We start from the raw sequence: 275,222 nt of genomic DNA, 5'->3' as shown, positions 1-275,222 counted from the left end.
TACTCTGTGAGCCAATACAGTGAATATTTGAGTCCTGCTGTTGTCCTGATGTTTGGTCATATTTCCTTTCGAAAGCTTGCCTTGTGTCTTTTCTCTTCCGCGGGCGATACTCATAATCTGGTACGACAGTCAGAGGCAACATAAGTTATAATCAAGAGTTACGTCATCAAATGTCTTTCACAGAATACTTGACTAGAAGATGAGGTGATTGTACATTCAATAATTAACATAAGCCATTCAAATCCACTGTCAGACAGACATGTAATGTTCATACCAGGGAAGTACAGTCTGTGCATCTTCTTCAGCTTGTCAGCTACTTCAAAGTAGGGCCTCTTCTGCTCCTTACTGAGCTTATACCACTCATTTCCAAGCTGAACACTGATGGCATTGCTGGTTCTTCCTGGAAAGGCTTTTTGCAATGCCTCTCTGTGGATGCGAGCCCACACTAGAAAGGCATTCATTGGCCGTTTGACCCGTCCGTTCTCTTGGATAAACTGGTTAGGTTTAAAATCTGAGGAAAAGATTTGAGGTATTTACATCCAATCATCGTAATGCAGTTAGAGCCACTTTTAAAAACTCTAACACACAATCCTAACAGTGGCTAATTATACAACCACAATTTTATAAGCACTATTACATCACACCTGTGTTAAAATGGCAGGTTTATGTGATGAAAAAAATTAGACCACCAAAAATCATTCTGAACTTTTCCCTCATTTATTGACATATATTACTTAACTAAAAAACAAACAAATCTCATTTACATCCTGAAACAAACTCTTTGCTGTACCACCTTCTGAATTAATTCTAACATTTAGTTTCCTAGGGCACACAACTACTGTCAATTATAGAGATTCAGATAAACTTAAACAAAGATTAGCTGTCCTAGCAGGATTTTCATGATTTTTCTTCTTTGCATCTTTTAGCTAAAACAATGGTTAGCAAAAAATGACCAACTATCACTTTATCGTTTTTTTTTACTTCACAAAACCTGACATTTTAATCAGAGTACGATACATTTCTTATATCCACTGTATCACATTAGCATGTAAATTAGCATTAATATTATTATTATTACTATTGTTACCTATCTCTGATGGTGGAATGACAAAACTGGTGCTTTGTTCACCTCCTGCTGGTCTGACAGATGGTTCAGAAAGGCATCTTGAAGGTGAGGTCAAGAGTTTTCCCATTTGCAACATACTGGAGTTTTTTACTGAACAGGAAAGAACTTCTTATGTTAACAGTTTTCATTTATGGTCATAATTTGTGGTAATGGATATGACAATCTTTCATCCTTCGTATCTCAGAGCAGCTTCTGTTCTTAACAGTGTGTAGAAGTGGAGACTGAATATTCAATCTGGACCCAGATATTTTAAATGCTACTCACCTAAAATATTAAACGTCTTGACTGTGGGTGGACAAAACCCCTGAAATGACAGGAACTGGGTAGCTGCTTTGTTTTCCCCTGAAGAAGCTACTGAGCATCACATTCTGGTACTTCCTGATCCAGGTCTCTGTTTAGTAGGCAGTATTTGTGGTCGTTTTCCTTTTCAGATTGTATGGAAAGTTTAGACCTCCCATTTATTTGCAGTAACTGTAACCTCCTTGAAGTGTTTGGATTAGTTTTTCTTTAAATTGTGAAAATGTAAACAAAATATTTTTAACTTAGTTGTCATGACGAGCGAGTTATTCAAACATTGCTAGAGTAACTTTAATCGCAAAATATGTGTTTTTAAAGATATTGGCTAAAGTTAAGGAAATGTATCTAAGACCCCCTACCCCCACAATGTTTATGAAATTAGCACCCTGCATAATTAACAAACCAAGTCTGATTAGACTTAACCCTTTACAGAAGTAATTTGCCTTTTCTTATAAATTGAAAATACATAATGGATCAAAGAGGGGCAACATCAGTTACATTTCTTAATCCAAAAGTTGCAGGATTAGCTCCTGATGACTAACTGTCTGCCTGCATTCAGTCTTCATGGTAACCAGCTGTTGCTTTTTTATTTATAGTTCTCATGTGACGTCACATTGCTGCGTTCTTTGTAGCTGACAGAAGCCATCTTGGTAGGTATTGGTAACTAACTGTTATGACAGTTGGTATGGGGTTGCTAAGACAACAATAAACAAGCTACAAGCTTAGAACCAGCTATAGCCACGTTCCTGTCTAATGTATAAACATTTTAAGTACATTACAACTGTTACTTGACCACAATTTCTGAGTCCTCTCTCCAACTCTGTGTAATATTAAAATAAATATCAGTGATATTTACTGCAGTACTAACTGGCGAGCTAGAAAAATTAGCTTTGTAGTTTTATTTACGAAGCTAAAACGTGTAGCAAACATGTATGTTACTATGTCCTCACTTTGATACTTTTTCATGGATCTTTCTCTTGCACATTGGTCAAGAGAAAGACCAATGTGGTCAAAGCCAAACAAACCATGACTTTGTTTATGAGACTCCTTTTAAAATATTGCATTCTGCTTTTGAGATGAACCTGTTTGGGAAGCCAGACCTGGGCATGTTGGTAGTTGTTTTGAATATTCTCCACTTGTAGGTTATTTTCCATACAGTGAAACGGCAGATATCAACTTGTTTAAAGATTTCTCTACCAAGCTCATAGCTACTACAATCTGTTTTTTTAAAGGCTCAGAATGCTCCTTGAACCTCACCATGGTGTTCACTAGATTTTCTTTCTCCCCTTAATTTAACCAGTAAAAACCCACTGAGATCCAGATTTCATTTGCCAGAGTGATCTGGGAAGAAATCTGCAACACATAACAACGCAATTACACAAAAGCAAAACAAATTAAACCATATACACAAGTTAAAACAAATTACAAAACACTGAATACATTACATAAGCATTAACACTTGATGTGAGGCAACCTATTTTAAATCTTTTACATATTATAGAACATTTTAAAATGTTTTTTAATTGTCTATGTTACTTCAATTTGTCAGTATTGTTAAAATTACTGTTAAGCATGTAGATAAGTCATAAAATACACCTTCCATCCATCCATCCATCCATCCATCCACTTTCTTACACCCTTGTCTCTAATGGGTGTAAGAAACAAGCACAATTGGAGATATTGTGCCGCATGTCTTCCCCCCTCTCCTTCCCCGTTTCCTGTCAGTCTACTGTCATATAAGGGACACTAGAGCCCACAAAAGACCCCCTGGAGGGGTAAAAAAAATATATAATACACATAAACAAAAATATGAAACCCAACTGTTTAATGTTATAATTTAATTTATTGTTGAATGAAGTACAGAAAATATACAGCAATCAAATCAAAAGATCTGTGTTGAAGGAAAATGAAAAAAACATGATTCAAGTAAACTAAATCACTTCAAATGCAGTTTTATTTGATCATAACCTTACAACTAATAAAATATTAAACTAAAACCTATGGAATTATAATTCTGAGAGTAACAAAATAAAGATTTGGTCATTTGGAGGGCAGCGCCTCAGAAAATGACAAGAGGCTCTGCTTAGCTGTGTTTGTACATTAAACAGAAGAAACTTAGACCCATACATAAACTCACAAACGCCCGTTATCCATTTCGCACACAAATGTCACCCCAAACCATTTGGATTGAACTCCAGCATATTTAATATGAATCAAATGTCGAGGAGCGTCTTCTCTAACCAATGGGTTATGAAGTGGAGGAGAAAAATGTTTCCAACTCAAGGTACAATGTTAGAGGTATTCCCAGAATCCACTGTAAACGTGTAAGTAAAATTGCAGCTTATATTTTTTTCCGAGTAATTCTTTCCACCAAAGTTGGTAGGAAAATACTTCTGTACTTCAATGCATAAAAACGGTTTGTATGCAAAACAGTTAGAGACCCTGTGAATGTAGGTGAGTCAGAAAGCAACACTGAATAGTTTACTGAAATCTGTGAAGTCACGTGAACAAGTTGCATAAATAGAAAATAATCAGAAAAACTCTGAATAAAATACTGACTGGCCCTTTATGTGCTAAATGCATTCAGAAAGTCAAACGGAAGTATCATTCAGATTTACCTCTCCAAATATTATAATGCAACAAACTGATTAAAAATAAAATATTAGACTAAGCCAAAAGAGAAAAAAGAAACGGGCTTGTCTGGGTTCAGATGTTAATTTGTATTTCCCCATCCATCCTCCATCAAGAACAATGCACGTTACTAGTTTTAAAGTAGATTCATTCTGCCCCCTGCTGGCGGTCAACGGTGTTCAAAAGCCCCTTTCAGACAGCAACAGTAGAAATTTACTTTAATCTGGCAAAACACAAGCAGGAAAAGTCCTGCTGGTTTTAGATCCCATCATCATTTTAATAATCGAAAGCATCGTTAAAATTTTAATTAGCGGATTTCTTTATAACAATAAGATGCAGCATCTAAATATTTTTCCCTTCAGCACACAGGTTTTAAAACAGCTTAGGGACTGGTGCTAAAGTTTCTGCTTTCAGACTATTTCTTTTAAAAATTTTTCATAATTTTATGTAGGACTTGATATATTTTATAGCTGAGTTAACAGCAAACTGTAAATTAACTTAATAATTCACCAATTCATACCTTTTGTAGTTTAGAACCAAAATACTTGGTAGTGGTATGAAGAAGACAGAAAGTCACATTAAAATTTACACATTTTAGTATTTTTACGAAATATTTAGCTCCATAATTCAAGGAAATTCTTATCTAAAATTACAAATAAACATATTCCATGCTTCAAGTACATGAGTGTGAAACCTTTTTCAGGTTTCAACTTGGTGAAGGAGTGAATGTAGTAATTATAGGTGCTGATCATTTCAGCCCTTCACCATTTCTGACCTTTGTAGTTGCTGTCGAGTCATCCACCTTTTAGATACAAAACATCCTGTTATCCACTTTGAAAACTGCCAATTGCATGTAATTTTCATGATCTACAGTGAAGAAATGTGTTCACATAACTCCAATAAAGCAATATGTACCAACAAGAGACCACTATTAGTTAATTTGGTTCAACCATAGGTCATAATTTGTCTTATTTTAGCAAAAAAAATAAATCCGAATAGAGTTAGACACCAAGTTTTCAGATAATATCCAAATTAATTAAATTATTTCTAATGATTGAGGATTTTAATGACCTATTATGCTTATAATTTATGAAAATACTTTACTACAATGAAAACTAAGTGAAGTACACAGGTAAACAATGATTTGTTTACGGGTACGAAATGGATGCAGGCACCAAAAAACTTTTTATCTTTTGACCTGCAGACACCAATAGCCAATTTTACATGACTAGCTCATATAAACAAATCAGCATGAATGGAGCTGTTTGGTGTGAAACAGAAGAGCAAATAGAAGCAGACTGTTTTGATTCATGTCTGAAAAGGGCTTTGCAAAGTGGGAGTAAAAATGGAATGGCTTAAATTTTAAAGTTAAATTTAGATTTTAAAATAATTACCTTCTCATGTACAATGCAAAATTAAGGCCTCAGTGCCATTTTAGCTAAACTGAATTCTTTGTGCAGAAAAAACTGAACGATGGAGGATAACGTATGGTTGTATAAAAACTCGTGAAGACAATGATTTTTCCAGTAAAGGGAAGTAATGATGGTTATGTACCGACACGGTCGCTCCACCTTTGCTTTCTTCTGCAGAGAATCGGTGAGAACCGATGGCGAACAATCACCGGCGCCAGCTCACCAAAGCCCAGAAGCAGACAGTGAAACATGCAAGGTTTGTCTTCAAGTACTGCAAAGTCCTTCTGCAGTTTGCTTACTCGCAGTTTCACACATTCATGCTCACCCCCTCATTCACAAACACACACACGCACTTGACTGCAAACCTTCATTTCCCAAAGCTGCCAAAGTTAGCAAAGGCATCTTGTTTGGGTGGGACCACGGCGGGGCTGATGGAGTGGCTCAGGCCCATTCCCACTCCTGGCACCCCCATCCCTGCCATGCCACCCATCATCACCGGGGCGGCCATGCCCATATTCATGCTCATGTTCATTCCCATCATCCCTTGGTTCACAGGAATTCCACTCTGCAGGCCGGTGGCCATCGAGGGTGGCATGCCCACGCCAAGGGAAGCAGGCATGCCCATCGCCATGGCGCCGCCGGCCATGATGGGATTGGCTGGCGGTCTGATGGGAGCCACATGAGGTGGTGAGTTGAGGGTTAGTCCTCCAAAACTCTGAGCCAACAGGCTGACCGGAGGCACTCCTGTCCAAACACACACACACACACACACAGGTACAAATCTGATTCCACCTTGCTTGTGGTTTACTGTGTGTATATATGTATTGTTCCTTTGAATATTTTGAAGAGTTTACAGAGGTAATCCAGTGCCTTGCAAAAGTATTCATACATCTTGACCCTTTTCATATTTGAATATGGCACAACTACAAAATATATGTATTTTGTGAGACAGACCAATGAAAATAAGCAAGAAAAGAGAATGCTCTCAAAGGACTTGGAAATTGTTTCAAAATAACAATATTATCATTTGTCGCAATAACTTCTGGGAAATTTATCGTCCAGAAGAATATATTTTGATGTGCCTAACTTTACCATTATGTTCTACATTACGTTAATTAATCACAAAGTTAAAATCCCAATAAAATACACTGAAGTTTGAGGTTTTCAACATGTGAAAAGGTTTAAGGTATATAAATACTTTTGCAAAGCACTATAATACGTTTCAGGAAGTCCAATTTGTTTGTGTTTAACAGATAAAAAGCTCACTAAAGGACATTACCTTGTTGCTGGATTATATTGTTCAGAGTTGGTGGTGTCTTTGTGTGGTTGAGTCCAGGCTGACAGGAAGTCCAGGCTGATATTGACGGACGGGTCGGACCAAGTTGACCCTAATGACCCCTGACTTCCAATTCCAGCCTTTTGCTGCGATCCCATTGGCTGCTGGGACACCATGCCCACCAAATTCTGAAGCAAATTTGTCTGATTTATTCATGGGTTATGGTTTTTATTAAAACTTGAGAGATGAAGTAAGAGGTGCAGCAACAAAATTATACTGTGTAGCAGCAAATTTTTTAAGCAAATACATTTTGCCAATACAAGACCTACCGTAATTCTAAAATTTAGGTCTAGAATAATCTGCCTTATATTCCGGACTATACGGTGCAGTTAAAAGCCTTTAATTTTATCAAAAAATGACACTGCGCCTTATATATTGTTGTGGAGTAAAACAGTCCCATCTAGTGAATTAAAGGGCTTAATTTTGGTTGTGCTTACTGACCGTGAAGCGATCTTATGTGGCACACGTCGCTCTGTCAAAATGTTTTACATTACATTATGACTACTGTCATCAAGAGTAATAGGTAATGTGCTTTGACTGACTGACTTATCTGACTGTTTTGTTTCGTTTAATGTGCCTTGTAGTCTGGTGCGCTTCATATTTGAAAAAGATCGAAAATAGATAATTATGTAACAGTGCGCCCTGTAATGCAGAAAATACGGTAGACTATTTTTTTCAACAATATTAGCCATCAATAATGTAAAATTTTTTCAAAAATACTTAACAAATTTATATTTCCTTTGATACCTGTTGAGAGCGGGAGTGTGGCATCGTAGGCATGGCAACGGATCCTCCCGGCGTCACCCCTCCAAGAGAGAAGGTCATGCTCTGGGAAGCACTGAGCGTCGTGTGGGGATTGGTTGGCTGATGGCTGACTCCGCTCATCAGGTCAAAGAGTTCAGCAGATGGGGGGACAGAGGACGGGTTTGAAGCCGGCGGCGGCGGCGGCGGTGATGGTCCGCTGCCAAACAGGTTGGTAACCGTCTGCGAAGGACCAGAGCTAGATGGAGCGGGAGGATTTCCTGAAAAGGAGCTCCAGTCCCCAAACTCTCCGTTTCCATTGGAAGAGGCAGCAGCTGGTCAAAAAAAACGTATGGTTAAGTAATACCAGAGCTGGGAAGTAACTAGTTACATTTAGAAATTATTGATAATTTGATCACTTACTCAGTACTTGAGTAGACTTTTTACTAAATACTTTTTACTTTTACTTGAGTAAAAATATGTTGAAGTACTGCTACTCTTACTTGAGCATAATTTTTGGGTACTCTGCCCACCTCTGAGTAATACGAAGTAATTTGACCTCTCACAGGTCATCAATAATTAACTGTAAAAAAGTTGAAAGGAAGGAAAATTAATAAAAAGAATAAGGAAGAAACGACAACCTTCAGACAACATAAAGTCTGTAAATACAAATATATTACTTTCTATTTTTGTTGTATTTTATTTTTTATCCAGACCTGGGAAATCCTTGGATTAAATTCAATACTCACTCAGACTGTGTTTGAACCATGTTTCTAAGCCTAATGGATTCACTTAGGCACATGTAGACAACCTGACAAACTGATATATTTCTTAAATTTGTATTTGATGTGTTAAAATGTCTGATTGTTAACTAATCCTCTTTATTTTAAGGGCATAATGAACGTTTTAAAGGAGCAGTGAGGGAAGCCGTTTACCGGTGGAGGTGGGGAGGCTGGCAGAGGCTGCAGGTGAGGAGAAGTCAGCAAAGCCCCCTATGAGGTCTGAAGTCCCTGCTGGGTGAGTGAAGGCAAACACAAACTTACCAGAGGACACAGAAGTGTGTTTGGATAGCGTAAGAGAGGAGTGTGTGTGTGGTTACCTGCCGCTGTGCTCTCGTTGTTTGAAGGGTCAATCACCAGCAGGTCAGCCAGTCCACCGCTGGAAGTCTGCTTCGCCGACGACTGAGGAGTGAGACGCAGCAATTAAACCTTCAGAGGTGAAGATGACTGTCACCGTAGAAACGGTGAGTGTGAGTACCTTTTCCTCTGGGCTCTTGTCTCCGGTGTAGTGTGCTGCAGCCCCCAGGTCCAGCGTCTTGCTGCTCGCCGCCCCGCTGCGTTTCCTCGTGGTGGTGGTCGTGGTTTCTGTCGCTTGTGTGATCTGGATGCTCTTCGTCGTGACCGTTTCCTCCTCGTCTTTAAATTCGATCGTCTCCTGCCTCCCGTTTCTTGATCCTCTCTCCTCCTCGTTGTCACTATGGCAACCAGATAAGGGACGCAACAGAGCTCAGGGGATTATGCAAAGGTTGATCTGCTGTGTCTTTATGGAAGTCTGAAGGGTTCGGATCTCTGTTTAACTGGTTTTCTCTGCAATTAATCTCCTTAAAACAGAGATTAAATACTGTATATTGGTACATCTGTTGTGAACATGGTATGGTGCTGGTTTGGTTTTGGTTTTATGCACTTTTAGCAAAACATAAAATATCATCCCACAAGGTTTTGAAGGATTTTAGCCACTTCTAGTGTCTGTCTTGTGATCCTATGTATCAGCCCAGATATATGTATAATAAGTACAACATATTGTAATATTGTTCCTTCAGTGTTACTATAAATCTATTGAAGGTCTCCTTTACTCTTTTTATACTCTTTGCATTATTGTTGAAGAAATCTAACATTTTTGTTGAAATTTATACTAAATACAATGCCGTGCATTGTTTTAGATCCTTCTCCTGACTGATACGCTGGAACAATGAGATCTTTTTGATCCTCAGATAAAAATCTGCAGGAACAGATGAGCTTTATTTTCGATTCTTCAGAAGACTAAATGCATTGTGCTTCTGTGTTTGACATGATGTAAAGCACTTTGAAATGCCTTGCTGCTATACAAATAAAATTTGATTGATTGATTGATTAAACTGAATCAAAATTTACTTCAGTTAACTGCTAGTTAGAATCCCCCCCCCCCCATATATTTTTGATTTTAAGTTGAACCACAATGGATCCACATGCAGGAAATAATTTGAATATGATTCATGATCGTTCCTGCTGTTGGAGTGGTGTGTCCGTTTACCTGATCCTGTCAGGCGAGTCGTCTCGCTCCTTCTTTCTGAACTTGTTGAGTGTGTCGTCGATGGTGCTGCCTATCTTGTCACTGATCTCTCCGAGCTTCTCGCTGAAAGGGAAAGCTCCTCTGCTCTTGTCCCAGTCCTCATCCCACTTATTCCGATCCAATTCATTCGCTGGAAGAAAAAAGATCAAAAACAGAGAGATTCAGCATAAACAAATCTGGCAGTTTAAACCCTTATTTTAACTACATACTTTTTTATACCATGAATAATTTAAAATATAACAGCAATAAAGAGGTCAGAGCTGCAGAAAGTGATTAAATATTTTCTCCAAGTTTGTAAATACTTTTGCAGAAAACAAAAGGTCAGAAACATTCTTTAATGACTTTCCATTTTTAGCAGTTACCGACCTAATTTTATATTTGAAAATAATAAACCAGTGCAGTAATTTACTCGCTTATAGAATTACGCCTTTAGGGATAAGTAAAAAGCATGCTACATTTGCTGTAGAAAATATATTTCTGAGGTTCCCCAGGAGGGATTGTATTTTCATTTTAATCCACTCAAGCTGTCAGATGAACGCTGTGAGCTACTTACAGTTCTTAAAGCTGCCACCTCCACCGCCCATACTGTCAGAGGAGACTCCAATATATTTATCCTTGTTCTTCTTTGCTTTCTTTCTCTCCTCTCTCAGTCTGTCATCATCCTGGATGAACTCCACCATCTCCTTCACCTTCTGACGCACGTTTATACCTTGATCCTTCCCATTCTCATCTGTAGATAAACCCAACCGATACAGTCACAGACACAAACCTACAAAACCATTTACTGCTCTTTATTCAAAGACAAAACACAAGGTTTGCTTCAGTGCATTATAAGCCTGGCGGGTCACCAGGCTTTACTTGTGCCCTCACCAGGCTAAGCATTGCTTATTTTTTAAGTCTTTTTAAAATGTTTTCAATTTTTAAGACTTTATAGTTGGTGTTCAGGTATTAATCTCCCAATTTTTCAATAACACATAATTATCCAATGATATTTTCAAATTTCAGGGCTGCACAGTGGCGCAGTTGGTAGCACTGTTGCACGGCAACAGTGCTACCAACTGCAGGAAGGTCCTGGGCTCGATTCCCGGCCTGGAGTTTGCATGTTCTCCCTGTGCATGCGTGGGTTCTCTCTGGGCACTCCGGCTTCCTCCCAAAGTCCAAAAACATGACTGTCAGGTTAATTGGTCTCTCTAAATTCTCCCTAGGTGTGAGTGTGTGTGTGCATGGTTGTTTGTCTCTGTGTTGCCCTGCGACAGACTGGCGACCTGTCCAGGGTGTACACCGCCTCTCGCCTGAAACATTTGCTGGAGATAGGCACCAGCACCCCTCCTGACCCCACTAGGGACAAAGGTGTACAGAAAATGGATGGATTTTCAAATTTCCTGTTAACTTTAAACATTTAACTCAAAAACACGACGGGCCGCTGGATGAATGACCGCCCTAGTGCCCAACCACCGGGCTTAACAAGTAATCAGGGGGAAACCTTGAAATACCTTTATCCAAATGCTTGGATAAATGCTAGTATTGAATTTTCAACACAAGATAAGCAAAAAGCTTAAAAATTGCAAAGAGAGAGACTCACCTATAAAATGATAGTTTTCTAGAGATCGCAGGTCATAGATGTGTTCTCTGGCGCTGGTGACGACTCTCTCAGAGCCGTTCCTGATCAGATAGGCAAGCAAGAGTAAGGCCTGGAGGAGAGACGTGGGTATTAGCCAAAGAGAGAAACAACCCAGATTCACGGCTTGGCTGATTTTGGCTGCCACTGCTCAGGTGTGTAAAAAAAATTAAACTTTTTTTTCACTTCATAAGTTGTAATGCTTTAAAGTCTTTGATCCTTTAAACTGCTTGCTAAAAGATTTCAGCACTTTCTCTTTGCTAAGATCCCCTTCACATAAAATTAATTTAGCAATAAAGTTGATGGTCTCTGCAGTGTGTTAGAAAGAAAAGACAAACTGAGGCTCCCAGCCGCGGAGAAGCGTGAAGAAATTCAAACTGCTCAAATGGGCAGGTAGGTGACCCAGAACCAAAAGTGGAGAAGCAGCATTCAGCTTCTATGCACCACAAATCTGGAACAAACTTCTAGAAAACTGCAAAACAGCTGAAACACTGAGTTCCTTTAAATCAAGGCTAAATATTACATTGGATGTATATTTGCCTGATGGTTTTGATGATGGCATTTGACAAAATGTAATATTTACTGCTTGTTTCATTAATGATTACTGTATTATGTTTTAATGGAGTGAAGCACTTTGAACTGCCTCGTTGCTGAAATGTGCCACACAAACAAACTTGACTTGAGACAGAGGTTTCATTTTTCTAACACTCAAAAGGTAATTTTACAACAGCTGCAGCATGACTTTAAAGAACAACATTATTCCTCTGAGCTTCTGTGATCATTTCATAGTGATATGATAAAAAAAAGAGGAGCTGGTTTGCTGGTTTAAAAAATGTACGCAAGAAGCCTGGCTTACAGAGGTGCAAAGTTTTGTGTTGATGATTAAATTATGATTCTTTCTCTTCACTGCAAGTGATGGACGTACAAAAACAGTTAGAGAAATTCTGCAGGTTTTACAAAATACATGATGTGACACCTGCTGTAGTAGTTTTGTTTTAAGGTGATTAAAAAAAGTTGCTGTATCCAGCCATGTTTGAACAGATTATAATAGAACCTGGGAGATGTAGTTTGGTTTTAGATCAGTGTTGCTCCTTATCCAACCCTCCTGCAACTCAAAATGCAGGAAATAATTTCATTTCTGGAGCAGGATAAAACTGCAGTGCAGTCCCGCAAAAAGATTGTAAAATAGTCTCTCACCCACAACCAGGGGGAACCAGCTCAACATTGACTGCAAACCGTAAAATACAATAAAAAAAAAGTTATTCATAACTTCAACGACACATGAGACCCAATCAAGAACGACTCATCAAGATCCTGAGATGCAACACACAAATGTAAAAAGAAAATTTAACCTAAAAAAATGAAATACAGGTAGAAGGAAACTGGGTCTGGTCACGGTCCCTCATGTGAAAAACATTGGAAGCCATATGTAGGCCTGACGTCAAGCAAAGAAACCTCTAACCCTGCTTAAATAAACCCAGAGCGGACGTCAGGGAACACAAATACGATGTGTGGCAGTCCTACCTTGTACACTCTTCTCCAGTTTTTCTTATTATCCTTCAGCATCCTGGTCCACAGCATGTTCATCACCTCTGGGAACTGCTCATACATAAACGTAGCTCTATAAACATACACACACATTTATGGTCATTCTGCTGGCATCCATGAGTAAAACAGATCACATCTCATGACCATGTGTGTGTGTGGGTGTGTGTGTGTGTTCTTACACCTACTTGGCTATCTCTCCCATTAGTTGTCCAGAGGGCCCCCAGGGGTCATCGTTGGTAGCTTCTCTAACCTTAGACTCTATCTCTGAGTAGTTCATCACCACATTAGTGCTGTTGACACAAACATTTATTCTTGTTAAAATCACCAGTATGACTATAAAACTTGTATGCATTACAGTTTATTTGCCTTAACATGGAAAGATAAGCAAAAATACTTCAACAGAAGAATGAGCAAAAAACTGAATTTGTACTTATTTCATGTTATTTTACTGTGAAACACCTTGTGAGTTTCATCTATACAAATAAAATTTATTTACTAGCTTATTACAACAACTCATTCAGAACAAAGCCACAAATTATAAATGGTGGAAAATAGCTTTTTGTCTGAGGACCGACAGAATCCTGCTTCGCTGAATAACAAATACACTTTGGAAAAGCCTTTGTGCTGCTGAACTGTTTATCAGATAACAGATGTGGGCAAAGAGGCAGAAGCTTTCTGAGGCACAAAGAGGGAAAAGAGGAAGTCTGTACATCAAAGGGAGGTGAACACAGGTATGCTGTTTCCTGTCTTCTTTGTTCCTGTACTTCACTTTCTACTCTCTGTTTTCCTGCACATACAAAGCCAATCCCTTCATACGCAAAGCTAATTCAGGTAACAATTTAATCCTAGAATGATCAGTTTAAAATAACTCCTATCATTTCTCTTTCAGTGCTTGTTCACAGTAAGCAGTCCCTTTCTTTTCCTCCTTTACTCCCCATCTCTTTGTTCTCTGAAACCTGCCAAACTCCCAGCAAGAGAAAACCAACAATGATCAATGATTTATCCCAGGCAGCAGCCACTTTTAACTGTTATAATCAGCCATCGCAGAAAGCAAAAAGCTTTATATTAGCGTGACTCTTAATATGCTGAGGAAAAAAAGCCTGTGCTGCCAGTTCTATGGAGGGAGATCAATAATGGAGTGTATTCATCATGCTCAGCCAGCCATAACCAACAGCTGATGGAAGCTGTTGTCTATTACTCCATTTCAAGCTCTGTGCTGCTTCATCTACTCCCTCATCTGTATTCTTCCATTTCTGGTCTTAATATTAACTCCATTTAGTACTTTTTGTCTTTACGTTCAGTAGCAAGTAGGCATGTCACGATAACTGATTCTGCTGGATGATAAATTGTCCCAAAAGTTATTGCAATAAACGATAATGTTGTTGTTTTGAGAACATTTTCAAGTAACAAAGTGGTGATGGCATAATAACGCAAGAACACATTCTCAAAGATTAATAAACAATGTTTTAAATACCCCAAATAAATAAACAAAACAGCAAATAAAATGAATTATGAAGTTTCTGTAAAGAAAATTCTCCTTCAAAAAAAAACAATGCACCATACTGAAAACCTTTGCCATCCAGGTTTTGGTAGAAAGAGAAAAACAATAAATCATGCAAATGGAAATTATAATGTGATTGATTTATTGCTTATTGCGACAGGCTTAGTTGCAAGTTTACCAAATACATGCACTACTTTGTTGCTTTATAAAAAAAAAATATTTGTTGTAGCATCACAATGACATGTATTCTTGATATTGTGCAGCAATGTATTTATACTTTCTTATGAATCCATTTTCAAAACATAATAATCCTCTGTAAAAGCTAACAGTTAGCATTGCAGCTTGCAGAAATATGTTATAAATCTACAAACATGGATGTAAATAAATTTGATAAAATTACGCAAAAGAAATTTGGATTTATTTGGACTCCAAACCTAGCTTAAAGACGTACTATTTATTGTTATTGGTCTTAACGCCACTCTTTTACACTAGCTTGAGCAGTAAGAGTCACAAACTAAATGTCAGTAGACATCCACATGTCCTGCATCAGAAACAGAGTTGAAGAAACCTCATTACCGGTTGCACCTACACTTTTGGGTTAGTTTTGGTTTTACTCAGCCAAAGTTAATGCATGCAGCTGCAGGAACAAAGAGTACAGGAAGATTTTCTTCCTCCTGCATGGTTACACTGTAATAACTACATTCATAAACCTATACCACAGAGGCATAAAAAACACAATGCATGTGTTTAGAGGCACACATGTCCTACTAAAGTGTGTGTTTGTTTGCCAGCATGCTACGTTGCTGTGGGCCTCAACGGGACAATGTGAATGTTGATAATACAACATGCTTAGCGGGTTATATGTCCGTCATTATCAATCAGCCTCCTTCCTGTTGGAGGTGTGCAATGTGCTGGACGGACATGGAGATGGTGAGCATCACCAGGGTGGGACAGCGAGGCTGTTAGTCTGCTGCAGCAGCACTCTGAGGGATAACAACACCTGACCTGCTTATAGCCGAATTAGCTAACTGAAAGCCACAAACACATTCTCACTTTACAATGATGCCATAACAGATAACGATGAAAACGCCACGACATATTAATTTATGGGACAAGGTTGGCAGTTTGCCAAGTGGTCAAAGCTAACAGCTGAAGGCCCGTATTCTTTCCTCCATCAGCGATAAAAGTTAATGATGCTGCCCGGTAAGAGCCGCTCAATCACCGGTTAGCTCACGGGCCACTTAGCGGGTTAGCTCTGCGCCTCCATCTCAGTTGGTACTCACGCTTTGTCCACCAGCTCCCTGACTTTCCACATGTTCAGCATCTCCGCACGGACCTGCGGGCTCCCCACCTCGATACTGCGCCGCCCCCGTGTCTCGACACCCCGCAACCCAGAGGTGGAATCCCGGTAACGGACGAGAAAAACGCTCCGCTCCGCTCACTGATCGGATCTGATCTGAACAGCGACCGCTGCGGGTAACGGACCGGCCACAGTTGCTACGGAAACGGCCTCTGTCTACGTCACTGCAGCGTCAAGATGTACGCTCAGTTCCCAGACTGAAGATGCAATTTATTGGGGATCAATAGCCCCTCTGGCTTTATATTAGGGTTATCCGCACCATTGTCCTTAATTTCAGAAAGATTTTATTCCTTATTGTTTTTCTTCAAATCTATTTTATATTTTGAAAATTTTCTACTCCAAGCAATTACAAATTACACAAATTTTGTGTTTATAATAAACACAGTAGCGGGTTTTGATATGGGCAGTTCCACAGGGCGACAATAATGGTAGCTGTTAGGACGTACTTTATTTTTTATCGTTTTTATCCATTTTTAGTCAATATGGCTGCGGGATGATTTCACAATCTTTTTTTCCAGGACTGCACTACAGTTTTATCCTCCCCCAGAATTTAGATAATTTCAATATTTTGAATAGTAAGATGGTGACCTGCATGCTATGTGTCTTCAGTCAGAGGCTTCTTCAAATTCACTGTAATACAGACTGCTGCAAGAGATCCTTCCTGCCAACAGCCATCACTGTCTACAATAACTCTTTGAAGAATTTGAATACGAGTCACAACATTTAATTTCCCTTTGGGATCAATAAAATATTATTGAATTTGAATATCCAAGAACTGTTCTGGCATAACTGGAGTGCAGGAGTTTAGAAAAACCTAATGTCAGTGTGAAGGAAACCCTAATCCTATACTTCACTTGTTTTACTATCAGCGGATGACCACCAGATAATAAAATAGTAAATTGTCAATTGTGCCCTAAATAAATTATCTATGCCATAAAAAAGAAAAACACAAACCCTGTTTTCTTAGATGTAGCCACCAACTTCAATTTATTCTGTAAGTTAATAACCTCCAAAAAAAATAAGAAAACATATGTTAAATCTTTTATGACCAATGAAATACACAAAATCCAGCATGTGTATGGAATATTGCCCCATGGTTAATATTAAATTTCCAAAAGGTGCAGAGCTCCAAAATGAGATGTTCATCACCTTCATTAATTACTTCAGATGCTATTATTACGCTGAAAGCCATTAGGGGATAATCCATTTTTAAAGAAAATGAGCTCGAGTGGAGTTAACCACACTGAAATGCTTCACATTTTTGAATTAGACAAATATTTTTTGATCAATCCTCAAGTAAAGAAAAAAATAATTGAGCCACATTTCTATAGTATTTTTTCATTTTAATATGACATATAAATTCTCTTTTTTTTCCATCACCATGGCTGCAGTGTGGTTGCATAAATATTTTGTTATTCTGGCTGATAAAGCAACATTACTGTAGTTTCCTCACTAGCTCTGTTCCTTTGGACTTGTACCTGTAAAAAGCATCTCTTATTTGCATGTCCAGTCCATTCTTCCTTTTTCCTGTGGATGGCTCTATGTGGGAAAACATAGAGCCATCCACCATGAAGGTGTCCCGTTTACTGCTTCCTGGACCATGGTTGGCTTTCACATAATGACTTAGATAATGTGTATTAGATTTTAGGTGCATTGAAATACATTTTCTACTGTCAGAAGAAAAGGAAAACATGCACACACAGCTAAATTCAGGGAACTTTAAGTATTTATTTAATCTACTCCAGTTAGTGAAGAGTTTCATGAGACAAAAGCGCAGTGTGATCATTTAATAGTTAAATGCCTCAGCATCTTGGCTCATGGGTGTGAGCATTCTTGGCCTGCCCTCCGAGTCAGCCAAAACTTGCATAATGGAGGAGTTGGCTCATTTATTGAGGTCTCCAATCTGCTGTGCAATATTGCATCAAGAACAATTAAAAACATGTTTTTGATAAGGAAAGAGCTACTATTTTTCCTCATTCCCTTTCTCGTTCATAGAGATGATTTTACCACACATTTATATAAATGTTAGATTGGATTAATTGAATAAGTGCCTATTAAAAGTGGGACAGTAAGGACTGGCAGCAGCTCTAAAGTTTTGTCCCTCCCTTCATCCACTCATCCAGGTCATTTTTCAGCTCAGCGTGTTTTATGCTATGGCTGAATATAACACCATTACATCTTAATTTTCTTTAGGGAATACAGTTTATTTTGCTGTTTAAGTCTTTTTTGGTTAAAGTGCAATGATGATCCACACTCAGCAGAACAGTAACCTCAGCGGCGGGCAGCAGAACCCGCCCGGGTCAGACTCCTCTCTCAGCCGGGCGGCTCACACCTCGGTTGCCGTTGCCCTCGGGTTCATCCTGGTCCTGGGCATCTTCGGCAACTTTCTGTTGCTCCTGGTTTTCTCTCGCTACCCTGGGCTGCGGACTCCAGCCAACCTGCTCCTGGTCAACATCAGCATCAGCGACATGCTGGTCTGCCTCTTCGGGACTCCGCTCAGCTTCGCGGCCAGCGTGCGCGGCAGGTGGCTGACCGGGTCCTGCGGGTGCCGGTGGTACGGCTTCTCCAACGCGCTCTTCGGTAACTGGAAGTTTTTATATCCTGTGTGATCATACAACCATGACATGCACAATTAACTATTTTTTGGAAACGTCCTAAACTGCAAAAACACAAAATCTTATCAATATTTTTGGTCTAGTTACTTTTGCAAATATCTTAGTACACTTTTAGCAGGACAAAACTAACTTTAAAGTGACACTTCAGCTAGAAATTTTAAGTCAATTGTTCATTAATATGGATTAAAAAGTGCTTCTGTTCCATAGGTAGATTACGTCACTTATAATTAGTTGCTCTTATCAATATTAAGGAATTATTGAGTCCTATATTTTGCTGAAAAATACTTGTAAATTAGTTTCAAGTGTACTGAGATATATGCACTAGAAAAATACTTAAGATTTTTTTTTTTTTGCAGTGAATGGTCAATTGACCGTTCACTGCAAAAACACAAAACCTTACCAAGTAATTTTGTTCTGCAGTTCCTAGTGCAAATATCTTACTACACTTGAAATAAGACAAAACAATAAGTTAAGTTTTGCATAACTGCCAAGTGGAAGTGAAAGAATATAAGGGTTTTTAATATTTCTTTTACAAATGTAAAAATGAAAAGTTTGGAATGTTTCCTTGTTTTTTGTTTACTCCTAAATCTAATGGGGAATATTTGACAAGATTTAAAAGTAATGTTTAAATGTTTCTCCATCCAATCTGAACTTCAGCTGTTTTGGAAAAATAGGTAAAAAAAAAAAAAAATCTATTTCTAAAATCTATTGTGGTTTCTAAATAAATATGAACTTGTTTTCTTTGCGTTATTTGAAAGCACTTAATCTTTTTCGTTACTCTGACCATTTCTCATTTTCAAGCAAAAATTAAATAAATAGTTAACTTTTGCTTGGAATTTCAGAGACATGTTGTCAATAGTTCATACAACAAAAGAACAATGTTCATTTTACTCAAACATATCAAAAGTAAAATCAGAGAAACTGGTCAATTTTAAGTGGTCTCTTAATTTTTCCAGATCTCTACATTAAGTTTATTAAGTTGCCATGTTAAACAAACATAAAAAAGTAAGTTGGACAAATTTAATTTGACTACATGTAACAAATTAAGTTATTTTCCAAGTTAGTGTATGAAAAAAGAGTACATTTTTTTATATCATACTGAAAATGGTTGGATAAACGTTAGCCTATTTATTGAGATATCCAAGAGCAACATGGTGAACCATTTGTTCACCATGTTTAAAGTGCAATATTTTTCATACAAATTACTATTTTTGATGAAAATGTAGAAGAGTAGTCAAATTTCCCAACTTCTTATTATTGTGTGGCTTTGTTCTCATATTGCTATGGATTTCTCCACTGTGTGTCTGCCTGCCAGGAGTCGTTTCTCTGGTGTCTCTCTCTCTGCTGTCGTTTGAGCGGTACGCCATGCTGCTCAGCGGCTCCCAGCTCAACTCCTCACATTATCGCAGAGCCAGACTCTCCGTAGCGTTTTCCTGGCTCTACTCACTGGCCTGGACTTTACCGCCACTGCTGGGCTGGAGCAGGTCTGTATTATCGCTGTATTTAACCCAGCAGTTCTCACGTTACACCACATGTGTCAAACTCAAGGCCCGTGGGCCAAATCTGGCCCACCATAGCTTTTTATGTGGCCCTAAGATTCTAGACTAAACACTAAGTGAGCTTAAATATTATGTTATCAATCAAATCGATGCAGTTTTTATCTGTTTACTGCCAAATTATACCAATCAGTCCCTCCAGTTTTTTGAGAATTATCATGGAAATTAATGCAAAATCAGCAAATCCCCACACTTTTTTGCACTAGTAATTGTCATTTTATTGCAGATTTTTCTCAAAACTTGTCAAAAACTTTCTTACTTGTACTAAACAGCTTTAACTGATGTCAGCTACAGTCCACAATATATACAGCTAGTAACGAAAAGCTGCATTTATCATCATAAATAAGCGCAAATATTTCCAAGTTAGTTCCACAAACATTTTTATTTTATTGCAAAAAAAATCCCAGAAAGAATCTGTTTTGTTTATTTATTTTGAATATTATTTTATTAAAAGTTTATTAGAATTTAAAGTTTATGTGTACTTGCACTATTATGCCATTATCATTTAAAATGGTATCAAAACAACAATATTATGGTTTATCGCAATATTTATCACCCAGCAAAATTTGTAATTGCGACAGGCAGATTATGTTTGATTAAACTAAATACAAATCAAAAAACTGTCTAATGGACTTTCAGATTGGTGATTATCTGGTTCCTAACATACCCGTCTCTTAGCAGTTACGGGCCGGAGGGTCCTGGCACCGTCTGCTCCGTCCAGTGGCGGCGCCGCTCCGTCACGGCCCGTTCCTACATCATCTGCTTGTTCGTCTTCTGCCTCCTCCTGCCTCTGCTGCTCATGTTCTTCTGCTACGGCCGGATCTTGCTGGCGGTCCGAGGCGTGACGAGACAGGTCTGCTTAGAACTTGACCTTTAACCTCTGTGTTAAAGGTCAAGTTCTGGTGAATTGAAGGAATCGACCTTTCCTTCAATTCACCAGCGGTGGTTTGTGTGTCACCAGGCGGCTGGTAACAGCAAGTCGCAGGCCGAGGGTCGGATCCTCCTGATGGTGGTCGCCATGGTGACAGGTTACCTGCTGTGCTGGACTCCATACGCCGTTATGGCGATGCTTGCCTCGTTCGGACGGCCAGGAGCGGTGCCGCCTGCAGCTGCTTTGATTCCCGCCCTGCTGGCGAAGACCAGCACCGTTCTCAATCCGGTCATATGTGGGCTGCTCAACAACCAGGTAAGAGAGCACAAGTGTGTTTGTTGTAATCATCTGTTGGGTGCTTTGTATGGAGCAAAATTGGGGCCATAAACTTTGTACAAAAGAAAAAAAAAAAAAAAAAAAGAAATTGTAGCTGAACAAAAAGATTTGAAAGTGAAAAAAAAAAGATTTGAAACAAAAAAAATTTTATAAAAAAAGATTTGAAACTGAAAATAAAGATGTGAAACTAAAAGATTATTTTGAAACTGAAAAAAGTTTGAAATGGAAAAAAAAAGATTTAAAAGAGAAAAAATAAGATTTCAAATTTAAAAAACATTGAAACTGAAAAAATATTTAAAACTGAAAAAATAAGATTTGAAACTGAAAAATTACTTTGAAATTCAGAGTCTGAAACTGAAAAAAATATTTGAAGCTGAAATGTCTTGAAACCGAAGAAAAAAGTCTGAACTGAAAAAATTGTTCGAAACTGCTTTTGAGATTCAAGATCTTTATTTTTTTAAGTTTCAGATTATTTTTCTTTTGAACTAACGTTATGGCCCCAATTTAGCTCCATACATTTGGCTATAAATCTTCATGCTGGAAGGAAACTGGAACTTTGGTTTTGGTATACCCACAGTATAATGCTGCCACTTCCATGTTTCACAGTGGAAATTGTGTTTAGGTGCTCTTCTCTGTTTTTAGCTACATTAATGTTTCCATCAACTCTGGCAGCATCAACTCAGCATGATGCTGCCATCACCATAGTTTACAGTAGAGAGGGGTGAGGTGTAGAGTTAATTTTAAACACAACATTTTACATGAGGGGCACATGGTTCAGTTTTGATCGTGAGTAAACCAACATACTAAACAGAGGTCTTAGAGGAAATAATATTTAAATACTTTTATTTTGGTTCAAGAGTTTCTTATTGCAGTTCAAAAGGAGAATCTCTATTGGAAATCTGTTCTTTATCAGACAAATGATTGAACAGTGCTCTGTTATACTCAAAGTTTTGGATTTTGTTTTATAACCCAACCCTGACACCATATTTTCTCCTGAATTATATTTCAAACATTTTGTAATCCAAAAAGCTCAGATGTGTGCCGTGAAATAAGTGTCATTTAAATCTTACTAAACCCAATCATTGTTCACGTTTTGAAATGTTTTTTTCATACGATGTAAATTGTCTTGTACCATCTTTACTGTCTGTACAGTTTCTCCCCTCATTGTGCTTCTCTCAGTTCTCCAGATGTTTCCTCGACATGATCAGCTGCAGTTCAGAGGATTCTTCAGCCGACGTATCGAGCAGCAGAAGCATCTGGACTCAGAATATGCCAACAGAAGAGCCAAACACGGACCCTGCTTTGCTCCCATCCACAGACCATAATGTTCAGCTACCTGTGCAGGTCTAAATGGCTCACAGTGAAACTTAACAGCACCAAGAAGCTATTTCTGTTGAGCTTTCTGCCACTCATTTTTCTTAATCTAGAAGTCAGAGGTGCTGTGTTGTTAAAGCACCACAAGAGGGCGCTATGGACAGAAGAAATAAGTATAATGCTGTGTAGAAAGATGATTGTCTTGTAATAAACCATCAAAAAATGCCTGATGACCATTCAACCAAAATAATTTATTAAGAAAATAAAAGTACATTTTGAAAAATATATACAGTCATTATGCTTGACAACCACTGACTGAGCGCTTAGTGAGATATTGGTCTGAATACGCATTCACATTGCGATGAACTTGGGAGAAAAGTTGAAACACTGTCAGGTAGAATGTGATGGGATGTGTCAAGAATCTGTGGAAAACAGTTCACTGTGAAGAGCTGACATTTAAAACGCAAATTAATCCGGTAGACCACCAATCTTCACACTTGGAAACTGTAAACAAGTCTCGAGAAGAATTCAATGTAATCGCAGCGCCGCAGTTCTCCATGTGAGGCGAGATAACAGCTGGAATAAAAGTCTGTGTTCCAGGTGCGTCTGTAAGGCGGCAGAGAGCTGCCATCTTTAACTGGGATGAGGAGAGTCTGCTGCCGTTTTCTCTCTCTGAGGGAAGAACAGAAACATTTCTCACTCACGTGAAAAGAAATTTAAAGAAAAAAACGAGAGAACATGCGGTTGTCAGAGTCTTGTTGCTTCTTCAACAGCAGAAATTTAATTCATTTTAGAGAAGATTATCCTCAAAGCTGGTTTTGACCAAAGAAGATTGAGGAAGTAATGTTTTAATTATGTGATTACATGTAGATTTATTTCTGAGTCTAGACACATAGTAGACAAAGTTGTCTCATTATAGTAACCAAATCTGAAAAGAACTGTTTATTTTCCAAATAATATGACAGTAAATGTAAAAGATCTAAACTCAACATTAGCTCTATAAATTGTCCCAGAATTTATTGCAATAAACAATAATATTGAGACCACTTTCAAATAATATACTGGCAAGTTTTATAATATAAATCATTTAAGTTCACCCTCTCAAAGATTCAAAGATCAATAAACGTTAAACTCTAATGAATATTTAACGCTGGAACTGGAAGACATTTTACATGTTGAAAATAAATGAGTAAAACAACAGAAACAACAAATAAAATCACGTTTCATAAATCATGCAAATGGAAATTATTGAGCTCACTTTAATTTATCTTGCGATAAATTGATTTATTGCTTACTGTAACAGGTCTATTTACAACGTTTCAAAAGAATGACCAGCAACCACATATGAGTACAAATAAAAAACACAAATAGAAAAAAGGTCTACTTTTAAAAAGAAACAAACCAACAATCCTTTGAAGTCAGGGCTACTAAAAGTGTTGAAATTTATAAAGAAATTTTAAAGTCACAATTATTTATGGAAAGAAAATAACATATTTAAGGATAAAAACAAAATCCTCCTGTCTCTTACCTGCAAGTGGTTAAAAGGAGACGTGATGGGATCTGCTTTTGTGTAATCAGGAGGGTTGGCGTGCGGATTGTAGCCCAGGCGAGCGAGCATCGGGGCGATTTCAGCCATGTCATCAATCACATTGCTGGGAATGTTTCCCACCCACTTAGAGAGGGCCTCCGTGTTCACTGGCTTCACCACCTGGTCTGTGGAGCGTTCAACCCTGTTCACACACACGCACGCACACACACACAGGTCAGGTTGGATTTGGCCATCAGCTTATGGATCTGACAGGGCAAAGGTGAAACTAACCAGGTAAGTAGAGAAAACTGAATACACTTTTTAACAGGGTCTGCAAACATAAAAAAGTTCAAACCAAACAAGAAGTAAAAGAAAAAATGGTAAACCCTTTCAAGAGTAAAAATCCATAGTTGGCCCAAAAAAAAAAAAAAAAAAAAAAAACACGTTAGATAAACAACAAAAAAAAAAAAGAGAACAGCTTTCTTCACACACTCAGGTCAGGTGGTATTTGGCCATCAGGTGCATTTACTTGAAAGGCAAAATAAACCAGATAAAGAGAAAAAAAACTGGACACGCTTTTTAACGTCTGCAAATCTTATTTTTTAAAGATTTGTAAAGTCAAAGTAGCAACTCAAATCAAACAGGAAGTAAAAAAACAAACAATAGTTAGCTCAAAAAAATTACCCGTGTTAAAAGAACAAAAAAGAAAGTTGACAAGGAATAAATAAAATTAAAGTAATAAAACCCATAAATGAAATGGAATTTCACTTTCTATGTCACTTCAATTTAATGGGTGCATAAATTGATGCACACATCAAAAATAAGAGCAGAAAACAGGTTTATTTTGCAACATCTTTGTGAAAGGTTATGAAACATCTGTGTGAGTAAATGTTGCATAAGTAATGAAAAATAAGAGAGCTAATTCCCCCTGAATGTGGCCTAATTCCTTTAAATAACAGATTTGGTTTTAGCATGGTACGGCGACCAGATTCCCACCAAATCCCCTGAACGGCTGCCCGGCAGAAAGATGCTCCGCTTGAATGACAACAAGTGAACAAAGCAGCACAAATGAAGTCTGCTAGGAGAGGTCGCCAAGCTGAGCTTGACCCTGAGAGGTTAGGCTGCTTTAGAAGAAAACTCTGGCAACACGGCGGCTCAAGTTGGATACAAATCTCCCTCCCAACCTCAGCTGCATTTTAATTCAAAACAATTCTCTAAAACCAAACCCACATAAATATATAATAGACATGCTTGAACATTTTTTACAACCTAAATATTGTAACATAATGCCTAAGCATGAAACCTCAGTGGTTATTGGTTACTGATGGGTCATCATTCTGCACCAAAATCAATCACTCTACAAATAGATAGCAGCTGACACAATATGCACCAGTGATGCTTGTAATGTGTTATTACAGTAATTTATCAAACCCAAGGTGCAAAAGAAAGGGTCATTTTTTGTGGCAAAACTAAGCTTGGTCCAAACTGGGTCATGACACATGGAACCGTAATTCCAAACAAAGCCACAAAAGATAAGCTGAACAGAAAAGAATTGAGGTATTACAGAATAAAAGCTCAATCTGATTAAAATATGGTGGTGCGCGATCCTAATAGCTTTGCATAAACAAATGACTGCAAACCTCAAAGAGACAGAAGCTTTGTTCCAGACATGTGATGGTGAAGATACTTCCACAAAGATGTGAGAGACCGATGAGGTTACATGGAAAACAGTTTATAACAGAAACTACAACTAAAGGAAGTTACTGAGTTGTGTTCCGAGTTATTCACACACATCTGATAATAAAACCTAAGCTCCAGAAGTGCTTTTTAAAAACTTTTTAATATATAAACCTTTGCTTTTTTTAAAGTAAGTAGCACGTAACGCACTGTTACACAACAAAAGATGGTTGCTATCATGTAAAATTTTATAATATTGGTCACATAAATGTATGTTTTAGCTCTTACAAAATTAATAATTTATCGTATTTAAGTTTATAATTTGTTAAATGAAATCTGCACTTGCTTAAATCTTGTGTTTCTTGTGAAAGTGAAATGTATTTGCAACTTCTTGCAAGAATAATAAAAAACAGCAAAATCCAGTTATTCTGAGGAGACTCCAATGAACTGCTTAGACTGACATGTGTGGGAATTTAAATTATAAAGAAAAGATGAGTTTCTGTGCTTTATCAAAAATAAAAACTAAAGTCAAGATAAATGTGTAATGTGGGTTACCTTAGTAAAAATCACATTCAGTTCAGGAGTTTTGAATCATTTATTTTGAAATGTAAAATGACAACAGATTTGCTGGAAAAAAGAAAAATATATTAAACCAGGTTGAAGTTGTTAATCCCAGAAAGCAGAAATGTCCCACAGCTGCATGAAGGAGAGGAAACAGCTGCCTTATTTTAATTTGGTACTTCAAAATTTGTACACTGTGGGAAAAGTACTCCATGAAAATGTGAGTATAAACAATCCTGTTTCTTCTCCTCAGCCCTACAGCCAGCTGTTTATCTTGACTTTCCTTGTTACAGAAAATGAAAGACCTGTTGTCTTCAAAATGCGGCTACACTTGTTCTTTTTAAACATGTCTGAGTCTTACTGAGTCACTAATTAGCAACTCTTATTTTTAGATTTTTCTCCACAAGTTTAAACTTTTATGGCCATTTCACACGTCTACACACAACTTCTCACAAGAAGACCATCAATGATGCACAAACAGCTTCTGGGCTGTTTTTTAAAACTTTTTTAAGTTGAGGTTTGGCAATATCTGCCTCTGAAATTTTCGCTTGAGTGCCCACACCAGAAGTGAAGCACTTTTTATGCAAAACTACATTTCAAGACTATTTAATTCACGAAAGAATATGGTTCTAAGTGAAATATTTGACAGAACATACTTGCATGATGAGACATGTCAGAGTTTGTTGCATTAACGTGTCAAATACTCACTTGGACAGCGAAACGCCACCAGCCTTCCCAATCAGCTCTTCGTGATGCAGCACCGAGGAGTCCCACTGCAGCTCCAGGAAATGAAGCAAGTCCCTCATTTGCTGCTCTGGGTGGAGAACCAGCTGCTCGTATCGGACAGGTAAACATCGTGTTTCCCCCACCGCCTGGCACTGGCTGAACATGGCCTCCACTGCACTGCTCCACTTGGTCAGACAGTCTCTGTAGCTGCTCAGGTCGAACCCCGAGATGGTCACCTGAGACAAGCAGTCAATAAAAAAAGAATAATAAAAAAAATGTTCACTAAAGATTCTGCTTTGCTGTGAGAAAACATGGCTAACGTTGTTTCACTCTCCCACTCTAACCACTAACAGAGAGTGCAGCATCAGCACAAATTTGTGATGTGCCAGCTTGGAAATATGAGCCTGCAAAATAGAAGCCATAGAAGAAGTTTCCCAGCCCCGGTGAAAATAAACAAGGAAGAAAACAAGCTTACCTTGCGAGATATCATGGAGTGGACAGTTGCCCGTCCGTCTCTCAACATGAGGACAAACTTGGCTTTGGGGAAGATGCGCGCCAAATAAGACAGGGACTTCAACGCGAATGGGTCCTTGTTGCAAAGACGAGCTGCAGGCTCCCCATGGCCGACTATCACCTGGAGCGCACACACACAACACAATTCAATACAGCCATGAGATTTAACTACAACCCTACAATAAAGTAGCTATATTCAAACTAACCTAACCCAAATATCAGCACTGTATAAATACCTCCACAATCTTTTGCAAAACTATTTTCTCCTACAGTTGGAGGAAATGAAATCTGTAAAACTCTTGTAAAACTTGAGATTATAGAGTAGTTTCATGTTCCAGCAGGGCAATGATCCTAACCACAGCCTGAGCTACAGCAGAACCAATTAACTTAGACCATTAAATGTGTTAGAAAGGTTCTAATAAAGTCCAGAATTAAAATAAATTTTGGAATCTGTGGAAATACTACAAACATATGTCCAAACATACTTTCCGCACAGCCTGACTGAGTTTCTGCAACTTTGCAAAGTTGTGCAAAGCTGACAGAGACGGAGAGATTTTGCAACGTCAGACTGAAGCTGGGCTGAACACTAAGGCATGGTACGGTTCTGAGATTTAAAGAGCCAGTACTACGTGTTTTACAGGCACATTATGTCATTTTATAGTATAATCAAGTAACTATGCTACATTTAGCTGTTCTAACAAAGCTGTATATATCATATATGACTTGAAAGAAAACGCCTTGATATTGGCCCTGTCTCTTTAAAAACTCCTGCTCTTTCTGAAACTCTGCTTTCAGGAAGGCAACACAACATGGCTCCTCTATTAACTCTTTGACAACATTTTTACCAGTGTTGCACTGACAAGTAGCTCCTATAATGAGCTCAGCAGAGGCGAAGTTCCACCAGATGTTTGCCAATTGCTGATGGTTAGTCTGAAGGAGCTGAGTGGGGGAGTCGGAAACTTGGAAGCTCGGAAACTGCAGTTCCCAGAAGGAGCTGCAACTTGAAGGTGGAGCTAAGACCAACCAGGCGTTTTGCACAGCTGAATGGTTGCCATGGAGATTAAAGGATTTCTTAAACATGCATGAAAGAATCAAGTCAATACTCCAGGTATGCTTTAGATAAGGGGATGACATTAGAACATACTGTAACATTGAAAAAAAGTTGATTTTACATGATACTGCCCCCTTTATAAAAGCCACATTTTCACATAATTAAAAAAAGTCTACAACTCTTTCAACACATTGATGTTGTGCTGAGGTAATCTTGTAATCCAATATGTTTACAGACACAAGGGTGTTTGAGGCTCTCTCGTTTGAGACGAAACGCTCACCTCCAACAGAAAGGCTCGCACCGCTGCGTCCAACACCTGGTCAGTGACGCCGGCCTCGTCCAAGCGTATCCTCTCCCTGACGGAGCGACTCCAGGTAGCCCTCATAGCTAGGAGGCGAGGGATCACCCTGGTCTCCTCTCCGCACCGAACGGCGCTGTGCGCGTCCAGCATCACGCGCATCAGCGTGGTGCCGCTCCGAGGAAAACCCCCGATGAAGATGAGGGGTGTGTCTTCCGGGAAGTGCGGCAGACTCTGATTGCCCGAGGCCATGTTGAGCTCCATCCAGTGGTAGCGGTGGCTTTTCCGAGGGCAGTCTATAGTGTTCATGCCCAGGTAGAGCAGGGAGGCGGAGCAGAGGAGCACGCAGCCCAGCAGCATGTTGGTTCTGCCTCGCATGGCTGTTGGGGGTTTCTTTTGGAAATCAGGAGCACATAAAATAAAACTTGGGTGGTGTAGATGGATTCTGATGTGAGAGAATCCACGTCTTAAAATTTAACCGGAGTCATTTAGACATAATTAGATCAACAGAGAAGAGTCCAACAGAGATGAGTGGAAGTGAAGCTGAAGAAGCTGAAGGCTGGGATTCTTCCTCAATCCTCCACAGCCGTCATGGCACGTTCTCCGACTGCAGGGCCCAAACCTGCCGCCGACCACAGTTAGCCACGTCGCCTAGCCATGACTCCAACCTAAAACACACACAGAGACAGATTTTACACTATGAGTTGGAATAGTTTTATCAAGACTTTACCTCACACCCTTCTGAGTAATCCAGCAGTTTTTAATTATGCAATTTACAATTCTAATAAAGAGCTCTAAAACATAGCCAAAGCATGAGTAAGTTATTACCCACTTGCAGGGAGTCGTGGAAACCGTTGTTTTGGCAGAAATACTGGAACACTGTTTCTGAGGGGCTGAAATGAAGCTAGGATTTTTGTTTTCTTAAAGCTGCTATTTTGCTGCTTCTGGCTGTCGAGCCATATCAAAGTTCACTGCGGCAGGCCACAACACATCCGAAGCTACCAATTACAAATCTGTCATGTTTTCCTTCTCACTGACAAATTCTGTCAAACTCAAACACTCAGTAATGCCAGTTTTAGATCAGGTTACTACTTACAGAGTAAGACATCCTGCAACTTCTCCATTTCATTTCTGCAATGTGCACGGAATATTTCTTGATGTAATCTACATCCCCCTACTAGCATGGAAAACAATTTACTAAAGCAAGTCAAGAGTTAGTTTTTCTGCCATCTTTTTCAGACGGAAAGTGGTGAGATTCTAACATCTGGATGCCACGTGGAGCTAAACGTCCCTGTGCTGCCTAAAAAAAAAATCTCTGGCCATCAGATCAAAAACAGAAAACATCTGGATGAGGCTAGAGGTGAGGCCTTATGAGCCCTTGGAGTTTTTAATGTTTTTTTTTACTTTTATTCAACATGCAACTAACATGGATTTGCTAGGCAAGTTTTAAATCATTTTTCCTTACTGAATTTCACTTCAATCAATCATTTTCTGTCCTATAAAATACTTTAAATAAAAATGTATTAAATTCTAAACAATTTAACTACAGATGCTATTATACACAAGTTGCTTGCAGATAATTGCTCTTCAGAAATTTAACTTAAAGCTAAATAAAGGCCACAAAGCTACACCCCATGGGAGTAACACAATAGGAAAAGAATTTCTGTAAAGTGCAATGACTGTGAGCAAGTACAATGTGTACAAACAGGCTTTTAAAAAGCCACAAAGTCATCTGATCACTAAATACCAACAAACAAGACCAGTTAACCAAACAGTGATGACTTGGGATCACAGGTTGCAAACAGGTAATGGTGTAAGTGGTGGGTGGTAAACAATTTTAAGAAAACAGGAACTAAGAACTAGTGGTAGAAGAGCCGACTTCCTGGAAATGTTCAGATGGGCAAACAACCCTTTAAATTTCCTTTTATTGGTATAACCTAAAGGCTAAGAACATAAATATATGTTTTAATCATAGGAGTCTGTACAACTGCAGAGTGCAGCAAGATTAGATCTGCAGCTTGACAGATGCATATTTAAAGAAATAAATTTGGGTTTTTTGTCAGAGCAAAGGTATGCTTTAAATGAAGACATGTACTGAGCATAGTAAGACTAAAAAATCCCCTGTGTTTAATTTTTTTTAATTTGCTTCCATAGATGCTTATATAGTTTATTAAAGCATTTGTATTTTATTTTATTGTGTGTGCAACAGTACTATTTATCAGAATTTGTTCAAGAAAATAAACCAATCCATATAAAGACCATGCTGTTATTATAAAAACAGTTTATTTCTTCCTCAATTGATCCTGTCATATACACATCTTAATAAACAAAGGAATCCCAAGGCGTTTTGAAAAGTGTGGAAAATTATATGATCAGATTAGTTTTTTCCATAATTGGGTAAATATGGAGAACTAAAATGAAGTATGGAAAAATATCCCAATGTCTCTCAATGTCAACGTGATAAATACAGGGATCTGTAATCAATCCCTACCATCCATCTAATATCATATGTTCCTACCTTGTTAATTCTTTCGTCATTATCGTTTCCTTCAATCCCATAGACTAAAATAGTCATTTTCCTTCCTTTCTACATTCTTTCCTTACAACACTTCTTCTTTCCCACACTCTGCTCTGCTTCCTTCTTTTCATCAAACACCCACTTACAACAATCTTTGTTTTCCCATCAGAATCCTATTTTCTCTATTCCTTTTTTTCAATCGGTTTCTTGCATCCTTCCAATCAATTTTCCTTCCTTCCCGTCAGTCTGGTGTTTGCAGGTTCCGTATTTAAATTCAGACGACTATAGAAACATCTGCTGCTGAGACATGAAGGACTTTTGTTTTAAAAACAGATGCTGACAGTAAGATATGTCAATAGCGACTTGAAGAAGCGTCCAAGTTTTAAATGAAACGATCCCCGGAACCCGAAGCCCCAGGCCCAGCAGCTACACACATCTGGCCTGGTTAAAAATCCCCCTTGACTGCGTCTCTAAAAAATTCAGCAAAGAGCCAGGTGAAAGACCTGCCTGCAAACCCACCTCTCTCTGCGCCATTTACCCTCTACTTGCTGTGAACAAACTCATTCTGTCTGAAGCCAACGGCGGTTTAAAATTAATAAACATGTCAACTCACCAACGTCCGTGAAACTGCCGAAAATTCGAAGAGAAAACCGACAAGGACCTTGATCTAAAAAAAAAAAAACAAAAAAAAACGCCCGATACACACGGCGGTCCTCACGAGAATTTCCCCGTTTTTCCGCTCCACGTCACAGCAGCGATATTGACAACATGTTGGCATTAAATGAGAGAACAACTCGACGTTTCGCTGCTTATCCCGGCGGAACTTTTATAGAGAAGTCGAGAAGCCTTTTGCCGTTGAAAAGGGGAAAAAAAGACACACCGTCGACACGAGCAATACGAAGCAGAGAGAACTCGCCTCTGATTGGGTAGCTGCAAAAGCTGGGTTGTAACACTGTCTGTGATTGGTGGAAGCGTTAAAGGATTATTACGCCTCTTTGACAGCTCAATTTTTTTTCTACCACTGGAGACTAAAATTACTTTACCACATCGATTGGTTTGCTTTCAGCGAAAGCCCACCGGGGAAATTTAATCACAGTGAGGGATTTACTGGAGGTTAAAGCCGCCACGTTTAATTTAACCATCTTTTCATTAGCAACAGATATTTGGTTTGCTCTTAAGTTACATCTTCTTGAAGAATTAAAGCCCTGTAAAGAAGGCCAAGTGTTACCAAAACATTTAAGCAACGTTGTGAAAACACAATAAATAAGACATCAAATAAGCACTTCTTAGATAAATAATGAGGCACAAATAACTGAAAAAGTGTTTCACATAAAATAATAAAATAATGGCCTTTTTTAGTAACACTGGATGACAATAACCATGCATCATAATATTTACAGACATACAACTTGTGGTAGACCTATGCTGTCAAAAAGACAAAATGGCTGGACCCAGCCAGGAGAACATTAAGTCAATAACACATTACTGCTGCTTTATGTTAATGCACTGAGACTGAGTATGAAATAGTTTTATACTACTGGGATTACATGAGCTGCAGCCAATCTATTAACCGTGTGCATCCCAGTCTGTAAACTCTGAACAGTGTTGCCACTGCTGTGGTGCTGTTTCCTGCCTTCATTTTGACCTAAATCCAAAGAAATGAAGGGTTTTGCAACTCAAGGTTGTATCAATACATGTCTGAGTTCTTCTGAGTCACCACAACAACCACAAAATGCTGTGAAGAAAACAGGAAATCGTATTAAATGTCACATTTCATAAAACAAAAACTAAACGAAAAACAAAAGATACTTAGATAAACTCTGAAATGTGTTGTGATTTCTGGACAATATAAGTTTCACCAACTTCATATTTCTCAAAAACATACAATAAACAATGCCTTGTAAAAGCATACATTTTATTCATAAATATTAATGTATATTACTGGGAAGTACACTGAACTGGTATAATATATGTCAAAAGCTAAAAAGAAATGCTTTACACCAAACCATGCTTATGTTATAATAGTCCAGTCAAAGTTTACCCAGTCTGACATAATTGCAGCAACTCATTTGTGCTTCTCTTAACATAAAATAATAAAATCTAGTGAAGCGACGAACTGAACAAGGAGCACAAATAACTGCAAGGCACTAGAAACAGCAGCCTTTGGTGAAATATTTTTCTCTCTTTTTCTCAAGTGGAGCTCTGGTTCTCTGCCACTGACCTTTCTGAAGCGTTGTCTCCATATTTCCGTATTTTTGTCTTCTTATTTGTGTCCCGTGGAATGTTGAAAGGTTTAAGCGGGCTTAATGAGGTCAAATCAGGCTAAACCCTTGGTTTCAAGTGGCAAACACGACTAACTTCTTTTCCTCTGCGCTTCCTTGTACTGCTCAGAGCAGTACATTTAAATGAAATGAATAGAAGAAACAGGATGCCTGAATGGTGAGAGACTCGGTTCTTATCAGTTTTGAACGAAACCTAAAACCTAAAAGAACTACGATAAGAATACTCTTGTGATATCAAATTTCAACATGTTGAAATTTGAAAACCTTAATTCCCATCTTAAGAACCACTTGTTTTTTTGCCTTCGCATAAACAAGTTTTATAAAAAGAAATGTAGCTGAAGCATATTTATTAGTTTTTATTTTAGTTTATGACTTTCTGTTTACCAAGGGTAGAAATGTGGCATAAAAGGTCATTGTTATTAAACAGAAAAGAGAACTGTTTCAGAAGCACAATAAGATAAATTATCAAACTGTTTAATATGACAAAGGTTGGAAGAGGACTCAACCACACCTTGCCACCATGAACAGTGAGCACAATGGTAAAGGAAGTAAAACAATAAATGTACAAAGTTCATCATTAGAGAGCTGCAGCCTTTTTTTCAATGTGGGTTAATTATACTGCAAAATAACATAAATTTATAGCAACACTTTCAGCACACCTTTATAGTTTAGTTTCTTTCACAAAAAGATCAAAATTCACATTTGTCATTTGAAAAATGTAATTTCTTTATTAGTATTTTAGGTTTAATGAGCCAAAAACAAAACAAATAATCTTTAAGTTTTCTAAAGAGCTGTTTTAGGAATTTCAAAATTGTTAGGTGCTTCAACTGTTTTCAAGGTTTGGTTCTACAGACAGGCTGATCAAATTATCACAACCAGACGAAACATCTTAGTCTAAGGCGAAGCTATAAAAATAAGGCAATCATGCAGTCATTAGCTGAAAAGTTTGAAGAGCAATTTTCTTGCTGAAATAAGGAAAACGCATTTGTTACTAAGAAGGAGAGGTTGAAGTTGAGTTAAGAGATTTTGTTGAGATGCAATGACAAATAAAAAATCTTCTGTCTTACATGTGAAGTTTACAGTTTCTCTAGCTTTACACAAAGACGTTTTCTATTTTAAGTTGTAGACTCATGTCCTCTGCTTTTCTTCTTCTTCTTTGGCATGAGTCTACTCTTTACTGTGCGTTTGTATGTCAACTCTTTAAGGAGCTGAGTAAGAACAGGAAACTGACGTGATATGCAAACAGGAAGGCAAGAAACAGAAACCTTCACACTTCCAACCCGAACATCTTTCCTCTGCTGCAAGGAAACAGCAGCAAAACACAAACTATCCTAAGACTGAAGCATGAAAGGAAAGTAAGAGATACAATAAGGTTCCATCTCCCATCAATATAAACAAAATAAAATTAATATTGTGCTTTTGGATTGGAACAAAATTATTTAATATATGTTTATGGCTGCAAGTTACATAAATGTTATTTGACACATAAAACTCAAGATCTCCTCCTCTTTTGAAAGCACTTCTCTGTGCAATATTGACATATTTTAAAGAGATTAATCTCTTCTGTGTGAAACTGTTTTCATTGTCAATATTAGCTGAATAAACAGGATTAACAACTCAGCTTTTAACTGCAGACTTGTAGTCTCTGTGCATCCTGTCTTTGTGTAACCAGTTCTTCACATGGAAGTCACCGTGTCACGACTGTTCTCCGCCTTCATCCATCTCCACATCGGCGGCCTGCAGCTACGTTTTTCTCCTCCGGGTCACCTGGGAGGACGTCTGCCACGTTCTGGATGAGCTCCTCGATCTGCTCCTCCGACAGCCGCTCTTCACTTTCCTCCACCATCTCAACACAAGACAGTGAAGGCCACATTTAGTCATGCCTTTTATGACACCTTACAGTTTTGAGGGATTTTAACTTTCAACGGAAAACCAATTTGTAGACCCAAAATTGTGTAAAAATGTTTTTAAAAAATAATGGCAAAAAATGAAGAAAATGAAGCATGGATAGAAGGAAACAGGAAGAATAAGGAGTAGATCACAAGAAAGCAATGAAGTCCAGAAACATGAGAAAAAGGAAGGACATCCAGAATAGGGGAAGGACAGAAAGAATGAGCTCAAGAACATGGGGATGAAAGGAGAAAAAGAAAGAAGAACACAAGGAAGGACATAACAAAACATATAGTCATGGAAGTAGGGAGCTAGAAGAAAAATTGGGGGGAAAAACAGGAAAAGTATGAGGAAGCAGAAGGACAAAAGGAAGCATACTAGGGAGAAAAGGCACAAAAAGAAAGAATATAAGTACACAATATTTAGACACCATAAGGAAACTCTGTAAATACAAATATTCCCCCCATATTCATATTTTCCTGTTCCATAATTTTCCACCTGTTCAGCAGCCTGAAACAAGACTTCAAATGTTTTTGATTTCAAACTGAAGACAAAAATCAAGCTGTTAGGAAGTATTTCCAGTTTCCATGATTTATGCAAGTCCATAAACTGGCTAATGAATCATCTTGCTATGTCCTGGCATTACCTGGCAACAGCCACTGTGATTTGAAAAGTACTTCTAATTATTTCTAGTTCTGAAATTATTATGTTTTGTGAAGAGCAGAGTCTCAAAGAGTTTTGGTGTCAAACACCAGCAGCAGATTTGGCAGCCACCATGTAAATGCGTCAGTAATATTAAATTAAGTAAAGCTATTACACAGATATTAATGATGATGGTGAAAAAGACTTACAAGCTGAATTTCCACTGCGGTCTGCGGTCGGTGGTTTAGCAGCTGTAGTTTTTCTGCCCTGGTGAAAGGAAACACATCAGATTCAAATTTAAAGAGCCAGCAAGCATCTAATCAACTCTACAGAATCTGGGTGCAGAAATTTCAGGGCTTCAGTCAAAGCTTACTGACTTTGTGAGCTTGTGATGCGTCATGGTGCCGAGGAACTCCTTGACGATCTCAGGACTTTGTCTGCTGCACGGCGTCTTCGACAGGTACTTCAGAGTCTGATGGAAAAGACCGAGGACGCTACTGCCATGCTATTTATGAATAAACATGACAGAAAAGAAAAAAGAGGTGTGTGCCTACCTCATACATGATAGTATTGAGGTTCTGCTGCCCAACACTGTGTTTGCTCTTCCCGGCATCTCTCCTTTGCTCCTTGAGGTCTGTGAGGAGTTTGAACACCTAGAAAACATGAAGGAAAACAGAAAATCCACTTATAAACCAATATGATGCTTTAGCAACAACAAAGTTGTGTTAGGAGAGACTTGCTGCCTCACCTCGTAGTTGCTGAGCATGGCAGCATTTGCATTTTTCCTGAAAAGACACAAAAACGCAACGGTTCATTTATTTTATGCTTCAAGTTTTTCTGACTAAATGCACAAGTTTTGTTAATTTATTTAAATTACTTTAGCTGCTTAGAATCGCTTTGTCTTGATTTTTAATGACATAAGTCGTTTGAAATTTCATAAAGAACAGAAACATAGAGAAGAGTCAGGTTCTGTTTTAGATGTTGCTTTCATGTAACTTTTCATGTAATTTCCAGAACTAGGATTATTTTTTTACTTCCTGGACAAAGCCACAGAAGAAGTTACTGTTATCACTAAACGCTCTTTGTTTTACATATATAAATGGTACTAATGGATCAGATATTGTTTTTAGCTGATTTTTTCTCTGACCAAAGCAGCTAACACAGCTGTTACAGCCATTTTCTCTGTGACCTGTTTTCCATAGAAAGCACTTCTGGCTTTTTCTCTATTATCGCCTTAAGCCTTTTAAATAAATTACTTAAGACATATTTAACTGAACTTCCTTAGATAAATAACATTTTACCATTCAACATTAAACCAACTAAATCTGAATCGAATATATTAAAATGTGAATCATGTGATCTGAATTTGTGTATGTGATTGGACCGTACTAGAATCAATTGGATTAATTGATCCAAATTGATATAAAACCCAACTGGACTCTGTATAACGGATATCAATTAGCTTGCATTGGGGTGACATTATTTTACATAATTTGGTGCTGACCTTTACTTAAAACACATGTAATTAGTAAAATATGCGATTTCATCAGTGAGAATACGTTTATTATAAGTGGCCATTTGTTTTATCTTAAAATTAGCTTTAATTAGAGTAAATTTAGTTTAGTGTTAAAATTCAACTCTAAATCCGCTAGCAAAAAGCCAAATATCTGACAACACGAACCCAAAATGACTCAAACAAACCAGTAATTTAAAACCAGCGCAATTAGCATTAAAATCGTGTTAAATGTTTTCTTGAGGTTGGATTTAACCGGAAACCAAAACGTACTTTCCTAAACTGTTAGTTTGTAAGATCAGTAACATATAATTGCAACTCAAATTGCTACGTAGACCAAATAAATTAAAATAATAGACAAACTTACACTTCCATTTCGCCTGCTGCTTTGGTCCGTTATTAAAGAGTCCGTAGGAAACCGAAGAATTGCTCAAACGTTCCACTGACTTAAAACTACGTGTTTGGTTTGTGCTGCCCCCTTCTGTCTGTAATTTTTACTCCTAAATGGACCCATAGAAACACCCTGCATCAAAATTAATACCTTTATACATGTATTAAATGTATAAACTTAATATATTAAATTTATTAGATTTAATGTAATAAATGACCTTTGGTTAAAAAAGAAAAAGCCTCCAACTCAAATTAATTTCAGCTGTCTACTGAAAATATTCAGTACGGTTCAGTACACTATATTCAATCCTGCCATAAAGATAGATTTAAAATGAAATACTTACAATTCCATCCTAGTTAAAACAATTAAAATATTGATAAAAACTAAAATTTTAGTCTTGAGATAAAATTGATATTTAAGTTCCAAAAAGCATTGACTAATGGGGTCCGAATACAAATCTAGGGCACACTTTTAAGGCTTTATATATATTTTTTTTATTTGAAAACATTTTTTCTCCAGCTTCTTAGTATTACTCAGTCACATAAAAATGCAAAAAAATACTATGAAGTTTGTGATTGTAAGATGACAAGATGTGAACATTTTCAAGGCATGTGAATAGATTTACAAAGCAAAGCACCTTAAGTGTCTTTACACAGAAAAATTATCTAAATATAAAGTTTGCAATTTCTGCTAAGCGTACAAAGACATAATTTCACAACACACATTTATCTACATGAAATGTCCCATAAAGCTTTATGTCAACATTTAAAAAAGAAAAAATAATATATAAAATAAATTGTTTTCATACTAAATAATGAGACATGTAGATATATAATCAGACTCTTTCCAAAAATAAAGTCTAAGAAAAAAAAGAAGACAAAGATCAAAACAGAGATACATTATTGCTCATTGTAAATTGTAGGGAATGATGAATGCAAGTATATCAAATGTCAACAGTCAAAGAAATACAATTTTATTAACCAATAAGTCCCCAAATGAGACGCAGTATTAAAAGCGGTATAAAATAGAAGAACATACAGTGAAACATACAGTTTTATTTTATTCTCACATTGTATTCTTGTTCATTTTAAATGAAATGAGTGAATATAATTTTTGGTCCATTTTCACATTTACCTTCAAAAAAACTAAATCCAGATGTGTTATCTACAAAAAGCATGTGTACATGATTTTAAGTTGATTAATAATAAAATAAAAAAAATTAGAAAAAAGGATCCCTAAATAAAACCGTAAGAAATTTTTGTCAGCACTTTACAATGGCATATTTAGGAAATCTCCATCAGGACATGCTCGTGTTTTTGACTGAAGAACTTCAAAAATTTGTTTATAGCCATGTCATTCAAATTACCAACAGTAAGCAAATTGTTGACTGTATTTTTAAACTCTATGAGATTTTCTTTTTCAACCAGATTCTTTACGCCTTGCATAACGATTTCGTGCTGAGCGTAACCGAAAGCCAAGTATTCCTTTAACACATCAAACTTCTCTCTCACTACCATCTGGATAATGAGGCGCTCCATAATGGCTAGCAAAGGATGAGCGAACTCTATCACACTTTTGGTTTCACCGTTGGCAGAACGGTAGATGTACCCCCCTGAATGCATCGCCACAACATTGCAGTGCTTATCAAAAACAGGAGAACCAGAGGAGGCATAATAAAAGCAGGATTCGTAAGTAAGAAAAGTTTTTCGGTCAACAGATGTTGCTACACCCTCAAAGAAAGAGCGAGTAACGAATTGAACTGGGCCCTGATTCTCCCTGTAGTGTCTTTCAACAACCTGAAGGCGATTTTGTGAGGGGACAATCAGACATGGATCGATTTTCTTCACTCCTCCCTCTGGATGCCCAATGATGCAAATTCCACCATCTTTGGGAGGAAAGCCAATATGCTCTAACAGACCAGGAGGGAGTCTCTGGTGAGCACCAAGCTTTAACAAAGCCCAGTCACCACCGGGCACATCAGGCTTCAACTCAAAGCAAACAAGCTCCAACACATCCAGTGCTCCTTCAGTCTGATCCACACTTTCATAAGAGAAGTGTACAGAGACTTTCTCGTTGAACTGGGACCTCTGTTCATCATAAATATCTTTAACAACATGGCCATTAGTGAAGGCGTAGTTACCAAACAGGAGGAACCCACTTCCGTTTGGATGGCCATTTATTCTCACCTGACCTGCTGAATCACTGAGACGCATCAGCCTTTTCATGGTCCTCACCTCACTGCACATCTGAGTACTCTGACCAAAGTCCACACGGAACAGATTCTGGAAATGAGACAGCGTAGGAACCAGAGTTTTTATGCCTTTCACAAATTCCTCAAACTGGAAACATAACTGGTTCTGCGTCCTTTTTGAATTGGGTATTTCCAGCACTAAATTTCTTGGTGTCATTTCCTGATTGGGCTCCAGTTTCTGTTTTACTGTGATGTTATTCTCTGCCTCAAACTGACCCTGGCCTTCATTTGACATCAGATATGCTTCATCAAGGCTACCAGGCAAACTCGGTGGTGGATCTGACTTGTCTAGCAAAATAATCTGGAATGTTTCATCATTGAGCTCATCAACAGGGTTAGAGAGCTCCGTTTTTACTGAAGTGCTTTTATTAGAAAGCACAAAGTTCTTCTTAAATATGGAGCTGTGAAGACGTCCATCTCGTTTCAGAGCCGCCTTCACTCGTTCTCCTTTGTAAGCATAAACAGAAATTTCTTGGAATGCTCGCAGAGCTGAGTTTTTCATGATTCTAACTATATTTTTACCTCCCTTTGTCAACACATGGAACATTACAAGGTTAGAAGGAGGTTTGTTCCTGCAGAGAGAAACATAGGCACCAATCGGTTTCTTTGGCCGCTCTACAGCTTTTACATATTTCACAGTCAGACGGTCTCCTTTTTTAATTAATGTGCAAGGCAAGTGTAGACTGATGGCTTTTCCATCCCTTATAATAACAAGTTCTTTCTCTTTGTTCTTCTCTGCCGTTTTCGCAAATTTGGGGCTGTTCTTCAGCGATTCCTCTACAGTCCCAGCTTTATTGCAGGTCATGTTGTTGAAATCTTTCTCATTCCATCTCCACAAAAACGAATGAGTCGGATGCAGCTCTTGGTCCTATCAGAAGAAAAATTTTATATAAACTTCATTACAGTCTAATACCAAACTGTTTTCCACATTCAAACCATCTGCACAAAACTGCACTATGTTATTGTTAACTTATCTTTTAAATATTATAATGGAAAATAAATTGCATCAAATCTTTAAAGCATTGCATACAGTACGCAGCAGAGGAGTTTCATCATTCTGGTTGGCCATGTTTTTTTCTCTCTGGAAAACAGAAAACAATAATAAAGTTAGTCCTTCAGGTTTAATTGTCATTGATTGCAGTGTTCAAAATTACATCACACGTACATTAAAGATTATAACTAAACAGATTTAGTTTCCATTGTCTTAAAGTTAAGGATAATCTGACCAAAAAGATGTCAGATTTTTTGTGTGCAACGTCCCCAGTTGTTCTCTGCCCTAGTAATTTTAAAATAAACAGGATAAATTAAGTTCAGCTTTGAGTAAAAACGTTTACTCAAAGCTGTTGCTATCTTAAAAATGAGCACAAGTACAAGTATCTGGTCACAATATGAAGAAATCATGGATTAAACATTTAACCTTGTCAAGAACGAGTATGCTGGTGGAACCTGGTGAGGCTGTAGTGTGTCTTTCCCCTGTTAAGCGACAAAAGAAAGTATATTTTTTTATTCTAATAAAAAATCAATATAGGGCACTGAAGACTATACATACTTTCATTATTAGAAAGTGTGGAAAACACACCTCGAAACTGAATAACAAAAGTTAGCTAATTTAAAAGCTGAGGAAAATAACATCCCGTTACCTCGTTTTAATAATCTAATATTTAGGTTTTAAAATAAACTTAGCAACAAACTCAAACTCCAGGCATCAAGGGCCAGGGTCCTGCAACCTTTCTGCTTCAGCAGACCTGGCTCCAATATTAGCTCATTAGCAGAGCCCTGTAGAGCTTGACAGCATGCTAGTGACGCAGTTTTATTTAATCGAAGTGTTGATAGTACAAGGGACACATCTAAAAGTTGCAGGACTCTGCCTGTCGATTAATGGATTTTGAAACCACTGCTTTATATAATATGTGATCGATGAAAAACGAGCCAAGCTTACCTTAAATTATTGATTCAAAACAAGAAACAATTCAAATGACGGCAGTTTTCGCGCGCTTGTTTCTTCTTCTTCTTCTTCTTCTTCTTCTTCCCTTCCAAACAGGAATGAGGGAACTACTGCCCCCAGCTGGTGCAGTGAGCATACTTCACACTTTTTTACAGTTTTGGTTAAGGAACTCGAACTACGTTTATCTTCTATTTCCAAGAGTACGATCAAAAAAGCTGTAAACATATATGAATGTTGTATACCTCTGAATATTTTTCATTTGTTATGTCTGTAATATCTGTTTTGTACTTTTTTTGCTTTCATAGCAATGTATTTACTGTTGAAGCCTACACTCCTGGCATACTTTTTCATATTTTGTGTTTTGTTTCTTTGTTTTTCTTAGTACATTGACCTGATCTGAAATCTGTCAGTTATTATCAGCAATAAAATTGTAAGCTGCAATTTTAATGTTAATTTGCTTAAATTGTATCATTTCCATGTTTTGAACATAGACATTTTAATATATGTTTCCATATATATGGAACCAGAAAGTCTTTAACTGAGTTTATTCCTATCATTATTGGCAACAAATTATGTAGATTTGGAAACATTTGCTCTTTATTTGCCAGAGTTATGGCGGATGAACAAAATATTTTAGCTGTCTGAAATAACTTGTTCCTTCTCTGTAACATGAGAAGTAATTATTTTTTTCAAAAACTCTTTAACTGTATTTATTTCTAACAACAAATCCTGTATATTTGGAAACATTTACTCTTTTTTTCTCCACAATGTTATATTGGGATAAAATTTTCATTCTATATTTTTCAAATAAAAAAAATCAAATAAATAAATAAATAAATAAACACGTGTTTGCGATTGTTAATCTTTTTTTAAATTAATTTTTTGTTTAAATGTTGACACGCTAATTTACAGATATTTTCCCAGAAATTAAATAGAAAAATATATTGTTTAACAATATATCAAAACTGTTAGAAATTTCGCCATTGCTAACGCCATTAAAACCTGCACCTTATTCAAAGAAACATTGCTCTCTTCCTGTTTTTCCGGGCTGTTACCTAGCAACAGAAGACGCATTGACGTCTCTGCTGACGCTCCTTAAAGCGACACCTATTTGTACGGACCCTTGGCTTCTACCCTTCCCACAGCGAGCAACTATTCCCAGTTACGACTCTCCGAGGAGGACTAAAATATGGCCAACACTGAGGTAGGATTCAGCTGAAGAGACAACCAACACTTGTTCCGATGTTGTTCTCACAGTCAGCTGGACTTTATCAAAACACGCTGTTGTTTTCACCGAAAGCGAACCTCTTAGCTAGCTGTTAACTGACCAAAGCTATATTTTTTCACCTCATTTGTTGCTCTTTTGCTTGTTCTGCAGGGAAGCAAGCTGTGGGGAGGCCGTTTCGTGGGAGATACCGACCCAATCATGGAGAAATTCAATGCGTCCATCACCTATGACCAGAGGATGTGGGATGCTGATATCCGAGGGAGCAAGGCGTATGTCAAGGCTTTGGAAAAGGCGAAGCTGGTCAGCACGGAGGAGATGGAGCAAATTCTGCAGGGGATGGACCAGGTATGGATAAACTGTCTGCTGGACGTGCGTTACTGGAATTTATAATAGACAGAGTTAGGTAATAACTAGTTATATTTACTTGAATAAGTATCGCTACTCTTACTTAAGTAATATTTCTGGATACTCTGTTCACTAAATGGAGAACAAGCTTGTTTTAACCAAAAAATATTAGACACCAGAGTTGGGTAGTAACTACTTACATTTACTCAATTACATTTACCTGAGTAACTTTTTAAAAAAAAAAAGTATTTCAGGAGCATTTTTTACAACGCTGTACTTTTTACCTTTACTTTAGTAACCTTTGGACAGTACTATTACTATGTTAAAACTTGCAGAAGATTGGTTCTGTGCATAGCTGTCTGGAGGCTCTGGTTAATAGATGACAGCTGAGAATGTGCGGTGGTGCAGGATTCCTGCTTCCTGCTGAGCCAGTTGCATACAATAGTGTCATCATGTGACAGGTGTTAGCTGGCTCTTTCATTCAGGGCGGTTTCTGCATACTAGTGTTTGCTTCATCAGTGCAAGTAGCACTGGAAAAACCAACTATCCGGCCTGCTTAGCAGAATTTGAAAAATGTAGCTAATTATGGATACATTTTATAATTATTTAATGTCATTATAGTTTAAAGGGCCATTATATATTTTTAGTTTTACTTCATTTTCTAATGTTATTCCCTCATCAAAAACATACCTGGAATGCTGCTTTGAATCTTTCATGGATGTCTGAGAAATCCTTTAGTCTCCATAGCAATCATTCAGCTGTGCAAAACGCCTGGGTGGACATGGCTCCACCTTCGAGGTTGAAGCTCCTCCTCAGAGCTGCAGTTTCCAAGCTTCAGAGCTTCTGCCTCACACAGCAGCCCTCCCAAACTCAGTTCCTTCAGCAATTAGAGAACACCTGGTGGAACTGCGCATCTGCTGAGTTTAATATACGAGCTACTTCTCAGTGAAATGCTGATAGTAACGTTAAATGGTCAATAGAGGATCGATGTTGTGATTACATCCAGTTTTGGAAAGAGCAAGAGCTTCTTAAAAAGACAGAAGCCCAATTTTAATTTACAAAGTCGAATTGGCTTTAGGTCACATATGACATATACACCTTTTTTGTAATGAAGGTGTATATTATAAAATATTGTAATAATATTATAAAATATAATATACACCTTCATTATAAAAATAAATGTGTATATTGTAGCTTTATAATATTGAAACTATTATGTTACAATCAAGTAACATAGTTGCTTGATTGTGCTCTAAAATGATTCTATGTGGCTGGAAAACACAAGTTACACTTTAACAAAATGTAACTTACAAGAGAAATGGGTCCAATAACCAGTTATACTAAATCCAGTTTAGCTAATATTTTGTTTGAATCAGTTTGGTTTATTCTAATTTCTATGAGAAAATAAACATTTAGTCATGTAATCCTCATTTTGCTCCACAGATTTCTGAAGAATGGTCTAAAGGTGCATTTTTGATTAAACCTGAAGATGAAGACATTCACACAGCCAACGAACGCAGGCTTAAGGTGATATAGAGCTTGTCTCTTTCAGGATGGTATTATAGATTAGCTGCCTAAAACTTGTCCAAACTACTGTTTACACTAAAAATATAATAATTAATTAAAAAATTATGTAAAAATATATATATATATCAGTGTTACTTTGATGCCGGTTTGTCCAGGAGCTGATTGGTGCTCCTGCAGGGAAGTTGCACACCGGTAGGAGCAGAAATGATCAGGTTTGTTTTTTCCATCATTGAATCTGTAGTAAAGGTCAGCTGGAGGTAAGTCATGAGACAGTGTGTTGTGTTTTATTTAAACAGGTGGTGACCGACATGAGGCTGTGGCTACGCGATGCCGTCGCTAAGCTAACAGATAACTCCCTGCAGCTCATCTCCACCATGGTGGAGCGGGCAGCAATGTAAGACCATTTTGAATGTAAATAAAGTTCATTCTTTTTATCCTACTTCATTAAACCGTTTGTGAATTACAGAGAAATTGACGTCCTTTTTCCTGGTTACACCCACATGCAGAGGGCTCAGCCAATCAGATGGAGCCACTGGATTCTGAGGTTTCCCTTTAACGATGAAATCCACTGAATTTATATTTCATTTTTTTAATGTTAATGAACATTCACCGTTTTTTGTTTTTTTTCTCATTTCTTTCCCTCAGCTATGCTGTAGCTTTAAGCAGAGACGTGGAGCGGCTTCTGGAGATCAAGAAAAGAGCAAATATTTTACCTCTTGGCAGGTGCAGTGCAAACACTTCCCTCTGTTCTGTGATTTTCATTCACAGATGTGATCAAGTAACAAGAATTATTCTTTCTGTTTTCAGCGGCGCCATCGCTGGCACACCTTTTGACATCGACAGAGAACTACTGCGAACAGGTCAGATTAGTTTGAGAATTGTTGTGTTACCAATATTAATAAAAAAATATGCTGAACATTTCTCCTTCTCTGGGTGTAGAGTTGGGATTTGATGGCGTCAGCCTAAACAGTATGGATGCCACAGGACAGAGAGACTTTGTTGGTATGTCAACTGTATACTTCAGCCTTTGAACATAAGCAATTATTTTAAGTGAAGCCTTCTCATATTTGTGTTTTAAAGTACTTGTTTTTTTTAGCGGAGTTCTTGTTCTGGGCTTCACTGTGTTTGACCCACCTTAGTAAGATGGCCGAGGATCTCATGCTCTATAGCACTAAGGAGTACTCCTTCGTCACGCTCTCCGATGCCTACAGGTGAACTTTGTTTTGTTTTTTTGCTTCAGTTTGTCAAAAGTCTTCACAAATGTGAATTAAATCTAGGCAAAGTTTCATTTATACAAATAATGGCGATGAGGTTTGACCTGCAGATTCTGATTTGGACTTATTCTAAAAATTAGGACTAAACAACATTTTTGATTTAAAAAAAAAAAAAAAGGCCTGCCTCATGACCCAGCAGAAAATGAAAGTCTTGTGGATTTTTTCTTACCTCATTCATAGTTATATTGGTGAAAATAAAACCAAACAAAAGCTTTTTAAAATACTATGTAATTTAAGTATGTATGAGTTGTTTTTTCTTATTAATGTACAGATAAAGCAGAAGAAATAAACAATTGCATTTTTTTTTACATGTACCTAAGGAGCAACGTTTATTTTAATCTACGGATGCCTTAGCTGATTGACTTGAAAGGTTTTTACAACCTGTCTACTGCTTTTATAAAAATTGGCCTCAACATTTTGAATCCAGTGCTATATTCAGCATGCACTATGTAAAATATACAGCTCAATTATAATAGTTAGGTTAATAAAATTAAAAATACTTTTTGGGCGTGCCGTGGTGGCGGAGGGGTTAGCGCGACCCACATTCAGGCAAAACGTAGCCTCGACGCAGCTGTCGCGGGTTCAACTCCCGGACCCGACGACGTTTACCGCATGTCTTCCCCCCTCTCCTTCCCCCTTTCCTGTCAGCCTACTTTGAAAAAAGGGACACTAGAGCCCACAAAAAGACCCCTTGCGGGGCAATTTAAAAAAAAAAAAAAAATTAAAACTACTTTTTAAAATGATTTCCTGAAGTACAATAAATTTAAGTTTTAAGAATTTTTACCCAGAAACGGGATGGTTACTCGATGTGACACTCCCTGTGAAGAATTATTGACTTTTATGTAAGACAATGTAAAAAATGTTTTACTTCAGTTTAAAGTTGTTTAAAAAATTGCTCAAATAAACTGTTGTGACATGATTGAGGTCACAACAATCAGATAACTTTTTGATATGTTTACTTTGTACAAAGTATCAACATGAAGATGCTAAAATTTTCTTAAATATAATCTATCCTTGTCTACAAAGCATATTAAAAAGTTTGTTTTGCATATAGGATACATCTGTGAAATTAAATTATATTTTAAAAATATTTATCTTACATCTGCCTGTTACTCCTAGAGTCAGTGTTAAGAACTATAGTTGCTTATAAATTGTATTTCTTGTCCTCAGAAATGCTTATTTTCTGTAAAAGCTGCTTTAAAATGTTGCCCTTCTTCTGTAGCACTCTTCTTCTTCTTCGTCTTTGTGTGATTTGTAGCACAGGCAGCAGTTTGATGCCCCAGAAGAAGAATGCTGACAGTCTGGAGCTGATCAGGAGTAAAGCAGGTCGTGTCTTTGGCAGAGTAAGACAAAAGATTAGTTAAAAATCTACTTTATATTTGTTTTATTGTAGGACTGGTTTATACCGAGGGATGAAGATTCACGATCATGATCATTTGTAGAGAGAACAGCACGAACTCTAAATAAGAAGCATAATTTTAATGCTTACTTGGTTCATTCATTTCACCAAAGCTACTACACTCACTTTGAACTGTTGCAATAAATAATTAGAGGTATAAAAGTTTTTTCACTTTCAGAAATAATTTGCTTCGGCACATGCAAACTCCAGGCGTCCTGTCTGATTTCATAATGTTCTTCTGCAACCTGTTTTTGTTTTGTATTAGTGTGCAGGATTCATGATGACTCTGAAGGGTCTGCCCAGCACATATAACAAGGATCTGCAGGTTTAAAATTACATCTTTTCAAATATTATAACTTCACTTGAAGATTCAAATGTAACCTCCTGTTATGTTGTGGTTTCCGTATTTTTTCAGGAGGACAAAGAAGCCCTGTTTGACTGCTATGATACTGTCCATGCTGTGCTGCAGGTGACAACTGGAGTCATGTCGACTCTAAAGGTGAAAACATAAAAAGAAAAACCTAAATAATCCAGAGAGTAGAGTTGAGACCCCGAAAATTAACAGAATCTATCAGTAATTTTTTTTCCCCCTACTGTACAATATGTTATTTACATCTATTTTGGTTTAAAGTTCCTGCAAGATATTGTGGAGGATCTGTCAGCTCATATGGGGAATAGATGCTAATTCTGAAAAATAAGCATAATCTCCAGGTTCTTCTTTTTTAGCATTAGAGTTTTAAACAAAAAGTTATGATGCTTGAAATAAACACCGTTAAAAAATGAAAATCCAGTTAAATATCTTGCCAAAAGGTAATTTCAGGATAAATATGGATCTTGTCAAAGACCCTTACTTTGTTAACATTGTTAATCCTTTTGGATTTGATCTGAACATTACAAAGAATATTTTAAACGACAGTTGTGAAAGTTAGATTCATTATTTTTCTTTAAATAGTGAAATGTTATTAATTATCTTCTCTTGTGTTTCAGATCAACCAGGGTGTAATGGAAGCTGCGCTCAGTCTCGACATGTTGGCCACAGATCTGGCCTACTACCTCGTGAGAAAAGGGGTGAGATGTTCCAACAATATTGTGTAGTAACAGTAAAACACTGCAAAAAAAATTTTTTTAAACCAATTTTAGACTAATTTCTAGACTAAATTATGTGATTTAAGATATGTTCAATACAAACTAGTCCACAATTACTTGCTAAGATTTTGTGTTTTTGCAGTGAATTAGTTTTATAAATTGTTAATGTTTATGTTTTGGCACTCTTCTCATTCCAGGTGCCATTCAGAGAAGCCCATGGTCTCTCTGGAAAAGCTGTATTTACAGCTGAATCTAAAAATGTCTCCCTGAATCAACTGACTGAGGCAGACCTCGCTGCTATCAGGTAGTTGACACTTTTGTATGCATGAATAAATGTTTTTAATCAGAGGAAACATCAAATTAATAGCTAGAGGAATAAATCATTGTGGGTTTAATTATTTAATAGAAGTTCTACATATATATTTTATTATTTTTAATGATTTTGAATTCAGTCTTCATTTTCTCTGTCTGTGTATGCCATGTGGATGCATGTGTGTGAACTTTAGCCCGTTGTTTGGAAGTGATGTGTCTTCGGTGTGGGACTACAGGAGCAGCGTGGAGCAGTACAGCGCTCCTGGGGGAACATCGAAGAGTAGCGTCTCTGCCCAGGTGGAGCACCTGAGGAACTGGCTGAAGACTCAGTCACAGTGACCTTTTCTCTGTGACCTCCTTCTGTCAGACTTGGGTCAAAGTGAATTACTCACGCCTTAAATCACACTGCCTTTATAATCTTAAAATATATTTGCTTTAAGTGACTTTCATCTCAGGATACTTTTGTTGATCATGTATTCTTACCTGAGTAGTGATCAATAGGTTATGAAATAAAGGATAATGTTACAGACTTCACTCAAATAAACCACAAGTGTTGATTTATTTCATTTCCAGCTTTATTCAGATCATCCACTAATGACTCTGCATCAGTTCCCTCCAGCTTTTGTTATTTTGTGCCTGTTCCATTGCCACTTCTTCCATTCCTTCCCCCATTTTATACCAACGTAATTAAACTAATAGTTAAGATATTTTATGTAGTATGCAGTGGAGGGCTGTCAGGGCCAGCATTGCCTTCTCTGCTAGCCCTAGAAAATTGAAAAGAAAAAATATAAAATGCTTTAATCATATTTAATTTGATCTATAGTTTAATTTTTACTTTACAATCGAGTTGCTTATTGGTATTATTGGGGTTTCACTTTTCATTTTCTACTCTAAAAAGTTCCTTAAACGCATCTGGCAAGCAGCTCCTCCTCTGCTGTACAAATCCAGTTACCCTTTGGTCAAAAATGCCATGCAACAGGCCACAGTTGGCATGACTGACAGTGTAGCGGATAAAATCCTGTATTTTTGAACTCAAAACGAAATACGGTCCCTGGTGGCGATGAACACAGGAAAAGATAAATGGCTCCTACAGACAGAACAGACGGTGGGACTCAGAATGTTGAGTCATAATTTACAAAATGGCGGCCGCTTTCGCTTCAACTCCGGTTAACCTAGGTGCTAACTTATTAAAATCTCCTTTTTCGAGACGGTCTTAAACGGATAAAAAAAGAAATAACTAAAAATGGAAAACCCACACCAAACCTGGATTCACTAAAACAAACCAGTAAGAACTTTGTAAGGCATTTTAAGGACTGTAACTATGAGTGGCTAACAGCTAGCACTTAGCACAACAACCTGTGGATTTTATTTACAAATAATGGGTGAGTGTAACTTTTCTATCATATTCTCATTCAGACTTTACTGAATATATTTTCTTTTATTTGTTCGCATGTGCGATTTGAGCAGTTTGGATTGAGGTTGAGCTTGGCCTTAACTGGGGAACAAAGAAAGGTTTCGCTGAATTATTGGCTGTTCAATTATGTGCGCTGTCGCCTGTCTATTTTGTTAAAATATATGTTGATATATTGCTTGATATATACATTGATGCTTTACTTGTCGTATTTTTATTTATTTGCATATTATTGGATGCCTGTGGCTTAGTGTGGTGCATAGTTTTTGCATTGTCCTGCACAATGTGTGTATTGTTCAGGTTGGTAACGTCTATGAAGGCCCTGACTGAAACCCCGTGGTATTATGGAGATAAAAAGTAAAGAAACAAAACTTGATTAAATTTATTTTTGATCTACCTGCGTGTCCACCTTTTGCAAGGCTGTAGGATCTTGTCCCTATCTCCAGCATTTTTTAGACTTAGATTTTGTATCATTTTATGAAAACACGGTGAGAACCTTTTTCCTTTTACTTGGGTTTTGATTCCCATTTGGTTCAATCGTCTAATATAATTATTATGGGATATTGATTATAATTTAAGATCCATGATCCAACCAAAATAATTCTGAATTATTGTTATAAAGTTGACTCCTATTGCACATATGGCAGGCTTGAAATTATACACCTGAAAATTTCTGATACTGTGTTTTTTTCTGAAAGACATGCAGCATTGAACTCTATTTGTTTATGTGATTTTGCATAAATATGTTTTATTTTATTGAAGACAATATAAACATACTCTTTTTTTTGGTAAAAGTTTAATGTTCGTCTTTATTTTAAAATCTAAAAATAGAAATAAAATGGCGATTCTTTTATTTAAAAATAAAAACACCGAACATACACCATATCTTTGCTGGAAGATGGTGGCACAGTCATGCTGTATGAATTGTTTTCTTCAAGAGTAACAGGAAAACTTGTCATAGGAATCATGACATAAAATCTATTGGAGGCTGTGTAATTTGAAACAAATTGATTTTTCTATTATATGATTATATGTTCTAAATAATATGTATCAGGATCATTGGCATGAACAGAGCTGAGAGGACGACAAACCACATTTGGTTCGCCCTCTTCTGAGCTGCGCCTGACTTGGAGCTGTAAACGACTCTGCCATCCAGAGGCTGCGTGGGTCTGAAGATGTTTGTCATGGGCTGTCCTGTCCAAAATCTGCACTGTTTTACTATAGCATCCAGCTGGGGAGCAGAGGAAAGAAAAGATGAGACTCTGACAAAAAGAAACAACAACTGAAGAAAAACAAGTCTTACCTTTTTCACAGAAGTAAAATGTTCTGCGTAGTAAAATACTCATAAGTAAATTTTCTCAAAAAAGTCACTCAAGTGAGTGTAATTGAGTAAATGTAGCTAGTTACTACCCAACTCTGAATGCAAATAGGTGATCATTAACTGGCAGAAAGATTTAAAATGTATGGTTTTTTTTTAGATAAAAATCAGAATAAAATGTTGAACGACTCCTCACCTGTCGACTGCTGATTGACAGCATCCTGTGAAACACTGTCCATGCAACCGCCTGCTCACATCCTGGAGTTGTCATGGAGCCCACATAGCGGTAGTAACTGTGAAGCTCGGCGGCTGCCGGGATGATATTACTCAGTCTAAAGTTTGGAATCACTGTGTTGCTGCCTTAACACAGTCAGAAATAAGGAGGTAGCCAGAAAAAAAAAATAAGTTAGTACTTAGTGAAATCTTAGAACTGCATGTTTTTGTGCTTTCTGGGGGAAACAGAACAGTATAACCAATGATCGTGTTTACTTCTTGTTCAAACTTGTTTCTGTCAGATGTGAGTTAAAGTGTATTCCTTTGGTGCTGTTTCTCTCCAATTACACCTCATATTTTTCCGATGTCTTTAGTAATTTAGTTTATGTGTTTCCTATGGACGCCCTGCATGTTACAGTTTATAGCTGGAAATTTTGCGCATGCACACAACGCTGGAGGGCAAAAGGCTATTCTTTTATATGCCATCTATAGCCGCGGTAGAACAATACCGTTAACTAACTGATTAAACCCCGAGACGTAGGTATTATTAATTTAGTGCACTGCGCCACAGCAAAGAGGAAAATAACTCAGAAAATCGTTAAAGAACAACTCAACCCCCCTTTTTACCCTCACTTTCTGTGTCGGCTACTGTTCGCGCACACTCGTTGCCATAGCAACTGACAACACCACCATATATATCAGGGTTCAACATTTAAAAAATACTCAAACATTTCCCACACAAAGAACAGAACATTCAGTCTGTTAGCGTTTCTAGATTTGAGTCTAACCTAAGACCTTTATTTTGCAATGATAAATAAGCTCATTGCAAAATTGCTTATTAATCTAAACCTAATAGCAGCTATTATTATTAGTTTAATAGCTGCTAATAGCAGCAATAGCTTTATTCTATGCACTTGCTAACAGCAGTAGCTAATCTACGACAGCGGTGGTAGATGAGCTAATTTAAACACCTGATCTACTGATGATCCATCAGAGTTGGTGTTTAGGTCGCCGTTTTTATTTTGTAACTGAACCGAAACACACCATTACTCATCACATGTTAAGGTTGTCAAGCAAGCATAACTGAACTACTTCCCTCTCTGTGGTGTAGAATAGCCAAGCATTATGTCCCTTTTTCTTTTATATATCAGGCAGACATTTAAGATTGTGTTTATCTCTTCAGATGAACCAGATGCCTCAAATTCACTCTGTGCCTTAATTACCTGTTGCACTGTACATGGATTCAAGTTTCAAGTCCAAGAAGAATTTTAACATTCATGATATATTTTTGTGTTTTTAAAGTCAAAATTAATATATTTACCATTGTTTTGTACTTGACCCAGAGCAGCAATTATTGTATCTAGATGAGGATGATCATCTGCTGTTTCCTGTGAGGAAGTCAACAAAAATACAATAATCTATAATAATAATATAAGATAATTTGATCTTTGAAAGACAATTACAGTATTTTAAATTAGTATTTACTCTTCACATTTTGTCATATTACAATCCCAATCTAAATGTATTAGGTTGGGATTGTATGTGACAGACTAACAAAAAGCAGTGCATACTTGTGAAAGGCAGAAGTGTCCAAACTTTTTTGCACTGAGGGCCAAAATCCCAAGTTGAAAGTATTCAGGGGTCAAAATTTGTAACCCCCAATTAAAAATGCAAAAACATTAAGTAAAACATGTAATATTTTACATTTGCTTTAATGTTTACAGTTATTTAACTTTCTGGACTTATTTTTCTTTTTTTTTTGTTTCACGACTTATTATGAAATAAAAAAAAACAATAATAATAATAAAAAAAAGGCTCAAGAAAAATTCTTTGTGTCGTACTTAACATTCTCAGTTTAAGAAGATATAAACTTGCCACGGAAAATCTCATCCTAAAAAAACTACGAAAAGTGTTGGATAACCATTCTTGAATTGAAGTCAGAGGCCACACAAAATTACTCCAAAGACCACAAATGGCCCCCAGGCCCACACATTGGACACTCCGGCAGTAGAGTGATGCGTTACCTCAAAGAAGAGGGCGAGCAGAGCGATACCCGCCATATCGTGTTCTGCTTCCTCCAGAGAGCTGTAAGGCTCTTTAATATGGACTATGTGCAACTGTGCAGACAGAAAGGAAAGGTATTATAAGGAGTCGTACCTAGAACACAAACCTGCCAAAAATAATCCTAATAAACCAGTTTTCACTGTAATCATTTTAAATTTGAACTGAATATTTGCGTTACTGCTCAATACCGGTGTTGCACCATATTCTGTAACCACTGTACATTGTGATCCTGTTGCATTTTAACACCACAAGTCACTAAAAACGTAAACTTTTCTGGGGGAGTGTGGTGACTGCAACAAACACAAAAGGAAAAATACATAGAAAGATGAACAAAGAATAGAAAAATCTCACCACTAATATTATGACTATTATGGAAATATAGACGGCCACATAATATGATATTCCTGATCAGATATTGTGACCAAACTGTAACTTATAGAAAAACATTAAATACTTAAGTAGTAGAGTTTAGTATTTTACCATAAGTTACAGAGTGGTCACAATATCTGAGATATCACATTTTATTTCCATAATAGTCATAATGTCAGTGGTCAAATGTTATTTTTTATTTTTTGTTTGGCTTTTTCTTTCTTTTTATTTTTGACCTTTTTTTTAAATTTTTTCTTTTACGTTTGTTTCTCCCCTGCATTTTTGACGTAGCATAGTGTTAAGACGCGTGTCAAACTCAAGGTCTGTGGGCCAAATATGGCCCTCCATAGCTTTTTATGTGGCCCTCTAGATTCTGGAATCAACACTAAGTGAGCTTAAATATTACATTGTCAATCAAATCAATGCAGTTTTTATTTGCTTACTGCCAAATTATATCAATCTGTCCCTCCAGTTTCTTGAGTATTATCATGGAAATAATTGCTGATTTTTCTCAAAAACTTTCTTACTTGTACTAAACAGCAGCCTCAGCTTTAAATGAGTAATTAAAAGTCACATTTCCCATCATAAATAAGCACAAATATCGCAAATATTTCCAAATTAGTATCACAAACACTTTGATTTTTATTGCATAAAATCACAAAAGAATAACAAGATCCTGGAGAGACTGAGAAGATGTTCAATAATATTTAATTTTAAGAATTCATTGGTATTTTATCAATATATTCTGGCACAACCGGCCCTTTAAGACAGGCATGTCCAAAGTCCGGCCCGGGGGCCAATCACGGCCCGCGGCCAGATTTCATACGGCCCGCAGCTTCGGTCTTATAATGTATTATTTATGGCCCGCCTGCACTGTGAAACAGAATAAATAAATCATAAAACTTGAAACTGTAATTCCTCCTTTCACCAAATGGTGGCAGCACCACTTTAATACTATCAGTCTCTGCCTCCATGCAGCGAACCGCTCTCCACTCATTTCTGCCATGGCCACTGCAAAGAAAACGAGGAAAGTTTACAGTGAGGGCCGCCGCTTTCAAGAGAGATGGGAATTACAATACTTCTTTTCTGAAAATCAAGGCAATTATGCTTGTCTAATTTGTAATGAGATGGTTGCCTTGTTTAAGGATTTTGACGTAAAGAGACACTACCAGACTAAACATGCTAACACATACAACAAGCTAACAGGAAGTGACCGTGCTGAAAAACTGAAGCAGCTCCAAGCTGCACTGTAATCACAACAGCGATTTCTTTAGGCCTGAGTCAAAAGAAAATACCACCAAAGCAAGCTACGATGTTAATGTTAATAGCTAAACATGGCAAACCTTTTACTGAAGATACATTTATCAAAACTGTGTTATGAAAATGGTGGAGAACATTTGCCCTGAGAAGAAGCAAGAATTTGCGAATGTTTGCCTGGCACGTAACAGTGTGGCACTGAGAGTTGAGGACATAAAACTGAGTGTTTTGAACGGTAACATCTGTCACTATCAGCAGTGAAGAGCCAATCGAACATTTATGCACCTGGATTTATGGCACTTATTTTTATTAAACTCTTGAGTAAGATTTGGTTATGAACCTGTAGATGTGATACAAACTATTACTTTCTGAAAGATATTGTAAATGACAAGAGCAAAATTCACTTGTTTTAAAATTGAATAATAACAGACAATTTTGTATTACTTATAACTCCTGTTTAAAATGTTCTTGAGGCAAAGATATTTTTAAACTCATGTAAATTTAAGGTATTTTATAAGAGGATTCATGATCTTGATTTGGCCCAAAACAAAAATGAGTTTGACACTCCTGTGTTAAGATGTTACAGCGCCTCCTACGGTCACCATACACACCTGCAACAAACCACTAGTATTCTGTCTGAAACTGATTTACAGGTTGTTTGCGTCATAATTTATACCAAAATATGCTTTTAGGTGTTCAAAAATATACTGAATGCAATAGAAAAGGTGTTAGTAGCGCCACTTATTGAGTAACAGATGCAGTATTGTTAGAAATCTTATTATTTACCCGGCCTTTACTCCCTTACCTCCATTGGAAATCTTTCTCCATCAATGGTGTGCTCTGATCCTTTCGTCCCACTCCCTCCCCAGTGGAAGTGAAACTGGGCCGCTCTGTAGTGACCCGGCAGAGCTCCTCCGGTCAGCCGCACTGACTGTGGTAAAGCAAAGTGAGCTAATGGAGGAAAACGAAGTCAGAGAGTGAATCTAACCAGCATTGAGGCTCTGAAAGGGAGGAGAACAGAACAGGCTTTGGTGTTTTTCATTACCAGAGTGGCCCTTGTTCTCTACTGTGATGTTGATTAAGTCGGTGTGTCCGAAAAAGCTGAAGGGAGGAAGGGCGCTGCTGAAATGAACTTTATTGGTTACGATGTTAATTGGCGACTGGCTTAAACCTCCACATCTGGGAAACAGAGCTGCCCAGCGGCTTGGTTCTGAAAAAGAGCGTTATCACATCACACTGTAAAACATTTGAAGGTGGTTTAACTTGAAAATGAAAGTCCACCTGCTGCCAATAGAAGAAAATTGTTTTGGTTTTAACTCAAAAATTAAAGTTCATGAAGTTGATTTAACAATAAGAGACAGGTTGTCTAAAAATTGTTTTTTAAGTTTATCTTTCACAAGCTCAAACATTTAGGTTCAAATTCTAAAACTGGCTAAATTTACTCGACGTAAAGGTAATAGACACAACAGAATGCGGCTCAAATGTTTTACAGTGCACTGTCTCTGCTGCTCCTGCTAGCAGATTATTTATTAATAAATAATCTGATGCTCCTGCTAGCAGATTATTTATTATTAAATAATCTGCTCTTCTGGAAGAAAGGAAGCAGCATTCAGCTTCTACGCACTACAGATCTGGAACAAACATTCAAAAAACTGCAAAACAGCCGAAACACTGAGTTCCTTTGAATCTAGACTAAACCCCCACATGTTTAGAAACATTAAAAATGAAACATTAATCAACAATCTGACGTGACAAAATGTAATGCTTTAATTATTGATTATTGACTGTATCTTCTACGGCTTTGTATTTTTGTGTTTTTGTCATGTAAAGACCTTTGAACTGCTTTGTTGCTGAAATGTGCTATATTGATAAACTTTATTGATTGATTTCATTCCTGTGTGGAGGAATGTCTAATGCAGTGATGTCCAAAGTGTGACCAGAGGGCCATTTGTGGCCCCTGGACTGAATTTACGCGGCCCTAACCTCAGTTAAAGAATGACACAGATTTAGATGGTGGTAGACGCAGATAGACTTAAAATAATAATTTATCAAAAATAATTTTTTCTGATAAATTAAAAATAACCATGTTTTTTTTTTTTACTTTCTTTTTGATTTCATAGTAATTAAGATCCCAAGTATTCAGTGATTTTTACTTTTAGATTAGAATGTTTCCAAATCAGTGTTTCATAAATTAATTAATTAGCTTTTTTAAAGATATATTATTTTAAAGATAGACTGACACAATTTCTGGTCTAATTTTCCAGAATACACTAAATATATGGTATTTTTTCCAATCAATATCTTTTTTAAAATAAAAATGCAAAATCGCTACTAACTTTAGGACGTGGAATGACTTACACATCTCTAATCTATAATAAAATCAAACAACTCACTATTGCTAAAGAATTATAATAAAGCTACAAGATTTGAATTTTTAAAGATCTGAAATTTTTTAAACCCATAAGTGCTTCTGATATGATGATTTTGGTCCATGTGACAAAAAGTTTGGACATGCCTGATCTGTTATCGGAGATGTAAATAAAAAACACAAATTGAGAACCCAGAAAATAAACTAAATTATGGTTCCAGTGGAGCCACTTATTGCAACTAAAGTAGAAGAAATTTCTATTTAGAGTTGGAGAAGAGACACTGCAGGGGTGTACTTAGTTTACCCATCACTGCATATTGAAGTGTTTAAGAAAAATGGTTTTACACACAGATCTACTGGAGGTTCTGTGTAGGAAGAAATTTACTGATATAATAGATAAATGTCAGTCTATAAACATCTAAAATATTAAAATGCACAGATTATTTGTGAGATTTAAAAAGACTAAATTTAAACCTTTTACCAAATAACACTCTAACCCAAACTGGCATTGAGTCATGTCTAGGATAAAGAAAATTTATTTAATTGATTTTTTTTTATTCATCCATAGATTTGAATTGGACCCGTTTGAAGTTCCGTTATATAATATTTGTTGCACCTTTTTGCAATGTAAAGAAAACTGAATTCAACCGAGTTACATTGTTTGAATATTTTACTTACCTTTGCATGTGTCATCACAGGTCTGGCTCTGGTAACACCACTCAGCTGAAATCACATATAAAAAAATCTGAAACAGGGCTTTTGTTGCAACTTCTTGTTAAAAAGAGGCATCATGAAATTAATCAAATAATTAGGTTAGCTTTCATACTCTTTAACAGGTTCTATTAATCTGTAATATGATTAATCCCAGAAACTAAACTTTGAGAATTCAGGTACAAAACAACAAAAAATGTAACAAATCCAGCAGCTGGCTTGTCCACTTAGTTTGTTATATGTTCCTGTGTAGTCTGTATTTTTTTAAATGCTTTGTTTGTTTGGATGCTTCTGTTAAATCAATAGGGAAAAAAATACACTAAAAATTATAATTATTCTTTAACCCCTGGGATGAACTGTGGGTTGCTAAATGTTATGGATTTCAACGCCATGCTTTCAAAGAAAATACAGATCACAAAATGCATTCTATTAGTATTTTTTATTAATTTTTATTGCCATATTAATTTGCTCTCACTCAGTAATAAAAGTATTGATATTTTTTTAGACATCTACAACAGCTGTGCCAAACGTTTTTGTTTTGGAACAAATCAATATCATGAATGCTTTCAAAGGGCCGGTTGTGCCAGAAAGTATTAATAAAACCTGATCACAAACTGTAAAAATATCAATTAATTCTTAAAAGTAAATAATAATATTGACCATCTTTTCAGTTCTTCCAGGATTTCGTGATTCTTTTTGTGATATTTTGCAATAAAATAAAAAGTGTTTGTGGTACTATCTTGGAAATATTGTAAATATTTCCAAGTTGAGTTTGACACTTGTAGCTTAGAGTATTCTCTGGAATGTTACCTTTATTTTGATACCAGAACCATTCAAATACGTCTTGTAATTTCTGAGAAATATTGAATTCATTTTGTTATTTTTGAGAACTCCAGCCCCTAAATGTGACATGTATGCGAAATCAGGTTTTTCTTTTTTTTTTTGCACATCTTCCTGAAAGACTGAAACTTAAGTTTCTTAATGACCAATAAGTTTCTATTATATTCAAACATAAATCTGTTTTCTCAAAAAGCACCACTGCTGATTTAAAAGTGTTCTTTTGACAAGGAGTGTAAGACTTTATTTGTGTCACAAAGGAGCAGTCGTGAAACCGCTGATTGCAATCAGAGTAAAGTCACTTCGTCGCTCCGTCAGGTGCTGATAAAGTCATTTACTGTTGTCCTGCTGCTGTGTATTATGTTGCTGATGAGAAAAAAACCCTCCAGCGTCTGGCTCTGTGGTGGGAATGAAAGCTGGGATGGAGAACCATTTAGCTAATACAGGGACACAGATTAACCCATAATGGCGTCATTTGAAAGGGGACAACAGTTCTCACCAGGTGAGAACAATGCACAGGTGGAGGTGGGTTTTACCCCACCTGGCTCACACACCTGTGTCAGAGTCAGCAGCGAAGAAAAGCCAAAGACGGGAATCAAATGTCTGCTTAAATTTGGTTTCCTTTAATTAAATGAATGTTTTAAATTCTGCATTTTAATTTTCTTTGTCTGAAATGATTTTTTTTGTCTCACCCATGATGTGAGAGAAATTCACACCAGGAGGTTCCTAAAAATATATTAGCTGAACTTCAGGAAACAATCATTTTATTAAAATAATACAGTATTTTATTGTATTTTCTTCCTGCAGCAAAAGATAAAAGCTTTCAACAATGAGATTTTATGTGGACTATTAATCAACGCACATGTATTTTATTGGTTTTCACAAAAATAGTTTTAATTTGTAAATACACAGACTTGCTGTAATTTATTGGATTTTAACTTGCACTTTAAACACTGTATTTTATTGTTGTTAGTATTTGCAAATGTTTGAAAATAATATTTCAAACATTATTGAAATGTTTGAATATTTCAATAATCAAACACATATTGTGTTGGTTGACACAAACATGAAAAAAATGTTTTTAAATTCAGAATACTATCAGATTTTAAAAACATTTTTATTAATATTGAACACACTGAGTATTTTATTAATAAGTGCTCCATGTAACAGTACAATTAACATTTCTGTTGAAATTTTTATTCTTAATAAATTTCAGTTTCCTGATTAAATAAAGGTTAAATGAAAAATATTTTAATAAAAGTTTATTGTTTTTATTTATCTTTGCCTTGACATTTTATTCCACAATTCACCTTGATTAACCACACTTTCATTATTCCTATTGTTTGGTATTTTATCCAACAATAAATGCTGATGATTCCTTTCTTTTTTGTGATTTTTACTTGATTCAGATTTGTAAAAGAATATTTTCTGTCAAAGTTGATTTTTTTTTTTTCCAGCTTTTCTTCACAAGTTCACAAACTTAGCTTGTCTTAAAACACATTTCAAGCTTTACATATAACTTCTTGGAGTTGCAAAAAAAATGCCATCATTACTATCATTTACACACACACACACACACACACACCCGTGCGCGGCTATCTTTCCATTGACTTCCATTCATTTCTACAGCCTAAACCTTACCCTTACCCTTATCCTAACCCTAACCATTATATACCTAACCCTGAACCCTAATTCACACCTTAGTCCTAAATCTGACCCCTGACCCAAAAACAGCGTTTCCCCGTTGTGGGGACCAGGCTTCGGTCCCCACAAGGAGCAGTGGGTCCCCACAACGTAGTATGTGTCATGAAAATGGTCCCCACAAGGTATTAGAAACAAACGCGTACGCACACACACACACACACACACACACCCACACACACACACAGAGTGAATGATGGTAAAAATCATTGTTTGAGTTGAGCGTCTTACCTGATGCCCTGGAGCGCAGGTAGAGGAAAGCCAGGAGGTAGAGAGAAGAACGCATCGTTGGGAGCAGAGCGGGCGAGAAGTGAAACTTTATTCCACCGGCTGACTTGGAGCAGCATTTGTCAGTGGGAGGGGTACAAATGGTGTGTGTGTGTGTGTGTGTGTGTTGGTTGAAAAAAAAGAGAGAGAGACAGCAGGAAATAAATGGCTTTGAGTCCCAGAGGCAAAAATTGACAAGCTGTATTTATTGATTTATAATCATGTCATGAAAACTGCATTGATAATTTATTTGCTCCTGATTTGTGTTGCATATTTCTTCCATCCACAGCTTGAAGTTTGACTCTTGAGCTCAAAACTGAAAACTGTTCAAAAAGATTCAAGTAAAAATATAATTAAAAATAAAAAACAATACAATAAAAAATGATGGCGCAAAGTTATTAAAAATAGCATATTCAGATCGAAATAAATATGCAATATGAGCAAAATAATTAAAAAAATATATTGTATATATGTAATTAATGCACTACATTCAGGTGACTTAACTATTTGATAATCATTGTATTCTTTCTTTTAAATGTTTTAAAATTAATCTTCCAGGGATTGCAAATGGATTTTACATTATTTACCTGCTTGGTCACTTTGTATTCTCCCTTTTTAATAAATATAATTGAATTTCATTGTTTCATGGAATATGAAATAACAAATGTTATAGATTATATAAGATATAGTAGGATGTGATAGAAAATACACAAGCAAACGAACAAGTAGAAATATATTTTAATATTAATTAGAACAGACTTATTTATTTTTGTAATTATTAATTACAAGTTTGTGAAATGTTAATGGAACAATAAAAGAAATGTTTAACTTTTGTTCATACTTACTGTATCTAAGTACAGTTTTTAGCACAAACTGAGTAAAAAGATCCTTCAGATGATTCTGATGCAATCAGAACAAACAGAACCAGAACCTGATCACAGCTGCACAACAAACATAAAATCACTAGTAAAATGGACAAACTTTATATTTCCAGCTTTTTAAGCAACAACATTTCTTCTTTAAAGCTAACGTCCCTCTTAGCTTTAGTTAAGCTCAGTTTCTTCATTTTAAAAGCTTTAAAATCCTTCCAAGTTTTCAAACCTCCGTCAGGTTAAATAAAAACGTAGTGATGCTGAATACAAACGCAGATAATCAGTTTCCTTCAACACTGATACAGACAACACTTCTATTATTGTTAGTAAAATGCTAAATGGATTTAAGGCAACAGCCAAAAAACGGCCTACAACTTACTGAATATGATGATTTGACTTATTATGATTTCATCTATATTTACTCTGATCTCTTTTCCTTCTCAGGCAGAAAAAGGAAGACAGCAGTAAACTGGAGGTGAGTAGATGAGGGAAGGATGTCCTCAGCGGAGATATTTCTGAAACAAACGGAAAAAATATTAAAATATGTGTTATTCTATGTTTGTTTCCTTAATCTGATTTTAGCAGCTGTATTTCTGTTTTTGCTCTGCATTAAGCTCCATCCATCATCTCTGATCATTCCTGCAGCCTGATGTTGCCATTACCAAGCATGGTGTTTATAAAAAGGTAATTATTCATCTCATTGTTGTGGCTTGTAAACCGGATTGCATGTTTTTTTATTGCTACTTTTGTCAACAACTAAACAGTTATTAAATGGTTATTAGTTTTCTTCTATTAACCTTCACAAAAAAGCTGGATTGAATCACACACAAGTTGACTCTAATTTTATGAATTAGGAGACTTCTCAGTGTAATTTGTTGCACAGGACTTATGAACGACACTTTCCAGATTTGTGGTTTTACAACTATAGCTGCTACTTTACAATCATGCACTGTTTTATGTTGCTCTATCACATAAATCCCAATAAAATACATTGTGGGGAAAAAAGGTCCTGTCTACCTCAAAATATTTAATGAGAATTTTAACTGAAGACATGAAATGACACAAACATACATTTTAGGAAACAAACAAACGAACAAAAAAAGTAGCATTTTTTTACTCTTTGCCTGTGTTTCTCTTACCTGTAGCACAAAAGCTGCCACCACGGCCATCAAGGCCAGCAGCAGCATCCTGCCCACCCAGCCGAGGTCAAAGGTCTTCAGGATGAAGAAGCGTGCCCAGCCCAGTTTCTTGGGTGTGTGTGGCGGGTAGCGCATGTTGTTCACTCCCTCCATCTTCAGCTTTTTGATGAGACAGCCGCGCAGGTGGCTCAGCTGGTCGAAGCTGAACTTGCCGTGGTAGCAGCCCATGCCGCTGTTTCCTGACCGAAAAATAAAAGAAGTTAGGCTGAAGATAAACTTTAGCAATCAGAATAAAGTTCCTGAAAGTGTCAATGTGTTAATTTTTCTGTTACTTTGTTTTAAAGTATTTTGGTTTTATATCTAGAGCAGCTATTTTTTCAGAGTATTAAATATTTTAAAGTTGAGTAGGCTTTATAACTGTTGACTATCTGATATGTTTTTGTTGTTTTGTATGTTTTTTATTATATAAAATGTACAGTGTTGCTGAAATGTGCTATACAAATAAACTTGCATGATTGATTAATCTATTCGGTTAATATCAGGTATTTGTTTCAGTTCCACATTTTTATTTTATCCGAAGTCTGACGCTAGAGGGCGCTCTAACATTTGTACATTAGACATTTGCTCCACAGAGATGTGCAAAAATTGTACTCAAGTAATGGTAACACTACTTCAACATATTTCCACTCAAGTATAAGTAAAAAGTATCCATACAAGAAATTACTCAAGTAAGAGTAAAATGTATTTGGTAAAAAGTCTACTCAAATAAAGAGTAACTGATCAAATTATCATTTAATATTTAAAAATTACAAAAAGTTAAATGAAATTTTGGTTAGGGTAATTTATATAAGTAAAAAAAACTAAATCAGGAAAAAAAAATCTGTCCAAATCTGTTTCTTTCAATAAAAAAAAACAAAACGTAGGAACCTTTAACCAAAATCTGCAGGTGTGGGTCTGTATCTGGTGAATTTTTGGTGAGAAAATCCAGAAATTTCACTCAAGTACAAAGAGAAATACTTCATAATAACATCACTTAAGTAAAAGTAAAAAGTACATTGAAGTAAAATATTCCTTAAAGCAATTGTTTTTGAAAAGAGTTACTTTTTAATTTTTTTTATTTTTTAGTGAAACTGTGTGTCTGACTTACCCACTCCTCCAAAAGGCAGCGAACTGACAGAGAAATGAACCAGACAATCATTTGCCAGGAATCCTCCGCTGGACGTCTCGTCTCTCATTCTGTTGATCACCTGCAGAGAGAAAAACGAAACAAGAACCTGGTTACAAATTAAAACATATCCACAAGTTTGAAACAAATTACTAACAAATCATCAAATTACATGTCTGATGATTTATAATCTTACTTTTTATGCTGTTTAGCATTAAAATGACAAAGCAGGATGCAGTTGATTTAATGTGTGGAGATAAATGGGTCAACATCTGTTTTACAGAGTGTATTTGTTGTTTTTAATGTCGAACTCTGTTCTCGATTTCTAAACTGAATCAGCAAAACTGGAGTTATATTGTTGTTTTGTTTTATTTTTATGCTTTATGTGAATAGTTTGTGCGTGGGTTAATAAAAACGTAGCTCTGAGATACCTTCTCATCTGCAGAGAAGACGTACAGAACCAGAGGTTTTTCTCCCTTGTTGATGAACTTTATGGCCTCGTCCAGTCCGCTGACAGGAAGGATGGGAAGAACAGGTCCAAATATCTCCTCCTGCATCACCTTGGCATCAGGCTTTACGTCACGCAGAATTGTGGGAGCTGAACGCATTATAAAAAAACAATGTTTTAGTTTATGATTGAATGAAAAAACCTCTACGTGTGATCTTTGGTACCGATGAAGCAGTCTGACTCGTCTCCGTCTCCTCCTGCAGCCACTGCGCTGTCCCCCACCAACGCCATGATCCTCTTAAAGTGCCGCTGGTTGATGATGCGCCCGTAATCTGGGCACGTCTTTGGTTTTTCTGTGTAGAAATCCTGCAAATAAAAGGAAAAAATCATTTTAAATATGAAATTATGTTACAAGTTCCATCAACTCAGGGTCCAATTAGCGCTGGAAAATAAATCAGTAACAATATATATTGCGATAGACATGTGATCAATATAAACAGATAAAACATTTGGTAGAAAATTCACTGATCCAGAACCGCACAGCATTCTGGGGGATGTAGTCAAAGTGAAGGTTTAGTTGTTCAGCCTCTCACAGCTAGCTAAGCAGAGTGAGAGACTTCAACTACCTTCCTCACTCTTTGGTTACCTAGCAACAAGCTATAAAGTTACTCCTGGCTACCTAGCAACAAACTGTTAAGTAATTTATGGTTGCCTAGCAACAGCCTGTTGAGTAACTGGCGCAGAAGCAGTTTAACATTTTACCACTGAGCCTCATGACTGCTTAAAAATAATAATCTTAAAAAACAATGTGGTGGAGTAAAAACAGTTTAGTAAAGAGCAAATGTCACATCATCAGTTTCAGATATTTAAAACAGAAAACTCCTCATTAATTATTGATATCGACTGATATGAAGCGTTTGTTTTAAGTTTTCCAGCCGTATCGTCCAGCGCTGGTTCCATTGTGAGCTTCCGGTACCTGAATGGACTTCTTGACCTCCTCGATGACCCGGTCTTGAATGCTGGGGTCACAGAGGATGTAGTCTGGGGCGATGCAGGTCTGACCGCAGTTTGTGTACTTTCCCCATGTGATCCGTCTGAACAGAACATTTAACAGAAGGACGTAAGAGAGGAAAATATTCTTTAAGTAGGAGTTAAAAACTGTAAATATTAAAAGTATGTGGGACCTGCAGGCTATGCTAATGTCGCAGTTCTTGTCGATGTAGCAGGGGCTCTTGCCGCCCAGCTCCAGGGTCAAGGGGGTCAGGTTTTTGGCGGCGGCCTCCATGATCACTTTGCCCACCGTACTGTTACCGGTGTAGAAGATGTGATCGACTCGCTGGCGCAGAAGCTCCTGGGTCTCTGAGACTCCTCCCGTCACTACAGGGTAAAGCTCCTAAAACAAAACAAACAGCTTAAACTTCATAAAAATAAAGAGTCCAAACTTATTGGGAGAATTTGCTTTTATTTTATCTCAACTGTTCAAATACACACACACAAGAAATATAATACTATGCTATGTGTAATTTTCCTTGCATGTCTGTTTTTAATTTTGGATTTCTAAAGTAGCAGCTTAAATTAGCACATCAGTCCGAGCTATAAAGTCAGTTTATATTTAATGACATTTAAAGGTGCAGAAAAATGACTGTACACACACAGTCTGTAACTATGAACTAATGAACAGATGAATAGATGGATGGAAAGATGGATTAATGCACAAATGAATGAATAAATAGACAGAAATTCAAATCTGGGAATCTAAATAGTTGTTATACTCTACTCTTTTTTTCCAGTTTCAGACTGCTGCTTGAAGACAAACTATTTGTTACTAAGGCTTTTAACTCTATATTTATAATATTTATAAAGATAATTGGTAATTGTTGTTCAAACCGAGTTGAATTACCGACTCAAACTTTATTTGTAGAGCAGTTTTCATTCAGCCGTGTGTAAAAGGAAGTGTTTAAAAGGATTAAATTTAATATAAGATTATTGTAAATTCATGACTGACAGTAGAGTTTGAAATGAAATCCAGCTAATATCAGTCTTTCTTATTAATATTGTTGTGATAAAACATTTCCAAGGCTGAACTCCACAGTGTCTTTGTTTATCACTGAAGCTGAATGTTTTCTTATAATTAAAAATAGGAAATGTCTATGATAAAGCAGATTGTTACTTTTCTAACTCTCACAGTTTTGGTAAAGGCTGTAATTAAACAACATGAGGTCAAAGATAACTAAAATTTCTCGTGACTAAATTTTATTTTTGTGTGGATCTTAATGCAATGTTTAATTCTTTCAAATGATCTTTTTATTCAGAACATCATTAAACCAAAACTTAATTTTTCTGTTTTCCTTCTTTTCTGAGTGTTTAGGAATTAATTTTATCTTCGCTGTTGCTGTTACGTGTTGCTCTTTTTCCGCAAACACTCCATTAAAAATGCTGAGTTGTTTCTCCATATGAACAGATTTTCCATTCAGTTACCTTGTCGATATAAAGCGGCAACAGATCCTCCATGACCTTTGCAGTGTGAACGCAGACCTCTGACGGCTTCACCACAGCTGCGTTACCTGGACAGGTGATTTGAGTAAAGAAAGAATAAAATTATGTGTAGTCTCATAAATTTCTAAATTAATTGAGCAAACAATAAGTCCTGTTGATTTGTGTCGTCGGTTGGAAATACAAAGTTTCACCGTTCAGACAATGTAAATTGTTACAAACATTACAAACATTACAAGATTCAAACACTGAACTTTGAACTTTACACACCCACCAAATGCAACACTTCATTTACTTCATCAGCTTTTTCTTTTTAGAGGATTTATTTATTATTTATGGTTTTGACATTTATTAGATTTTTAAAAAAATTAAATCTTGTTCTCAAGTCAGCTAAATTTTATAGTTTTTTTTTAAATTATAGTAAATTGCATTACAGGTGGACTTTATGTACACATTTTCTCACTTGATTTTATTCAGGAGCATTAGAGAAAAGGTAGATTAATACAAGAGTACAAGACATTTAAGACTTTTAAGTGACTAATTTAGAAAACCATGCGTCATTGTCCTTACCATGGGTAACTAGTTACATTTATTATTTTTTAAAGGAGTAGTTTTACTGAGCTGTCAGCCTCAGTTCCACCTGATTGAGGTTTTGTTTCACAGTAAGTCTGGGATTTCTCACATTTATTTGGATTTCTCAGGAGAAAAGGAGAAGTCGTGAACGATGACGTTGATTTTCTGCGCTGTTTTACAATTTCAGTCTGCCTTTAGTTTTAAAAATGCCAGCAGAGGAAGTGAACGAAGCCGTTTAGTCCGTATTGGCCAAACTTCTGCATATTAAATTAACATTAATTAATGTACCACTGCTGATTTATCATGGGAAAAAATGCAGTTTTTAACGTCACACAATGTTATGAAGTTTAAAGGGTATGAATACTTTTACAAGGCACAATATAGACATTAAACATTAAACAAGTGTTGAATTATTCAGGACTTTCATCATTTGCACTACGACAGCTCAGATGATCCATTTGAATTTCCTCAAGGCATTAAAAGCTCAGACAGCATCTTACATAACAGAATACAACATCAGTAACCTTTTAACTTATTACTGGTGTGTGTAAAGATTAGATCTTGTGCAAGTAAACTAGGTTAAAACGAAAATAGGCTTTGTGTTTATTTGATTAAATATTTGCACTGTATGTGTTATGATTTAAACATATTCAACTTCATCAGTAAATTTTTAGCAACCAGATTAAAAAACAAAACATACTGTATGTCACCACCTTATCAAAATTCTGATTATGGGTATCATTGATTGCACAACAATATTCCACAATTTTAGTCATTTCAAGACAGCTGAAGATGGACTGATGACTGTTGACCTAAAAAGTTATTTTATTGTGTAACTTTATCAAAGACTTCTGACCCAGCAGGCATTTGTGTTAAGCTCTGATACTGCAGAACAAAGTCCAACATGTGCAAACACCCCGCTTGATGCTGCAGGCTCATTCTTCTTACTCTAAATATGTAACTCTAAGTAGCATTTATCCAGCAGAGCTGCAGACGAGCAGCTGCTCCAGAGTCCTGATAAAGTATTTATAAAGGTATGACTGAGAATATGCAACACAGGAGTGCTTAGATTTTTGCATTGTCACTTTAAACAGCCGAGCGACTCCTCCAAAATCCGACGTTTGAATCACAAATCAATCAGAGTTGAGCCGAAACATTTGTTTAGAGGTTCAGCATGAGAGTGGCCTTAAAGAGACAGCAAGTTAATCAGTTAAATAAAGTTTAGCCTTGCAAGCTCACACTTCCAAACACAAAAACCTGAATTACTGAGAGCAGATTTTACAGGGTTTTTAATCTCTAAAACTCTGCAGTCATGATTGTGGTCTGGAGTTCACAGCATGAGCTTTGACCCACTTATCTACATGAGAATATGAAGCATTTAGCAAAGTTCTGGACACAAAGGGGAAGTAGAGCGGATCACAAGACGGACTGAAAACCAACTGCAGAACCATAAAGAACCTGCGCAGCTTTACTCACATCCTTATGTTTTAAAAAATAAGAACATTTTCTCTAGAAAGATTACATCACTTTATGTAGGTTTGAACAAACTTTAGCTACTAAAAGGTGTAAAATCTTGCGTCAGAATGACTCTTTTTCACTAGTTCACCTGTAAACAAACTATTTCTTTCAGTAGTAACATATTTTAATTAATTGTGTAGATAAACAGCTAAAAGATGTTATTGGTATAACTGTTTAATAACTTCTAAAAACTTTATGATACACTCTATTTCTAATTATTTTAGGTCTCTAGATTTTCTACCCACAAACATATTTTAAAATAAAGATTACCACATTCACACACCTTCAGATTTTGTTAAAGTTTCAAACGTTTTACATAAACAAAAATTGACTTTGGAAAAAAATATTTTGCCTGATTTTGTTATTTTTTGCTACTTATGTGAATTATTGTCATTTTGGTCCTTAAAATACAAACATTTTTACTTAATTTCATATTTTGGTCCATTTGATTATGTAACTTTTAAATATTAAATATGGATAATTTGATCATTAAATACTTTTTTACTCTTACTTGAGTAATTTCTTGGATGGCTACTTTTTACTTGAGTAAAATATGTTGAAGAATCGCTACTTCAGTACAATTTTGGGTACTCTGCCCGCCTCTGTCTGTCTACTGGTAGATATTTTCTGGAGTCATGTAAGCAGATTATAGATTAGGGATCTCAAACTTTAGTTCTTAATAAGGTGTTTAGCAGAAGTTCAATTCTTCAGATGTGAATATAAACATCCCAATTAAATCTTGACCCGACAAATCAAGCTGCAGTACCTGCTGCAATCGCTCCAATGAGAGGCTGGACTGTGACCGCCCAGGGGTAGTTCCAGGCCCCGATAATCAGCACCACCCCCAGCGGCTCCGGTTGGATGTAAACCGTGTCAGAGAGGGTCAGCAGGTTCTTCTCTACAGGACGGGGGGCTGCCCATTCCCTCAGCTTCCTGATGGCCAGGCTGATCTCCCCCTCCAGACCCAGAGTCTCATACAGCTGCGTCCCCACTTCACTCTGACGATGGAGAAAATATTAAACCTAGAGTTAGCTGATGTAGAAACAGTCCCACTGGCTGCACAAAATGAGAAGGAACCTAAGTGGAGTGTCTTGAAATGCACTGTAAAAATAAAATATGTTACTATTATTATTTAAGTTCGGGTTGTTTTGAAAAACAACCTGATTGTGTATGTACGATTCTGTATGTAAGCAAATAGAAGAGAATATGATCTTTTATTTTTATGTATTACCTAAGGAATGTTAAATAATGTGGCATAAAAAATCTATTTCACCTCATTTTTCTCATCTTTTTGAGTTAAATTTAGACAATTTATTAAGCATAAGAGCTGGCTTCTATTTTTTATATTCTCCAATTTTGTGAAAATAAAAAGTTACGTGTTTTTAGCACATTATATCTTACACTTATCACTCACTTTATTGAGATCTTTCTTGACGGCATCCGAGATCTCCTTCTGCCTTTCTATGAATAAGCGCTGCAGGTTCTTCAGCTGGATGATCCGGTACTCCAGAGGTCGGGACCGACCCGTTTCAAAGGCTTTCCTGGCCCGAGCCACCGCCTGCTGCTCTCGAGACATCCTACAACCAAAACAGGCGTCACAGTTCAGAGTTAAGTTTAATTTCAACTTAATTCATAAAAAAATAACAATCTCTGGAGTGAAGTAAATATTATTATTAGAACTGTAATCACACTTCATGCGACTGGTGTCCTAAAGAAACATGTCACAAATGGGAACATTTTTCAACAGCGTTAATTGTGTTTGTGGGACTATAGTTGCTGTGACACACAGTTACCTAAAAAGATGTAATAAATTGTTCTTATCGTCACATTCATCGTTATCACAACAGTACTGCCAAGTATCATGATAAAACTTTAAGTCCATATCGCCCAGCCCTAGTCCGGGTGAATTTACCCCATGGTCAGACCTTGTGATGCTTTGTGAAATAAAAACAGAACGAAACCTACATGTCAGACTCAGCAGGCCTGAGTTAGAAAGTTAAATGTCAAAGGTCATGACAATGTAACTAGAAAACGACTCAAAAATCATGAAAAGACTGTGGGCCAAAGGTGGGCAGAGTACCCCCAAATAGTAATCAACCAAGAGTAGAACTACTTCAACATATTTTTACTCAAGTAAAAGCAAAAAAAGTATTTGTTAAAAACGACACTTAAGTGCCAAGAAACTCATCAAAACATTAAACATTTAATATTTAAAAATTACATAATAGGCCAGACCAAAATATGCAGTTAATATATATATAGGTATATACTTGTTGCTGCTAAAAAGTGTCATTATTTCTTACTAGTGAGTGCATAAGACTGTAATAAATATTAATATAACTTGTATACATTAAAAGACCGAATGCACTCATTTTAACGTTAAACATGCAGCTCTAAACATTTGCACTGTGCAACCCATCAGAATTGATCTCGGTTCTTTAACATGTTCTGAAAACATTTCAATTCCTGTAAACTAAATACCAGAATGACGAGTGCATGTAAAACGTGTTTTCTTCTAACGGCCTGCTGTTATGTAGGTTGCGTCGCTCTTTGTTTACAGACACAAAGAAAGTGCAGTAATATGAGAGCAGCGAACCGTCAATAACAGCAGCGGTTATACTGGGATGGTTCCAGTTAAAGATAGAGACAGACGTTCAACATCCGGTTCACGGCTTGCCGCATAGCGGATCTGCGTCGTTTAACGTAACTTGCAAGTGCAACTTTTCCTGATCTGTTAGTCCAGCAGCTCTAATCATCTTATCATTATTAGTATCTTTTCGACAAATAGGCTACTGACCTACTTCTTTTACATAAACAGGATCTTCCGCCCAGTTACAGCTCCATTGATCTGTCTGAGTGTTGGTATAGATATAGAGAAAAATCTCTAAAACTCCTACCTTTATAATTTCAGAGAGAAATTTAAAGTCCTTCACCGCCTGGATGGTGCGATTACCCGCGGGGCTGAACAATGACAGCAGGCCGACAGAAGCTGCCCTCCTCTCCCCGTTAGGTCCCACCCACCGTGGGCTGGACCGAGTCGCTGCAGCCGGACTCAGTTTGCATATTTCCCCACAGCTACACAGTGAACTTCAGCATCTACCGCTTTATGTCGCACTGAGAGATTTCCAAACTATGACGCATTTCATTTTAGAGAAGGCACAGTGGTCCAAAACATGATCTCTAGCGCCACCAGCAGGTCAGAACTTCACATTGATGTGCAGTTAGTACCGCTACCTGCCGCTGTCATCAGTTTTTCTTTACTTGCACACTTTTATAAAACTATAGCAACACAATTGGAAAGTTATTGCTATTGATTACAAACTTTTGCAGCTACAATTACACCATAATTACATAACAACTTACATTACAGTTTTTATTTGGTGTCATGTAATAAATCATTACATATATTATTAACTAACTGGTTGCATATTTTGTTTAAAGCAAATTTAGGGAATAAATTTACCACAGCCGCCGATATTTTATCTCAAATTAGAGATGTTTTTTACAGTGTGGTATTTTATCATGCAATTACAAAAGCAAATGTTTGGACCTTTGAACTATTATCGTGCAAATTAGCTCAATCAGATTGGATCTATACAGGGGGGGAAATCCCATCTCATTATTGGGGGACCCTAAACAGGGACATTTCTTTGGTGGGGGGTCCGAAAAGTTACAGTGAAATATAACGTAAAATGTGGTATAAAAAGTTTTTAAAGTGTATAAAAATGACTAAGTGGCTGTGCATATCTATAGCACTGGATCTATAGCTTCTGAGAACAGAAATTTCTAAACCTTGCCACAGTATCTCCATTAGATTTACATCAGGACTTTGACTGGGCCATTTTAGTGCATGAATATGCATACATTGATTTAAACACTTATTGTAACTTCATGTTTAAACTTATTGTCCTGCAGGAAGACAAACTTTCATTTACTCACACAAATATTATGAATGCACTCTTAAAATATGTACTATGCAATATGTACTGAGTCTAAATAATAAATGAATTAAAAAATCTGAACAGTGTTACTGAAATAATAAAATTTTTGATGATATTTTAATTTACACTAATGCACAGCATCAATAATCTCCCTCTTTCAGTTTCAAAGTGATGCTGAATTAACCCCAAATGACGGGACTGTGGTGCAGTTAACTTTGTGTTCAGCAGTTTCTCTTCCTTCTGATATTTGTAAAACAGATTTATGGAGAGAACCTTTGAAGAAAAATCGCCCAAGCTGACAGGAAGTATGGACAGAGTTTCAACATCAAACAAAAACCTGGAGAGATGTGTTTGTTTATTCTAAAGGAAGCAGTGAGCCGGGTGCAGAGCGTCTTTTACGCCTCGGTGTTGAAGCTGAGAATGTGGAGCAGAATGTGTCAGCATGCACACCTGAGTCTGTGAAGCATTGAGATCACATGCAGAGGGAAGGAAAATGTGTGTATTCTGGGATCTTAAAGTTTATGAGCATGTTGGGATTGAAAAAGTGACCCAGATAAAGGTAGAAATAAAATAGAGTGATGATGTCTTTGTCAAAATGTATTTATATCAAAATAAAGAAACTGGGAATCTGCATGTCTGCGCACCTCCATGACAGCTTTCTGTCAGGGCTGTAAAAATTTAAAAATTAATTATAGAGAATGACATATTGGTGAAATAAGACAATAACTTTGCATTTGATGACAACAGGATAGTTAAAAAAATTAAAACATGATTTAAATAAAAGTAAGATTAAAAAAAGTTGGCAAAAAGACAGAAAAAGCAATCCAGATAAGAAGCAGTCTTTGCCTCTATGTAATAAACAGTAATGACACACTTTTAGCATTTATCATGACAGCAAATAGAATAGAATAGAATAGAATAGAATAGAATTCAACTTTATTGTCATTGCACTGTCACAAGTACAAGCAACGAGATGTAGTAAATAATGTAGGGATTTACATATTTAACCATGAAATTATAATCTGTATGTAATAAAGAGATGCATTTTACTTCACAATACAATCTACAATTAGCTTGTGTATTTATTAAATTTATCTTCCTTAAGTTTTTTGTTGTTTTAAAGAGTAAATTCAGATTGTAGTGGTTTGGCGCTAACTTGGAAAGTGACTGCGCGTCGTCCTGGCGTCCTTAATCGATCAAAACGAACAGGAAGAAGAGGAAATATAGTTTTTTTATTATCACAAATTATAGTAAAACCTCGCTCTCCTTCAGCTTCTGCAATACACTTCCAACATCCGCACATACATTTGTTTTTCATGCGCAACGGGAGTCCCGTCAGGATGCGCCACAGACCGACCAGAAAAAAGAAGTGATTTCTGTTTCTTGTTTTAGTGCAACTCTTTAGTTAGTATTAACAAAAACTAATTACTTGTTTTAACCTTCTCCACCACTCGGTACCCCAACATCAAAGATTCAGGTATGTTTTAAGTAGTGGAAGTGTTCCTGGTTTTTCCTCTGGAAATGCAGCGTATTTATGCATATTTTTTAATGTAATATTTAACAGGTATGGTTTCAAAGCAGACATGCCCGCTACTTCAAGAGCAAGAAACAAACAAGAGAAGCCTCCAACCCACCTGCTGATAACATCCAAACAGGGTTTATCAGTACTACACCCTGCAGCCCTCCAATGCCTCACCTGCATCCATCAATCCCATTAACTCCCAGTCCAAGTCTCCCCCAGTCCACCAGCCTCTCAACAATCCTGGCACTTCCATCCCCTGATCTAATTGCATTCTGGGTCTCTCCTGACAGTGAGTCCACTGGTTATTACCAGAACTTGACCCCTCACACTGGACTTGATGAATGGGATTACAGAGAACTGAAAACATTACTCGGATGTGTTCAGGGAGTCCAGTCAGAGGGCGGCCATTGCGCCACCTGCGCGTTAAATCCACGGAGGACTCTCACAGTCAGCTCGACCACCAGAGAATCAGCTGCGACGACGATTCCCTGGATAATCTGGCTGATTTGTGCCTCAAATAATTGGTGGGCGACTTCAGCCTGTCTGATCTGGAAATTTCTGCTTCCATGTTGGACTATATATTGGCTTGTGAGATTTGATTTGGGATGCTTTTACACCTATACTGACACACAGAATAACGATTTCAAATATTTTATTTAAATCATAAAGCACCAAACAAATAAAAAAAACCCATACCAGACCTCGGCATTCCGTGTGGTTATGAAGCCATATTTGTACAAATTTGTCACCCGGCGCCGTGGCTTAGTTGGTTAAAGCGCCTGTCTAGTAAACAGGAGATCCTGGGTTCGAATCCCAGCGGTGCCTTTTATTTATTTATTTTCTTTATTTACCTATTTTACTTTTCTCTGTAGATTGTCATTCGTCTACTTTCCAAACCAGCTTACCATTCCACAGACTGAGAGGATAATGGAAAATAACAGTCAGTCGGCAGTGTTCGGAAAACGTCCCTCAAGCGTCATGACGTACGTACGTCTACTTCGCTGCCATATTGTGGGTGGAAATTTTGTTGAAATACGAGAACAGAATATTTGACACTTCTATTTGAAATGGTGTTAAATAAACCTATTTGAATTTGTAACATATGAAACTAAAAATTGACTCCCTTATAAAAGTAGAAATAATAATAAATAATAATTTGTTGTACATAATGCATTCTGATATGGTGAACTGTTAGTCATGAAAATACAAATATTCACAACTAGCGTATAACAAATTAAATCAAAGTCACTATAAACAGAAAATGTATCAGTGTATTTTTTATTTCATGTGAAGAATTCGCTAGAGGTCCACCAGAGGGCGTAACTGTTCCAAATATCTGAGATGCAAACCAAAGAGACGTAAGATGTTTTTTCCAAGCAGGATAAAGAATAAAGCAATTCTTTGCAGAGGCAATATATAGCTGCGTGTCAAAGATTACATATGCACGCAACACTAATTTTATAAATGTATTTGAGGATTAAAACGTCAAAAAGGCAAACAACATGCCTCAAGCATGCAACTTATATTGCTAAAGACAGGAATGGAAACTGCCAAGCATACTAAAATTTAAAGGGATAGATCACAATTTTTGTCTTCTAACAACTGCAGCTGGAAAAAAATGTTGCACATAACTGCACACCAAAGGCATACATAAAACCAATTTCAACAAATATGATCAAACAGAGTCTTACTGAGGTGGAAAGCCAAAGAATAAAAATGGATTTCTAGGCAAATTTTAATAGGAAGCATTAAAGAAATCCATCTAATGAGCAGGTTATTCCATAGTTGATTTTATTTGCTGTTATACTAACTTTTCATTTAAGTTGTACAATGGACATCCTGCTTTCCTTTTCCATGAAAATACTCACCATCTTCTGTCTAAATAATCACTAAATGCAAACAAGAACAGTTTAAAAGTTCTTAAAACTGATTTTGCATCAAACTCTGTTATTATTTTGAGACCAAAGGTTTTGTCTGTTTTGGTCTAGGTGTTATCTTCAGGATTTTAGGTCCATCTAATCTGCATGTGTACTAAATAGTAACAAAAAAGAGAGTTATGTAGTGTTAATCTTAACTGGTTTCCATTGTTTACTTAAATAAGCCTGAACTATCCCTTTAAAGTGAATTAAGTCATGCGCAGGTTTAGCACATGCATAAGAAAAAAAGCAGTAGCAACAAATAAGTATGCTATTATCACTGGGCGCAGGGTGTTTATTGCATAGATGTGTCTGTGTCTTAGATGATCTATCTCTTCTCTGCTCTGGATGAATCAGGCAGGTCTTCCTCTTCACAGCCCAACCAATATTTTGCAATGGATCTTGGGTAAGGGGGGCTAACGGCGTCCACCCGTTTAGTCCGCAGAGACACTCTGTAGTACTTGTCTGTCAACATCAAGAGAAACAAAATGGACAAGCAAAGAATAAAAAAGTTACAGCAGAAGCTGCAAAAATGAAGAAGCTCATTAAAGCAGTGAGTTTTTAAAACTTACTCCCTGTAATCATACCTTTCTTGAAAAAGTAGACATTTTGAACTGGGGTGCTTTTGTATTCCTGGACTGTAGCTACTTCAGCCGTGTCGCTGTAATCTAGGCCAAAGTCAAACAAATCGTCATCAAACCACAGATCATCAAACACGTAGCGACTTTGCCTTCTGCGCTGTGGGTCATGTCTGTTGCTGGGTCTCCTTCTCCGCCCTTTGCCCCTCCGTCTTGCTGGTGGAGACGATATTGTTGGCTTGGGACTAAGAGAAACCTTTCCTACCAAGGCAGCGTCAACAGGGGGGCTAACGCCTTTCCAGTCCCTAAACGTGAGTTGGGGGCTAGAGTTGTGAGTGTCTGAAGGAAGAGAAAGGGAGAAAATGAGTAATGTTTATAAAACAGTCACCTGCCACTTTATTTGAAACACTTTGGTTGTACCAAGTTGGGCATTCTGTTGTCCTCAAAAGTGCATTATGTCTTTGTGGCATGGATTCAAGAAAATCTTTAAAGAATGTCAGCCTCAGATATTTTGGTCCCATGTAGTTGCTGTAGACTTGTTTCCTGTCCCACCACTTCACAAAGGTACTCTACATATAGTTCCCACAAGTCTGAACTGGTAGTGATCTGCGCCATCTTGGTAGGCATCGCTGAATCATGGCTTTGAGACCAACAAAAAGAAAACATCTGGACACTCTTTACTAATGTGCAAGACAAGGATACGTTAACAAAATTGCTGCTGTTGATTTGTGGCAGGGACTCAAAACATCTAAAATGATGTGGCCAAGCTGCCTCTAATCTCCTTCTATGACATAGAAAACTCCTTAGTGAACACGAAGCGTGCGTACATCATACAGGAGCTTCACGGCCTGAAATCCATGGACACGTACAATCAATGTTTAAATGGGTTCGTAAAGGATGTACAAACAATAAAGTTCTGGTGAGTGGCAGAGTCAGTACTTTTAGTAACATATACATAGGCTACATGTCCTAGCTAATTCAGCAATAAGTATCACAGATATTTTTCCTAGTATTTCACAAAGATGGGTAGAGGACTCAGAAAATATGATCGAGTAATGGCTGTAATGTACTTATGTTGTTTATAAGTTAGATAGGAACAAGGCAAGAACCAGTTCTAAGCTTGCGGCTTGCTTATTGTTGTCATGGCGACTCCATAGCACCTGCCTACCAAGATGGCTGTGAGGTACAAAGTTCCCGGAAATGTGACGTTATACGAGAACTATGTGTTGGATTGAGGTCCGGTGACTGTGAAGGGCACTGCAGTACAGAAATATTACAGCTGAAACCAGTTGCACTAGAAAACGGTTTTTAAAACAAAACTATTATTGTCCAATTTCAGTAAGCTTGTGAGAATTGCATCCTCTGTTTCCTGACATGAGTGACACATTATCTGGTATTCTTTGGATGTTGCCCATCTATATCAGGGTTATGCATCCAGATATTGTACCTTGGTTTTAAGGGAGTGGTGATCTGTGTACCTTTTAACATCTCAAACCAGTTTGTCCACTCTCCACTGCTCCCTGATATCAACAATTAATTTCTGCCCACACAACAGCTTCTCACATTAAGGTTTTTTCTTTCTTAAACCATCATCTGTAAAACTCAAGAGATGGTTGTTGGTACAAAACCTGATAAATCAACAAAAAGACTCCAAATCACTTTCTTCCTTTTCTTCCTCATTCTGATGCTTAGTCTTCACCACATCTAGACGTCTAACTGCACTAAATTCAGCTGATTCATCAGTTGTGTTAGCAAGAAATTGAAGTGTACTTAATAAAGTGGCCAGTGAGGGTACACATAATGTAAGCAAACCATATCTGGGTCTTACAGAAGCTTTCAAAGAGATCTGTGAAGAGGTTCTCCAGTGGGTGTTCGCAGAACAGGTCTGTGTACTGGGTGAACAGAACAGACGGAGAGGTTCTGCTCATGGAGACGCACTCTTCATGGGACGGCTGGTGCTTGAACTCGTACTGGTGATACTTATCACCTGAGAGAAACCAAACAGACGCTCTTTTAGCAGAATTTTTTTTAAACTAACAACAAGTTAGTGGCTTATTTAATCAGTATGTATTTGAACAAAAAGAAGAACATTACAAAGAATTTTATAACTAAACGTAGAAATATTTTCTCTGCAAATCTTTTGCTAGTGTTAGAGGCGCCCTCTGGTGGCCATTTGAATTAATGTAAATGTAAGGCCCTTCAGCAGCACCAAGCTGCTGCTTGACAGGATAAAAACAAGACCTCTTGTCTTTTTAAATGCTGCAATTTGTCTTTCATCGCTCAGCAAATACCTTTAAAAAAGTAGGCTTTCTCTTTCCCTTGGTGACTTGGTGCAGGTACAGCAAAAGCTGCATCTATATCGTTTGGGATGTTTTCAAAGCCGACGGAAATGTCCCTGGGATAGTCCTCATCTAAGATATCGCCATCAAATCTCCAGTACTGGTTGCCCTTTGATACAAAAATATACAGAACCAAATGGTGGGAGGTTTTAATTATAACTGTGCTTTGCAAAAGTCAATTTACATTTCATCACATCAAGACCATAAACATCAATATTTTATTGGGATTTTGTCTGACAAACAAAAACAAAGTAGCAGGTTGTAGAAGTAGAACAATGAAAGATTTTTAAGTTTTATTTAAAAATCTGGAAACATACTATTTACCGAAATCTAGTTAATCAAAAAGTTATCAAAAAGTGACAATAAAATAGCAATTGTTGAAAAAATTAATCAGAGTTCCTGCTTAAATTGTCCCCTAGCTTAATGAGGGGAACAGCAAACACATGGAAGAAGGTGGGTCCTACATGAAAAACTCCATGCTTGGCAGAAAAATAACACTGCAAACCATCCGGAAGACAGGTGAAACATGGCAGTGGCAGCATAATGCTGTGGGGCATGTACATACAATATTGGGTTGATCTGTTGGATGAAAACATGATTTTCTGGTGGCAACATAAACTTTAGAGGAAGAACTCCACATTGGCAGGTTTTCTAAGATAAATGATATTTATGTTTCCTGATGATTCACAAAAGCCCAGACATAAAGAGTGTATAAAAACTAAATTTTTATGTTTGATAACTTATTTTTATTCTTGACAACCTTCAGACATTTCATAAGGAACCAAAGATTCCCAGGTTTGTAATGGGAATTCAGGTTACCTGCTGGGAAAATTCTGAGTAAATATTTTTTATTAAGCATAAACAAATACTTTGTTATGAGGGGAAAATCTTTTTAGCAAGTAATGTTTGAATTTATCATTTTTTAAAACCATAATTTAAGAAACTACATGCAGCTCATTCTGTTCCTCCACTCTTGCTGAAAAAACCCCTCCTCCTTGAACAATTAGAATGCTCAATATTACATTCAGACGGGATAGTTTGATTTAAGAATAACTTTTTAAAGCTTATAGCTGCTGTGGTTCCCACCTTGAAGATGTACGACTTTCCTTGGCAGTTGATGCGGGTGAATGCGGCGCTGACGGGTCCTGCGATTCCCCACACCTCCTCGATGAGTTTAGGGTAACCAGGAAGAATTGACCTGTCATCCAGCTCAAAGAAATATAAACCTAGGGTGGGGGATATCAATTATAAGAGTTTTAGATAAGATTCAAAACAATTTTACCAAAAACTCACAAATCTTCCCACACAAATGGATTCTTGCATCTGAAGTGCTATAAAATGACTTAAGTTTCTAATAGTGATCTATATTTCTTAAATCTGTTCATTTTTAATACTGTTTTTATTAAAAAATATTTTCAGTCACAATAGCATCTGATATTTTATGCAGAAAAAAACCTATTTTATACAAAAAATGTTAAAATAACTTATAAACAAACATCAAGGTTATGTCTAAAATTCAATAAACTAGAGTGATGAAACTTTGAACTATTTAAAACATAAAAATAAATCAAATAAACAATATAACAAAAGTACTTCCTTGTAAAATAATCTGACTGTACAATAAAGTCCCAAATCATTTAGACTCCAGGTAGATTTAAGTTAAGAGTTATCTTTAATAGTTATATAATAATTGACAACAAAAAAAATTTTCTAATGAAAGCTGATCAACTTTTTTCATGTTCCCATTGGTATTTTAATAATTTATCTTTGATAATGAACTCCTTATCATCACCCTAATCTTTAGCTCAAGTTTAAGCCAGGACTTGGACTAGGCCACTCCAAAACATTACTTCCTGTCAGAAAAAACATGTTGGCAAATTGTCAAATAATGTATAGTGTAAATAAAAATATCTAAATTAACTTTGATATTGTTTTATTGTGTTGGGAGAGACAACCATTTCCCACCAACATGAAAAAGCTTTAAATCTAAATCTACCAGATGTGTGAATAATTTAATCTTATTTTTAGTTTCCTCTCTGAACCTTCAAAGAAATTAAGTAATGAAGACAGAGCAATTATATTTTACCTCTAAATGCGTAGATCGATCCGTTCTTCAGCTGCAGGAACGCGTCAAAAGGTCGGCCGCTGCAGGGCGCTGCGTTGGGGTCGACGGTGGGCGAGGGCCCATGAGGGGCCCTGGGTGGCGGGGTCAGAGAGGAGGGCCCTGTTGGAGCCACCGTGTTTACATTTGGTGTTTGCTCTGTTGTGTTCATATTTGGATCCATTTCTGCTTCTCCAAACGTGTCCCCACGAGAAACTTAGAGCAGAAAATGTTATCATGAATGACACCAGTTGGTATAAGTTCTTACTTTTACAGTTTAAATTGTTAACTGTGGTCCGCGGGCGCCCTCTAGTGGTCCGCTAGGTACTGCATGTAAACAACCGTTTATTTGACGTTACGTTAGCTGTAAGCGCGACGCTACAGTTAGCTTACCAAAGGATTGTGTTTATAAATAATAATGGATACATGTCTTATGACCGAGTCATTCAAAAGAAAGCCCGAAGATACCGGTGGAAAGTTTCTCAGGGTGAGTTGCAGAACTTTTATTTTTGAACATTATTACGATACATAGCATGCAGCAGGGACGCAGATCTAGCTACGGCTGTACTGAATGCAATATGGCGGTGACTAACTGCATCTTAACACCTAAAATAAAATAATTTATGATGGGCTATCTACTGGCTGAAAGAAAATGTCTGCAAACCAACACAAGTCATTGTTTCCTTTACTATCATTCTAAATTACAGATAACTCTAAAACGTTATTAACAAAGAACTTTTTTGATTTCCATGTGTTTTCTATCAATGAGAAGCTTATAATTCTTGCTTTCAAAATCTGTAAATAACTCAAAATGACTTGCTCATGGTTTTATTGTGACCACATTTACAAAACAGCGCCACCCTTCACTTCAGGCGGGAAGACAAGCAGTTAAGAGACTAGTATTTTATTTCCAGTTGTATATTATTTTAAGATGTTGGGTTACTGCGGGGGCAAGTTTAAGTTAGGTGGTCTGTGTGTTTGTTAGATGGGGGTAAGTGGTCCTCCTCGGTCTGAAAAGGTTTGAGAAATACTGAAATAGACAGAAGATTTGAGCAGTGGACTCACCCTTTTTGGGGCAGATGGTGTAAAAGTCCTCACAGCAGCTCCCATAATACACACACATAGAGTCACACTGGCATTTGTTCCGTGAGCTGAAGGAGCCACAGCGACCCACGCAGGACTCTGTTGGTGCAATTTGTTTATTTCAGACACAAAGTGTTTATTTTTTTTATCAGAGTTCAGCATTAAACGTTAGAAGAACCGCTTAGAGTAAAAGTGTCTTTTCAAACAGTGACGGTTTTCAAATACTACAGCAGTAATGGCTGAGAAACATCTGTATTTAAACTGCTTTTACACACTGTGATCTAGTGCATGATTAATATCATTGTGGTTTATTAAAACAGGCTGTTAGTAGTTTTTGATTTGAATGACACCAGTTGGTTTTAACGATTAATTGACAAAATGTGATGTTTTTTACCGGTTTCTCAAATTCTCAAATTGCTCGACTTTTTATTTTCCTGTTTTTAAGATGTAAAGCACTTTGAACTGCCTTGTTGCTGAAATCTGCCATACAAATAAGCTTGATTGAAACTTGATTGATTAATTAGTAAATCATTTATTGCTGTGGTAATTTCTAAACTTTTGGACCCCCTCCACCCAAAAAAAAAGTTGAATGTTTGGAGCTATATAGACAGAAACATTTGAAGTTATCTGTTGTATTTTTTAACCAAAAAGAAGAAAATAGTCCTGAAAAATACAGATAATAAACACTTTTTTTCTATTTTCTTTTTCTTTTTCTCTTTTATTTTTATTCTTTTTCTATTCCTTTGTTTTTTTGTTTCTTTCTTTGCTTTTTCTTTTCTTCTTTTTTTCTTCCTTTCTTTTTTCACATTTAACCAATTCACAACAAATACAGTCTCAAGGCACTTTACACAAAAATAGAATTTAAATTCAATCCCACATACATTCCAGTTGATCCCAGATCTCAAACAGTATAGTATGCTCAATTAATTATTCAAAGTATTAGGTTTATTATATATTTTCTTCTATAAACAAACAGCAATAATAATGAGTTTAAAAGCAATCACTCCTAAAAGTACACCAAACCTAAGTGGAACAGAACTATACATTTTTAAATAATCTATATTGGTAAAACTGCAATAACTTGTTTATTTTTACCTAAAACCAAACATCTTCAGTCAGTCTTACCTTCTGCTCCAAAAGTTGTGTCCAGCAGGAGCGCCAGGCCCAGCAGAACCACTGCTGGCTTCATGGTCACTCACAGCAAACAAACTCTTAAGTTATAACCAAACAGCTGTAGAAATTCTTTAATTTCTTCAAATAATAGCGAATGGACTGAGTGATGAGTCTGAGCTGAGTGCCCCACTCTGTGATTCGGATCAATAGATATTTTTTCAGAAGCTCCCGACCCCGAGGCGTCTGCCGTCCTGATTGGTCGACGCTTGGCTGTGACGATCATTAAGCTGAAACCGGTGACCTCTGTCCTGTCCATGCATCGCACTGACATTAATGTCTATTTAGACCAATGAGAAACATATGTGACATACAGTATGTGGTGTATGCATGTTCAGAGCATTCGCAGTTTGAAAAGAGAGAAATAATATTTCTTTAAACATTGTGTAACTGCTGCAGACTTTCCATCCTATTGATCTCTAAATAAACAACCAAAAACAAACACAGAGGTTTCTTCTGCCAGATTTAGCTACACTATTGATGCTGTAGCATTTAAAAACAAATCTACATATAGTATCAGTTGTAAGATTTTAAATCAATACAGTTTTTAGAGTTAAATGTTAAATTAATATTAGCTTTTTTGGTAGGTATTTTGTATAAAGCACAATAAAAATTGTGCAAGTATAAAATTCAATTTTTTACTTACTTATACTTATTTACCAACCCTGAATAGGAGTATATAGTTTATTTACTTTGGATTAACATTATTAGCTTCTTCTTCTTTTGCTCTTTCCTGTGGTTTGTTATTTTTGTTTGTATTTCCTTTTAATTCCTGTAAAGCACTTTGTATTGCCTTGTTGCCGAAAATGTTCTATATAAATAAAATTACCTTTACCTTTAAAAAGATGCAGAAAATGTTTACAGAAAGATGACAGGTTTTTATTACTCATTATAAAATGACCAGCCTCAAAACGCTACTGGTAATCTTACAATTACCAACAAAGACAGAGTGGATTGGTATTTAAAATGTGTATTTTATAAAATATAAAAATATTTTATATTTTGAAAAATACAAATATTTTATATTTTAAAAAGGAAAGTTGCCTTAAGAAACAACTAAGAAATAACTATAAGAAATTTAAAAAATAGGTTTAAAAAATAAATATATTATAAAATAAAATAAAATATAAAATAAAAATATTTTTAATTATTAAAATGTAAAAACATTTATATTTTTGTATTTTACTTTTCAAAATAAAAAATATAAATGATAAACTATAAAAATAGTACATTATATTAAAATATTAATATTTTTTATTTTCACAATATAAAAATACTAATATTTTTATATTTTAGAAAATATAACAATATTTTTACGTTCTTTTTAAACCCCCAGATTTTAAAACATTTTTTAATTTAACATTTTTTTAGACCCCAAAAGACTTTCCTTTTTTTAACGACAGACTGACTTTGTTTGGAAATGGAAAGTCAGAACAATTTTATGCTTTTAAATGACATAAAGCAGAAAAAACCCTTAATTTTTAGGATAGATTAGGATTGCATCTGGACTTTGGTTGTCACATGATACAAAGGTTAAAATCCCGCCCCGTAGACTAAAACATTATTTATTCTATGTGTGGCTAAATGTTAAGTGAAAACACTTCCTTCAAAGCTTGAGAACTTATTTTATTGATAAAACATTTCACTGCATGGCTGATATGTTTGGAAAGAGGGATTCTGTTTTAAACTAAGAGAAAAACTAAAACAAATAAGTGAAAGTCAGAAAGAAGCTTCAAAACAACACAATGAAAGTAGATACTGAAATGATGTGACCAATAAACTAGGTCATTATAGAAAAGCTTTTATTAGAGATTTGTTGATGCCAGGGTGTATTTATTTATTTTCACCGGATTCTGCATTAAACAAAATGACTTTAACCCAAATCATTTTACTGACTGACATAAGTAGTGTATAAGATTTGATTGCCAATCACAGTTCTGGCATACTGTGGTAACTATTTTGTAAAATAACGTACAGGAACTTTCCTTTTATTCTATTGTGTCAATCAATTCAAAATCAAAACTGTAAAGAGTTGGTCACTATTACCTAAATGTTTATAAACTAAACATGCTAGTTTAAAAGCAACATGAGTGGCACCAAGGTGCAGCAGAACAAAGCAGTAATAACAATAAAACAAAGTAATAAAAATCATCCACTAAAACAATAAAAGCACAGATAATTCATGTTGTAAGGTTTTACTTTCCCTGAACGCCAGAGTGTAAAAGTGAGTCTTTAGAAGCACATTAAAGTTTTAAAAACTTTGAGCTGATCTGATATGAAGAATTAAGTAAAAGTATGATCAGCTCTACTTCTAAGAAAGAAGATTATAAAAATAATAAGAAGCCAGACCACTAAAAGCTTTAACAACTAAAAATAAAATCTTTTTTTAAAAACTGGGAGCCAGAAGATTGATCTATACCCCTGCATACCAAATTACAGGGACATATGCATGTTGTAGCTAAAGCATACATATTTATTTTTCAAATTTCTAAAATAGAAGTAGGAGATAAACTACCATGTTTATAAAAAGCCTCACTTATTTTTCTGGTTTTAAAAAAAATGGTTCAGATTCAGATAGTGGAAATTTGAGTCCATCCTTGCTCTGACATCATGCAAACAGTCTAACAAAGACTTTAAAAAGTCGTTGTCATTATCGTTTTTTTTTATCTTCATAGGCTTGTAAATCTGAACAATCGATAGGAATATTAAAATTTCTAAAAATAGGCTGGAGAGGCAGCATGTACAATAAAAACAGGACAGAACCCAGAACAGAGCCTTGGGGAACTCCATATGGAATGATCCACTTATATACATGTATATACACACATATATGAGGTTTTATCAGTGAAATTTGTAAAAATTCTCTAATTTAAACCAATTTGTTTTGGGTGTTAAGTAAATTTTTTGAAACACTAAGAACTTGGAGCCCGTGCAAAAAGATCAGCAAGATGTTTTAATTTAGCCGTCGAGTTGTGACATTCAAGTAAACTGTTCTGCTCTGATCCTAGAAGAAAGCTCGGCTCGTCTATATTCATCCAGAAATCTGAGTGTTCAGTCTTCTGCAGAGGTTGCAGCGTCCAAAATATTCATGCAACATCCACAAAATGAAAACTGATTATGAGATAATCAATATTCAGGATAAAATTGTCAATAAAGGCTGCAGAAAACTGAGAAGAAGGGACCATAGTGAAGAGCAAAACAGGCAGATAATCTGAAACTATATGAATAATTTTATTTAAAAGCGTTGAAAAAACACTTTCCTGAGTCACTGAATTACATCCTGCTGCTTTTTGACAGGAATCAAACTTAGCCTGTTTTCTTCTCCATTTATTGGCTTCAAGATATGAAACGTGAACTTGTGCAGGCGTTAAATTGCGGACTGTCAGTGGGCTCCATTGTAACTGACCTTTGGTTACCCGTGATGGAGCTGGACTCCTTCACCTGATAAACCTGACTCCATCATTGGCTCCACCTGTCCGCGCCGCCCCCTTCCTGCACAGCTGCCTCCCTCTCTTTACCAGCAGCTTCATCTTCCTCCCTGTCCAGGATTGTGGACAATTTGTTGTTGAGTTAATGTTTGATGCGCTAACTTAGACAGAGAGAGTAACTTGCAGTGTTTTTATTTTAATTTTTTTACCAAAGCAGCTTTCTCCACATGTAAACTGTTGGATCTTGGTTGAAGTTTTTCCACCTGTCCACCCTTCTCTTCCTCCTGATCCTCCTCCTCTTCTTCACACAACATCAGTGTGTATGGATCTAGTTTGTTAGAGTTTCTAAGATCATCATGGGTAGCATGTTGGATGTGTTTAGGTGGATGTGGTACCACAGAAACTACATCATCATCATCGTCACGCCACTCGCCTTTCTTCCTCTGCCTCTGTGCGTTCCCACCTCGGTGAGTGAGAACGAGCTTCACTGTTGAAATCAGAGTAATTTTTGTTTTATCCCACTCTGTTTTTCTGTTTATCTAACTGTGTTCTTACTCAAAGCGTTGATGTCAGACGTCCAGGTGATGACAACATGTCTAAACTGAGAGGAGAACAAATAGTGGTCAGCTGAAAGTTAGTCATGTTTGGTTAATCTGTGAACTTGTCATTCAATCAGATGTTTGTATTCCTCCAGAAATCACACCAAATGGCTTAAAAAATGTTGTGAATTGCACAGCTGAAATCTTTAAAGACATCATTATTTAGTATCTTGTACCAACTTTACATGCATAGATTGATTCTTCATGTGGATTTCCTTGGATTTATGTGACGTGAAAACCTTTGGAAATAAATTACTGAGAGATTATGGAAGAAACATAGAAAGTTTAAACAAATGTCTATAGTGCCTGAAAGAGTGATTGCTTAAAAATATCAAATATTTAAGTTTTGTGAATATCAAAAGAAGTTTGTTAAATGTTTTGTATCAACAGAAGACCAAAAAAGTATGATTGGTTGGAATTATTTAAAATAAAAGTTGAATTGGTTAACTGTTAAACAGTTTGCATCTTTCTTTTTACTTTATCACTATTTGGAAAGACTGAGAAAAACAAACAAAGTTAATTAGTATAAAACAAATTAAATATTTAAGTTTTTGTAATTTACAATTATATTTCATATTAATAAGTGTCCTTAGTGCCTTTATCTGCTGTCAGCGTTACTGAAATCACAAGAGTTTGTTTTTCCTAAGTAGAACATCGAACCATTAAAATATGAACATTAGATTATATGCTGTAATTTGTCCGGATGAGTTTGATTATTGATTATTTTATTTTAACAAACAAACAGAAGTAGACAGGAATATAAAGTAAATCCTGGATTGATTACAATCACAGAGGAACAATTGTGTTTTCCCCTTTTATGGAAAAATTACATCAGATCTTTATATTAACCTAAAATGTTTGTTTTTGTGAACATAAATGCTAAATTTCTATGCATAAAAGTCAACCAAAAGCCTTATTATGAACAAAATGTTGATTTGATGACCCCTGCCATGTTTGGAGCATCAGTTTTATCCAGTATTATACTAAACTAAATCTCCTCTACCGGCTTTGATTTAGCTTAAAGAAATGAAAATAAGATTGTAAACAATGTGTAAGCATATTTTAAGCTAAGCTGTGTTTATATTTGTTTGTGTTTGCAGGAAGCAAAGTGTGGCTATGTGATCATCCTGATGACTCTGTATTGGTGCACGGAGTGCATGCCTCTGGTTGTGACCGCTCTTCTTCCCGTCATCCTGTTCCCAGCGATGGGCATCATGAAGGCCTCAGATGTAAAGTTCAAACTTTTACACCTCACTTGTAAAAATCTCCTTCTTTTTTTATTTTAAAGTGGTTATGTTACTTGATCTGTGTGCAAAATTAACTAAAACAAACTGTGAAAATGTTCCTAAGGGAAAATCTACCCTCTTAAAAGAGCTTTATCATTTTTTTAAAACACGCATACATAAATAAGAACAAAATAATTAGCTTACCACTACTTTTCTGTTTGAAAAGACGTAGCAAGACGTGAACATTTATTGAATCCTAACTGGTTTAATTAAATATATTACTTACCGACTCAATAATTACCAAAAAAGTGTAATTAAAACCATGTTATAATAAATTATATTACATAAATAAAATGATAGCAAACTGATTCACCTAACAAGAAAAGGATGGGAGGAAAAAGTCTTTATATTCGTGTTTATTCCCTTCTTCACTGTACGTTGTGAGTAAAATAGTTTAATATTTATTTTTAAGCTGGTTGATGTTTGGACATTGTTGTAGTTCCATATTCAGTTTGACTCATTTTATAGGGATATAGAATCTTTTCATAGTTGTTTAAATACTTAATATTTTGAAATTCTGTTTCCTTTAAGTTTACTTTGCATGCATAGCTGTTCATGTAAGTTTGTTTTATAAATAATCAGCAATACGTTTCTACTGATTATTTATCCCATCCTAGTTTACAGTAGGGCGGTAAACTTGAGTGTCAAACTCAAGGCCCAGGGGCCAAATCTGGCCCGCTGTGGCTTATTATGTGGCCCTCTAGACTCCAAATTACGTCAACAAGTCCCTCCAGTTTTTCACAAATCCGCAAAATTCACACAGAATTAACAGATCCTCACATTGTTTTCTGATTTTACTGCAATTTTTCTTCAGTCACATTTGACCAAAAATGTGACTGAAAATCCAAGAGCAATACAGCGATTAATAAAAAGTCACATTTAACATCATACGTTAGCGCCAATATCGTAAAAATTCCTTACAAATATTTCTAAATTAACACAACAAAATCTGCGACTTTGATCGAACAATCACAAAATCCTGGATGGGCTGATCACTGTGAAAAGATGTTCAATATTATTTCATTCTAAGAAACACTTATTGAATGCTGAAGCAGTTATTTATTGATATTTAAACAGTTTAATGGGTTTTATCAGTACATTCTGGCATAAGCGGCCCTTTAAGAACATTCAGATTTATGATATGGCCCAAAATGAAAATAAGTTTAGATGATTACTTTGCAATACCTTAGTTTTGCTACATCGATTCAGCATGCAAAACATGGAGCATTAATATACTATAAATTTCCATAGGATTTTATATAAACAGATGTCTAAAGGTATCTTATGTTGTACACACATACGTACGGCTTTCTTGAGAAAGCGTCAGCGGCAGAAAATGATAAGAGATAAGAAGTATCTGTTATAAAGCACAGTGATGAAAGGTTGCTCAGTCTTTCGTCACTGAAAGACTGAACAGCACTAAACTGTTGGCGGTTTAGTGAAAACAGTAAAGATAAGATCCTGAATGGACTCTTGGAATAAAGGAACTGAGATACACTGTAAAAAATGCACAATAAGCTTAATTCAGTTGTGTCCAAACTTTTTGCAAAATTACCAAGTTGAAAGCATTCAGATGCCAGAATTTATTTTTTAGCTATTTCAGTTAAAAATTTAAAATTATTTTATTATTAATTATTTTCTTTTTACCTCCTAAGCAACAAATTAGCTTTTATTTTAATTAAAACATCAAAAAAAAGGTTCTCAAAGTTACACAGTTTCCTAACTGGTTTAAATTTTTGTTTATTCCCAGCAACAAAAATAAGAAGTGTGTTTGAAAACATTTGCCTACATATAATTATTGGGCCAGTTTTGGGGTGAAAGTCACTGGAGAAACATTGGTTTTGTCCCGACAATTTTCTATTTAAGATCTAATTTGTCATTGAACATTTTATATAAAAGTCTCTATCTACACCAGCACCATTTAAATTATTACTAAATTGCAAATGGCCGCTGGGTCTCACTTTGAACCACCCCTGTGTTAAATTTACGTGACCTGGAGCCAGTTTCCTTCAATGTTATGAATAAATATTCTTGGGATTTTTTTTCAGGTCAGTGTTGAGTATTTGAAGGACTCCAGCATGCTGGGTGTGGGCGGCTTCTTAGTGGCCATTGCGGTGGAAAACTGGAATCTCCATAAACGCATCGCTCTGCGGGTTCTTCTCCTGGTCGGTGTGCGTCCAGCCCTGTAAGAGGATAAAACTTGTGATGTCATTCAAATGATAATTTGTTTCAGTAATTCAGTGCAAAAAGTAAAAGTCAAGTACTTTCAGTCATATAAATGAGTAATTTACTACAACATATAATTGCTTTAATTTTGATGGTTATAGTCTAGTTTGCACTAAGACTAATAAAAACAAATTTTAAATACACAAATGTAATATTAATAGATAACTACACTACAAAAACACAAAATCTTACCAAGTATTTTTGCTCTAGTTTCTAAAGGAAACATTTAGTATACTTAAAATAAGACAAAACTGATTCATAAGTGACTTTTCATCAAGATATAGGGCTTGTTTAGAGTCAGTACTTTCTTAATACCGATGAAAAAATATGTGTTCTATTGGCAGATTATTTAACTTATAAAATGGGAAAAATGTTTTGTTATAATTTAAATAATCTGCCAGTTTAACTAGTATTAAGCCAAATACTGATAAAGATGGTGTCATGGTCTGTGTGAGTTTGTTGGTGGACCAAGAGGCAGCTTGTAAATTAATAATATTTTTTTTAAGGTGGAAAAACATAGAAAAAAAATCCCAGGGAGCCAGAGCAGAACAAAAACCACAAGTCCAAGAAAAATGCCATCAGCAAATAAACAGGGAACATAACAGAGCAGAATGGTTTAAATACTGTGAGGATGAATGGTGGAACAAAATACCTGGGCTGATGAGCTAATGGGTTTCAGGTGTGAGCAGAGAGAGAGAAAATGGCACACGGGGCGAGGGAGAGTAGCAAGGAACTAGGAAATGAATCTAATACTAAAGAATAACTAAGAAACATAATTAAAATACGGTAACAGGGAATAACTAGAGACAAGAAATAAACATGAACAGAAACACCAAGAAGGACTGAACTAAAGTAAAACAAGGAAAGAGACTCAAAACAACCCAGGACATGACAGAAGTTTACATATTTATTTATTCATTAGTTTCAACTGAATTACTGGAATAAATTAAAACCCAAAGAATTGTTATGTCTACATGCTCCTTAACTATTTCTCTGTTTTAATTAAGTAGAAAATAAAAAACCCAAAATATTCAATAATCTCAAAGTGAGTCCACTCTCACAGGTTGATGACAGGATTCATGATTGTGTCGGCCTTCCTGTCCATGTGGATCAGCAACACGGCCACCACAGCCATGATGCTGCCCATCTCTCAGGCTGTGCTGCAGCAGCTGCAGGCGACGGAGACACGGGCAGAAGAACGAGACCTCCAGAGCGCAGCAGAAGATAACCTCGGGTTTGAGATGGAGAGCAGAAAAATCAAGGAGGAAATCCCAGATGAGAAAAATACAGACACAAAAGAAAATGCCGTGGGTGAGTAAAATCTAAGTGGTTTGAAATGATTCTTTAAATATCCTTCTCACTTTGTGGAAATACAGTTCTGCCTCCAGTGACGCCAGAGTCCAGGAGGAAAGCCATTGAGGAAAAGTACAACCTCCTGACTAAAGGGATGAGCCTGAGTGTGTGTTACTCTGCGAGCATTGGTGGCACTGCTACCCTGACGGGCACCGCCCCCAACCTCATCCTCAAGGGTCAAATAGACAAGTGAGACATCAGGTCAGTCAAATGCGTTCAAATCGGCTTGTCCTGCTCTTCTAATGATTCATTTTCACCCAAAGGCTCTTCCCTGGAAATGGAAACGTGATCAACTTTGCCAGCTGGTTTGGCTTTGCTTTTCCCAACATGGTGCTCATGCTGGCAATCTCCTGGCTCTGGCTTCACTTCATGTTTCTTGGCTTCAAGTAAGACAGACAACCAGCAGTTGCTGCTAAAATCTTACTGAAAAACAAAAACTGAACTCAGGAAAAATGCAACAGCAATTGAAAAATATGAGAATAATAGCAAAAGATCGCCCAGATACGTCACAAACTGGAACTCTGAGTCTCTGGGAGTGATTGATCCTTTAGTGGTGGTTGAATTGGCCTCACTTAACGTCCAGGTGAGTCTTTCCTTTAATCAGTCAGACTGAGATGCCCTGCTGTCTACGAGGATTCCCAGATAACACCCATTTACAGTCATTCTTCGCAACTTTCTCTAGACTCTGAACCGGGTATTATTTAGTGACTGATATGGTAAGGCTTAGTTAGAAGAAATGGCATTCATACCCCAGTCAGTTCAAATATTCTGGGAAATTGTCTCCACAGAAAGTAGACTGCAGTCAGAGGTGGGCAAAGTACCCAAAATCAAAAGTAAGAGTAGCTCTACTTCAACATATTCTTGCTTAAGCAAAAGTAAAATGTAGCCGTCCAAGAAATTATTCAGGCAAGAGTAAAAAGTGAAAAGTCTACTGAAGTACTGAGTAACACTGATCAAATTATCAGTCATTTAATATTTTAAAATTACATCATCAGACAAAACAAAAACATAAAGTTAAATGGAAATTTGTAGTATTTTAATGACCAAAATGACAAAAATAAAATAAAATCAGGCAAAAGAAAATTTTCCAAATCAGTTTCTTTCAATAAAAAAAACTTATGAAAATTTAACAAAAACTGCAGGTGTGTGTCTGTGTCTGGTGAATTTTTGGTTTCGTTTTGTTTTGTTTTTCATTCAGTGGGTAGAGAATCCAGAAATTTTGCTCAAGTAATATTAGTGACACTTCGTAATAAAATTACTCAAGTAAAAGTAAAAAATGTAGTAAAAATACTCATGAAAGTAATTTAAAAAAAAATAGTTACATAAGTAAATGTAACTAGTTACTACACAATTGACTGCAGTCAAGTCATCTTTTCCTCCTAGTAGGGAGACGGTTTCTCATGAACGTCTTAAAACATCTTAAAATCTAAAAGCTTGTTTTTAAAATCAGAAATGCTATCAAAGTGCTATCTGTGTGGCTCTGATCTTTCTGCTTGTTTTTATTCACTCAGCCTGAAGAAGTCTTTTGGTTGTGGCATGAAAAGTGACAGAGATAAAGAGGCGTATGCAGTGATGAAAGAGGAGTACAAGAAGCTGGGCGGCATGAAGTTTGCAGAAGGAGCAGTACTCACCATCTTCATTTTGCTTGTGCTGCTGTGGTTCACCAGAGAGCCAGGCTTCATACCTGGCTGGGCCACAGTTCTCTTCAACAAAGAGGATTCGTGAGTCACATGGTTTCCCTTTGTGTTGCATTTTATGATTTTAATTGAATATTTCAGTGTTGATTTCAATTAATTCTCTGGAGTATATGCAGCAAATATTTTTGAATAGATGTTTTTCTTGCAGTAGTGAGTAGTTAGTTTGGAGAATCAGGCGATAATCTTAATGTGTGTTAATCAAATTATAAACTCAGCTCATGTTGGTTCTGTTTCAAAATATAACACCACATGTTCTGATATTGTTGCACATTTTCTCTAGACTTTAAATACCTTTGTACCGAACAGATCTCTTTCTACATATTTCACACATGTCAGATTTTCAAAACATAAAATACCAGCTGGTACAGAAAAGCTAGTTGAGTTGTGGTGGGTTCTGGTTATGAGTAAAATGGTAAGATCATCAAAAATCATCCTGACACGACAAATTATTAAAATAAATATTTTAGGTGATACTTCAAAGGTTCATTGTTTCCTTAGGTTTGTGTCGGATGGAACAGTGGCCATCTTTATGTCAATGCTCTTCTTCGTCATCCCATCTCAGCTGCCCTCATGTGGCAGCTATGGTTTCACCGAGGCAGGTGAGATTTTACCTGGACCTTCGTCATTATTTCTTGTAAGGAGGCAGTCTTTCTTAAACTTTTTATTAGCCGTGACGCGAGTTCAAAATGGTATACTACAAGGGATTATGTTTAAAATTAACAATAGATAAATGGCTTAAGATCGGGTCACTAAAAGTTTCTCAGGGTGGGTAGCAGAACTTTTGTTTTTGAACTCCATGCGACTTTGCTCATGGTTTTATGTTACAGGTAAAAGGATTAAGGCTCCTCCAACTCTGCTGAACTGGCAGGTGGTCCATGAGAGGATGCCCTGGAGCATCATCCTGCTGCTGGGAGGAGGATTCGCTCTGGCTACCGGCAGTGAGGTGAGAAGATTTTAATTACGGTAATGAAACGTTCTGTTGTTTTACCAAGTTAGTGCTGGAATTTGTAGATATTTTTGACTAGGTCTGAGCTTCCTCTGGCACAGGTGTATCAAACCCATTTTCATTTTGGGCCAAATCAAGATCATGAATTCTCTTAAAGGGCTGGTTGTGCCAGAATATATTGATCAAATTAAATTATATTATTAATTCCTGACATTAATCAGAGATTAATGTCAGGAATTAATCTCTGATGTTTAGTACCACAAACACTTTGATTTTTATTTCAGATAATCACAAAACAAACACAAAATAATGGAGGGTCTGATTACTGTCCCTCCATTAATCAGGGACATTAATCAGAGATTAATCTTAAATTAGAAATATTTGCAATATTTGCACTTATGTACGACATCAATTAAGGGTGAGGCAGCTGTTTAATACAAGTGAGAAAGTTAGTATCACTTAAACTCGATGCTTTTCATCCCAACAAATCTGCAATAATCTCCCAATTATGCATTAGTGCAAAAAAGATTTTTTGATTTTGAATTTTCACAATAATTTGCAAAAAACTAAAGGGATTAATTGATGTAATCTGGCAGTAAAAGGATAAACTGCTTTGATTTGATTAATAAAATAATTTAAGCACACTGTTATCTTGACGGTTCTATTTATTTGGCCACATAAAAACACTACGGCGGGCCAGATTTGGCCCCCGGGCCTTGCGTTTGACACATGTGCTCCAGCACTATTTCCTCATAAAGGGATCTTTAGCTATAATGGCAATTTCACAAACTGATGTAGATTAATTTGCTTAAAATCAGGTGGTCTTAGGTCAAATTAACATTTCCTGCACCTGCTTTATGTTTCGCTTTGCTTATATCTGTGCAGATTTCAGGTTTGTCTAAATGGCTTGGAGCTAGTCTGGCTCCCCTGCAGAAAATCCCCCCGTTTGCCATCTCCATTCTGCTCAGTCTGCTGGTGGCAACATTCACCGAATGCTCCAGCAACACAGCAACCACCACCCTGTTCCTGCCCATTCTTGCTTCAATGGTAAACTGAGGAAAACATACTGTACATTGTCACATATTCTTGGTTTTTGTTGGTGTTTACATTTGTTTTGTTTCTCTTAGGCCTCAGCTATCCAGTTGCACCCGCTTTACGTGATGCTGCCTTGCACCATCGCTGCCTCTCTTGCTTTCATGCTGCCTGTTGCCACACCACCCAACGCCATCGCCTTCTCGTTTGGAAACCTCAGAATCTTTGACATGGTGAGACTTAATCACACCAATACATAACCATGTGGTTAATTTAAAAAGAAAATGGTGAACCAAGAGTGTTAGATTCACTAGAATATGGTTCCTTTCTTCTTCAGGTGAAAGCTGGATTCATACTGAACATCATTGGGATCCTCTGCATAAATTTGGGCATCAACACCTGGGGATACGTCATGTTTGACATGGACACGTTTCCTCAGTGGGCCAATAATACCCACAGTAAACCCTGAGCCACGATAACAGGAGTCTATAGATCTGCTAAAGCAGAACATCATGAGGTGAGGTCTGGTTAAACCCAAAAATTATACGTAAGTCCAAGAAATTACCTGAGTAAGAGTGAAAAGGTATTTGGTAAAAAGTCTACTCAAGTACTGAGTAACATTTCATATTTAAAAATTACATAATTAGATGGACCAAAGTGTAAAGTTAAGTGTAAATTTTTGTACTTTAAAGACAAAAATGACAACAATTAATGTAAGAAACATAAAATAACAAAAGCAGGCAAAAGAAAATGTTTCTAAATCAATTTCTGTCAATATAAAACGTATAAACTTGAACAAAAACTGCAGGTGTGTGTCTGTGTCTGGTGAATTTATCTTATGTGGATAATTTTTTATGCTATAGAATACATCTTTCTGCTTTCTTTTCTCTTATTTATTACTGATGTCACTTTGTTTCAGCTGTGGTTGATGTTAAAGCGCTTTATGAATTAAACTGATGTTGATGAAATAAAATTAATGTCAATTTGTCAGGATCTTTAATTTCCCTAAGATGACTAAAAAAGAAAGAAAAACAACTTTCTTCATTTTTATATATTTAAAGGCTTAGAAAAGAGACTAATGTATAGTTATTGAGTTATTATATGGTGTACATATTATTTTGCAATACACATGTTATAAGCAAACTATTCACTACAGTATTCTCAACATATTTATATCTTGCTTAACTGTTAGGTTCATTATTAAATCTGTTTTTATTACTTCCTGATGTAACATACAGAAGAATCTGTATATAATATACTCTGTTATTTAATTATAGTAACAATTTTAAAGGACAGATTAAACAATACTTTAGGAAACTACTAACAATGTAAGTTTCATGTTGTGAACTGAATATGACACCAGAGTTAATTCAAATGACATGTTTTCTGTCATTTCTTTTGTTTGTTTTCATTTAATTTGTAAAAATGTTTTATTGTTGTAAAGCATGTATTGTTCAAGCTGTAAAAATAGCAGCTAAATGTGGATCCAAAATAAACCAACTTCAGTTGTTTATTTTATTTTTTATTTAATCAGTATTTATTTAATTTTAAAAAAAGAACATTGCAAAGAGTTTCACAAATAAATGTGAAAATTAATTTTGTTACAAACAGCAAAGTTTTGTATGTGTTAGAAGCGACCCCTGCTGGTCATTTGAGGAACTATAGAAAAGTATTTCATCACATAAAATCACAAACTTCAATATTTTTATTGGGATTTCATGTTTTCATATTTCATGGGATATCATAGATAAACACAAAACAAGTTTTACAGATTAACAAAATGTTGAAAAATGTATCAACCCTTTAATGAATTAATCAAACCATTTATTGTTTTGGTTATGGATAAGCTAGTGTCTTGTGGATCCAAACAAAATCCCAGCTTTCTCTTTTTTTGCTAAGATATGAAGAATTTGTTGAAAATGTGTTGTGTTGAATTTTAAACCAAAAAAAATAAAAATAAAAAAAGTCAGAAAAACAAGCTATTCCACAATTTTACATCTTCTGTATTTTTATTCCCCCCCGCCTTTATTGTTTTTATTAGGTTAATTGTATATTTTCTTATGTAAACCAACATCTTACAGTGCATTTGTAGTTTGAAAGAAATGGCCACTTTTCCTTTAAACATTGTGTAACTGCATCAGACTTTCCATTTTATTGATTTCTGGGATAAATAATCAACCTTAAAGCAAACACAGAGGTTTCTTCTGCCAGATTTAGTCACACTATCACTGATTTAAACTTTTAATCTATATATAGAATTAGCTGTAAATATTTTCAGATAGATTTTTCTTAAAATGTTAAATTAATAGCTCTGGTGCCATGGAAGGATGCAGAAAGTGTTGACAGAAAGATGATGCCTAGCGTTCATTCACAGACGTTTGTTACTCCCGTTTACCAGCATTAAAACTTTGCAGTCACAGTGAGTTTACAGTTACATTATATATTTGCAGATATTCTGACCCAGAATACCACCCTCCCTGCCCTTTAAAAAAGGAAAGTCAGAATGATTTAATGCTCTTAAATGGCGTACAGCAATTAAATTAGGATTGCAAGTGGACTTTGGTTGTCAGTAAAATCTGTCATTGAAGTACTGGAGTTAGTCCATTTGACATTTGACCTATTCAGTCTAGAGATAGGCCAAATGACCTGAAGGATTTTATCTAGCCGGTGCTTTTGTTCTGTAAATAAGGCCATTACCTTATAAGTACCCTGGTAATGGCCTCAACGCATCTCACAGTTGCACAATTGTTCCTTAGACTTAGACTTCGACTTCGACTTAGACTGACTTTGTTGTCATTTTGCATGCACAGGGTGTATACAGAACGAAATTTCGTTGCATACGGCTCAGGACAATGTTTGAGGTTCCAATGTTGTGAGTAAAATAAAATACAGTATAAAATATGAATATAAATCTAAATATAAAATATAAAGTGCAGGACTGACAGTAAAATAGAAGTTATTTAGCTCTGTACATGTGCAAGGTATAAAGTGGAGACCAGTTTTTGAGTGCAGTCCAGTTAAGAGTTCAGCAGTCTGATGGCAAGTGGGAAAAAGCTGTTTCGGAACCAGGTGGACCTGCACCGGATGCTGCGGAACCTCTTTCCAGAGGGCAGCAGGGAGGACAGTCCATGGTGGGGATGTGAGGGGTCACTGATGATGTTTCGGCCTCAGGACACGCATCCTGCATCGATGGTTGACCTGACACTTCGCCCTTTTGCCTGAGCTGGGTGTGGAAGGTTGTTGCCGAAGCAGTTTCTCCTTGTGTGCCTTCTTCTCACTCACATGAGAGTTACCGAACTCTTTTGCAAGCTCAACCAGGAAGTCCACCCGTCTCTCCTGCACCCCAATGCATGCCTGATAAAGCACATGTGCATTCAGTGCTGCCATGTCAATCATGTTTGCCAGGTTTGCTGACCAGCTGTCACATAGTGATGGAACCTTGGTCACCCCCCGCAAGATAATGACTGAAATAAATGCCATTAGTTCTTGTGAACTAAATAGGTGAAGCAGTCAGAGAAAAACATTACTAATTTCTTTTAGAAAAACCTTTGCATATTTCTTGAAACAGATTGTATGTTTTGCAAACTCTATGTACATTTGGCAAAATGACCTGTAATAATGCAGCACAACATCATGGATCAGCTGCAAAAGGTCACATCTCTCCAAAAACACTTCATGTATGCTTCAAAACTAGACTGAAGAGCATTACCTACAGGAGATCTGATCTCCTGTTGGTATCATAGATACCCACCCCCAACATGGACTATTCACACTCCTACCTTCTGGCCTGACGGTCAACGGCCACATTTACAATTGAAGAAGGGATGCTAATTTGAGCCATCAGAGTCGTCAGTTTGGACTCAGGTTCTTTTGGCACTGTTTCAGTAAGTCTGGGGAGAGGTCGAAAACCTAGTACTCCCAGTAATACTTGGACTGCTGCCATTTCTCCAATATCTCAAAGGAACGAAGCAGAGAAAATACAGAACTGCTGAATCTCACATGGCACAAAAACATTTAAGCTGTCAGAACTGCTGTTGGTCCAACCGACACACTATATGGCACTAAATCTAATTAGCAATTTGTTTATAAGTATTCCTGTTTTTATGATAGCTATTAATCACTAAGCAAGTCATCTGCCAGACTGTCGATGAAAAAGGAGCTGGCTTTAGTCAATGATCAAACCTTGAAAGTTCTCATGTATCCTGTAGAATATTCACTCATATAAAAAAACGATTTGGTTTTTAAAATGAATGTATTATAGTGATAGTGTCATAATAAAACCATATTCTTTGATTTCTTTACTCTTTTCTTGCTTTACTACCACTTGTAGTAAGAATGCAAAATAACTGCATTTTGCAAACCAAAAATAAGGTTTATGTTTTTATTCCAAGATGGCAAATCTGACAAATGTTTCAAAAATTTTTATAGCTACAAGTTGAGTAACAAAAAATAACTTTCTGTTTGTTCTATTTTGTTGATGTTTGTTACAAACATAAAACTACACCTGAATCTTTTAGCTGCTGAAATCTGTGTTTTGGTTCATAGTTGTGTATTGTATGATCTCTTATCTCACATATAAAGTGCAGGAATAAGTAATTTATAAAACACACAAAAACTTATAAGGGAATAGTTTTTAATTATTATTTCACAGCTGTTAAATTTTGCATTCATATTCAGAACCGGCCATTTCTTTACCGCTTTACTGGCCCTTTGTGTCTGTATTTGAGACAATACTGTATCCATAGATGTTTGCAAATAGGGGAAAGAACTTGTAAAAAAATTTTTATTTCTGAAACTCTAAGTTTTAGAATAAAATTCTTATGTAAAAACTTGGCAGGTTCAAGTGCTGGTATTGCATTATATTCTCTCTAAAACTAAGCATAAAGAAATGTATTTGCTTTGTGGAGAATAAAATCTTTAAAGTTGATGCCAAGTTAAAATTTACATTTTTGCTTATATCCCCTTTTAAACAATTAAGAGTTTAAAACTGCAGACCTATTGAAACAAAATATAAATTTGATTCTTAATTTTATGTTCAGTAACAGGTAAACTTAACAATTTTGTTGGAAATAGAGACAACAGAAACTAAAATATTTATACCTTTAAAAGAACAAGGTACTACTAACCTGTTACACATTATGAAAATATTTAAAAACAAAATATATAGACAGTATTTTTATGTATTTGTGGAAAATACATGATATCTCCTTAAATACTAGCCACATGAAATGCTTGAAATGTTGTGAATGCAGAACTATAAGTAATGAAACTATCGATTTAGATGGTGCTTATTATGTTAGTCAGTAAGTAAAAGAGTTTAGATTCAAGTCTATTTTCCCCTCAGTCATTTTGTTTAATGCTGGTTCAGTAGGTGAAAACATCCGTTAAAGGTCATGAACTTATTTTATCGATAAAAACATTTAATATGAAACGAGAGATTTGGTGTGAAAACTAAAAGCAAGGCAAAAAGAAACTTTAAAACAACACAACAAAAGTAATAATGACAATTCATATGATCAAGAAATTAGTAATCGAAACTATTAATTAGGATTTAATTTGTGTTTCCCAGTTGAAACATCTTGGATAACACATTCAGAGGTAAAACTTGGCCTGGTTTTTCACCTCAGGTTGTGAAAGCTGAACTCTTGCAGACCTTGTATTTCAGACTGTCAGCATGATCCATCTTAACTGTATGCACGCCCCCTGACCTTTGGTTACACATGATGGAGCTGGACTCCTCCACCTGATAAACTGACCATTGTTTGTCTATCATTGGCTCCATCTGTCTGCTCCGCCCCCTTCCTGTACAGCTGCCTCCCTCTTTACCAGCAGCTTCATCTTCCTCGCTGTCCAGGATTGTGGACAATTTGTTGTTGAGTTAATGTTTGATGCGCTAACTTAGACAGAGAGAGTAACTTGCATTCGCTTTTTCTTTTTACCAAAGCAGCTTTCTCCGCATCTCCACTGTTGGATCTTGGCTGAAGTTTTCCCACCTGTCCGGCCTCCTCCTCCTCCTCTTCCTCACACAACACCAGTGTGTCTGGATCAGCTTCACACCTACCAGGCTTTAGCAGAGTTTTCTAACACAGTTTTTTTTGTTAGAGTTTTAAGATCATCATGGGTAGCATGTCGGATGTGTTTAGGTGGATGTGGTACCACAGAAACTACATCATCATCTTCATCACGCCACTCGCCTTTCTTCCTCTGCCTCTGTGCGTTCCCACCTCGGTGAGTGAGAACGAGCTTTACTGTTGAAATCAGAGTAAATTTTTGTTTTATCCCACTCTGTTTTTCTGTTTATCTAACTGTGTTCTTACTCAAAGCGTTGATGTCAGACGTCCAGGTGATGACAACATGTCTAAACTGAGAGGAGAACAAATAGTGGTCAGCTGAAAGTTAGTCATGTTTGGTTAATCTGTGAACTTGCAATTCAATCTGATGTTTGTATTCCTCCAGAAATCACACCAAATGGCATGAAAAATGTTAAAAGAAGTGCACAGCTAAAGCTGTTTGGTACCAACTTCATATACTGAGATTGATTTTTCATGAAATTTCTTGGCAAAACCTTTGCAAATAAATTACAGAGATTATTGGAGAAACATAGAAAGAAAATTTTACATGTTCAACAACAACAAAACATCTCGAGACTACCTGTAAAGTTACTTAAATATCTCAAATAACTGCAGAAGGAAACATAATGTTTTCTTCTGCAATTACTTGTTGGATTGATACAAATAAAAAGACCAAAAAAGTATAATTTTAGATAAATGTAAGCCAGCATGACAGATTGAAATTCTTCAAAAATAAAAACTGTCTAACAGTTACATCAATGCAATCCTGCCTGTTCAGGCTTTACAACCCAAAAGTAACAACTTCAAAAGTAACAACTTTCTTTTTATTTTATCAGTTTATAACTGAAATCTCAAGAATGTGGATTGAGCCTATTCTACACATCTGATCCTGTTTTTTGTTCGGATGAGTTTGATTTTTATGTTCTTGTAATAAATCCTTTTCGGCCATTTTTAATTACAGGAATGTTATTTTGTAGCATTTTTTCTTTTCCCCCAGTAAAAATGCAAAAACACGAAAAGTAAACGAGATTTTTCTCCATGATCAGATTTCTTACACAATCCAAAACCTGGTCGACTCTGCTGTCTTGTCATCAAAGCTTCCCGAGAAGTTTTTTAATATTCTTTCTTTTTTGTTTTTGAACTAATAAAGCTCAAGTTTCAAAATGTCATGAAAAACTGACCAACGAATGGCTCAAATGGTTTATAAAACTGAGACACTCAAATAGACTCACGACTGTTTATCAAAATAAATAATGAAGGCAGATGTTGCATTACCTATATCAAATTTACAATTAATACCCACCGTAAAAATCACAAAAAAACATATCTTCAGTATTTTTGGTGTAAATAAATATTTGGAACCTGCATAAAGGATTTTGTCAATGGAAACTTTTGTGTTGGGTAGTTTAAAATGTGTTTTATATTTTTACTGAGGAACTATAAACGCTGTCTTATGAGACAAGAGCACAACAGTTTGTTTTATGATCAAGGGTTGCTACTATCTGCCTGTCTAAAGTCTTATTACCTTTTAAAGAAATGCAGAGATAAGACAAAGGACATGAATGCTGTATAACTTGACAGTAACTCAGCGTCTATGTGCCTTTGCTTGAGTAAAATGTGATAAAATGAGCATCAGTTTTTAATATACAGTCAAACGTTTTGTCCCCTCCACATGGATATTGATCCATACTTTTCTTATTGGTGTATGTAGCTGATCACAGCTTGTTCAGATATCTTACCCAATATGCTTTCTGAGAAATGACAGCAGATGGGTTAACATCTGAGTTGTATCAATGCCATGGTCCTTGAGTAACTTTATTGCTTTGCTCTGTGACACAGTGCTTCGTTATGGTGGGAACAGCCAGGATCAATGCCAAACTAAACCTAGAATATTCTTCTTGGTAGATCATTTGATCTTGTGTTCTTGGACACCAAATCTACTGGATGAGAATCAATCCTGCATGGATGCTTTACTGTCTACATCTGGGGTGTCCAAAGTGTGGCCCGAGTTCAAGAACGTTACAAATTTGGGCTTCCAGTAGAAGTATTTGATATAGATCAGCGTCTCTCATACTTTTTCATGCCGATGACCACTTACCCCATTTATCAATACTCAAAGACAATCTAAGTGGAAATTGCCCCCACAATAACCCATTTTATTGAAATATTAGTCTCTTAACTCATTGTTCCTCTGAATGTGAAGGGTGGGGGTGTGGGGGGCTTGTGCTTCATCCTGATATAGAGATGACTTCAGACCTCTATTTTAAATTTGTATGAACATAAACACAACATTTCTGTGCATAAGAATAATTTCTTTTTGAAGCATCAGTTTAATCCTGGAGCTAAAATATAAGAACTTAATCTCCACCAGCTTGGATTTAATGTATGGAAATGAATAATATTTGGTTGCTATGAAAGCATATTTGTGACTAACTTGTTTTTTTATTTGTGTGTGCAGTATTCACAGGAAGCAAAATGTGGCTATGTGATCATCCTGATGGCTTTGTATTGGTGCACGGAGTGCATGCCTCTGGCTGTGACCGCTCTTCTCCCTGTCGTCCTGTTCCCAATGATGGGCATCATGAAGGCTGGAGATGTAAAGTTCCTATTTCTACTTTTATATTTCATTATGTAAAATTGTAACCACCAAAAAGAATACTTTGGGTTGTTTTTTTTTAAGCGGGTATGTTTCTTGATCTGTTTGTAGAAATATACTTGTACCTGCAGGAGAGTTAACTGAGATTGGGCTCCAAAGGGAAATTCTGCCATCTTAAAAGGCCATTTTCAATAATTTAATAACTTTGCATTGAGGTTTGTCTTATTAACATTTATAACACATAAAGGCTATTCACTTCATTTTCTACCCAACCCTAGATTACATCAAATCCTTTCTCTGAAACATCTTAAGTTTTGAAACAACTGTTTATCATGCAAAATGCAGTACAATGCAATTTGGTGAAGTTGATAGGGAAAATGTCAGCAGTGTAGCGGAACAAACAATAAAACTTTAAAGAAAACATCGTCTTTTGGATTTTTTGGTGTCAGTGACTGGTCCTACGGCTGGGGAGGCCTCCGGTGGGCAACTGTAACGTGTGTGCCTGGCCATTGTGTGGCGATGACTGGGGGTGTGGCTTTGCATTGGTAAAAGGGCTATCCCGAGGCTTTCACGATGGCGTCCTTCCTCTGCTGCTTTTCCGTGCTCTGCTGGCCCCCGGCCTGGTGCCAGCCTGTGGTCTGGTTGGTGGGGCAGTGCAGTGCATCTTGGAGCACCACAGCCGTGGCTGGCAAATTGTGCTCGACTTGAGGCAGTGGGATGGATACCTAAGTGGCCTGGGTGCAAGTGTAGTTTCATAGATGGATGGACTGAGGTTTCTGGGGTTGCTGGCGTTTCCTGCTCCATTCCTTTGGGGTGGGTACGTCGGAGGTTGTAGCTTGTACTTTAGGGGGGCTCTACACCTTTTTGGGTGTGGAGTTGCTGACATTTTAGTTGGTCAGGAAGTGATTTTGAAGCTAGGCTTAGTGTTGATTATCCCTGAGCAGAAGCTGCAGTGATGATGACGCTTATTTGTAAGGTTGCAGGGTGAATTGATTGTGATCTGGTGTTTGGTTGGACAAGTCTGCTGTGGTTGCATGGCTTCTACTCAGCTCTATTTTTAGTCTGGTGTGGCGTCATGCAGGTCCTTCATATTAATCTCGAGTTGCACCTGTCTGTAATTTGGAGGACCATCTAAAGTATGAAAAATAGTGACTTATAGTCTGGAAAATACAATATTTCAAGTGGAGGATCATAGTGAAAGTTGTAATTCTCCATTTATGAAAGTAAATCTTTTGGTAATTAGACAACAATTCTAAGTGCCACATTAAAGGAAAAAACAAAGAAAGTGTTAACTTAAACAGCAAAGAATGTCTCCGCTAGCTTAAGATAAGATATAACCGTTTTAAACCTGCTTCAATGATGGGTTGTTCTGTCTCCTGTTTAGTGCATTTGAGATATGGACTCACGTGAAGACACTAACAGTAAAGATAAAAGCTCAATCTGAATTGGCACTTCAGTAACTTTAATATTTTTGGCCCTGACTGGTAAAAAAGGAACTGAGAAAATGTGTAAAAATTACACAAGAAGCTTTGAATGCGTGTGCTCAGATTAATTTTAATTTCTTTTGGACATAGTTTTATTGCCATGAATTAATATTCTTGTTATCTTTTTTCAGGTCAGTATTGAGTATTTGAAAGACTCCAACATGCTGTTTGTGGGCGGTCTCTTGGTGGCCATCGCAGTGGAGCACTGGAACCTTCATAAACGCATCGCTCTCCGTGTTCTTCTCCTGGTTGGTGTTCGTCCAGCCCTGTAAGAGCTTAAAGCCTGTGATGCCACAGATACAGAGTCAGCAGCTGAATCTTGATAAAACAAATCATCCTCCAAATGTTTCAGTGATTAAATGCCCAAAGTAGAGAGCTATACTAACAAGAGTTAATTTCTTTAATTTGGTGATTATGATTTAAAGATAATGAAAACCCCAAATTGTTTTTAGAACATTTAAAATTTACAATAAAAACGATTTTAAAGACAGAAATGTAATGTCAAGTCTGCTGACTTGACAGCTGTTAAGAAAATATTATGCTGACTATAAAGGTTGTTGCTAAAGAAACTGGGTGTGCAGACAGTGCTGGATCAAGAATATCAATGGAAAGTCATGTAGAACGAAACAGTGCAAAGAATATGCATTGGCAGCAGACATAGCTACATTCACAAAGTGTGCATTGCAATTGGAATCAGTCTTTCAAGACCCACAACCTTGCTAAAGATAAAGACTAAAGATAAAAAAAGACTGGACTGCTGGTCACAGGTCCAAGGTATTGTCTTTGGACAAAAGCACATTTTACATTCCAATGTAAAAGAGTGGAAAGAGACACAATCCAAGTTGCTGAGGTCCAGTAGAAAGTTTCCACAGTCAGTGATAATTTGGGGTGTTATGTCATCGTGTAGGTCTAGTCCACTGTGTTTCATCAAGTCCAAAGTCAGAACATTCATACACCAGAGCACTTCATTCTTCCCTCAAATGACAAGCTTTATGGAGATGCTGATTTCATTTCCAGCAGGATTTTGCACCTATCCACATTGCCAAAACTGCAAAAGGACAAACACAGTTTATTGACCGTAACAAAAGTTGCTCAGGCTAAGTATTCACAAAAGATACTGTGGAATACACTTTTTATCAGGCCAACATTTCTGCTCTAAAACTACCCTTAACTTTGGGTTTTGGCCAATGAGCAAAAATTGTCAAAACTGAGAAATCATTAGTAATTAATTAGTATGCCACTTATTGTGTTTAAAAGAAATTGTTGAATTACCTGCACACATTAATGTCCAAATAATATTTTCTTGAACTATACATACTCCTTATCAACTGTTTTTCAATATTTTAATTAAATTGAATATAAATAAACAAATATTAATCTCAAAATGGGTCATGTTATGCAGCTCCTGTCAATCATAATTGTCTTTCTTCCACTCTCACAGGTTGATGATGGGATTCATGATTGTGTCGGCCTTCCTGTCCATGTGGATCAGCAACACGGCCACCACAGCCATGATGCTGCCCATCTCTCAGGCTGTGCTGCAGCAGCTGCAGGCGACGGAGACACGGGCAGAAGAACGAGACCTCCAGAGCGCAGCAGAAGATAACCTCGGGTTTGAGATGGAGAGCAGAAAAATCAAGGAGGGAATCCCAGATGAGAAAAACACAGACACAAAGCTGCAGCAGGAGAATGGAATAGGTGAGTAGAATCTCAGTAGTTTGGAAGGACATATTATAGAAAATAATTCTTTAAATAGCCTTTTCACTTTGTGGAAATATAGTTTTGCCTCAAGTGACTCCAGAGTCCATGAACGAGAACAGGAGGAACGAAACAGAGGAAAAGTACAGCCGCCTGACTAAAGGAATGAGCCTGAGTGTGTGCTACTCTGCGAGCATCGGTGGCACTGCTACCCTGACGGGCACCACTCCCAACCTCATTCTCAAGGGTCAAATAGACAAGTGAGACATCAGTTCAATCATAAGTTCAGAGGGTTTAAATTATTCTCCTGCTTCTGCTCTTCTAATCACTATTTTTTCACCCAAAGGCTCTTCCCTGGGAATGGGGATGTGATCAACTTTGCCAGCTGGTTTGGCTTTGCGTTTCCCAACATGGTGCTCATGCTGGCAATCTCCTGGCTCTGGCTTCAGTTCCTGTTTCTTGGCTTCAAGTAAGACAACCAGAGATATGAAATATATTGAAGCAGTTTCAAGTATTTTGGTTGTACCTAAATTGTTATTGATGAAACAAACGCTGAACTCAAGAAAAACCCAAAAGTAATATCTCCATGGAACTCCAAGATAGTGATGCACTTAACAGAAGAGAAATATAACAACAGCCAAATTATTCACAGTTTAATGACAGATACGACTAATGATCACGTCAATCATAAGGGAATGGGGGTTATCTGGTACGAAATAAATACACAGCTAACTTTACAGACAACATGAATCTTCAATACTCACACTTTCCTCCCAGAGGTAATGTTTCCACTTAAAACAAAGTGCTAAGCTAACATTAGCGTGGAAGGCTAACATTAGCATGTCCGCGTTTTGTTTTGATTTGATGTGTTGATATTGAACATATTTTATTGCTGTTCTAGTTAATCCTGTGTTGAGAACTGTTATGGAAAATGACCACTTTGAACATCTTAAAATCTAATAGCTTGTTTTTAAAATCAGAAATGCTATCAAAGTGCTATCTGTGTGGCTCTGATCTTTCTGCTTGTTTTTATTCACTCAGCCTGAAGAAGTCTTTTGGTTGTGGCATGAAAAGTGACAGAGATAAAGAGGCGTATGCAGTGATGAAAGAGGAGTACAAGAAGCTGGGCGGCATGAAGTTTGCTGAAGGAGCAGTACTCACCATCTTCATTTTGCTTGTGCTGCTGTGGTTCACCAGAGAGCCAGGCTTCATACCTGGCTGGGCCACAGTTCTCTTCAACAAAGAGGATTCGTGAGTCTCTTTATTTTACATTTTATGACTTTAGGTTAATATTCCGTACTTTTGTTCTTAACAGAGTATCAGTTCAGATTGTTGTTTATGTTGGTTCAATCTCTACATCATGCGTTAGATTAGATTTAGTTCAAATCGATGATCTAAAGATGTCCGCTACAGCCTTTCTTTTAGTGATATAGTTTGGCCGCCATCCAGCAGGGGGCGCCGGTGGTCGTTCATAAGCAGAGCTAGTGATGCAAAGTTAAAGATTGCGACAGATCAAAATGGAGGCCTGTGTGGAATACAAGCTACACTTTATGCGGTTCTGCTTTGAAATATCTACATACTCATTAACTTTCAGTTTAATAGCGCTCATTCAGTCGAGCTGCGACGGAGTAGCGTCAGTTTATTAAAAAAATATTGAAGGCTAAGAAGGCGAGGATGGAATGACGGATAAAAATGGTAACATAATGAAAAAAAAAACATTGCGCCAATAAGCAAACTTGAGGGCTGTGTAATGCACTTAACTTAATTTTAATGTCCCGTCCTTATTTTTTGATTGTTGATTCAATGTTGCATGACTTTGTGTTTTTGTGTTTGTCATGACGTAAAGCACTTTGAAATGCCTTGGTGCTGAAATGTGCTATACAAATAAGATTTGATTTGATTTGATATGAATGTCTACATTTAAAATATATATATATCATAAATATGTCTAAGTTTATTTATGTGAGAAATCCACAGTTTTCTATTTATTCAGTCAGTGTTTAAATTCAGTATATTATAAAAAATAACCTACTATGTTATGGAAAGATGGTCAGCCTTCTTAATGCATGAGAAAGCTCAATATTTTTAAGAAAATGGCAGCTTGTAAATCAATTTTAGATTAATTTTCATCCATGCTCATGCTCTGATGTTGCTGCACATTTCATCTTGACTCTAAATATCGTTTTCTGTGCAGGTTTTATTGTACATAATGAAAAATATCTTACAAATAAATTACAAAAATATTTTTATATAGCAAAAATTTGAGTCTTGATGAAGAGCTTTTATTAAAATCTTGATTTCATTTTATAGTTCGGACGTTTTTATTGAGACCTTCTTAAGTAACTTGTGTTGTTTCCTTAGGTTTGTGTCAGATGGAACAGTGGCCATCTTTATGTCAATGCTCTTCTTTGTCATCCCGTCTCGGCTGCCCTCATGTGGCAGCTATGGTTTCACCGAGGCAGGTGAGAGTTTACCTGAACCTTCATATTTCTTGTAACCCAAATTATTTAAGTGTATATATTAAAATGTTTCTTCATGTTACAGGTAAAAGGATTAAGGCTCCTCCAACTCTGCTGACCTGGCAGGTGGTCCATGAGAGGATGCCCTGGAACATCATCCTGCTGCTGGGAGGAGGATTCGCTCTGGCTGCCGGCAGTGAGGTGAGCAACCAGAAACTTCACGTTTTTAAATTCACAGCTTTGCTGGTAGTAATAATCTGTAAGCTGTCACATTGTGCCTTTAACTGCCATAAATTATTTCATACTACTAAACATCATTTAGTTATCTGCTCATTTACACAGCTATTTAATTTTTTATGTTTTAAATTTAGTCTGTTTGTTATGTATTAATATTTAAACTGTTTTTTGTAAATTATTTATTTTACATATTTTTTATATTCACAATTCTAAAATATTTTCTGAATTTTTTCATTTTCTACTTATTACTTATTTTGTTACTTTTCAAAAGGGTTTTTATTTACAGTGTAATTAATATATACCTGTGTAATACTTATGCACTGTAATTTATTAATTTTATTACTTTTATAATTAGAATTTTTAAAATTATTTTTATAGATATATTTATATTTTTTATTTCTACTTATTCATTTTTTTGCTTATTAATTTTATGTTAAATCACAGAATCTAGATTATTTTTATTTTTGCTAATTTATTTTTGCTAATCTTAATTTTTCTAATTGAAAAAAATAATTTTGCTGAAATTATTTTTCAGCAAAAATAATTTCAGCAATAGTTTTACAATACCCGATTCATCTTGGATTATTATTATGATACATACATACATCTTAAGTTAAATTATGATCAATAATATAAACAAATAACTTGGGGGATAAATTTATGTTTTTATAACTATAGATAATGTGTTATATCATCAGCAGAAGAGTTTGACTGGTCCTCTAACCAAATGTGCTTCAGTTTTACCAACTTATTACTGAAATATGTAAAATGTTTTTCATGGTGTTCACTATTTCTTTGTGTTCCCATAATTGAAATCTCTCAAACTGATATAAATGTATTTTTACTAAATAGCTGTTAATTAAGTCAGATAATTTTAGGGTAAATGTTCCTGTTATCTTCCCATATGGATATTTGCAACTAATTCTTTCATAATCTGTGCAGATGTTTAACATTTTCTTCACCTGCTTTATGTTTCGCTTTGCTTATATCTGTGCAGATTTCAGGTTTGTCTAAATGGCTTGGAGATAGTCTGGCTCCCCTGCAGAAAATCCCCCCGTTTGCCATCTCCATTCTGCTCAGTCTGCTGGTGGCAACATTCACCGAATGCTCCAGCAACACAGCAACCACCACCCTGTTCCTGCCCATTCTTGCTTCAATGGTAAACTGAGGGAAACATACTGTACGTTGTCACATATTCTTGGTATTTATTGGTGTTTACATTTGTTTTGTTTCTCTTAGGCCTCAGCTATCCAGTTGCACCCGCTTTACGTGATGCTGCCTTGCACCATCGCTGCCTCTCTTGCTTTCATGCTGCCTGTTGCCACACCACCCAACGCCATCGCCTTCTCGTTTGGAAACCTCAAGGTTATTGACATGGTGAGAAGAATTTAAATATTTAGTTATTACTCACAACCATGTGGTTAATTTAAAAAGAAAATGGTGAACCAAGAGTGTTAGATTCACTAGAATATGGTTCCTTTCTTCTTCAGGTGAAAGCTGGATTCATACTGAACATCATTGGGATCCTCTGCATAAATTTGGGCATCAACACCTGGGGATACGTCATGTTTGACATGGACACGTTTCCTCAGTGGGCCAATAATACCCACAGTAAACCCTGAGTGGAAGCACTGCCTGTAATGCCTTGTAAAGTATTTCTATATCTGCTAGCACATCATGAAGTGGGGTCTGATCAGAGCTGAGTAAATTTGATAACTTATTTTATGTATAAGTTTTGATGCATAAAAGACATTACTCAGGTTTATCCTGAGTCCCATCCACTGACCAGTAAGAAAAGCTTTTAAAAAGAAACAGCTGGGGCGCTGTGGTGGCGCAGGGGCAAAGCATGACCCACGTTGAGGCCTTAGTCCTTGTAGCAGTGGTCGTAGGTTCGATTCCCGGCCTGGCGACATTTGCCGCATGTCTTCCCCCTCTCTGATTACCCTGTTTCCTGTCAAACTACTTTCAAATAAAGGCCACTAGAGCCAACAAAATCTTTAATAAAAAAAAAAGAAACAACTGTCATGCAAAATTAAAAACGTCAATTTGTCCAAATTTGTAAAACTTAAAGGTTTCTATTCCACCAGAGATGATAAAAAATAGACTTTATTTAAACAAATACATATCATAGATGTACAATACAGACTATTGTATGATTATTTAATTATGATATAGTGTAGACATTTTTATACAGCAGCTTGATGAAGTATAAAGAAAAAACTTTAATCCATGCAATTTTTATCTTTAATTTTTTTTACCTTGTTTAACGGTACATTGTTAAACCCGTTTTTATTACTTCCTGATGTCAAGCTCAGAGCAGAAAAAAACTGGAGGTTTTTTCCTTGTACAAATTTTTCTGAAAGTGTCTTCACCTCATTATTAATCTCATTTACAATTGTTGCACATATCTTTCAGTGATTTTATTTTTATCCTGTTACTCTAACAGTCTTACATAGAAAATTGAAATAAATGTAAATTATCTTTATGTGTTAATTTAATTTATTGCTGAAAGTTTAATTACAATAAGTTGTAACTTTTGGTTGCATTTTTGGTTGTGTTGTGTTTTTTTGTTGTACTGTTTTTATCACAAGCACAGAATAAGACTTTTTCATTGTTTACATACTGTACTTTATTTTTTAAATCTAATTTTTAAAAGATGCACCATTTAGCTGCTGAGCAAGTGAAAAAAACAAGCTTGTTCATTCAAACTCAAATTGTCAGGATGAAATAATTTTGTCTTAATAAAATGATATTAAAATATTTGTTTTGGTTTGTCGTACTTGTAGAAAATTGTTTCTGTGGGTCTTTTACCCATTCACAGATAAAATCAGCCAGCCAAGGATTAAAATCTGGTGAAAGTTGACTTGTGATGAGTTTATGTCTTTAAACAGGATTATGAAGGCATTTTTTAGAAGAAGATTCCAAATAAATGCCCAATTGCCCCGGCTTCATTAATATAAGCTGATTGGAGGAAAAACAGATATTTTGTAAACATTTATAAAATAAAGTTTTTATAAATCTGTGTAATTTTTGAGAGTAGATAAGTTGCTGCAGATGAGATATTTGAGGAAAATCTCTTTTTGTGCCTGAAAGCTGCACTTTATTACTTTACTGCTGTAAAAATGAATGGAAAATTTGTGGCTCACTTTTAGGTTTTCTAGGCTCTATAAACTAATTTTGAGGATGTAGTGAATACAACAATCTCTCAGGAACCAGTGAACTCTTTAGGTCATTCTTTACTCTTACTGTTGGGAAACCTATTTATTGCGATAAGCAGCTTTGGAGAAACGTACTGTACAGTCCTTCTGCAAAGTCATCAGTACAGGTCACTGATACTGAAATGTAACAAAGCTCCTTTGTTTCTGCCGTCTGCACATCTTTAGTGCGTTTCCGTCTTCCCTATCAGGTCACATGTTTTATTGGCGAACTGAACAGACTTTCTTATGTTAGTGGTATCAAAATAGCCAATTTGACCTCAAATGCTTGAGCTGAACGCAAACACTGAAAAATCCATCATAGCATTCACATCAAGGACACTTTGAGCATGACCTACATAAAGCACGAAATTGATTTTTAAAGCATGAAGAATGAATTTCTTCCACTCACATGATCATAAAAATAAGAAAATATTTTTTTACTGTTTATACAGTAAAAAAAATACTGTGTAAGCACCCTGGTTCTTCTAAGAGTCCAAATGAACCTTCGTCTCTTATTTCAGAAATAAAAGCTATTTACTGTTATTTTGAAACAATACTCCTTACTAACTAATACTGTACTGCTTGATTGTTTAGTTTTATTATCTGTTTGCCAACATTTTGTTTTTAATAAATTATGCCATCTTGCACTGCAAACCAAAGGATCTTGATTAAATATTTTATCTTAAGCCCTATTTAAGCAGAACTTTCTTATCTTCGATTTCATTCATCATCATGTTTCTCAATTTGTCCATTCAGAACTGAACTCCTGTTTTCAATACGTCACTACATTGTGTCTTTCCCCCCTCCGAAAAGGTGAAAGCAGCAAATCAATAGCAGACAGGTGTTAATAAATCTTTGTACTGCGTGTACAGATGGATAACTGTGAGATAAGAGGCTGCCAACAGGATGATGCAGATGTGAAAGGCCGCTCTCTATCATGTTCATTACGAGAAAGAGTGTAATAAACTAAAAATACAGAGGTCAAAGGGAGAGCGTGAAAGTAAAGTTTTATGCTTCTTCTAAATTACCTGTAATATGCAGGGGATCTAAATCAATTCAGATTTCATTAAAAAGCAATTTTGTTATTTAATTCAAATCAAATAGTAAAGGCTTTATTAAACCCAATGTTATGTGTTTTAAGTTTTTACTCTTGTTAGTGGTTTACAGCTAGTTATCTAAGCCCTTATCGTACACAAAAACCTTGGAATATATCACTGTTTGCTTTTTTTGAATTAAATTAATTCAAAAAGTGAATTAAAAAATAAAGTCAATTAAAAAATAAATGTTTTGTCTGTAAAGTTTTAATATCTTAATATGCATTTGTCTGTTTTCTGTTTGTTTCTCAGTGAGCACTAAGAGTCGGGACACTGTAATGCTTCAAAAAGTCCAATAAATCTTTATTGTTCATTTCTTGAGACTCACCAACATCTGGAAACTTTAAATAAGTTCAAAATAATTTGTACGACTCACAACAAGTCATTTAAAAATCTCTTCTATATATTTATGAAACATGTTCCAACAAAACATTCAAGTCAATTTGTTTAATTCCCAATCAAATCCCGTCACATTTTTAAACTTTTACCACATTTTTTTTTGCAACTATAAACCAGAAACGAATCCGGGCCAATGTGAATCACATAAAAATGTGTCATCTATACGGATCTGAAGACACATCTGGTTTCCTTTCAACTGATTGCTTGTTCTGCACTCCTCTGGTTCAACCAACATGTAGACATATTTTAAATTAGTCAATGACACAACTAATCAAAACATATAATGCATCAAACCAGAAAATATGTAAAAACGAACACCTCCCCTCCTAAAATTCAGACAATTATTTGGATATTTCTGATTGAAGTGTGCATATTACAGTTTAGAGGCATCTCATGACAGATCTCCTTCAAACAAAAGGAGTTTATGAAGCACACTCAAAATCACTGGAATATGTAGAAGTGAAAATAAGAGAAACAACTATGAGGCAGAAATCAAGAGAAATAAATTATTTGTTTGAAGAAAAAAATATCTAAAATATTTTATTGTGCTACGTCTTTCAAATGTATATTTTTCTAAACCAAAAGTTTGCCTGAAATCGTAATTTTTCATCCTTCCTGCAGAGAGGAGATGACAAACTTCACTTTAAACCAAACAATGAAACACAAGGCTGTTAAAAGTACAACCAAAGCACAGATGACAAAGTGCATTTCTGTCCACATCAGACCAGCCACCTTTATGAGTTTCTCTGTAAAAATTGTCGCACTTTGAGCACATACAGCACTTACATACGGCCTACAGTTATTACAGGTCAACGTAGTCGACAATCAAATCAGGAACAGAATGAGATGGAGCATAAGTCTCATGAACTTCGAACTAATCACTGCTTACTGTGGAGGAAATGAACTAATAGCTTCTAGAAATCTACTTGACCTTTGGGAGGCAGATTAGAACATTGCTGACATTTAAATAATATTCTTTATTTTACCAGAGAGGTGTTCATGCCTCAAACAAACTTTTACACAGGGAGAAAAACACACACAATCGTACAAAATGGCAGCAGACACACTCATATATAGATTTTAAAAAATCACCCGTTGAATCAAATGATCACAATCCTCCCAAAACTGTTACTGAAGACCTAAAAACACACGTTTAGAAGTGTGAGATTTGTTCCTACAGTGCCTTGAAAAAGTATTTATACTAGTTGAATTTGTTCACATTTGGTCCCATTACAACCACATACTTTATATTTGCACTTGGATTTTCTACGGATGGTTTTGAAGTGGAAATAATATTTTTAATATGTTTTTTTTTTTTACAGGTTTCACCCCGTGATGAAACGTGGCGGTGGCAAAGAAAACCTGTTGGAGCCTCCAACAGGTTTGTGCAACCATACAGCTGCAGTTACATCAAAACATAGCCATGTGTTGGCATGGCCTAGTCAAAGTCCAAAAGCAAATCTGACTTTGAATCTGATGCTGTACATGAAGTACAATAGAAAATTGTGATTAGGCCTGTCGCAATAAGCAATAAATCAATTAATTGCATGATAAATTAAAACAAGCACATTAATTTCAATTTGAATTATTTATTGTTTTTCCATTTTTTTCTCTTTCTAATAAAAATTGGATGATAAAAAGTTTTTTCAGTGGGTTACATTGGTGTCAGCTAGCTCTTTTTTTGAAGGACAATTTTATTTACAGAGACTTCGTAATTCATTTTAACTGTTGTTTCTGTTGTCTTTGTTTATTTATTTTCTATTTTTAAGATGTTTTCCATTTCCAGTGCTAAAAGTTTATTGATCTTTGAGAATGTGTTCTTGCATTTTTATTCCCTTACTTGAAAATATGATCATTTATTGCAATAACTTCTGGAAAAATTAATTTTGTGATGAAATCAGAAAAAAGTCAAGAGTTATGAATACTTTTACAAGGCTCTATGATTCCTACCATTATCTACCTGAATAAAAAAAATAGTTTCTATTATTATTTGAAAACTTTTTTTTAATGACGTGGCTAAAAACCATCTGAAATGTAAGCATCGCTTTTCTGCTGGTTTATTATGTTACAAACACACTTTGTGTCTGTGTCCATGTGTGTGTGTTTGTGTGTATGCAGCTTCTTACACACAAACACACTCTCAGATTATCACAAACCCATCTGCTGCTGAATGGAGTCGTCTCAACAGGAGAAAGACAAACAGAGCAAACGAAAGACAGGAAGTTGAAGCCAAGGCTGTCCTCTGGCTGTCCCACAGGTCGGTCCATTAAGCCACCTGTCTCCTGCGGCGAAGGCGCCGTCTCTATGTCCCGCCGTTGTATGAGTAGTCTGCCTTGTTGTGCATGACCAGCTTATTGTCCACAAAGTAGAAGCTGTCAGACTGCGTCTCGTAGGGGTGCAGGACCATCTCTCTGACTGTGGGTGGGTGCAGAATCAACACGTTAAAGCTCTAGTTTATAACCTAGATTTTAGTGATAAACTCTGACCTGAACCTTCAGAGCCACATAAAGACAGTTACAAAGTCAGCCTTCTTTCACCAGAAGAACATTTAGCAAAGTGGAAATTAAGACCATACAGTGTACCACCTTTAGAGTGCGCTGTTTTCCCTTAGGGAGCACGGAAGTCTACTTTGTCATTTTTTGTTTGTTTGTTTGTTTTAAACTTTATTCTATGCACTCCAAATTACATTTAATGCTGGTTCACATTTGTGGAGTAATCTGGGAATAAAGACTCCAAAACTTATTTTGTGTCTAGTTTGACCTTAATTTCACCAGATCACAAACATCTCCATTATTACAGGACTAATCCTGTTTCTGAAACACTGACGTTGGCTTGTGATTCAGTTCTATTTCAAAATAAATAACACTTAGACTTATACAATCTGGACTGCATTATTCCACCTTATTAAGTCACATGTTTGGGATCTGTAATACAATTTTTGTTTGTTAAAATAAATTAATGCTTTTAAATGTCGACCTAATTTAAAAACAATCCAGAACCAATTTAAAACCCACAGCAAAGGAAAAGACTGAACTAATTGTAAGAACGCAAATAGTTGTTTTTTTTACAGCATTACCTAATTAGTTATATTTCAGCAAATATCTCTTCTTATTCATGTCTTTTGTATTTTTTCTAATAGTAAGTGCTTTGTCTCCGTTAATGTGTCCATTATTTACTCTATTTTGTCTATTTTCTGTACATCACCTTAGCCAAATGTGACTTTTTAAAATGCTTCATAAATAAAAACATCTATATTTAAATGGATTTTGATTTTCCATAGTTCTTGACCATGTTCAGCTTTACGTTTTCAGCCCAGAGTTACTTTCATTGACAAAATCCTCTCTGTTTTTTCACGTTAAATTTGTCCATTTTCAATGCTTAAGAAGGCATTACTTGCATAAACGGCGCTAATATTATAGATTTATACTGCAAAATGTCTTCCACTGTTTCTTTTACGGGAAAAACTTTCAACCTTTCCTCTGTCGCCCCCATGAGGTTGATGACTAAAATATTTTTAACTGCATGAACATATAAATGAACATAAATGCAGCTCTCTCATAGGGCAGTAATTCAACCAGCGGCCCGCTGTTTTTTTGAGTTAAAAAAATGTTTAAAGTTGACAAAAAATGTGAAAATATCTCTTGATAATTATGTGTTACTGGAAGATTAGTACCTGAACACCAATCACAAAGTATGGTGGCTGACAAGTGCAAACATGCAGCAAACGGCGAAATGAATTGTAAACACATGTAAAAAAAAACAAAACAAATACAATGGAAAAGCAATGCAAACAAAAAATGCTGCAATAACAGAAAATACAGGCAAAAACCTTCAAAAAATGCTGCAATCACAAACAAAATGCTACTTGTTAATCTGGTTAAGCCGTTTGCATCTCTCAGCCACCATAATAAAGTCTTAAAAAATCCAGACATTAAAAAATAGTAAATAAACTATTTTTATCCTGGTGGGGGTACCACTAAAGCCTGGTGGCCCACCAGGCTTATCATACACTGGAGGAAACCCTGAAACTTCACTATCATTCTAAGCTTATTAACAAACTGATTTTGCAAAATGTTCAATCATCTTTGAAGCTTCCTTTACCCAGAGAGGTAGATAAATTTGTGCTGCTGTGTAACGACTTACTGGTGTCCTCTGACAGAGGTGGGAATTCGTAGATGTGCTCACAGGTGTTCTTGCTGCTGGGCATACAGAAGCCAAACTCAAAGTCGAAACTCTTGAGCAGCTTCTCCCTGAAATAATGTCTCTCAATCATCCGGAAGTTTTCTATAGGCATGTCACCGACTGTAAACTCGACCCTGGATGGATGAAGAATAAGAAAAGATGGAAAGGTTATGAGCGATATAAATTACCACACAGTTTTTAGTTCAATCTACTGCAGACTGTAAATGCAGATTAATTTATACTCACGTGGCTCCAACCTGCCGCAGTCGGAGGAAAGCAGGGGTGAACTGGTAACGAACAAAACGGCCGGCGTTCAGGTCGATATCCCTCTTCTCTCCTGACTTATCTAAGATGGAAACCAGTTTCAAAATAAATAAAACTCTCACATTTAACATAAAAAAATTTATGCTAAAAATGCTCAAATACCAATAGCAACCAAAAAAAAAAACATGCAATAGAAAGGTTTGATTTTCACATCCCCTGAAGTTTTCTTGTTTTTGTTTGCAACCACAAATTTCAAAAAGTCTTATTGAGACTTCGTGGGCAGATGACATGCTTTCCACATTTATGAAAAATAAAAGTCCTAAAAAGTGCTTTCCTCCATCTTGAGCTCAAATGTTTTGTGACCTATGATCACATTTTTTCCCCACATTTCCCTTTATTTAGATCCATCCATTTCCCAACTCTCAGAAGTTTAAGTGTTAAAAGAAAATCATTCCCATAGAAACGGTTTTCTGGGTGATTTGCAATGTCAGTTTCCCTACCACTAAATTTTCTTCACTAACGAGTCTCTAAACACTTCAAAAAACAGATTAGATTAAATATCGGAAAAATATGCTTACTAGGTTTTATTTAAGAACATCTGAGTAAAGAACCACTTTGTCACAGGGACCAACACACCATTTTAAAATTTCGCAATATTTTCAAAACGATTTATACCAGGGGTCTCAAACTCCAGTCCTTGAGAGCCGCAGTCCTGCAACTTTTAGATGTGCCTCTGCTGCACCACACCTGAACAGAATAATTAGGTCATTAAGGCTCTGGAGAACTGATCTACACAAGGAGGAGGTCATTAAGTCATTTCATTCCAGTGTTTTGTGGCACATCTAGAAACTGCAGGACTGCGGCCCTCGAGGACTGGAGTTTGAGACCCCTGATTTATACATTTCATTCTACCTCACAAAATGGCCACTATGTACTGTTGCTTCATTTAAAAAAAAATTCCTACAAAATACATAGAATTTTTGACAGGACAAAAGTAAAAAAAGATCAAGGGGTAAAACTATTTCTTCCTAGAAAATGAAGGGAAAATTTCCTATTTGTTAATCTCTGTCCAACTGAACACTATTATTGCTTTATTTTTCTTTATTTTTCTGTGAAATACTATATTTTTCCAAAGTTTATAAACCGGACAAGTAAAAAATACTATTATGCGCATTAGGGTAATATCTCTGTAGCTAAATATATTTTTTAAACCCTGTTGTTTGTATACCACAGCTCAGATATTTGATTAACTAAAACAGCTCTCGTCAGCTGCTCAAGGACTCGCCTGTGGACGGAGGTTTGGTGATTTCAAACAGCACTGTGCTCGTCTCCATGTCTCTGATCTTGAACCTTGTGAAGTCGATGTTGAAAACATTCTCGTCTGGGCTGCAAAGATAATCTGCAGGAGGAAAACATAAAGAAGAAGAAGATGTTTAAAATAAGACCACAAAAAGGGAACAGTGCTGCATGCTAATTAAGATGTGAACTACTAATTTGCAAACAAACAGATGTAATGCTTTATAAAAATTCACCAAAATCAATTATTTTTATCCAGTCAACATTCGTTAAAATCTTAAATATTTTCTTTTCTTTGTTTTATTGAATAATGTTGGTACAATGTGTTGAGAAGGCCTTTCCAGACAGATACAACATCAGCACAAACACACCAGCAGCCAGAGAGAAAGCCAAGTGAGTTATTTTTATTCCTCTAATCCTCCCTGCCCTTACCAGGCAGTGTCACTGCTTATTAGAGTTCCCCAACAGAGCAGACACTTCCTGCTTTCTGTCTGATCCGACATCCATGCAGATGCTGCTGCTCTTCATGCCAATCACGTCAGAAGCCATGAAATATAAACATTTCAGAGGCTGGAGGTCACAGCGGACTGGCCTTCATCTGAGTAAAAGAGGGTCAGTTTGTGAGTAATTGTGTTTTTGTATGCCACATCCATCTACTGGTGCAGCGTCTGCTCATCCTTCTCATTGGATTGTGAGCTTTTTCGCAGTTTCTCTTTCTGGAAAGGCTCAGTCTCCTCCAGCTATCTGCTGTGTCAGCTCATAAGAACCAACCACATCTGCCGGCGCAGAGAAACAGAGGAGGAAACAGCTTCAGAGGGATGATTTAACTGCTAATGATGCCAGCTCTGACCGGACAGTCAACCCACCAGCTGTCTTAAACTCCTGCTCAGTAACTCTTCCTTTCCTCTGGCTTTTAACGCTAACTCTGTCTTTTATTGTTTCCACAACGTTATAACAGAGAAAATTAGACTCCTAACATCTGACAACAAACATGTTTCAATTGCATCTCTCATATAATGGTTGTTTTTGATTGTGAGTTTGTTTGAAACACATTTTGAATTGCATTTATCCAGAGAATCTTCTTCTGCCGACAAAAGAACTTTGAGACTGGGTGTGCATCGGCGTCACCATAAACCAGGGGTGTCCAAATTGTGGCCCGGGGGCCATTTGTGTCCCACAATGTGATTTCGTGCGGCCCTCGGGCACAGTACAAAAATGGCAGCTCAAACTTGTAGGTCGATGCAGTTAAACAGATCTTGCAGTGAAATGCTCAAAAAAGATACAGAGAAAGTCTTCTAAATATGGAAGGTACAACACAACGTACTAAATTAACTAAATTTCATAGTAAGCAGGATCACAAATGTTCAATGACTTTGTTGCACCTTTTCGTAAAATTTTAGTAAACTCCAATAAAAAGGAAAAGTTTTTGGAGAATGGGCGACCCATGTCCTGTTCTTGTTGCTAAGAGTACACACAAAAAACATTCATATATATATATAATAGAAAAACCATCAACATGGTTGTTTGTTGTTGAGTGGGTAAAAATTGTTAGCTGGATCATTTTTGTCCCATGTGACAAAAAGTTTGCACCCCCCTCTGCCATACAAATAAACTTGATTGATTAAATAAGAAGTGGTTTACTATGTTTTATTTTCTTTGAATTAGTTCATTAATGTTCCTACATTTTAAGAGCAAATGACCGAATGTGTTCGCTTATGGAAACCTTAGAGGACTACTGACAACATTCTCCAAAAGTTTTTTAATTTTCTCTACTGATGTAGCCCTGAAGATGAACTCAATCCTCAATCCATGGATGCTGTCAACTCCTTTCCCTGCAGGGGGTAAACGCTCTTGAAGAAGAAGTAATTTATTCTGATGTCTGCTCTTCTGTCAGTCTGAATGCAGAGCTCAGCATTTCTAAACACATCAGCTCTGCATACTGCAATCCAGCTGCACCCTCTGGGTTTTCACACAGTTTTAGCAAAATTCAAACCAAGACAAACTGTTTTCGACATAAACAATTGTTGATGAGTACCCCCCCCCCCAGTCTCTACGTTGTTGGCTCATTCTTCTGCTAAATTACTACTAATCATCGTCTCTGAGCCTCCTGATGAAATCCCCTGAACGCAATAATGCTAAATTAGAGACAGCGAGTTTGTTCTGTGTGTGAGAATTTATGTGTGTGCTTATAAAGGTCAGTCTGAGCTGTTTACTGTAATTTACACAGTCTGTGTCTGTGACCTCGGATATGTTCCTCACACAGCCACCCAAGGACAACCTGCGGCTGAAAACCACTGAAGCAAGCTGCAGTTTTTCACCGCCTGCTCTCCTCTCTGGTGTGACAGCAAACAGCCACATACACGCCATGCTTTCACCAGGCCTCTCTGTGTTTTTGTGTTCAGGATTTGATTTCAAAGCATGCAGTCAACTGTCTGGTTGCTACAATTGGGTCGATTTATGACACTAATGTGACTATAAGCAGTCAGAAATGAGCTGCTGGGTGACACTCTGCTTCTGGAAACAGGAAGCTGGTTGGCAAACCACTTCTTCAATCAGGAATGATTCAGCTGCCACTCCAGACTGTCTGTTCAGCGTTACAACACGCCATTTTTCACACGCACATCTTATTCTCTGCTGCTAATTATTATTTAGAGCAGCACAATATATCAAATATTAAAACATTTTCAAGATGATAATCAGAAAGTTTGAATGCAGTATTTGGTTGGGTATAATATTTCAAGACAAAACTTGATAACACTTTATTTGAATGGGTGTGCATAAGACTGATGTGGCACTGTCATGAAAGAGTCTTTATAAATATTTACGACTGCTGTCATGAAGCGGTAAATAATGTCACTATTAATGCAAAGTTGCACTAAAGGTTGCATTAAAAGTTCATTAAACGTGTCAACTTTGCTTTATTTGTTAAATAATGACACTTTCAATGCAATGTTCAATTAAAATTTGCATTAAAAGTGTCAGATTTGCATTAAAAGTGTCATTTTTTACAGAAAGGCACTTAATGACATCCGTTGTAAACATTTATGAAGACTCCTTCATGTTTATGACAGGTGTTGTCAGTCTTATGCACACCCCTTCATGTTACCAAAAAGGGACTACGACCTTTTTACGTTTCCGTAAATTTAGAGCAAAAGTACAGCAGCTAAGTCAGTTTTTCTCAATATGTGGTCCGCGGGCGCCCTCTAGCGGCCCGCCAGGTACTGCATGTAAACAACCGTTTATTTTCAGTTACGTTAGCTCTTAGCGCGACGCTACAGTTAGCTTACCAGAGAATTGTGTTTATAAATAATAATGGATAAATGGCTTAAAACCGGGTCACCAAAAAGAAAGTCTGAAGATATCGGTGGAAAGTTTCTCAGGGTGAGTTGCAGGACTTTTGTTTTTGAACAATATTACGCCACAAAGCATGCAGCAGGGATGCAGGTTTAGCTACGGCTGCACTCAATGCGTTGTGTCGGTGACGTGTTTCTTAAACTGGAAAGCTTATAATCTATTCTTTCAAAATCTGCAAATAACCCAAAACGCCCTAGAGGACGTGTTCATGGTTTTATTGTCTTGTGGCCAGTCACATTTACAAAACAGCGCCATCCTTCTCACCTTCAACAAAGACAATCAGTTACAAGACTTGGCAACGTAATTTTTATAGTTTCCAGTTCAAATATCTTAGTTCACTTAAAATAAGACAAAACTGACTTACAAGTAACTTTCCAGCAAGATATATGAGATTTTTTTAAAAGTAAATAATTCCTCAATTTTGATGAAAATGTTCTAGTTCCATTGGCAGATTATTTCACTTCTAACAAGACATTTTTCCCATGTTACAATTTAAAAAGTCTGTGAATGGAACTAGAACTTTTTCATTAATATTAAGCAATTATTGACTCTAAACAACTCCTACATCTTTCTGAAAAGTATAACCTATGAGTTAGTTTTGTCTTATTTGAGTGCACTAAGATATTTCTGCTAGAAACTAGACCAATAATACTTGGTGAGATTCTGTGTTTTTGGAGTGCACACAGGACAAGCAATTTAAAAAGACCAATTAACGTAATAGTGAAGTTTTTGGACTATGGGAAGAAGTCGGAGTACCCAGGAAGAACCCAAACATGCACAGGGAGAACATATAGAAACGCCCCAAGCCAAAGAGAAAACACCCATTTAGATTTTACTTACGGAAATGTTCGACTATAAAGTTGCTCAATGCCACATTCATTGTAAAATAATTATAATAATTTAGTGTGCTCCTTCACTACAAACGACAATCTAAACTCTGGATCCAGTTCAAATGTTGTTCCAGCAGCCAGTGAACGCTGGAGGAGCCTTCCAGGCACATGAAACCATATTAAGAGCTTATAAACTCAACATGCCTGCTGGCAAAAATAACAGCTGACACTGATAATGGGATCTAGTTTAGTGTGTCCCAGTTCAGTCATAGAATAGGTTCATCCGCCATTACTGGGAGTTTCTGCTGTTTATGGCACATTTTATGTGGCTAACTGCAGTTCTCATATTACATTATGGTCAAGGCACTTTCTTTTTGTAATTTTTGAATAAATCAGAGATTTTTCTTTATGAACATCTGGAAGGATTATTACGTTGAAAAACAAACAAAAGAAACACTACCAACGACATCCAGATGACTTTGTAAACAATGAAGAAAGAGATTTTTGTCTTTCATTTCTTCTTTTTGTGCTGTCTCTATTTAAGGCCACTTCCTGAGTTGCTCTTTATAGAAACAAAACTCAACTTCTGCTTTAGGATGTGTGAATACATCACTTATTTAAAAAAACATGAAATTAAAAAAAGAGCATGTTTGGTTACATATCATTTTAAAAACATTAAATTCAAAAGATCAACAATGAAACAGAAATATTGAATGTCTACTTGAAGAATCACAGTAGTTCTCTATTTTACAATCATGCTGTTATTTATATATACTCATATATTCAAAAAAGTCAAAAAATAACATGAGGCTGCATAACTAACAGCAGCGTTTCTATGATATTTACATTTCCAAATTCCACATTAAAATGTTTCCAGCTGTATTTTATGACGCCTTAGTTGTATTTTATTGTTTTTTTCTTGCTAATCATGAAGCAACAAAGTGCTGAAGCATCTGATTCAACAGTAAAGCACTTTGTCAATATTTTTGAATATATTTACATCTGTAACATTATTGCTGATCTGGACTGGATTATCCTGGGTTTTGAGTGATCAGTAATGCACCATTTTCTCAAAACGCCAAAAAATACAAATTGGTTATAAACCAAATCCAGTTTAAAAACTTTGGATCTGGATTTAAACACAAAAGAAAAAATTGAGTTTCAAAATTCCAGAAAAACACTTAGTTGGAAAAAAAGCAAGTTGCTACATAGCAAATAGGTGGAAATTTAAGTTTAAATCATTTTAAAAGTTCACTAATTTTGAAAAAAAAAGGGTTTATCTTGGAATAGGACATAAAGTTTGAAATTTTAAGTGTTTTCTCTGTTAAATGTAAATTTTTTCATATTTTTTCAATCTTTTCAAGACTGTGTAGGAAAACTACATTGAGCAAATATGCAAGAACAGAGATGTGGGTAAAATGTTATTGCAGGGAGTAATTTGTCTCTGCATCTAAACCTGGAAATTAAAACAAGCAAACAATAAAAACAATCACAGCTTAATGCTTCTGACTTCTTCCAATATCACTTGAAGAGAATATGGCAACAAAGACACTCCAGGCATTTGGATAAGAGAAAGAAGGCACTTATGCAGCTCATGTGGACTAATCCGGTTTAGTTTCTTCAATGAAGGCAAATCCAGGTAATCAGCAGAGAGAGGGGGCGGTATGTAGGAGGGAGATGGAGGAGTGCAGCGTGGACGGTACCAGATGAAACCAGGACAAAAGACTCATTGCTTTGAGAAGAACAAGGTTATATTTTAGAAAAAAAGTACCCCAAAAAGCCAAATTATGGGAATTTTACAGCTAATCTGGGTATCGGAGCAAAATAAACAATACTCTGGGGCTAAAATCTAATCTTATTTGTTGTGGGAAATTATTCAAATTAAACAGATTTTAATTTTCAATTATATGTTAACATTTCAGACAGTATGGGAGGGTCATTTGGTTATTAATAGTGAGAATACATATGGTGTTTGTATGTAAAACATCAGCTGGTGTGGGAATGTGATATTATGATTGTAAATGTTCTGCTTTGTTTGCGACGCTAACACGGCTACTGGAGTTAATAAAAACAAATTTCCTCTGTCAAGATCCAGTTCTCATAGTTTGATTAATGTGTGATTTAGTGGAGTTCTGAACAGCATTGACTTATAATAAACTCCTTCCAATCCAAGTTGTATACAAAATGTTGTTTGAAATTAAAGAAATAAACTATGAATTAAGAGAGAAGGATTTATTTTTAGAAAACTAAAGGCTGGGTCAAATATTTAAAACAACTTCAGTGAGAGGGATTCAGATGTGGAATAATTGTTGAGATGAGTTAAAACTGTTTTTCACTCTTAAAATTAAAGAAAATTATAAAAATCATCTGCTACACAAATAAAATCAGGTTAATCTCCCTCACCTCCCTTATTCCTTGCTACAATGCAAATAGAGTAGCCTGTTGTGAATGCTAACGCTAACTAGCGTAGCCACCGATAATGGCGAATAAATAGTCTTCCTGTAACCGTAAGTCGTTTCTCTGCCTTTAGGGCATTTAGCAGCGAGTAAATGAGGATGATTGACAGCGCTAAGACCCTCCTCCTGGCTCTGATTGGTTGTTTTTTATCAGTAGCATTGTATTTCTTCAATAACAGTTCAGGGAGGAGGTGGAGAAGATCAATCTTTTCACATATTATCTGTCTCATAACAAACTATGACAGATAATCATAATTTGTAATGATTATGTTATAACAGGATGTCAAACTCATTCTAATTTTGGGCCATATCAAAAACCTGAATGTTCTTAAAGGGCCTATATATATATTTATAAAACCCATTAAACTGTTAAAATATCGATAAATAACTGTTCCTCCAGGATTTTGTGATTGTTTTAGTGTTTCTTTGCAATCAAAATTACACATTTTGTGGTGACAATTTATAAATGTTTGTTAGGAATTTTTACGATATTTGCGCTACTTTATGATTTTAAATGTTTCTTTTTATTACCCGCCATATCCATGACAGACTGTAACTTGGCATACAGTAAGGCCGAGGCAGCAGTCACGGAAACTCAATGTTTTTGACCAATTTTGAGAAAATTTGCAGATTTGTGAAAAACTGGAAGGACTTGTAATTTGAAGTCTAGAGGGCCACATAAAAAGTTACAGCGGGCCAGATTTGGCCCCGGACCTTGAGTTTGACACGTGTGTTATAATGCAGCTTTAATGTTGTTCATTATTTATTTACCACACATCACATTCACCAACATTACTGAATAATGTATATTTTTATAAAATGACTCAGCCCTAATTTTAGGTGCTTAATTGGCCGCTCTAATTGCTTTTGGGAATTAATTTGGGCTCACCCTCTGTCATTTGGAGACAGACTCCAGACCCTACAAAGATTAGGAAGCTAAAGAAAATGGACAGATGGACGCTTCAGCACTAAGAGGCGCCCCTGTTTAAGCCGCTTTGTTCTGTCACAGTCAGCTGAACCCGTCCCACGACGATGGCACTGCTTGAGCCAACCCGACAGGTATGTGTACCGATTAACAAAAACTCTGCCTCAGCATGCAGTGATAATACAACACTTTTTGTCTGCGATCTTTGGAAAACATCTGACAAATCAATTACACGGAGAACAAGGTCTTTAAAAATATTCAAAGTTGGAAATGTAGAAGTAGGATGTATAGATGGACTGACAACATGCAAATTGGATGACATTGAGGTATCAGAAAATTGTTCTCTGCTCTAACTGTCATTTGTGTAATACATTTATTTTTATCTCAAAGGAAAACAACAAATATATCGCAAAAGACAAAAACAGCAGAACATCATCTTTCCATGATGTTCTGAGTTGGACAACTGATGCAACAGCTTTAAAATGGAAAGTGGAGTCAAAAATATTTGGATCAAACCATCTGCAAACCAGAAAACCAATACCATCTGCGCAAAAATCCTAATTAATTCCTAAAACTTGACTTAATTACTAAATGGATCAGGTGGGAGATGCTTATACAGAAGCTAAAAGCTTTTTCAGAACATGTTCAGTCAGAGGCTTCTTCTGATTCGCTGTAATACAGACTGCTACAAGAGATCTTTCCTGCCAACAGCCATCACTGTTTACAATAACATATAATTTTCCTGTGGGACCAATAAAGTATTTTTGAATTTGAATTCAAAATGACACAAAATCTTACCAAGTGTTTTTGGTTTAGTTTCTAGTGCAAATATCTTATTTCACTTGAAATAAGATCAACATACCTTACGGGAGCTTGCTTTAAGTAAATTATTCCTTAATATTGATTTTAAAAAGTACTAGCAGTGGCAGAATATTTCACTTATAACAAGGCATTTTTCCCATGTTGTAAGTGAAATAATCTACCAGTGGAAATAGTCAATATTCAGGAATTATTTACTTAAAACAAGTTCCTATATCTTAGTAAAGAAAATTACATGTAAGTTTTGTCTTTATTCCAGTGTGCTAAGATATTTGGATGAGAAACGAGGCCAAAAATACTTGGTGAGATTTTCAGGCTGAAACACATTTCTGTGGTTTAGGATTGTTTTCTGTCCTCTCTTAGCTTCTCCGGTGCCATCGTGCCGCTTCAGAGAGGGACTCAATTTCAGCCACTTGAGGATTCGTGGCAGCAACAAAACAGACGCAGACAAAACAAGAGAGCGGCTTCAGCGGCTCCTCGGGAGAGAGCTCAGGTTTGCTGTCAAAGCGTGTGAGACGGGGGCCCGTCTCCGTTTCATCAGAGAGCCGCTCCGCTCTGAAACGGGGGGAGAAAACAGGAAGTGTGTGGGAGAACAGAGATGCATGCTCTGCTGGCTGTAACCAGTAGGGAGATGCTCCACGTTGCTGTAGCGATTCAAGCGCGTATCCGCGTTGCTGTGGTGATTCTCACATGCCTCCTCTGGCTTCTAAGCGATGACGCCAGGAAAGTGACAGTTTTTAAGACTAATACGCGTGCTGTTTAAATTTGATGGCTTCGCTTTACTCACAGCTGCTGCTGTTTTAGTGACACTAGACAGCTTACAGAAGATACCAGACATTTTGGCTGTGAGTAAAGACGAGCTGAGTAAGCTGTGGTTATTATTAGAAAACTGCAAAACAACCGAAACACTGAGATTCTTTAAATCAAGACTAAAAACACACCTGAATAATAATAAATAGAATATTGACCAACGTATTTGATGATAGAACTCGAGAAGATGTAATATTTGTTATGGATTTCTCAATTACTTTTTATTTTTGTTTTTACCATGTAAAGCTCTTTGAACTGCCAAACAAAAAGTATGTTTTTTACTTGAGTAAAAAAACATATTTTTACTCAAGTAAAAGTAAAAAATACAGCAAAGTAAAAATACTCCTAAAAGTAAATTTTTTCAACAATGTTACTCAAGTAAATGTAACTAATTACTACCCAACTCTGCTTGTTGCTGAAATGACCGATAATATAAACAAACTTGGTTGATTGATTGATTGATTGACTGCTAGAGTGGAACAAAGAGGATTAATCAGAAACTTATCCTCCTGCTTAGTCTGTAAATATGTGACGAAATGAGAAGAAAAGATGAAAAGACAAGAACTCCTTGTGTCATCTCTTACATGTACAATTATTTGATGAAAATGTTAAATTTCAATTAAAACGTCAGCAGTGTTATGGAGTTTAAACTTCCAACTGCCTCTTTAAAAAGGTGCAAGCAAGTCCAACAGTGTGTTTGTATGTTATAACACTCTGTAGCCAGGTTGTGTAAGCAGCCTTTAAATAGTCAAATGTCCTTCTGCCACCTGTTAGCTAACTTACATGTAGGTGTTCTCGTCTACATAAGAGCTTTCCGCCAACTTCCTTCAGATTTAACTGTGACATTATTAAAAAACTAAATTTATAAAATCAGATGAGTGAAAAGAGAAACCAGGATGAATAAGAATGTTTAAAATGTAAGTAGGTTGTCTGATGTAAAGGAAGAAGTTGATGGTAAATTCATTCATTCTTTCCAATTTTTAATTTCTATATTGTTTATGTTTTTGAAAAACAATACAATATAGTATTATTTAGCTGTCAAGTAGAAAAAGAGAAACATCAGATATTATAATTTAACAAAGCAAGTCAGATAAAAAAAAAAAATTCAACATTACAGCCACATAGGGCCCCCTACAGGTCAGGAGGTCCAACGCACTTGAATTCTGAATTTGAAAAGTTAGTTTTTTTATCTCCACTGTCACCACATGCTTGCTGTGGATGAGAAATTGCTGCAAAATTAATGACTGGATGGATTTGATCAGGCCTCTTTTTATTCCTCTTGTAGAATTCAAGCTCATTTTATAAAGTTACAATCACATCCAGTAGATTTTCCTGAGATTCTGTATAGGAAAAGCTGCACATTTTTGTGAAGTCAAAGAAAATTCAACATGGTTTTAGTTTTTTTAGCCAAAAAATAATCAGAAAAGTGTAGCGTGCATTTAACTGTATGTGTAATTTAATTTCAGCATAAATTCAACTGTCTAATGAAGGCCTCAGAGGTTAGTCAGAAACCATTAGTGAACAAACACCATGATACAGAATAGGACCAACTCAGAAGATTATAAAACAACAAGCTTTGAACATCTAATAGATTACTGATTAAGACAAACAAGAAAGACAAAGGAGCTCCTGTTGTTTGAAAATGCTCTTTGTGAAAGAAAACTAACAACAATATTAATTTCTACAATGTGCAGCACAATAATGCTAACCACAGCTTATTGCTCTAATCAAGTCTGACTAGTTCTTTGTTGTAATTGTGACTTATGGGAGAAGCTATGTGAAGCTCAATGCATCCAGACAAATTTTATTGAAAATAAAAATAAATCGATCCGAGACAGGAAGTCAAGCCAGTTTCCCTGATCCTTGCTGTAAGGCATGGGAGTGGCAGTATCATGCTGTGGGAAACATTTCTTTACAGGGAAGCTCAGAGTATATATGGATGAAGGTCAATAAGATTAAATCAAAGAAAGAAAACCTGAGAGGCTGCAAAAGATTTGATCTGCACTATATATCCAATAACGACTCTTAACTCTTTATTTTATCCTCACATTTTTTGTGATTGAAATTAAAAAGTTTGCAGAAAATGTTGGTAATTGATCGTCAATATTGTCATTGGAAAATCAGATAACAGCTTTGTGATTAAATGTCTTTCTATTGTGGAGTCCTAAATTACAAATAAAGATTTATCAAGTTTCTCTTTGTAAATTTGCAAAACTTTAAGTTGGTCTCTCATAAAATCAAAGTTGGGTAGTAACGTTTACTTAACTTTTTTGGGGAAAAAATTACTTTTAGGAGTTTTTTTTTTTTTTTTTTTTTACTTTTATTTGAGTAATTTTATTATGAAGTATCTCTACTCTTACTTGAGTAAAATTCCTGGATTTTCTACCTACTAAAACAAACATATTTAAACTAAAAATACAAACACGCAACCTGCAGTTTTTGCTAAAGTTTCATAAGTTTCTTTATTGAAAGAAACTAATTTGGAAAATGTTCTTTCGCCTGGTTTTGTTATTTATATGAATTATCGTAATTTTTGTCCTTAAAATACCAAAATATCCATTTAACTTTATATTTTGGTCTGTCTGGTAATATAATTTTTAAATATTAAATGATAAATTTTATCATTTGCTCAGTATTTGAGTAGACTTTTTACTTTTACTTCAGTAAAAATATGCTGAAGTAGTTCTACTCTTGCTAGAGTAAAATGTTACTCAAGTAAAAGAAATTGCATAAAATGCAGATAATCGAGTTCTGTTACTGCAGCCTGATAAAAAATAAGCAGGTTAATTAACGGATTCTTTTTTAAAAGCACTCCATGCCTAAATAATGGTTACCTGTGTGATTATTACTCCTGTATTTTTGAACCTAACCATCTCCAGTGGGAGGTAACTGTGACTTCTACCTCAGCAGGTCATTTTTTGGTGTAACATTCACAAAGTGTGTTTGATGTGAGTCAACAGAGCAGAGCAGGTTCAGTTTGAGGTATTTTCTCTTGTGATTCAACAGGGCCTATACATTACATGAATAAGAGGACACAACAATGACGTGATGCATGACTCATATGGGATCTGACACATTTCCAGCACCTTTGTCCTCCCTTCTCCGCGCACCAGCAGCCGTGAACTTACGCTCTGTGATCTTCTGCAAGCCCAGAACATCCTCCGGAGTGATCACCGTCCTGCCCAGCAGCTCCTCCTCCGTGGTCACCGGGACCTCCACCTCGGCCGAGTTGCAGCCTTTCTTCACTTTCATCACCGCCGTTTGCTTCGGGCTGCCGTTGCCGGTGCTGTCCGTGCCGCCGTCGGTGCCTCCGGTGGTTCTGGCTGGATTAGCGTTTGATGGGTCCTGGCTATTGCCTCTGCTGGTACAAGAATAGCTCATTCTCCTCCCTCCCTCCCCTCACCTCACGCAGGGTTTCCAAGATCTGCTAAACAGTTGCCTCCCTCTCTCCCTCCCTCCCCAAGCGAAGGTTGCAGAGTTGCTGCTTGTTATCCGGTCCTTAATTCAAATCCGCTCCGTCTTTATGAACCTCCGCTGTCGGGTTGCAGGTACGCGGCACCCCGGTCCTCCTCCTGCGCGGTGCGGGCTGCCTCTGTTCCCGCTCCTTTGCGCAGCTGCTCTCCGTGAGGGAAGCGATGTTTGGGTCGTGTCAAGTGCAAGTAGACGTCTGAGGGAAATAATCTGCTGGGTTAGAAATTAGAAAAAGAGGCGGCAGATGGTTGCGGCCGTTAAGAAGAAAGAGGAGGAGGAGGGGTGGGATGTTCAGCCGCGCAGAAAGCGGCTGGTGGATCTGCGCACCGTCTGCGCTGCAAGCCATCAGTGCGCACAGCCATAAACATGATGAACAACTCTTTGTGTCTGAGCTCCTCAAAACATTTGCATTGCGTGGATTGCTCTGGAGAAATAAAGGAGTCTCCTGTAATCCACACGATAAAACACAATGCGCCATTTTTTTTTACTTGATGTAAAAAGTAAATCTGGTGTTTGGGTCACCATATGTTATAATCTCTGGAAACTGGAGGGATTAAAACAGAATATTTGCTCATTTTAGCGATCTGATGAGGCACTGGAACTGAAAAAAGAGGGAGGACAACCCTTTGGACCCAGCATCAAAAAGGGACTCCATGTTGTCTCAAATATTCATTTCCTCTACAAAATGAATGTAAAAGAATAAAAACATACAAAATAAACATTAGAGGTGGACAAAGTCCACAAAAATGTACTTAAGTAAGAGCAGCACTACTTTAACATATTTTACTTAAGTTAAAGTAAAAAGTAGCCATCCAAGAAATTACTCGAGTAAATTTTGGTATTTTTAAAACGAAAATGACAATAATTCATATAATAAACAAAAAAAATAACAAATTCAGACAAGAGAAAATATTTCCAAATCAGTTCCTTTCAATAAAATTATGAAACTTTAACAGAAACTGCAGATATTTGACTTTATGTTTGGTTAAAACAGGCATGTTTTAACCAAACATGTTTGTTTTTCATTCAGTGGGTAAAGAATCCAGAAATTTTACTCAAGTAATAGTAGAGATACTTCACACTGAAATTACTCAAGTAAAAGTAAGAAGTACAGATTAGTAAAAGTACACATTCTTAAAAGTTCATTTTTTCAAAAAGGCTACTCAAGTAAATGTAATTGAGTAAATGTAACTAGCTAAACGCAACTTTGATGAGCATACAATTAAAGTTTGGATGATTTTGGACAAAAGTTTTGAAAACATACTTCAAATGATTCACACTTTCTGCAGATTTAAATTAAAAGTAACTTTTATTAACAGGACTTGAAGTACTACTACAACTTTTAAGTAATCCTGCCAGAGTATTGACTTTAATTTGATTGAGAATCTGTGGAAGTAGATAAAAATTAGCATGATGGTAAGAAGGCCTTCAAAAATTCTTGTAATGCCAATGAGTTTTTCTTTGAGCGATTTATGTCTCGTATATCAGAAACAAACTTTTTGGCTGAATGAAGAGAATTTTAAAATCACATTTATTTGCCTTTATGTGTCCAATATCAGATTGTTTTGTGACAGTCTGGACACCACAAATCAAATAAACTGCTTTTCAAATGTAAGAAAACAAAATCTTGTAACCTAAATCTGAATTGCCATGTCACATTTCATGTACCTTTTACATCAGAGTTTGTCAAAAACTCACATTTTTGGAAAAAGGAAGAGCAGTTAACAAAACAAGTGTTGCAACATTGTGATAGCAGCTCTGATTATTTCACTGTGGTTCAGAGTTGCAGGTTTCAGTTGCTTCTCTTTATGCTGCTTACATGTGCGATAAGCTAATTACTGCGACGTGCTATTTCTGGCTGATGGAGTCTGTCTTCCTAGAAAGACTCACTTCAGAGCCACAGACTGTTCACACTGGATGGCGTTAAAATATTTATGCAAACAACCAAGAGTAAAAAAAATGAATAAATACATTCTGAACAAGAAGAACACGAAGACCCGTCTTATTTTTGTCAAATAACAAACAATAAGTGTGGAACTGAATTTAAGAAAGATGCTGTGCCATGATCTAAAACTGGACATTTATGATAAAAACTATTAAAAATGTCTCAATTAGAAAAACTCTGCATGGGCCCAGGGTGGCATAACCAGACTAGGAAACACTTTTTTAAATTGGCCTGTATTGTTTTGCATTGCACTTTTCACTTAAAGAAGCAATACTATGTGGGGGTTTTTTTGTTTGTAAATTTTGTAATTTAACACCTTGAAATTGGGCCTCTCTCTTTAAAAGCTCCTGCTCTTTCTGAAACTCCACCTTCAGGAAGTCATCACAACATCGCTCCTCTGTTAACCCTTTAACAAAGTTGTTTTTTTCCAGCATTTTACTGAGAAGTAGCTGCTATAATGAACCCAGCAGATACGCAGTTCCGCTAATTGTTTGCTAATTGCTGCTGGCTAGTTTGAAGGAGCTAAATGGGGAGTCAGAAGCTTGGAAACTGCAGTTCTGAGGAGGAGCTGCGTCTTGGAGGCGGAGCTAGGCCCACCCAGGTCTTTTGCATAGTTGACTGGTTGCCATGGAGATTAAAGGATTTCTCAACTATGTGTGAAAGAATCAAGGCAACACTCCAGGTTTGTTTTTGATGAGGACATAACATTATAACCTTGAATGAGTGAAATAATGATTTAAACACTGGTATTTACTTTGATTAGACGTCTGTAAAGAAGAAAATCATTTTGCACAGCACTTTATACGATCTTGTGTTGGACAGACACCACTGGATAAATTTCTTCAGCTGTGTTTGACTTGTGGCTGAAATCCCACTCACTCCGAGTTTTACTCTGAGAAATATCTCAACAAGACATTTATTGTGAGCATTAAATTTCCTAATTTGAACCTCTGCTATAAATACACCTGCCCACCTCATGGATGTTGAAAAATCCAATGCTTCAGTTCGTAAACTACCACCAGGTCTGTTCTCTTTAAAGGCCACAGGAAATGATTCACCCCCATTTCACACTTAAGAAGCTGAATGACCTCTGATGCCCCGAGAGAGACAACCTGCGTCAGAATAGCTCTTTACCATCCTGGCAGCGTTTTTTTAGATCACCTTTAGATACTATTCAGTGGAAATATAAGCAAACTACAGCCACTAGACACTGCCAAACAGAGTGGATTCACATTTTTATTGAAGTTGTTGGTATCAAAAATAAGAGATAGTTTACTTTTACAGTAAAAGCACCAGGGTGTGATATCATCACACTGCATATTGTGTAAAGAAAAAAATACTCTTTGTGACAGAGGGCAAGACTTTGCAAGTTATTACAGTGTTTCTGAGTTGCTTTGGTGCATTTCTCACATCAGCATAAATTTTTGTACAACAGCTGGTGCATTTCTCAAAACAAAACCCAGCAGAAAACCTCTAACAGCGCGTCACTTCTTCTAAAGCAAATATTCATGTCAGTGAAACAGCCGGCAGTGTCCAGATAAATGCATAATGAAGCCAAATAGTTTTGTCAAGTTTTCATTTTGACAGTCTAATCTCTGCAGTGTTTTCTAATACAACAAAGTCAAATGATCAGGGCATTTTTAATTTGCACTGCAAATACTCTTTACGATTATAATTTATCCACAACGTTGTGCAAGAGCAAAGTACAAACCTGCCTAAAGCAAACATAAGAAACACTCTTTGACAAATGGCAACAGGAATCAGTGAAACATGAGAGAAATTGCTCAATTGAGAGACATTTTCAATCCAATTCAGTTGCCTGTATTGTCATTGTAGCATAAGCAGCAAAATTAAAAAAGTGTAATTTGGTCAGCAATGAAATTAAATAAGCAGCACAGACACACACAGATATTTTACTTGTGAAAACTCGGTTCAGTAATCAATACGACTAAAGGTAAGCGAATGGTTGAGTTTCTCTTGATCTTGCTGGGACTTTAGTCCTGTAATCCTGGAAACTTTCTTCAGGTGATAGAAGGCCGACTTTGTAACTGTCTTTGTGTGGAACATAGATGTTCAGGTCTAAAACTCACAAAACAAAGTTTTAACGAAACTCTTGCTTTGTTTTTTTGTTTTTATTTTATGTAGCGTGTTTTTCACGAGGTATTTTATTGTGGTGGCTCACTGTTTGAAGAAGACACCAAAGTTTTGTGATGTAGATGGGATTTCTGTATTTTCACTCTGGCTGTTCGCTATATGGTCACTGTGGGCTCTTCACACGGGCCTGCTGAGTCTGCTCGTCCCTTTGTCACATCTGAGCTGCTGCTATCATCAGCAGAAACACACACACATACATACATCAACCCCTGTCCTGCCTCTCGCTTCGACCCGCATAAATTCACTTTGATTGAAAAAAAAAAAGTCACATTTTGACATAAATTGTAAAAGCATAAGCGCTGCTCTCACTAATTGTGCGTCGGGCCCGTTCAGATCATGACATGGACCGGCACGTAAACAGACATGTTCACACACACAGGCAGAGACGGGGAGTCTGGACAATGTGCTGACCTCAGGAAGCCATTCCTAAATGTTTATTGTTCAGGGCAGCAAGAAGAGAGACGAGGGTCAGCTCACCTACCAAACACTCGTTCTGCTTACACTGAACCACAGAAAACAAATTCAACTTTTGAGGCTATTTCAAAAATAAATGCAATAAAAAGTAGAAGTTTGTGGGTTTTTTCCCTGATTTATTTGATGAAACAGAAAACAAAGAAAATCAATGTAACGTCGTGGCTGCCAGTGAAGCCTTTTGAGTCCCACTGCCCCGCTCTTCACAGGCAATTACTCAGTGGCACAAATTTTCCAAAAAGAGAAGCAAACATTTTCATTCACAAATCAGGATTTAAAAAACATATTCACCTCGGTTTCAATCAAGCTAGTTTGACAAAACCTCTTAATTTCATAATTTTTTGCCAATATAATCACAGTTTTTGACATTTCAAAGTCACTGACGATGTCTCTGAGCTGATTATTCAAAAACACATGTGGCTACTTTTAGCTAAAAAAAAGAGACAAGAGGAATCAAATTTTAAATAACTGTAGACGGAATAATCTGACTAAATTGTTCATATTTTCGATTTAAAAAATCAGTTTAATGGTTTATCGAAGGCGTTGGGTTGCAAAAGCAGTCATACTGTTTCAATTTTCCAACATTTTCTTCACAAAACAACATTTTATACATTTTATTAGGATTTTATTGGAAATCTTTCAGAAGCATGGCATTCATTTGCATTAATCTCTGCTAAGTGTATAATTTCTAGAGGCACCTTTTCACTCTTCATCAGTTTTGTACATCAAGGAACTTTAATTAAAATTTCTTTCTATATCATTTTGCAAAATTGTCCAAGCTCAAACCGATCAGATGGATCATATTTCACATCATTTTTGTACGTTTAGCATTGTTGTCTTCGTCACAGTCTAGTTTTCTACAGCTTCAAATTGTTTTGTTTTTTTCTTCTGAATTGCCTGACATTTTTCTCCATCCATCCCCCTGCCTGCTGAAGAAAAGCATTTCTGCGTGTTTCACTGTGGGGATGTTCTGTTAGTTTTCCACCACATTTTATTGAAATTTGTTTGAAAAGTTTATCTTCTGAGCAGATCACCTTCTTTTCCATGTTCTCTACAAAGTTTATAGCAATCCGCAATTTTTCTTCTGTTTATGCTTTCCCATATGTGACACATTTTAAAGTTAAACTAAAAATGTTAATAGTTGTTCTCCCAACAGAGATTCATGACAATCTTGTGCAGATTGAACAAGACATTTAAAACCTCAGATGCTCTTTTATGACCTTGAAACTTCCCGCTGACCTTTCTGTGATGTTCCTTATTTTTCATGATGCTGTTCGTTCATTAATGATCTCTAAAAAACCTCTGAGTTCTTCAGCTGGACACAAACTAAGATCAAATTATTCAAAGGAGGGTTTAGTTTATTCATTACCTGACTTCAGATGGTTGCAACAGATTTTATTTACTCTTTAAATTTAAATGAAAATTATGCTTCTTCTACTTCACATTCATAATCTTCTTTGTGTTGGTATATACCATGTGAAACCCAAATAAGATACATTAAAGTATACGGGTGTAATGCACAAAATTTACAACTTTTGCAAGAGTTAATATACGGCTCTGGAAAAAAGTAAGAGACCATGTAAAATTCTAAGTTTCTCTGATTTAATTTTTATAGGTAAATGTTTGAGTAAAATGAACATTGTTTTTTATTATATGAACTACTGACAACATGTCTCTGAAATTACAAGCAAAAATTTACTATTTATTTGCAGAAAATAACGAAAAAAAGTCTGTTCTTTCATACCTCATATAAGAAAACAAGTTCATATTAATTTAGAAACAACAATACAAATGTTTTAACTCAGGAAGAGTTCAGAGTTCAGATATTTGGTGGAAAAACCACGAGGTTTTCAATGGGGTTCAGTGCAGTGGTCTCAAAAAAATTCAATAAATTTTACTGACTAATTGACACGTAGTATTTCGACAAGCTGCCAGTGGATTAAAATCACCACAAATTGGCAAAAAAATGATTTATATCTCGTCCTAATTTTATTTCCAATATATGAGGGTCGTCAATCTTTTCCAAAAACATTGCACGAATCCTCGAATCAGAATTTACAAATTTACTTTCTAAGAACAGTTTTAACACCCCGATCTATCTGATAAAAAATCCCTTTGTGAAAAGCTGCCCTCTGTTTTTTTTTTTTCACCTAATGTATAGATTTACCATGTAACGCAGTATAGCCAAGTTCCCTCTTTGTGTTTGCATGAATCAAAGTGTGTCTGTGCGTTAACCCCTCTGTGGCCCTCACAACAAAACAAAGCAAACTGCTGACAGGGACGCAGGCGTGCCGAGCCCCAACCCCTGCAACTCGTGGGTGTATATATACCCCAATACGCCCTGCTGCTGCAGACTGGAACCCTGCACCACACAGCTCATCAGTTTGGGTAGGTCAACGTAGATACAAACAATGCAAAACATTTTAAATGTCCTTGGGCATCGATGTGATTTATCAAACAGAAAAGCAGCTGTAGCTGATTGTCATTTGAAACAGAAAGTTAAACACAGACGAAAAGGAAAAAAAACAGAAGCTGGAGAACAGAGCTTCTGTGAGCATCTTATGCCGTTAATATCCTGACTGCTGGTGTGTTTTCCTGACAGGTACAGCTGAAGAAAAGGACACAATGGCTCTGACAAACCCTATGCCCATGGGCCCTTGGAAGGTGAGCTCCACGCTGTACTTCCCACCCAAGTCTTCAGCCTCATGCACCATGACCGATCCGTTTGTGCTCTGCAGATCACCGTCTACGATCAGGAGTACTTCCAAGGCAGGCGCATGGAGTTCACCGCCTGCTGCCAGAACATCATGGAGTGTGGGATGGAGAACATCCGCTCCCTGAAGGTGGAGTGTGGCGCGTACGTATCCACTCAGGCTTTCTTTTGATTTTTTTTTTACATATTTCTGGAAAGAGTTTGCTGGTTATATGTTTCCCCGGTGTTTGACCCGCAGCTGGGTCGGCTATGAGCACTCCAGCTTCTGTGGCCAGCAGTTTGTGCTGGAGAAGGGCGATTACCCTCGCTTCGAGGCCTACAGCGGCAGCAACTCCTATCGCATTGAGAGGATGATTTCCTTCAGGCCCATCTGCTGTGCTGTAGGTCCAAAAAGTTGCACAATTGAACCTTTTGTAGCGCCAGCTCCAGCTGCAATGAAGCTGCTTTTCCTCTGCAGAACCACAAGGAGTCCCGCATGACCATCTTTGAGATGGAGAACATGATGGGGCGTCAGTTTGAGCTGTGTGACGACTACCCGTCCCTGCAGGCCATGGGCTGGATGAACAACGAGGTCGGATCCATGCAGATCCACTGCGGAGCGTGAGTTCTTCCTCCTGATGAATAATAGATATGCAAAAGAAATGCAAGTTGATCAGTTCAGTAAAGACTGAAAGGAGGTTAGATCAGTGAAGCAGAACAGTATAAAGATTATTAATCATATCAAAACAGTCCAAATTTGTTACTTTATTGCATTTGTCAAACTCCAGCTCTTCAAAATAACCTTTGTGTACCTAAATATTATACTATCAATCAAATCAAAGCAGTTTTTAATCTGTAATCTGTCAGATTACATCAGTGTGAAAAGATGTTCAAATTAATTTTTTTTATTGTAAGAAGTATTCATTGAATGCAGAGACAATTTTTATTAATCTTTAAACAGTTTTGTCAATACATTCTGCCACATTTATAATCTCGATGTGGCCCAAAACAAGAATGAGATTTTGTTTTTTTGCTTTATTTTGAGCAATATAAAAGAAAAAAAATACCTAAATAGGTAAAAAAGGAACAAACACTTACTCTTTATAGCTATAAATTTGAGTAAAATGAACATTGCTCTTTTGTTGTATGAACTACTGACAACATGTCTGCAAAATTCCAAGCAAAAATGTTGTTTTATTTGCAGAAAATGAGAAACGGCCAATATTATGAAAAAGATGCAATACTTTCAGACCTCAAATAATGCAGAGGAAACAAATTAACATTCATTTAGAAACAACAGTATTAATGTTTTAACTCAGGAAGAGTTCAGATTTGGTGGAATAACCAGGAGATTTTCAACGTGGTTCAGTGCAGTGGCTCCATTTACAGTAACAAGACATTTTCTGATTTATCAAACTCATGTTTTGTAAAATAAAATTGTATTTAGACATAAACAAGAATTAATTTAGCTCAAAAAGTAGTGGAAGACCTCTGCACTGTTGCACATCTGATCACAATTTGATTATTATGTTATGTTTTTTACACAGGCTGATCAATTCTGCTGCAACAGCATGACTCAGTGCTAGCATTGCTGAATCTTATGCAATACTATGCAAATGCTGTGTTTACAGTGATGAAATTGAATTTATGACAACAGAAGCATTTCTAAAATTTTACATGTACATGTCAGATTTGAGTAAATTTTCATCTGTTGTAATTTTTGCAGGTTGCTATGCAAACAAAAGCAGTAAATAAAACAGTGAATAAACAGCAAAATCACTGTAACATTTCTGTATGAACACTTCATTGCCCTTTATAAAGTGCATTATGCCTGCCAATATTACAAATACTGAAAGATATGATTGCATTCGTAATCCGACTTTCAAATTGTCTTTTAGTTTTATTGAAATAAAGACAAGCCTGTCTGTTTCTAACTGTGTTTTTAAAGAATTTAATTCCTATTGTGATAAGTTTTGAAGAGTAGCCAGTTGTTTTTAATGTAAGGTATTGACTTATTGCCAGTAGATTTATTCAGTATCAACTCAGGTTGCTGGATGCATGAAACTAAAATCTGAAAGACCTGCTTTCTGACTGTTTCTGCTAAAAATCAGATTATTATATCAGATGAAAGGTTGTGGATGCTGAATGATGCATTAAAACTTACCCTTGTTGCACATCAGAAGAGAAAATAAAATTCCCTCTGTGAAAGTTTCAATGTCCTGTTTTGGTGTTTCCTTGCAGCTTTGTGTGCTATCAGTACCCTGGATATCGCGGCCACCAGTACATCATGGAGTGTGACTGCCGCGGAGGAGAGTACAAATGTTACCGTGAGTTTGGCTCCCACTCCCAGACTCCCCAGATCCAGTCCATCAGGAGGATCCAGCACTGAGAAAGGAGAGGATTTCCCTCACTCCACCTTTTTTCCTTCCCTTTTCCTCTCTTCCTGATACATTTCCATCCCTTCTTTTCTTCTTCCTGTCCCACAACCTCCAACTCCCCCAGCTCTGCTGATCCGGACGGTCAAAGCAGGACCAAAGGACTGAACTTCAGGTGCTTACTGACGTCAGTGGTTCCCTGCACATTTGCTTTTATTTTTGTTTTAAAGGAGACAACATAAATAAAGGAAGGCTATAAGAAAGACAGGCATTAGGAATGACAGATTTGAAAACAAATCAATCAAAAAGAACGGATGCTCCACCTTGGTGATGAAAACATTTCAAAGTTAGTTGCTCTTTTCCTTCTTCTCCACGGATGAACAACCAGTCTGGGTGTCGATGTGATATCAATGACTGCCTGTGTTTAAGATAATAAATAAAGAAAATGAGCAAAGAAACAGACAGATTCATGACAATGATGTATTTGCATGTTTTATTTCTTCCTTCTCTGTGCTGATTTTTTGACACTGCTGCTTTAATAAACTAAACAACAATGTTTTAATATTATTTAATGAATTCATCAGGCACAATGCATGTAAATTTCCTTCTTTAAAACCCAAAACTCATATTTAAACCATCACATTTAATGTGTGTGTTTTTTTCAGAAATAAATTGACATAAAAAAATCATTTCACCATACAAATTTTGGGTTTTCCTCAGTTTAAAGTCCCAAATCGGAGGAGGGAGGAATACGTAATAAAAAATACCTCCAAATACTACTTTTTCAGAGTATAAATGAAAACCTTATAGTTAGTTTGTACATAATGTCATGAATTTTCTTGCAGAAATATGTCAGAATGTGATATAACACTAGTACCTCTCAATAAATTAGAATAACACTGAATATTTACTTAGAAATTAAATTAAAATAGGGAATTATTATATTTGTTACACACAGACAGAATTATGTATTTCCAGTTTAATTTTATTCATTTTGAAGATTATTGCTTACAGCTAAACTCATAATTCAATTTATTAAATTTTTTAAAAATATAATATGAGATTACTTTTAAAAAAAAAAACACTTTTTTGTCACATAACAATCAAGTTATGGCTTACTCCATTGCTTGGAAAACTTGACAGTTATTCTGGAGAACAAAAGTCCTCTTACCAGACTAATACATTTTGCGTTTCATTGGGAAATCAAAGTCAGAGTCAGAAAAAGAACTTCTTCTGACTGGATTTTTAAAAAGTAAAGTTTCCACAGTCAGTAATGCTTTGGGGAGTCATGCCATCTGCTGGTGTTGGTTCAGTGTGTTTTAACTTTAGCTTAGCCTGAAGTTAGTTTAGCTTAAATCCCACAGATAATTTGTCAGTTTTTAATTAGGAAATTAGAGGCAACATAACCTGTTAGGTGAGCTAAATATAGCACAAACATAGGTACAAATATTTGTGCTAAATATACTAATATAACAACCTGGACTGCCTCAAGTCCAGAGCCACAGGCTGAGGTTTAATTTGGAGCAAAATGTATCATAACATTTTTTTTAATCACAAACAATGTATCAAAATGTGGAGTAAAATGTAACATAAACATTGTATTATCATAAATATTGTATTAAAATAATGACTATTATTATTATTATTATAAAAATGAGCAAAAAACAGATATTTATTCCCTTTCTTTTAGTTTTATTTCCCTTTTTTGAGAAGACATCTTTGTTTACAGATGGAAAGAAAAAAAACAGAAGTAAAAAATGTGTAGGTCAATCACTAAGAAGTCTTGTATTTGCCGCTAGGGGGCACAGTGGGTCACGGAAGAAGTGCGACAGTTACTTCTCCCTTACGGCCGTTGATGACATGTCAACAACAGTCATGGCAACCAGCAGCAACTACTGGGAAGGTAAGACATGTTACAGAAATAAGAATAAAACAACTCTCGACTCATATCTGTCCTTGCTACTCTTTGTAAATTCGGGTCACTTATATGTATCGACTCACATCACACGACGCGAATAAAGTTGTCGCCTGCGCGAATTAGATGTTTTAATTATTTCCAAAGCTAACTTGTTAGCATCTGGCTGTTAACGTCGAAGTTAAAAAGTTTGTATCGAAAAACTGAAGCGGCTCTACTTTGTTGATTTAATTTGGATAGTATCTACTAATCTGCCTGTAAACGAATGAATTTAATAAAAATGGCAGAAATTAAAACAAACAACTGAAGCTTTATCACAACACATTTTAAGCTCATTACCCTTTCAGTCTGTTGCCTCACTACATGTTTTTATTAATCTAAGACTTAAAATTTAAGCACAAGGGTGGTTAACTCTGGCTTTAAAGAGGTCACAGAAAATCTGCATTATTGTTTAAGGTTGTTTGAATCATGTTTGGGTAAACAAACATTTTTTTTTTAGGTAGAGATGATCCAATTACATACAGTATCACACGGCAATTATGGACCCCAAGGAATCCTTTGCAATTGTGATAATGCAGACTTTTATTTTGCAGTGTTTGTCGTTCAGATCCATTTACAAAATAATTTTCTGGTGCCAAGTTGTCGTGTAAGGAATTATAGTTTCACCAGTAAGGCAGCAACATACAAAAGTACACCATGAAATATGGCTATATTTTGTGTGAAAACAGTATAGCTAATTCTGAAATTAGGCTAAAAATTTGCTCAAGCTAGAAAACCATATTCTCATGAATCAAGTCAGCTGATGTTTGGTATGTAAGTACTTGGAAAACATAATTTTATTAATGTTTGATGTATTTCTGTGCCTAACTCATCTCCCTTATGTTGTATTACACCAGTATTCTTCAGATGGCTTTATATTACCCTGTGGTTTTCCTGTCACCTGAAAATATTTTCCCAGCGTGTTTCTCCGTTTCTTCCCTCAGATTTACGGAAGCAGGCCAGACAGCTGGAGAATGAGCTGGACCTCAAGCTGGTCTCATTCAGTAAACTCTGCACAAGTTACCGCGGCGGCCATGACCAGCAGGAAAGAGACAGCAGGTAGCTGCAAAACATATTGGTATTTATAGGCTAATGCACAAAGTGTCATTTTTAAAAAGTTTTATGTGTTTATATTTTTACCAAATGAATGATGAACCTTTTAACATGTTTCCGTGACACCATGCAGCGAGTATATTTGAATTTGATAAGTAGAACGGGTGTTTTGTGTTCAGCTAGTGGTTACAGAGACAGAAATAAGTTACATTCTTTTACAAACTTTACTGTTTTAGTTTTTACAGTGTCAGTTTGCATTGATTTTAGGTTGCAGTAAAAATTGGCCAGTTAAACCACAATCAGTCATCTAAAGTTGCGAAATCCTGATTTTCCCTTGTTTAAGTTCACCACAAAATGACCTGTTGACAGCATTTCAATGATTTTATGTTGAGTTAGGGGAAAGTAATAAATTAGGTGAACTAAATTAGAAGAGCTGGATTATTACTTCACATCAAAAGTGATTCACACGCAACAATATCATTGAATGTTGACAGAAAATGAGACTGAAATCAAAAATCTTAAGGAGAAACATTCCTCTGCCTGTCAGGAAAGACTCATCAGGTCTCCTACAGAGGATTCAGCTTATTATGAGTTTTTCACCACTGTGGATTTTGCTCAGAAATGGAAACAGAAAGGTGTGGAGGTTTCTCCACCGTCAGGTGAAAACATTGAAACGCTATCTTGGTGTGAAGAAAGGCAGCAAAAAAGAAAAACATCAAATAGTTTCAGACGTTCAGAAATGTTTGCCAAAAATTTATGAATCAGATCAGAAAATCCTTCGTAAGTTTCCTCAAAACTTTTCTCTTGAACTTTAATTGCTGCTTTTCATAAACTGAATGCATTTGTCAATAAAACTCTCTAAAATTTATGAAATGTGAGGAATTAAACCTTAGATTTACCTAAGAAACATTTGATGAAAAATACCTAAAAACATAAATTCAGCACATTTTGTAAATAAAAAAATACACTTGAAATAATTTTACGTCCTTCCTGTTTTCGTCCTTGAATCAGGTCAGAGTCTTTTGGGCCGTTCCAAGACAACATGCTGGTGGCCATGACCTCCGAAGTGGAGCAGCTCTTGTCTAAAGTAGGTTACATCCATACCGTTTGGTCAGTAACTGCTAAAATGAAAACAATTTTCAGGATTTTGTTTTATGATTATCAGGAGAATAGATGTTTGAATTAAGTGCAGTTAATTTCTATCATTATGTATTTCTCTCATTTAACTTGTTAAATTATTTATAGTTATTCAAAATTTGTTTGCAGCTTTCGACAGTCAATGACAAAATGGCCGAATACACAAACACACCCGGAGCTTTGTCGCATAACGCGGCTTTAAGGCACACCTTACAGAGACACAGAGACATTTTACAGGTACTTACTGCTGAACAGTTCTGCTTTTGAAGGATTTCTGGTTTAAGATTTCTCAGGATAACTGTAATAATGTTTTTTTTTTCCTGTAGGATTACACACACGAGTTTCACAAAACCAAAAGCAACTTCCTGAGCCTTCGAGAGCGAGAGGACCTGCTGGGCTCTGTTCACAGAGACATTGAGTAAGCAAATCCACACATAGGCACATAAACACAAATTCTGTATAATTCAGATACCGTATAACATTAAAGGTGTAGTATGTAACTTTTATAAAGAATATATTTTTTATATATTTGTTAAAACTGTCACCATGTTTGTTATGAGACAGATAATCTGTGAAAAGATCAATTTCCGCCACCTCCTCCCTGAACTACCATTAACGTCCCTGACCAAAAACAACCAATCAGAGCCAGGAGCAGGAACTTAGCGCTGTCAATCAATCTCGTGTATTCGCTGCTAAATTTGACAATGGCTTAGAAATAACTTGCGGTTCAGGAAAACTGTTTATCCACCATCATCAGTGGCTATGCTATCTAGCCTTAGCATTCACAACAGGTTCTGCTGACATAGAAAAGCTGTAGCGGTTTCCTCTGTCAGCACGGATGAGCGGCGCCACACAAGATTGTGATTGACAGCGCTAAGACCCGCCTCCTGGCTCTGATTGGTTGTTTCTAGTTATGCAGAGGAGCTAGATTTTTCATTTTAGAGATTATCTGTCTCGTAACAAACTGTTCTGTCATAACAACAGCTTCAACAAATATATGGAAAAAATTGTTTTAAAGAAGCTATATATTGCAACTTTTATATGAAGCAGATTTATAAATTCACTTTATTTATGTTGTTTTCAAACATAAATATTTTCAAAATCCTGACAGTTAAAGGCTCACCTTGTTGTTATTTTCTTCACACCTCGGTCTTTCCTTTTCCTGTATCGTTTTTCTTTAAATTTTTTAACTATTAAAATGTTCTAAGTGGAATTTGGTAGTTTTATTCTCAACCAGCAGGGGGCAGAGATGTGCAGCTTCTTTCTGTACCATCCACCCGTCCTACTATCATCTTTCATACTCTAATAAGAGGCACCTCCTTTCATTACGGCTTCCTCCTCCCTGGATCTGTATCTCCCTCTCACTGACCGTTTTCTTCTCCTTCTCTGGGGAATCTCTTACCTAAGTGCCTTCTACAGTAAATCAAACCACAAGGCTTTCATTCAGCCCAAGATGAGGGAGAGTGGGTTACATGTGGCCGGCCCGGTCCGGAGAAATGCTGCATCAGAGTAGGAGAGGGAGAGGAGGACGGACAGATGGAGGGAGAAGAAATGCACCCTGATCTGAAGCTGAAGGGAAGAAAGTGAATTTTAATTATTCCCATAGAGATAGGTGGTGAGATGTGTGGGAACAAAGCAGATAATAGAATAGATTATTGCTCCAGATATAATTTGGATGGTGTAAATAAGAGATTGAAGCAGAGAAAATCACTAAAAAGTATAAATACTGGTTTTAAAAACTTCTGTTGAATCTTTCTAAGGTTTAAAGCTAGTATATTCTTTTATTTTGAGGTTGAAGTAAACAATGAATTTCACAAACTTTAAACTTTCCCACAATTTTATGGCCCAAGAAGGCAGGATTGATTTCAGTCATTTCAAACTTTATCGTCTTTATCAGAATTTCTTCAGATTTTCTTTGGATTTCTAAAGTTTCTAATCCAACTAACAGAGTTGAGTAGTAACTATTTATGCAGTAACATTTACTTGATTAACGTCTTTAAAAATGTCATTTTTACTACGCTTTACTTATAATGAAGTATTGTTACTTTTACTTGAGTAAAATTTATGGATTTTCTACCCACTGATTGAAAAACAAACATGTTTTAACTAAAATTTGATCAGACACAGACACACACCTGCAGTTTTTGTTAAACTTTAATACGTTTTTTATTGAAAGAAACTGATTTGGAAAAAAAATAATTTTGCTTGATTTAGTTTGGGTTTTTTTTTGTCAGTCATATGAATTATTCAAATTTTAATATATTGAAAAATATAATGTTTTAATTGTCATATTGAGATATTTTTAAAACATAAAAGTTGTATTTTTACATTCTCATAATCTAAAAATGTATGTATATACTGTATATATAACTTCACTTCATTCTTATATTAGTTTCTCCTGTTGCTCAAGTCTCATACTTGTTTACTTTTTGCTTTTTTTTTAGGACAAAAATAATTTTCCAGATTCTTGTTTGCTGTTTTACTTCTAGTTTCTGATATTAAGTGTTTCTGCTTCATTTTTCTCATCAGATCCTACAAAAGCAGCTCAGGAGTGAACAACAGGAGGTCTGAACTTTTTCTAAAGGAACATGAACATCTGAGGAAGTAAGAAAACTTTGGGAAATCCAATATTTCTCTCTCTTTTTCAGATAAAAAAAAGAAAATTATGTTTTGGTGTGCAAAACAAACTATTCTTTCCCCTCTGCAGTATATTAGACGTAGTTTCCTATTCATTTTAAAAAGTAAAATAACATTTTTTAAATTGTGAGTCTCATTTAAATGTATATATTGAACAATATTTTTAAACTTCTGCTTTACAGTGAGGAGAACAGTGAGGAAATAATCTACGATAACTCTGAAGGATTTGAATTAATATGAGTTACAGCAACATTTACTTTTCTTTTGGGATCAGTAAAGTTTTTTTTTAATTTTTTGAATGTAAAGAACTAATGGATTATCCCGGTTTTAGATTAATGCTAAACCGCTGCTAGTATTAATCCAGTTTGATTTTTGTTGTTGTTGTTAAAAAACTCCCAACGATTGCACACCACTTCTGTCTAGTTGTTAAATTTATGCATAATTTAGCTAATTTGCACACTAAATACCTCCATTTTTGTTTATTGTATGGAGTATATTCAAGTTAATTAATCTAGCATCAAGAAAAGTGTCAATTTAATCTCATTCAAACAGTCAAAAAGGGAGGAAGTGAGAAAAGCAGAGCTGGGTATCATCTGCATAGCAGTGAAAGCTGATATTATACCGGACACAGAGCGGTGGGCGGTCAGTTTTTGACTCGCCTGTTTGCTGCCTGCTCTGCCACTTCTTAGTCTCCTGTTTGCTCTGCAAACACCGATAGATAAAATAAAGCTCCTCATTGTGTGTCGTCTCTTTAGAAGCTCCTCCATTCTCAGATGAAGGTAGTAAATCACCAAAACAAAACAAAGGAGCTGCCAAGTCCACAGCTTAATGCGTTCTGAGACAAAAGGAGCCGGGCAGCACAAAAAAGTCCGAACAGGAGCAGCTGGATGGTTCTGATTTGTGTATGATCAGGCTGCCCGACTGGCCACATATAGATTATTGGGACCTTTAAATATTAAACACAATCACAGGGAAGACTGTTGACTTGACAGCAGAAGGTGATTATCCACAGAGTATTATTTAAGCACAGTTATAGGAAGGTAATTGGAAGGAAAAACTCCTATTAGTACATTTTCATTGTTGTAGCATTTAATGTTTGGTTTATTCTAATGTTTCACTTTAAGCAGTTGGCAGACAATGTGAGGTTAACAATGGGAAGCTAACAGTTATGCATATTTGAGTTGTTAAAATGCATCAGCAACATTTCTGTTGAACTTGTCGCATGATGGTTTTACCAGGCAGGTAGGGTTTGCTGTCCTGCAGGCTGCAGATAGATACTGATACCAGTTTCTGCTTTGCTTCTTTCCCATTTGGCCTGATGTAATAATAATGAAGCTGCAACCTGCTGCACCTGCATATAAAGGGATATACTGTACATCACACATGCAGTACTGAGAGAAATATCTCCATGTTTACACAGATCATTTGAAGAAAAAGTGAAAAAATATATGCTAATTCATTACGCAAGGTTCTGTTCAGCCAGTTTCCCTGCTGCAGAATTTGAGTAAATCGAGAAAAATTGGATCATGTTAAAAGAAGAACTCTGTGCCAGCTAATGTAGGCTCGGCAGTAATGCGGAGGACAGCAGTGGAGACGAATAGATGGAGAAAATATAAAGCTCCGTATTGATTTTTGGTCTCCAGTGGAGTCTGACAGGATGCTCGCTGCTACCTTTCCACCCTCTTTCAGCTCTGGACCGAACACTTCATTTTTCAGTCCGTCACTTACCAGGGCTGCTAATGGCTGCCTGCTGAAACACGGATGAGTGCGTTCAAGCTCACTGTCTTCCCTCCACAGTCTTGCTATCCTTTCCTGCTAATGAGAAAGATCAGGCGACTGCTCTGAAACGCCGATGTGTCCAGAGAAGATCTGTTACACAGAATATCTGATGCTAATTGACCGAATCCCTCCGTTAAACAGCAGTCAGCCCTGCAGGATTCAATATTAGTTCATATTTCATGACAAAAGGCCTTACTGTGTTGGTAGATTTGTGACAAATCCCATTTTTCATCTAGTTTCTATTACAAATATCTTAGTACACTTGAAAAAAACACAAAATTAACTAATAAGTAACTTTTCAGCAAAGTGTATGAGCTTTAGAGTAAATAATTCCTAAATATTGATGAAAAAGTGACACTTCCATTGGAGGATTATTTCACTTATAAAATGAGGAAAGTGTCTTGTTGTAAGTGAAATAATCTGCCAATGAAACAAGTATTTTTCCATCTATATTAATGAGTTATTGACTTTAAAAAAGCTCCTATATCTTGCTGAAAAGTTGCTTGTAAGTTTTGTTTGTCTTTTTTCAATGTACTAAGATATTTGTACTAAAACCTAGACAAAAAAAAATAAGATTTTGTGTTTTTTGCAGTGAGTTTTCAAGAACTAGAAAGCTTTTGCCCTTTGCCTACTTTAAAAAAAAACATTGCATTTCTACCATCACAAACATAAACATGGAGCCTGTTAAACTTTAAATGAAACTGCTTGTTATTTAATTTGAAAAACAAAATGTTATAATTTGAGTGAACGCCTTTTGAAATATTTATGAACATGTTCAGAAACCAGCGTGGCGTTCTGCCTCACGCTGAGGCGAGTGAAGGAGTGGAAAGTTTATTTGGAGGAAAACCACTTTATGACCACTGTGAAGTTTGGTGAAACGTTTGTAATACTTTATGAACCTCTATGTGACGTAATAAACTTTTTGATATATGTATTTTTTTAATACAACAAACAGCTTCATTTGGTGTTTTTAAACATCTGTCCAAATAAAAACCAAATTGGTTCATTAGAGATAAGTGTTGGGTAATAATTAGTTGCATTTTATATTTCGATCTGTCTGATTATCAGTTACTCTGTACTTGAGTAAAGCCTTTAGTAAATACTTTTTTTACTCTTACTTGAGTCATTTCTTGAATGTCTATTTTTTAGTTTGAAACTATTATATCTACATAATGGATTTGCTTTGCTACACAAGTAAAGGTTGAAATTTTTCTTAAATTTTTAGGTGTTTTTTGTACAATTTTACCAGGAGAACCAATAAAATGGCCGCCTGAGTGCATGTGCCATCCAAAATGTGTTTGAAATTATCTCAGAAGGTTATTTTAAGCTGAAGCCGTCTCTTTAATTTGTCAGATGGAGCTCGACTTTTTAATCTCGTTTTTTTCTTTTTATGTTCGCAGCTCAAATAGTCTCATCGACAATGCAATAAGGTAAGTTTATAGCCGCATCCGGCCCTCTTCTCTCCCTTCACTCCCACACACCAGGAGGAATCCCACTCGTTCTGGTCGATTAAAGCCGACTTTTGTACTTTTCAGCTCGTTAACTGAGACAGTAAATGCGGTGTAACGTGATATCACAAAGGCAGATATGTTTCTGCATTTCTGCTCCTGATCCCTCTTGGTTTGTCTTCTTCCTCCAGCATCGCCATGGCTACAAAGGAGAACATCACATTTCAGCGTGGGATGCTGAAGTCCATTCAAACCAGGGTCACAACTTTGGCCAGTATCCTTTTAGCTCAAATCGATTCTGCTTTTGTCTCACTGTTAGATTCATATTTCAGCTCTTTGTGGTCTTAGCATTTCTATAACAACTGCATCATTAGCTCCCATTAATGCTTTTTTAATTATTATTAGTATTTGCCTGGTTATATTAGAAATCCCACTAATGGATTTCGTTTTCCCTGCTGCTTTTTGTCTCTTACTTACTGCGAGGAAGGCAGGCTCAGCTTGGCTCTTAATTATTTTCCCTTCACCACAATTCCCCTCTCCATCAGATCGTTTCCCTGCTATCAACAGCCTCATCCAAAAAATCGATCTGCGCAAGAGGAGGGACTCTTTAATCCTGGGTGGAGTGATTGGTATCTGCACCATTCTCCTTCTGCTCTACACTTTCCACTAAACATCTGCTGTAACTCAGACCAGATGTTGCCAAGAGATTTATATGCTACTCTGTGTTGTAACTGAGAGAAGTAATCGCTAAAGGTTGTTTTCTTGCAATGTTTACACTATAAATGCTTAAAGAAATATTTTCCTGGGATTATGTTCTGTTGATGTAAATTTTTCTTAATTAAAAGGTGGTGAGCGTTTAAATCCGTCATGCTCAGTCAAGTTTATTTCAGCCATGCAGAACTATGGCACAGTCGTACAGTATGAAGGTATAAACATGAGCATCAGAGTCCGAACATGAGTGCATATGAAGGGAAACGCCCCGTTTCATTGTTTATAGATTATTGTAAACATTCACACAGCTATGTGGAAGCCAACCAGGAGTCAGTACAGCTTATCAAGTTAGCACGCGAAGCAGGACATCAACTAGAACAGCAAAAAGGATTCAAATGTTTTAAACTAGAGATGCACCAATCAACAGGTCGAAAACGGAAAAATCTGAATCTTTTCATTAAATCACTTTTTTAACCAAGGGTGTCCAAAATAAGGCCCAGGAGCCGTTTGCAGCCCTTGGAATGATTTTGTGCGGCCCTGTTTCCAAATCAATATTGGTGCGAAGGACACGTTTTAAAATGTTTTTCACCAACAAAACGTAAAAATACTGAAATGTATTGGGCATGACATCCTTCCCCTTTTCGATTTTATAGTAAATAGAACTATAAAATTTACCCAAAGGAACAGTCAAATCATTACATTAAATAAGTTTTCAAAGGGCAAGAAGGTCCAGGGTTCGATTCCCGGCCCGGGGTCTTTCTGGATGGAGTTTGCATGTTCTCCCTGTGCATGCGTGGGTTCTCTCCGGGTACTCCGGCTTCCTCCCACAGTCCAAAAACATGACTGTCAGGTAAATTGGTCCCTCTAAATTCTCCCTAGGTGTGAGTGTGTGTGTGTCCATGGTTGTTTGTCCTGTATGTCTTTGTGTTGCCCTGCGACAGACTGGCGACCTGTCCAGGGTGACCCCACCTCTCGCCCGGAACGTAGCTGGAGAGGCACCAGCAACCCTCCCGACCCCATTAGGGACAAAGGTGTTAGAAAATGGATGGATGGATGGAAGTGACATAAAGCCTATTCCTGAACTCATATAGTTTCATTAAAATATTACTTTTCTAGTTTATTTAGTAGGAATATTCTTGCCTTTTTTAATTGGATAAATATATTTTTGCTTTTAACTTAATTATTTGGCCCACAAGTCGAAAGTTGTGGCTATGAAAGCATCAGCCAACCAAGCCGAGCTTTTAGGAGTCAGAACTATTAAAAATATGAAAGAACCTGCAGAATAAAATGCAGGAAATCTAAAGTTCAGACCTGAAAACAGAAATCTTTATCGGTGCATCTCCATTTTAAACTTTTTGTAAACAGATTTTTTTCCCTTCAGCCATAAAAGTCCAGTTGATTGTAGCAGATTTTTTTAAACAGCAGGCAGGGTTTGCTTTCTCTTTCATTTCTTTATCTTCACTCTATTACACTCGTTCTTATGGGAGTCCTTAAATTCCTCTTAAAGTCCGTCTAGTTTGGTTTCTGAAAGGATTTCTCCTCATTCCTTTATTCCTGAGTTTGTGGGGTTATCAAGCAGGAGCGTTTCCTGAAAAGGACGAATGACACACATCATCTTTCTTCATACTTTTTTTTCTTTTTTGGTCCACAGCAGAAAAACTGAACAAAAAAAAATGTGCACATTGGAATTCCTTCAGACTTTTTTCAGCTCATATTTTGTGCTTCCTTCTGTCTTCAATCTGAGATCCTCTTTCCTCTGTGCAATTTAGAGATCTGGAGAAGTTAAGGGAAACTGTTTCCATCCGCCTTGATTCATTGTTGGGCCTCTAAGAGAAAGAGAGCAGAGGAAAATCTCTTAAACATTTAAGTCATCCTACAGTGAGCCAGCACTCGGCCTGTCTTCATACCTATTGTAAGCACTATGAAGATGATTACAACCACACCCGTCAGCATCGCCAGAACACTGAGCAGCATTGATCGACGCCCATACTTTCTTGCTCCCTCGATATCTCCCGTGTGGAGAACTGACCTCGACTGATGGGAAAGAAAAATTCACCAAGCATTAATTATTTAAATGCGCTGCTGGAGGAGAACCACCTGTGGTGCCAAAAAACTAGAAGAAACTAGAAGAAAGTCGTTAAAGGATTGCAAACACTCACCACATTCGCGTACCACAAGGCGCAGACATTGAACGGCACTCCAGGGCAGAAGCAGGACACCACGGCCAGCCAGAGGTAACTGGGCGGCTCGGATCCCGGTGGAACCGGGGAGGAGAGCTGGCCCAGGCTGAGCCGGGAAGTAGATCTGGGTGGGGCCGTCAGCTGCCCGATGGATCCCGACTTCAGCGGGGACCGGCGTCCGTTCTGCTCCGCGTCCAGGGAGCGGACGCTGCTTCTGGTGTTCAGAGGGAAGGAGTCGGAGGGTTTGAGGTTGCTCTCCCCGGTCGGATCGGCGGGGGTTTTGCTCAGCAGCTTCTCGGTGTCCTGGAAGTCGGTTAAGTTGGAGACTTCCCTCTCGCCCAGGCCACTCTTCTCGAAAGCGGCATCAGTGTTGATAGCCATCACCGAGCGGTAGGATGGAGGTCCTAGTAAGTCTTCCCTCAGTTGTTCTCCTTGGGGGGTCATCACATTAAAGCGTTCAAATTCAGAGAGCGGCCTATTTAATAAACCGTCTAACTCCATCCAGATTCCTTATTGATGAACGCGATGTTATTGATGTCTCTGTCCCTCTGGCGTTTAGTTGCCGGTGACGCACGCCTCGCTTTTTACCCCCACCCTCTGGTGTTAGCTTTGTGAGGTATTACAGCATCCATTCCTCACATCCTCGGCGCATCACCAGCGCAGGAGCCCTACTTAAGCACCAGGCGAGGCATGGGAATGGCAAAAAAAGCGATTAAACCTCCTTTAAAGTGAACGCGCGCGGTGCGTAAAAGCATTCCATTTACGCGCGGCGGCAGCAGCCAGATCAGCAGCCAGGACGCGGCCAAGTGCGTGTAATGGAGAAAGGAAAGAGAGCGGACGCGGAATCACAAACCTTTCAATATATTTACGATCTGCTGACTGAGAAACTACTGCGAAGTTTGGCCTTATTGAGGTTTTTAAGTGGAGGAACCTCAGATGACCTGTGAAAATCTTTGGTTTTATGAGTTCAATAAAGCCTTTGCTAAATGTTTATAGCATTCTTGTTTTTAAAAGCATGAGCTATGTATTTCGGTAAGGACCAGTCTGTTCTATTTCATATATTTACACCTGAAATGTGACAAAAGTGGAGCAGCTGCTCCATTGTTTCTTAAAATGAGGGTTGCAAACTCAGGTTTTTGATCCCCGATTTTTCTTTTCCTTTTACCAAAAAAAACAAACAAACATTCCCTATCGACCAGAAAAAATAAATATCCTTAATTTGTATTTTCTTTTTTGTTTCTTTTATAAATAATTTTAAAAGTTTCGTCTCAACCTTAACATCTGACGCTAACCTCCAACTTAGCACAAAAAAGTCGCTTCATCTCCAGTGTCATTGTACCTTTATCACCACCTAGCTAGACAGTAAGGGTTCTTAAAATCCTCCTTCTTTTACCAATGGTGACATTCTAACTTAAAATGGCATTAAAGTGAAAATTGCTGCAGAAGGTTGTACCTGAGGAATAATTTGAAGAGAGGTTCAGGTGCAGAAACTAACTTTTTTCTCAAGGTTGCAGCAAGATGTTGCATATCTTCTACAAGTCAGCCTCAAGTGGAGGCTGCAATTTCTTCGGCCACCATCTGTTAGGGTGGCAGCATCAGGGCCAGGGTGTCAAAATGGCCGCCAAAGACGGCTGGTTCTGTTCTGGGGAGGCTGGAGAACATTACTGAGCAAAGAAGGTCCTTTAAAAAGTCCAGAAAAATCTGATCATCCTCTTTATGAGTCTGTTATGCCACACCGAAATGTCTTTGGTCAGATGCTTCTTCAGAGTCGCCGTAATACAGTCTGCTACAGGAGAGCCTTCCTACCCACACACATCACATGTGGTATTTATTTGTAAATATTTATATCAATTTAGTTTAGAATGTACTTGAGTTAGTTTAGAACCAAAATCTGTAATTATTTTTTACATTTTGAAATGTTTAGATTACTTTGGTACAGTTTAGACCCTCCTTTGATTTAAGTGATTACGAACACCGGCGGGGCGGTGGAGGTTGTTTTGTTCGTGTGATGACGGGAAGTTTTGGTAAAAATGATCTTTTTTTGACCACTTTTAGAACTTGTAACATCAGATTAAGTAAAGTTTTGTTTCCATCTAAGTTGTAAGGTATTGTTTCGTCCATTTTTTTGTTGCAAGAAATAAACTGCATATGTATATACCTATATATTTTCCAAACAATCAAGTCGGAAGTGTGTTGAAGTACCAAGTCACCTGCTGCCAGCCACGGCCTTTCTTGGACAGTTTTATTTTTGGACATTAGAGGTCCGCGACACGTCAGAATGGACAATTATCTACAAAATGCATCAGGATTTCACCAGAAAACCGGGTTTATCGGCGGAAAGCGGCTGAACATCGTGAGCAGGTGAGGACGAGCATCTGTACACCGACATGCAAACTTTACCTGACTGCTCAACTTTATGCGTCAGAAGATGTTTTATCTTCTAATATTGTGAGTTATAATTTAAGAATCCGTGAATTTGAGACGAAATGCCTAATTTTCCGTAATTGTTTTTATTTGATTGCAGTTTATTATTACTACACCTTCCATAGGGGAGACGGGAGGATTTAATTTTAGAAGAAATTTGGTTTAATTTAGCTTCATTATTTGTGATTAACTGTTTGAGTTTGACCGATTCAGCGTCTCGTTCCGGAGTGGACGGTGATGCTTCAACTAGGACATTTGTCTTTTCCTCATCACCGTGATCCTGAAGATGGAGAGCAGCACCACAAACTGTTCATTCACAATTCATTCAATATAGTGATAGAGTGCGTACAGAATGAACACCATGTTAAAACATCAACAGGTTGGCATAAAATTTTATTTATTAAACATTTTGCAACCAAAGAAGAAAAACTGAATTTCTGACAAACAGTATAAAATTAATTGGTTGTTTATTAGAAAGTAACTAATTAATAAATGATAAAAAGTTGTATTTAATACCACATCCACCAGTAAATGTAACAAAATGCTTCCAAAATGAACTAGAAATATACAGTATTTACTATTTAAAGTTTAAGACAGCCTTGTTTGAGTAGCTAATTCTGTAACCATTTATTAAACTGTAATATTGAATTACTTTTTCATTTTATTTAAATTAGTTTTATGTATCAGGCATATTAAATCTGTGCTGCAGTTTCACTGAGGGTAGATGCAGAATGACAAAAGTTTTTATTTCCACATATTTGACAAACCTGAATTATAAGAATATCTTCAGTAAAACTAGTTTGACAAACTCAAACGTCTTGTATTTTGATTTATGCTCTTGCATGCATAAGATACCAACTTTCAATAGAGGTCTGGTGAGAAGAATAACTACAAATGTGTCGGTGTTGCTTAGTTTCATCCATCCATCTTCTTCCGCTTACCCGGGGTCGGGTTGCGGGGGTAGCAGCTTCAGAAGGGAGGCCCAGACTTCCCTCTCCCCGGCCACTTCTTCCAGCTCTTCCGGGGGAATCCCGAGGCGTTCCCAGGCCAGCCGAGAGACATAGTCCCTCCAGCGTGTCCTGGGTCTTCCCCGGGGCCTCCTCCCGGTGGAACGTGCCCGGAACACCTCACCAGGGAGGCGTCCAGGAGGCATCCTGACCAGATGCCCGAGCCACCTCAACTGGCTCCTCTCGATGTGAAGGAGCAGCGGCTCTACTCTGAGTCCCTCCCAGATGACTGAGCTTCTCACCCTGTCTCTAAGGGAGAGTTTCAGATTAAGAAAATCTCACAAGACAGTAATTGTTCTAATTTAGCAATCAGTGTCACAAATGAGATAATTATGTCTTGTTTTGTTTAACTTAAAAACTAACTGAATATTATGTATAATTGAGCAAATGTGGGTCTTACACATTCATCAAATTCTTCCAATTAATCATTGAAGTTTAAAATGATTAAATATTCAACCTAAAAGATGCAAAACAGAAACTACTTTCATACTTTTAAGTCTCACTAAACTCAATTTTAATTCAGTGAGAATTTACCTCCTCAACATTTCGTCCATCTGTTTGCTTTGAGGGCATTTGCGCCACCTGGTGGCGAGTTTCAGGAAGCACACCAAGCCCATGCCGTTCAAGGCGCTCACAAGTTTATATTGGTCAGTAAAAACACAGAAATGTTTAAAAATAATTTCTTTATTCGTTTTTGACAACAAACCTTTAAAGGTCATGTTTACACCTCAGTGATATATTTTTAATTAGTCTCCATATTTTATTCAAATGTCTTCATCTTAAATTTACTAAAAACCAGGAATATTTAAGTTAAATTCTTAAAATCCCTTTTCTCCTCAGTAATAAATCCCAGCACCTCTCCATGTTTGTCCTGTGACTTCACAAATGAACGTGCTGCGGAGGAATTTGATGAAAAGCCGAAGACGCCTTCAGGCATTGAAAAACAGACGTTATGCAAGTTTTTTACCCCTTTCTTTTCCTCTGGAGTATATGTACCAGCAACTGAACCGAGGCCACACTTATAGAGTCTTAAAACTTGATGGAGAGCATTCAAGGAAGCAGGAAACAAGAGTTTTCAGTTTTTAAATCAATACCTGTGAGGTTTTATTTTCAGTTTTTGGATATGAGATCGATCGCTGCTGTGGGATTTTACTGCCTTCACTCTGAAGCGTACTATGAGACTTCAGAGGGGAACATTTTGTTCTTTATTGTAAGGCGGAAAAATCCAATCACTCAACATCCATGCAGGAACACAAGATTTTACCACAAAAACTAATTAATAGGTTAACACAAAATACAATGATTCAAATTGTAAAATAAATATCCAGTTTACTGAACTGCTTTCCCAGCAGCGTCCATCTTCTTCTTCTTTTTCTTCTTGAGTCATGCAGGGCAGGGCTGACCAGAGCAGTTCTTCAGCTGGCAGCTTTAGCATGCATACAGGAACATAAAGCTTGCCAGTGAAGAACTGCTGTGAGTTAGCCGTCAGCAGAACATGTCGATCAGTGACGCACTTTCTCCTTAACGTCACAAACTGCAACTCCGTCTCCTTCCTTCTTCTGATTTTGGTTTATCCCTGCAGACAGAGAACAACAGACTGTCAAACTTCCTCTATAAAGTTTTCTCCACATGAAGCGTAGGCACGAGGTGGCCTGCAGCCAGTCACACGTACGGTTAGTGGGCGCAGAGAGAGAGAGAGTGTGTGTGTGTGTGTGTGTGTGTGTGTGTGTGAGTGCGATCAGCTGTGATTAAGTGGCTAAAACTAGATGACATGTAGGAACGCCTGAGGAGATGCACACACACAAGATCATGCGTCAGAGTACTAGCAGCGGCCGCTCGGTTCTGTCTGTGCATGTTCTGCTGGGCCACCGGCGAAATTCTTGGATGTTCTTTTAGTTATTTAAAAATCACAGACGGCCTCTCAAAGAAACAGTCAGTTACTGTGGTTACGGGATGAGCGAGAGGAGCGGACAGTCTGTGCATGAGAGTGCAGACGCTGGAATCATTTCAGAAGTGCAAAGAGCTTTTTGTGAAGCATTAAAGGATCTTCAGGGGGTTTGGGAGAATAATAGTAGTTAAATATGATATACAAACTTTAAATTGGGTTTAATCTGCACTGAACTTCAATGTTCACAAATTTAGATTCAAGTTTTATCTTAGAGAAAAAGAACATTAATTCCTCCTCCAGTGATATAAATCTAAGTAGACTCCTTTTTCTTTTTGAAAACTAAAATATAAAGTACTTGGTCAGCATTAAAAATATTTTTTAGCCTTCCTACCTTAAGAGGCGACGTCACACTGGGTATGTGTGAGGAGGTGCTTTAAGAGGTTTTTATTAATATTTTACAAGTCAAAATAGAGCGATAAAGTTGACTTGTTTCAGTGATTATCATGGTTAGCAATGCTAGCATGAAAAAAACCCAACATCCTATGTGTGACTTAATGTGGAAACTTATCATAACAGAGATTTTCAAACATGTACAGAGTAGCTTTGCTCACAGGAATCAGCCTTCCTGTTATCTGCGAAAATGTCTTTCTGTCTTACACCCTGAATGAACAGCAGACATGTGTCGACATGATTTAGTGTTTACAGTTCTTTTAAATAGCTTCTTCGACTTCACACTTCACTGACCTTCTCTCGATAACTGCCTTCTCACCGAAGAGCGTTGCAGTCACTCTTTGGATCTTTATAGTGCAGCCAAAAAACAAACATTTAATTTTTGTGATTTTCTTTCCCCATTCTAAACTGAGTCAGCTAACTCACTCTTTGGTTACCTAGCAACTCACTCACTCTAGTCTTTGGTTACCTAGCAACAACATGTTGAGTAACATGCGCAGCAGCAGTTTAAGGTTTTGCCACTGAGCCTCATAACCACTTAAAACTAAACAACGGCGTCTAGTAAAAACTGGATTCAACAGGAAAGATTAAGCCACCAGTTTGGTAATATTTAAGGTATTTAAAACAAAAATTAATCAATAATTATCGATTTCAACTGATATAAAACACTTATTGTGATACGTTTTTCAGCCATATTGTCCGGCTCGACTCACAAGAGACAAATCAGGCTGTTAGGAAATATTGCTGGTTGAAAAACACTCAGTTGATCTGTCAAAAAGTAAAGGAGGTAAATACCACGATTATCTGAAAATTGTGCTATTTGCTGAAAAACGTATCACAGTATATGTGTCTTATATTGGTTGATATTGATAATTATTGATTAGATTAGATTGCCATTGTACAGCAAGCAGTACAAATTAATAGCACAGCTCTTCTTAGGGCATTTATAAACAAACAGTCAAAACACATAAGACTAGACCGCGTGATCTGAAAAAAAAGCATGTTTTGGTTAGTTTTTTAAATTATTTTAAATTTATAAAATCCTGCCAAACAGTTGGCATGACATTTAGTTTTTTACTTTTAAGCAGTTATGAGGCACACTGGCGAAACCCGAAACTGCTGCTGTGCGAGTTACCCAAGAGATTGTTGCTAGGTAACCAAAGAATAACTGAGTTGCTAGGTAACCAAAGAGTGAGTGCGTTAGTTGCTTTCACCAACCTAACAATTTTTTTCTCTATCGTTCTAATTCTCAGTTGTGGCTGAACCTTTTTCCTTTAACCCTAAAACAGTAAAAACTCAAATATGTCACTAAAACTGACTAATAGCTGTTCAGTAAATGACAGTCTGAGCAAGTCGGTGCTTCTCCTGCCTGCAGAAAACCTAATCTTGAGTAGATCTGGAGGCGAGAAGGATGTGCTCACGTGAGGCAGACGAGCAGCAGTACGTACTGTACGTTCCTGCAGGTTGGAGAACCATAATAATCACAAATATTTTGGAGTATTTGCTGGAGGTGGGTTAACAATCAATACAACTAAAATGTTGCAAAATAAGTGGCTCACTTAAATTATCTGAAAGAGGGTTCTTTTGACCAGGAAACTAAGAATCCCGTGTTGTGCAGAGAAATAAGCCTCCTGACTGATTTATTATCAATGCCTGTTTTTTTCCTGAATGTGGCGAGTCAGCAGATTTGGCCGCTGCCTGTGCTGGCTTGCAGCTGAATGCGTTTCGAAAAACCAATCTCCAAACAACATCTGAAGACAAGTCATCAACTGCACCAACTGATTTATGTTTCTGTGCCAATCAAGTCAAGTTCTCATATTATCAGGAATAAATTAAACCAGCAATATTCTTTATTTTAGATTTCTCCAGTCAAAGATAATGGCAGCCCACTGGAGCTTTTCTTTCCATTGATAGCATTAAATAGTGATTGGCAGCACATTTTGATCAGTCGTCTCTTAACTGTCCTCATTCTAAGTTTAGAAATATAAAATCAGCTACAATTAGGTTAATTTCATTCATTATTAGCATTGGATTTATCCAATAGCGCAACCGTTTGATGAAATATGCAGACCGCACAACTTACAAAAAGATTTCGTTTTGTTTTTTAAAATGGCCGCCAACAGAGACCCAGTTAGAAACATGTAAAGGTTTGTGATGCACCAATTAAATGGTAAATTATCAAAATCTGACATGTTCATGAAATTGTTTTCTAGTTTTCTTTGCATCTGCTGTTAATTCAGGGTTCAAGTGAGATTAGATCTTAGTAGATAACAGAGCGTAGCAAGGTTGTTCTGTACAGGAAAATCTGGAAATTGATTACAAAATTCGGATTGGTTCATCTTTAGCTTGATAAATATAACCATATTTATGTAATATCTCTTTTGTTTTCTGTTGCATTCAGAAATAGTCCTTCAAATCAAGGAACCTGCAACACATTTCTGCTTTGGTTTGTAGTCAATACTTTTATAATTAAATGAATCAATATGGGAGGGTTAAAGTTAGGCCTGTCACAGTAACAAATTCTGCTGGATGATGAATTGTCCCAGAAGTTATTGCAATTAGCCATAATATTGTTGTTTTGAGATATTTTCAAGTAATATAACGGCAACAAAATGAATTATGAAGTCTCTCTAACTAAAACTGTCCTTCAGAAAAGGGCTAGTTGAGACTAAAGCACCAGAATAAAGACTTATCGTCCAGTTTTTTGGTAGGCAGGGATAAAGGAAGCTTATAAAGAGGAAAGGAGGAAGGAAGGACACAAAGAAGGAAGAACGTAAGGACACAAAGGGAAAAGAAAGGAAGGATACAACATTTAAGCAACAGGAACAGCAACAAACTGGGAACAACAAACATATTTCCATGTCTTATATTTTCCACATTTATCCAGACATGGAAACAAAATCAAATTCAGACTTTCTAAGGACTCTGTGAAACATCCCAATAATGCTTTTTAAAGGCAGGAAAGGCTGCGTTAATAAAAAGATTCGTATTCAATCTGTTATCCAACGACACAGTAGAAATGTAAAGGAATAATGAGAAAATGAAAACCAGCAGTTCAGTAGATGATCCTGAGCTCAGTTTCCTGAGACGGTCCTCCATCCCTCCTGACCTGCTTATTGGTGCTACGCCTCGGCCTCAGAGTGGCGTCTTCAGTTTCCTGTCTCCTTTTTTATCCATTTCTGCGTCAGCCATGACCAAGTAATGCCTTTGTCTCAATTGGCCCTGTTTTTGAAGAACAATGTTTGTTTACAGGGACTTTATCATTTATTTTATTTGTTGTTTCTGTTTTATTTATTTCAGATATTTAAAATGTCTTCCAGATCCAGTGTTAAATAATATTAAATATCATAATATTTAATATTCTGATGTAAAATATTCATCAAAATTTTAATTTTATTATTCCATTACCATCCTATTACTTGGAAATGGTCTCAGAACAACATCATTATAATTTTTCGTAAAAACTTCTGGGACAATTTATCGTCCAGCAAAATGTGTTGTGGTGACAGGCCTAGTTGTGAGGCGCAGAGGCGAAACCTTAAACTGCTGCTGCGCAAGTTGCTCAAACAGGTTGTTGCTAGGTAACCAAAGAATAACTGAGTTGCTAGGTAACTGCAGACTAGTCAGTTAGGTGATTCCACCAAGCTAGCTTTAGCTGACTATGAGAGGTTGAACAGCTGCAGCCTTTCCTCTGCCTACATCCCCCAGAATGCTGTGCGGTTCTGGACCGGAGTTCTGTGAATGTTCTATATATGAGCACAGGAGGACACCCGGCCGGCGCTGACGCTGGACCGGAGCTGCTGCTCCCGAGCCAAGCGTCTGCATGTGACCCACTGGGAATGAGGACGTGTTGACACGCTCGCGCTCTCGCTGGCTTGAATAAGGTCAGGGATGAGGACATCCAGAGCACGTCCTGAAGGCTGCGGCGGAGCTCCAACTGAATTGCTTATTTGTTCCATAACGTGACTCTCCCTCCCTCCGCAGACAGTGACTATGCACGGGGCCTGACCTTCTGCGGTGCCACTCTTTCCAGTGTCTTCTTTTCATTTTTTTTTCTTCCTCACTGGCTCGTCTTGTCCTCCCCACCTTCTCTCGGTTAGATCAGACTGTCCTGCATTCCTGACATTCCCACTGCGCATGTTAGAAATTCCACCCGGCTGCTGTGGGCTGGAGAAATCTCCTCCACTCCTCCTTTTCCATCCCCTCTCTTCATGCTTCACTCTCGGCGAGCTTGACCGTCCCGTTTCGAGGTGAATAGAGTCACATGACGAGCAGCGTCGAGGGCCTTGAGACGGGCTTTCATGCACGGAGCAACAGCGTGAAGGAGATAACACACACAAAGCCCACCGAGGCCGCGCTGAGAGCAGCAAAAGAGGAAGGCAACACCGAGCAGGATGTCTGCATCAGAGGAAAATAGGAATGATGACGTACAAACACAAAGAGGAAACTACTGACATTAAAGCTCTTGAAACTGGGTTACCACAGAGATAACCCTACAAGGCTAATGAGAGGCGGCAACAAAGAGCCAGCACAGCTAAATGTATTTAAGTAGGTTTACTTTACTTTAAAATGCTATGCAGCTGCTGTAAATCAATGGAGAGAGTAAGCCTGTTGCAATAAATCAGTTAATCATATGGTACATTTTAAATAAATCAATAATTTACCTTTGTGTAATTTTTTTCTCTTTCTACCAAAAACTGGATGACAAAAGTCTTCAGTATGCCGCTTTAGTCTCAAGACAAGAATTCTTTAATTTTCTGCCGATTCTGTTATTTTGGATATTTAGAATGTCTTCCAGTTCCAGTTTTGAATGTTCATTAGAATTTAAAGTTTGTGTGTTTTTGCATTATTATGCAATTCCCATGGTTGTGTTACTTAATAGCATCATTTATCGCAAAAACTTCTGTGAGAATTTATCATTGGACAAAATGCGTTATCGTGACAGGCCTAGTTATGAGGCGCAGTGGCGAAACCTTAAACTGCTGCTGTGCAAGTTACTCAACAGGTTGTTGCTAGGTAACCAAAGAATGAGTGAGTTGCTAGGTAACCTAATGAGTGAGTTAGTTAGTTGATTCCACCAACTTTACTTTTGCTAACTGTGCGCAGCTAACGCCTACATCTCCCAGAATCCTGTGCAGTTCTGGATTGAGGTTCAGTGAATATTCTATTAAATTTATTATCTATTCATATAGATCTTGTGACTATAGTGACATAATATTGTGAAGTGGGAGGGAAATGTAAATAAATATTTCTTTGCAAAATAGGTGAAGAGTTCTGGACTTTGACTAGGCCATTAAAAAACCCTACATTGTAGTTCTGCTATGTGTTTAGTGTTGTTGTCCAGCTGGAAGGTGTACCTTTACCCCATCACCTTTGACCAGATTCCCTGTCCTTACAGATTAAAGGTATCCCCACAGCATGATGCTGCCACCACCATGTGCTTCCATAGGCTGGGGTAGAGTTAGTATTTTGCATGGTCACCATTCACCATGTTTGCAATCCACTGAAAATGGCACCAATAGTGACTTTTTTCCAACTTTAACGTTCTTGTTGACACTCAGTGCTCTCCATATTTTGTTTGGCAGATGGGCTATAATTTTCCAGTATTTAACTCTGGTCATATCAACAGTCTCCATGATGCTGTTGGTTGAAACAAACCTCTCAGGCCTTTGCAGAATAGATTGCATTAGATTTCTAGTAACGAGCACTGAACACAATTCTCTTCTAGGATCAGTTTGAATTTTGTGGTTGCAATATAACAAATGCTAAATACCTCTGCAAAGCATCAAGTTGTGATATTGTGAAGTCACACAATAACACAGAGCAACTGTGTTACACCAACCTCACCATGAAGCTGCCACAAGGGAACGCATTAAAAAAAGGAGAACAGATTTTGCATAATGCAGCTGCAGCTCTCTGAATGGAAAAAACTCAGTAATGAAATGTTAAATCCAGGTAGATTCCTCTGGCTTGGGTGTGGCCCGGGCTGAGAGGTTGTTTCACGTCCCAGACTGAAGTTTCTATGACAAACTGATCGTTTCATAATGAGAACAAGGACAAAGACGGAGAAAGGGCGGAGGCTCACAGAGCAGAAAGATCCTCTTCTTACACTCTGGTGCTCACAGTTTCCAAGACTTTAACCCTGAGATCAAAACAAATAAAAGGTTGCGTGTTGACTACTTAAATGCTGTCCTGAATTAGTGACGCTGCATGATGCCTATTAGCCCATCCTCGGGCATTCAGTGCCATGTTTTAATTGAACCTACATATGTCCCTTCTTGCCCCATTCTCCCATGACAAGGCACGCAACATGAATTAAAGGCTGGAACCCAAGTTGAGCAAAATGGCTTCACTTCTGCAAAATGAGAGCAGTAAGGCAGCAGCAGCAGAGGCAGCAAAGGAGGAGGACGTGAAGAAAGACGGCAGGAAGAGCCGCTCTGTGACTGACATCCTGTCGTCTGTATATGATCCTCATTGACAGGGTGGATTATGTCACGCTCCGGACTGCAATGGCACAAATGCAGCTCGTGACACAGTCTACTGCGCATTCCTACCGGCACACTGAACTCTGGCTGCACAATTATGTAACATGCATAACACCAAGCTTTCCTCTACAACCATCTGAACCAGAGGAAAAACCGCCCATACATGAAGGCATTTTTGTCTTCTAAGCGTTTCGGCAGAGCTCCACGATGGACCTGGAGGGTTAAATAAGTCCCCTGCTTTTCAGAACGTACTTCTTGTTCTCATAAACATCCAAATAAACTTGAAGAATTTTCCATCCCTGCCAAATAACTGCTGGTGTCACTGCATTTCTGAGAAATGACTCTGCCTCAGTTATTCAGATTTTCACCTATCGCCTACTTGAGCGCAGGCTTCCTCCTTGGCCTGTCATGAACTCAGCAAATTTTAAAGAAGCTTCAGATGGAGGCCTTTCTTGATGGCTTAGTCCAGGTCTGGAAGAAGAAAGTTAGAACATTTCCAGCTTGCATTATAACATTTGTTCAACATGAACTGCCTGTTTGAAGAGCAAGCTTCCTCATTCCTCATCTGAATTCATTTTTACCCATTTTCTGTTACATTTGTGTAGTTATATGTATTATGTGATGAAAAACACTTAAACTGGCTGAATGTTTTTACTAGAAATTATTAAAATGTGAGTTTACAGCGTATCCGGACTAAATGTGAGATTTCTTGTTAAATCAACGCTCCTCAGAGTCAGAGGGTCTGAAAGGCAGCAGGCCTTCAACCAGAACTCCTAAAACACCCGATCTAAATCCCCATGAAGCTCAGAGTCATGAAAAAAGGCGGAAAAAAGCAACAATCTAGCGTATAGATGTGAAAATCATATGAATAATGCGTTTCCCAGAGAACATTTTAATACAAACTGGGTCATGAAGCCACCACGGGCTAAAGCAGGCTGAAAGAACCGATCAGATTGTGGGAGAGAGAGGGAGAGAGAGGCAGCAGCGCCCAGACAGAACGGAATCATCCAGCCCCACCTTCAGCACCAGGCGCCGGGTTGCTGCTCCTGCCCGCTCCCCGGCTCATCCGGAGCGCTCCGCCTCGCCCACTGCTCCCCGCGGAGTCCTTCCTGGAGCTTTTCCAGGGTGTGTCGGTGTCTGTGGATTTCCTTCACCCACACGCTTGCACAGTATTTAAAGATCTGAGTGGATTTCTGGTATCTGGAGCGTTTTTTATCGTCGGAACCGCGGCGGACGCAGCGCAGGACTTCAGTCCCTCTTCTTTTTCTTTTCCCCGTTTTTTACACAACTCCTGTCTGTCCCAGTCCTCCCTCCCTCTATATCTCACACATATTCACACGCCCAGTCCACACGCACAACCCGGCTTCCCACTCCGATCAGCTGGCAGCGTCATGACGTAGGCATCACGAGAAACGCACGTCAGTGGCGCGCTCACGCAGGACAAACTGCACGCAATGAGGCAGCAGATTGCAATGTTTCACTTGGAAACATCAGGACAACACAGTGGAAGCATCAGTACTGGAAATGCACACATTATACATTGTATGTATACATTTATTACAATGTAATTAAGGACAAGTTTTTGTTTAAATTTATCATATTTTAGGGTTTTTGAGCATTTCTGGCCTATTTCTGGTCACACTTCTATGGAGGACCAAAACTAACATAATTAAAAATAAAATCAGAAATATATATATTTTGTTTTTCCTTCTATTTCAGTTTTGGTCCCCCATCATGTCTGAGCGTCCACATGAAAAATAATAAAGTCGGGAATTAAAGCATTATTTTCTAATAACGTTGCTAAGCTTCAGCTCGCTGATAAACTGCTCGCCATCTTTGTTGATGCCAAGTAGCGTGTAATGCTAACCAGCCAATAGGCAGAAGCCGAACCCTTATAATACCGCCACTCTTCATTTGCATAATAAGGCAGAAATGCATAAGGAAAATTAAAAAGAGGAGACAAGGAAATGTAAAAAGAAGAAATGCTTGTATAAATAAAATGTATATATTTCTGCTTTTATTTTTAGTTATGTCCGTTTTGATCCTCCACAGTGTCTCAATCAGATTAGATTGAACTTTGATTAGAGTAATCCAAAACCGTCACTGTGTCTTTTTAGCCATTAGCAGGTGGACTTGCTGGCATGAATTGGATCATTTTCCTCTCCATATGTCCTGTGCTGTGGAGCAAAATAGACCAAAATGTTCAGCTATGGATTTATCATTTACATGGTAGGTGGTGTCTTTCTTTTAACAATGGATTTCTTCTGTGAAGGCCAGGTTGTTGAGTGATATGTTGATGTCAGATTCTCCTGCCTGAGCGGGTTGTTACTGCAGCTCCTCCAGAGTCACCATCTTGTCGCTTTTATCATCAGAGATCAGATGTAACCAGCAGAGCTTATTACTGTTGTTCTTTGACAAACCTCGGATAAATCATAGAGAAGGAGTCTGACCTCTGAATGCAGTTGGTTGTCCTGGATTTCAAACACATGCCACACTTTTCATATTTGTATTTGTGAAATAAAAGTGGTAACCATGCATCAGTTTTCTTCTACTTGTGGTGATAGATACTTTCAGGTGCAACACTTTTATTTGAGGTTACAAAAGACTTGAGTCTGGGTCAAAGGCAACAGTACAACGACCTTAAGCATACCGCCAGAGCCACAATAAAATGGGTCATGAGAACGGCCTGGTCAAAATCCAGACCTAAATTCACTTGGGAATCTGTGGCAAGACTCAGGTTTGAATTTCACAGATGTTCTCCATTCGAACAGCCTGATATACCTTGATCAACTCGGGTAATGCAAGCCACACTTTTCATAATTTTTGAATCCGTATATAAGTCAGCTTAGTGGTGGTCCGTCAAAACAAATACAATAAAGTTTCTGGTTGTAAGGAAAGAAATGAACAAGTTTAAGTGGAATGTTTCTTATACAGCCACCTAAATGGTTTCAGGCCATTTCAAACAAGTTAAACATGCCACTGGTTTGTCTTGAGTTGCATGATTTTCCTCTCTGAGTCGCTTTATATCTGAAGTAGAAGTTACTGTAAACAAATATTCAGACTGGTTTTTGTCCACCATTTCATCTGAATGTAAAAACAGATCTGTTGCACAAAATTTTCACTTTCTGACATTTGAAATTAAAGAAAAACATAACTTTGTTTTTATAGCTGTGACATCCAGTTGGCTAAAAATGCAGTGATCACTAAAAGGTGTCATTTCTACTACTGAAGCCAGCATCCTTCACCTTATGTCTACAGAACTGTATTTATGCACACAAAAAATTCAGACCTTTAACTTTAGTTTACAGTAACCCAGATTGTAAAATACCACATTTGGCAATTCATATTCTAGTTCTATTTAAGGAGTGCTAAACTAGCTGCAAATGTCTAATATAAACAATTTATTCTGAAAAATCAGACAGAATCTGACTACAGGTGAAATAGTTTAGCAGGTTCACTCTGCTTGAACCTAGTTTAACCTGTTAACCACCTAGTTTTACCTGGTAGCCAAAATGTTTTGCATAAATCTAATCTTGTTTGTTTGATTGATTGATTTTGAGGTTAAAATGTCCTTTCTTTCTTATAATGACGTTGAGGCACACACGCAGCGCTTATTTGATATTCAAATATTGTATGGCATCATCCGAGCTCCACTGTGTGCGGCTGGTATTCAGTAGTTTGATGGGGAAAGTCGGACATGTTTCCTCTGAATGAGGAATTAGACTGAATGACTGGTTTGAAAAATGATGTAATGAAAACAATAAAACAAAGTTGCTGTTTGCTACTGCATCATTCAGTTCTGGGTCAACAAGTAATTTGCTTTATGTCTTAAAACCAATGAGAGAAGATGAACAGAAAATATCCGAGTCATTTTTAGCTGGTTAGGATGAGTTAGCGTGGCGTGGCCTTCTAGAAAATAAGGCTGTGTTCACACTGCAGCCTGAAGTAACCCAATTCTGATTTATTTGCCTTAAATATCTGATCTTTCCATGACAGTCTGAACAACAGAGATCAGATTTTTTACGAACGCATCCCAGACCACTTGGACATCCGATCTGATCTTTTCAAATGTGACTAGAGTCTGTACGGCCAGGTAACATTCATCTGACCTGAACGTTACTGATACTCGACAAACGTCATTATTCTGCATCCTAATACGCGCAAGGGGGAAGAAAAACAACAACCATGGCGGACAATAAATAGGATTAAATTGTTAATATGTTGGCTTCGGTCAGACAACAACGTCAAAATTGTAAGATGCGCTCCACCGTTAGCATCGACTTGTACTGAGCGGCTATAGCGGCTGGTAAAACACTGAGCACGCTCTCTGTGTGACGTTATTTCGCCCTCCACTGCGCATGCGGGACACATTTAGATCGTTTGCAGTTCACACTGGAGATCACGTATATGTCGTGTGAATGACCACTGCAAAAACATCAGATTTCACAAAAAATTAGAATTGGGTCCCATCAGGCTGCTGTGTCAACGCAGCTTTAATAAAATAAATATATGAGCCAGCTTCTTTGAATAGAAAATGTATCCATTTTCTGGCTCTGATGAAAAGCTGTAGATCCTATCTCTATACTTCCTTTGTTATGGAAAGTGAAGCAAATGTTTATTCCAACTTGTCGGTAGGTTTAGTACGAACATGCTGGAAAAGGAACTGACATGTTTTCATTTTGATCCAGCACTAATTGCACCAAAGTTGTTTTTGTGGTGCTATTAACCAGCTGCAGTTGCCCTGTGGAGACATCAGCAGGTTGGGATGAACTTCTTACCCTTTCCAAGCTGACGCATGCTGACACACACATTTTAGGACTGTATGGCCAGTCTTCTTTTTCTGTCTGCTGAGAACCTGGGCTTGTCACTCTGCAGCTGTAAAGTTGCTGCAGTCGAAAAAACTGCTTCCTCACTGTCACCTGACTCAGTGAGCACACGCAGCAAATCATGGTTGGGTTTATGATTGCTTTATTGATCCATTTAACCAAATGCAATCCTACGAAAGTCGGTTTTCTTTGACGATTACACAAATTCTACAATTTCCTGCTTCTTTGTGAGTTTGCAATTTGCATAAAGTTCAACACTTGACCCATGTCAAGCTGTTTCAGGGGAACTGTTAATCGCTTTGCTCATTGCTGGGTCTCAGCGTGTCACTTTCACAGACTCATGAGTCATACACAGTGTCCTTTTGCAGGATTCATGAGGCTTGAGATCATTATGAATCAGTAATTTTCATTATAACACAACATTAGGATGAGTACAGACAACAAATGGGGATCAATATCTTCACCTTATTTTCCTCATATAGAAGCGTCAAGATTACAGTTTGTCTTTTATTTGAACTCTTACGCAAATATTTTTGGTAACTAGCACTATAGGAAGATGATAATAAAAGGTTTCAGATAGATTCAGCCCTTGGAATAAGCTGTACTCTACATCTCTATTTTCTACACCACATCTCAGCTTGTAAGATGATCTAATTTCTCTTTGGTTTGGAGGGATAGCAGTAAGGTTAACCCCTCTTTCATTTGCACTGTAAAACACTTGGCCTCACTGAGCTGACATTTATTTATGCAAACTCCTTCCGAATCTAACTTGGCATGCCTTTAAAAGCTGTAAAGCTGTCAACAACTGTGCGGTGAGCACATTCCAGTGCACTTTGATACATCTGGATTTTTGAGTTGACTCACAATGTCTTAAACATTAAACTTCTTACGTTCCATTTAGTTTATGGTCAGATTAGTTGAAACAAACATCTAGTCTGAGAGGAGAGAGTTTAGGTTACCCTAAAATATGTCAGTAGATATGTTGCTATTGGTTTACACTACTGTAAAACGTTTTCCTACTACTCTCCATGTATGTATTTCTAAATTATTTCTAATTAAATGATGGAGAATGACTTCAGTTCTCTGTGTTTTCTGTTTTTAGTTTTATCTTCTTCCTACAACACAGGAATCAGTTGAGATATTGCTACGAATACCTTTTGTTTTAACACAGTTTTATTTATAATAATTATGTCTTTGTCCCAGTTTCTTTCCCAGGCAAATCAAAAGTACACTGTTGTGTCTCAGCAATTTTTATATTTTCTTTCTAAGACTGCACTCACAAATATACTTATTTCCTGCGTGATGGCAATGCGCTTCTGTACAATCACACTGATAAAAAGGAACAAGATACAATATGTTTTTAAATGAGGCCTACCTTATTTAAAGATAAACTCACTCCAACGACTTTTCTGGGACGCAAAAAGGTTAAATAATCCACCTCATTTTTGCTAATATTGCTCGCCATCGCTCCTTCTCAGTCTACGCCAAACCACGCCCACACACACTCGAGCTCGAGGCAAGTCCATCCTGATTGGATGAATCCTGTCGCCGCGGGCTGACCCTGGGCTGACCCTGGGCTGACCCTGGGCTGGCCTTGGGCTGGCCTTGGGCTGACCCTGGGCTGGCCTTGGGCTGACCCTGGGCTGGCCTTGGGCTGACCCTGGGCTGACCCTGGGCTGGCCTTGGGCTGACCCTGGGCTGGCCTTGGGCTGACCCTGGGCTGACCCTGGGCTGGCCTTGGGCTGACCCTGGGCTGGCCCTGGGCTGGCCCTGGGCTGACCCCGGGCTGACCCTGGGCTGGCCTTGGGCTGACCCTGGGCTGACCCCGGGCTGGCCCTGGGCTGGCCCTGGGCTGACCCCGGGCTGGCCTTGGGCTGGCCCTGGGCTGACCCTGGGCTGGCCTTGGGCTGACCCTGGGCTGACCCTGGGCTGGCCTTGGGCTGACCCTGGGCTGGCCTTGGGCTGGCCCTGGGCTGACCCTGGGCTGACCAAAATTAGCCCCAATGAGCCGCAAACCGAGGGGGCGTGGCTAGATGCCTGTCAATCATTCTGAGCCGTGACAGACGTTACGCTGAATGGGGCTGTCAGAAGTTAGCCTTTCAGAAAGACCCCGGGATTTTCCCCAGGCGGTTTGACTCCAGGTTTGTTGAAAATTTAACAAAATGTGATACATTATTTCTAAAATGTATTTATTTTTAGGTATTTAATTTTAAGCTTTTTATTTTAACAACTTTATTGTAAATATCAGGGAGGGCTTGGCCCTACTAGCCCACTTATACCAGCCGTCCCTGCTTGTACTAAATTTAAAGTGCCTTGATGTTTAGATTTGTTGTGAAAATGCTCACAATTAATGAAACAGAATTTGAGGTTGGAGGCAGTGCGTCACAAATAATCTTCCTGAGTGAAACGAGAAACAAAACATGTAATGAAATTTTCACTCAGAGTAACAACCTTCTCATTCACTTGAACTGCTGAAACACATCTGCTTTTTAAAACTGCTTCACTTCTTTGTCTGTATTTCCACCCATATAAACAGTTTATCTGAATTTCTGATTCAGATAAATTCAGATAAGCTGTGTCAGTTTTAAGGCGAAAGCCTGAAGGAAAACATTTTGTATCGTGTCTGTATCACAGTGTGAACTTTGTCACTCCAGCATGGATAAATGCTACGTGTCATTTCTGACTCAGCATGATGATTTATCCTCTTTCTTCCTGCAGCTCTGGTGCATTTCAGAAGTGTGGGGAAATACATAAGCAGGAAAGACTTGTTTAGGCTCTGACTGAGCTATTTTTGGCAGATACACAAGTGTGAACATAAACTACCACTTCAGTAAAATTTGGTGCGGTTAGCGTGATTATAGCTCAAAGTATCAAAGTTTGCTTTAATTATTCAATTAAAGTCCATCTGTTTGTTTCTGTGCACAGAGATGTGAGATCTGTGCCTAAATGAAAACTCTGTGGGACAGGAACAGGATGGAAACTCCCTTTAAAATTCCACATAGAGGAAGCTGTGAGGCAAGATATGTGGCATGTTAAAAGGACAGAGTTATATGATCTTACTTTGTTTGTTTTTTTACTTCCCTAAATAGGTATATTCCTGTCAGTCACGTTTTGTTTCAAAAAAAAAAAGTCTCTGAAATACATTTTAGATCATATGTTTTAAAATTGCTTTAAAAGATGCAGAATTTTCTTCAGCAGCATAGAGCTAGATTAAATTTCCTTCGATTTTCTTGATCTTCTGAGCAGAAGAGTAATGTATAGATTTACACTTTGTATTCCTACATTGTTTTATTACCAAACATATTTTTTGTAATCAAAAAGCAAAAGAAATCATGAACTGAAAAGATAAAACATACGGTAGTACAGATCAACATTAATAGGATGTATAGTTGCAATTATTAAGGTTAGCTTTTCAGTTTTGTCCAGTGTCAGTATTGAAGTTCTGGTGTTCTGCATATTTGTAATATTTTCCTTGTTTAACATTTTAACAGTTTATGTCTTCTTGGAGTTTAATAAAATCCTGAGGCAGTTCTAAAATGGGAAATCAGGCACAGAGAATGATATCTCTGCACCTGTGGTATAGTTTAATACTCTGGTCCACAAACTTTTCTGCTTCCAACCCATTAATCACCACCTGTAACTGCTTTTTGGGATTAGTTTTAGTTCTTATGGTCTTATCAATCACTTTTTAAGATTACAGTAAATTGAATATCGATTAGAATAGCAGCTTTTTGTGATAACAGCAACATAAGCAAAACTATTAATTGTATAATGAGGTGTATTTCTGAAGTAAGTGGTTGAACTAAATTTCTACATTTTTGTATGTTACAATTAAACACCTGAAAATGTCCTTTCTAGCCTCTGACATGTCTGAATATGTCTACTTGTTGTGATGTTTATGGCTTCATTTTTGATCAGACAAAGCTTAACGTGCAGTTTCAGCCGGTTTAACATGCACTGAAAGAGGAACTGTATAAATTTTGCAATCAGCGGATTATTTTTGATCAGTTTTCAAATATATTTTAAACACTCAAACATAATCTACAGTTCGTACTCTATTATCTATAGTGTTTTTATACCACGATGTGAGGAACTTACGTCACGACCTCGTGGTGCAACGGTAGCGCGTCTGACTCCAGATCAGAAGGTTGCGTGTTCAAATCACGTCGGGGTCATTTCACTTTATTGGTTCTCGGTGGGATTATTAACTAGTAATTTTGTTTCGAGTTTAAACATAGCAGAAGGCTTTCACGTTGGTTTTCCTAATAAAATGAGCGGTATGTGGCACAAATTCAAACTTAAAATTGTACAAATATAATATAATAGAAACTTGTCACCAAAACAGGGCTCGTCTCTAAGAGGCGTGTGTTCTGTTGCCATGGAGAAACGTTAGTTCCGGAACAAACAGGAAAAGTAGCTGCGAAGCGTCTTCTGGGATTTACAAGGATATTTCATTCCAACCCAACGTAATCTAAAGAGTAAATCTACTAATATTCGTGAAAGTAATTCAATATTTTTTTTTTAATTTGTGTCACTTTCTGCTCTAAATCGTTGTTAACGATGTCTGCGCAGGCGCATTTCAAAGACCATCATGGCAGATGAGGGTAAATGTAACAAACTGCTGCAACCAAGGGTCTCTGATCTCAGGAAGAACAAAAAGAGAAATAACGCTTCTCCAACCGATTCAAAACTAAAAGGTAATAAGTTTTTGCTTTTTTATGGATCAAAAATGGGTTTAAGATCGTGATGGGGCTATTCACAAAATCAGTGCAGATTATAGACAACAAGGCACTATGTTTATTCTTCAGCTGCAAGCATTGTATTATTTGATATGCAATGCTTGGACTTGTAGCTTTAAAAAAGTAGTGCTACAGTCAACATCACTGATTATATAACAACATAGTTGGAACTAGACAACATCTTCCACTTCTAGCTAAGTTTAAAACCTTAAAACAACATAGTTACCATGTTAAAAACAACATAGTTACCATGTTAAAATAATATGTATATCTAACATAACTGAGTTTTTACATAGTGTGACATAAAATACAGAAGCTATTTTTTATAAACAAAATTAAAAAGTTTGAAATAACTATAAGACTACTACTATAACTAATGAAAACTCAACAATATTTAACTAATAACTTATAAAAAAAATAGCAAGCACACTCTTAAAAAATAATTAGACATAAACAGTCTTCATTGTCATTCTTGGAAATGTACATATTGAGCAAAAATTTTGTTGCAAGGCTTTAATAATTATAAAATAAATAATTAATAATAAAATGTGTCAATATGGATATATAATTTAAGCTAGCTGAATTAGACAAACAAAAAGTCACAATGAAATAAAGCTAAACTATAATGAAAAACCCAAACTATTATAACCCTGGTCAGTAGCCCCTTCAATTTTGTCAGTTTTGTCTGCAAATGTGCAAGAGATTACATGTTTATATTGCCTTCCTGCAGAGAATCCTGGGAGTTTATCTCCAATATCCCAGCTGCCTCCTCAAGATCCAGGTCAAACTCAGCTTTCCAAGTTCAGGGCTACGGGTACGAAACCCAAGGATAATTTCTCTCGGGGTGCCGGGAAGGCAAAAGAACGACAAAAGGATGCAAAGAGCCACCTGCCAGCCTCTCATACAATCAGCAACAACAAAGTTCCTGCACATCTAATGAAGGCTGCCGTCCAGGCCCTGGACAGCCTGAGGTGGGAAGGAGCGCTGCCGGACCCGCAGGAGGAAGAGAAAAGACTAGAGCGCTACAGAGCCAAGAGGCGACAGCGGTACATCACACACAGAGAGGCTCTGCTGAAAGAAGCCCAGTATGCCATGAGAAAAACAGAAATGAAGACCAAATGAACCAAATGAACACCATCAGGATCCACAGGCGGCTCACAAATTAACTCTGACTTACTTACAAGCTGTAGGTTCAGTTCTGCTTTTTTTGCCATGCAATAAAAATAATAACAGCAACTCATCCTTCTGAAAATCTTAATTGAGGATTTTACTCCTTTTACCCTTAAAGGAAAGTATTACAAGATGGACATTTAAAATCAGTGTAAAGGCATATTCAAGTTAAGTGGCTGATTAAGACCTCCACACCACTAGAGGGCCCCAAGAGCACCAAACTAGCATCATAATGTATGTATATGTATATACTGTATGTCTAATAATATAAACTAAATTCTGTTACATGTGGAAACACAATTTCTATTTTATTTTATAGTTGTTGAACAAATAATAGGTAGATTTCTTAACTGCTGTTGTCTGCATAACTTCACAGCCGTGTAGTACTTTGTGTTAGTTTATCATCAAATCCCTATGAAATACACAGACGTTTGTGGCAAAATGGAAGAAATTGACAATAGTTGGAACATTTTTAACCCTTTTTCCTCATAAAAGCTCGCACATGCTTGTTTATTTAGTATTAGTCTTAAAACATTTAAATTGGATTATTTGGGAAATCTTAAATAATGGTTAATTCTAGTTTTAAATATTTTTGTCTTGATAAAACTTGTTGCTGTTGTGACATCGAACCTAAACTCTTCCCACAGCAGCAACAACCATCTGTTTGTGGAATTTATATAATCTTACATAAAACAGCGTTTTTATTTTAGTTGCTTATTCAAAAGTAACACAAAAACGGCATCTCAGTGTTATTGGGATCTATTTCAATGTTTCAGGTGGTGAATCAATACCGCAGGTGAACAGCAGGTGTCAGAATAGAGACGTTTTCCTGATCTAACAAAAGTTTATCATGATAAACACAAAGACAAAAATCTGTGTGCTGTAATCTGCATGTATGATTATTAGAAAATAGAATAAAATATTTCCTAGGGTTGCATGGATAATCTAATAAACAGAAGAACTATATTTTTGTGGTGAAGTGTCGGTCGCAACGGCTTTGTGTGCAGCTTCCTGGAGGCCTGTTTTTTCCCCTGCTATCATGCTTTGTTATTGTTGCCTGCTTCAGCATCTCTGTTTCAAAGAGCTAACCACCTCCTCTCTGTTCTGCTAATCCCGTCCATCCAAAGCCCCCGCGACCTCCAAGCCCGCTTATGTTGCACCAGCAGTTCCAAAGTCTGCATTTTTTTATAAAAAACATAGTAAGACATGATATACATCATATCAAAAGACACCCACTCAGACACTCCTGTACACAGAGTTTATTAAGTTTAAAAAAACAGCATTTTGGACTAAAAAAGACCTAAAGCTGCATCTATTTGAGGTATCAGTTGTGTTGGGCTCCCTGCTGTGAATAGTTTTCCAGCACCAGAACACAGAAACATGAAGGTGTGAAGTCCTCTGATATTTTAATCTTCAGACTGCTTTAATGCAGATCAGGAAACCTGAAGCCAACTGGGATCATCTGACCTGTCAAAAAATGGTAAAAAAAAAAAAAAAAAAATTGACTCATTAAAAAAACAACAACAATAAAACAAAACAATTGTTGACCCTTTGCACGTGACGTCACTCTCTTCGAAACTCCGCCCACTCCGCCATGACGGACGTCAAAACAACCCAAAGCCTGTCAAAAAATCAGGCATTCGGGCACAACCGGCCAAAGTGAAAGTAACTTTGATACCACTGCCTTAGGGTGAATCCAATAAAATTATTGTTTTGGTTTTATTTTCTATTTTTGGGTTGAAGTAAAGAAATATCCCTTCAATCTATCTTGCATCCTTAAAATAAATGTAAAAAATTACAAAAGGATGAATAATCTGAAGAGTTTGCTTACTGAGCCTCTTTCTTTGTGATGACTTTCCCTGATAGGAACCTCTCGGCCACAGCAGACACCACAGGATCATAATCCAGGCCCACCGCTGCTATGACCTCATCATTCCTAAAGAAAACAAAAAAATACAAACTATTTATTGAATCTGCATGCTTTTCTTTACAATTAGATTTTCTCTCTCTCAACCTACTTGATATACAAGGCCAGGAACTTCCTCTCCTCAAACTCATAGTTTCCTTTCATTACTATCTCAGTGTATCCCTCCCCATAACCTGGAAAAGACCAGAGCAGACAGCAGCTTCTTCTAGTTACAGATAAAATAAGAAACCTTAGTGAGTTTGTTTGCTTACCTGCATATCTGATGGTTCTGCCTTGTAGGATGGTCCAGTAATAAGGAACTGAGGTGAGTTCAGTTGTTTTCTTTAGCATGTTCAGAGCAGCTATCCTCCCTAAAGCACAAAAAGAAAACTTTAACAGTTAACATAAAAATAATTTTTAACACATTCTACATTAAACAAAACAAGATTACAGCAGGAGGAGCTATTGTTGAAGAGTCAAAATCAGGACTATTGAAAATAAATACACTCCACATTATTAGCTATAATATTTCAGGATAAAGAGAGATGGGAAGAATAACCAATAATTATACTCAAGTTAGCGTAGCAATGACTCAACGTATTTTTATTTAAGTTAAAGTAATTACTCAAGTAAGAGTAAAAAAGTATTTGTTAAAACAGCTACTCAAGTACTGACCAAATTATCAATCATTTAATATTTAAAAATTATAACATCAACAGACAAAAATCTAACGTTAAGTGGAGATTTTGGTATTTTAAGGGCCAAATATTCAAATGCGTAACAAGAAATAAAAAATATTCCAACTTTCAGTAAAAATTTCTTTCAATAAAAAGACAAACTTATGAAACTTTAACAGAAGCTGCAGGTGTGTGTCTGTGTCTGGTAAATGTTTGATTAAAACATGTTTGTTTTTCATTCAGTGGGTAGAAAATCCAGAAGTTTTACTTAAATAAGAGTAGAAATACCTCATAATAAAATTACTGAAGTAAAAGTAAAAAATACAGCAAAGTAAAAATACTCCTAAAAACTAAATTTTTAAAAAAGTTACTCAAGTAAATGAAGCCCAATTTTGAGAATAAACTGGAAAGGTGATTTTGAGTGTGATGCCACAAAAGTTGGTCTGAGTGTTTCAAACATTTTTGACGAAAAGCATCTTCCTTCCTTCCTTCGTCCCAGTTTTGCAGAGATTGAGCCAAAGAAAGAGAAAATATCTGAATTTGTGTGGATAAAACTGCTTTGTTGGTGACAAAGTGGTTTGACATGAAAAGTAAAATCAACCATTTGTTACAGCAACGGTTTGCAGAATATTATCCCTGGATGTTCAGCACAGTGAACAGTGTTGCTACCTTGTACTTGTGCCATCTGCCAGTGTCCGATGTTGACTAACTGGTTTTTAGCCAGTGCCAGAGGAAAGGAGGCCAGGTCACCCGCACAGAAAACATCATGGACGTTTGTTCGCATGTACTGTAGGAGAAAAACAAAAAATTATCTCTGTCAATGAGGAAATCTGGTTTACAATAACTGAGGAAGCAAACTTAGAGAGTAAATTATGTAAAAAATGGTGTTGCGTTAGAAATGAAGATACATAAAGTGTTAAAATCTGGGTAGAGTAGCCAAAAATTTTACTCAAGAAGAAGAGCACCACCAACAGAGAAGAAGTTAGTATTTTTACTTTTACTTGAGTAATTTTATTATGAAGTATCTCTACTCTTTCTTGAGTAAAACGTTCTGGACTCTCGACCCACTGAAAGTAAAACAAACATATTTTAACCTAAATTCACCAGACACAGACACACACCTGCAGTTTCTGTTAAAGTTTATAAGTTTCATATTGAAAGAAACTGATTTGGAAAAATGTTCTATTGCCTGATTTTGTTATTTTTTGTTACCTATTTGGATTAAAATACCAAATACTAGTTCTTGAGTTGAGTTTTTACCGAATACTTTTTCACTCTTGAGTAATTTTTTTGGTGGCTACTTTTTGCTTTTACTTGAGTGAAAATATGTTGAAGTAGTGATACTTTTACTTTAGTACAATTTTTGGGTTACTCTACCCACCTTTGTTATCTCAAGTACAAAATATCTGTCCAAGAAATTACTCGGGGGGGAAAAAAATTATTTTGTAAAAATGCTACTCAAGTCACATTTAATGTTTAAAAACTACATCATCAGACAAACCACAATATGAAAATATATGGAAGTTTTGGTATTTCAAAGATCAAAATGAAAATAATACATATAAATAACATAATTACATGTCAACTGGCATCTTATTAATTTTTTCTGTTTCTGCTTTTTATTGTCTGGTCAAAATAAATACATTTAATAATTTATTTAATAATTTAAAATATTATTTAATAATGCAAATAAATGTAAATCAGGCAAAAGAAACTTTTTTGAAAACTTAAAAAAAAAACGTGTGAATTTTTGTTTTGTTTGTTTTTTTTATTCAGTGGGCAGAGAATTCAAAAATTATACTCAAGTAGTAGTAGTGATACTTCATAACAAAATTGCTCAAGTAAAAGTAAAAAGTACAGTGTAGTAAAAATACTCCTAAAAGTACATTAAAAAAACATTACTCAAATAAAATTAACTCGTTACTAACCAACTGTGACAACAGATTAAAAGCTGACCTTGTCAACAACAACATAATTTTTGGAGTTCTTCTGTATTTTAGTGCCTTGCAGAAACTCTGAGTTTGGGATGCTGCCTGGTGGAAAACAGAAAAAGAGATGAGCGTGGTTTCTTTTTAAAAAAAATGCTACTGCTGAATACTTTCAGAACCTGAAATTTAGAATTTAAATAACTCAACAAGAGACGAGAGTTACAACTATTTCAAGTGTTACTCAACTCATGTGGGCAATAACTTTGACACCATTTCTGAAAAAGACCAAATGGACTCGGCACAGTGTTGATTTAATTTAGCAAAATTTGCTGTTTCATAAAAAGGACACAAATTCCTGCAAGACCTGAGTCCAGAACTGTGAGATATACCATATATGTTTGTAATATTTTATTGTCTTAGCTTTAAAATATAAATATTTAGACTTTAAGAACCAAGTTCAAGTGAAAAAAATCATATTTAAAATCAAGGTATACAGTTCCTATATATTTCTTTTATATATATATATATAGAAAAATAATGAATATATTTTTTAGAAGTACAGTATTACAATAATTTTACTCACCAATACCCACAATTAAAACGTCAGCTGGGATAACATGACCACTTTTAAGTACGACTTCTTTCACCTTAAAGGAAGAAAGACAAAATGAAAAAACGTAATTATTTATGTATCTTCTGACTACAAGTTAATAACTAGACGTTTTCCGGCTTTACCTTTCCATTAACGCCTTTAATTTCTGTCACGTGATCATTCATGTAAAATCTCACACCTTTCTCCAACAGCATCTGCAGTACAACAGCGTTTCAGTGCCAACAACTAAATAAATAAAAATAAAATGCCAGGAAGTTCGGGCGGCCTCACCATCATGGTGATTTTCCCGACCTCGCGGCCCAGAGTGTTTTGGTACGGCATGTCGCTGCTCCCCACCACAGTGATGCTGGACGCTTTGTCTATCATGTATGACGCCACCTCCATTCCTGAAACAGAGATCATCAACAGAACAGCTTTTATTCACAATACTAAAATATTTGCTGAGCAGCATAAAGTCTTAAAAACACCGAAACGTATTTAAAATCTTATCCTTTGTGGGGAAAATATGAAAAATAAACACAAAATCAATATTATTGAGTGCTTAAAAGCCTATTTTAGCACAGTAATGGCACAACTTTTGAAATAACGCTGCTTTTCACATAGAGCTATGTTATTAGAATCAGAATTCCTTTTAATGTCATTGAGCACAAATAAAGCACAGCAAAATTTTTAAAATAGCAACACAGAACAACTGGGATGCTAAGAATAAATAATGCATCAATATCAACTTAAACCACAATATTCTTAACTCTGTTTTTAGCTAAGATTTTTGCACAGTGCAGCTAAAGTACCGACAAAGGAAGTTCCCACAAGGACGATGTTGCAGCCCAGAGAGGCAGCGTGGATTTGTCGGGCGTCTTCTGGAGTCTCCAACATCTTAATGTTGTCCAACTTCCTCCCTGGCACATCCAGACCCTTCGCTCTAACGGAAAAATAAACAATCTGATTCATAATAATGCAATAACTCTAACAACGGCCGCTTTTCCTACTAAAGTCTACAGTTTGAGAGTCTCCTGTTGGCTAAAATAGAAATATTGGTGTTTGTTTTAGTGGACAATTAAGCTCTCAGTTGGCAACTGATTCTAACACTGACAGGGATTTTTAAAAATATGTAGTTATTGTTTGCAAGTCACCCAGTGTCAACTGAGACTCATGAGACTCCAAATACTGTTAAAATGTCCCATTATGTTCTCAAGATGCTTAAAAATGTAAACAAAACGTGAAATGTGTAGAGCAGAGGTGTTCAACCTTTTCGTCATTTGGGTCAAAATTGTTGAATTGAAAGTAATCATGAGCCAAAAAACCCAACAACCTAAAATATAGCAAATTAAGTAATTAAATTTAAAAAAAAAAATAAAATTATTGTAGATCCAAAACTTGAATGGATTTTTACAATGGCGTATCAGGGCCATAGCAGATTTTTAAAAAGTAGTACATTTTCAGCAATGTTCTGGGAGATTTCTGAGTTTGAAAAGTTAAAAAATTGCTAGAAAAAATCTGAAATTTTTAGCTTAATAAAAAAAAAGTCTAAAACTTTTGACTTTTGGAATTTTTCAGAGTTTCAAAAGTTGAAATGTTTTGTGTGGAAAATTTCTGAAATTACTCTCAAAATTTCTGACTTTTTTCCCTCTTTTGCACGTTTGCTGTTTTTAAAGAAAAACATCTAGTTTTCAGTTTCTTTTGGGTTTGAGTTTGATTTGGGTGCCTCAGAGTTGCCTTCACAGTAAAAGTCTTTGGATAAACATGGTTTTATCTTTTGGTTATAGAAACACAAACCCTTTGTGTTGTACTTTAGATTTTCCATTGTAAAAAAAAATTACATATTAAAAGTCTCCATCTGCATCTACTGGCCAAATTTGTATCAGTTTTGAATTGAGCTGGGGTCGCACAAAATGAGGTCAAGGGCCACAAATGGCCCCCGGGCCGCACCTTGGACAACCCTGGTGTAAAATTGATGCAAGTACTTACATTTATTAACAGTAAAGTAGGAAAATTAACTCTGGAGACAATTAGTGGAGCTGTTTTTTATTTTATTTAGGAGGATCAGATTAAATTCACATTTGCATGACACATTTTTCCTATTTTATTTATGAAAATTTGGAAAATTGTGAATATTTTCCTTCTACTTTACGGCCATTCTCTACTTTATGTCTGTGTGCACCATATTGATCTGCCACATAAAATCCTAATTAAATATGTTGATGTTTTAGTCTTTGTGAAATATGGAGAAGCTAAAGGAAAATGAAAGATTTTTCCATGGAAAATCTTTTCCCGGTGCAGATTGATACTAAAATTAACAACAATATATTTTTAGATCTAGTTTTTTTTCCATTCGGTTGGAAATGTTGCATAACATAACTTAATTTTCCTGAAATATCTAAAGTTTTCTGTTTTTCTTTACTTATAAACTTGAAAATAGAAGTGGAATTGTGCTTCTTTGTAATAATAAAAAAAAAGACAATAAATTCCTCATGGTAGATTATTGTTAAAAATGTAAAAGTTGTCCTGACCTGCAGCCAGTAGAGAGAAGCAGCTGGTCGTAGCTCTGGACTAAACCATCATCAAATGTGACCGTCTTCTTCTCTGTGTCCACCGATACTGCCTTTAAAAAACAGAAAAAGAAAACTTTACCAAGTCATGTGGCTCCGTTTCTTTATGCTATATTATAAAATAAACTTTTTTAGCTGACAAACTGTCAGGAAAATGTACATTTGGGGAGAAGTACTCACTTCTTTCCGGAGCCAAACCTCAATGTCGTACTGATGGAAAAACTCCATCCTCCTCAGCACAATAGTGTCACTCAACACATTCATTACCTGAATTATACACAATAAAAAACTTGTTTAGCTATGCTTTCCGTCCTGAAAACGAAAAGAAAGGATCAATGCAAATGCTTATTTGACCTTGCTGAGTCGGGTTTTGTCGTAAGGTAAGAGGTCGTCTCTGGAGGCCATGATGATTCTGCCGCCAAAGTTTTCCTGCCGCAGCGTCTCAGCGCAGATCAGCGAAGCAGCTCCTGACAGGAAACACGCGTTACACACACGCAGGCAGAAAGAATCTTACCAACACACCACCGTGCCGTGTTGAGAGGCAGAATCAATTCACATCTTGATTTAACACAATTAGATTTTATTTAACGGAAAAGGGATGAATATGTTTGACCCTGTCACTGTCTTTCAATTCATTGATAAATAACTAAATTAGGCCAAAATCAAAAACTTCTTCTATTCATCTAAAAATAATTAGCTGAGATTTACGGGTCAATAATTTGGCTCAAAATGAGACCCAAACAACAAACCCAATGGCAATAGTTTCTTACTGGATTTACTTCTTTCATTGAGATGTTTTATGTTCATTGCTGATTCAGCAGGTTTTGGTTATTTATTTTTTAAGCTTTGCACTTTAAATATGGCCACCAACCTCCTCCCAGCAGTAAAACTGTGTGGTTCACTCCTGGTACTGCAGCTCCCATTCGCTGCAACCTTTTCTGATGCCGGATGTCCTGAATGTGGCACAAAACGTTTATTTTTCACATGAATTGGTAGAGATGCCATTTTAATTTTAATTTCATTTTTAGCAATTAACTCACCAACCTTTTTATTTATGGACACATACACTTTGCTGTTTTGAATTTTGACCTGAAAAGAAGAAAATAAATTATAAGCAGCAAATGTTGAGCTAAATGTGGATGTACCGGCCGGTTTGTACCTTGTGACAAGGTAGAGAGTCGATCCCAGGAAACTCCTCCAGGTCTCCTGTCAGAGCATTAAAACAGGAGCCGTGCCACGGGCAGCGCACTTTGTGTCCTGAAATAACGCCTGAGCAGAAACGACAAAAAACACGACTGCAAGATAAATTAAACACACCAGAAAGCAACATTTGAACTGGTGACTTTATCTTTTCTGCTTTTTTGTTGTTTTCTTCCTTACCTTTGCTAAGCGGAGCGCCATAGTGTGAACACTGGTTTGAAATGGCGCTATATTTTCCATCGCAGCGCGTTAATAGCACACTGTGACGACCAATATCAACTTCCATCATCCTCACGTCACACATGAACAAACACAGAAGTGGTTAGTTTTGTTTATTATCCAAATACACTATATTGCAGATAACAAAACAATGTTTAAAACACATAACCACTGCTGTAATGCTTAAAAAGTTTTATGACAAACAAAAGAATCACGAATCAGATTAAAAACTTCGACACTGTCAAGGCACTGCCATCCATTTTACTTTTGATTTGCATTTTATATAATTGTATCACCGTATGTAGGAAGTCCACTTTTCAAAACATTAAAAGAAATCCTTAAATTGTTGACAGAAATAAAAATCCACCATCAAGAATTAAAGCCCCTTGCAGCTTCAACCCAGAGTTTACCAACTCAAAACGTTTGCTATATTTAGTCAAGTTTAATAAATTAAATCAAAGCTGATTTGGGTGCAGCAAATGCTTTTGTTAAAGCTTGGCTATAGAAGTGCAAACACTGAATTGTACTTTACATTTTCCATTGTAAGAAAATTACAAATTAAAAGTCTCCATCTGTGTCTATCAGCCAAATTTGTATAATTTTTGAATTGCAGCTGGGGGCCGCACAAAATCAGTCCCAGGTCCACCAATGCATTTTGGACACCCCTGGGCTACACGTTAAACCAGACTTTTACATTTCCAGATCATAACGTTTTTTTCTTACTGTCCATCGTGAAGGTCTGTCTCCAGACACACCATCGCTGTCTGTTCCTCTTTGTCGTCAGAATCAGAGTCTGTAAACTCACCACATGCTGAGCAAACCATCATCAAATCAGTTTCTAAAGCTACAAAACATCCCACATCTTAAACACAAAGAGGGCTCAGACCATCAGAATGAAATGCTCCCAATTGTAATAATTATTAGGAATAAACAACTTACGTGCTTTGGTCCCAGACATGTCACTTATTCAACAGTAATGGCACATAGACACAAATCCACTCCTAAAACATTAAAATTCAGCTGGGGGCTGTTAAATATGGTGTCCAATGTCAGTTTGCTTTCCTCTTTGCAGATAAATGATGGCAGCTCTTTTCCACACCAAGTAGTCCATCTCTAAAATGCATTGTCAAGTCCTGGAAGCTTTCAAAAGTGCACCGATTTGATCTAATAAAAACACTAAAATGTGCTAATAAGTGACCTGTAGTGAATGAAGAGTTTCATTAGCATTGCTGGTCATGTTCAGCCTCATTATTTCACAGAAAGGCAGCGAGAGCTTTTCTTTCGCAGCGCTGCAGGAAAAGAGAACGGCTGACGAAGCTGAACTGCTGAATGGACAGTCGACAAAGCACCATTTACAAAGCCAGAGGTGGCTGCTGTCATTCAGACACAATTCAAAGTTTAAATACTAAAATACTAATGCAGGGGTGGCAAAAGTGCGGCCCGGGGGCCATTTGTGGTCCTTGGACTGATTTTTGCATGATCCCCAGCTGCAGTTAAATAATGATGCAAATTTGGCCGATAGATGGAGACGGAGACTTTTAATTTGTAATTTGTAAATCAGCTTTGATTTCATTTATTAAACTTGACTAATTATAGCAAACATTTTGAAAGAAAATGACCCAAATCCTACTCTTATTATGGACAATAACTTAGTTCAATTGAAAACTAGATGCTTTTTAACTACAGCAAGCGTGCAGAATCCAAATGTTGTGTTAGGAAGGCTGTACATAGAAAAAAGGGAAAAAGTCAGAAATTTTGAGAGTAATTTCAGAAATTTTCTACAAAAAACTTGGAAATGTTCAACTTTTGAAACTCAGAAAAATTCCAAAAATTGAAAGTTTTTGACTTTTTTTCTTGAAAATTTCAGCATTTTTTCTAGCAAATTTTCAACTTTTCAAACTCAGAACATTTCAGAAAATTTTCGACTTATCCTTTTTTTTGTTTGTTTTTTAATCTACAATGTCCCTGACATGCCATCGTAAAAATCTCTTTCATGTTTTGGATTTAAAATAAATTTACATTTTGAAAAAAATAATAATAATAATTGGACGACTTTATTTGCTTGATTTTACGTTGTTTGCTTTTTCTGCCACATTTTTAATTTTCAAACTCTATAAACCTGCTCCAATATATTTTTTATTTTGATTCCATATTTTTGTTTCCATTAAATTAATGAACATATAATATGAGAATGAATCTCAATATTCAATTTGTCTCTGCAAGTGAAAAATCTGAATAAAACAGCAGAAATGTTTAACCTTGAGTTGTTTTATTTCAAAATAAAGTTTGTTTTATTTTAAACTTTATTTCAAATTCTTTAAACTCTTAAAGTGCTATCAAGACATTGCATTATTATCCCACATTAAAATCAGAATTATATTCTGTACGAGTTTAAGCTCCATTTCTAATTAACAGATATGGAAAACATGCATTATTTCATTTCCCTTTGGTATCAATAAAGTACGATTAAATTTAATTGAACTGAGATCCAACAGCAGCTCCTACATCATGATCCTCTTCTCCTGGAACAGTGTGACCAGCGTGGGACCTTTGCAGCACTTCTTCGGTTTAATTTCTTCTCGAACACGAGGCAAGCGAATTTTCTCAGTCTTGGACTCGACCTCGTTGTAGGGACAAACTTTAAGATGCTCAGCGATGGACGGGACGTCTCTGAAGCTCCAGGCGTCCACAGGAGAGAACAGGGAGCTAAACTGCCACACCTGCAGGACAGAAGGTAAAAGTTATCAGTCTCTTAGTCTATTTTCAAAGCTCAATATTTTCACTAAACTCCAGTGTGTAAATTTATTATCAGTGGCTATGCTATTTAGCATTAGCATTCCCAACAGGAAAGAGTTGGATATTAAAAGGTTACACTTATTCAATTACATTTACTTCAGTAACTTTTTTGAAAAATGTACTTTAGGAGTATTGTTACTATGCTGTACTTTTTACTTTTACTTGAGTCATTTCATTACGAAGTATTTCTACTCTTGAGTAAAATTTCTGGATTTTCTACCCACTGAATGAAAAACAAACATGTTTTCACCAAACATTCACCAGACACAGACACACACCTGCAGTTTCTGTTAAAGTTTCATAAGTTTGTCTTTTTATTGGAAGAAATTGATTTAGAAAAAAAAAATACATTTGCCCGTTATGTTTTGTTGCTTATATAAGTTATTGTCATGTTGGTTATTAAAATACCAACATTTCCACTTGACTTTACATTTTGGTCCATCTGATTATGTAATTTTTAAACGTTAAATAATTGATAATTTAATCAGTTTCTCAGTACTTGATTAGATGTTTTACCAAATAATTTTTTACTCTTTTACTTGAGTAACTTCCTGGATGGCTACTTTTTTCTTCTACTTGAATAAAAATATGTTTAAATAGTGCTACTCTTACTTGAGTACAATTGTTGGATACTCTACCCACCTCTGGTCGTGACGGTTTGTTAGCATCTCCATTGGTGACTTTGCTAACTAGCTTTAGCATTCACAACAGTCGATGCTAGCAGCAGCGTAGCAGAGAGCAAAGAGGAAGGCAGAGCTAAGTCCCGCCTCCTGGCTCTGATTGGTTTGTCTAGTTAGTACTGGGAGCACTGGCAGAGGGATTGTCCGCCCACAGGAACAGTTTCCTCCTGGGTTTGTTTTTTAACTCTTTGGATGTTTGGGTTACAGCTCACCCTGTGTGTCACCCTCCACTTGGCTCTCCCATGTGAGGAGCTCGTCCTCTCCCAGCGGAGCGTCACCATCCCTCGGTCCTGCAGCAGGGAGGAGCAGACCTGCCTCATGAGGCGGGACACCAGGGCCAGCTGTGACAGGGACTGGCTGTCCAGGAAGCTGGCCATGTGGCACAGCACCTCATAGGGCAGCGAGCTCAGCCGGTCTTCCCCTCCTTCGGTGTGACCTCCACCTGTAGGCTGAGCAAACGGGGTGGACGGATGCAGGCCAAAGCAGCCCAGCTCCTTACTGAAAGCAGATGAAACAGTTTGGTTAATATTTATCTGCATGTTGAAGTTTGGACAAAGAAATGATAGGTTCATGATTATTCTGTATGTTTTAGAAACAAGCATTTAACCTGAAATTATTAATTTGGGGAATTTGATTGAGGTGAGATTTTTTTTTTTTTTAATCTGTGATGGAGACACCTTGTTCACTAAAAATGTTTCTATCAAATGGTACTGTAATCCTAATTAATAATAATGCCCAAAACAAAGAAAAACAAATTATTTCAACAGTAACAGAGCTAAAATAATATGTTTAATGGGGTAGTATTATTTAAGAGTGACTTTTTTAGTTTTACATTATGCTAAAATGTTATTCCTGCATCACAACCAAACTCGGAGTGTTGCTTTGTTTTACAGTGTTTTAGTATCTTTACTTCTACAGTTATGTTCATTTTTCTCACCTCAGGAACTGATTTCTACCACAAATGACATGAGTGATCAAGTGATGCAGTTTGAGTTTGTTAATTTCCATTTTTTATCTCTCTGTTCACATTACTATAGTCATAATGTAACATAAACTTTTCTGTTAACCCTCTATGGCATGACTTTTTATTTTTGGGGGGAAAAAATATTTTCCTGCATTCTTTGGGAGCTTGGTGGTCCCTAATTACATGTCAATCATAAAATCGGACTCTGACACCTCCTGGAACCAGATTTGGGTTTGTTGCCTCAGGGTAACATTGGTCTAGAACACCAAGATTTTCTACACTGATTATGAGAAATGAAATACAAATCAAACAAAAACTATATTCATGAAAAAACTTTTTTTTGGACAAAAATATGTCAAAAATCATGCCCCCCAAAAAATAAAATAAAGGAGCAATGTGAGGTACAGATATGTGGTTTGTTGCCTGAGGGCAACGCCATGCCATAGAGGGTTAAAATGTTTTTTTCCTCACTTGAAGTTGACGGTGGCTTCAAATGTGGAAGGCCGAAACCTCCTCTGGCTGTAGGTACATCCCATGTACGCTAGGGGGCACCGCTGTTCAAACCAGCCGTTCACACACATCTGAATGTCGCTGTGGATGTTCCTGCACCGGCCATGTCCATTAACAAAGGCAAACAGACAGAATGCATCAGAGTTGGGTAGTAACTAGTTAAATAATTACATTTACTTGAGTAACATTTTTGGGAAAATGTACTTTTGCTACTTTACTTTATATTTTTACTTTAGTCATTTTATTTTGAAGTATTACTCTTACTTGAGTAAAATGTCTGGATTCTCTACCCACTAAATAAACAAATAAAATATTTTAACTAAAATTCACCAGACTCAGACGCACATCTGCAGTTTCTGTTAAAGTTTCAGAAGTTTTTTTTTTATTCAAAAAAACTGATTTGGAAAGTTGTGTTTTCACAAATGTTATTTTTTGTGACCTTTGATCATTAAAATACCACAATTTGCACTTAATTTAATATTTTGGTCCATCTGATTAAGTCATTTTAAATATTAAATGACTAATAATTAGATGAGTTACTCGGTAGTTGAGTAGACTTTTTACCAAATGCTTTTTATTCTTGAGTAATTACTTGGATGGCTACTTATTACTTTTACTTGAGTAAAAATATGTTGAAGTACTTCTACTCTTACTAGAGTGCAATTTTGGGTGCTCTAAAACTATGCAGAAGTGCTGGTAAATCTGCTGAAAAGTCGTGTATTTTTTATTTTTAGGAAGAGAAGGATTTATTATTAAATATTTAAATGATGAACTGATGAAGAAGACTCACTTGAAGTGTTTTCCGTATTCCGTGCGCTGGAAGGTGTGTCCGCAGAGGAAGGTGAAGGCGGAGCTGGCCTTGTTGTGCCGGCTGGTGACGCTCTCCACCTGCAGCTGCAGGTGCAGCTCCAGCGGTTTTCCAGCTGTCAGGTCAGCCAGCGACGTGTTCCTGCGGAAAGGAGCGGACAGGAAGCTGTAGGTCTGCGTGCCTTCATCCATCAGCAGGCTGTCCGAGGACGTGCTCTCAGCGATGAGGTGACCCCTCCGCTCCCTCTCCAGGGAGCACAGCAGGGAGGCCTGCGAGGAAAGGCCAACCCAAAAGATAAGCATTTTAAAAAGTCATCCACACCTGCCTTTAATTTGAAATGACTGAAAGGCCCTTTACCGCTTAGCTTTTAACCCGATATGTGGAACAACTAGAATATTCTGGGTTTGGAATACAAAGTTCTGACGTCGCACTTCCGTGAACTTTGTAACGGACAGCGAACTTGGTAGGCAGTTGCTATGACAACAATAAACTAGCCAAAGCTTAGAACTAGCCTCATTGCGAACTAACTTATAATGAACAATATAAGTATACTACAAATATTACTCGATCAGAACTTTTTAGTACTCTACCCACCTCTGTGTAATACTCAGATAAATACAGTATGTAGTACTTTCAGTAGTACTTACTGCCGAACTATTAGCCTAGCTATAGCTTTCATCTGCTAGCTTAGACGGACGTGTGCAAAATGCTTTAGTGTGTTTACAATCTTCCACACGGCAAAACCACAAAATCTTACCAAGTACTTTTTGTCTACTTTCTAGTGCAAATAGTACACTTAAAATAAGACCAAACTAACTCAGAAGTAACTTTTCACCATTTAATCTGCTGATGGAACTAGTACTTTTTCATCAATATTAATGAATTATTTACTTAAAACAAGCTCATATTTCTTGCTGTCAAGTTACTTGTAAGTTTGTTTCTCTTATCTCAAATGAACTAAGATATTTTCACTAGAAACTAGATTTTAAAAAAACTTTTCAAGATTTTGTGGTTGTGTAGTGTATCAGATTGTAATCATTTGAGCTTTCTCAATCATTTTGCACCTTTAAAAGACCTTTCCTATCAGATGATGACATGGAGGTGAACTCACCTGAACCTCCTCCCACACTGGCATGTCGCCTGGCACCACACCCAGGTCGCTGGTGTCCACTGCTACGTTTTCTCTCTTGTAGAAACCCGGGTTACGGATGCGGCTTTGCCTGGCTGTGAAGCTGGTTGGGATTTTAAACGTGCGCACAGTGATGATTTTCATCGGCTCTAGATTTCCGTACACAAAGCTCTTCTTTTTGGGTTTCCCAGTAAGAGAGGAGGAGCATGCACTGCTGGTGGATGCTGCTGCACCAGCACAGGTTGCCTCCTCCTCCTTCAGTGAACCAAGGCTTTTCCCTCTTCCTCTCGCCTGACCTCTACTTCCTGCAGCCGTGCCCTCGGATTCCCTGCAGCCTCCCATCTCCATGCTGAACATGCGCTCCCAGGCGTTGTAGTTCTCCAGCAGACCAGCATCCACTTCTGATGCTCTGGCTATTGCCTCCCTCTCCGCTTGAGACAACATCGGCTGATTTTCTTCATATTCCTCTTCATCCTCATCTTGTTTTTCATCAGGGAAATTCACATTAATCATGTTAACTGCTTCCCAGATTTTGTCCCTTGCTTCTTTTGCAGCTGCTCTCTCTGCTGCCTCCTTCTCCATGAGAGCCTGTTTCTTCTTCTCCTTCTCCTTCTTCATCTCCTCCTCCTGCCTCCGTTCTTCCCTCGCTTCCTCCTCTGCGGTCTGGATCAGCTCCGGGAACAGTTTCTTCATCTTTATGGAGTGAAACAGAGCATCCTGGTCTTGCAGAGCTATGGCCAGGTCCAGACATCCAAACCTCTCTCGTTCCCTGAGCAGGTTTTCTAACAGCTCGGTGTGCGGCTGAGAACAGGCGATGTTGGAAGGCCAGCGGTTCCACTCCATGGAGCAGCAAACCACGCTGGCCGGACACACCTGCAGGTGAGCCGCCCGCGAGGAGCGGGGCAGCTGAACCGGGCAGCCGTACTCGGCGTTGAGGCACGGCACCCTCACATTGGGGCACAGCAGCAGGTGATCCTCCTCTTTGCACAGGTGGAAAACCGCTCCGCAAAGCAGACGGCAGGGAACGAGAGCGCAGCTGGCAGAAGGCTCCACCCGAGCCCTGCAGCGCCGGCTGTAGCAGGAGTCACAGTGGAGATGCTGCCGGACCCTGGAGCCGCGAAAACGGTGACTCTGAGAAACAATAACACAAAGAACAGCAGACTGTTAGCAGCAGAGAGAGGAGTTACTAGTTACCTTTACTCAATTACATTTACTTGAGTAACTTTTTTATGAAGTATTTCTACTCTTACTCTTATTTCTACTCTTACTCTTGAGTAAAATTTCTGGATTCTCTACACACTGAATTTTTTAACCAAAAATTTACCAGACAGACACACACCTGCAGTTTTTGTTAAAGTTTCATACATTTTTCTATGGAAAGAAACTGATTTGGAAACATTTTCTTTTGCCACATTTTGTTATTTTTTGTTACTTGAATGAATTATTGTCATTTTTGTCCTTAAAATACCAAAAATGTCCACTTAACTTTATATTTTGGTCTATCTGATGATGTAGAAAATGTAGAAGATCTACTTTATTTAAAAACATCCACAACTGAAACAAAGTTCTGAACATAAGTAATGAATGAGATAAAGAAATGCATAAAAATAAAAAACTGAAGCATAGAAACAGTTGTAAAGTCAGCAGTATGGTTGTTATTTTTTTAAAGTTTTGAAATAAGTATATACAATATTGGTAAATACTGGTCAGAAGAGCAATATTAATATCCAGTATTGATGCATGAATGCTGCAAATAATTAGTTAAATCTGCACAGCCTTCACTTTTCCAGCCTGAAGTCTTGGATAATATTTACATTTTTACAGATTCAAAATGAGATCCAAGTTTATTTTTCACATGTCCTTACAAAAATCCCAAAATAACTCCTTAAAACTACTTTTATCTTGCATGAGGTTCATCTAAAGTCCAAATTTTCTGATGCAATAAACTAACAAAACATAAAAAATTCTATATTGTGAGGTCAATAATGAATATGACATTAAAAATAAACAGAAGCACATGATGACCATGTGCTTCTTTTCTCTAAAAATATTCATTCAAATTCTAATTTATTTTAGTATGTATCTTCAGAAGGTCAGATTTTATTTTTAATTAAAGGGAAATTCATTAACATGCTAAGTAAATTAAAAGTTTTTTAAAAATGTCTGGTATAGTGGAATCAAAGTCAGAGTTATTATTTAAGCATTAACTCACCATCTTTAAAATGTGGCGTCTGCAGGTTTCTGTATCTGAAGCTGCAGATCTGTGTAAACAAGAAGACTCCATTACTCACCGTCTTTCAGTACAACCGTCTTATAACAAAATAAATATGAACAAATCATTTTACATAATGTTTCTGCAGCAAAAGAATTAAAGGAAATTATTAAATTAAGCTGTTAGCCTACCTACTGAATGAACTGAGAAGAAAACAGGCAGCCCAGCTTATGCTTTTAAAGAGCAAATGTGTGTGTGTGTGTTTTATTGTGTGTTTGTGTGTGTGTTGCTGTTATAAATAGAGCAGAGTCCTGACTGAGAAATGTTACACAGGTGGTCAGAAGCGATATTTAGGTTACAAGCCCTCTCGACCTCTTAAATCAGGAAATATATTCAGATTTATAATCTTTTACTGCTGCATTATAAGTATTATTTATTAGCAAAATTTGATCCTTCAGTTGATATTTGCAAGCGTAATATTTAATCCATTATATCACTTCCTGTGTGTGTTATTGGGTGCATTTATTGTCACAGATCATAAAACTCACATTAATTTATACGTGGATAAAGATTTTAAAAAGGTTTTAAATTTTAAACGATCTGCTGCAGCAGGACGCTAGTTGGGGTGGGGAGGGTATTTCTCCTTGGGAACCTGCTCACTGCTCCTTGGCTAATTTTAACCTGCCAGTTCAAAACGCAGACCTGATAGCGACGTTATAAAACCAAGGAGACAAAACGACACGTCTGGCCGGCGATTTGGTAAATCACCTCCGAGTCTTTGAGTTTGTTTAAATTTCAAGGCGTCGAGGGTTGAGCAGCTAATTTAAGAGTAGATGATAACGATTTTAACTGGTTCTAGTGTTTGTTTGGAGATCTGTACAGTAGACTGAGCAGCAGTCATTGTTTCAATTTTCCATTTCAATTGTTTAAAAACAAAGAGCGCTGAATCAGAATGTCAAAATTCTTTCATGGATTTTTATAAGTTTGTTTCAAAATAATCAGAATCCTAATCATTAATCACTGAATATTCAGAAGATAAGTAAACAGGTGAAAATATGATTAGCATATTATTACACGTGTTAAATGCGATTATAATTAAAATGTAACACAAAACTGGATAATGGTTCTAAAATTTTCCACAAAGGTGTCATTTTTTAACACCGTTGGGGTTTAACTGAGTTGTAACAGCAGAATGGAGTCCTTCCTGTCCACTGTCGCCACATGCTTGCTGAAAATGAAGGATAGCTGCAAAAACTAAGATGTGATCAACCAGGCTACCTTGGAAAAATGTTTACTATTTGGCCCCATAAACTGAATTTGTTGCACCGCTTTATTTTTTTATTAAGTGTTTATAGCTTTAAAAGTACTAACATTTAGTGAGAAACTGCTTGTCTTATTTTCAAAAGTTGTACTGTTCAGTCGGATTTATGTAGTTATCTGATTTATTTGAACAAATTTTGGGTTTTCTAAAGACAAAGCTAGACGGTGAGGGAGTTTTGAGCTTTATAACACAATGTTCAGTCGGTGTCAGAAATTAAATTAAAGTACTAAACTCACTTGTTTTTTCTCTTTCAGGATAGAAAAATCAGTCAAATATGGTGAGTGACAAACTTTTTGTTGAGCATCGGTACAGTTCCAAGTCATAATTAACTGAAAACTTATATAGTAATTCACACATTTTCATTAGATTCACCCATAAACTGTACTCAACAAAGAGTAACACTACATCAACATATTTTTACTCAAGTAAAAGTAAACAGTATCCATCCAAGAAAAAAAGTAACAAGTATTTGGTAAAAAGTCTACCCAATTACTGTGCAACTGATAAAATTATTAATCATTTAATATTTCAAAATTACTTAATCAAATGACCAAAATGTGAAGTTAAGTGGAAATTTTGGTATGATAATAATTCATATATTAAAAAAAATACAACAATATCAGGCAAAATAAATGTTTTTCGTTCAATAAAAATAACAAAAACTGCAGTTGTATGTCTGTGTTTGGTGGATTTTTTTGGTTAAAACATGTTTGTTTTTTATTCAGTGATGGTAGAGAATGCAGAAATTTTACTCTAGTAAAAGTAGAAATACTTTATAATGAAAATAGCTTTCCCAGAAATTACTCAAGATTTAAAAAGTATTTGGTAAAAAGTCTCCGCAAGTACTGAACAACTGATCAAATTATCAATCATTTAAAATTTTAAAAATTACATAATTAGTTGGAGCTAAAAGTGGAAATGTAGGTATTTTAAGGACCAAAATGACAATAACTTATATAAGTAATAAAAAATATCAAAATCAGGCAATAGAATTTTTTTTCCAAATCATTTTTTTTTTTAATTAAAAACTTTAACAGAAACTGCAGGTGTGTGTCTGAATCTGGTGGATTTTTGGTTGAAACATGTTTGTTTATCATTCAGTGGGTAGAAAATAAAGTTAAGTGGACATTTTTGGTATTTTAAGGACAAAAATGACAATAATTCATTCAAGTAACAAAAAATAACAAAATGTGGCAAAAGAAAATGTTTCCAAATCAGTTTCTTTTCATAAAAAAACGTATGAAACTTTAACAAAAACTGCAGGTGTGTGTCTGTCCGGTAAATTTTTGGTTAAAAAATTCAGTGGGTAGAGAATCCAGAAATTTTACTCAAAAGTAAGAGTAGAAATAAGAGTAAGAGTAGAAATACTTCATGTAAATGTAATTGAGTAAAGGTAACTAGTAACTCCTCTCTCTGCTGCTAACAGTCTGCTGTTCTTTGTGTTATTGTTTCTCAGAGTCACCGTTTTCGCGGCTCCAGGGTCCGGCAGCATCTCCACTGTGACTCCTGCTACAGCCGGCGCTGCAGGGCTCGGGTGGAGCCTTCTGCCAGCTGCGCTCTCGTTCCCTGCCGTCTGCTTTGCGGAGCGGTTTTCCACCTGTGCAAAGAGGAGGATCACCTGCTGCTGTGCCCCAATGTGAGGGTGCCGTGCCTCAACGCCGAGTACGGCTGCCCAGTCCAGCTGCCCCGCTCCTCGCGGGCGGCTCATCTGCAGGTGTGTCCGGCCAGCGTGGTTTGCTGCTCCATGGAGTGGCTGCGCTGGCCAGTGGATGACACAAACCCAAATAACTTCAACGCCATGCAGGACAACATGATGAAGGAAAGAGAGACGCACGGAGAGGCTTTGGATGTTGCTATGGCTTTAGTTGACCAGTCAGACCTGTACGCCCGCCTCAAAATGAAGCCTCTGTATCCAGAGCTTATGGAGCAAGAAGAAGAAGAGAACATAAAGGATGAGAGCAGAGAGGAGATCGCAGTCGGAGGTGTTCAAGACCAAAACCCAAGTGAAGGTTGGTCAAAATGCAGCTTGGTTCTGAAACAGAAAAAGGAGCTTCTTCTGTACAGCTTAAATTAGGTTTATGGCAGTGGTGCCCAAAGTCGGTCCTCGAGGGCCGGGATCCTGCATGTTTTAGTTCTCTCCCTGGTGGTAGTAAGAACCTTTCCAGCATGTCAGTGTTCTTCTTAGGCACTGACAGAAGATGGAGCCATCATTTGATCCAGGTGTGCTAAACCAGGGAGAGAACTAACACATGCAAGATGCCGGCCCTCGAGGTCCGACTTTGGGCACCACTGGTCTGTGGGCTATGAAACATGTTCAGTACAACTTTTACACAAAATTCCTCTTAGATAATGAGATTTTAGTCCGTTTATTTTGAACTCCTTTCAGAATGAGCTGTTTTATGTCACTTTAAAACTGCCCCTGTAAGAACATTCAGATTTTTGATATGGCCCAAAATGAAATTAAGGTTAACACCTCTGCAGTAGAGACTCAAACTGAAGCACAAAACCACAGAAAAACTTCTTATTGTAACGTGTTTTACAATAAGATTACAATTGTTTCCCTCTGCAGCTCTGCCTGTAAGCAGCATGTCTGAAAATCATGCTGCAGAAGAAACTGCTCAGAGTGTTACACAACCTCCAGTGATCAACATTGAGAAGTACAATCTGTTTGAGATGATGTTCAGCATGGAGAGAGGCGCCTGCGCTGTCGCTCAGGAGAATTTGGAAAATCAAAAACAAAAACTAGCCAACGAGGGAAGAAGCCAGAAAGCACCAGAACAGGAGCGCCAGGACACAACCAGTCCCAGAAGCTGCCCTCCACCTGACACCAGTAAGACGGGCCTGGCCCCGTGGCAGGAGGGGGTTCTGGAGCGGCTGGGGCAGGAGCTCACCCCTCAGGAGTACAACATGTACATGGTGCATCACGGACGCATGCTGCTGGCCTTCGGGCAGATTGAGGCCTGCACTTCCAGGGAGAAAGACTTTGTCTATGGCAGCCTGGAGCCAATTGCAGTCCAGACGCTGCACTCTTTCAAGGTGACAAGTTCAAGTTTGGCAAATTCACACAGAAAAAAACCCAACAATTCTGTAGAGCAGTGTTTCTCAAACTCTCCAAAAAAGCTGCAGGCTCCACATCCTGACAGAAAAATGTGTTAATTAACCCCAAACCAGAGTTTTATGTTTGGTCTAAACCAGTGTTTCTCAAACTTATTCAGTTTGAGAAACACTTACCCCTTTTAACTAACCCTCACAAACCACCTAACTTGAAATTGCCCCGGAAATAACACATCTTAAACAACCTAAAATTAAAGTCTCTTAACTCATTGTCTCATTGCCACCTAAAGTGAAGGTTGGCGCTGTTTTGTAAATGTGACTGGTCAGAGTAAAACCAGGAACAAGTCATTTTGAATTATTTACAGATTCTGGACGTATGGATTCTAAGCTTTACAATGATATAGAAAACACATGGAAATCAAAAGAGTTCTTTACTTTCAACTTGTAATTTAGAATTATAATAAAATAAAAATGGACTTGTTGAGTTAGCAAAAACAATCATTTTCTTTCTGCCAGTAGATAGCCCAAGATAAATAATGTTATTTTAGGTGTTAAGATGCCGTTAGCCACCGTCATATATCCCAATCAGCACAGCCGCAGACCGAGATCTGCATTTCTGTTGCGTGCTACGTCGTAATAATGTTCAAAAACAAAACAAAAAAATCCGCCATCATCTTCAAGTTTTTTTTTTAGTGGCCAGGCCTTAATCCAATTATCCATTATTATTTTTAAACGCGATCCCTTGGTAAGCTAACTGTAGCGTAGCACTTTGAGCTAACATAACGGCAAATTAACGGTTGTTTACATGCAGTACCTCACGAACCACCAGAGGGCGCCCGGGGACCACAGTTTGAGAGAAACTGCTGTGGCGCGCCGACATCTTTACTCACTTTATAGTTTTCATCATGTGAATTCAAGAGCATCATCAGCAAATTTGACAAGAAATCTAAGCGACATCATGAACAAATAAGTCTAGATTAGCATTAAAACAAACAGATTCTACATGACAAGGAGGTCATGAAATGGTTAGCGCATAGAAATTTTAAACATTAGGGTGACTGAGCTAATCACAGGTGGAAAAGATAAAGATACAGAGAAGAAACATTCAGAAAGCTGGTTAGCACCTTGGTTAAAAGTATCCATTCAATATTTAGAAGCATTTGAACAATTTTGGATATGCTAACAACTTCTTCATTGAATGAAAATAATTATAAATGTAAATCTGGGGCTTAGCTGGAGCTTCAATTTTCTTTATCATTTGAATTTCCATAAACTTGGATAGTAATTTATTGAATGATCCTATAGATGTAAGAGGGTTGTGTGTGTGGAAACAAGTTCATAAGTATACTACTGTTTGCTTTGTTTTTATTTTCTTTGTATATAAGTATATGAGTTAAATTATGTCCAGTTGCTGTTTCTGAAAACTCCAAAATGTCACCAAATTTAGATAAAATTGCTGATTACCTCGAAGGCTGTGTTAAAATGCTGATTCTCCCAAAGCTTACCTTCGTCAACCAAAGCAAGAAAACTGCAGTTAATGATGTTACTTTTCACCTCTTACTCTGGTGTAACTCAAAGGTTTTTCCACTGATCTCATTTATCTTGTAAAATGCAATGAGCTATTCTTTTTTTCCTGAAAGGTGCCTGTAAGTTATCGTCATAAGAGGCGGGTTCATCTCAACGAGACGGCTGCTCGGGTGCAGACTGAACATCGAAGCGTGGACACATCAGACCTGGGAGCCAGTGAGGAGGACTGGTTTGTAGATGAAGCTGAAGCAACTCTGCTGGGCTACGCTGAGATGGCAGTCATGGGTCACAAGGTACAAAAATGTTCAGAGGTTCAGAGAATGTACTTAAGTAAGACCAGAGTTGGGTAGAAACTAGGTACATTTACCTAAGTAACTTTTTTTGGAAAAAATGTTCTTTTGGGAGTATTTTTACTACTTTGACTTGAGTACTCTGATGAAGTATTGCTGCTCTTACTTGAGTTCTGGATTTTCTACCCACTGAATGAAAAACAAACATGTTTTAACCAAAAATTCACCAGACACAGACAACATCTGTGGTTTTTGTTCAAGTTTTAAGATGTTTTTTTATATTGAAAGAAACTGATTTGGAAAAATGTTTCTTATGTCTGATTTTGCTATTCTGTGGTATATTTATTTAGAACAGACAAAAAGTTTAAACAAAAAATAACAAGACCAATAGATATGTAATTATGTTATTTAAATGAATTATTTTCATTTTCAGATTTGAAATACCAAAATTTCCATATATTTTATATCTTTGGTCCATCTGATGATGCAGTTTTTAAATATTAAATGATTGATAATTTGATCAGTTACTCACTACTTGAATAGACTTTTCACCAAATACTTTTCACTCTCACTTGAATAATTTCTTGGACGGCTAATTTTTACTTTTACTTGAATAAAAATATGTTGAAGTGGTACTATTCTTACTTTTGGCTACTCGATCGTCCTCTGAGTAAGAGTAGCACTACTTCAACATATTTCTAAAGTCAAAAGTAAGAGTAAAAAGTATTTGGTAAAAACTTTACTCAAGTACTGAGTGACAGATCAAAACATCAATCATTTAATATTTGAAAATGAATCATTAGAATGACCAAAACATAAAGAAATATTAGTATTTAAAGATCAAAATGAAAACAATTCATATAAATAACATAAATACAAAATAAAATAAACATTTTTCGAAAACAGTTTCTTTCAATATAAAACTTATGAAACTTTTAACAAAAACTGCAGGTGTGTTTGAATTCTTGGTTAAAACATGTTTGTTCTTCGCAGAAAGAACAAAGAATCCAGAAGTTTTACTTAAGTAAGAGTAAAAAGTACATTGTAGTTACTTGAGTAAATGTATCTGAGTAAATGTAGCTAGTTTCTATCCATTTCTGATCATTTTGGTTGAGCTGCTGAACACAATAATCACTGACTTCAGTAAATTGTCTTATTTTTTTCCAGATCAGTGAGACAAAGGGAGCAGACGGGCTGTATGTGGACTTCGGCACGCAGACGCACTCTTTCCACACATCGCCCTTCAAGCAGAGGACGACCTTGGCGGAAGTGATGGCGGACCGGCCGCTGAAGCTTCTTCTGCAGCTTCAGGCGGAAACCGTAAACAGCAGGAACAACAGAGCCAGCTGTGCGTTCACGTTCCTCTGCGGTCACAGCTTCCACCGCAGAGAGTTCGCCACACACTTCAGGTGTGTTGTACTCAGATGAAGAGTTGGATTGTAACCAGCTACATTTACTGGATACATAAATTTGATTTAATGTGAGGAAAAACCTAAATACTCAGTGTATAAATCAGCCCACTGTAAAGTTCTTGTTAAATTTTCTAAAGATTGTTGAGTTGAGTAGTAACTAGTTACTACCACAAAAAAGTACTCCCTAAAAGTACTTTTTTGTGGAAAAAATTTATGTTTAGGAGTATATTTTACTACGCTGTACTTTTTACTTTTACTAGATTAATTTTAAATTGAAGTATTGCTACTCTTGAGTAACATTTCAGGATTTTCTACCCACTGAATGAAAAACAAACATGTTTTAGCCAAAAATTCACCAGACACAGACACACACCTGCAGCTTTTGTTAAAGTTTCACAAGTCTTTTATTGAAACAAACTGATTTAGAAAAAAACATATTTTGCCTGATTTTATTTTTTGTTACTTAAATTAATTATTGTCATTTTCATCCTTAAATTACTAAAATTTCCACTTAACTTTATATTTTGGTCCTTCTGATTATGTAATTTTTAAATATTAAATGATATTTTTGATCAGTTACTCAGTACTTGAGTCGCCGTTTTACCAAATAATTTTTTACTTTTACTTGAGTAACTTTTTGGACGGCCACTTTTTACTTTTACTTGAGTAACTTTTTGGACGGCCACTTTTTACTTTTACTTGAGCCTAAATATGTTGAAGTTGTGCTGCTTTTTAGCTTTTGCTCTGCTGAGATGTAACTGTTCAGATGTGGATGCACATATCCGGTGTGTTGTAACTGTTTTTATCTTTACAGGAATGTGCACAGTGACATCCAGATGTGTCTGAGTGAATGGTTTGAACAGCAGTGCCCCCTGGCGTACCTGGGATGCACCTACAGGCAGAGGAGGTTTCATCCCTCCACACAGAAAGCCACCGTCACCTACAAGTAAGAACAACCTCGCTTTTAAATATTTTAGATGATTGCAGGTACATATTTTCTGTAATTTTTGACTTTATGTCTTGGAGTTTTTGTTCTACTTAAAAGTCTGCTGATCTTTGAATGCACTTGGTTTCACTAAAGAGTATCAGGTTAATTGTGGCTGAATGCATGCCACACTTGTGAGACAGATCTTTAAAACTTTGGTTTCAAAGGGGCAGTATTATGTATTTTCAAGCACATAGTGCTATTTTATAGCACAATTAAGTAATTATATTTCCTTCAGTTGTTATATAATGGTGTATGAAGAATGACTAAAAGGAAATCTGACTTTGCTATTGAACACTTTGAAATTGGGTCTCTGTCTCTGTAAGAAGCTCCGCCTTCAACACGTCATGTCAACAATACTTCTCATTATGCCGTTTATTACCATTCTTGGGAGTGTTGGACTGAAATGATTCATATGATGAGCGGGGTTCTGTTTGCTAATTGCTGCTGGCTAGTCTAGAGGAGCTCAATGGGGGAGAGTTTTGGGGAAATAGACAGCGCTTTGTGAGAGCAGCCGAATTCATGCCATAGAGACATGAATGAAAGAACCAAAGCAACATGAGGGAATAACATGAAAACATGCTAAAAACCTTGAAAAGTTGATTTTACATAATATTGCCCTTTTAATGTGACAAATCTGTAAAAGTTCAAAGGTTATTTAAAACCTTTGTGTGCTGCTGGACAACCAGTTTGACCAAAGCTTTCTTTGCTTCTCACAGTCAGCAGCTGAGGTGTTTCAACTTGCGTCCAGACGTTCTTCCCTCTCTGGACGGCAAAGCTGGAGACGGGGAGGACCGGCTGAGCTCGCTGCCCTACGAGGTGCTGTGCCACATGGCCAGCTTCCTGGACAGCCAGTCCCTGTCCCAGCTGGCCCTGGTGTCCCGCCTCATGAGGCAGGTCTGCTCCTCCCTGCTGCAAGACCGAGGGATGGTGACGCTCCGCTGGGAGAGGACGAGCTCCTCACATGGGAGAGCCAAGTGGAAGTCCAAACCTGTGAGAAGAAAGAAAAACCTGCAGTTCAAAATGCTTTACAACATAAAAACACAAAGGCAGAAACTGAAACATTACATTTTGCTGTTGCACATCAGCATGTTGTGCAAAAGGAACTCTAACCAGCTGGGTTTTAGTCTAGATTTAAAGGAACTCAGTGTTTCGGATGTTTGGTAGTTTTCTGGAGGTCTGTTCCAGATTTGGTTCTGGTTCTGGGGACGCAGAGCAGACCAGAACCAGAACTAGAAGACCTGAGATGTCTGGAAGGTTGATACAGCAACAGCAGATCTTTACCTTAGAACAAACCATCCAGTCCACCACAAGCTGCTGTCAGTAGCTGCACTTCCATTAACCAAACAGTTGCACAAATTTAAATTATGAAAATAAATTTACTTAATGGTAACACGCTGATTTTAAAAAAAACTCGCGCTTTTCAATAAAAAAGGTTTTTGCGCTAACCTGAGGTGGTTTTTCAGCCGTATAGAATGGAAAGTTGTACTGGAAACACTTTTTTCACATCTACACTACTGATGAAAACAACGAAGAAGACAACAGGAAGTAGAAGGAGGATGATGGTTTGGTTTGTTTACTTGTTGTGGTTCCACCAGATCTCTCACAGTTTATTAAAAGCTTGAATGTGTAAAATCAGTGATTACAATTTCCCCAACATGCAGCCGCTCCCAACTAGACGCCAGGTCTCCTCTGATTGGCTGATAAATGATGAATGCCACGGGTGAATTATGAATATAATCTCATGTAACTATTTATGTCCGTCACTGACATAATTTCTAATGACTTAAAGTGGGAACAAGCTAATTCAAATGTGATTTTAATTGCATTTCTTGTTTAAGGGAAACACTGCAGTTGGGAAATTGTGTTTTTTTGGACAATAGCAGAATAACGACAAACATGTTTGTAATAGAAACACAGCTGGTGTCCTGATAACGCTGCTTCTTTTTCTCTCCAGGTGTGGGAGTTCAGTCATCTGTTCTCTGCTGTGGATTCATGGAACATGGCCGACATACCTCCGATTTCTGCTCATCTGAAAGTCTGTCCTTTCTACCAGAAAACTGAGCAGAAGGAACGGGTTGCCCTCCCTTTCATTACTGAAAAACAGCAGAAGAGTCCGAAGGGTCAGAGTCTCCTCAATCACTTTACAGGACAAAGATGACAACAGTGGAGAAGAACCTCTGCTTCTTGTGTTTAACTTAAACCCATTTATATTCAAATGTAGCATTGCATTTAAGATATGTTTTAGTTTTAGCATGTGAGAATCTCTGAACCCATATGAACAATGCAAGATGGCAAAAAGACGAACATTTCTGTCAATTAAATGAGACCTATAGATGTAAGTATTATTAATTTAGTGCTATGCGACACAGCGAAGGTTGCATAGCACTAAGCTAAACTAAACTCTTTGTTTTCCACAAGTCTTGGTAGTTTTAGTGTTTTCTCTCTTTTTGTGGCAGAATGTTCCGCGTTGAGGAACTCAGTGAATTGAGGAGTAGGGTTTCAAGATGTTTTTGTCAATTTAATGATCGAGAGTGCGTGAGATTAGTTTCTACTTCTTTCTACTTTCTATTCCGTAAAGAACATGGATGAGTGAGTTTAGTTTAGAAGAAGTTGGCAGAGTCCTGACCTCAACCCAATAAAACCCTTATGCGGTGAATAAGAATGGAAGATGTGAGGGAGGCCTGGTTGTCCAACATCAGTGTCTGACCTCACAAATGCGCCTCTGGAAAAATGGTCAGAAACACTGTGGAAAATCTTCCCAGAGGAGTTGAAGCTGTTGTAAAAGGTTAGGCTGTGATAATTTTAATCTTGATAAGAATAGGATATTTTATGTTCAGATATGAGTGAATATTTTTGGTATTTGTGAGTAGTAAAAAGCTTTAATGTTTTGTTTGAAATCTTAAAAATAAAAAGGCCTTGTCTTTAAAACGTGTCTGTAAACTGTCCAACATGTTTTCAAATCAAAGTCAGACTCATGTCTGCATAATAAAGCCCCTCCTCCTTGTTCTCCGTCTCTTCCTTCTTGGTGGCACTAATAACCCCTCATAGCTCAGTGCTTTGTTGTGAGCGCAGCGCCGCACTGCACGAAACAGCAGAAGGTGAAGAGTAGGTTATTTCCACTCAGCCTGATCCTGCAGGATTCATTCATGCTTTGCAGAATGCGGACAGGGAAATAGTTGGAAGCGCGTCCGAGCAGCAGGAGACGGTAGTTTAGCGCACTGGTCCGGCTTTTGTTCGCCGCATTTTCGCTGCAGCGAGGACAGAGACACCGGTCCAGGACAGTACGAAGATCCATGAGACACGCTTTGAGCTGGATACCGCTTCAGTATCACGGTAGGCCACAGACAGGGATTTTTATTAAAACGCTGCTACAGCTGAAAAACACATGCAGCGAAATCAATCATGAGATGAGTGACACAGCTGCTATTTTCACTAAATGGCTCTTTTCTTATATTACATCTTAGTGCTGCGTCTGACGTCCCGCTGCTAACATCTGCTCAGGTTGCGTGAAGGTTGAGCCATGGACGCCGGGAGGCTGGAGCAGCAGGTGGCCAGCGTTGACAGGGGGATCTGCTTCCTGAAGCAGGAGCACCTGACCATGCTGACCGGCCTGCAGCTGGAGATCACGCACCTGAAGAGGCGCTGTCACGGTCAGTCCCACCAATCTGCCCGTATTTTATATGGATGGTTGCCCAGGGCGGTATTACAAAAGGAGGGCGGGAGTAGAAGCATCAAGTCCAAACGGGAAGTTTCTGCTTTAAGGCATTTGTAGTGAAATTCTTTAGCTACGCTCATCTTGGATCAGGCTTGACAGTAAATCACTAACAATATCGCGACAGACTCGTGACATGATCAATATCAATAAATAAGCCATCTGATAGAATATTTAGTATATAGAATAGTCACTGAACCACAAAGCATTCAGGGAAATGTAGGCTGTTCAACTTCTCTTGGCCAGAAAGGTTGGTAGCATCAGCTAGCTTACTCACTGCAAAAACACAAAATCTTACCAAGTAGTTTCTAGTGCCAGTATATGAGTACACTTGAAATAAGACAAAACTAACTTACAAGCAACTTTTCAGCAAGATAAAGGAGCTTATTTTAACTAAATAAATCCTTAATATTGATTTTTAAAAGTCCTTTTTCCATTGGCAGATTATTCCACTTATAACAAGACATTTTTCCCATGTTATAAGTAAAATAATCTGCCAATAGAGCAAGTACTTTTTCATAAATATTAAGAAATTATTGACTTAAAACTAGTACTTATTTATTGCTGAAACGTTACTTGTAAGTTAGTTTGGTCTTACCTCAAGTGTAGTAAAAAATATTTGAACTAGAAACTGGACAAAAATACTTGGTAAGATTTTGTGTTCTTTTTGTGTTACCTAGCAACAAGATGTTGAGTAACTTATGGTAACCTAGCAACAGCCTGTTGAGTAACTTATGGTTACCTAGCAGCAACTTGTTGAGTAACTTATGGTTACCTAGCCTGTTGAGTAACTTATGGTTACCTAGCAACAACTTGTTGAGTAACTTATGGTTACCTAGCAACAACCTGTTGAGTAACTTGCACAGCAGCAATTTTAGGTTTCATCACTGCGCCTCATAGCTGCTTAAAAACAAAACAAACAAAAAACACAGTGGCGTGGAGTGAAAACTGTGGATTAAATAAGAAAGGTCACTCCACCAGTTTGGCAGTATTTCAAAAAACGAATCAATAATTATTGATCGGCAATTATTGATATCGACTGATGAGAAACAAATTTATAGTGATACAATTTTCAACCATGTCATCCAGCTCTAATCTCAGATATGGATGCAAAAGAAAAAAAAAAATCAATTTAGGATTAATTGTAGATTAAAATGAGTTCCAATTGATTAGTAAAAGATGGCGGCGCCACACCAGAACAGGAGAAACGGTCCAAACAAAGTCTGGTGTGGGTTCTGCTTTCAATATTTTCAACAATCTCTGTAAGTTATACCTCTGTCGCTCTTATTCAGCCGAGGTGCAGCGTGATGGAACAGCTTCAGCTTGTTATGTAAAATGTAGTTTTTTATGTTATGGGAAACCGGTCGGCCATCTTGGCACAAGGCAAAACTCAAGTTTTTAAGAAAATGGACGCTTATCAATGAATTCTTATCGATTAGAGCAATCTACTCATTAATCAATAACTTGCATTCCTAATCTGGATTCATCTCTGTGGATGTTTATATTATGGATTATTCTCCTCAACCTGTAATCTCTAATCTGACTTTGCCTCATCCTTTGTGCAGAGCTGAGCTGTGAGCTGGACTCCAAGTTTCCTGACAGAAACACAGCAGGTAAGAATTTAGATTTAATAAGTAATAATCCAAATTAACTACTAAAAATGTAAAAAGTAAACTATTTCAACTGGTTTCTGTCTTAGACAAAACAAAAATAATCATTAGCTTTAAAGAGAAATGTGAACTTTCATAACCTTTTCTACGTCTTATTCTGCTTTTATGTAATGTGTTATTTTGAAGTGGGAATGAAAAGTATGCCTACTTTACTCCTATTTTACCCAGTTTCTGTTTCATAAACTGTCACGACAGAGTGGCATTTTCAACAAATATGTAAAAAAATATTTTTTATAAGTTACATACAGCTGCTTTAATGTAAACTACATATCAATCAATCCAGCAACAAGGCAGTTCAAGTACTGAACAAATTATCAATCATTTAATATTAAAAATTACATGATCAAACAGACCAAAAATACAAAGTTAAGTGTAACTGTTGATATTTTAAGGACCAAAATGACAATAATTCATATAAGTAACAAAAAATTATAAAATCAGGCAAAAATAAATGTTTCTAAATCAATTTCTTTCAATTAAAAACTGAGGAAACTTTAACAAAAGCTGCAGGTGTGTGTCTGAGTCTGGTGAGTTTTTGGTTACAACATGTTTGTTTTTAATTCAGTGTAAAGAGAATCTAGAAATTTTACTCAAGAGTAGAAATACTTTATAATAAAGTTACCCAAGTAAAAGTAAAATGTAGCCATCCAATAATACCAAGAGTATAAAAGTATTTAGCAAAACGTCAAGAACTGGTATTTCATATTTTAAGGACCAAAAATAACAAAATCAGGAAAAATTATATTTTTTCCCAAATCAGTTTCTTTCTGTAAAAAAACTTTAAAAACTGCAGGTCTGTGTTTGGTGAGTTTTTGGTTACATGTTTGTATTTAATTCAGTGAGTAGAGATACTTCACAATAAAATGAATCAAGTAAAAAGTACAGCGCAGTAAAAATACTCCTAAAAGTACTTTTTTTTTCAAAAAGGTACTCAAGTAAATGTAACTAGTTACTACCCAGCTCTGGGTATTCGTTTGTTTTCGTCTGTCAGAGGAGGAAGCAGAGCTGGCGGCGCGTTGCGAGGCCGCAGAGCGCCTCCTGGAGCGGCAGCAGTGCATGACGGTCACAGTGCGCGGGGAGCTGCGGGCCGGCCGGGCCCGAGCTGTGGCACTCGGGAGGAGCCTGCGGGAGGAGGAGCGGCGGTTCCTGGAGGAGCTGAAGCGCCGCAGCCACAAGATCACATTGCTGAATCGAGAACTTCAGCGGCAAAACGTCATGACGACGACGCTGCACCACGAGCTGCATGGCGCACGGTTGAAACTTTTCCAGCAGCGGCAGAGGGGGAAAAGAGAGGAGGAAGAGGAGGAGGAGGAAGAGGAAGAAGGAGGGTCAGACTGGCCTCTGTCTCCTCATCCCGGTGCCTCCTCCGTCCAGCCAGAGGGGAGACCCAGGAAGAACATCAGTGTGAGGGAGGAGAGGGTTAGAGCCTGCATCCCACAGGAGAGAGTCACGTCACCACAGAGTCCACACCCGATGCCTGACCCCGCCCTCTTCCTGGTGCCGCTCAGGTACCGCCTCCTCCGCTGGAGCCGGCCAATGAGGCTGCAGGACGGTGAGGAGGGGGAGGACGAGTGGGAGGACATAGAGGACAGCAGGGTGCCCAGGAGGGTGGATATGGGCGCAGGCGAGGGAGAGACGGCTCTGTGACCGTTAACTCCGAGGAGGAGCAGTCTGTAGAAATCTGAAAAATTAAGTTTTATGATTTAGCCTCACAGGAAATGGTTAATCTAAACTAGACTTAGATGTATTTATACATTTACCCAATTAAGGGTGTGAAATGTCCTGGAAAGGTTTAGAGTTTACCACAGCTGATTGTGTTTGCCTATAATCTAAAAAGCAGAGTTGCATCTGGGTTCAGTGAATGCTTTCACCAGCTGGGACAGCTAGGGGTGCGCCAAAAACCTGACCTGCCGATTCTGAATTTGGCCGATACCAATTTGTTTTTTGTCTGAAATGTTGCTAAATATAGCAAGAAAGTCCCTGAGTTTGTAACAATAGTGGGGTGACTATTGTTACCTTAAAATGTGCAGACATGGTGGGCCAGTCTGTCGGTCAAACTTCTCTTAAGTGAGAGCTGAAGAGGACAGTGGCTGATTTTTAGGTATTTGCTGAGGTGGATAAGTTCAGCTTCACATGTAAGTATCGACCGATCACCGATCTCCCCAAATTAAGGAAATCTGTGCCGATAAATCGACTGGCTGGTAAATTGGTGCAGCCCTAGAACCAGCTTTATGTTTAGGATGGTCACTTGAAAAGGAAATTTTGTATTACCTGCACTTTATTAAATTCATACAATTTGCCTTGTTATGGCAAACCATAACTCATGTTGTCATCTCTGTTTTCACTGAGAAAAAAACTTTTCTTAGAACATTTTAATATGCAAGTGTGACTCCTCTACCGGCCTGGTGATGTTACAAAGAGGAAGAACAGTAAAAATACAAATAATCCATTTTTCACAGAAACTCCCCGTCCACACTGTCTGAGCTTGATCTAATTTGACAAAACTCCTTCCTCCAGTTGTGAAAGACACATGTCCAAAAACATATTCAAGTTTAATTCCACAAGCAGTCAGCATTGGCAGCAGGTATTTATATAAATACTCTCTTCCTCCTGCTTCATAACTACCTTATATATAAATCCTGACAAAATTAATCAACATTTGTTGTTATAACATGACTAAATTTGGAAAAGGTGGGAAACTCAAAGCAGAGGAAAAACTGATTATTAGTCCCAAAAAAATAACTTAATTCTCTCACACCTGGACTGATTACATATTGTGCTTTTTATATAATGTAAAGTACGACTGAAATCAACTTTCTAAAACTACTTTTTAGTATTTTTAGCCAGTTCAGTCATTAAAATGCATAATAATATTATATACCAGCTGAATTTAGGGGGTTTTATGCTTACATTTATGAAAAATTATTGATCCAAGGATATCGAGACTGAAAAAATTGACATTTTGAAATCTAACCAGGATATCTGAGCAGATGTATCTGCTCCAATATTTTTACAATAACTCTTGAAACAACTCAAGAACAGGCATCCTCATCCATATTTCTGTCTTCTGTCTGGATAAAATCCTGCATGTCAGGGATGTCCAGCTCATTTTCATTTTGGGCCATATCAACATCATGAATGTTCTTAAAGGCCGGTTGTCCCAGAATGCATCATAAAACCTACTACCAAACTGTTAAAATATTAATAGCTGTGTCTGCATTTGATAAGTACTTATTAAAATTTAACATCTGTAAAATGTAGAATAACATTTTTTTACTTTATAATTTTTTTTCTTTTGCAATAAAAATCACTGATTTGTGGAGTTAATTCAGAAATATTTGCGAAATATCTTTAAAAAAAATACTTGCTGTAAGAAATACTGCCACTTGCAGGTGGAAGTTAGCATCACATAAACCCAATGTTTTTGACCATTTTGGTGGAAAATTTACAGTAAACTCACAATTATGCATTACTGTGAAAAAGTGCATGGGTTTGTTGATTTTCCATATTCCATACTGCAATTTGGCAGTATACAGATAAAAACTGCTTTGATTTGATTGATACGATTACATTTAACCACACAACTGTTATGTTAAATGTTTTATTTTTTATGTCCCTCATAAATAGCTACAGTGGACCAGATTTGGCCCCCGGGCCTTGAGTTTGACACGTGCTGTATGTTGTCAGTTTCCCAGGTCTCGACTTAAAAATCAAACATTTTGTTGTGAAATGTTTCCCAGTAGCTGCAAAAAAAGAGAAGAGTTGCTACAGAAAAAGAAATCTTATTTTAATGTTAGTCAAGATTTCATTTAATTTATTATTCACACAGCATGAACTTTAATGGAGCTACTACTGAATAAACAAGCAGCAGCAGCAGAGAGTTTCTCCAGCAGTTGATTTGCTCTTGGTGTGTTCAGAATATTAATGATTTGCTCTCTGGTGGCAACAGACCTTCTTTTCAGCTGATGCCAAATAAATCTTTGAGGAAACAGGATGTGAATACTGAGAGGTTTGTTTTTAGGTGGTTTGGGACCGAGGAGGCGCTTCAGTAAACACGAGAAAAGAGAAAATGTGGAATTCATTTGATTACATCATGAAGCCCAAGGGAAAATCCAGGGACATTCATCATTTACCAAGAGCGTCTGTAAATTTAAAACATGAAATTTAAATTTTGTACCAATGATTTAAAATTCATTAAATATGTTGTCAATAATACAATCAAACTGACGGATTGAAATATAAACACTCGACAATATTCAGATTGAGTTTCTGAAAACACCACTGTTCTATTCTTATAGCAGATTCTCAATTTAATATGTTTGGACTTTGACTGGGCCACAGCAGCACACAAATATGCTTTGATCCAAGCCATCCTACATGCACAAAGGAGCGTTAAAGTAGATCCTTCCTCCCATCAGCTGGTAGGTATCACGTAGGTGGCAGCATACCTAAGAAAATGTTTACATCAACGCGGTTATTTTTTCATTTCTTGTAAATAGCCTGCTGCTTTTAGATGCAAAAAATAAACAAGTACATTTTATTGGTTTTCTTGCCAAGTTCCACTTTGAATTTGAGTATGTTATTTTTAAATCCTGGCCAATATTTCTGTTTTATACTGTAAATTTGAAGCTTACTCTATAGCCTCTTATTCTTAATTAGAATAGAATAAAATAGACTCAGTAGCTAAGCTAATTTTGCTAGCTCGACATTACGTGCTACAGTTAATATCCCAATATTTATCTTAGTATCACACAAAGGTGTGTAGATTACTCAAAGAGTAATCTAGTAATACCTGTAATCAGGGGTAATTCTAGGATCTGACCTTTAGGGGTGCTTAGCCCCTGATAACAGGAACATATTGCTCCTCAGGTTCCTCATCCTCTGGACTCTGGATGTAGGAGGAGGCAGGTTTCTCTAGGCCCCAGGACATCCACTGTTTCAGCAGGTTAATAATGCGAGTGGAGCAGCTTTTACCTGGAACAGGGACTTTGTATGTTGTCTTTTTATAGTCACATAAACATCTGCTGTTGGATACTTTTGTCAGCATGGATGCAGTAAATTGGGCTGGTCTCACTGGTGCAAACAAACTGGAGTGAGACATACCTGCGATGGACCAAAGTCTGTGAGCTCCCTGTATCAATCGGGGCCTTCAGTGCCTGACTGTTGAGCTCCACAGAAGTCTCCATTAATTGATGAATTGCTCCGGCATTTTGAGTCTCTTTCCTGGGCAGAAAACACATCTGGGGCAACTTAAGAGCATTTTGAGGGCACATAGGTTTAATATGACCCTCCTGTGCACATAACAAATGGGCTTTTTCAGCTGAAATTTTGAGCCAAATTTCTCTTTTACATGGAGATTGATTGTGGCCATCCTTTTTCCAGCTTTGAAAAGCTCAAGAGGTCTTCCTCCTCGCAGCCACAAACACATCAGTCAGTTCAGCAGCCTCCTCCGCAGTCTTTGGATTATGTTCTTTTCTCCACACCTGATACTGTTCAAGAATAATTATTTCATTAATTTGTTCAACTATTTTACCATTAGGTTGCACCCATTTGATACACAGCTCCTTCAGACCCAATACATTTATGTAGCTTAACATGTAAAAAAAAAACAAAATAAAAAATAATCAAGACAAGTCTTGTCTTGTCTTCAAGACAAGACTTCACAAAAAACAGGACCAGGCTCAGAATCAGCACCAAGAAATGTAAAGCTACCAGCGTGAGAAAAAATTTACAAGTCAACATTGATAAATGTGAAAAAACTTTAAATAATTGGCTTCAGAGAGATTTGATGTTGTTTGGTAGAACTTTATTAACAAAAACTGAATCCTTATCCAGGCTGACATGTCCTGCATATTTCTTAGCCGTCCCTCCAAATCTCATAAAACAGATTAACAGAATTCATTTTAACTTTATTTGGAAAAACAAACACCATTACAATAGAAAAAGAGATTTGCTAAATAAATTTCAGGAAGGTGGTATCAAGGCAATCAATTTTGAAATTACGAATGGTACTTTAAAAATTAGATGGCTTCAGTCCCTTTTAAAAAACGGTGGCTTCATTTGGTTTGTTATACCGTCGTTCGTATTTCAAAAGTTGGAGGTATTGAGCTGTTATTGAAATGTGATTTTGAATTATCAAAACTTCCCCTACAACCCTCTAATTTCCACCAACAGGTTTTGTTACAGTGGAAGTTAATGTTCAAACACAACTTCAGTCTCATAATGTCCCACTGTGGAACAACAGAGCCATTCTATGTGGTAGAAAATCTATATTTCTAGAAGATTGGTGGAATAAACAAATCTGGTCAATTACTCATTTACTGGATGGAAATGGTGATATTCTAATTTTGGAGGAATTTAACAGGAAGTATGGAACTGATTGTTCACTAACAATTTATAAGAAAGTTTTACGTAGTATCCCTAATGTCCTCATTCAGTCAGTTAAAAACAGTTTACCTAATTTCTCTATTCCTAGACTCCATAAGATTCAATTTGAACATGTGGACATTAGAGACAATAAATGCAACAACAAGTTTTTGAATCAGTATCCTATTAATAATATGTACCCAGGAAGAACGAAAAGCACAGTTCTATTACAAAATTTTAACAAATCTATGATAGTAAAAATTTGGACAAATTATTTGAAATTCCCATTTCCGCCCAAATATAAAGAATTACATTTTAAAATAATTAATAACACATATCCTTCCAATGAGTTCTTAAGAGAGAGATTTAATTTTAATGTTAAGAATTGTGGTTTTTGTAAAACTCAATTGGAAACAACTAAACATTTGTTTTACGACTGTAAAGAAGTATTAAACTTATGGGATCAACTTCGTACCTTTCTGTCTTCTAAAACAATAAATGTGGATTTTATTTCCTTACAAAACATTCAGTTCAGTTTATCTATAAAAGAATTTTTTTTTGAATTTTTAGTCAATGTTCTACTGATTGTAACAAAATTTTATATCCATAAATGTTGCTATGCAAAATGCTCCCTCTCAATCTCTGCTCTCCAAAACGAATTTTTCTTTTTCAAAAGTTGTCTGAGAAAAATGCAGCATTTAAACGCAATTAAATTGCTTGAGTTAATGGAAGATTTTCAATTAGTAGTCCCCTTTAATTTATTTTTTATTTTGTCACTAACTTTAATACTTTTCTCTAGCCTTTGTTTCCAATTAGATCTGTTAATAGTAGGAGTGGTGATATTCTTTTTTGTAATATTTGTTATTGACTCATTGTTTGAGATTGTCATTGTTATTCTGATATATACAATATACTGTATATATACTGTATATATATATATATATATATATAAACAAATAAACAATATACAAAAACAGGACTGTAGCAATGATAATAGTAGTAGTAGTAGTACTACTACTACTACTACTATTATCATTGCTACAGTCCTGTTTTCTCAGTAGTAGTAGTACTACTACTACTAATAATAATAATAATAATAATAATAATAATAATAACAATAACAATAATAATAATATACAAGACCATAACATAAAACGCTATACAGTTATTGCAAATTATATTGGTCTATCACCAAAAAAATAAATAATATACATGAAAATTTGCGCTTGTAACGTCACATAATGGTAAATAAAAATAATAATCAGAGGTGAGAGTACCCAAAAGTAGTACTCAAGTAAGTAGCACTACTTCAACGTATTCTTAATGAAGTAAAATTAAAACATAGCCGTCTAAGAAATTACTCAAATAAGCGTAGAAAAGTAATTGATAAACAGCTAAGTGCTGAGTAACTGGTCAAAACATCAATCATTTAATATTTAAAAGTTACATCATCAGATGGACTAAAATGTAAAGTTATGTGGAAAATTTGGCATGTTAAAGATCAAAATGAAAATTATTCATTTAAAACATCATTATAAAATAACAGAATCAGACAAAACACACATTTTCCCAAATCAATTTTTCTCAATATTAAACTCATGAAACTTTAACAATAACTTCAGGTGTGTTTGTGTCTGGTCAAGTTTTTCTTAATACAAGCTCGTACTTCATAAACTTTACTCAAGTAAGAGTAGAAATACTTCATAATAACGTACTTAAGTAAACATAAAAAGTACAGCGTAGTAAAAATACTCCTAGAAGAACATTTCTTCCATAAAGTCACTCAAGTAAATGTAACTAGTTACCAACTCTGATAATAAACGTTCTGAGTCAGTTTAAGAGAAAAGATGAGAAGGATCGTTTTCCCACCAGTAGATGGCGGTAACACACTCATGCTGCCACCTGCATACGTCAATCTGAATCACACAGGAAGTTACATCATGTGCAGCAGAGAGGCAGCCCCCTGCTGGCCGCTGTTGGGTATTGTCTGAACGGGGAGAGGCCCCACAGGCTGTGTGACAGCTCCCCTTTCTCCCCCCACTCATGAAGGACACTCAGTTTGTGTAATGTAGTCGCACAGCAAGGACAGGAGAGCGTCTGGAGGAAACCTTGGGAAACTCTGTGATTTCACCAGGATGGAAACCAGAAGATATGAGACAAGATGACACAGAGTGACTGATTTCTTCTTCTTCACTGGATGGTAGGTCTCACACATCTGATGTCATATTTTTGTTGTGTTTGAGGATCGTGCAAACCTTCACCTGCAACAGTTTAGGCTCTCGTGACCATTTGGTGCTTTAAATAAGAAATTAATCTTCACAGCTGTATTTATTTTTCAAATCCTAATGTGGTTGAACTCTGATTTTGTCATCTCCAGCTTACTTTTTAAACTTTTCTTTCATGGATTCATTAAATGCTCTGCACCATCCACAAGACTGGATCTAAAATTTTAGATTGTCCAGTTTATGTTGGGTGAAACCCAGAGCTGCGTAGTAACTAGTAACATTTACTCAATTAAATGTACTTTAAAAAATGTAACTTTTTTTAAAAAAATGTACTTTTATTAGTATTTTTACTAAGCTGTATTTTTTTTACTTTTATTTGAGTAATTTTATTGTGAAGTATCCTCCTTCATTTTTACCCGATGATTAAAAAACAAACATGTTTTAACCAAAAACAAATTTTTGAAATTCATTTGGAAAATTTTTCTTTTGCCTGATTTTATTTTTATTTATTTTTGTTGCTTATATAAATTATTTAGATTTTGGTCCTTAAAATACCTACATTTTTCCTTAACTTTATATTTTGGTCCATCTGATAACATATTTTTAAAAACATTAAATAATTGGTAATTTGATCAGCACTCGAGTCAACTTTTTACCAAAATACTTTTTTACTCTTACTTGTGTAATTTTTTGGATGGCTACTCTTTACTTTTACGTGAGTTAAAATATGTTGAAATATTTCTACTTTTACTTGAATACAATCATTGTTTTACTCAAGTAAAAGTAAAAAATTATTTGGTAAAAAACCTGAGTAACTGATCAAAACATCAATAATTTAATCTTTAAAAATTCTTCATAATATGGACTGAAATATAAAGTTATGTGGAAATTTTGGTATTTTAAGCACCAAAATGATTTCTATAACTAACATAATTACAAAATAACAAAAATCAGGCAAAATAATAAAAAAAATTCAAATCAGTTTCTTTAAAAAAAAATCTTATGAAACTTTAACACAAACTGCAGGTGTGTGTCAGTGTCTGATGTATTTTTGGTGAAAACATGTTTGTTTTTCTTTCAGTGGGTAGAAAGTAGAAATTTTACTAAAGTAAGAGTAGCAATACTTCATAATAAAATTACTCAAATAAAAGTAAAACGTACAGAAGTAAAAATACTCCTAAAAGTATGTTTTTTCAGAAAAACTCTGACAATATTCTATAGAAAATTTAACAGAAATCTCCAGCTAATTTGGATCTAAAGCTCCACAAAGAGTCTAAACTAGATCTTTACACTCTGTACTTTTTTTGTTCCTCACATTAAATTAAATTAAATAAAAATTTTCTTTTGTAAAGTAGGGGTCCCAAAATTATTCCCATTTGATAAATTCCAGATAAAAACAAATAGTACTGGTAAAAAGTGGGTAAATGTACAAATTAAATTCTTTTTTTTTCTCTGTCCAGCCTGACGCGGAGCGACGATGGGAAACATCTTCCAGTGCTGCCGCGGATTATTGAGCTTCTTCAAGCATCCGGGCGATCCGGTTCAACAGGGCGCTGAGCAATCCCCTCTTCTGTCAAGCGAGGAAAGTGACCTTGACTCTTTGGATGACAGTATGATAAACCCTTCAACTGGTATAGCAAACCCTGCTCTTGAGCCAGAGCATTTCCTGTTTCCTGACATCATACTCAGCAGCAACCCTGCAGGCGAAGTGACTCTGGTGGAGCCCATGGTGTGCCTGCTTGTTTCTGAGGAAGACGAGGCGCAGGGAGATGAAGGAGACGCAAGGGAAGGAAGAGACAGGTGTTTCTCTGAGGTGGAGACGCAAACCGAAGTGGAGACTCAGATTAGTGCGGAGGTTCAGACTCAGACTGACTCTGAGCCAGAAATTCAGACGGAGAACGATAAAGACATCACAACTTCAACAAAAGTAAAATCAGAAATGGAGAAAAACATCAAGCTTCATGAAGAGAGCGCAGCAGGGTTTGTTTGGCCTGAGCAGCACCAGGTACTGATCCATCCCAGTGGAAATGGTTCTGAGAGGACCGAACACTTTGGTGCAGAACGTAAAAGCAACAACACTCATGAGGACTTCCAAGTAAAACATGAACTAAGTGATGAAGATCCAGGAGTTTTTCACGTAAAAAATGAAATTATCCACACTGATGAGTTAGTAGACGAACCCATATTTAACAAGACTCACATGAAGGATCCAGAAAACATAAAGAGAGAAAAGGAGGACCAGGATAAAAGTGGTTTGCAGCCTCTTTCAGAGGAGGAGCCGCTTTTCAAAGGTTGGTGATCGGCGTCCATCTTTGTTCATATAACAACATTCTGCTATTATGATGTTTAAGGTTTAACTCTTTAAACCTCAGGTGTGGCTTCAGGAACCTCTGAGGATGAGCTGTCCAACAAGAGAAAAACTCTGCCGAGCGATGGAGAAGTCGCTGATCTTCATGAGGACAAATTTACAGTCCAAATTCAGCCGCCTGGAACAGAAAGTTTTGATCTTCAGGTTCTGCTTTCTTCAGTATTTTCATAAAAGTGCTTCTGCCTTCCTCCAGTCGATCACTCTGATGGCGTTTGCACTAAAACCAGGAAGATAGAGCGCATCACCCCCTTGAAGATATTAATAAAAGTATAGGGTTCAAAAGGTCAACCAGCCCCCCACTTTTACAAAATCAAAATGACCTTTAAACATTCATTAATCGGCCAAAGCAGCACAAAGATTTTTGCTGCACAAACCAGCATAAATGTAGTCGAGTTGATTGACACCAATTCTATCTGATTTGGAGAAGCTGGGGGCCGGGGGGGGTTGACCTTTCATGACCTCTGGAAACATTTCTTAGTATATTTAAAATGATAGCACCACAAACCAAAAGTTTTGATGCACAAACGTACCACAAACATTTGACACCAATTTTGTCTGATTTGAGGAAAGTGATGTTCCAACGTCCCTCAAGTTGTTTGTGTCTTCATGACTGTGTATTTGTGTTTGTCTGATGTAAATGTGCTATACAAATAAACTTGATTGATTGATTGATTGATTATCCTCCCCTCTCAGGTATCAGGGCAGATGTCGATATCTGAGCTCCATCAGGTGCTTATGGATCATGAACTCACCTGCCACCGCTCCTGCTTCTCCCTGCAGCTGGGAGGCGCCATCCTGGACAGCGCCACCGAGCTGGGCTCCATCCAGGGAATCCAGGAGGGGGCGCTGATCAGGGTGGTGGAGGGTAACTGACTCTAACTTTCTCCCCTCATCCTCTCTACACACTGCTTTTCACGACCATCATTTGATTTGAAGCTGTGTCTTCATCCGACTTTGGACCAGAAGCTGCCAGAAGAGAATCCGTCTGAATCTTTTCCACACTTACATGCTGACAGTTGTTTTGAAAAAACTGAAAACTGAGCAAATTTAGTGAGAAGTAACCAAGCATTGAAAATATAACTATTAAAGTTGACAAAACACACTAAAGGTCACCAAATCATTTCACTTTGTGGGTCTTTTTATACATATGTATCTGTAAATATGAACCATAGTGAATAAGTTAGAGAGATGCATTTGTTTTTGTTTCAGTCAGAAGTTTTAATATTTAACAAAAAGTGTTTTTTGTCCAGTTTCTAGAGAAAATATCTTAGTTCACTTGAAATAAGAAAAACAAACTTATGAGTTCCTTTTCAGAAAGATATAGGAGCTTGTTTTAAGGAAGTAATTCCTTAATATTGATGAATAACAAATATTCAACAAGATATTTTTCTCATGCTATAAGTGAAATAATCTGCTAATGGAACAAGTATTTCAATATTAAGGAATTACTGACTTAAAACAAGCTGAAAAGTTACTTCTAAGTCAGTTTTGTCTTACTTCAAGTGGATAAAGATATTTGCGTTAGAAAAAAGACAAAATACTTGTAAAGATTTTCTGTTTTGCAGTGCAATTTTATTTATCAAAACAGAAATAAAGTTATCAAAACCAGCCAAGATTTATGTGGTAATATAGCTGCTCACTGCAAGACCTGCAAAATTAAGAAATTATTTATATGTACTGTAACTTGTCTGACATCATTAAATGGAGCAAAATATCTCAAAAAGGAACATGTACCAAAACCCGATCTAAAGAAAAATACAAGCACAATTGAAAATACGTAAGAACTATGGAGGAATGTATTAATTTACCATCTTTGCCACCCAACAACTCGGTATGAGGAGTTCATGGTATTTTCTGTTTTAATACATGTTCAATAAACTATTAATCAAAGTCAGAGACGTCTACCAATCTATAAAGGATTATAAAGCCATTTCTAAAGTTTTGGGACTCCAAAGAAAACGCAGTGAGAGCCGTTATCCACCAACCAAAAGAACACAAAGGCCGGATTAATTTTTCTCAAAAAACACCTTGATGATCCGGGACGTTGGAGAAAAAATTTCTGTGGACCAACGAGACAAAGCTGGGATCAAGTTAAAACTAAAAGCAGAAAACGAACATCAGTCAAACATGGTGATGGCGGTGTGATGCTCTGGGCTGCTTCAGGGCCTGGACGACTTGCCCTCATTAATTATGGATTCTGTTCGCTAGCAGAAAATCCTGAAGAAGGAGAAGAAGAAAGCTCTACAATGTCCCGGAAACTTTCCAAGCCTTATTGACCACTGATGTAGCTCACATCTAGTTATGGTTTTATTATGGTAGTTTTATATTTTAACACAAGAAGAAGTTCATCTTTCTCTTTTAATTATTTGTTTTTGTTATGATCTTCATGTGTGACCAAAAGTTTTAAGACTGTCAAATGTTTGTTTTTTTTCCCCAAACATTTTAGCTTAAATGCTGTAAGAACTTTTTCACTGACAATTCAACATTAAACATTTCATGTGTTTCAAATACCTTCATTAAAAATAATCCAGATTATGTAAAGTTCCAGTAATGAATGAAAATGTTAAACTTTCTCATGTAAATTACAGTATTACTGTTTGTTTCCCAGTCAGATATTACCTGTGCTTGGAAGATGTCACAATTTTGGATTTTGTCCACTTATTTTTTTGAGGAATCTCAGTGGGATTAAGATCTGGATTGTTTCTTGACCACAGAGTCAAAAAAAACAACAACTCACAAATAGGTTAGCAAAACAAAATCTCGACAAGTGTTTTTGTTTAGTTTCAAGAGCAAAGTCAAGCATTTTTTGCTTTTCAAACTCAGAAATTCACATGCTTTTTCTAGAAAATTTGTAAGATTAATCTCCAAATTTATGAGCTTTTCTCCAAGCAAGTTTTTTTTAACCAACCCTAAAACTTTTGAAATAAGACAAACAAACTTTTCATGAATATATATGTCTTGTTTTAAGTAAATCATTTCTTAATATTGATTTTTTTTAAAGTAGCTACTAGTTCCACTGAGAGATAAATTCACTTATAACAGATCAATATTAAGGAGTTATTGACCTATATCTTGCTGAAATGTTACTTTTAAATTAGCTTTGTCTGCTTTGTTTCAAGCAGACAAAGATATTTGTACTAGAAAGTAGACAAAACTACTTGATAAGGTTTTATGTTTTGCAATGAAGTTCATACTGAACCTGGAATAAGACGGGGCTCCACTGTACATCTCGTATTGTGACAAAGAGATTTGTTGTGTTAAAATAAAACATTATTTATTATAAAATTGCTTCTTTTTTCTTTGACAAAGTTGTCTGACAGGGGCTTGATAAAAAAAAATAACTGTACCACTCTTGTTTATAGCAAATCTCTCTCCTGAGCTAACCATAAAATCACCGAATTTAAGCTAGCAGGTAGCTTTGTGGCTAACGCAGCTAAAATGGCTATTTTGGAATAAAGCTCACTTTCGTTAATCAACTGCACTTTATTCGATCTCAGTGCAAATTGCAATCATAAAAACCGAGAGATTTTTTTTTAAAATCAATCTTAAAACTTTTAGCTATAATTTTCCTTTAAAACATGACTTGTGTTGTTTCAGATTCATACTCGGTGCGGGATGTTCGCGTTCATCTGCGACACGTACGCAACCTGCTGCGGAGCCTCGACCTTGCCGGCCGCTCGCTGTCCTACCTGTCCTTATTCACCAGAGCACATCCAGGTAACGTCACTCCTTCTTGGTTAGTCGCTTTTGTGAAACCTTCAACATTTTAACCGCTGTATTCATTGCTTCAGGAAGTGACAATATGGAAAAGGATTCGGTGTCCCGCAGCCCTCCATTTTACATCCTGCCTGGATGTAAGGAAAGACGTCTTATTCCTCTGCAGCCGATCAGAGACGACTGGAAGGTGAGAACTCAGTCTGGATAAGTGGAAACATGGCTGAGGTGAGTTGGGCTAAACACTGGGTGGTGTGTGCAGCCTCTGCAGTGCCTCAGAGTCCTGAACATAAGCAGCTGGAACCCGCCTCCAGGAAACAGGAAGCTGCACGGAGACCTGATGTACATCAGCATCCTGACGATGGAGGAGCGAGAGCTCAGCATCACCTGCTGCACACGGGGTTTCTACCGCAACCAGTGAGTCTGAAGCTCCTGCACAAAATGTTCCAACCCACTTATTCTGAAATATTTCCCAATTCTAGATTGGAATTGGGAAAAACTGCAAAGATTTCGATTCTCCACTGGAATTTTTGCAGCATAGTTTGGTGAGCCATTAACTTAAAATTAGAAAACAAAAAACTACTCCTAAATACTTATAGTACAAAAAATTGTCTAACGCTTATTGGGGTTTACTGCAGAAGTGGGCATATATTGTATTGTTTATAATTTATTGTGAAAAAAGTTTTGTCACCATAAGTATTTTGATTTATTATTTTGATTTGTGAGTTTCAAAGGTTAAGCATTTTTCCACTTTTCAAGCTTTTTTTCTGACATTAATCTCAAAATTTCTGAGAATAGAGAATTTTACATTTGTCAAACACTGAAATTTCCGTGCTTTTTATAGAATATTTTATAGAGATTTCCTTTTTTATTCCAAAGTTGCTGAAATTTAAAAAACTGGTTGATTCTGGAGCAATTTACTTTAAGGCTACAGTAGAAAAAAGAGTAAAATTCTGCCAAAAACTCAGAATTTTGATTTTAAAATATCTGAAATTTTGAGGTTTATCTCAGAAAAGTTTTTAGAAAAGTATTGGAAATTTCTGAGTTTCAAAAGTCGAACATTTTTGACTTTCAGAAATTTTTTGAATAATCTCAGATATTTTCATGTTTTTCCAGAATATTTCTGAGATTAATCTCAAAATTTATGAGATTTTACAGTAAAGTTTAGATTTGTCAAACTGAGAAATTCCCAAGTTTTTCTAGAAAATTTCTGAGATTAATTTGGAAATTTCTGGGTTTTGATAACAAATTTTAGATTTGTCAAACTCAGAAATCTTCATGTTTTGTCTAGAACATTTTTTAAATTAATATCAACATTTCTGAATTTTCCCAATCAAATTTGTGACTTTTGGAGCAGAGAAATGTTCTTGTTTCTCTAGAATATGTTTGAGTTTTTCGGCAGAAATGTATTCCTCCTGTTTTCTTACAGTGGCCTTAATTCACCGTCGTACTTTAGAGGTTACAGTCTTGACAGCTGTTGTCCTTCTGCTGCAGGTCCACTGCCTTCAACTTCAACCCCAAACCTGCAGCTCCTAAAATCCTCTGTCACTCTCTGGTCGAGCTTCTGAGCCAACTCAGTCCCTCGTTCAGGAAAAACTTTGCCGCTCTGCAGAAGAGGAGGTGAACACTCTGGGTTTGTTGATGATAGAAAAGGGGCGTCAGAGCATTAGTAATCTTAGAATATATAAAACTCCAGGCAACCTAAGAATGTCTCTGTCATGATCCAGAGTTTATCAGCACCCGTATGAGTGCATCCGCGCTCCGGTCCAGGTGTGTACCTGGGTGGCGCCTGCTGGAGGTCACAGCCTGGACTGTGTGACTGCAGAGGAGACAGCCGGACAGGTTACAAACGCCAAACAGCATCAATAAGCAGAGAGGCTAAGAGGCTGGGTTTGATGGCGACACTGACGTTTGTGCAGATTCGAGGCTGGAACGAGGAGCTGCAGAGATCCAGGGAACTTCCCAGAGCTTCGCTGCAGGAGCGGCGGCGCAGAGACAGGCGAATCTTCAGGGTGAGAAAAACAAAGACGTGTTTCTCAAACGTCTCCAGGCGTAGGATCGCTCAATCCATTCAGCAACCAGCTAACCTGAAACTCCCCCACAAAAGAACGACATATACAACCTGAAATGAAAGTATTAGTCTTAACTCTCTTATTGTTGTCTTTTTTTATTTATCTATGAACAAAACATTTCATTTCAGTCCATAATCATATAATCAGAGGTGAGTAATTTAATCAATTACGTTCATTTGAGCAACTTTTTTGAAAACTTTTTGCTTTTAGGAGTATTTTTTGCTACACTGTACCTTTTAGTTTTACTTGAATAATTTTATTATGAAGTATCTCTACTCTTACTTGAGTAAAATGTCTGGATTTTCTACCAACTGAATGAAAAACAAACATGCTTTAACCAAATATTCACCAGACACACCTGCAGTTTTTGTTAAAATTCTTTATCAAAAGAAACTGCTTTGGAAAAAAAATATTCTGCCTCATTTTGTCATTTTGAATTATTTTCATTTTTGGTCTTAAAATACCAAAATTTCCACTTAAATTCATATTTTGGTCCGTCTGATGATGTCATTTTTAAATATTAAATGACTGATAATCTGATCAGTTAGTACTTGAGTAGACTTTTACCAAATACTTTTACTTGAGTAAGAATATGTTGAAGTACTTCTACTCTTATGAGTATAATTATTGTAATAAATTCTCTTCCTCCTCTGGGAATGTTGTTTTTCTCTCCATGCAGATCAACAGTGACTTTGTGGCCGCTGCAGCTCAGGGTGCCGTGTCCATGATGGAGGGAAACGTCATGCCGCTAAACCCGGGGGAGCCGCATCACCTCCACATCTTTGTGTGGAACAATCTCTTCTTCAGCCAGGGATTCGACATGTCGGACCACTACGCGCCAGTAGGGGGCGATGCTGCCGCTCACGCTGCTGCCATGTGTGACCTGAGAGGAGTTCAGGTGTTTATTAATCCTGAACGTTTCCGCATTACTTCCTCAAACTTCAACGTATTTCCATGGGGTTTTGTGTACTAGGAAAGCAGTGTAATACATTATATGTCATTCATCACTTCAAAATGGAAGAAAAATAGCGATAATAATGAAAACCAGGATGGTTTGTTTGTACATCCCTGTTTGTTGGTATTTTGTAGAATCAGATTTTGCTGCAATGTAGACTCTTACTTGTGGAGTTAAATTGGGGTCAAGTTTGATCAGAAGGGGGGAAAAATGAAACTGAAAATGTATATTTGAAACAAAATAATAAGTTTTTTTTAACTGAAAAAAAATCCTGAATCTAAAAAGTAGTTTTGCATACTTTTTTAGTTTAAGTTTTTTTCCACTTTCTAATATTTTTCAATTTCAAACCTTTTCTTCACTTTCAAACTTTTTTCAGTTCAAAATAAAATTTCAGCTCCAATTTATTTTTACCTTCAAATTGTTTTTCAGCTTCAATTTTTTTTTATCTTGAGATCATTTTCCTTTCACTTTCAAATCTTTTTTTCAGTTTCAAATTTTTTCTTGTTCAAACATTTTTTTCATCTTAATTTTTTTTTCTATTTCAAATATTTGTTTCGGTTTCAAAATCCTTTTTCTGTTTCAGTTTTTTTCAGTTTCAAATTTTTTTCAGTTAAATTTTTTTTCAGTTTCAGAACAATTTTTCAGCTTCAATTTTTTTGTCTTTTGTCCAAACTTTGTGGCCCCAACTTAGCTCCTTACCAGAGCACTTCGTAAAACACTGTAAAAGTTTTTTTTTGTTTGTTTGTTTTTTCACAAGCAGCTTTCTGTTTGTCACTCTCTGCTCTTTAGGCTGTGTGTATTTGGCAGTTAATAGTTTGATAAATTGACACTCCTGAGCTGTGGATCTGTACAGCCCCCCCAAACTAACAATGGTTTGGTTTTGATTTCATCTATTTTTAATCTATAGTTAATTATGTACTAATGTGGTGATTTAAGACGTTTTTCCTTTCTGATGCTTTAAAGGTCTAATAAACCAACAGAACCTCATCTTATTCTTGATCAATATTTGTATTTCCAGGCATATGCATCCGTGGACACAGAGGGGCTCCACACACTCGGCACGGCGGTGGTGGATTATCGCGGTGTCCGTGTCACTGCTCAGACCGTCGTTCCCGGATTACTGGAGAAAAACCTCGAGCAGATAGTTTACGGCTCTAACGACAACGGGAAAACAGTTTTTACTCACCCACGGTGAGCAAAACTCTAATGGCGTCCATGTGTGAAGATAGTCAAAAAAAATTATAATTGGGTTTATTTTGTGTCCATTTTTCAGTCATATTTTTACATTGTTATATATGCATTCATAATGCTGCGGTTCCAAACTAAATATTTAATTCACAAGCTAAGTATTTAGTTTACATTATAAGTATTTAGTTTTCAAACTAAATATTTAGCTTCACATTTAATATTTATTTTGCTAACTAAATATTTAGTTTCAAGCTAAACATTTATCTCTAAACTAAGTATTTTAGACTCCAAACTAAGCATTCAATTTTCAAACTAAGTATTTAACTTCCTTCCTGAATATTTAGTTAACAACCTAAATATTTAGGTTTGAACTAAATAGTTAGTTTGGAAAATGAATGTTTTGTTTTAAAATAGGTATTTATTTTGAAGGTAAATATTTAGTTTTTACTTTAGCTTTTACATTTTTAAATTAAATGTTTAGCTCGAAATTAAATATTTAGCTTGTAATTAGATATTTATTTTGCTAACTAAATATTTAGTTTGCAAAATAAGCAAAGTATGAATAACACGGTTATGACTTTTTCTATGACAGGCTAAATAAACCAAACTATTGCTGTTAATTTTTTTACAACTTTGCATCCCGTACGCCATCACATTAGTTTTCACATTTTAGCCACATTCATGTTGATAAAGGAAGCCGCCATGTTTTTGGTTTTTGCAGGTTTTTGGATCTTCTGGATGAAAGCAGTAAGTCGCTGAGGATCCAGCCTCACTGGGTCCTGGACCACAGCGGAAGCCCTGTGGAGCTCCGGTCGGCCATCTCCACAGTCGGGATATTTGGCAGCGATGGACGTCCGTACATTTTGGACCTCCTGCGGACTTTCCCTCCGGATCTGAACTTCCTGCTGTCGGCTGAGACTCAGCAGGAAGTTCCCGCAGCGTGCCGCAGCTTCGGCTTCCCGCGGCGTCACCGCCACGGCCTGGCCAGCCTCCGGCCGCAGCTGGTGGAGGCCTTCGTCCAGCACAGGTGAGGAAGAGGAGCGAGGTCACATGACCGTCACATGATGCACGAAAACGTATGGAAAAATACAAACATTAATTTTAGCAAATCCTACATAAAAATAAAAACATGAAAAATAACATGTCCTTCCTTCCTTCCTTCCTTCCTTCCTTCCTTCCATCCATCCATCCATCCATCCATCCATCCATCCATCCATCCATCCATCCATCCATCCATCCATCCATCCATCCATCCATCCATCCATCCATCCATCCATCCATCCATCCATCCATCCATTTTTTTCTGTTTCCTTTTCATGTTAAATTGTTTAGGAACTGCGATTAACCAAGACAGATGAAAACATGTTTTTTTTGTTTTTTTTAAGGTATGAACTTTTTGCTAAAATGGCGTCCGATGACCTCGGCCATCAGTTCGCCACAGAGAAACCCGAGGAACCTCAGAGAGCTGCAGGTGACAATGGTTTTTGGAATAAGTAAATAAAATGACATGTTCTGTTACAACAGTCGAGACGTGGAGCCATGATGTAAACAATATTGCCTGCTTCAGAGAGAAGCTACAACTAAATAAAATCTTCAGAAAGAAAAAAAAGTTTAGAAAATATGTATTTATGCAAAGAAAATACAGATAAATTGGAGTTAACACTTGTTAATCTGACTGTAGGTTTTAAACTCCGTCTATGATTGGTTAATTAACAAAAGGTTAAAGTAGTAACATTTAATTAAATAGCATTCATACCTATCAATCTAATTTAAACTGTTATTAAATGTTTTCTTGTTTTTCCAGTTTTGAAGAGGCGGTATTGGTATTCGGTCATATTTATCCCCCAAGAAAATATTAAGCTATTAATTACTAATAAAGCAATAATGTAAAGTAGACATTAAACAAATGGCTGTGATACTAATTAGTTCTTTATGTCTGATTATATTTTTCTGTTATTTAATTAAAAGTGGAATTTTGTATGAGATTATGATATTCTGGTAAAATAAAAATATTATATTTTTATTCCGATAAAAATATCAAAATAAAATTTGGCTGCCATGTTTGTTGGTAGCCATATTAAACATGGCTGCCAAACAATTTGGTGTTCAGAGGGTGTAACACTTTTAACATATAAATACTGTGCAAAAGGATAAACGTCTGACTCAATTTAATCAAATAATTAAGATTTTTACTATTTAGCAGTAAATCCCTTCTTTTATTTATTGTTTAGAACAAAAAAGAAGGAATATCATCTGGAAAGCTTGTGAAAATGTCGGCTCTGTGAGTGACTCTTGCTTTGACATCCGCTTCAATCCTGATGTTTGCTTTCCAGGTACTACAGACACACTTCTATTTCTATTTGTATTTGGTAGTTCATTTACTCCATCCAGCCATCATTTGTGTCTACCTGAACACTAAAGTAGATTTTTTTGCTACATAATTCAACAAGTTCTATCGTAATTATACTAGAAAGTCACTAAAAAGGTGAAATAAACTGTCAGCCATCAGTTTTTTCTTGTTTTTTTCTTTAGGTGTGCGTTTTCCCTCCGAGTGTCTCCCGGACGTACAGAGACAGAGACGTCTACTTTGGGACGCTGCTGCGTTTCTTCTCTCTAATCAGATTCCTGTAGTGGTGAGTCGGGTCTGGGAGTGATGAGTCTCCTTCAACTCATAAAACCTGAAACGTTTTATGAGTTTCAGGTTTCATTAGGTATGGTAATTTACCTCATGGTAATTTAGGCAAACCAAGGAAAACAAACATACCTGAAATTGTTTCAAATATGCACAAAAAACTCAGATAGGAAGTTCAGTTCAGTTTTATTCAAGTTTCTAACCGGCAATTATTGTTGCAGCAATTACATATTTACACACACACTCAAACACACACACCCACCCCCGCCTACCCACATACACACACACATATATCTATATACATATATATACATACAGTATATATATATGGACAAACAATTAAAATGTAAAAAGCAAGAGACAACAAAGTGTGCCATAAGTCTATACTTAGAGTTGGAGAGTAACTATAGTTACATTTGCTCAGTTATATTTACTTTTTTGAAAATTTTTTCTTTAGGAGTATTTTTTTCTATGCTGTACTTTATACTTTTACTTGAGTAATTTTATTATGAAGTATTTCTCCTCCAACATGAGTAAAATTTCTGCATTTTCTACCCACTGAATGAAAAACAAACATGTTTTAACCAAAAATTCACCAGACACACGTCTGCAGATTTAGTTAACGTTTCAAAAGTTTTTAGAAAACCCCTCAGCCATTTCCTCTTAATCACCCAGAGGATCAAACTAATAAAGAATTCAAATAAAAATAATAGAAAACACAATAAAAACATGCTAAAAGTAAAAACAATGTGTTTTTTTAGCTGAGGGACTGCCTCGACCATACAGCCGTCCCAATGGATGGAGCGACGCTGACCTCAGCGATCCATCAGCGGGGCGTAAATGTACGATATCTGGGTGCCATGTTGAAGGAGCTGGACAAGATGGAGGAGAGAGAAAGACTCAGCCATGTGCAGGTACACACCGCGTCCATTTTAACTAAAAAACAAATGCACAATTATACATCAATATGTGCATGTATTCACGTAAATGAGAGTCTTCATTAATTATGAAATGGCTAATACAGCTGTACCATAATTTTAAAAAAAATGGAAAACACTAACAATACAAAGTATTTGTTTTTTTATAATCAAGCTTTTTTTTAAGAAGTAGAAACACGTTTATTGCTGACTTTTACTAACTTTAACTGCAGCCAAATAAGTTTTCATCTGATTTCTTAAACGTGACTAAATGTTAGCAAACATTTTGAAAGAAATGACCCAAATCCTTTTCTTATAATGAGGATAATTTTGTTCAGTCGAGCCAAAAACAAACTGAAAATTAACATAAAAAAGACATCTTTATTTGCTTGTTTTTGTTGTTATTTTCTTGACCCGCAAATATTTTTGACTCAACAATTTTGGCCATGTGACAAAACGTTTGGAAACCCCTGACTTATGCGGTAGATAAGCAATACTGCTTATTGCTTATCTACCGCAATAAGCAGTAGATAAGCAATACTGCTTATCTACCGCATATAAATGTAAATACTTGTCTTTAACATTGAAAATATATATCTTTTGTCTTAGATAAATGTCTAACTCTGTCTAAATAATCAATCACATCTTCCCACAGAGAATTTCCATCAGTGAAGTCATCACCAGAAGTGCGAAACACATCTTCAGGACCTACATGAAGGTGCTGAGAGAAATTAGTTTAGACCAGTCCTTCTCAAACTGTGGGCCGCGGGCGTCCTCTATTGGCCCGCCAGGTACTGCATGTAAACAACCGTTTATTTGACGAAAGTGCTACGCTACAGTTAGCTTACCAAGGAATTGTGGTTGAAAATAATAATGGATATGTAACCCAGGCTTTCCCTCTTTAACCCTGCAGCTGCTGGAAGACACCCGATGGACTCTGCGTTGTGTTTGTGTGAGGGTGGGATGTGTTCCGTGCAGGAGAGGAATCAGACAGGCGGCTCGTCGTTGTGGGGAGACTTTGGCGCGTTTATTTTGTTCACCTTACAGGCAGTAAACACACTGTCAGCATTCAATCGTTTTTCTTTTTACAAAATAATGAAACATCACCAAAACAAAATGTAATTTATACTTAACAGGCAAACTGAACAAACAGAGATGGATCGGTATATTAATATACTGTATATGTTACACTGAGCTAGCAGAGCTGCTGCTTACCTTACAGGCAGTAAACACACTGTAAAGAATACGGCAGTTCGCGCGCAGAAATCCCCTGCGCTACGGTGTCCCCGGCAGGACAAACATGTCGGAATTGTGGTAGTGCCAGCAATTACAGAAAACAACAGCACCCTCTTTTGGAACATTTATGCACTGCTTTACATCTACCCCTTCTTTATTTGATGGCGTCCCTGCCATAAAACTAAACAGAACATAAAAAGAATTAACTGAGAGAACCCTTAACAGTCGTAACATCAGCAATAAAATGTATTGCTCAATAAAATGTATTGCTCAAATTTATCTTGTATGATATGTATGTTTGTGTGCCGTTGAGTGTTTTATGTGTGTCTGTGAGCTCTCTTTGCCTTTTCCCTCTGCCACAGCTTCCATCCTCTTTCTATCTTCTGCAGCACATCTTCTGTTTTTGTGACCTGTGCTTCATATGACAGCTTTTTGGGAGGATGTCTAGTCCTGGGTGGGTTTTTTCTTGGAATCCCACTGCTCTGCAGTGACTCTGGAGTGCCATGGGGTTCATTTTCTCCTGCTGTATCCCCTTCCTCTTGGCTGGCTTGTTTGTCTTTTTGGTTAGTTTCTCCACGCTGCAGAGAGGGTCCAGTTTCCTCCATGCTGACTGCATCCGCATTCTGTTGCAGGTCTTCCTCTAAACTTGTCTCGTTCAGATCTAAATCTGACTCCTCCTCCTCAGCTGTCGGTTTGCCCACCTCTTCTACCGGGATAAACATGCACTGAGTGAGAAGGTTTCTGTGAACCACTCTTTCTGGGCCACCATCCTCCGGTTGTACCACGTATACTGGTATTTTAGGCTGTTTCTTCACCACCACATATGGACGTGGCTCCCACTTGTCTCCAAGCTTCTGCCGTCCTTCCACATGACATATTTTGACCAGCACCCGGTCCCCTGGGCTGAACACTTGATCCTTTGCTTTTTGATCATAGTACTTCTTTTGTTGTTCCTTGGCAATCCTAGAACTGTGATTAGCTTGTGCATAAGCCTCCAGCAGGCAGTCATGGAGTGTCTGCACATAGTCACTGTAGCCCGCTTGGCTATTAGAGGTTGAGGTCCCAAACACCAGATCCACTGGAAGTCTGGGATGTCTCCCAAACATTAAATAGTACGGAGTGTATCCAGTTGAGTCATGTTTTGTGCAGTTGTAAGCATGGGTCATGGCATCCACATATTCATGCCACCTGGGCTTTAGGTGAGGTGGCAGAGTTCCCAGCATATTCATTAGGGTCCGGTTGAACCTTTCAGTGGTCCCGTTGCCCTGTGGGTGATATGGAGTGGTGTGAGTCTTAGTGATGCCAGTGATCTTGCATAGTTCTTTTACAATTGCACTCTCAAAATTGCGTCCTTGATCTGCATGGAGCTTTGCTGGAAAGCCGAACCGGCAGAAGAAATTCTTCCACAGAACCTTGGCCACAGTGCGTGCTTTTTGGTCTTTGGTGGGGTAGGCTTGAGCGTAACGAGAAAAGTGGTCTGTTACAACAAGAACATTTTCAATGCCCCCCTTTGACTTTTCCAGGCAGAGAAAGTCTACACACACAAGCTCCATGGGGGCATTGCTGTGGATGCTGACAAGAGGAGCTCCAATACTGCTTGTGGGGGTCTTCCTAAGACAACATCTTTCACACTGCTCACACCACGATTTGACTTCCAGGGACATATTTGGCCAGTAGAATCGCTCTCTTATCAGCTGTAGAGTTCTCTCAAAGCCTAAATGACCTGAATCATCATGCAGAGCAGTTTTAGCCACCACCCGCAGCTTCTCTGGCAAGATGAGTTGCTCAATGCGTCCTCTTTGCCCATCTGTGATGCATCTGTATAGGATGCCATTTCTGACCACCAACCTCCTCCACTCTTTTATGAGAAGGCTCCCATGTCTTCCCAGGCCGATCCTCACGCTTCGAGGTGGTTTTTTGTTATTATTTTTGAAATACAGAACTTGGCCAATAATGGAATCATCTTTCTGTTCTGCACGGATTTGTTGAATTGTCATGGCTGGAAGTGCATCTGTTCCCACGTCCAAATACAGCTGATTCACTGTTGGGAAAACACAGCTATCTGGCACCTTCGAAACTGCAGCGTTGTTGAATGTATGCTGGGGCTTTGGAACACACTGGGGCCCTGGAGGCTTCGATTCAGAGACCCTGACATGCTGAGGGCATGACTGTAAGATCTGTGTGACTTCTTGGTTGGACATGCGTGAAAGAGCATCAGCATTTGCATTGTTCTGTCCCCTTCTGTACTGGATGTCAAACTCAAAGGACGATAGCTGGGACACCCATCTCTGCCCTGTGGCATCAAGTTTGGCTGTCGTCATCACATATTTGAGGGGGTTATTATCAGTCAAGACAGAGAAACAACGTCCATAAAGATGGTCATAGAACTTGTCTGTGATGGCCCACTTTAGGGCCAGAAATTCCAGCTTGTGTGCCGGATATCTGGTTTCAGGTGGGCTTAAGCCTCTGCTGGCATAAGCCATGACCCTCTCGACCCCATTCTGAACTTGAGCCAACACAGCACCCAGTCCCTCCCCCGAAGCATCAGTCTGCAGCACGAAAGGCAGGTTGTAGTCTGGGTAGCCTAGTATGGGTGCTGTCACCAGTCTATCCTTTAAACGCTGAAATGCCTCTTCGCACTCAGCAGTCCACAGATAGGGTCGGTCAGAGTCAGTGTGTTTATGTGTCTTTCTCTTTTTCTTTCTGGGATCGCCAGAGGTGAGACGGTACAAGGGAGCAGCCAGCGTGGAGTAACCTTTCACATAGCGTCTGTAGTACCCTGCAAATCCCAAAAACTGCAGGACCTCTTTACGATTAGTGGGCGTTTTCCAGTTCTTAACCTTGCTGATCTTCTCTGGATCTGTCTTGATTCCCTCCGCAGACACAATGTGGCCCAGATACTGCACCTCCTTCTTCACCAGCTGACACTTTGAGGGTTTTAACTTCAAGCCATGTTCTTTCAGTCGATCAAAAACCAGCTGGAGGCGTTCCAGATGCTCCTCAAATGTTTTGGAAAATATGATGAGGTCATCAAGATAAATGAGCAGGTGAGTGAAATTCAGGTCCCCAAAGCAGCATGTCATGAGCCTCTGAAATGTGGATGGGGCATTTTGGAGCCCGAATGGCATTCTGTTGGCCTCAAAAAGCCCCATGGGCGTGCTGAATGCAGTTTTGTGTTTATCATGCTCTGCCACTTCCACTTGCCAGTAGCCTGACGTAAGATCCAGTGTGGAGAAGTATTTAGCTTGCCCCAGTGCCTCCAATGCTTCTTCAATTCGTGGCAATGGAAATGCATCACGTGTGCTGCAGGAATTCAGTTTTCTGTAGTCAATACAAAGCCTTAATGACCCATCTTTCTTAGTAACAATCACCACTGGTGATGCATATGGGCTTTTGCTTGGCCGGATAACTTCTGCAGCTTCCATCTCTGTCAGGAGGTTCCTCACCTCTTGCCACTGAGAAGGGGGGATCTTACGATATGGAAGTCGAAATGGCTTTGAGTCCACCAGAGGAATCTCATGCTGCACAGTCTTTGTATGACCGTAATCCATAGCATTCTGGGAGAAGACATCCCCATTTTTCTCCACTAGGTTCCTGAGGAGAGCACGCTGGTCTTCATTTTCCACTGCTGCTCCACCCAGGTCCACCTCAAAACTTGCCACCACTTGACCCAGGCTCAGACACAGCTCTTCTTCCATTTCACTTTGATGTTTGTCTCCTCCTGTGTCAGAAGATTCAACCACTTTGTCCACCAAGAAGGCTGTGGCAAGCTGAGTGTTGGGCTTAATAGTGATGTTTTTCCGGGACGCATTCATGACTCTGACTGGAGCATATCCCCTCTTTACATCTGTGAGAACTTTAGCCACTAGTAGGTCTTGGGGGAGCTGGTGTGGAGAAGGGCTTTCAATCAGTGCTGTATAGATTTTTTTCTGAGGGCCTGCCTTAATCCTACATTTCACATCCACCTCTTTACCACTAGGGATACAGATAGCCCGACCAGTGAAGACAGCGGGGCCAACCATGCCATGCATCTGATCTTCTTCTGTGTTTTCAACCTCCATCACAGCAGAATGCCATTCTGGATGGCTCTCTTTTATCCTGTGGAGGAACTCGACACCGTAAACTGCTTGTAGGTGACTTCTAGATGCACGGATGACATTGGTTCCAATGAGCAGAGGCACTGAGGAGCGATATTCAGAATCAGGGACAACAAATGTGGGGACAGTCATACAGTCCTCTCCAAAGACCTTAAGTTTGATCTGCAAAACACCATAATAAGGCACATTTTGAGCTGCAGCACCTTCTATAGTTATTTTGGATGGGTGTAGATTCTGTTTTTGAAGGTCTGGGTGGTTGTGCCAGAAGCTATGGGTGATGCTCGTGATTTGAGATCCAGAGTCAATCAGAGCCCTGCATTTAATGCCATTTATCTCCACTTCTCCCTCATTTCTTGGGCCCACCAGAGGAGTTCCCTCTGCTCTATTAGCATTGCCTTTATCATCTCTGTGTGGGGCTTCCTGCTTGCCCATGGTTGCCCCTGCTACCATGGGCTTTAAGCGTTTAAACCCTGAGCTGGGGGAATGCTGATTTCCTCTGCCGAGGTTGACCACTGAGCAAGGCGAGTCCCAGTGGAGGTGGAATCAGGAAGTACTGCTCGGCAGAATCTAGCTATGTGCCCTCGGTTTCCACAGCGATGACATGTAACACTTGAACTGTGGCTCGTAGAATGTGCTGATGAGGGGGATGTGTTTGGGGGCAACTTGGAGGATTTTATACTTGATTCCAGTTTGGACAGCTTGGCCATTTGCTCTTCTTGGTTAAGAGCTAATTTTCTGACAATCTCAGTCAGTTCAGAGAGCTCAGAAGTGCATTGTTTTCCTTCCAACCTCACAGCTGAGCTTTCTGAGGTCATCTGCACCTGAGTAAATGTCTTCTTTATTTTATTTTGTGGCTGGAACTTCTTTGTTTCTCTTGCCATATTTCGTAACTCTGACTGCAGTTCTCTGAAACTCAGTAACATGGGCTTCATTGGAGCTATTCGTGCATATACCTGTTCGTCTATCAGCCCTCTTAAAAACTGGCGAGTCAGTTTACTATCTCGATCTGGAAAGGGCCTACCACCCCTCTGGTGTTCTTCCACAGCCCGCAAGATTGCCTCCAGCGTTATGGCATACGAGCAGGCTGACTCGCATGACCTCTGGCTCCGCTCATAAAAGTCGGCTAAAGGATCTAACGAACCTTGAGTATCACCGTATTCTGCCCTCAGTTCGTTAAATGCCTTCTCGGGGGTCTGGTCATTGGGTGGGAGGTTGAGAACCAGCTTTCTGGCCTCTCCATTGAGGTGTCGAACCACTGTGGAGAAGCGAAGATGTACAGGGAGGTCAATGGCATCCAGCAGGTATTGCATATCACGGATCCAGTCTTCCACGAGCATCTTACTGTCTGCGTTACCAGTAAAGACTTGCACATTCTTTACTTGGTGAGTCTGCAGGAAACCACCATATATTGCTTGGGGGAGGCGTGGACTGATGGTAGTCCTCCCACCGTCATCTAACTGAGGGTCAGGATGGTATGCATACGAGGCCATGGCAGCAGGTGGGGGTCGAGGAATGTATTGGGCAGCTCCTGAGCGGTCATATGTGTTAAACCCCAATGCATGCGGCTGCATGTGCTGTGGTACACTGGCCTGCTCGTGCCCAACGTGGTTGGGGGCTCCATATGAGGCAAACTGGGGTATATTTTGTGTTCGTGCTTCCCCCTGAGTGCAACCCTGATAAATAGGTGCAACAGATTGAGAGGGCTGGAATGTGGGTCTGGGCTGGGAGTGAGGGGTGGAATGTAGGTGGTCTGGGTAGGTGTGGGTGCTATGTCCCACAAGCTGCCCGGTCTGGTTAACCCCTGGAGGTTGTGTGCTGGGCTGCTGTAGTAACTGAGGTGCATTTTGGAATGCACTAGAATAGCTTTGATGACCAACGTGGGCTGGTGCAGCTGGAGCAGTAGGAGGAGGAAGAGGAAGGAGAGACGGCTGCGGAGGGACAGGGTACTGGTCACTATAGAAGGACAAATGAGGAGGAGGAGGAGTAAGCTGCCCTTCACGTGGCCATGGCTGCGGTTGTGTGTGACCTGGAATGGCACTGAGGTTATTTTGCTGGGACTCTGCGAGAGATCCTGGACTCAGGGGCTCAACTGAGTGATGATGCCACATATTTGCCCTTTCTTTCTTTATTATTATTTTACTCTTAAGTAGAATTATGGGCACAACAGATCTTGTGCCTGTGTTTCAGGAAGTTCACTACAGTGTTCTTTGCAGCAAATAAATTCAACACACTACTCAGCACATCTTATAGACATTTAAAAGAGAATAAAAAAATAAAATGCCACAACAATAAATATGTATATTCAATACTGAGTCACAACGGCCCCTTTGAATGGCTAGCTGGAAAGTCTTTTTTTTTTTTTTTTTTTTTTTTACATTACTATCACAAAACAAATTAACACCACAACATTTTACTCGAATCTCTAAAGAATACACAGGAAATGTGATTCTGCCCAAGTGGAGGCACAGTCAACCGGAATAAAGTCTCTCTTTTTTTTTTTTTTTTTTGATTACAACAGAATCCCTCCAACCTGTTGGTCTCCAAGAACCACAATCCGGGTCACGGCACCAAGATGTAACCCAGGCTTTCCCTCTTTAACCCTGCAGCTGCTGGAAGACACCCGATGGACTCTGCGTTGTGTTTGTGTGAGGGTGGGATGTGTTCCGTGCAGGAGAGGAATCAGACAGGCGGCTCGTCGTTGTGGGGAGACTTTGGCGCGTTTATTTTGTTCACCTTACAGGCAGTAAACACACTGTCAGCATTCAATCGTTTTTCTTTTTACAAAATAATGAAACATCACCAAAACAAAATGTAATTTATACTTAACAGGCAAACTGAACAAACAGAGATGGATCGGTATATTAATATACTGTATATGTTACACTGAGCTAGCAGAGCTGCTGCTTACCTTACAGGCAGTAAACACACTGTAAAGAATACGGCAGTTCGCGCGCAGAAATCCCCTGCGCTACGGTGTCCCCGGCAGGACAAACATGTCGGAATTGTGGTAGTGCCAGCAATTACAGAAAACAACAGCACCCTCTTTTGGAACATTTATGCACTGCTTTACAGATAAATGGCTTAAGATTGGGTCACTAAATAGAAAGCTTAATGATGGTGGTAGAAAAACGTTTGTTTTTGAACAGTGTGTTAACCTTTCCTGCTCAGTCTTCTGACCGTGGTCGGAGGGCACAGGGCAGTTCTTCCTCCAGGGCCGAAGTGAAGTCTACTTCGGGGTTAACTCCTTCATACGCCTTGAACATGAACCACACGGTGGCTGGAAGTTAACTTTTAATAGCGCCAGCTTACAGTTGAAAGCTTCACAGACATTTTTCCCTTAGCCACTGCTCCGGTCGTCGGCTACGCTCACCACTCACACATGCCGTCTCTTCTTCGCTCCCCCAGCCTCCCGGTTCTTCTTGTTTTTAGCACGCAGCGCCCCCCTTCTGACCGGAGGACGGCTGCCACACATCTCGCTCACCTACACTAAACATACACACCACTTACTGAGCTATCATCACATACAGTGGAGGCACTTTCCGCAACAAAAGTTACGATACAGATCTCGGTCTGCGGCTGTGCTGTGATATGACGAGGCGACGAACAACTGAACCTTTACACAAAAGTAAAATTATTTATGTTGAGCTGTATCTACTGGCTGAAAGAAAATGTTTTTTCCAACGCAACTTAAGTCTTTTTTTCCTTTTTTTTGTGCTTCTAAATTACAAATAGCCCTAAAATATTATTAATGTAACTAACTTTTTTGATTTTCATGTGTTGTCTATGATTGGAAAGCTTAGAATCCATACCTTCAGAACCTGTAAATAACTCAAAAAGGCGTTGATGGTATTATTGTGACCACTGACCAGTCATATTTACAACACAGCGCCGCCCTTCACTTAAAGCGGAACTTAAGAGACTAATATTTTAATTTCAGATTGTATATATGAAGATGTTGTGTGAGTGTTTGTTAGATGAGGTAAGTGGTCTTCAGCCTGAATAAGTTTGAGAAACACTGCTTTAGACCGAACATAAAATCCTCTGGTCTGAGGTTAATTAACTCAGGGTTTGTTTCTTTTTTTTGTCAGGATGTGGAGCCTGCAGCTTTTTCTGCAGCTGTCAGTCATTTCCTAAACTGCCTCCTGAGCTCATCCTCCGCTCCTGTTCCTGATTCCTGCAGCGATGAGCTGCCGTCCCGCCGCAGGAGCCGCCGCCGCCGAACCCAGAGCGACCGAGCGAACGTCCCGACCAGCAGTTTGTGGGCAAAACTGACTTCTGATGATCTGTGGATCAGGATCAAGATGGAAGCGGAAGATTATTACCACTATACATTTAAAAGGTGCATTTGTGTCTGTGTGGCAGAGCTTACGTTTAGCAGCAGGACTTTACTGTCTTTTAATCTCTGCACTCAGTGAAAGCATAGAAGAAGAAATAGAAAAGCACAACCTTCAGAAGATTTCACTTTTGAGAGAGACGTCCATCAAGACAGGCATTCAGGTAGGAATCACGTTTTAACATATCTGTATAAGTTGTTTTTATTTATATATATATATTTTGTGGAATAAAATATGATTTTTTTTTTTACATGTTAAGAATCACACTTCATCCTGAGTTGCCATTGTTCTCATGACAGGCCAAATGAAAGCTGTTCTTGGATTTTAAGGTTAAAATTAACTACTCGATCTGTTTGTTGAACAAAAGATTGGAGTATCTCTAAACCAGAGTTTGAAATTAGTGTATCAGTGGTGTAATTTGTAGCTGCAGGCATTCAAGAACTAAATAGTAATTATGGAGAACCATTTCTGCCAAAGTTAAACAAATAAATCAAGAAATAATAAGCATATGGTTAACTGGCTTCTTTATTTAATCACTTTTGTAATAATAACCTCACTTGTATTATTTATTCATTTATTTATTATTTTATTTATCATATGGTCACTTATTTTTGATTTATTTGTTTGCTCAATTTTGACTGAGATTGCTCTCCATAAGTATGATTTCAGGTGTTTTTGACAATTTGTTTATAAATACATTTCCTTAATTCACACAAAAAAAGGTTAGACAGACAAATTGTCTCCAGCTGTGATGTGAATAATTTAAGCGGCTGACCTCTTTCCTTCGTCTCTGCTCAGCTGCAGCTGAGAGAGTACGTGTTTGAGTGTCGACACAAGCCAGCGTTCAGCGAGGACGACGTGGTGAACATGTTTCCTGTGGTCAAACATCTCAAACCAACGTCAACTGATGCTGCCGGACTCGTACAGCAAGCACAGCTGGCAGCACAGCAGGGTGATCTATTTATTTATCTATTTATTTCAAACAGGTTTTTAAGAACAAGAAAACAATCAATCAGTAGGACAGAGAAAACATGTGTATACATAAACAAGATCAGAATAATTAGCTTATCTCTACTTTTCTGTTTGAAAAGGAGTACAAAGAAGTGAACACTTATTTAATCCCATTTGGTTTAATGAGGAATATTATTTACCGACTCAATAATTAAAACCATGTTATAATATTCATGTGCTGTTCAAAATACTGGGCTAAAGAGTCAACAATGAATGGAAACAATTACATTACATTGAGAAAATGGTTACAAACTAACTCATAACAAGACAAGAAAATCTACAGATAATAATAATAATAATAATAATAATAATAATAATAATAATAATAATTGTAAATAACAACTGGACATTTAGCATCAGAATAATTACCAACTACTTGCCAAAGTACGCCTATAAAGTCTCATTAATCTGTGCTATATAACAATAAATTCATTTTAAAAAACAGAGAAAAAAACTAATGATAATAATAGTGAAATAACAATAATAAGCTACTAATAATGGAAATAGTAACACAGAATAGGTTACATTAACGGTTGTACCTCAGTTGACCGCTGAGGGGAGAAACGAACTCAGAAAAAAGCAATTGGTGGGCCGCACAAAATCAGTTCAAGGCCCACAAATGGCCCCTGGGCCACTCTTTGGACACCCCTCCTCTGACCTGTCTTAACGATTTTGTTTGTTCTGTAATATTCTGTAAAAAACCTCTGAGGTTTCCACAGAACAGTTTTATTTTTACTGGACTCTTTTTACTAATTAGATGACATCTGAAGCCAAACGGTTACGTCAGATTTTGTTAAGGAATATTAGAGTTAATCCCACATTTTCTGTGTCGTTTCTCATAATAATGTGCTAATTTGAGTCACACAAAATAAGAAGAATACTCTTCCAGAAGGGTTATAGGAGAAGTGGTTCATTAATTGCTGTTTTCTTCTCTTTTTTTGCTTCCCAGGGTTTCTCAGAGCAGGTGTGGACTTGCTTGGTCGAGCCCTGACTCTTTTCAGCAGCGTTTGTGGGATGCTGCATGAGGACGTTTCCATGTGTCTGCGTCTCCTTGGGCGGCTCAGATACACCTTAGGAGAAAATGATGACGTAAATATCAATTGAAGTTATTTTCTTCCATGATGTACCGCTTTTATTTCATCTAACTCAACACGTCAGCCTCCGTTTAGGTTTTAAAGTTTTCTCTATGATGTCTTCCTGTGAAGTAATGTTGTCATTTTGTCCATGCCAGGCTCTCGTTCTTCAGGAAAAAGCTGTTTTGATTTCTGAGAGAATACAAGGGACAGACCATCCACAGACCATACAGGACTATGTGGGTTGCTTTACCTCTTCACCAGTCCAACCAGTTTATTGGCTACTATGAGGTTTTATATCTAAATTATGAACAATTTGCAAGTGTTTATATCCTTCCTGTGATTTAGACTCATCTGGCGCTGTATTTCTTTGCCGGAGGCCGCTGGTCGACTTCCCTTCAGCTCCTGTATCGCGCTCGGTACCTCACCCTGCTCGTTATCGGAGAAGATCATCCACAAATTGCACTTCTGGATGTAAGTCCAGTTTTATCTGCTTTAGCATACTTAAAAAATGTCTTCATGTAACATATTGCTAGTTGTTGTTTTAATGGGGATTGACCAATCCTCATTCACCAAACCCTTTGTCAGTGCTACCATCATAAACACAAACAAGAGGAGTTTGCTGTGTGCTTTTGTCAGCAACAAATACTCTAAAACTAACAATAAATGTATAAAAATTACATGATTTTCTCTGTTCACTGCAATAACACTGAAGTATTATTTTGTCTAGTTTCTAGTAGAAAATATCTTAGTCCACTTGAATTAAGACAAAGCATTTACTTACGTTAATCGTGCTTATTCATGATTGTCAATGTTTTATTGTCCCATTAAAAACAAAAACAAAACTGTTGTACCTTTATTTTCTTCAAACGGTGTTGTCTGCAGCTCACTCGCTTTGTAATTGAAGTATTACTGTTGTTTTTTGGGTCTTATCTGACAGAGTATGCTGGGTTTAGTCCTCCATGCCCTGATGGAAAATGAGCTTTCACTGAAGTTCCTGCAGAACGCCTTGACTTTAACCTCTAAATATCACGGTGCAAAATCACTGAAGCATGCACACAGGTATGCATGTCATGTTAGTTGTTTTTCTTCGAGTTCATCTGAAGTAATTTACATTTCTTTCTGTTATTTTTTCAGTCACCATGTGCTCACCATTGTTTATGAAAGCAAAGGGGAGTTTCATTTAGCTCTGCAGCACGAAAAAGAGGCTTATATTATATATAAAAATCAGGTGAGCTTTTAAAAACTCCTTTTTTAACTATTTTGCTCTGGATTGTCAAGGCGCTTTTATATTTGTTGCAAACTTACAGCTTGGTGAGAGCAGTGACAGCACAAAGGAAAGCTCAGAATACCTGCAGAGGCTCACGGATCAGGGTATGATCCTCCAGAGAGCCATCCGCCACGTCGCCTCTGGCAAACCCAGTGCCTCTGTCTCTCCTCCGAGGGTTTGTTCACATTTAAGATAGCAAAAAAACTCAGCAAAGCTCAGTTTGGTGCTAAACTTGTTCTGTTTTTCTGGCAGTTGCCAAGTCATCCTGTGATTCTGCAGCAGCTCAACCTGACTTGTGGGATTACTTTCATCCCACCCAGGTGAAAAAGATGAGGGCAGGGCATCTTGATTAAAAAATCAAGATGCAAATTGCTCATTTTGTCCTTAAAAATTTTTAATGCAGATAAGGATTTCATCTTTGATCCTGTCTGTACTGTTTCTCCCTTTCTAGTGAAAAAGAGCTGAGAGCAGAACTGAATGAAAGAAGAAAAGTTCAAACAGAAGACGTGGAATATCAATTATTAAACCAAAACGGCAACAAGCAGCAGCTCTGAACTGCAGACCGAAATGAAAACCACTGCAGTCCACCTGCTTATTCTGGGAAATGGCTCAGTGAGAAACTGGGTTACCCAGATTCAGTTGAGTCCTTTAGAAACTACAGCAGCTTCTGAACGGCTACAGATGAGTGAAAAACTATTTCAAAAATTGTCTTTAATGTAATGGTATAATCTGACAGTAAAAATTACAGATAAAGCCTTCAATCTGTGTGTGTTACTTAGTGGAAAACAAAATGAGAAATATTTATATATGTATATTTTAAAATCACAAGTGCAAAAATCAGTCTGCATGCCTTACAATTCCTGCAAAATAAATGCAACAGAATGTTTTTAATGCATGTTTTCTTTTTTAGTTAAATATAATATCGATAAACTTTTAGTTTGTATTTAATGGTATCTTGTGTCCTCGAGGAATAAAGTGCACAATCACACTTCAAACAAGGCAGATTTGTGTTTATCCTAATAAATAATAAATCCCTCACTGTAATAAAAACGTTTCTAGTTTACAGTAAATTAGCAGCTGCAGAATTTTATTGTATCTGTATGGTAAGTCTGTATGAATAAGATAAATCTGTATAAATACGGTAAAATTCTGGCAACCACATCTGCCGGTATTTTACCGTAAATTAGAGATGGGGTTTTTTTATAGTGCTGCAAAAAATATACTTGCCTAAACTTGCATTTATGGACAGTCAGAAACTTTAAACTTTAAAACATGTTTGTTTTACATTCTTCAAAGTTAAAGATTGCCTTATTAGTGATATAATGAAGACTTTTTATTTTTAGATGTGAAATAAATTTATAAGTTGAATTGCAAAAAAAAAAAAAAACCTTCCTTGCTATAGAAAGATAATGTTACATTTTAAATAAAGCTACATGAATGGAAAAGTGTAACATATTTCACTGGATCTGATAAACCATGTGTCAAACTTAAGGCTCGCGGGCCAAATCTGGCCCGCCAGAAATTCTTATGTGGCCCTTTAGACTCTACAAACAGAACCGTCAGGATTACAGTTGCGTGCTTAAATATTACTTCATCAATCAAATTGGAAGTTTTATCTGTATTGTGCCAAATTATATATAAGTGAAAAGATGTTTAATAATATTTAATCGCAAAAGGTTCTCACCATATTTTAACAGTTTAACAGGTAGTTTTATCAATGCTTTCTGCCACAGCTGACCTTTTAATGACATTATTTATCTTGACGTGGCCCAAAATAAAAAGGAGTTTGACAATCCTGTAATAAAGCAACAGTCTGCATGCTGCAACTAGAATGTTTTTAAGAATCTTTCAGCAGGAAATCCAAAGATAGCAAAGAAAAAATAAAATTCAGAATAATACACAAACCTTAACACAACACAAACAGCTGGTATTCTAACCAAAGACTAAGCATGAGTGAACAGGTGAGTGGCATTCCGTAAACACACCAGATGTGACAGAGAAAGAGGAAACAGGAGAACAACTTCTGCAAAAGAAAGCATGAAGTAAAACTGCCCACAATACAAATGTTAGGAAATCAAATAGGATAAACAATAACTGACTAACCTGAAAGAATAATGTCGTATAGTTTTAATAATGGATGTCATCTGCAGTGCTGCAAGAAAGTATCTACCCCTTACAAACTGTTTCTCTTTGGGGGTTTTGTCACACTTCAATGTTTTAGAACATGAAACAAATTTTAATGTCAAACGTAAACTGGTTAAATACAAAAGATAATTTTCAATAAGTATTGCATTTTCTAGATCTGTTTGGGGTCATGCCACTCCAAATAAAGAGATTTAAGTCCAGGTTTGATTTGGTCGCATTTTCTCTGGCATATTATTTAAAAGATTTTAAACTATGACATGAACCTTTGGCGGTTTTTCAACCTGAACTTTTTTAGTTCAATTCTGGTCACCGGCCCATAAAGCAAACTGAACAGAACTAAAGTCTACACAAACTAATGAACTATGTTGAATCAAAACGTCTCAACCTGAGCCATAAAGTATTTAGAAGCGCTCAAAGTCCATGACAGGTCTTGTATTTTCAGTTTCTGTATTATGACCTTGCAATCCCTAATGTCTCCACTAGGTTACACACTCGTTCCACGGTCACTTCCCTATTTTCAATCCATACTGCTCTGTACGTGAGATCATTTTGTTTTTCCTTTTTGATAACCTGAATATTAACGTTTTTAATGCACTAGTAACCCACTAACATTTAATCAGTGCTAGCTTCACTGCCAGTAAGGAATCATGTGTTCATCTGGTTGTCATGGTGACCAATTGAATTTCTCATTATTAATATTTTTTAATCTTGATAATTTCTCTAAATAACATCAATTTGGTTGCAGCAGCAAAACGTGGTAACTTTTTATGTGTTATCAGTCCTTATGAAGTCCCTTTTTTGTTTCATTCAGGTCATTGAAAACTTTTGTACACCACCACCGTTTTCTGTTTGAGTTTCAGATTTATTTTCTATTTTCTCCAGATATTTTCAGGAAAGTTGTTTTGTAAGTCTGCGCTCTGAACGGAGATAATGTCTTTACATGAACAGGTACAGAGCCTGGGAGTTTCTGGCTAAATGTTTTTATTATTGTAAATTAAAAGCCATATTAATGATTTGCTTTAAAATATGCAATGTTTTCCTTCTTTCTTTAAGGAAATTTAAAAATAAATTCTGAATCATTTACAAAACCAACAACTTGAGCGCATATACTTTAACTTTAAGATATGTTTAAGTAACTCGTTATTACAGCTGTTAATCTAATAACCCTACAGTATCTTATCATAGCTGCAGTTGTTCACCTTAAGCCCAGATATCACCACTATACATTTCTGTCCAGTGTTACTGTGGAATAGGTTTTAGACACTTGGTAAGCTAATTTGGGTGAAAAAAAAGAAGTAGAAGAAGTGTGATACAGAGTCAGCAGAAAACTGAAGACTGCTGAAGGCAGATGATATAACGGCATGAAGGCTACTGGGTCAGTAGCTCCTATTATCCAGTTAACCAGTTTTATTCCCACTAAAATATGCAAATAAGCATAAACACAGGATAATGTCACTTAAAGCTAATTGGTTCACAGTTATCAATTAATGTCCTTTTAACATAAAATATGCTCTTTTAAAAATTGGAATAAAAAATACAAAACATCAGGATGTTTTTGGTTTTTTCTATGAATGACCCCATTGTTAAATTATGTACAGTAAGTCCTCACTATAAAAAACAAATGCAATATTAATATATTTACTCCTTAATTGCTAGTTTTATCATTTAGATATTTAACATTAATTTATTTAGGAAAAAGCACAAAATGCTTATTTTATTCCCATTTCATACATACTACTTGGATTTTTTGTGTGTAATGTATTATATTTTATCAGTTTAAATAAAAACAAATAACTTCAGTCAGCATCATAGAAAAGAAATCAAATAGAAAACACACTCACAAAAAAAAAGTTTATATTTGGCAAACTTTTATAATTGTCTGATTCATATCAATTTCTACTTGACGTGCAAAGTTGTCTAAAAATCTTTACAAAAACGTATTTCTCCCCCCATCATGTCATGTATGAATAGTATTACAATAAAATTACTAAAATTGTATAGTTAAAAAACAATCTAATAAAATCCCCCCACTAGACTTTTCAATTAGTTTGTTTTTTTTTACTAAATTTTATTTCATTTGTCTTTTGAAAGTTTTGATGAATCCCTTTTTTTTTTTTTTTTTTTAATGTTCCTCAATGAAAACAATATTCTAAAGAAAACCAGCCATATAAACTGTTGACGTATTTTTCTTCAAAACCATGAGCGTGAGGTGTGCCCGTTACGCGCCGCCGCCCACTTCAACGTGCGCGCTCCCGGCGTCCAATCGCGACCGTTAGCCGGGGCCGGGCGACTGCGGTGGGAGAGGAGAAAATCTGACCGTCCGTGCCGGCTGATGTGAAAAGTCACGATACCGCAGTCAAACCACGCAACGCCCCAGCACATGCACAGGCCTGCTAAGGGAAATATGAAGTTCTTCATGTGTAAAATGGTGAGTTAGAAGTTCGTAGACGCGTTTGTTCGTTTGTTTTGGCACTTAGTTAGACTTGTTATTTTGACGAGGGATCGCCTGCAGTGTCTGCGCTTTCCCGTTCCCATCTCAAAATGGCGGAGAGGCCGAAAGCTAAGCTAAGCTGAGCTAAGTGAAGAGTCAAAGTTATCATTGTTTAAGGCAGCTACTTAAAGATTATGGGTATTTTACGGCTTAACTTGCCTATACAAAGAACTTTTGTTATTTCAGAACCAAACGTGGTCTTCTTCATCAGTGCGTGATTTGCATCAAAACAGTTGTTTTGGAGCCTAGGTGGCTAACGTTAGCTACGCCTTTTTTGGAAGTTCTGAGTGGATGAGCCAATTAGGTTTGTTACTAACACTTAAAATGTCAGAGTTAACCTTATTTCTGCTGTTAATGTCTGTGTTCCGCTCAACTCATATTTGTCCTTGACTGAGTATTTAATCTAATGAACAGTGTTATTCATACCTAATTTACTTATATTCACCGATGATTGTGTTTTTATTAAGCAGTGCTATGTTGATGAGCCATTGGTTCTGGAGGGTAGATGCCCTGTCCGTGTTGTTGACCGCGGTTGTATAAATCTATTGCTCACACTTGACAGCTGAGCTTGGTGTTTGGTGTGCTAAGCTAACCTTAGCTGGAAAGGGCGTTGCTGATGAGCCTCTGCTGCAACGTTGCCCTTGCGCCTCTAGAAGCTCAGAAAAAAGCATTTTTTTGAAAATCTGTTACTAAATAGACACAACTAAATAAGGTTCTGGGATTTTAAATTTGCGTGAAGTTCCTCTTAAATAACGAGAAACAGTTAAGCTACGTTTAACTGGTTTTAATCAGTGAAAATAAATGTATGCATGTGAATTATTACCTCCTGTTGCAATGCATGGTTTGTGGTGGGTTATGCGTGTTGACTATGGAAGCAACGTGTAAGATTTTCATAAAAGTATTGACTACTTCCATTATCCTTGTAAATGTGTATGATATATGCATGAGGTATTTTGGCCATTAAATATTTTGTATACAAAGAAGCTAATGGTTTTAATAAACTCTGCTCTAAATGTCAGATAAGTTACCACAGTAGATTTATAAGAATATACAATTTCATTACCTTTTTCCCCCCTAATTTTGTTTCATTTGTTGGCCTATAAAACAGAAAATTAATCTTATTTATTACTATTGTTTCTTTGAAATGACTATTCTAGTTATTTTTCTTGAAATAAGATGGAGGATTAGCATTATCATCAGGTTAGGTTATTTATCTAGTTGTATTATTTTAATTTTTTTATCTTTAAAGTTTTTGGTCTGCTGTGGCACATGCATAGTAATGGAAAACCATTTCTTGCTTAGTCCTCAGCTCCAGATCAATGCAACCTTTCGAAAACATTTATTCCCATTTTGTGCCTTGGTTACCATTTTATCCCTGCATTCTTCCATATAAACTTCTTTATTACTTACCCAATTAATGAAGTAATCAGAAAAGTACTTGTTTTAAAATTTATTTTAATTTTACATTATAATCTTATCCTTTGATTCACACTATTTCTCCTAATCAAATAGGAGTTTATGACATTTGATGGCCTTAAATTTGAAGTTTTATTTATTTATTTTTTTACATATTTGTTAAAAATCACTATGTTGTGATAGTATAATATTAGATGGAGAATTTGTGGAAAAAAATTGAGCTCCTCTGGATCATCCCTGGTCAGAAACAACCAATCAGAGCCAGGAGGAGAAGACAAAACCATTGCCTCTCCCTTCCTTCCACTTTTCATCCTCGTGTTATTAGCTATTTAATAAGAATTTGAAGAAAAGATTAACAGGATAAAGCTAAAGATTCATAATGATGGCGAAATGACCAGGAAGCGTTTAAAAAGGGGATGCAGAAGATAAAATGAATGCTAAACCATTTGTGTTTATGCTGTAGGTATTAATTTGACTATCTGTTGCTCCGACTGAAAATGTGTCAGTGGTTTAATGTTTATCCAGTAAAGAAATGCGAATGCATTTCCTGTAGATAACCCAATGAATGCTCATTAATTCAGTAAAACAAATGAGATTTTAGCTGGTTTTTAATTTTTGTTTGCAAAAGACTTATTTTTAAAGTGTCTCTTCTCTAGTGTTTAAAGTTAAATTTGTCAAACATTATTAGATAATGGTATGAAATATTGTGAGCTGTTCTGGTTTGTAAGCAAACACCTTCTTCTGGTTTAACCTGACCTCTCAGAGACTCGTTTAGCTTAGAAGTCAAACTGAACAGCTCGACTCAAACGTGACTCAAAACCGCAGGATGATACATTAAAAGAGTCATAAACTATCATAGATAACAATCAGCCTTTCACTTTATTTTTACCTTACATAGATCAAGTATGAGCTGTTCTCATTGTCTACCTAATCTGTTTGAGGTTTTGGTCGCAGATTTAAACAAAGCAGAAAACTGTAAGATGTTACATTTCTTTTAAATTTAGTTTCTTCTTCTCTAACATGTTCACTGGTTAAATAGTTGGGAGTTGTAGTTTGTTCAAAATGAAGTAAACACAATGCTCCACCTGGAGATGCTACTAAGCAGCACTACTGTGTGTTTCAATGCAATTAAAAAATAAAGTTCATGTAATGTCACAGTCTAAAACTGCTACCTAATGGTGGCTTTGTTCACCTGCACACTTGTTTTTATTTAACATTTTAAACAAAGAGAACATGGTAGTGTATATTTATGTACTTCTGATCAGAAAAGAGCTAAATTATTGGACTAGTCTGCAGAAACACAGGATATATATATATGTGTGTGTGTGTGTTTGTATATTTATACATATGTGTGTGTATGTATATAAATGAAAAGATTGGTTGTAAGTTGAATTAGTCAAAAAATGAACTAATTAAATAAAATTAACAGTCAATCTTTTTGTTCGTTCAAGAAATTAAACTCTTTATGGAGTGTCTAGTTAGGACACACCTCCAATGTCATTTTAAAATAAATCCTCTGTGGATTGAAAAGACGAAAAACACTTTTTTGTTTTACTTACAAGGGCAATCTGGATTTCTTCTTGTAAATAATTATTCCATAAAACAAGTTCTACAAATGTTTTGTTTATAATGCAACATTATTTTTGCAACGCCCGTCCAGTTGTAACAAAGAATTTGTGAGATCTTGACCGTTTTATTTCAGATATTGAGTTTTTAATTAACATGTTGTTTAACTTGATTTTCTCTCATTAAGTTAAGAGCTGATATTCTAGCAACAGAACAGTCTAGTTTTTTATATATGTAGTGAAGATTCAAAAGAAAATATTTTGAGACAAATGTCACATGAAGGCATTGCTGGAGTTTAGGTGCTGCTGTTTTCTGTCACGTTCAGTGCCAGCATTGTGTTCTGAGAATTGGGCTCTACTTTAGACAATTGCACGTCTTGCCCTCACTTCTTTTGATAAACTGTTACATAGATCGGACTTTGCACCATTTTTTTTCTCTATATTCATGACTCTTGTTCTCTTTCTTGAGCACCAAGTTTAGCTGACGATACATTCATCTGTTAGTGTGAGGGTAAGAAGTTTTGCAACACTTTGATGCCATTTGAAAAACTGAAACAAAGACCCAGATTCGAAGTATCACTCATTTCTAAAAGTGTTTGGGTGACAGTAGCAGGTCCAGGTATCTTCAGCAGGTGCCGAAGTCGCCAACCTACTACTAAACTACTGCATATGTTTATGCAGTAGTTTGGAACGTGGCCTGTTTGGTCAACTGGATGTTTTTGAAGCTCCAAGCTGAAATCCCTGCTCTGTTCTCACTTCAGTAATTCATATGTTTGCTGGTTTTTAAAGAGAGCTCACAACAGTGGCTTGAATAATTTTCTTTTAGACGTTTAAGTTTTAATTAAAATCTTATTAATGACAAATTTTTCATGAAGCAATATGGAGAGAGAATCAAAACCATACTGGAAAGCATCCATTAGTGTCCATTAGGTTTGCATTACATCAGGAAATCATGTAATTGCGATATTGTTGCTGGATAATATGATTTTCAATTATGAATGAGTCATATATTCTTGACTTTATTCTTTGTCTTGCTTCATCACAATAACAAATTTTGCTGGACGATGAATTGTCCCAGAAGTTATTGCAATAAACGATAATATTGTGTTTTGAGACCATGTCCAAGTGATAGTCATAATAGCATAATAATGCAAGAACAAATTCTCAAAGATCAATAAACTTTATATTTTAAAGAACATTTAACAAACGAACTGGAAGACGATTAAATTTTTTTTTTTAAGAAATAAACCGACAAATAAAATGAATTATTTAGTCTCTGCAAACAAAATTGTTCTTCAATAAAAGTTCTAGTTGAGACCAAAGCACTAGACTGAAGACTTTTATCTCCTAGTTTTTGGTAGAAAGAGAAACAATAAATCTTTCAAATGAAAATTATTGAGCTTGTTTTAATTTATTTTGGGATTAATTGATTTATAGCGATAGGCCTAATCACAATGTGCCCACCATTCTGTTTGAGCTCATAAAGTACGTATCACATCTGGGCATGGAGGGAAGCTGAAGTCAAAATAATAAGCCAATTTTTGTAGCTATTAAGCTTTTCCATTGATATATTTTGCAGCAAACAGAACACATGGCGATAACATCACCTGATCCCAGACAGTGTCTAGTTAAAGTCCCTGCTCTCTGTTTGGTGATCCTGTTTGCTGCCGTCCCGTTTCTCCTTTACGTTGCACTGTCAGCTGTATGGAGGACTAGTGGTCTGTCACTCACACACACACACACTTTGTGTTGTCTGGTGTAGCTGCTAAGCAGCTTAGTGCTTTACAGCACCAACCTTCACTGGAGTTCAAGAATGAACACTGTCATAAGTTTTCAGCCGCTGAAAGGTGTTTTTACTTTGTGTTGTTCAGACTAAAACTAAAATCAGGATTCAAATATTTAAACTTGGGATGAAATATTATTTCAGACTCTTTTTGTTTTGGTGGAGAATTTAAATAAAACCACAAAGTTATACAAGGAAGATCAGCAGAGGTTTTCATTTATCCAGTTTCTTTTGTGACACAGACATTTATGACTTGCACCTTAGCTGTTTGGTAAAAAGTATTAGTCTGGCCAGAAGTGGTCATTAATTGTGAATTAGCTGGGATTCACCGATTGCAGTTTTCTGGCCGATCTCCGATTACCGATCTTTTTAAAAAGCCTAATCTGCCGACTTCAATTTTGGTCAATACCAATTGTTTTTGTCTGAAATGTTGCTCAGTATAGCAAGAAAGTTGCTGAACTGGCAACAGGGGGGTGACTATTGTTAACTGTAAACGTGCAGACCTGACCTGGTGGGTCAGTCTGTCAGTCAAACCTCTCACTGCAGAGCAGTAGAGGCTTTTTAGATGTTGGCCGAAATAGATAAGATCAGCTTCACATGTAAAAATCGTCCGATCACTGATCTCCCAAAATTAAGGAAATCGGCACCAATAAATCAGCTGGCCGATACATCGGTCCGTGCAACCCTAGAATTAACCATTGGAAAGCCAGAGATTTTTTAAATTTAATTTATTTTAAAGGCCAGATTTTCCCTTCACTGAGTCTCTCCAGCAATCAGAGTAAGAAACAGGAAAGTGTATGGAAAGGTTAATTGTGGTAGAGCAGGATATATCTCAAAAATATACATTAACCTGTCTCACTATCGCTTGTTTGTGAACATCAACGTAGAGGTGAAACATAATAAGTGGGAAAATGGTTTAGTATTTTTTTTATTTGTTGTATTTCTGCACTGCAGAAATCAGAGGTCACGATTCACATCGTGGGGGGTCAGTGATGGGATTCTCCCAAACGGATCCATCAGATTGAAGATTGTAAAAAGTGCATCAGTTAGCTTCTGTCGAATTAACTCGCTGACTGAAAATTATATTATAATTTTTATCCCTTCATTTTCTGTTCAAATCAAAACGACTGCATCTACTAAGAACAGGAAGGACTTTTTTTTAGTGATCAGCGTTAGTTCAATTTTTTTTATAAAACAAAGCTGGAATGTAGCTTAAATATGTAAATTCTCTAGAAAAAATTATACGTCATACAAACGTGTGACTCTTAACTTTTCTCTTCATATGCAGCACTGGAAAAAATTTTTATAGATCAATTAAAATGATCAGTTAATCTGATTTCACTCTTTTTAGGTATATGTTTGAGTAAACTGAACATTTCTCTTTTATTCTATGAACTACTGACTTGTCTCTGAAATTAAAAGCAAAGATTTAGTATTTATTTGCAGAAAATAATGAAAAAGATGCAGTGCTTTCAGACTTCAAATAATGCAAAGTAAACAAGTTCATATTTATTTAGAAACAACAATACTAATGTTTAAACTCGGGAAGAGTTCAGAAATAAATATTTGGTGGAATAACCAGGAGGTTTTTAATGGGGTTCAGTGCAATGGGCTCCTAATTTTTCCAGAGCTGTATGCTTACTTCCTATCTTTTTATTTTACATCTATATGGGTGCATTTGGAAATAGAGATGTTTAATTCCCTGTGATTCAAGATTTTAAATTTCTAGCATCGGTTTTATAAAAACAATCCTTCTGCTTAAATGTAAATATTTGTTTTTTGTTTTACTTTTTTCCACTAATAAAGAATACTTTTTTTTCACAACTTTCTGTCCAACCAATTTAAAAGTTTCCTGAAATAAAGATGGATTTCTTTTAAAAACATTAATCAGCGTTTTCCTTCTCTTCTTCAGGTGACGAATATGTTGTGCCACTGACTGAGCGGGTGACATTTGGACCGTCGTAAACCTTCTTGGCGCCTTATAGCGGCACAGCAGAAGCACCTCCAGGTTCGCCGTCCTCCTCCGAGCAGCTTTCCCTTTGCCACCTGCGATCCTCGGCGGGATCGGGCTCCTCCTCACCCAACGCTTCACCTCACCCTCACCTCCCCGCGAGGGAGCGAACAGCAGCCACCATGGTGCTGTCACAGAGACAAAGAGATGAACTGTGAGTGCAATTATAAGTAGGATTACGTGTGAGCAAGAACAGACATGTGCGCTGCAGCTCATTACCAGCAGCACCTGCAGGTTGGCTCGTCGCACTGCGGCGCATCGCACGTTTTCCTTTTGAAGACGGTCCAGAAGTCCACACTTGTAGATGTGAAATTAAATCTTCTACAACAGCGGCGTCAAACTCATTTTCGTTTTGGGCCAAATCAAGATCATGAATGCTCTTAAAGGGCTGGTTGTGCCAGAATGTATTGATAAAATCTGTTCGCAAACTGTTAAAATATTAATTAATTCTTAAAATAAAATATTATTGAACATCTTTTCAGTTCCTCCAGGATTTTGTGATTCTCTTAGTTATTAAAAAAAAATCCTTTGTGGTACTAATTTGGACATATTTGTGCTTATTTATGACGGTAAATGCGCCTTTTTATTACTCGCTCTATAGATCATGGACTTTAATCTGACATCAGTTAAAGCTGAGGCAGCTGTTTAGTACAAGTAAGAAAGTCTGAAAATTTTTGAGAAAAATCTGCAATAAAATCCCAATTAGCAGCAGAAAATGCGGGGATGTGTTTACTTTTTTTTTGATTGATATAATTTGGCAGTAAGCAGATAAAAACTGCATTGATTTGATTGATAACGTAATATTTAAACACACTTGGTGTTTAGTCTAAACTCTAGAGGTCCACATAAAAAGCTATGGCGGGCTGGATTTGGCCCGCGGACCTTGAGTTTGACACATTGTGTTGTACAACAATCTGAAATCAGTGGTGGAGCCTGAAGAGACGTGAGCTGCAGGCGCTTCACTTGATATCTGCTTGGTGAATATTTCATAACCTCCATGACGGCAGGAAAGAAGCGAGGGGGATGGGGGACGACGAGCTTCACGCCGTTATGACCTGCACCTCTGTTTAAACACAGACGGCAAACAATCAATATTTAATGATTTTTTTAAACTTATTGCGGTTAATCCCACTGATATTTTAATGTTTGACGGCCAAGTTGAATTAAAGCAGCAAGGGTCTAAAGTTTGAAGTCTGCAACAGTCTGCTTGCTCCAAAGAAGCCCAGAAGCTTCAGCCTAAATTTAGCAATTCGCTCATGAAATATTCACCCTCCGTCTTATAAAAAAACCTGTTTCCGCATTTATATAATTTTGTGTCTCCGTATTTCTGTTAAACTTCACTGCATCATCCGGCTCTCATCAGCTCTGCCTTCATGACGAGTCGATGGTTTCCATGGCAGCAGCAGCACTGTTTCCCAGCACACCTTTTCTTTATTTTTATTTGGTCTTTTTCCAGAAAAATGTGATTCGTTTCTGTTTGCTCAGGCTGACATTTAAGGTTGAGTTGCTAGACGCTCCCCTCTGTTTGCCTGGGCGCGGTCTGCCATATTTTAAGGAGGAACATCGGCTAGCATCGATTTAATGGTGACACGGTTTCTGTGCAGACATTCACCTAATTTATGGCATGTTCAAAATAAAGAGCACACACTGTAAGTGGGATGAAATTGGCCTTCAGATTACTAATAATGTTTCTTTTTCTAGAAATCGGGCTATAGCTGACTATCTTCGTTCCAATGGATATGAAGAAGCCTATTCTACCTTCAAGAAAGAAGCAGAATTAGATATTGTAAGGAGCAACAAATTGAAGAGTAATGTTTTTTTTCTAATGTGAGGGACTTCCTTTGTGAGAATCTGTTTGCTTTGGTTGTAGAATGAAGAGGTAGATAAGAAGTATGCTGGGCTTTTGGAAAAGAAATGGACCTCTGTTATTAGATTACAAAAGAAGGTAAGGAGAATCTTTTTACGCTTATGTTTAATCCAGGGGTGTCCAAACATTTTGGCAAGTTATAAGAGAAAGATTAAAATAAAATCAAGCAGTTAAAGTTGTCTTTTTGTAGAAAAAGGATAGCGCCAACACTTGAAAATGATTTTGCACATTTTTCTGTATTAAAAGAAATTTAATCTAGTTCTCAAATTAAAATGTAAAAATGTAACTCATTCAAATTCTTATTGTAGATGGTGATGACTGTTAGGAAATGCCTCCTGTAGCAGTCTGTGTTACAGCGAATTTGAAGAAACCTCTGACTGAAGACACTCTATTTTCCCAAGACGGTCTCATGAAATTCTTTTCAAATTCTTTTGGGCTCGACTGAACAAATTTATTCAATTATAAGTTATTTGAGTCGCTTTCTTTCAAAATAAAAGCTGACTTAGGAACAGCAAAGTTCTACTTATTATAAACGCTTGGTTATAAAAATATAAACTAGAAAATTTCGGAAGAAATTTAGCCGGGGCCTGCCAAGGCGCGCCCGTCGGGCATGGGCCCGGCGTCGTCACGCCACAAATCGGCGTCGACGCTAAAGAACGCCGCAACGTAATCAGTGGCACGCGGAGAATCGCAAGAACGTTAAGCGAGGCGGACGTGCACCATTCAGTATTATAAAGTAAGTATATCAGCTAAAATCAGCAGAAACGCTAATGTTAGCGTCATTGCTTTCATCAGTATGTGGGAAATCACTAGGATATTTTCTGTAATTGATTTACTCCATTCAGTATACTAAACATTGCTAAAAAGTAAAATAAATAGCTAATAGCTTATTGAAGCTAAAATGCTAACGCTAATGAACCTTGCATTGAACTGTTTAGTAACAGTTCAATGCTCATAAACTGCAGGAAGGCAGTTCATTAGCATTTACCTAATGATTGTCACAAATATAAATTTTCAATAACGCACACACACACAACATATTACAGTTTAAAAATATATATTGACCTTATGTTAAAGATTTCTACAAACTTTTTACAGGTAAAGTTTACAATGAACCAAAATTACAACATTTAAAGAATACCATAAATTTAAGAATCTAATGTCTCTGCAATAAAAAGAAATTGCTATCTTTTTTATTTTTAAACAACACCTCATATTGTTAAATAACTGATTTTATGTATTCAAGTTTTAAATATTACATTTGAGTTTGCATGGATGTAAAATTACTGCTCAGTTTAAAAATTGCGTTGTGTTCTGTAAATAAACAAAACACAAGCAAAATCAATAAACTATATGCATATTCCAGTATACTGCGTTTTGGTTTTACATTCATTCTATTTAAATGTAGTTTGTTCGTGCTTACCAATGTTTTCTGGCCGGATGTCTGGCACCGTTTTCCCCTGGTCAGTTCGTCGATGTCTGGTTTTAGTTCTATTCTGTGGCAATCCGCAAAACGGCGTGTAGGTTTTCGTCAGTAATGCGCGATCTGTGCTTGGTCTTGTTTAAAGTCATTATTGAAAACATCTGTTCGCACAGATAGGTGCTTCCAAACGTGGACAAAACACAGGAGCTGCATGGAGTCGAAGCTGTGGCATCAAATCAGGGGGCAGTAGACGGTAAAAGTCCTCGATTGAAACATCACGGGACTTCGCTCTTTAGCTTGTTAGCTTGTCGATCTTTCAGTTTTATTCGCTGGGAAAATTAATCATCAGCTTGAGGTGACTCTGCTGCACTCTAGTGGCGAGAAGCCGTAATGTTGGTTGGTAAGAATCGGAAGGCATTATGGGATATGTAGGTTGTAGTCAATTCGTGCTCAAAACCTATTTTAAGTCAATCAATGGGGCTGTAAAACGGTGGTAGGGGGGAGAGGGCGACATAAAATGACGTAGCCGGCCACATGTGGCCCGCGGGCCTTGAGTTTGACACATGTGCAATAGAGGATCTATCTGCTGCTCATGCAAAACAGTCTATTTTAATCCCATGTGTAATAGTCATTGGGTTAAATCAGTTATATAATGCTGAAAAAGCAAGTAGTTGATGTAAAAATATTCAAGGCTTTTATTTTGAAATGTTCAGTATGCTTCATTTCAGAGGGCCAAACTAATACCACGTGTAACAGTGCTTTGGATGAAAAAGTCACATAAAGCCAAAAACAGCAATTACCTGATGTAAAAATATTCAAGGCTTTTATTTTGAAATTTTCATCAAGCTTAATCTTAAATTGCCACACTAATCACATGTGTAACAATTGCTGGGTTAAATCAGTTATATAAAGCTCAAAAGAGCAATTTCCTGATGTAAAAATATTCAAGGCTTTTATTTTGAAATTTTTGTTAAGCTTCATTTCAAAGGGCCAAACTAATACCATGTGTAACAGTGCTTTGGATGAAAAAGTCAAATAAAGCCAAAAAGAGCAATTACATGATGTAAAAATATTCAAGGCTTTTATTTTGAAATTTTCAGTATGCTTCATTTTAAAGTTTAAAACTAATCCCATGTGTAACAGTTACTGAGTTAAATCAGTTATATACAGCCGATAGCAGCAGGTAGTTCTAAAGGCCAGTTCTCAGTCCTGATCTGTTTCAACTGAGGGTAGATAGAACTACAGTGATGCGTATTCGTAGTCCTAACCAGCAGCCAATAGCCTCTTGAGTTCCGTTGCTATGGTAAATAATGGTCTCAGCAGGTGTGAGCTGTGAGCTCTGAGCTCTCAAACACACAAGTGTGTTTGAGCAAACACACTTTACTGAAAAAAAGCATTGGAAACAAATCCTTCTTGTTCGGGAACCGTAATACATATTCGAAAAGCGTTTTAAGCGTATGACAGTTCAATGTGTCTTCTGCGATAGTCCCGAGATTCATATCTGTACCTCACTCAGAGCATTTACAGTGATGAGAGAAAGAAATGTTGTGCCCAGATCTGAACCGAGATCGGCTGTCACTGTAATTTGAGCAAAAATGAGAAAGTTTGGGTCGCTTAGAGGCAAATTGTGGACAAACCGTAACTGGTATCGACGAGCCGTCTTCACTTTCGAAGAGATCACAGACGTATCTACAAAATGAAATTTGAATGGCATTTCTAGGTGAATTTGTGACGACACAGCAAATCCTCAAAAATAGGGTATTTCTAGGATTTTTCCCATTGAGTTATAATGGGTTTTTTTTCGTAGTTTTTTGCGAATTATGTCGCCACGTTAAGCCCAAATCCCACCAGAAGTAATAGCTCCAATGGCGTGAATTTTCTGCACGTTTTGATACCTCATTTGTAGGTGTGCACCCAGCGGTACGAGCCGCATTAACGGTGACGGAAGAAAAATAAAGAAGATTAAAGAGACGCTTCTCTCCGACAATAGTAATAGGTTCCTGCCATTGCTTTGCATGGCAGGCCCCAATAATTTGTATTGTATTTAACAGTTTCCATTGTTTTACCCTGACTGAAAATAGGAACATTTTCATTTGTGTCATTCTTGAATCACTCCAATGGCCACAAATGGCCCCCGCGCCGCCCTTTGGACACCCCTGGTTTAATGAAATGAGAACAAGCGTTGGTTCTGTTTTTGAGACGCTTTCCTTGCTGGTGTAGGTGATGGAGTTGGAGTCGAAGCTGAATGAGGTGAAGGAGGATATGACATACGGCGGACCCGTTGGTCAAAAGAGAGATCCGAAGGAGTGGATCCCCCGCCCCCCGGAGAGATACGCCCTGAGTGGGCACCGTGCTCCAGTCACACGGGTCATTTTCCACCCCGTGTTTTCCGTCATGGTGACGGCCTCTGAAGATGCCACCATCAAGGTGTGTACAGGTGACATACTGACTACATGACAGACATTTTACTGAGGTTTATATCATTTTTTCAGCTTCAGCATAGAAGCATAATTGCAGCATAAATCAAACAAAGCTAGCACCTTTACGGGAATAAATAGGTGCCATCTTTACATGCATGTTCACTTTAAACAGTAACCGGATTAAATAAACATGCTGCATGTTTATGAAAACAATTAAAAGATGGAACTGGTAGGTTAACATACTAATTTATTATGGTGGGCAGAGTAAAAGAGTAGCAGTACTTCAACATGTTTTTATTCAAGTAAAAGTAACAAGTACCAGTCTAAGAAATTACTCAGCTTAGAGTAAAAAGTCTACTCAAGTACTGAGTAACTATTCAAATTATCAGTCATTTAATATTTAAAAATTACATCATTAGACGGTCCAAATATAAAATAAAGTGGAAATATATAATAAAATAAATACTTAATTATTTTATTATACATTTTTTAAAATTATTTTTCTTTTTATCAACTTATTCTATTATTGTTCTTGTACAGCACTTTGGTGCAGTCTTAAACCAATAAATTTGACATTGACCAATTTTGGTATTTTAAGGACCCAAACGACAATAATTCATATAAATGACAAATCAGACAAAATAAATTTTTCTAAATCTGTTTATTTTAGAAAAAAATTGATGAAACTTGTAACAGAAACTGCAGCTGTGTGTGTCTGTGTTTGGTGAATTTTTGGTTAAAGCATGTTTTTTCATTCAGTGGGTAGAAAATCCAGAAATATAACTCAAGTAAGAGCAGAAATACTTCATAATAAAGTTACTCAAGTAAAAGTACAGAGTTGTAAAAATAATCGTAAAAGTAATTTTTTTTTTTCAAAAAGGTTTTTCAAGTAAATTTAACTAGCTGCTACCCAACTCTTATTTTTAAGTGCTTTATAATAGTTTTCATACCTTTTAGGCGGTTTATGTTTTATTAAGATATAATCATAAATTCTGAATGTATTTTATTGATGAACGGTTTGGATTGTCATTCTAACACATTAATTATTTGATATAAATCAAACCGTTCCACCTCTGCCTGTTTGTTTTAGGGTTATTGTCCTGACTATTGTCTTCTGACTTTTCCTGACTAAATCTAAGATAATAAATGTTGTGGTTAAAATTAATCCAGCAGATCTGAGCCTGCTCTCCGTTTTATACTCACTTCCTTCGCATTAACATGCCGCCTCCCTCCTTCTCCTTTTTCTGCTGTGTCACTTTTCATCTATGTGAACACGTGACGATTCTTGACTTGTTTGCTCTAGACCCAAAGTGCAGATCCTAATCTGTAAATGTTTCTTCTTAAACCTGTGCTGCTTTTTAAGTTTAATTTGTTAGAATTTGTTTTATCTGAAGTTGGAAAACTGTGTTTGTGTTATTCTGGGTTTCTCAGTAAGTCTTTGAATTTCTTTGCTTGATGGCACAATCTTTTTTTTTTTTTTGCAGCTGCACAGTTCAGAATGTTGTGACAGTCCCAGCAAATTACAATTTATCTTTAATAATAGCATAAATTATGTAGAAAAGGCACAAAACAATATTTTCCAGCCTTCCTGAATCGAGTATCAATCAGTTTGTTTTGGAAGCAGAGGTGATGTTACTCCACGTGTGTAAAACAGCTTTATCTAGATTTTGAAACAAAAACAAATTGATTAGAGTTGAGATTTTAAACTGATTTTACCTGGCATAATTAAAGCATCATTCTGTGTGTTTAGTCCTTACGGACAGTAAAACATTTACCTTAAACTCAAAAAGCTTTCCAAGTCCAACATTAATGTTAAAGATGATGTTTTTTTTTTACTTAACGTTGCTGTTTTCTCTGTTCACTTCCAGTTTGTAGTTCTTTTTTCTTTTTTTCTATTTAGGATTTTAGTTTTAAGCCCCTTACTGATTTCTGTGTGCCTTCAGGTGTGGGACTACGAGGCAGGAGACTTTGAACGAACCCTGAAAGGACACACGGACTCGGTGCAGGACATCTCCTTTGACCAGACGGGGAAGCTGCTGGCCTCGTGTTCGGCTGACATGAGCATCAAACTCTGGGACTTCCAGGGCTTTGAGTGCATCCGGACAATGCACGGTGAGAACATTTACAGATTTAGTAACACCTGTTTCCGAGCGACACGCCGGCAGATGCAAAAGGCCACATCTGGGTTCTGAATTAAGTGTAAGCTTTGTTTTCTTTTTTTCTTCTTTTTTTTGTATAATCCAACACTAAGGGGAAAATGGCAGCTCTATTGGAAAGATGTCCAATGTTTTTGTCACATGGGTCAAAATTGTCAAGTAAAAGTACAAAATTAAGAAAATAAATGTAATATCAAGCAAATGAAGAAGTAATTGTAGATCCAAAAATGTAAACAGGATTTTGCACATTTGCTATATTAAAAGATATGCATCTAGTTTTCAAAGTTTTTTGGTCTCAACTGAAGAAATTTATTCAGGACTTGAGCCACTTTCAGTGAAAATCTCTGCTAGATTTTAATAAAATATTAAACAAGTTTAATGAATTAAACTTGATTTGGATCAAGCCATAAATTAATTTGATTTAATAAATAGTTTTATTAAATTAATAAAATTAAACTCGTTTAATCAATTTAATAAGTTAAATTTATTACATACATTTTAATAAAATGCATTTAAATTAAAATAAAGTTTAATTAAAGTTTATTTGGATGAAAATCATCTTTAACAGACGTGGTTCTATTTCTCATAAAAGCCGGTTTTTAAAAAACCCTGAATACTTTGGGTTGTTGTAATAAATTATGTTGGCTGTATTTTTATCCTTATGACAAATGAAACTTCTCCATTTACATCAAGATCTTGTGCTGGAATTTGTATCATTCATTAATTGCAGTTGGTGGGCCGCTCAGAATCAATTTAAGGGCCAGTAATAGCCCCGGGGCCGCACTTTGGACACCCCTGTAACATTGCATATGATTTATATTTTTGGGTTTCATCTAACTAAATATATTATCGGATCCATTTACCTAATGGAAAATTGAAGCAGGCTGTTTTTCAGCAGGGTGATGATTTGTAAGAATCTCCATTTTGAACAAAAATAATGAAGATGAATGCAGATTAGTGACTAAAGGTGAAACTTTGTTTTTCAGGCCACGATCACAACGTGTCGTCCGTAGCAATCATGCCAAATGGTGACCACATAGTTTCTGCCTCCAGAGATAAGTCCATCAAGATGTGGGAGGTGGCCACAGGGTGAGTTTTCATTTCATTTTATTTTACATGTTTTATAGAGACTCTTATAACTAATTTACAGCAGAAGTGCACTGGTGTAAGCCGAGCTGCGTGTGTGTGTGTGTGTGTGTAGGTACTGTGTGAAGACATTCACAGGCCACAGGGAGTGGGTGAGGATGGTTCGCCCGAACCAGGACGGCTCATTGATCGCCAGCTGCTCCAACGACCAGACTGTGCGCGTCTGGGTGGTCGCCTCCAAGGAGTGCAAAGCCGAGCTGCGGGAGCACGAACACGTGGTGGAATGCATCGCCTGGGCCCCTGACAGCGCTCACCCCACCGTCCTGGAGGCCACAGGCTCAGAGGTAATCCCACCTTTTCCTTCGACAAGGATGCCGAGATGAGAATCCAGACGGCGTGCCTGGAAATAATTTTGTTTTCTCAAATGAATCATATTTATAATATTTTGATGCCTCTGCTCTTTCTGGTGTGAAAGATGACGTTGTTGAAAAGCAGATTTTGTAATAATAAATTGTAGGTGGAGATGTCACTTTGCATTGCAAGGTGAGATTTTTGGAGATTTGGAGTCCAAATAGGACTCTACAGACAACAATTACAAAAGGAAAACTCAGAGTCTATCAGAAAAGAGTTTAATGCCCCAGATCCTGATAAAATGAGACTGGCAAGTTTTACAGTTTTGTAGGCATTTTTTATATTTTATCTTTTAAGAGCAGAAAACTGAAATATCTACTTGTGGGTCTGCCATGGTAATAAAGAAATTGTCCTGGAAGTTGATAGATGATAATATTGCTGTTTTCAGACTATTTTCAAGTAACATAATGGTGATGTCATAATAATACAAGAACACATTCTCAAAGAGCAATAATTTCTAATGAACATTTAATACTAGAACTGGAAGATATTTTAAATATACAAAATAAATAAACAAAAACAACAAATAAAATGTCTCCGTAAACAAAATTGTCCTTCAAAAAAAACAAAGCATCAGACTGAAAACTTTTGTCATCCAGTTTTTGGTAGAAAGAGAAAAATGATAAATCATCCCAATGAAGATTATTGAGTTTGTTTTAATTTATCATGCGACTAATTGATTTATTGCTTGTGGCCACAGTAGCCTTTTTGATGCGTCATCCCTTCCCTTGTGTTTCTGTTTTGCAGAGTAAAAAGAGTGGAAAGCCTGGCCCCTTCCTGCTCTCTGGCTCCAGAGATAAAACGATTAAAATGTGGGACGTCAGCATCGGGATCTGCCTCATGACTCTGGTAAGTGGCAGGGAGGACTCTGGGTGACGTTTCTGAGCGAGCGTTGGGTAACGAGCCTCGTGTCCTCAGGTGGGACATGACAACTGGGTGCGTGGGATACTGTTTCATCCTGGAGGACGATTCATCGTGAGCTGCGCCGACGACAAAACAATCCGGATCTGGGACTACAAGAACAAACGTTGCATGAAGACCTTATCTGCTCATGAACACTTTGTTACCTCTTTGGGTGAGATTTATTTAACTTATCAGTACAGATAATATTTGTGATGTAGTTACTAAAAAAATAAGAAATAGTTACAGGCAGCTGAGAATGTTGCTCTGCTCAACTCTAAAATTAAAAACTGGGCACAAAAGGGGAGACGTGTATGAAGAATAAACACTGCAGTTTGCAGCTCACCCCCACATTTTCAAGATTTAAGTGGAAAGTAACTTTTTAATTTTACGTGTTTGTTTTGATATCATCATATATAAAATTGTCAAAACACCGGTAGAAACATAAAATAATCTACTGAGTAGGAATGCACCGATGGCAGTTTTCTGTCTTTAAAAAGCCTTCTGATTTTGACTGGTACCTTTGTTATTTTGTCTGAAATGTCGCTAAATATAGCAAGAAAGTTTCTGAGTTGGCATCAGTGAGGTGACTTGTTAGCTGAAAGAGTTCAGATATGACCTGGTGGGCCGGTCTGTTAGGCCAACCTCTCACAGGACTGCAGAAGAGGACTGTGGCTGATTTTTAAATCTTTGCTGAGGTAGATAATATCAGCTTCACATGTAAGTATCGGCCGATCACAATCTCCCACAATCAAATAAATCGTCACAGATAATTCAGTTAGCTGATAAATCGGTGCATTTGGAGAAATAGTTTGGTGTAACGCAAGATGTTTCAAGTAAATTTCAAGAACCCATTTTTTAAAGAGAATGTCAATAAAAACTGCTTTTCAAAGTTTCAAAAACGTTCAGCGTTCCTGGCGTGTTTAAAGTTAAGAGTGGTGCACCTGTTGGGGAGGTTTCTGTTTGAGTGGAAAAGCAGCATAATTGGTTCACTGTTCCAAGAAATGAGATGCCACACCTGTACGTTACTTCTGGAAACTCGTTGATTTTTATCTGCAATCTGTGGCCAAACAAAAGCTTCTTAATTCATTGGATTTTTTTTTCACTGTACTTTAGCTTTTGGGATTTGTCCTACTTTGATTTCTGTTTTTATTTTAATCCCTGCAATGATTCTGGAAAATGTTAAAGTTTTTTTTTTTAATTATGCGAAATATAGGGATTAAAATAATAATATCAGCTCTAACATCGGTATCGGCTGATATTAGTAATTTTTCAATATATCGGTATTGGCACTGTAAATAAAACTGGGCCTATATTAGCAACTGATATGCCATTGTCTGTTTCTGGTCGGGTTTTTTACCTAAAAGTGTTAGAACAGAGAAACGCATATAATATCGGTTATCGGCCCAAATTTTCTTATCAGTGCATCGCTAGCTAAATATAATGTAACAACAAAGCAGCTGCCCAGAAACGGTTCCCTGTACACAGGTTTAAATCTTTTTTTGTGTGTGTTTGTTGCAGATTTCCACAAGACGGCTCCATACGTGGTTACGGGCAGCGTCGATCAGACAGTCAAAGTCTGGGAGTGTCGCTGAGACTGCCACCATCTCTCCCCCCTACCCTACTGCCCCCAATTCCAAGGATTTGAAAAAGAGAAAAACAAAAAAAAGATCCCCGACGCGCCATGCTAGCCGCCGCCCCTCAGCTCCCTCCGCCCCGACGTCCAGCCCTTCACCTCTCGCACTCCAAATCATAGTTGACCAATGTGCTTTACCTTCCCCTCGCTCCTCCCTACACTGATCCAGCCCCATTAAGATGACTATTGTCCTTTTTGTGTAAATTATTCTGGATGTAGGGTACGCTTAATAAATGTCACGCAAATATCTGACACATAAACACTCAAAATGATAATAAATATCTTTGCATGGTGACTCAAACAAGAAAAAATAAATAATAATTCAATACTGTTAGATTTACAAATTTCCATACTGTTGTCATGACTTTCCATTGGGTCAAAGGGTAAATGTCTGTGTGTGCCGGTGCAGATAGATTTAACTGAGTGCACTAAAACCAATGGCGCCTCCTGTTGACGGGGTTTAGGTTATGTTTAGTTTTTCTTTTATTTCACGGCTCCTTTCTTGTGGTCCATTGTTGCGTTTATGGAGGAAAAGGAATCTGAAGGAAAATAATCAAGCCTGTTGCAGCTTCGCAGTTTATCGCATTACTATAACGTCACGCAACGCAAAAACGCAAAATCTTTTCAGCAACATATAGGAGCTTGTGTTAAGTAAATGATTCCTTAATATTTATGAAAACGCTCCAGTTCCACTGGCGCCGTTACCTAGCAACACCAGCCCAGCCCGTCACCTAACAACCCTGTCGTAGTTTTTTTGGCAGATTATTTAACTTATAATAAGATATTTTTCTCTTGTTAAATGTGAAATAATCTGCTAATGGAACTAGTAGTTTTTCAATATTTACTTAAAACAAGCTCATATATGATGCTACTTCCAAATTAGTTTGGTTTTAATTCAAGTCAATTAAGATACTTGCGCTGGAAACTACTAATACTTGGTAAGATTTTGTGTTTTTGTGGTGTGCGTGTCTGTATTTTCTTATTTTTTGACAGGAGAATCTTTCCACCACATCCGATCCGATGGCAGGCAAAGCTTCTCGCCACTTTGATTTTTCTTCTTTTAACCAAACAGATCGCAAACGAGCCCCCGACAGGAAAGTGTGTTTTACAGAGGAAAACGTCAGCTCACCTGTTCATGAGGTGTGTGTGTGTGTGTGTGTGTGTCCCTCCGGAGAATCACCCTGTTGCTATCTCTGCCTTGATAACCCGATCCAGGGCTCCGTCACAGGATTTTCATCCAGCTTTCTGTGGTCCCACTGCTCTCTTTGCATACACTCACTAATGCACATACACGCACAGTAAAAAAAAAAAAAGTTGTGTATCAATATATCTGGATGTCATTGTTTGCAGCATAATGAAATAAAATTCTGTAAATATAGTTCATTTTATTTGTGTGCTTCATTTTAAAAGAGTGCAGTACTGCTCCACGTCCTGCAGGGGACGCCAATCACATTCCTGCTCCAACATACTGGAATTACCTCGTCATAGGACCAGAGGTATGAGATTGAGCTACTGGTTCAGGTGTGTTGATGAAGCATCTACATCTGGGGTGTCCAAAGTGCGGCCTGGGGGCCATTTGTGGCCCTTGGACTGATTTTATGCGGCCCCCAACTGTTAAATTTGGTGTTTAGATGCAGATGAGACTTTTAAATTGTAATCAGGGTAAAAATTGTTGCCAAGATAATTTTCTTCCGCAGGAAAATGTAAAGTGTAACACAAAGTATTTGTGTTTTTATGACCAAGTTTCAACAAAAATTAAAATCAAGATTATCCAGAGACTTTTACTGAAAAGAAAACTTTGCTGCACCCAAATCAGCTTTTACTCTTTCTTAAACTTGGCAAAATACAGCAAGTGTTTTGAAACAGTGACCCAAATTCTGTTCCAATTACTGAAAATGTATTCAATTGTGAAACCTAGACGTCTTTCTTTTAATACAGCAAACATGCAAAAGCTGCTGAAGCGTATTAGGGCCACTGTAGAGGAAAAACAGTTGTATATTTCTGCCAAACAATTTTGAGTGATCTCAGAAATTTTCTAGAAAGAACTTGAAAATTTCTGAATTTCTAATGTTGAACATTTTCTTTTGAAATTTTTTTCTTGAAAATTTCCAAGTTTTCTAAAAATTTGTGATTCATCACAAAATCTTTGACTTTTGTTTTTGTTCCTCCAATAAATGTACTCTGGCTAATTTATTTGCTTGATTTTAGGTTGGGGTTTTTGACCTGCAACTAATTTTGAGTCTGCAATTTTGGCTCATTTGGCAAAAAGTTGGGACTGATCTGAATCCCTTTGCCTCCCAAACAGAAAGTTGATTCATTCGTTCATTCTGGAAACGCAGCTGCTTTGGTGTTTTTGCAGTGTATTCAGAAATGTTCCATACCTGTTTGTTCAGAAGTAAACCTCTCACACCCTCATCTAGCAGCTTGTAGAATCACCTTGTGCAGCAAAAACATGATTTATTTATTTTTTATGACTTTATTGTTGTGAAGGAAGAAGTGTGGGTCGCTTTTCTTTGCCGCGCTGCTCTAGTTTAATCAGCGTTTGCCGTCATTTCGAGGTCTGGACTTTGACTGAGCCGTTGCGATTCATTGACTCTTATCTTTTAAATGTAGATTTCTGGGGATTTATTTTTCTGTTTTATGACCTAACTCCAAACAGGAATTAACTGTAAAGACAAACTGCCTCACATTCGACTCTTTGAGTTAATTTTTGACCCAATAACCTCATAATTTTTAAGAAATGGCAAATGTTTCTCTAAAGTCATTGCTAATATTTTTACACTTTAGCACTCCAAATCTCCTGCCTTTGCAGAAGTAGACTTGCTGACAGGATTTTATTTGAAGCTTCCCTTCCCGTCCATTGAAAGCAGGAAGGTTGTACTCGGTTTTCCCTCGTTGTTTTCGTAACAGCCCATGTTGGAATGTTTGTCCTTAACTTCAGGTCACCAAACGGGAGGTTTTAAGGGAAAGTAGGTCACTAGACACAAACTTTTCTTCTAGACAGCCTCTATTATTTATGTATAGATGTTGTGTTCAGTTTTAAGTTATAAACTCTGAATCATTTGGTAACATTTTAAGCTGATTTTCGCCACTTAGTTTATATTTTCTAAAATGAGGCTCTTTAGGCATCTTCTGACATTTATTAATCAGTTTCACAGTAAAGCCTGTGGAGATGCAGACATTGCGAGACATTTCGGGATCTCTTATGAATTATGTACGGCCCAGAGTCTTCACAGAGAAATGCTCGCCCATCCTTGTCGCAGAGTAGAAAAAGCAACATCCACCACATCTAGTTTCTAGCGCAAATGTCTTAGTTCACTTGAAGTGAAATAAAAATAACTTATAAGCAACTTTTCAGCAAGAAAAAGAATTTTAAGTAAACAACGCCTTAATATTGATGAAAAAACTACTTGTTCCATTGGCAGATTGTTTCACTTATAACATTTCCAATGTTTGTGACAAGATTTTACTGTTTGTATATTTCAGTGTATTTTTAAAAGGAAGATTTCCTTTTGAGAAATATTAAACAAGATTGTTAGTTTTGCACACATTGTTTGCATTTTTAAAAAACACAAGAAAAGACTTTTTAACATCGTGTAAAACTAAAGTTCTGTTGAACCACAACAGTTTGTTT

The 275,222-nt window shown here is 37.1% G+C and overlaps 22 protein-coding genes, 2 long non-coding RNA genes and 2 other non-coding genes across 31 annotated transcripts; 14 read left to right on the top strand and 12 right to left on the bottom strand.

The window, feature by feature from the left end:
• Positions 1-3,246: 3,246 nt before the first annotated feature.
• On the bottom strand, positions 3,247-16,050 carry LOC116728865 (clathrin interactor 1-like). Its single transcript, XM_032577182.1, is given in 13 exon segments — positions 3,247-6,210; positions 6,746-6,800; positions 6,802-6,930; positions 7,550-7,878; positions 8,479-8,556; positions 8,643-8,724; positions 8,801-9,017; positions 9,833-10,001; positions 10,425-10,601; positions 11,454-11,562; positions 13,014-13,110; positions 13,223-13,327; positions 15,822-16,050. Coding segments are annotated over 13 exon segments (1,965 nt in total). The 5' UTR covers positions 15,863-16,050; the 3' UTR covers positions 3,247-5,833.
• Positions 16,051-17,836: 1,786 nt separating this feature from the next.
• Positions 17,837-22,875, top strand: LOC116728986 (pinopsin-like). Its single transcript, XM_032577356.1, has 5 exons — positions 17,837-18,478; positions 19,829-19,997; positions 20,751-20,922; positions 21,031-21,255; positions 22,456-22,875. The coding sequence occupies exons 1-5, from the start codon at positions 18,139-18,141 to the stop codon at positions 22,624-22,626; spliced, it is 1,077 nt and encodes a 358-aa protein (XP_032433247.1). The 5' UTR covers positions 17,837-18,138; the 3' UTR covers positions 22,627-22,875.
• Positions 22,821-33,946, bottom strand: tpst1l (tyrosylprotein sulfotransferase 1, like). Of its 3 annotated transcripts, none has more exons than XM_032577358.1 (6): positions 33,684-33,946; positions 28,927-29,612; positions 27,558-27,716; positions 27,065-27,318; positions 24,119-24,320; positions 22,821-23,262 (listed from the first exon to the last, which is right to left on the bottom strand). In XM_032577358.1, exons 2-6 carry the CDS (start codon positions 29,320-29,322, stop codon positions 23,224-23,226), a joined length of 1,050 nt encoding a protein of 349 aa, XP_032433249.1. In that variant the 5' UTR covers positions 29,323-29,612; positions 33,684-33,946; the 3' UTR covers positions 22,821-23,223. The 3 variants fall into 3 exon arrangements, with proteins under 3 accessions (XP_032433249.1, XP_032433248.1, XP_032433250.1); XM_032577357.1 differs by lacking the exon at positions 33,684-33,946 and adding an exon at positions 32,076-32,360; XM_032577359.1 differs by lacking the exon at positions 33,684-33,946 and adding an exon at positions 29,777-31,429.
• Positions 33,947-34,202: 256 nt separating this feature from the next.
• crcp (calcitonin gene-related peptide-receptor component protein) lies at positions 34,203-38,240 on the bottom strand. The gene is made up of 6 exons (XM_032577361.1): positions 38,157-38,240; positions 37,025-37,061; positions 36,831-36,929; positions 36,654-36,748; positions 36,486-36,543; positions 34,203-35,590 (listed from the first exon to the last, which is right to left on the bottom strand). Exons 1-6 carry the CDS (start codon positions 38,162-38,164, stop codon positions 35,459-35,461), a joined length of 429 nt encoding a protein of 142 aa, XP_032433252.1. The 5' UTR covers positions 38,165-38,240; the 3' UTR covers positions 34,203-35,458.
• Positions 38,241-39,130: 890 nt separating this feature from the next.
• Positions 39,131-42,470, bottom strand: LOC116728982 (protein FAM111A-like). 2 transcript variants are annotated; one of them, XM_032577351.1, is made up of 4 exons: positions 42,371-42,470; positions 41,849-41,904; positions 41,462-41,512; positions 39,131-41,299 (listed from the first exon to the last, which is right to left on the bottom strand). In XM_032577351.1, the coding sequence occupies exons 3-4, from the start codon at positions 41,498-41,500 to the stop codon at positions 39,464-39,466; spliced, it is 1,875 nt and encodes a 624-aa protein (XP_032433242.1). In that variant the 5' UTR covers positions 41,501-41,512; positions 41,849-41,904; positions 42,371-42,470; the 3' UTR covers positions 39,131-39,463. The 2 variants fall into 2 exon arrangements, with proteins under 2 accessions (XP_032433242.1, XP_032433243.1); XM_032577352.1 differs by lacking the exon at positions 41,849-41,904 and having other exon boundaries at positions 42,371-42,465.
• A 981-nt stretch (positions 42,471-43,451) lies between these two features.
• asl (argininosuccinate lyase) lies at positions 43,452-50,106 on the top strand. The gene is made up of 16 exons (XM_032577354.1): positions 43,452-43,580; positions 43,755-43,949; positions 45,393-45,476; positions 45,632-45,688; positions 45,773-45,870; positions 45,943-46,020; positions 46,122-46,199; positions 46,284-46,336; positions 46,416-46,478; positions 46,573-46,687; positions 48,009-48,093; positions 48,415-48,474; positions 48,565-48,648; positions 49,137-49,217; positions 49,433-49,539; positions 49,742-50,106. The coding sequence occupies exons 1-16, from the start codon at positions 43,566-43,568 to the stop codon at positions 49,884-49,886; spliced, it is 1,398 nt and encodes a 465-aa protein (XP_032433245.1). The 5' UTR covers positions 43,452-43,565; the 3' UTR covers positions 49,887-50,106.
• Positions 50,107-51,533: 1,427 nt separating this feature from the next.
• Positions 51,534-62,700, bottom strand: ca4c (carbonic anhydrase IV c). Its single transcript, XM_032577360.1, has 8 exons — positions 62,028-62,700; positions 59,226-59,270; positions 57,225-57,389; positions 56,985-57,130; positions 54,514-54,606; positions 53,811-53,877; positions 52,473-52,636; positions 51,534-52,189 (listed from the first exon to the last, which is right to left on the bottom strand). The coding sequence occupies exons 1-8, from the start codon at positions 62,080-62,082 to the stop codon at positions 51,995-51,997; spliced, it is 930 nt and encodes a 309-aa protein (XP_032433251.1). The 5' UTR covers positions 62,083-62,700; the 3' UTR covers positions 51,534-51,994.
• Positions 62,701-63,128: 428 nt separating this feature from the next.
• aldh3a2b (aldehyde dehydrogenase 3 family, member A2b) lies at positions 63,129-73,401 on the bottom strand. Its single transcript, XM_032577353.1, has 11 exons — positions 73,169-73,401; positions 71,686-71,848; positions 71,038-71,269; positions 68,166-68,251; positions 66,872-67,080; positions 66,664-66,781; positions 65,912-66,053; positions 65,671-65,837; positions 65,222-65,321; positions 64,075-64,313; positions 63,129-63,450 (listed from the first exon to the last, which is right to left on the bottom strand). The coding sequence occupies exons 2-11, from the start codon at positions 71,845-71,847 to the stop codon at positions 63,436-63,438; spliced, it is 1,470 nt and encodes a 489-aa protein (XP_032433244.1). The 5' UTR covers position 71,848; positions 73,169-73,401; the 3' UTR covers positions 63,129-63,435.
• A 3,084-nt stretch (positions 73,402-76,485) lies between these two features.
• Positions 76,486-76,559, top strand: trnat-agu (transfer RNA threonine (anticodon AGU)). The gene has a single exon. It is a non-coding gene; the product is annotated as a tRNA-Thr (tRNA).
• A 428-nt stretch (positions 76,560-76,987) lies between these two features.
• Positions 76,988-85,076, bottom strand: vtnb (vitronectin b). The gene is made up of 8 exons (XM_032577355.1): positions 84,877-85,076; positions 83,734-83,850; positions 82,654-82,884; positions 81,654-81,793; positions 80,520-80,676; positions 80,057-80,215; positions 78,238-78,567; positions 76,988-78,115 (listed from the first exon to the last, which is right to left on the bottom strand). The coding sequence occupies exons 1-8, from the start codon at positions 84,938-84,940 to the stop codon at positions 77,979-77,981; spliced, it is 1,335 nt and encodes a 444-aa protein (XP_032433246.1). The 5' UTR covers positions 84,941-85,076; the 3' UTR covers positions 76,988-77,978.
• Positions 85,077-88,714: 3,638 nt separating this feature from the next.
• LOC116728850 (solute carrier family 13 member 2-like) lies at positions 88,715-97,957 on the top strand. Its single transcript, XM_032577166.1, has 12 exons — positions 88,715-88,816; positions 90,049-90,177; positions 92,283-92,419; positions 93,524-93,771; positions 93,837-94,002; positions 94,077-94,199; positions 95,325-95,534; positions 96,009-96,109; positions 96,338-96,453; positions 97,342-97,503; positions 97,584-97,721; positions 97,826-97,957. The coding sequence occupies exons 1-12, from the start codon at positions 88,715-88,717 to the stop codon at positions 97,955-97,957; spliced, it is 1,764 nt and encodes a 587-aa protein (XP_032433057.1).
• A 5,368-nt stretch (positions 97,958-103,325) lies between these two features.
• On the top strand, positions 103,326-114,793 carry LOC116728853 (solute carrier family 13 member 2-like). Its single transcript, XM_032577169.1, has 12 exons — positions 103,326-103,716; positions 106,018-106,155; positions 107,771-107,907; positions 109,081-109,337; positions 109,420-109,597; positions 109,684-109,806; positions 110,379-110,588; positions 111,699-111,799; positions 111,882-111,997; positions 113,031-113,192; positions 113,273-113,410; positions 113,524-114,793. Exons 1-12 carry the CDS (start codon positions 103,606-103,608, stop codon positions 113,653-113,655), a joined length of 1,803 nt encoding a protein of 600 aa, XP_032433060.1. The 5' UTR covers positions 103,326-103,605; the 3' UTR covers positions 113,656-114,793.
• A 3,770-nt stretch (positions 114,794-118,563) lies between these two features.
• Positions 118,564-135,536, bottom strand: unc119a2 (unc-119 lipid binding chaperone a2). Its single transcript, XM_032575497.1, has 5 exons — positions 134,788-135,536; positions 122,455-122,568; positions 121,152-121,251; positions 120,867-121,039; positions 118,564-119,138 (listed from the first exon to the last, which is right to left on the bottom strand). Exons 1-5 carry the CDS (start codon positions 135,038-135,040, stop codon positions 119,026-119,028), a joined length of 753 nt encoding a protein of 250 aa, XP_032431388.1. The 5' UTR covers positions 135,041-135,536; the 3' UTR covers positions 118,564-119,025.
• Positions 135,537-141,963: 6,427 nt separating this feature from the next.
• On the top strand, positions 141,964-145,243 carry cryba1b (crystallin, beta A1b). The gene is made up of 6 exons (XM_032577158.1): positions 141,964-142,088; positions 142,303-142,364; positions 142,439-142,557; positions 142,652-142,793; positions 142,871-143,013; positions 144,634-145,243. Exons 2-6 carry the CDS (start codon positions 142,326-142,328, stop codon positions 144,779-144,781), a joined length of 591 nt encoding a protein of 196 aa, XP_032433049.1. The 5' UTR covers positions 141,964-142,088; positions 142,303-142,325; the 3' UTR covers positions 144,782-145,243.
• Positions 145,244-146,570: 1,327 nt separating this feature from the next.
• LOC116728839 (Golgi SNAP receptor complex member 1-like) lies at positions 146,571-155,641 on the top strand. Its single transcript, XM_032577157.1, has 9 exons — positions 146,571-146,670; positions 147,666-147,780; positions 148,786-148,861; positions 149,041-149,148; positions 149,238-149,329; positions 151,441-151,515; positions 154,728-154,757; positions 154,967-155,049; positions 155,321-155,641. The coding sequence occupies exons 1-9, from the start codon at positions 146,628-146,630 to the stop codon at positions 155,443-155,445; spliced, it is 747 nt and encodes a 248-aa protein (XP_032433048.1). The 5' UTR covers positions 146,571-146,627; the 3' UTR covers positions 155,446-155,641.
• An 837-nt stretch (positions 155,642-156,478) lies between these two features.
• Positions 156,479-158,805, bottom strand: trarg1b (trafficking regulator of GLUT4 (SLC2A4) 1b). Its single transcript, XM_032575583.1, has 3 exons — positions 157,646-158,805; positions 157,394-157,520; positions 156,479-157,312 (listed from the first exon to the last, which is right to left on the bottom strand). The coding sequence occupies exons 1-3, from the start codon at positions 158,165-158,167 to the stop codon at positions 157,299-157,301; spliced, it is 663 nt and encodes a 220-aa protein (XP_032431474.1). The 5' UTR covers positions 158,168-158,805; the 3' UTR covers positions 156,479-157,298.
• A 2,958-nt stretch (positions 158,806-161,763) lies between these two features.
• LOC116728965 (uncharacterized) lies at positions 161,764-171,251 on the bottom strand. The gene is made up of 2 exons (XR_004341050.1): positions 170,938-171,251; positions 161,764-162,673 (listed from the first exon to the last, which is right to left on the bottom strand). It is a non-coding gene; the product is annotated as an uncharacterized LOC116728965 (long non-coding RNA).
• Positions 162,785-170,938, top strand: LOC116728964 (uncharacterized). The gene is made up of 3 exons (XR_004341049.1): positions 162,785-162,797; positions 164,628-164,630; positions 167,059-170,938. It is a non-coding gene; the product is annotated as an uncharacterized LOC116728964 (long non-coding RNA).
• Positions 171,252-178,849: 7,598 nt separating the features above from the next.
• Positions 178,850-178,921, top strand: trnaw-cca (transfer RNA tryptophan (anticodon CCA)). The gene has a single exon. It is a non-coding gene; the product is annotated as a tRNA-Trp (tRNA).
• Positions 178,922-179,132: 211 nt separating this feature from the next.
• On the top strand, positions 179,133-180,940 carry LOC116728356 (protein LIAT1). The gene is made up of 3 exons (XM_032576406.1): positions 179,133-179,212; positions 179,319-179,443; positions 180,216-180,940. The coding sequence occupies exons 2-3, from the start codon at positions 179,338-179,340 to the stop codon at positions 180,605-180,607; spliced, it is 498 nt and encodes a 165-aa protein (XP_032432297.1). The 5' UTR covers positions 179,133-179,212; positions 179,319-179,337; the 3' UTR covers positions 180,608-180,940.
• A 959-nt stretch (positions 180,941-181,899) lies between these two features.
• Positions 181,900-191,833, bottom strand: aifm5 (apoptosis inducing factor mitochondria associated 5). The gene is made up of 19 exons (XM_032576403.1): positions 190,687-191,833; positions 190,471-190,558; positions 189,709-189,818; positions 189,488-189,597; positions 189,373-189,417; positions 189,200-189,281; positions 188,683-188,795; positions 188,509-188,595; positions 188,290-188,381; positions 186,571-186,701; positions 186,050-186,165; positions 185,902-185,973; positions 185,750-185,813; positions 185,195-185,271; positions 183,908-184,025; positions 182,834-182,932; positions 182,674-182,755; positions 182,487-182,591; positions 181,900-182,122 (listed from the first exon to the last, which is right to left on the bottom strand). The coding sequence occupies exons 1-19, from the start codon at positions 190,703-190,705 to the stop codon at positions 182,089-182,091; spliced, it is 1,644 nt and encodes a 547-aa protein (XP_032432294.1). The 5' UTR covers positions 190,706-191,833; the 3' UTR covers positions 181,900-182,088.
• A 32-nt stretch (positions 191,834-191,865) lies between these two features.
• Positions 191,866-199,237, bottom strand: LOC116728352 (F-box only protein 40-like). Its single transcript, XM_032576400.1, has 7 exons — positions 199,038-199,237; positions 198,847-198,895; positions 196,617-197,765; positions 195,488-195,774; positions 194,659-194,790; positions 193,436-193,721; positions 191,866-192,467 (listed from the first exon to the last, which is right to left on the bottom strand). The coding sequence occupies exons 2-7, from the start codon at positions 198,847-198,849 to the stop codon at positions 192,249-192,251; spliced, it is 2,076 nt and encodes a 691-aa protein (XP_032432291.1). The 5' UTR covers positions 198,850-198,895; positions 199,038-199,237; the 3' UTR covers positions 191,866-192,248.
• A 280-nt stretch (positions 199,238-199,517) lies between these two features.
• LOC116728353 (F-box only protein 40-like) lies at positions 199,518-210,442 on the top strand. Its single transcript, XM_032576401.1, has 9 exons — positions 199,518-199,605; positions 200,422-200,444; positions 201,624-202,176; positions 202,737-203,203; positions 204,862-205,041; positions 206,206-206,447; positions 207,265-207,396; positions 208,155-208,428; positions 209,393-210,442. The coding sequence occupies exons 2-9, from the start codon at positions 200,442-200,444 to the stop codon at positions 209,594-209,596; spliced, it is 2,055 nt and encodes a 684-aa protein (XP_032432292.1). The 5' UTR covers positions 199,518-199,605; positions 200,422-200,441; the 3' UTR covers positions 209,597-210,442.
• A 61-nt stretch (positions 210,443-210,503) lies between these two features.
• ccdc92bb (coiled-coil domain containing 92Bb) lies at positions 210,504-216,812 on the top strand. Of its 2 annotated transcripts, none has more exons than XM_032576405.1 (4): positions 210,504-210,771; positions 210,940-211,088; positions 212,716-212,763; positions 213,812-216,812. In XM_032576405.1, the coding sequence occupies exons 2-4, from the start codon at positions 210,959-210,961 to the stop codon at positions 214,465-214,467; spliced, it is 834 nt and encodes a 277-aa protein (XP_032432296.1). In that variant the 5' UTR covers positions 210,504-210,771; positions 210,940-210,958; the 3' UTR covers positions 214,468-216,812. The 2 variants fall into 2 exon arrangements, with proteins under 2 accessions (XP_032432296.1, XP_032432295.1); XM_032576404.1 differs by having other exon boundaries at positions 210,505-210,771; positions 210,903-211,088.
• A 4,312-nt stretch (positions 216,813-221,124) lies between these two features.
• Positions 221,125-249,498, top strand: LOC116728350 (clustered mitochondria protein homolog). 2 transcript variants are annotated; one of them, XM_032576398.1, is made up of 29 exons: positions 221,125-221,386; positions 222,872-223,702; positions 223,784-223,923; positions 224,473-224,644; positions 227,377-227,496; positions 227,571-227,683; positions 227,756-227,910; positions 228,988-229,113; positions 229,221-229,335; positions 229,413-229,505; positions 230,245-230,463; positions 231,539-231,711; positions 232,430-232,735; positions 233,094-233,179; positions 233,940-234,041; positions 234,241-234,341; positions 235,102-235,254; positions 235,913-235,975; positions 244,679-244,929; positions 245,003-245,087; positions 245,723-245,876; positions 246,885-247,024; positions 247,167-247,247; positions 247,357-247,482; positions 247,949-248,070; positions 248,146-248,239; positions 248,319-248,453; positions 248,531-248,598; positions 248,730-249,498. In XM_032576398.1, the coding sequence occupies exons 2-29, from the start codon at positions 222,889-222,891 to the stop codon at positions 248,830-248,832; spliced, it is 4,410 nt and encodes a 1,469-aa protein (XP_032432289.1). In that variant the 5' UTR covers positions 221,125-221,386; positions 222,872-222,888; the 3' UTR covers positions 248,833-249,498. The 2 variants fall into 2 exon arrangements, with proteins under 2 accessions (XP_032432289.1, XP_032432290.1); XM_032576399.1 differs by lacking the exon at positions 233,940-234,041.
• Positions 249,499-252,680: 3,182 nt separating this feature from the next.
• LOC116728871 (lissencephaly-1 homolog B-like) lies at positions 252,681-272,966 on the top strand. The gene is made up of 11 exons (XM_032577191.1): positions 252,681-252,851; positions 259,591-259,843; positions 261,391-261,475; positions 261,560-261,634; positions 265,200-265,406; positions 267,343-267,511; positions 268,542-268,644; positions 268,757-268,985; positions 269,800-269,901; positions 269,971-270,127; positions 271,474-272,966. Exons 2-11 carry the CDS (start codon positions 259,812-259,814, stop codon positions 271,545-271,547), a joined length of 1,233 nt encoding a protein of 410 aa, XP_032433082.1. The 5' UTR covers positions 252,681-252,851; positions 259,591-259,811; the 3' UTR covers positions 271,548-272,966.
• Positions 272,967-275,222: the final 2,256 nt, after the last annotated feature.

Source organism: Xiphophorus hellerii, chromosome 11 (assembly GCF_003331165.1).
Source record: "Xiphophorus hellerii strain 12219 chromosome 11, Xiphophorus_hellerii-4.1, whole genome shotgun sequence".
Lineage (NCBI taxonomy): Eukaryota > Metazoa > Chordata > Actinopteri > Cyprinodontiformes > Poeciliidae > Xiphophorus > Xiphophorus hellerii.
Note: the sequence above shows the minus strand (reverse complement) of the source record. Positions and strands in the feature narration are given on the sequence as shown.

Excerpts from the sequence above, each read along its gene's own strand:
- LOC116728986 (XM_032577356.1), top strand. The coding sequence starts at position 18,139 with ATGATGATCCACACTCAGCAGAACAGTAACCTCAGCGGCGGGCAGCAG. Across the intron at positions 19,998-20,750 it reads CCACTGCTGGGCTGGAGCAG|TTACGGGCCGGAGGGTCCTG; the intron begins GTCTGTATTATC and ends GTCTCTTAGCAG. Across the intron at positions 21,256-22,455 it reads GTGGGCTGCTCAACAACCAG|TTCTCCAGATGTTTCCTCGA; the intron begins GTAAGAGAGCAC and ends TGCTTCTCTCAG.
- tpst1l (XM_032577358.1), bottom strand. The coding sequence starts at position 29,322 with ATGCGAGGCAGAACCAACATGCTGCTGGGCTGCGTGCTCCTCTGCTCC. Across the intron at positions 24,321-27,064 it reads GGTGGCGTTTCGCTGTCCAA|GGTTGAACGCTCCACAGACC; the intron begins GTGAGTATTTGA and ends GTGTGTGAACAG. Across the intron at positions 23,263-24,118 it reads CTCCTTTTAACCACTTGCAG|AGAGAGAAAACGGCAGCAGA; the intron begins GTAAGAGACAGG and ends TTCTTCCCTCAG.
- crcp (XM_032577361.1), bottom strand. Across the intron at positions 36,930-37,024 it reads CCATGCTCAGCAACTACGAG|GTGTTCAAACTCCTCACAGA; the intron begins GTGAGGCAGCAA and ends CATGTTTTCTAG. Across the intron at positions 36,544-36,653 it reads ACGCATCACAAGCTCACAAA|GGCAGAAAAACTACAGCTGC; the intron begins GTCAGTAAGCTT and ends TCCTTTCACCAG.
- LOC116728982 (XM_032577351.1), bottom strand. The coding sequence starts at position 41,500 with ATGGCCAACCAGAATGATGAAACTCCTCTGCTGCGTACT. Across the intron at positions 41,300-41,461 it reads AAACTCCTCTGCTGCGTACT|GACCAAGAGCTGCATCCGAC; the intron begins GTATGCAATGCT and ends TTCTTCTGATAG.
- asl (XM_032577354.1), top strand. Across the intron at positions 45,477-45,631 it reads CCAACGAACGCAGGCTTAAG|GAGCTGATTGGTGCTCCTGC; the intron begins GTGATATAGAGC and ends CGGTTTGTCCAG. Across the intron at positions 46,021-46,121 it reads TGGAGCCACTGGATTCTGAG|CTATGCTGTAGCTTTAAGCA; the intron begins GTTTCCCTTTAA and ends TCTTTCCCTCAG.
- ca4c (XM_032577360.1), bottom strand. The coding sequence starts at position 62,082 with ATGCGTTCTTCTCTCTACCTCCTGGCTTTCCTCTACCTGCGCTCCAGG. Across the intron at positions 57,390-59,225 it reads CTGTGATGACACATGCAAAG|AACCAAGCCGCTGGGCAGCT; the intron begins GTAAGTAAAATA and ends GCTCTTTTTCAG. Across the intron at positions 53,878-54,513 it reads TGCTCGCCCTCTTCTTTGAG|GAAACAGCAGATGATCATCC; the intron begins GTAACGCATCAC and ends ACTTCCTCACAG.
- aldh3a2b (XM_032577353.1), bottom strand. The coding sequence starts at position 71,847 with ATGTCTCGAGAGCAGCAGGCGGTGGCTCGGGCCAGGAAAGCCTTTGAA. Across the intron at positions 67,081-68,165 it reads TGCCGCTTTATATCGACAAG|GAGCTTTACCCTGTAGTGAC; the intron begins GTAACTGAATGG and ends GTTTTGTTTTAG. Across the intron at positions 65,838-65,911 it reads CGAGTCAGACTGCTTCATCG|CTCCCACAATTCTGCGTGAC; the intron begins GTACCAAAGATC and ends TAATGCGTTCAG.
- vtnb (XM_032577355.1), bottom strand. The coding sequence starts at position 84,940 with ATGAAGCCAGCAGTGGTTCTGCTGGGCCTGGCGCTCCTGCTGGACACA. Across the intron at positions 82,885-83,733 it reads CACCATCTGCCCCAAAAAGG|TTTCTCGTGGGGACACGTTT; the intron begins GTGAGTCCACTG and ends TTCTGCTCTAAG. Across the intron at positions 80,677-81,653 it reads GAAAGTCGTACATCTTCAAG|GGCAACCAGTACTGGAGATT; the intron begins GTGGGAACCACA and ends TTTGTATCAAAG.
- LOC116728850 (XM_032577166.1), top strand. The coding sequence starts at position 88,715 with ATGTTGGATGTGTTTAGGTGGATGTGGTACCACAGAAACTACATCATC. Across the intron at positions 90,178-92,282 it reads GCATCATGAAGGCCTCAGAT|GTCAGTGTTGAGTATTTGAA; the intron begins GTAAAGTTCAAA and ends ATTTTTTTTCAG. Across the intron at positions 93,772-93,836 it reads CACAAAAGAAAATGCCGTGG|TTCTGCCTCCAGTGACGCCA; the intron begins GTGAGTAAAATC and ends GTGGAAATACAG.
- LOC116728853 (XM_032577169.1), top strand. The coding sequence starts at position 103,606 with ATGGGTAGCATGTCGGATGTGTTTAGGTGGATGTGGTACCACAGAAAC. Across the intron at positions 109,598-109,683 it reads CTCAAGGGTCAAATAGACAA|GCTCTTCCCTGGGAATGGGG; the intron begins GTGAGACATCAG and ends TTTCACCCAAAG. Across the intron at positions 113,193-113,272 it reads TGCCCATTCTTGCTTCAATG|GCCTCAGCTATCCAGTTGCA; the intron begins GTAAACTGAGGG and ends TGTTTCTCTTAG.
- unc119a2 (XM_032575497.1), bottom strand. The coding sequence starts at position 135,040 with ATGAGCTATTCTTGTACCAGCAGAGGCAATAGCCAGGACCCATCAAAC. Across the intron at positions 122,569-134,787 it reads CTTGCAGAAGATCACAGAGC|ATTATCTTTGCAGCCCAGAC; the intron begins GTAAGTTCACGG and ends TTCCTCCTGCAG. Across the intron at positions 119,139-120,866 it reads ACCTCTGTCAGAGGACACCA|TCAGAGAGATGGTCCTGCAC; the intron begins GTAAGTCGTTAC and ends ACCCACCCACAG.
- cryba1b (XM_032577158.1), top strand. The coding sequence starts at position 142,326 with ATGGCTCTGACAAACCCTATGCCCATGGGCCCTTGGAAG. Across the intron at positions 142,365-142,438 it reads TGCCCATGGGCCCTTGGAAG|ATCACCGTCTACGATCAGGA; the intron begins GTGAGCTCCACG and ends TGTGCTCTGCAG. Across the intron at positions 143,014-144,633 it reads ATGCAGATCCACTGCGGAGC|CTTTGTGTGCTATCAGTACC; the intron begins GTGAGTTCTTCC and ends GTTTCCTTGCAG.
- LOC116728839 (XM_032577157.1), top strand. The coding sequence starts at position 146,628 with ATGTCAACAACAGTCATGGCAACCAGCAGCAACTACTGGGAAG. Across the intron at positions 147,781-148,785 it reads CAGCAGGAAAGAGACAGCAG|GTCAGAGTCTTTTGGGCCGT; the intron begins GTAGCTGCAAAA and ends TCCTTGAATCAG. Across the intron at positions 151,516-154,727 it reads GAACATGAACATCTGAGGAA|CTCAAATAGTCTCATCGACA; the intron begins GTAAGAAAACTT and ends TTATGTTCGCAG.
- trarg1b (XM_032575583.1), bottom strand. The coding sequence starts at position 158,167 with ATGGAGTTAGACGGTTTATTAAATAGGCCGCTCTCTGAATTTGAACGC. Across the intron at positions 157,521-157,645 it reads CCTTGTGGTACGCGAATGTG|TCGAGGTCAGTTCTCCACAC; the intron begins GTGAGTGTTTGC and ends CTTTCCCATCAG.
- LOC116728356 (XM_032576406.1), top strand. The coding sequence starts at position 179,338 with ATGGCAGATGAGGGTAAATGTAACAAACTGCTGCAACCAAGGGTCTCT. Across the intron at positions 179,444-180,215 it reads AACCGATTCAAAACTAAAAG|AGAATCCTGGGAGTTTATCT; the intron begins GTAATAAGTTTT and ends GCCTTCCTGCAG.
- aifm5 (XM_032576403.1), bottom strand. Across the intron at positions 184,026-185,194 it reads ATTATGTTGTTGTTGACAAG|TACATGCGAACAAACGTCCA; the intron begins GTCAGCTTTTAA and ends TTTCTCCTACAG. Across the intron at positions 182,933-183,907 it reads GCAGATGGCACAAGTACAAG|GGAGGATAGCTGCTCTGAAC; the intron begins GTAGCAACACTG and ends TTTGTGCTTTAG.
- LOC116728352 (XM_032576400.1), bottom strand. Across the intron at positions 195,775-196,616 it reads CAGTGTGGGAGGAGGTTCAG|GCCTCCCTGCTGTGCTCCCT; the intron begins GTGAGTTCACCT and ends CTTTCCTCGCAG. Across the intron at positions 192,468-193,435 it reads AGTGGAGGGTGACACACAGG|GTGTGGCAGTTTAGCTCCCT; the intron begins GTGAGCTGTAAC and ends TCTGTCCTGCAG.
- LOC116728353 (XM_032576401.1), top strand. Across the intron at positions 203,204-204,861 it reads AGACGCTGCACTCTTTCAAG|GTGCCTGTAAGTTATCGTCA; the intron begins GTGACAAGTTCA and ends TTTTCCTGAAAG. Across the intron at positions 208,429-209,392 it reads CCAAGTGGAAGTCCAAACCT|GTGTGGGAGTTCAGTCATCT; the intron begins GTGAGAAGAAAG and ends TTTTCTCTCCAG.
- ccdc92bb (XM_032576405.1), top strand. The coding sequence starts at position 210,959 with ATGGACGCCGGGAGGCTGGAGCAGCAGGTGGCCAGCGTTGACAGGGGG. Across the intron at positions 211,089-212,715 it reads CCTGAAGAGGCGCTGTCACG|AGCTGAGCTGTGAGCTGGAC; the intron begins GTCAGTCCCACC and ends TCCTTTGTGCAG. Across the intron at positions 212,764-213,811 it reads TCCTGACAGAAACACAGCAG|AGGAGGAAGCAGAGCTGGCG; the intron begins GTAAGAATTTAG and ends TTCGTCTGTCAG.
- LOC116728350 (XM_032576398.1), top strand. The coding sequence starts at position 222,889 with ATGGGAAACATCTTCCAGTGCTGCCGCGGATTATTGAGCTTCTTCAAG. Across the intron at positions 245,877-246,884 it reads ACAGCTGGCAGCACAGCAGG|GGTTTCTCAGAGCAGGTGTG; the intron begins GTGATCTATTTA and ends TTTGCTTCCCAG. Across the intron at positions 247,025-247,166 it reads CCTTAGGAGAAAATGATGAC|GCTCTCGTTCTTCAGGAAAA; the intron begins GTAAATATCAAT and ends TGTCCATGCCAG.
- LOC116728871 (XM_032577191.1), top strand. The coding sequence starts at position 259,812 with ATGGTGCTGTCACAGAGACAAAGAGATGAACT. Across the intron at positions 261,635-265,199 it reads TTATTAGATTACAAAAGAAG|GTGATGGAGTTGGAGTCGAA; the intron begins GTAAGGAGAATC and ends TTGCTGGTGTAG. Across the intron at positions 265,407-267,342 it reads CTGAAGATGCCACCATCAAG|GTGTGGGACTACGAGGCAGG; the intron begins GTGTGTACAGGT and ends GTGTGCCTTCAG.